Raw genomic sequence first — 203,836 nt, 5'->3', positions numbered from 1 at the left:
AAAAAAAAAAAAAAAAAAAAAAAAAAAAAAAAAAAAAAAAAGGCTTGAAAATTAATTTAGGAGTCCTTAGCAAACATTTTAGGAAAAGAAGGGCATTGAATAAGACAAGAGAATGTGGAAACAGATGGCAAAAAATAGAACATTTTATAAATAGCCACGTGCACCCCACACAGTTAATATCCAATATACTTAACTCTGGCCACATCTCTCGACTTCTTCCCAAAATAAGATGTATTATTGGAAAATGGGGCATAAAAAAAAAAAATCGGCTCAAATGAAGAAAAGCTGTTTGCCTTTGGTTTACATTTTAGCACAGTTTAAACCTCCTTTCACATAAATAGAAAATAATGAACACAGAGACATATCACCCAAGCAATAAGCATGAAAAGCAGAGATTAAATTTTTTTTTGCCTTCAAATTTAACCCTGGAAGATAAACACAAGTTTTGAGCCGTGCACTCAGCTATCCTTTGTCAATTTTAATTTAGAGTATCTGTCTGCTCTTAGCCGTTTGAAAATATCATTCCATTTTTTTTTTCTGTAAAGTGAGTATGCATCTGGGAGATCTTGTTTCCCCCCGCCAGCTCTCAGAGGGGTCCCCTTGGAAACTTCTGCTGCATCACTGTAGGCGAAAATATGAAGTTATCTCTAGACTTAGCCGTCATTGGCTAGGGAAACGATTACTCCGGAGACATTTCATTCTCTTCTCTCCACAGCCCAAAGCGTCATTTCTGCTCAACAGAAATGAAGCCAAGCTCCAGCTCCCTCCAGATGGTTTAGGCTCTTTCATCAATGGGAAAAAATAAAAAGCAGAGGTAGAGATGGGTGTAGTTCGTATAAAGTCCATGAGTTACTAATTTGGGGAAAGGAAAAAAAGAAAATTCCAGAATCCCGTTTTCATGCTCAGCTATTGCTAACTCAGAAAGTTGGCTTTCAATGAAGAAGAAATCTAACGGTTTTCGGGCCCCGTACATTTTCTTTAACACGTACCTTTCGTTGAAAATTCAAAAGGGAGGGACTAGACAGAACCGAAGTCTCGCACACTTTTATTTTAAAAACAAAAAGCCCCAGCTAAGCAAAACTGGTGAGGAAAATTCTTCTAGAAACAAGAATAGGACAAGCTAGCCCTCCAAAGAGTTACACATGTTACAAAGCTACGGTACCTAGCAGAAGAGCCCTGGTGCATGGATAGGTAGGAAGACTGGAATGGAAGGGAGAGTCCAGAAATAAATCCATTTAAAGATGAGCGTTTAGTTAGCAACGAGGGTGGCTTTGCATATCAGTGGGGACAAGAACTGATTGGGTGGGGACTTACTGACATCAATTTCAATAAGTAGCTATGGGGGGAAAATAAGTTAGATCTCCAACTCCCTCTTTGTACCAAAAAAAAATCCAGATGTCTGAAGGATTTAAACATTAAAAAAAAAAAAATGAAACGCTTCTAAGAGAATTTCATTATTCTGACAGACTATTATCCCCAAGTGGGAAAGGCCTCTGTAATAAAGACTAAAAATCCAGGATCCCTTTAAAAGGGGGAGAAGAGGGGGCGCCTGGGTGGCTCAGTCGGTTAAGCATCCAACTCTTGCCTTCTGCTCAGGTCATGATCTCATGGTTCCTGAGTTCGAGCCCCGCATTGGGCTCCACGTGGACAGTGCAGAACCTGTTTGGGATTCTCTGTCTGTCTCCACTCCTCCTCTCTAAATAGATAAACAAACAAACTTGAAAAATAAAAATAAATAATTTTTAAAAGGGAGGGGGAAGGGATTCGACTACATTAAATTATTTTCAACTGTCTACGTTGAAAAAAAAAAGCACATAACAGTAAAAAAAAAATTAAATTTAATTTAAAAATCTATGCCTACTACCCCCAAATAAGAGAAAATCAAGCTTGTCTTGTGTCAGAGCTGCGGTTCGTGGAATTTAGGTCAAGACAGACCTAGGGCTTGTCTGGGTCTGAGCAAGTGTCTGAGCCTCACTCAGAGGGGGAAGGCCAAGTACTCTCTTCGTGCGTGCTGTTGGGATTACATGCAACAGTACAGGACGCGGAATGTTCATGGCTGCGTGGAGAGGCAAGCAAACATGGCCTTGGGCAAGTTCTGAAGATGGAGTCATATTTTATACGGATTTTAATATATTTCATAGCACCTTTCACATGGCAAAAATTCAAGAAATGGTGGCTACCGTATTTATTAATTTGATTAATTAATTAATTAATCAAGTTAATTAATTACTGATGTGTGTGTCAATATACCTTTTAATGCATGTAATGTATTCATACACACTTAAATACTCCAAACATCACTTCCACTCATATCGTTTTATATCAGGAGTTCGGTGCCCACAGATGGTCTTTGCTGCACCTGCCAATATCGAAACGCAGCGCGAGGAGAGGTGTTCTGCGTTTTGAGACGACAACGAAATCACACTCGGCTGGGAAATGAAGAAAGGCTCCACAGGGTTGACAATTAGAGAAGGGCACAGGCAGGAGCAGGTGGACCAGAGAGCACGTCGCGTCTCCAAACAGGTGCCACGGGGCACAGCGTGAGCCCCAGCGGGTTAGCTGTCGAGACAGTCCCCCACCCATTGGGCGCCATTGGCATGCCTCCGCTTGTAAGGGGGGGCTTTTGCCGTGCTGGTCTACATTTGCTTTTCAAACCGTGCAGATCTGTAGGCTCGTCGCAGCAAGATCGGTGCTAACCAGATGCCAGCTGTGCAGGTGGTCAGGTTTCTCTGATCCCAGGCTACTAGAGCTGGGGCAATAAAGAACGATCGCTTCGATGGAGTTAACACTACTCTCCGCCGGGCACTGTACCTGGCGATTTGTATCTATATATATTCAGCCAAATATTTATGAAGTACCATTCTGGCCTCCTGGTGTGACAGGTGCCGGGGATGACTGTCCCTGACACCACCCCTGACTTTGTAATGCTCACAGCTCAGGAGGGTACATGAACCCATAACCAGGAGGCTCTGATACGTGTGACGTGTGTCGCAAAGGACACTCTACCCATCACTGGGGCTCAGCGAACACTTCCAAGGGGAGGTGCTCCAGGCACGGGGAGGTGCCGAAGGGAGAAGAGGACAAGAAGGGAAAGAAGGTGACCTCCACAGGGGAGACTGGGGCTGAAAGGGAGCGCAGGAGGTCCGAGAAGCCAAAGGTCCCCAGAGCGTTCCAGTGGGGCTGGGAGAGATGGGGCTGTAGAGGGCATGAGGGCCTGCGAGGTCGCGGGCTCCACCTCGAGCGAGAGAAGTGGGAAGCCACTAGAACGTCGTAAAAAGGCTTACTCAAAATTGTGTTTCTGAAAGACCACTCTGGCTGCCGAGGAGACGATGGACGGGGGCAGGGGCAAGAGTGTAGTCCCGGGGTTGGAGAGAAGCGAGTGTCACGGAGGCAGGGAAGGGACGGGATTAGGGACGGGGTTTGTGCGGAAGAGGAAAGAGTTAAGGGTAAGGCCCCGGCCTCTGGTTTGAGCGAGTGCCTGTCGGGGTAGAAAACGTGAGACAGTCCGTCCTCACAGTGACATTGTGAGGTTGAAATTGTTATTCCCATTCACCTGATGACAAAACAGAGGCTCGGTGGAGTTAAGCTGAAGGTTCAAGATCACACTGCGGTCAAGCCGGTGACTGCAGAGTTAACCTTCTTACTGTGCTCGGCTGAAGAGGCCGTTCCAGGTCCCCTGACTCAACCTCTTCCTCCTACTGGGGGGCTCTGGAGGCTCTGGGAAGGCGTACCACTCATCCAGGGTCACGCTGAGTTACTAGAAGGCAGACCGTCCCTGGAGGCCGGGTGTCTCGGCTCCCACCGGCATCACGACATCCCTTTGACACCATTTAGCACTGGGGTGTACCTCCGTGACCAAAGAGATGGACGGGGCAGCAGTGGGCAGCCTGGAGCATCGTGGCGCTGGCTGGAAGGGGTGCTGGGCCCTGTCCAAGCTCGGGCGCTGCCGGGACTCCCCAGGCACACCCGACCTCCGGGGTCCCCCACCTGCAGACGTTCAAAGCTTCCACAAGACGCCCTGAGAATCTCTGTCTTAAATGCCTGGTGCTGATTCCAATCTCCTTCCAGGCTCTCTCTGGCCTTGCTTCTCCGCCTCAACACGTTCACAGCAGGTCTGAGACAGGGTCCCTCCCGGGCTGGGGGGTGGGGGGGACTGACGCTCATCCCTCCACTTGCTCCTGACCCTAAGGAAGAGTGGGATTGAAGGACTATAAGCTTGGGGGGCACCTGCGTGGCTCAGTCGGTTAAGCGGCCAGCTCTTGGCTGCAGGCCATGACCTCACGGTCATGGGTTCGTGACCCATGGGGTCATGGGGTCATGGGGTCATGGGTCATGGGTTCAAGCCCCGTGGTCAGGCTCTGTGCTGATAGCTCGGAGCTTGCTTCGGATTCTCTCTCTCTCTCCCTCTCTCTCTGCCCCTCCCCCCGCTCACACTCTCTGTCTCTCTCTCTCTCAAAATAAACACAATTTTTTTACAAACGAACTATAAGCTTGCGGTTTGCACAGACTAGGTTCAAACCCTGGCTTGTCACGCCTGACCCCATGGCCTTAGGCAAGTTCTGAAGATGGAGTGCTATTTTATATGGATTTTTAGTATCTTTCATAGCAGCTTCCACCCGGCAAGCATTCAAGAAATGGTGGCTATTATATTTATTAATCTATACTATGTGTATTATATATTAATATACATTTAAATACTCCAAATATTTCGACTCATAGCATTTTATGTTAGTACATGTATTACGACTTGTATTAATTATGCCAGAATCGGCAGCTTTGAACAGGAAAAGGCAGTCACAAAGGGCCCCAGGGCTGGGAGGTAGGGAGGCAGGCGGCAGGTGGGATCGTGGCCCAGCGGCAGTGGGCGGGGAGGCGGAGTTTTGGTGTCAGCGTGTCTGGGGCCCTTCGGGTCATCCCCTGCCTGCCCTGACCTCTTCAGCGTCCGTGACCACCTCCCAATCCCTCGCCACTCAGTCTTCTTCCCAATTCCACTCTTTGGCCAATCCCTCCACGGGCAAACCATCACTCCCTGCTGAAACTCTGTTCTGGAATTCTAGAAACCCGGCTCTGGACCTCCACACCTCTCTGGCCTCCAGCGGTTAACACGGTGGGCAACGTGGACACGCTCAGGGCGTGGTCCCTTGACCCCAACAGGTTCCCTCACTCTCCGGACCTCTGTCTTCTCGCCCGTAAACAGGGCTGGTACCCACCGCCCTAGACGGTGCTGAGCACGGAACACAGAACTGACACCGATCTCCACACAGGATGTGTGATCAGCAAACCTTGACCACTTTTATGAAAGTGTCCAATTGCCTTTAACAGGCTTGTAGTTCAGACCAATGGAAGGCAGTGAGGTTTGATTATGCATCTTTTTTTTCTTTTAAGTGTATTTATTTATTGACTTTCAGAGAAAGAGAGAGAGAAAGTGTGCGTGTGCCAGCGGGAGAGGAGCAGAGAGAGAGGGGGAGAGAGAGAATCCTACGCAGGGTCTGCACCGTCAGCACAGAGCCCGACGCGGGGCTCGAACCTATGAACCGTGAGATCGTGACCCGAGCCGAAGTCGGGCGCTTAACTGACGGAGCCACCCAGGGGCCCTTATTACGCATCCTAAAACTGGAAATAACTCGATGCTATTATTTTTCTACCACATGAAGCATGGGAACTTGCCCTCCGTCTGCATTAACTTCAGGTTGTTACCCGGAACTTTCCACTTGTCATGAAGAGGGGTCGATGCAGCCTCCACCCTCCAGCCTGCAGCAGGAGACCAGGGTTCTCGTGCAGCTCTGTTCCTAGCCAACAGATCTTAACCAGCTTCTTTAACTTTCCTGGGTCTCAGTTTATGCTATCTTTCAAGTGAGGGATGTGAACTAAAAATGGTCTCTCCTACCAGCGTATCTTTCACCGAAGACACAACTTTCAGGATATGCAAGATCATGGAGCCCGAGCATGCACTGGGGGCTCCATAAATGCTTACTGAATAAGCAAGTAACTCTCAGTGTTTAGACGTAAAAGAGGGAGACACGGAGAGTTGAAATGATTTAGCCAAGATCAAGGACCTCTTCGGTAACAAGGCCAGGACTAAAATTCCTGATCCGGTATCTAGTTCCATATTTAGCCCCGTCTCTAACTAACTCACCAATCCTTGGCTCTAAAACCCCCAGTCAGAAGAAAATGGAAACAGGACAATGCATTTCTTTTAGCATCAATTGCTTTGTTATTTCCAAGCTCTGTTTGGTTCTGTTTCCATAGCGCCTAGAGAACATTGACTTTTTGATCTGAAGTAAATCTTAATTCTCTCTATCCCCTTTCTAAAACAAATGCAAAGTAACCATTTCATTGCACTAGTATTTCTTTATAATCTGAAGTGAGCCCTTGAAAACTAATTTGGTGAAGACATGCTATCTTTTATCTGTATTGTGTTCAGTGATTTGAAAACTCCTCACTGAGATAGTTTTTGCAATATTCATTTTTTATTTCTTTGAGCTCTGCACCCGATCGTTTTCGTTCACTGTCTGAGGCTTCCTTTTTCCCAGTTCTTCTGTATTTTGTAAGCGTCCCATGTATGTCCTGAGTTGTTCTTCGATTCCCTTCTCGACCAGATGGGTTTCAACAGCTCCTTTATACCGTCATTATAAACACTAGTCATTTCATTTCTATAGTTGCCGTCTCTCTGACTCCTTTTATGTTTAGGCAGATGTGGTTTCGCTTTGTTGCCTTCAAGTGACAAACGGACCAGGACAAGATGATATTTCCCTAACAAGGTGACTCGCTTTTTTCCTGAGGTTAGTTTGGAAATGCATGAACCACGTCCATGAGCGATACGAGGGAGATTGAATTATTTGGGCAATTTTTTCCCCTTCTTCACCTTTATTCTCATCTCCAAAGAGCTCAAGATGAGGTATTTCTCTGTTATGGAAACTACATTATTTTCCTGATTATGCCAGATTCTTTTTCATCTATTTAGTGGTGAATTTTCAGGGTCTCTCCTGAAATAAACAGGTGGTGAGGTCCAGAGTCGGCAGCTGTCACCGTGTAACCCAGCGGACCAAGAGCTGCCACCCACCCCCCATCTGCCACCTAGACACTCTACCAGGACCAAATGCTACAAGAACTGGGCCACAGCCAGTTTTCAGGGAGTTCTGCTGGAGGCCGACAACCTCCCTGGGAGACCAGGGGCAGGGGAGGGGCAGAGATAGAGGGAGATGCAGAACCCGAAGCAGGCTCCAGGCTCTGTGAGGTCAGCATAGAGCCCAATGCGGGGATCGAACTCACGGACCTTGAGATCATGACCTGAGCCGAAGTCGGATGCTTAACCGACCGAGCCACCCAGGTGCCTCTGGCATCCCTGGTTTTTTAAGATAATTAACAGGAGGATAGACAAGTTTGGTTTGAAGCAAAGGCATATAAATTGTTTGGCATATGTTGAGATTGGTAGCCTGTGACGTCAATTGCCAAGTATGGGATGTCAGACATCGAGTATGCAGCTCAGGACAGAGATGAGGGTGAGACATGTCGATCTACTCATCAATGATGATGCAGAGGATACTTGTAACCGGAGGAGAAGCGCTCAGAGAGAGAGAGAGAGAGAGACCCTGAAGACTGAGACCACCAGGATTTCTTTAAGGAGTGAGTAACCAGCATTTCTTTAAGGAGTGAGTAACCCAGTGGAAAGCCAAAAGGAACAATCTGAGAAACAGAAGTAAAGTCAGACGAATATAACAGCAAGAGGAAAAACAAAAGTGAATTAAGAAAGAAAGCACTGCTAAGAATTGCTCCAGAGAGGTAGAGTAAGATAAGGATTGAGAAGTATGCGTTGGATGCGTGTTGAGATGTAATCCATCTATCATCGAATGCATCGTCTCAAAGCTTGCAATTTGGTGATTTTATACTACATTCACCATGTTATGCAATCATCCCCACAGTCTAATTTTCAGAACATCTTCAACACCCCCAAAAGAAATCCCATGTCTCTTAGCCATCAGTTCCCATAGCCTCCTCCCCACAGTCCTTGGCAACCATTTTCTGTCTCTATGGCTCTGCCTTTTGGGATGTCTCTGCACTCTGAAGTCCACAAGGCGGTGTTTATCACCGGTCACATCAGAAGTGAGCAGAGACAGAAGGCCACAAGAGGATGCAGACGCTTCTGAAGACATACGCAGTGTGTATCCTTATATCGTTGATGGTTTGTATTCATTGTTTCGACGTTATCTTGTTTATAGAACTTTAGGTTCCTTTTGATTTGGGGTCGTTATGAATAAAACCGCTGTGAAAATTCAAATACATGCCTTTTTGTGGACCTCTGTTTTCATTTGCCTTGAGTGCCTATCTACCAGTGTAATTGTGGGATCGTAGAGAGTGGTACATCTCATTTTGTAAGAAATTGGCACCAGGCTTTCCAGAGGAGCTGCTTGATTGTATCCTCCCATAGGACACTATGCAAGTTCTAATGGCTCTAACCTCTTTATCAACGCTTGGGATTGTCAGGTTCTTCATTTTAGCAAAGTGGTACCTTGTTGGGGCTTTAATTTGCATTTCCCCGATCACCAGTGACGTTGAGCATCCTGTTGTCGCTTCTTGGGCTTTGTAGTCTTTATTTTTTTTAACGTATCTGTTCGAGACTTTCACCCACTCTTTAAAAGAAGTATTTTATTATTGAGCTCTGGATATAAGACGTTTGTCAGATAACACATATTGTGGATATTTTCCCCCAGTCTGTGGCTTGCCTTTTCATTGTCTTCCCAGCGTCCTTGAGGAGCAGAAATTTTTAATTTCCATAGACTCCAGTTTGATTTCCTTTCTATTATGGCTGAAATATTTATCTACTCCAAGGTCATGAAGATTTTCTCCTATTTTTTTTTTCTCCTTGTTAGCTTCTACTTTTAGGGTGAATATGTCCAATTAAATTTTATATAGAGTGTGAGGTATGGGTTGCAGTTCATTTTCTTTACCCAGTTAAACCAGCTCCAGTTACCAAAAAGATTATCTTTTTTCCACACTGAATTACTTTGACGCCATTTTGAAAATCATTTGGCCACATATATGGGAATCAATTTCTAGACTCTATTCTATACATGTATCCAATACCTCACTGTCTTGAGGTAAGTTTTAAAAGCAGGTAGTTTAGGTCCTACAACTTTGTTTTCCTTCTTCAAATTATTTTGCCCTTCCATATAGATTTTATCATCAGACCATGGATTTCTACCCACCCCCCCTCTCCAAAGAAAGCTGCTAGAATTTGTTTTATTGGGATTGTTGAACCAATGAACCAATCTGGGGAGATTTGACACCTTATCAATATGTTTTCCTTCTTCAAAATTATTTTGCATTTCCATATAGATTTTATAATCAGACTGTGGATTTCTCCCCACCCCCTTCTCCAAAGAAAGCTATTGGAATTCGTTTTATTGGGATTGTTGAATCCATGAACCAAGTGGGGGAGATTTGATATCTTATCAATACTGAGTTTTCCAAATTATGAACATGGTATATCTCCCCATTTATGTAGGCCTGTTTAAATCCCTCCCAGCAATATTTTATAATTTCAGCATAGTGCTCTTACACATGCAAGGTACGTTATTAAATTTTTAAAATGTTCAATTCCATTATAAAAGATGAAAATGTTTATAATTTGTAAAACATGGCCAAAACTTGTAAAGTGTTTCAAGTATAAGTAACTTAGCAAGTAAAATCTTTGTTAGAACAGACAATTCAGAAAATGTTAAAATTCATGAAACGTGTTAGGTAAAGATAAGTAGTTACAAAGTAAAGCATGTACATGCTAAAGATAGGCAAAAATGATGGCGAAAACAAAAAGATACCTAATATTCATGCAGCACCTGACTACTAAATATTCATAGTACACTAAATACACTAGAGGTACTAAATATTCATCATATATTAAACATGTATGAGGCATATACAGTGGTAAACATACAAGAAGCTCAAAATATTCTGGATACACTAAATATTCATGAGCACTTAATATTCGAGTGGCCTTAATTCACCACCCAGCAGTGACATCCATGATGGCCTTAAGAAAAACAAAACTTATGGCTGTTCGACAAGCTAATAGCCAGCTACACCTGTAGCCAGGTTTTACTGTGCCTTTGTCTTCTCGATACAGCAAGAGTGTGTCACTGGCCCAGGATACCTTTTGCCTGAGTTCTCTTGCTCGAGCCTAATTTCCTGTCCGTATAATCACGTCATCAGTGGGAAAGGCTGATGAGGCAGAGGGATGGGACAAGTGAACATAGCATGGCCCAGGATTCAGATAGCGTGGCTTTTCCACCTGCCTGCATACACTCCAAAGTATGTTAAAACACCCCTTGTCCTTTTTCTCATTTTTTTTTTAGTTTGTGTTGTGAATCGATTATATAAACCATGTGATTTGTGGTGTTTTTTCTTCTTTTTTTAATTGAGAACAAATTTTAGAGCAGTTTTAGGTTTCTAGCAAAATTGAGGGGAAGGTACAAAGATTTCCTATATCCCCCTTCCCCCAACAGCGTGGTACCTTCGTTACAATTGATGAACCTACACTGACACATCATAATCACCCAAAGTCCAGAAACACTGTGATTCTCTTCTGGTGGTGTACATTTTATGGGTTTGGACAAAGGCGTGACGACATGTATCCATCATTTATAGTAATTTCGTTACCCTAGAAATCGTCTGTGCCCCACCCACCTAATCATTCCTTCCCCCGAACCAGCCCCTGACAATCACTGAATGTTTTACTGTCTCCATAGTTTTGCCTTTGCCAGAATGTCATATACTTGGAATCATACAGTTTGTAGCCTTTTCAGATTGCTAATTTTTCAGGCTTTTTACTTCTCATTAGGACTGAGGGGCACCTCCTATCTCTCTCCACGCAGAACTGGAAACCAGAAGTCCCAAGTCTTGTGATTTGGGTTTTACTTTAATATTTTTAACTTAGCCTGTGAGCCCTTCTGTTCTGTTACCGTTGGGGTAGGCTGAAGATAATTTCCCAAATGGAAGTACATTTTTTGCTCATTGATTCCTAAGTATTTTCAATGCTAGTGTAAACACAGTTGGTTATTTCATTTTCCGATTATTTGGTGCTGGTGTACAGAAATCCAACTAATTTTTGTGTATTGATTTGTATTTGTATATTGATAATTTTGTATATATCCTGTGACCTTATTAAATTCACTTGTCAATTTTGAAAGGATTTTCTTATTGTGGTAGATTCCTAATGATATTACATATATATATATATATATGCAATCAGGTCATCTGTAAATAAAGATAATGTTGCTTTCTGCTTTCCAATTTATTTGTCTTTTTTTTTCTTGCCTTATTTCGTTGGCTAGAAAACAGTGTTGAGATGATGAGAGTAGGTATCCTTGCCTTTTTCCTTGTCTTAGAGGGAAGTGTTCAGTATATTACCATTAAGATGTTAGCCATATCAAGTTGAGAAACATCTATTCTGATCCCACATGGCTGAGAATTTTTATCATGAATGTGTGCTGAATTTTATGGAGAATTTTTTCTACATCTATTGAGATGGTCATATGGTGTTTCTCCTTCATTCTATTAGTATGATGAATTAAGGTGATTGATATTTTTGAATTTTGAAACACCTTTTTATTCCTGGTATAAACCTCATTTCATGATATATTGTCACTTTTATATATTGTTACAATACACTTGTTAAAATTTTGTCAAGGATTTTTGTATCCAAGTTCATGGAGAATATTGGTCTGTAATTTTCTTTGCATTAATATGTCAGGCTTTTGAAGTCTCATGAAATGAATTAGGATGTACTTCTTTCTCTATTTTCTAAAAGAGCTTTGTATATTTGTATTATTTTATTTTTTCTTCTTTATTAACTGATAGATTTCATCAGCTAAAGCACAGGGCCTGAAATTTTCTTTGCAGGAAGGTTTGTGGTTTTGAGTTCAACTTACTTACTAACTACAGAGCTAAAGTTTCTATTTCTTCTTGAGTGAGCTTTGGTAGTTTGTGCTTTTCAAGGAATTTGTTCATTTTATATAATTACTAAATTTATTGGCATAAAGTTTTCTTAATATTATTATTTAATTCAAAGGTCTATAGGATCTGTAGTGATTTTTCCTCACTCATTCTTAACATTGTTGATTTGTGTTACTTCTCTCTTTTCCTTATAAGTCTTGATTAGAGCTTATCCATTTTATTAATATTATCAAAGAACTGATTTTGGCTTGTCAATTTTCTCTATTTCTGTTTTGTTTGGTTTTCTGGAAACATTTGACTTTAGGTATTTCTTCTTTTTTTATACAAGCCTTTAAAGCTACAAATTTCAATCCAATTGCTGCTTTCGATGCACCCATAAATTTTGCTGTGTGTGTTTTCATTATTATTTAACTGAGAATATTTTTCTAATTTCCACTGTGACTTCTTTACCCATGAATTATTTTAAAATGTGGTGTTTAATTTCCAAACATTTTCAAATTGGGTGGTTTTCTAGATATCCTATTGTTATTGCCTTCTAATTTAATTCTGTTGTAGTCAGAAAATATACTGTATAATATTTCATTATTTTAAGACATTTAATACTCTGCATAAGATATCTTGGTGAATACACCATGTTCACCTGGGGGAAAAAAATATGCATTTTCTCATTGTTGCTTATAGTATTCTGTAAATGAAAATTGGGTCATTTGATATTCCTTTCAAAGCTTTTAATTTCCTACTGATTTTTTTCTACTTCCAGAAGGTCATACAAACCCTCCAGTTATGACTATGAATATATCTATATCTTCCTTTATTTACATCAGTTTTCTTCATATATTTTGAAATTTTATTATTAGGTACCTACATATTTAGGATTTTTGCGATTTCCTATTGAATTTATACTGTAATCATTTAAAACAGCTCTCTTTTTCTTTAGTAACATCAGTTTTCTTAAGTCTACTGTTTGCACAGTATATATTTTTTCTTATTCTTTTATTCAATCTGTCTTTACATTGAAAATCTCTATGTGCGGCATATAATTGGGCCTTTGTCATAGGTTGGGTTCTCCAAAAGTGATGCAGAGCCAGAGGTTTCTGTGCAGAGTATATATTGGAATCAGCAACTGTGGAAAGGAGGGGAAGTATGCAGGATGGAACAGACAGAAAAGTCAAACTGCACTGAAGTCTTGACAGAGCCTCAGCCCACTTGACCGGGAACACTGGTGTATATACGGCTTGTCCGAGTTGTCCCACATTGGGCTGAAAGGGCCAGGTCTTTATGTCTCTGCCTCAATAGTAGTCAGGTGTGAACCACATTAAGAAGGTCATGCTCTGAGTGAGGCAGTTTTCTGCATATGTGGCAAACTTGAAGGACTTAGCAGATAAAGGCTCACTTCTGACAGCTTGGGCAAGTTCTTCTTTGAAGAGGGTCTGGTAGAGCAACTTCATATCTACCATAATTTTGACTTTCATCCATTCTCATTAAGTGGAATGTTTGGTCCATTTACATTTAATGTAATTATTGATGTAGTTGTGTTTTAACCTATCATCTTGTTATTTGTTTTCTAACAGTCCATATGATTTTGTTGTTTCTATTCCTCCTTTTCTGCTTTCCTTTGTGCTAATCAAATAATTTTTAATATTCCATTTTGTTTCTTATACGGGCTTTTCAGCTATGCCTCTTCTTATTTTCTTACTAGGTATATCTTCAGTTCATTACAGACCACTGTCAGGCCTCCACTTCTAGCCCTAATGGGACAACATGGACTGGATTTATCACCCCATCTGGAACAACTGAAAACCAAACAAAATACATGAAATAAGTTTTCAGACATTGGACACCAGGCAGTGCTGCCCATTGTCCAATGCCTGAGAAGATTTGCCTCATGTGTCTTAGAAATTCAGAGTGGGAGATTTACAATTTTAGAGATTTTACGGTGGGAGAGTCAGTCTCTTGATCATTAAATTTTGTCATTACTAATAACTAATATTGACACAGTACTTTCACAACAGTTTTTATTACTCAATATCTATCGAGCCGAGCAATGGGATTTGGGTCATTTGATCCGAGGCTTGTATGAAGAACAATTTCTTCAGGCTTATAAGGAGAATGTAAAGAGACTTTACAGCCCAGGAGCACCTACTGTATTCCAACCATCTTCCTTGCAATATCTTCGGCTAATTCCTCATAACAATCTGTGAGGAGTATATTGTTATCCACATCCATTAAATGAGGAAACAGGACTCGGAGAAGTTTGGCAGTTTATCCAATGGTACTTGGTCAATAAGTGACACTGGGGGGTCAGACTCCGAGGCCTGTGTTCTCCTCCTGTCACACCTTTCCTCTCCAGCTTTATTATCCCCAAATCCCTTAAGGCAGGTTTCAAGGTATTAGGAGGGTTAACAACCTGACCAAAGTACCCAGGCAGTAAGTGTTTGATTCAGGTCCTTTTGTCTTCAGATTTGGATGATAGCAAAAAGAATGCTTATCGAGTGAAGCCCACTTCCACTATCTACCCTTCAGTCAAGACAATTATTTTGTTATAATTCAACTCATAAAAACATGTCCACATCTGTGACTCTGATTCCAGAAATTCTTTGCAGCTACTGCCACTCATACGTTATTAAGGCAAAATGTATTCCAGGAGTGGTTTTGCTAAACCGCACTGTTAATACTGTAGATGGATAAAACAATGCCTCTAATGCCGTTTCAATTTCTTCTTGGATTGTTTGTGATCATTTTGATGGTTTAGTAATAGACTACAGACAGCAGCTGCAACACACACACACACACACACACACTCCAGAACACAGGGCTTGATTGAGGAAGTAGTCGATACTCATCAGCATTCGTCATCCACTTATCACTGTGACATATTCTAGGAAGGCAGGAATTATATATCCTGTTCTCTCCATATCCATTTTTCCAGAGTCTTCTCGCCAAGCACGCCAAGTGAAGAAATATTACAGTAGTACGGGAGGCCATGCCCTATCTACTAATAGCATCAGGCTAGAGGATTCCCTGATGGGGGTAAGGGAAAAATAAATAAAGATGAGAGGTTTATGAATTGTCTCCCTTCTGGAATTTGAGTGCAACTGTCACTTGATGATGGGTTTGACTTCTCGGCTGCTGGGATGCTCCAAACAAAGAATGATTACCGGATGTCACTTGGCACCAAGTTTAAGGCAGACAGTAAACCTTGATTAAGCAGAAACATAAACCCAGCCGAATTTTTTATAGCTTATGACTTTGGGGCGGAAAGCATGGGTCATAAGGAAACCAGATTATTTTAAGATTTATTCAAAAAATTACCGTGCCATCATGCCCTGGGGTTAGCGAAGACTTGCCTGTATTTCCTATGCAGTTTCCAGAAGAAACCAGGGCAGGGGTCTGGATGTTATGATGGCTGCAAGGCATTACAATAGTCTCAACCTTCAAACAAACAAAAAAAAAAAGAGATTCCATTTTGCTCAGGATATTGCACTTACTAAGTTGCTAAGACAGAGAGGCCAAAACACACACTTCAGACAGACTTTGCAGCAACAAAAAGAGTGTGCAGGCTAACCCATTAAGTAATGTTATACTTTCATCAAAACATCTCAGTCTCTCTACCTTCTGTGTATTGTTTTCTAAGGCAGAGAAAAAAGAAATGTCTAGGTGGATGGAAGATGAGCGGTCCTAAGTGGTGGTGGTCTTTATCTCATGCGGATGGGGCCTCTGCTGAGGAAGGCTCTTCTCTGCTCCCCCCGCCCCCCGTTATCCCAGAGTGCTGGGTTCTGCCACCATTCCTGGTTTGCAGCCACTTATGATATGGCTTTGGAGGAGCTGTATTCACTACGTATCCTGCATGTATTTATTCATATACAGCAAACATCTTGGGGGCAGGCACTGTGAGAGAGCTAAATGAGCAAAGCACAGGGTTGCTCACAGCGCCAGTAGGGATCTAGGCTTAGAGTCAGATGCACTTCAATTCACTGAGGCGGGCAAGGACACGTATCTGTGGGCGAGCAGAGACTCTCTGTGCCCTGGGGCTGGGAATAAGGTGTGATCAGGCAACATTGCATAGAAAGTCACCGGGGCTGGGTCTTGAACGACAGTGGGAATTTTTCAGGCATTTGGAAGAACAGTACTAGCCTTTACCCAGCGCCACTCCCCCAGGCAACACGATCCCATCTTTGCGCCCTTTTGTTTCTTACCCCAGGCAGATGGCAACGTGTTGTCCACACGCATTGTCACCGTGGGTACTCATTGTAGCTCCTCTTGATGGGAATATCCTCTTGGAGTAGGAAGAATGAAGGATGTGACGGGTGCAGGTGACAGCTACAATGACAGGCCTGTGGGTCTCCACAGCCACAGGGATCCCTTGCAGGCCACAGGCTAAGAACACAGCCCTTATGCTATGTCTGCTTTGTATCCAGGCGCCCGCACCTAGAAAGAATGCAAGAGGCTAGCAACATCTCAGAAATGAAGCAGGCAAAATAGCAACTCTCCATCTTTGTACAGAACTTATTGTTATTTAAGTAGACCTCACAGAGTGTTAGACCAGGGCGTGTCTTAGAGGTCTGTACGTTTCACAGAGTTCACTGCGAAAACGCAAATCCCGCTCCCGTGATGTTAGCTTCTAGAAAAGCTTCAGACTTTTACTTTTCATGGATCCAAAAATCAGTGTATGCAATTGATTAAGACCCCTGCCATCTAGGTATGGCTCTTAGGAACACCCAGATCCTTTTGGTCTGTGGTCGGGGTGGGGGGAGGCAGGGAGAGGAGGAGGGGGAGCAGCAGGGGGGAGGCAAGGCGTGTTGACCAGATGGAATCTCTGGTCACTTTAATATAGGAAGGATGAATGGGACACAAAGCACAGGGTGGCTGGTGAAAGGCAGGATGGAGGGGAGGGACACTTTCATTTTTCTGTCCCTAGGGTCCTTGCACTTACTGTTCCCTCTACCTGTGGCGCTCTTCCCCTAGGTCCCTTCAAGGTGCACTCCTTCTTATCCTTGGTTTTGTCTTCAGTGGTGCCTCCTCAAAAAGCCTTCCCTGACTACAACCACTACCCCTATATTCTTTCCCCATCACCCTGTGATTAGCATTGCTTAATAATGATCTTGATTTAAAAATTTTTTTGAAATGTTTATTCATTTTTGAGAGAGAGAGAGACGGAGTGCAAGCGGGGGAGGGCAGAGAGAAAGGGAGACACAGAATCCGAAGCAGGCTTCAAGCTCTGAGCTGTCGGCACAGAACCCGACACGGGGCCCAAACTCACGAACCGAACCGCGAGAGCGTGACCTGAGCTGAAGTCGGACGCTCGACTGACCGAGCCACCCAGGCGCCCCCAACAATGATCTCGATTTTTATTGGTTTCGTGTGTCTCCCATGAGATCGTTTGTCTTCCTCACTGCTGAGCAGGCAGAAAGTGTCCGGCTCAAGGAGGGGTCCGGACCAGTTGGAGGAAAGTTGGAGGAAACAGGCAGGGGCGTTCAGTCTCCTTGCCAAGCAGTGTGGTGGAGCTGGTGCTGTGGGCTGAAGACTTATCCCATAAAGGAATCTCCGTCTCAGTAGCACACTGCTCCTTACGCTCTGAAATACACGTTCCATAAATATCCACCAAGAGGAGCAAAGCGGGACATTTTGTCAAGTGATGTGCTAAAGAGGAGGGAGAAGCCCTTTCTTTCTAAGGCATCTCATCTCCACGGTCACTTCTCTGTGGACGGATAGTTTTATTTTTGCAGGACATTCAAAGATAGCCCCAGCCTGCCGAGCACAATGTAAAGATGACATTGCTTTGTGCTGAATCTAAGGGTTGGAGGATGACTGTAATTTGAGGCACCATGACGCAATAAAATGCACATGACATTAAAGTACCGTGCCCGGTGCTTTTTAGAGAGAACACCCCTGAGATTAACGAAGGTTGAACTTGAATTCTGTTAGAAGCGCGACTTTTGAGACCACGAGGCAAATACTTATCTATTAATGCACACGTTGTACCAATATGAGCGGGAGGGGCCTTCCTTTCAGAAAATACGAGTATCACCCTCGTCTTGAAAATAAGAGCTTCTAAAGAGTGTCTCTGTATCAGCCCTCGGCTTTGGTGCGAGCGCTGGGACCCGAGCTAGATAAACGAGAGTAATATGTGTTCATCCACGGGATGCAGGCGTCTCCGTGCATCGTCCTTCCAGACAGCCTGCTTTCAGGCTGCCTTTTGTGAATGTTCACTTGTGGGTGTAATTTGGCAGGTCGAGGGGAGGAGAGGGGGGAGCACCGTAATCCGTGCAGCTGATTCGTCAGCTTGGAAGGGATGCAGTGAACTGAAACTAATTCAGGGCTCGACTTTACATTTTTGGCAAATGAGCAAATAGGCAGATTCGCACCAAACAGATGTGCCTGCCAGTGACCCCAGAAGCAGCTCCGGAAGCTGAGGTCCACTGAGCTGGTGCTCGGGTGTTAGTGAGAACACCGTAACAAGTATACAATGATTCTGGAACCTGTTGAGCTTTCATCTGCCATCAATTTTGTTTCGTTTAAGCCCAATTCAGGCTGACCTTGCAAGGAACCCTATCCTTTAAATTGGAGCTCTTCGATTGGCACAACTTTTGTGTCTGACGTGTGCTTTGAGTCGGCGGTCAGGAAATTGCCTTTGAAATGGTCACGGTTTGTATTCACATGGTCCCTCGGACTGATGATCAGGTTTTATCGGGACTGCGATCATGATTATTTACAGCACTCTCCAGGACTACCATAGTAGGTTGCTTCCCATGGGGAAAAAAAAAAAAACAAAAAAACAAAAAAACGTGACTTCCGAAGGAGAAAGGGTAAGTAGCTTGATAGATATCTTGTGTTAGCATTCGGTCCATTCATGCAGTTAACCAGTCACCGTGCATTCAGTGCTGTGCTGGGGATACAGGCTGCTAACAGGTGGTTTCTGTGGTTGTGGAACTCAGAATGAGAAAGAAAGTCCAGTGATCTAGACAAAGTTTAGCACCGTGAGGGGTGGAGACGCACGAAGCGGAAGAATAAACCAGCAATCCTGGGAGCACTGAAAATTCAGCAAACGAGCACACCTGGAGAATTCCAGGAAGGCTTCCCGGAGGAGGGGCTTGAAGGGTCTGCAAAGAGTCTTGAAGGGTTAAAAAAGTTTTCCAGGGAGAAGGAGAATGGACACCAGGGGCGAACTCCAAGGCAAAGAGACACGTGCAAGGACCTCAACCATGAAGGAGCAGGCTATGTTCTGCTGAGAGTTCAATGGAGCAAAGATGAGAAACTAGGGGGAAAGACTGGAACAAAGGTTCCCAAACATCTCGGTTCATTGCAACCCACATATCTCAGTAAGTTTTTCGTGGCAACCCGAGACCAAAAGAAACATCTAAAAGTTTATTACATAGTTAGGTTTAAATAACATTGAAGTTGAAACAAAGGAAAAAGAACATCGTTTTTTCCATTCTTAAAGCACCACAATTACTTATTTGGAGAATGTGTGTGTCAGTTGGCCACTAGAAAGCCTCTGACACACACATTTCTGCTTCCTGTTCCCCACTGATTTCATGCGGTCCTGGCATTTTATCAGAGCTCCCGCCAAAACCCCCACTTCTCGCACAGATATTTCTTCAACAGAATCACTACCTACTGTTCAAACTAGTAGCCTATCCTCCTAGTTTTGAGTACCTTGAACTCAACACTTTAAAATATTCCCGCACCACCCCTGTAATTTTCTTGCAGGACCCAAAGGCCCTCAATACTCAGTTTGGGAACCACCGGGCTGGTGAATCGGTCGAAATCAAACCAAAGAAGGTTTTGTGTGTCAAGAGACATCTCTGAAATACGAATGTGACATGTCCGTGACACGGAAGATATAATTAGCCAGCAACACTTTTGAACTGAATTGGTAAACATGTTTTAAAAATATGGAGACGAAAAAAAAATATATGGAGACGAGACAGGCAAATAAACATTTTCTCTTCACGTCCTTGATGCATGAAAAAGTAAACAGAGATTCTGTTATAACTTACTCCCAACGCACAATGGCTTTTGGACTAGCCGTACCAATGTAAGTTCTAGCATCAACGAATCTTGACTAGCCTATCCACATTGTTCAACTAAAGTGAGCTCTCGGGTACGTGCACTTTAAAAAAATATTAACTTTTCCACCAATGTTCGTAGCTGCATTATTTGTGGTAGCCAAAACATGGAAATGATCCACATGTCCATCAACTGATGAATGGATGAACAACCTGTAGCATATGCACACAGTGGAATATTATTTCGCCATTAAAAGAAGAAAGTATTAATACACGCTCCAACATGGAAGAACCTTGGGGACATAGTTTTGCTGAAGGAAAGATGCCAGTCACAAAAAGTCATATGGCGCATGATTTCATTTATTTGGAATGCCCATAAGAGAGTAGACAAATCTGTAGAGACAGAAATGGTGGCCAGGGCCTGGAGGGAGGACTGGGGAATGACTGCTAATGGGCGTGAGGTTTCTTTCCAAGGTGACGGAAATGTTCTGGAATTAGACCGTGGTGATGGTCGCGCAACTCAGAATACACTAAAACCCACTGAGTTGTATACTTCAAAAGAGTGAATTGTATGGTATGTGGATTCCATTCCAAGGGGAAAAACCAGAGACGGCATCGGTTGCCCAGACCCTCATTCCAGCCTTCTCAAAGTCAAGGATTCCTTCCTGTCTCAAAGGGGCCGCCATGGATGGAGGTTAACTATCCCTCTTGGAGCTAGCAGGTGCCGGCCCCCAAATTTACAAGCGTTTGTATCCTGGAGGTATCGTGAGGGTCCTAGACAAAGTCCAGGGCGTTATCTGAGTCAGCAAGACATGTGCCCATGGCAGTGCCTTCCCTGACGGGGGGCCGCCATTGCTCTCCTCACCTCTCCTGCCACAGCCCGCGGTTCTCCTCTGGCTTCCTCCGTGGCGCTGACATGCTCACCTCACATGAGTTCCAGGAGGTGAAGGAAGGAGCCAACACAATCGATGAAAATCCCCTCTATTTTTGACATATTTGACACGTATGGGGGCACTAGGTGAAGGGTACAGGAGGCCTGGCGGGGACAGACTTCAGCAAGCCTGTTTCAAAAGGCAATTCTGGAAAATGTCAAAAGAAAGAGCTTGTTACTCGGCAGTCTGTGTTAACAAGTCACGATAAGCCCCCACGGTGCTAAAATCCTCGAGATATGGACCTCACCTCACACCGCAGCCACAAATAGCAGTCTACTAATCCTAGAATGAGGATCCAAGGACCCTCTTCCTCTTTCTTCCACTTGCTCGTAATATTTCAGAAACCTTCCTTGATATTTTTAGGTCTTTATTGCACCATCTGGGAAGAAGAGATAAGATTGGTTTTATGGGTTAGTATTTGTAAAGCATTTTTGTTTTTCAGTGAAAAGTAACTACACTGAAAAAAGAACAAACTAATAACTCTAAGGTCAGTGTCCACGGAGGACCTAACCCGTGGCAATGACTCGTGCAGGAGTATAATCATTAATCATCCTCCCCCTGCCTCCCATCCTCTTGCACACAGGAGAAGCGCCCTGCCCCCTGAATTACAGAGGGACCCTCCAAAGTGGTCTGGGCACATTTGCACTGGGGCCTGTGCGAGACGATCTACTGAGTTACAGGAAGAACATACTAGAATTATTTCTTCCTACACTTCTGTTTATCTTATCCTTTGCTTTTGTTTATGTTTTATCCTTCAGCTTGGATTGCTATTCCGCTTCTGCCATAGGATTTTAATCATATTTCATGTTTGAAAGCCTTATGGATCACCCTATTAAAATCTGAAGTTGGTTTGCTTATTCCCTATGAATCTAAAGTTCTAAATTGTTAAAAATGTGCAGGTTGAATTATCATGACAGTTATTAGTAGGACACCGTTGAAGAAAAAGATCTCAAACCTTGGAGACACTGCAGGTTTGATCATAACACCACAATAAAACACATACCATGTGGCTCAGTCGGTTAAGCGTCTGACTCTTGATTTCGGCTCAGGTCATGATCCCGGGGTTGTGGGATTGATCCCACATCGGGCTCCACACTACGTGTGGAGCATGCTTAAGATTCTCTCTCTCTCTCTCTGCTCTCCCTCTCTCTCCCTCTGCCCCACTCCTCTGCTTACACTCTCTCTGTATATATTTAACAAAAAACCAAACACATATAGTGATAAAGTGAGCCAAGTAAATTTTGCAGTGTCCCAGTGCATATAAAAATTATGTTTATAGCAAACTGTAGCCTATTAAGTGTGCAGTAATGTTACATCCTTAAAAATGTACATATATTCATTTAAAAAATACTTTATTGCTGGGGTGCAATATTTGACAAGGTGGCTATCAGTTAAATGCCCAACTCTTGACTTCAGCTCAGGTCGCGATCTCACGGTTTGGGAGATCAAGCCCTGAGTAAAGCTGTAGGCTGACAGCGCACAGCCTGCTTGGGATTCTCTCTCTCTCCCTCCCCGTGCCCCTCCCCCATTGACCTGCACGCTTTCTCTCTCAAAAGAAATAAAAACTTTAAAAAAAATTGTTTTAATAAAAATACTTTATTGCTAAAAAAGGCTAACCACGCTCTGAGCTTTCAGCCCGTCGTAATCACTAATCATCATCAAAAATCTAATAATCCTGAAAAGTTTGAAACACCGCGAGAATTACCCAAAAGTGACACAGAGACATGGTGTGAGCAAATGCAGTTGGAAAAATGGTGCCAACAGACCTGCTTAACGCATGGTTGCCACAAACCTTTAATTTGCAAAGACCGCAATATCTGCAAAGAGCAATAAAGCAAAACGCAGTAATACGGGGTATGCCTGTATGTTACATGAAAAGTAAGAGAAAACTTGGAAATGTTTCTCTTAATAGATTTTGCACAGTTCTTTTTCTGAGTTCCTATATCCTTAGTGCCAAAATGACACAGGACACAGCATTAATGCCACCCTGACTTGTCTTTTTTATAGATGAAAATGCTGAAAACGCCTGACTCACCTAAATAAGTAGGTGGTAATGAAGGCATTTTAGTTCAGCAACATCACTCAACTGTTGGATTCTCCCTGAGTTATATTTCCCCAAATTAGCATAGTTATGTATCTGCAAAATGTATTTTTAAATGATCTATCAGCTGACAACTCAATCAAGTTCTCCTTCAATTTCGTCGTAAGCCAACAGACCTAAAAAGGAATAGCTACCCACTTGCTCGAGTCTATCACGTTCTTAGACACACATCAATATTTCAAATGATTCTTTCGTGAAGAGGTTTTAACACTCCAAAGCAATGTGCTATAGTGAAATTTGGGATGGGTGAGTGGTATGCTATTCCTCTGTAAAGCAGGAAAGGGGGTCACGAGGGAAGGGGAGAAGGGAGAGAAGAGGAAAAATATCTAGACCGCAAGGGTCTTTTCAGGCCGATCAATTGGTCTGCAAGTTGATGGTCTAGAAACGGGCCACCTCAAAGCTCTCCTTGTTCACACACCATAGAACACCTTCTGCACCCCCATACCTCAAGCCCCCCTCAACTGTCGGGGCTGGGTAGCCACTGAGTGGGGAGAAGGGAGAGGCACTGAGTCATGAGCCTGGCACCTGTTGGAGAAATCGGCCAATGAGCAATTCCCCACAGCAAGATAGCCAAAGAACATTAAAGGAGGGAGTGTCCAATGATCAACATTAAATGCTTTAGGATTCTGGAATCTGTAGGTAGTATTGGTCTCCCCCAACCCCAAGTCTCTAAATAGTATATTTGTGTCCCCAAACCTTCCTAAAATCTGCTACACACAAGTATATCAGAAGAGTGGGCTTATGAAAACCAGCCAAAGGAACCGAATTCCACGTTGGGTCAGCACAGAGCAGAGAGAAGAGAATAGCTGAAGGGGAGAGATGGGGGGAAGTTCAAGTACTCCATCAAAGCAGGAACTTTGAGCCAGAAATTGACTGTGGGACTAAAAGCCTCCAGGAAGCTACGGAGATTTGGGGGGAGACACTGGATTTCATCCAGGATATGAAGCAAGAGTTTATAACAATCTTGTCTTGATCTCAGAGAACAGGACAACCTCAGCTAAAATTTAAGTTACTTGGGACAAATTAACACTGGCAACAAAGAGGACAGAAGCCAGCCAAAGTCCTGTAGCCACTAAATCGAAGGCTGCCTTAAAACTTCCTGCTCTGTCACTTACCCTCTGGTGACCTGGGGAAGTCATTGCCCTGTCTACGGCTCATTGTCCTTACCTGTGTTAGTTATACCTAGCTCATTTATTTCTTGTGAAGATTAAGTAAGGTCAGGTCCACAGCACATAGCTCACAATTGCCATTGGCTATTCTTCCTATTATTCATTGATTTTATTCTTACATCTTCTGCTAAAATAGCCTAAGCCCAGATTTTCTTCACACACCTAATAGAATTCACCACTCATTCTGCTAGCAGATTTTTATTAAATGCATTTTACGTGTAGAAAAACAAAAACAAAAATTTAATGTCTTGTATGCCATATTAGTTCCTCCTTATCTACAGTTTCAGGTACTTGTGGCCAGTCGTGGTCTAGGAGCAGATGATCCTTCTCACATATCATCAGAAGGTCAAGAGTAGCCTAACACTCTATCACGATGTCAAATCATTCATCTCACTTCATCTACTCATGTAGGCATGTTAGCATCTCACATCCTCCCAAGAAGGGTGAATATGGTACAAGATATTCTGAGACAGAGAGAGACTGTTCATCTCTGACTGTGCCTCACGTATAAATTAAACTTTATCATAGATATGTATGTATAGGAAAAAAAAACATAGTATACATAGAGTTCAGTACTATTTGCAGTTTCCGGAATCTGCTAGGGGGTCTTGGAATTTATCCCCTGTGGATAAGGTGGGACTACTAAATGGTCTTCCTTTATTATTGAATTGATATCTTCATTCCTAAAGGATTTAAGGAATCAACACATGTATGTTGAATACTTGAAAGATTTTACCCCAAAGGTTAAAAAATCACGGCAAAGGGAGAAGTGGGGGGACATCATGAGACAAAAACAAGGAAAGCCAGCATACGGAAACATATGCCATAACGGCCTACACAGTTATTAAAGTGAACCATGTGTTTAATGCTATATTGTCCAGTTGCCAAAGCAAAGCCGAAAACACGAGCAGTTGCAACGTTCACGTTGCCCAGAAGATAAAACAAGTATTAATTACCTGAGAGGTGACAGTTCTCGGTGGCAACCAGACCTAAGGATAATTATCCCAGGGGACACTAGGCCTTGAGCGACAGTGGACAGCATCCTGAAGAATATTCCTACAGTAACTACAGCAATACTGCATTTCTATTTAACGAGTAACACAAAAGAGAGACTGCAGACTTCTGGGATCCAATGAGGGATCTCGGCCAAAGAGGGGAGCTAAGAGTTCCCAGCGCTCCCACTCCCGCGAGGGGCCCGTCACTAATGGTGGAGGACAGAGCACTTGGACGATAGCGGTACATGACTTGAGCCATGACTTGAAAGCTGGATGCTTTCTCTACACGACTGCTTCTTCCAAGGTCTCTGAGGGCCTCATAGCAGACCACGATTTGGTAAAAATGCTCCTGTGATCTGGCTCGGGCCCAGGCAGATTTAGCCATGGAGGGCATAGGGTCTCAATGCAGGGTGCCATGCTGCTGGTTTACAGCAGGCTTTTCCAGCCCATACCGGAGATTCAGATTTCAGAGATGCACAGCGGGCCAGGACCTTACCACTTTTAAGGGGCTCTTCAGTGATTCCCTTGCACTTTGTGAAATGCAAATCTAAGAAGGATGGATGAACCATATACCCTTTAGAGAATCACTCTTTCTGCCTGAAACAGAGCTATAGATGGAAACAGCTTACGTTTCAGGTTACATTTGCAAATGAGAGCCCAGAGTACATGTTCTCGCTGCAGGCTTTAAGAAGAGTTAGGTGTAGGGGCACCTGGGTGGCTCAGTTAGTTAAGCAGCCAGCTTCAGTCAGGTCATGACCTCCCGGTTTGTGAGTTCGAGCCCCGTGTTGGGTTCTGGGCTGACAGCTCAGAGTCTGGAGGCTGCTTCAGATTCTTTGTCTCCCTTTCTCTCTGCCCCTTCCCCTGCTCGTGCTCTGTCTCTCTCTCAAAAATAACTAAACATTTTTAAAAATTAAAAAAAGAAGAGCTATGTGTATATATATATATATATATATATATTTCAAAAATGTTTTTAATGTTTATTTATTTTTAAGACAGACAGAGATAGAGCGTGAGCAGGGGAGGGGCAGAGAGAGAGGGAGACACAGAATCCGAAGCAGGCTCCAGGTTCTGAGCTGTCAGCACAGAGCCCGATGCCGGGCTCAAACTCGTGAACTGAGAGATCATGACCTGAGCCCAAGTCAGATGCTTAACCGACTGAGCCACCCAGGTGCCCCTATATATATATGTATTTTTTTAATGTTTATTTATTTTGAGAGAGCTCGTGTGCCTGTGTGTGAGCAGGGGAGGGGCAAAGGGGGAGAGAGAGAGAGAGAGAGAGAGAGAGAGAGAGAATCTCAAGCAGGCTCCACACTGTCAGTGCAGAGCCCCACTAGGGCTCAAACCCACAAACCTCGAGATCATGAGATTATGACCTGAGCCAAAATCGAATCAGTCACTTAACAGACAGTGCAACCCAGGTGCCCCAAAAGCTATATATTTTTAAGAGATGAGACTCATCTTATAAAAGTTAAGAACATCAGATATAGGTCACACTAGAAGATGGACAAGTAGGAACACTCCCAAGTTAGGGCCAACATTTCTTCAAAACAGTTCTGTGCCTGTTTCAAGGCTGGGTCCCCAAATTCCATTTTGGCCTGGAAAAAATACAAAGCACTTACAAACTTCTCGACTTCGCTATTCAAATTGTCTTAATGAGTCACCCGTGACACAATTCATTTTAAGCAGAGTCCTGGTAAAGCCTCAGGGCAAAATTCGTTGAAAACAATGTACTCCAGAGTATCTACACGAGGTTTCCAACTACCAATGATTGTTGACGATAAGCCAATTAAATTTTGAACGGCCACATCCTGTATTGATGGTTGATCTTAAACCATTCTTTCTGACAGTATTTATAGAGCAGGACCACTCTTGAGACTATTTCTACTTGTGACTATAACCCCGTTTCACTGACACACAGGACCTTCGGGGTATGATCCTAACGCATCCAAAAGTGGAAATCATGAACGTACATTTTTCGTAAGGGATATAAAAGGAAAGCAAAATATATTCCTCTTCTGAACTACTTATACTGATCTAGCTCCTCAGTGGACTCGCCTTCCTCCCACAATAGTGTTAATTTTCCAGTTTATGTGGACACATCAGTCACTGAAATGTATAGCCAGTTTGTGTGACTTAATTCTGACGAGTTCCTGTCCAAAATCAAAGGCGACAAAGATTATGAAGCTAGTCCTTTACCTATTTCTCTACAACAAGAATCACAAACGGAATAAGTTCTCAAAGCCTGCTGATTAACCTGAGAAATGAAGCGGGCACGTGTCAAGGAAAAAATGCTATCTCTGGATGGAAGGTCCTGAAGGAGTCAGTAATTTAGGGCAGTAAAGAATTTTCCACGGGGCGCCTGGGTGGCTCAGTCGGTTAAGTGTCCAACTTCGGCTCAGATCGTGATCTCATGGTTCATGAGTTCGAGCCCCACGCCAGGCTCTGTGCTGACAGCTCGGATCCTGGAGCCTCCTTCCGATTCTGTGTCTCCCTCTCTCTCTGCTCCTCCCCCACTTGCACTCTGTCCCTCTTTCTCTCTCTCTGAAAACCATATAAAATTAAAAAAAAAAAAAAAAAAGAATTTTCCTGCTTAGATATGGGAGAGACCAGTGTGCTCCTAAGTGGAATCATATGAAAGAGAAAGGCCGGAAAGTTGGGGTCTAGTCACCACAAAACACTTGTTTCATCTGCTTTCTTTGGCCATTCTTCCACGTGAGATTCACCCAGGAAAGAAAGTTGTCCTGTAAAACGTTTAAATATAACCTGGAAAAATTACCCTAAGTCCAACCGGAGAGGACACTCCAACAGTTATTATGAACAAACAAAATAACCATCAATTATAAAAGACCATAAGGAGCTCAGGCGGCAGGAAGTATTCATCAGGTATTTTAATTAACTTTAGTGCCTAATTAGTTATCTTAATGAGGATGCACTGTCAGACCAAATGAAGGAGGTGTGCACAAAGTTCAGGGCACTTTGTTCCCCGGGTTATGAAACCAGGGAGAGGAAGATTCTAGACCGTCAATAAAAAGTTCTATGCTTCTCTAGTCCCATCCACAAAATTTATACACAGGTAACTTTGCCCACCATTCTGCCATCAATCCATTTCAGATGCCCAAACTTAGAGCCTCTCAGACGGAATTTATTGTACTTGGTTTGGGAGAAGTGATAGATTGAAATAAAACCGGTGATGACTCCTTCCAAATTCTATTTCATATGACGACTCAAAACCTGGTCAGTTTAGGGCTTTGTTCTGTCTGTCTCTTGTTTCTTTATTTTCAAGCTAACAGAGTCGATGTCAAGCCAAAAATTCGGAGGGGCAAGCTTTACAGTTTTCTGCGGCTATAAAATTCATAAAGCCAGTTTAATTTGTCCAATTTGTTGACAAGAGGAAGAGAAGCTTATCAAAGAAATTGAGGTTCAGTGTCCAGATCTTCAAAACAGCAAGAGTCGGCAATAAAGCTGAAAAGCCTCGTCTCCCTCCCTCTGCACAACCCCTAATCTCACTGGTCATGTTTACAGGACAGAGAGCTAGCTGATGGGACGATATTGACCATTCAGGCCAGGCTACCTGTCTGAAGACTGGAAATAAGTAGGAAGAGGCTAACCATTTTGTACTTGAACATTAGCTTCAGGGTGGAAACCAGATATACCCTGTGCCCTCACACAGATTTATGCTTTTTTCCCAAAGAAATGTAATCAGTGGGATTTAAGAAAAATAATCTAGTCCTTTATACTTTTGTCGTAGAAGGAATAACGATATACTAATAAAATCCTATGGGATATATACGATCTTATATATGAGAAAAGTTAGGACCAAAAAAATTGAAAATTTGTTTTGCATTTTAAATGAGAAGGTATCTTTGAAGTGGGCAAGTCTAACTGTCCACTTAATGCAGAAATTTCATTGACAACATGTCCGACTAGGGATTATTTATTCTCTGAATACTTTCTGTGCTCGAAGAAACTTCATTCCACCTTTGAACCATACTAATTAATAGAAAGTGCTTTCTCATATAAAGGTAAAATCCATTTCTCCGGTTAATCTCTCTATGGGTCTCAGCTCTATGCCTTGGGTCTACAGAGAATAAATCCAAACCTTTTATGTATATAACCCTTAACATTATTTCAGTTGATGGCATTCCCCCTATTATAATTCCATTCATCCTTTTATGGAGACATTCCAGTTCACGAAATACTCTTTCAAAAAGTAACGATCGCCCCGGATATAAACTTTTTCGCGTGATACATAGCGTATGGTATAGAACTATCCGATCCTTTGACTCGGACACTATTGTAGCTTTTACAGCCACCGTGTTACATCCTACAACCCCTAAGATGTTTTCACATGAACTGTATTTACACTATCATTAAGCAACTGATTTCTTCATCGCGCTCTGTTCAACTTTCCTTGATTTGCATCAGTGACATATTTATCGTGTCAAGATATTTTTAAAACTCGAGATTGCCATCTAACCTACCAGCTACTCCCATCTTTTCCCTCCAAACTTTTGGTAGGCTTTCTACATTTTTTAGCCAATTGGTAGTAAAAATATTGACATGATCGGGGTGAATCATAGATTCTTCCTAATACGGTTATCATTAACAAATAGTTTTGGGGGGGGCAAGTTATGACTCCATTTAAAGGGAGATAAGCCCGCCCACATTTCTATTTTAACAGGTAGGTTTTATTCTTATTCAAGCCACCAGATCTTTGAAAAATCTGTTTGTTACACACAGTTCCAAAGAGGATGGGATATGCCATACCACGTAGGGCCACATGGTGAAGGACCAGGGTCAGCAGGTGACAGAGGCATGGGGGGGGGGGGAGTGTGGGCAAAGGCGTTTATTGTGGTTTTTGCTTGAAGGAATGAGTACGGAGAGATAAATAGCTCAGCAGGTTTAGAATTGCACATCTTCAATACTTTCAGCAGGCTCCGGGCTATAGGGGTGGTCCCTCGTTGCCTGGAACCTGACCCTCAAGTGATTTAGGGCAGGAGGATCGTGTCCAGAATGGTAGAAACTTGATAAAAGGAAGTCAGTAGGTGTATGGATTCAGGATTGGTTGGTTTGCACACCAAGTGCTTTGCTGGCCCTAGGAATTAGCTTGCCCTGGGAGGGGCAGTCTCTCTGCGTGGTCAGTGAGACCCAGATGCCAGAACAGCAAGAATATAGGAAACCTGATATACAATTAATACAGTTGTCCCCAGCCAAATGTAAAGACAGCGCCCCATACCTGTGGCAGTCGCTTAGCCATCCATCTGCGCGTTTTCTGCGTGTTGAAAACGCAGATTTCTAAAACACATTCTAGACCTTCCAGGGCTGAGAACTTACAGGGAAGCAGGGAGGGTATGTGCAGGGGGCAAGCCGACCTCATGGAGGAACCCTTGGCAAGAAGAACAGCCAGGGAAGCACAGGCATTGTGGGACACACACACGCACACACACACACACAACGGCAGCAGAGGCAGCCTGCAGAAAGCCTCCTCCTGGACCTGATTTTCTAGTCCCACGGGAGAGGGGATTTGACTTTTCAACTGCCTCGCTTTTCTTATTAAAATCTTTCCTGACAAGTTAGAATATCACGCTTTCAAGCACTGACATAGCACTGACATCAGGTTTCCGGATTTCTAGGCAGCAGCAGCAAAGAGAAGTGTGGAAGCTCTGAATATTCATCTGTGCTCTCCGAGCACAGAGCTGCTGACACAGCGTTACAACTGGGATCACGTCTCCCCTTAAGAATAAGCCTGATGGGGCCTGAAAGAAATAGACCTGTTTGGGACCCCTGCCGAGACGCTTTAATTTCTCTTGGCACTGACCCTCTCAACTACGCCCAGGTCTCCGTAAGAACAGCCACGGCAATAAAGGAGGAGGTTTAATCACCTCTTTTCCCATCTCTTCCGAGTGACTTCCCTAAAACCTGGAAAAGCAGAAAGCGACAGCCGGAACAGACACCGTGATCATCCTCACTTAGGGCTTACTTTAGACCCGACCCCTTGATTTACCGGTCAGCATCAGAAAGAAAGGCCGGGCTGAACCACCCGAAGGTTGGCACCACAGGGCTCCCGTCTGGGGCAGCTGCTGTTTCCTGCCTGACTTAATCCCCTCCCACCTAAAATCACGGTGGTGTTGAGGCCCTAGGGAATACGATGCCACTGTTTCCTTTTCTTCCTAAGTTCATAAACAGAGATCTGGGGTGACGAATGCTCGTTGGAAAGCCTTCATGAGATTTCCCTTCACTCTCTGCTATCCCAAGCCCATAAGCCATACCGGCAGCAGGATGCTTCAAACTGTGAAAGATCCCGAAATGCTATCCAATGGGTTCACAGAGGGGCGGGGTGGAGAAGATCAGAAGGCGTCAAGCCCTTTAGGAAGTCGAAGTCTTTGCTTTTTCGGAGCTCAGGCAGGCGTCACACCCAGAAATGACATTGCATCTTTGCACTGCAGCTAAGCCCACGGCTTGGCATTCACACAAGTTGGATTCAGAGTCCACCTGCCCGGCGAGTTGTGTGACCCTGGGCATGCTGTTCCTCTCTCGGTGCCTGCATTTCCACGTCTGAGGAGCTGGCACAAATATGGTGCCCCCTCCAGGGGCGATGTGAGGGCTCCGTGACCTCAGGTGTGTTAAAGCACGTAGCAACGTGCCTGGCACGCACATGGTCCCCTCGTGTCAGATGGCGCAAAGACCCCCGTGGCCCACCCTGTGGGGGAGCCCAGGGCACACGGTGTCCTCTGGATAGGCACATGGGGGCTGGAAGCCACGAGGAAATGATCCCTGGCCACCTCTCTGTCATGCACTGATCCCCAAAAGCCTCTGCTGAAAATAGTCGCGATTTCGAGATCTGTAGTAAAGGAAACACAAAGGACTCGGGTGCTCTGTCAGCTCCACTTTCCAAGAACCTGTGTCCTACTTGCTTCTTCTCAGCACCGTGGCCGCAGGAGGCGCCCCCAGTGTCATCAGTGAGCGTAACATCGTGCTGCCTTTCATCGTCCGTGTTCTGATCCTCTGGGGCCTTGCTGACCCTGGAGGGGCTGTCCCTCCCAGGGTTACCCAGTTCCTAGAGATTCCTTGCCTTCCGATGTACATGTCAAATGCAAACCAACCAACTCAGAGCCTCCTTTATGGGGCTCTCACACTCTGAGCCACTCTTCACATGCCCCAATCCATCCCCCTCCCCACCCCGGCCTGGGGCTGGTGCGGGAGAAGCAGGGGCAGCCCCTAGGCCCCAGAACCCACTGGAATGATTCAAATTAACCCATCCTAAACCTACGTGCCCTGCCTGCCCCGTTCGTCCCCACAGAAACCACAATAAAGACTCTTGCCCACAGTTTCCCTCCTGCCCCTGCTGACCAGCCCTGGTGCTTCCCTGTATGGCCCTGCATGAAACGAGGTATCCTCGTCTCTTCGGACTTGGAGTCACGCACCATCTTTCCAATGGCAATCATCTGGTCTGTTGGCCTCACCACACCTGAATAGCGAAGCCCATGTTAAAACAGCCGGGCACTGAGGATTAAAATGAGAAAAAGATCGCTCCTCAGGACATTTTTAATCACGGCCACATTAAGCAGCCAGCCAGTCGGCTACCGTGAGCTCATTTCTAGAGGGCACAACGGCATCACTAGACTAAGCCGCCAGTGTAGTCTGGGCCACCTCAGGGACCCCAGGTGGCAGAATATGAACCTTCCTCACGTCCTCCAAAGTAGACAGAACCCTGGAGTAGAGCCGAGACCTGGTTCATCCCCACTGAGGCTCCCCAGGCAGGGCGGCCACGGTCGTGGGGAGACCTTGAGGCTGACCAGCTCAGAGAGGCCAAAAGTCAGCAAAGACCTCAGGAAAGCCAGGCGCCTGGGTGGCTCAGTCGGTTTAAGCGTCCGACTTCGGCTCGGGTCATGATCTCACGGCCTGCATCTGGCTCTGTGCTGACAGCTCGGAGCCCGGAGCCTGCTTCGGATCCTGTGTCTCCCTCTCTCTCTCTGACCCTACCCCACTTGCACTCTGTCTCTCTCTCTCTTTCTCGAAAATGAAAATAAAACATTAAAAACATCTATAAGAAAAAAAAAGTCCTCAGGAATGCTGTCGATCAATCATGCATCATCTAGTGCTGCCAACCAGGAGCAGTGATTTCTTTTTCCATATGCATTTAAGGCCTCTCACATGATGATTAAGAAGGGACTGGAAAAAGACAGAGACAGGGACGGGAAAAGGAGGAGGAGGAGGAGAAGAAAAAGAAGGAAGAAGAGAAAAAGGAAGTAGAGAGGAAGCGAGAGAGAGGAAGGAGGGAGGGAAGGACAAAAAAAAAAAAAAGGAAGAACAAGTAGTAGATGCAAGGAGGGGGAAAGAACTTGAAAACTTACCTTGAACAAGATTAATGTGTTAGCTTGGCGGGTCCTTGCCGTAACAAAATACCATGGATTCGGTGGTTTAAACAACAGAATGTATTTTCTCTCCATTCGAGAGGCTCCAGATCCTAGATGATGATGTCGACAGAGGCAGAGGTGGTTTCTTCCTAGGCCTCCCTCTTCCGGGTACAGAAGACACCCCCCGCCTCGCCATATCTCACCCAGTCTTCTGGCTGTGTGTGCATCCCTGTGTGTGTTCCTCTCCTAGGGACCCGGCCAGATTGGGGGAGGGCCCACTTTAATGGCCTCATTTTAACTGACTTACTCTTTCAAGGCCCGGATCTCCAAACACGGTCACTTTCTGAGGACCTGGAGGTTAGGGTTCAACGCATGAATTTCAAGGAGACATAGTTCAGCCTGTAACGCTTAGTATGGTAATTTTAACCAAGAGGCCGTTCGGTAGATTGCCAGAAGGCCTGGGTTTGATTCCAGCTTCCGCCATTTACAAGCTGTGTGACCTGGGGCAGATTTCTTACCCTCTCAGTGCCTCATTTTCCTTATCTGTAAAAATGAAGACAATAGTATGTACTTGGTTTGTGAGAATAAAAAAGGCACAGAGAGCAGTGACAGGCATTGGCGGAGCTCAGAAAATGTTGCCATCGCCATAAGGACCGTTACTGCAATGAAATTTACTTCGACTCCCAGTGAGTTGGGTCATTTTCACTGTCCAGTGAGGAGTGAAAGCAACACGGTGAAATAAAAGATAACTCCAAGTAAGCTAAAATGTCAGTCGACATCGGAAATTCATTATCTTATTTGGAACATAAAAAAGACATAGTTTTAAGTAATAGAAAAAGTTTCTCCTGCACTTGGTTAATAAAGGTTGGATAAGACAGGAAGAATATCAGATTGAGGGGAGACACAGCACCGCCCTTTGCGGGTCTCATGTTCTCAGCCCAGTGAATGAATGCATGTGACCGTTTTACCCAAGAGTCCTGGGGACATTCGCTAATCCAACCGAGCAAAGCGTGTGGACATAATATCGAGTCCAAAGGCTGGACTAGAATGTTGAGGTAACTAACAAACTAATCGTACTGGTCGTAATCAGGAAAGCAACAGGATACAAAAGAGGGACAGTGAGCATGGGATCTAGGTAATAATTTGATAAAGGAATTCGCTGGTCTTTACCTGGTACCATCAACTGTCCGGACATTCAACGTGTGGCAATAAATGTCCCTATCACTAGAGAGCTTTGTTTTTTTCTTACAGGGCCCAGATGGTTCATCTGATCTCACCCCAGCCAGAAAAAGAGCGCCAATGCCTCCAGGATTTGACCTTACAAACATTTAAATTCTCTGAGTTTTGGTGTCTTCAAAACTGAAAACATAGAAACTATAATATCTTATTTGCAAGGTTGAAAAAATAATAAAAATATACATAAAGCACAAACGACGGGTATTTCCATTGTTACTATAGTTAGGACTCAGTCTTTTTGTCCTGTCCCTATATCAAGAAACAACCTGTGGGTTAGTAATTCAGCTTACGGAAACACCAGCACTGGAATACAGCCTACCCCGTACATCAGACACAAGTACTCTGGTCTCTGTAGCCAATTAGTAAGTGAGCTTTCTGTTGTGCACCCCAGACTTCTGTGAATTTGGTTAGATAAATCAGTCTGATGAGTTCTGGGACACCAGTAATACTAAACTTAAATATATGTAAGATCGAGCGGGTCCCTGGGTGGCTCAGTTGGTTAAGCACCCAACTTTGATTCAGGTCATGATCTCACGGTGTGTGAGTTCGAGCCCCTCGTGGCGCTCTGTGCTGATGGCTCAGAGCCTGGAGCCTGCTTCGGATTCTGCGTCTCCCTCTCTGTCTGCCCCTTCCCTGCTCACGCTCTGTCTCTCTCTGAAAAATAAATAAATGTTTAAAAAATTAATAAAAAATGTCAAACATATATATATGTAAGATCGAGGGTCAGACTCTGGAACACCATTTTATGATCCTGCCATGTGGTGAGGCCTTGCCTAACTTCTCTGGCGGGACGACCCTCTCCCAGCCTGCTAATTGCAACACAAGAAGGATGGGAATTGAAGGGTTTGAGCCAAAGCCATTATGTTCTCATTTCCCGTCTTAACACTCAGAATATTTGGTGACACTAGGTAAAGAAAATGATAATTGCTTTCATTCTAAAATACTTTTAAGCGTAGCATATCACTTAATTCCAATATCGGCTTTGAGGATATAGAGAGGACAGTGAATCGCAGTGTTCATTTTATTAAATAAAAAAAAAAAAAAAACTGAGACATTCAAAGTCTTGCTCCTACCATACAGTTGCCATCAGGTGGAATCAGAATCTACATAGATCATTCCATCATAAACTCATACAAGATTGCATTTATACAGGACTTAGCCAACCGTTTCAGTCCTCCCTGTTTAGAGGAAACCTTTCCCTTGTAATCATTTCTGTGATGCAGTGAAACAGTCCATCGCTGATGAGACTTCATATTGTAAAACAAAAAAAGAAAACAAAAGAGTGAGGACAGCAACATATATTATGGTAAATTGGAAAATTTAGGCTGAACCCTTGACCTTAAAAAGATGTTCTCACAATGGCTGGGTAGTGCCGGTTGGACAAATCTTCCCACAAATAACAATTATAAACTCTGGATGAAGTGTTAAAACAAGTACCTAAAGATACTAAGAAACAAAAGCAGGAAGATACTAGAAGGAGACGGGCATGAGGAAGAAGGGAAGGCACTGGGTGAGTTGCCCTTTTTTTTTTTTTGGTTTTTGATGTGAGGGGAGGTCCCAGTCTGTACCATGGGGCTAACCCTGGGATTTGTCTGTTTGGTTTTTTTTATTTTGTTTTGTTTTGTTTTTTAAGTCTTATCGGCTTGAAGAAGAAGAGAACAGAGATCGGGCAGAAGGAACAGCTAGGAAATGAAAAGGGTCCTCTCAGAAGTGACAGGAGCCAAGAACCAAGCTCTGTGTATGAACATGGCCCGGAGCCCTCAACCTCTGAATCACATGCACAGCCCAGCTCCAGGCCAGAGTGAGACGGGGACCAGGGGTGACAAGGTCTGCAGTCTGACTTCCTGCTCAAACAAAACATCAGTGCTTTTTGCAATAACATAGCAGAGTCCAGAATCTATGCAGTGTTATCACTCACAATAATCAGGACATATTCCAAAATTATCTGACATACAAAGAAACAGGGAAACATGACCTGTACTTAAAAGATGACCAGCAGATACTGTGAGGTGATCTGGAGGTTGGAATTAGTCGACAAAGATTTTTAAGCAGCTACTATGATTATGTTCTAGGCATAAAAGAAAATATGCTCATAATTAATGGAAAGAGAGAAAATCTCTGCAGAGAAACAGATACCATTAAAAAAAGAACCAAATGGAAATTCTGTGACTGGAAAGTATAATACTTGAAATTAAAAATTCATTGGATTGATGGGGGCGCCTGGGTGGCTCAGTCGGTTAAGCATCTGACTTCGGCTCAGGTCATGATCTCATGGTCCATGAGTTCGAGCCCCGCATCGGGCTCCGTGCTGACAGCTCAGAGCCAGGAGCCTGCTTCGGATTCTGTGTCTCCCTCTCTCTCTCTCTGCCTCTCCCCTGTTCTCTCTTTCTCTCTGTGTGTGTCTCTTAAAAATAAATAAATGTTAAAAAAATTTTTTTTAATTCATTGGATGAGCTTAAGATCAAATTCAAGATGTCAGATTTTTATAAAGATAAGAATAGAAAGTATCCAATATGGAAAACAGAGAGAAAAAAAGATACTTTAGTAAGTGAACACAACCTCAGGGAACTGAGATGTATCGGGTCATCAGTACCAGTGGTCAGACGTAATTGTTCCCAGATCAGTTAGCCAATGTCCCAAAGATGGAATTAACCCTCATTCACTTGTAGCCAAAACTCTGAATGGCCTGATTAAATATAATGCATACAACCCATCAATTTCCGGTAATACTAAGAAATCAGGCCTTAATGGCAGGATACGTAATTGGTAATGCAGACCATGTAAAGGTTAAAGAATGTATCGTTTCTTGGAAATCCACAAATTTTCAAGAACTAAAAGCCTCCTGAAGAACATGGACTTAAAAGCCTCATTGATGTAAAGGAGAAAGGGAGATATAAAAAGGGATCAGCCTTTTCACAGTGGCTCACAGTTAAGTCTTTAGCAGCAACGGACGCTGGGTCTTGAGCAGGAATCAGGTGCTTGACCAGATCCCGCAACCCCAGCTAGTCTGGGTGTTTTCCTCTCAGGCCGTATACAACTCTCTGCAACTCTAGGAAGCCAACCCCAGGAAAAAAGTATAAGAAATCAATCAATCAATTACTCAACCCATGGCATTAGCATATTCATAACTCGTATTAGTTAAGTGTAATTCATTTGGTAATTATCATTATGCCTCTGTGCATTCTTTTCCTGCTAGTTGTCTGAACCACTAGACAGAGGACTTTCGTGATTTCATTTAATGTTTAGAAGAGTTTGGTTAAATACGTTCGCAATCAATGCGTAAGCCTTTGGGTATTTTAATTTGTTAAATTGCAATATATTCATCTTAGGCAGCATGTAACTACTGGGAGGAATATTAATCATTTATGTTTAATGTTCGAGGGAATGTCGTTTAAACAAATTATAATATTAATAAAATGGACATTAAATATACTATAAACAGCTGCTAGTGTCGTTTACTGTTTGAGGTGTTTTTGTCCCTGGAGAAGAATCTGGTCAACAATTTTTATAAAGTTCTCTGGCAAATGTGGACCAAACCCAGGAGGAAATGGTATTTTGTGCATATTTCCATAATTCCAACTTAAGAGATTTCTAACTTTAGTGTCCTAACTTCCATTGGCAACAGACCAGATTTAATCCAGCTCTGAGGAGAGACTAATACAATATTGTCTCTACAACTGGAGGTACAGATAAAGGAAAAAGGGCATTGTTGCATTCCTGGCTGAGATTCAGGCCCCACGAGAAACACATTTGACATTCGATCATTTTTCTTTTAAATGCCTAAGCTTCCCTGTCAGGCTGGCAAGGGGCCTCCCCACAAGGTTATGACCAGTTTTCAGCGACAATAGACACCAAAACAAGAGGGCCAAAAAGACAGATCCTTCAAACTGGCTGCACATATTATTCCTCTCTACCCATATCTTTTTTTTTTTCTCATACTTCTTCTACTCTATTTACCAGTTTTCAGAATATCGAGTTCATCGGTGCCCCAGCAGTATCCAAAAGTGACTGAGATTTTTTTTTACTACAATCATTATTCTCTTTGATGGTCAAGTCGCCCTCTGTCGATGCCTCCTGTGTCCTTTGCAGATGACCCTAGTATTTCTTTTAATTGTGGTAAAGCATAATAACACCAAATTTACCATTTTCACCATTTTTAACTGTACGGTTCAGTATCAGTAAGAACATTCACAGGGTCAGGCAACCACAAACCCCCCACCAGCCTCCAGAACTCTCCATTTTCCCAAACTGAAAGCCTCTCCCCATTGGACAATGATCCCCACACCCGCCCCCCCCCCCCCCCAGCCCCTGACAACCACCATTCTTCCCGTCTCTGGTTTGACTACTCTAAGCGCCTGGTAGAAGTCGAATTATATAGTATTTGTCTTTCTGTGACTGATTTATTTTCCTTAGCATGGCTTCAATGTTCATTCATGCTGCAGCATGTGTCTGAATTTCGCTGATTTTTAAAAAAAATTTTTAACGATTTTATTTATTTTGGGGAGAGAGGGAAAGAGAGGCAGACAGTGAGTAGAGGAGGAACAGAGAGAGACAGAGACACAGAATCCGAAGCAGGCTCCAGGCTCCGAGCTGTCAGCACAGAGCCCGACGAGGGGCTCAAACTCACTGACTTGAGCCGAAGTCGGTCGCTCAACTGACTGAGACACCCAGGCGCCCCAGTGGAGCATGCGACTCTTAATCTCAGGGTTGGGAGTTCAAGCCCCACGTTGGGCGTGGAGACTACTTAAAATAAAAACAAAATAAAAAATGTGAAATAAAATAGCTGAGGGTCACATTTGTGTTATGTAAATATTACCTCAGTTAAAACAAACAAAGCACGGTGGAGTGGGGGCAGAAAGGAATGAAACCACTGCTGGATAAGTAAGAGAATGTTTTTGAGGAACAACAACAAAAAACTTGAGGCCCAAGTCTGAGGACATAAAGTGACACAGTTACAGTAGTGAACTAAAGTGCCAGACCTGTTTCACACTATTTCACACTGAGGTGATGGGGAGGTTAACGCAGCGAGCACCTTCTTCAAGATCATTCCAAGTCCTTCTCAAGTTACTTTGGATCTTTGGGACCAAAAGGGGAACTGAAAATCAGAACAAACGGTAATTTAACGGTAGGGGCCTGAAAAGCAGACACCTCCAAAAAAAATAATCATAAAGCAGGGTGCCATCTAAGCCTTTCTCAGACTCAGTCCCTTGTTACTTCCCTAATGTGGGACCGAGCCCTCGTGACATCCGTGGCTCAAGTGAAATTTTCTCTCTCAGAGTTGGACCAGTGCTCTCCCTACCAAGCCATCAAAGTCACTAAATGATAATAAGTATATTTTTTTCCTAATAGTTTGGCAAAATTTGAAGATTACCAATGCCAGCATTGGTAATACGTGTAACGGAGCATTCTCAGGCTGTGATGGTAGCCGTGGAAGTGAGATCAGCTGCCCTTGGGGGTAATTTGGTGATGTGACCAGTTTTTGATATGTGTACCCTCTAGGGGCACCCAACTCGGTTGGGTCCAACTCGGTTGAGCGTCCAACTCGGCTGAGCGTCCAACTAGGCTCAGGTCACGATCTCCTGGTTTGCTCTGTCCCTCCCTCTCTGCCCACCCCCTGTTTGCACTCTCCCAAAAATAAAAAAACATTAAAAAAGAAATTTAAAGAAATAAAAATATGCATAGCTTTTAGCCACCAATCTTACTTCTGTGAATTTGTCCTAAGGAAATAACTGGAAAGGCATTCAAAGTTGTATTGCCTAACTACATTCATCGCGACATTATTTGTATTAGTGAAAAAATGGAAAGTATCTTTCCTCAATTTTCAACAGAGAATTCATTACATGGAACGCGATGGAATGCTGCTATGTGGATTTTAAAATAATCATGAAGATCAATATTCATTATAAAGAAAAATGCCCACGATATGTTACGTTTAATAAAAAAGATTTACAAAACAGCATGCATATGATCACATTTTTTTATATATGCATGGAAACAATGTGGAAAGGCACTCATCAACATGTTAATAAGATTTCTTTCTGGACGGAGATAATTTTCATTTTTACTTTACACCTTTTGTACTGCCTGGATTCATTTCTATTAATGCGTTGTTTTTATTACAAGGAAAAAAATAAAATGATGTTTATTTTGAGAAACAGTCTAGTAAAGGAAAAATAAAAACGAAAAGAACCGAAGAACAAAAATACTTCCCAGGCAAAGATACTGATGAACTCAGCTTGGGTTGACATCTTAGCTGACTCAGCGGGCTCTGGATTTCTATACTGTGAATGAAGATGCTTCTCGAGAAGAGGAACTCACCATGAACTGGGCAGTCCGCCCGGTTTTTGTATATCATGCAATTTCAGCGAGTTTAGTAACCAACATCCTGAAGGCGATACTTTGGCCTCTAGGTTTAGACCAGAAATTCTAATCATGGGTCCACACTAGAAACACTTAGAAGCTAATAATCTTGATCATAATCATAATCATCCCTAACACCACTATGCCCAGACGTCTTATGGTTTAAACACTCCAGGTGATTCTAATACGTAACCTGGGCTGAGAAATAATGGTTTAGGCCCAGATTGAGAATTTTGTACTCTGGACTTAGCATCTGTGTGATCTAGAACAAATGTTCTCAAACATGGGGAACACGTTGGAAATGCAGACTCCTTGGCTTCAACGCAGACATTCCGATTCAGTAGGTTTGGGGTGCGCCCCAGGAATCTGAATTTTTAACAAGTACATCCCAGGTGATTCTGGTAAAAGTGATAGAAGACCTTCTGGGCTTCAAAACAAACAAAAGCGGGGCACTTGGGTGGCTCAGTCCGTTAAGCGCCGGACTTCGGCTCAGACCACGATCTCACAGCTCTCGAGTTCGAGCCCCGCATCAGGCCCCGTGCTGACAGCTCAGAGCCTGGAGCCTGTTTCAGATTCTGTGTCTCCCTGTCTCTCTCTGCCCCTCCCCTGCTTGCACTCTGTCTCTCTCTCTCTCTCTCTCTCTCAAAAATAAACACTAAAATTTCAAAACAAAACCTTCTAACAAAGAATCGTACTTTTTACAAGGTACATATAGTAAAAGGCTTGGCACACTTCTAGTTAGGACAGTCCCTTAAAAAAAGCCATCAGCAATATTTCTATCAAGAAACCTAATACAGGAAAGTATTTAGACTTTAAGAAGTTACTCCTGCAGAGGTTAAACAACACTGACGTAGAATGACACAGGATGGAAAATTTTTGTTTTATTTTGTTTTATTTTATTTTATTTTATCTATATTATTCACTATTCAAGTGCATAATTTAAGGCTACTAGAGCAAGCTCCACCCAGAATAGCAGTGTGACAGGGAAGGAGTTGCTACTCACCAGACTACTGCCCTCTGGCATGAAGAAAATGGCTTCCTTCTTGCTGCTACTCAAAGTCTGCTGGCCTTCCCCTTTTCAGACTTTCTTCCCTCAACTTCAGAAATCTAACAAGCTAAGGAAGAAAGCAACACTCCTATGGTCTCATGGGAAAGTTGTTTTCAAATGCTTTGAAATGGATGAGGAGTAAGCTAGAAACTCATTTCTTGGGAAAGTCTTCCTTCAGAATCGCTCCATGCTCCCTGAGTCTTTTTTGGGGAAAAAAAAAATTAAAAGAAAAATTCTTTAATGATGGCTCCCCAGGACATTCCCTTCGACCAAGCTCCCGTGAGGTTCAAAAGATTTAAGATCGGTGAACATGACAAGCCACGCATATTCACACCATAGACGGCAAATAAATGGAACAGCCGTCCACAATGATCGAGCCACATTTCTCCTTCCTTCCCTCATTCTTAGATATAAACCCCAAAGCCAAAGAGTCGAAAGGGAGAAGAGGAAGTGAAGACCTAACAAAAGTCGAATAGGAAGCCATGTAGCTCTGGCACCTAGAGGAATTCTGGGCCCCTGGGCTCCTGAGACGTGGAGGGCTGGAGGGCCAGACTCCTCAGCCGGTTGCCTTTTGCTCACGAGGTCCCTCTGATGTGGCAGACCAGAAGGTAGACCAGGGCAAGAGGAGAGGAAGCCAGAGGTGTGCCGCTCAGAATGGGCTCTCGAACTCTCAGATCTGTCTCACGCGTGCTGCCCCTCTCCCCAGAATAGCAAAAGATAGAAACTTGGAAGATATTCCGTGGCAGAATCTAAATTACGCATCCGTCTGGACTCCCCTCGTGCTGTCTCTGAGACACTTCGATTCAGGAGGCAACCATTGGATTTCATGCGTATTTAGAAAGGAGGCATTTGAATCACAGCTACTAGATTTGTGTTCAATGTCCAAGCACTGGCCAAAGCTCAGGAAGTCAAGGCAGGAATGAGAATTACGTTCTCTTCACTTACATTTTGCCTGGTCTAATTATCCCCAACATCTTGAAAAGAAAATTAAGAAAAAAATAATGTTTCTGCTTCATTCTTTCTCACCAGCAGAACCCCACTCATCATTCTTCCTACGTGAGAACTTACAGCATTCGGCAGAGGCTCCGAAAGAGACTTTGGAGCATCAACCATTTTCTAGGAAAGAGAACCTGAGATAATAGAAAATATGTATATTGGCCTCTGCTCCTGGATCCTGGCACAGAGCTCCTAAAATCCTTGTAATTTCCTAAGTGATAAAAGCACCGAGAGTATCTTTTGTTCTAATGAGGTGACTTTGGGTGGGCTCTGGATGGTTCCTGAATGGTGGCTGGTCACTGGAAAGACCACGCCATGATTAGGAGCTTGGTATTTTCAGTCCTGTCCCCCATCCTTCAGAGAGGGAGGGGGGCTGGAGATGGAGTTAATAAATGGATTATGCATACCTGAGGAAGCCTCCATAAAATCTCAACAGTATGGGCTTCAGAGAGTTTCCAGAATGGAGAACATATCCCCACCTGGAGGGTGACACATCCCAACTTCACGAGGACAGAGCCTCCTGCACTCGGGTCCCTCCCAGACCCACCCCCCCCCCACAGCTCTTTAGCTGGTTGGTCATCTGTGTTCTTTATCATACGCTTTAATAAACTGGTGAACGTTAAGTAAGTGTTTCCCTGACTTTTGTGAGCCATGCTAGTGGACTCATCAAACCCGAGGAGAGGATCTCGGGAACCCCTGGTGCGGGCTGGGGTAGTAACCAAAGGGGAAGAGCAGAGCACTTCTGAGCTGGTAGGAGAAGCCACTGCCACCTGTGGCCTGAAGGGGCTGGAGGGGAAAGTGTCCCAGCTCTAAGATGGGACCGCCCAGCAGGAGCTGTGGCTTGACAGAGACACTCAAGGCTGGTCATGGAGGGGGCCAGGGGGCTCAATCACTCCCTCTCCTTTCACGCCCCAGTCTCCTTCCAGAATCTATTGGCCAAAACTCCACCGGAAGCCAGAGGGCAAGGGCTTGGCTTCCCAGAGCAGAGAGCAGGTAGGATTCATCCTTATCCTCAGGGACAAATGGTGATGGGCTCTCCTTGACAGAAGGAATGGACCCTCCTTTACCAGACTATGAGGAGAGAAAGCTGTCTGAGGAGAGATGGGAGATGTTGGTGGGTGGTGGGTGGAGAGCTGAGGTTCTAGAATGAGGGTTATGATTTTTATTTTCTCAGTAAAGTTCATGGAGTTCACGAGTAAGGAGGCTGAGAGCATCGTAGCAGGACTAAGAAATCAGGGAAAGTTCGGGATCATCTTGGGTTAGCCACTAAGAACTTATATAAAAGATCTTCAGGCAATGCTTAGGGTCTTAATGATGTTAGAGACTATAACCCCAATTTACATGGAGCTTTTGATGTTCAGCAGGCTGGAGACATAGGTAGAGATGTTGAATGATGGGCTAGATGGGGAAATGCCTAAACAGAAAGAAGCTGACAGCAGAAGGTAGAAAAGTGAAGAACTTTGAGATTTGAGTGGTATAGTGGGTAATGGGGGTGGTTGCCCAACAATGTAAATAAATGTGCTTAATGTCACTGAATTATAGACTCCAGAAAGGTTAAAATGGTACATTTTCTATATACTTTGCCACAATTTTTGTTTAAAAACTTAAAAAAAGTCATGGATACACTATTTGGCAACCATCGTGGTAATAAATGATTTAGGCATCAATGGATACTCACACTAGTGGGTGTGACTGTGGAAGAACAGGAAATTTAGAGTATCAAAAATACCTCCCTTCTAGGAATTTAGAAGGAAAACAGTGACTTTAGAGTGGAAAAACCAGGCAGACAGCACCTTAACCAAGTGATCAGGTTCATTTCACCATTATTGGGAGTAATGGACCCTCTGTGCCTCCTGACAGCTGCACCGAGAAGAACACAACAGAACTTCATTTCAGCCGTGCTCCTGCCAAAAACGCATAGCCTAAATTTAATGACGACGAAATATCAAGATAAAAACCATCACAATGAAAAAGGAAATTCCCGCGTCAACTGGCTCACAACAAGGAACATTTTTCTTTCACCGGGAGGTAGAATGGCCCCTGGCTTAGGCAATCTAGCATTTTTAAATTTGTTTTTGTCTCTTGACGTTTTTCATTCTGCCATCCTTAGCCTGTTTAGCTCCCCTAGGCCTGGCAAGAGTGGCTGTGGTTCCAGAAACAGCAATAGGCAATGGAGATAAGGAGCTATCTCTTCACATATTTATCATTTTTAATCAGAGGAGCCCAACATAGTTACCCTCCTGGGTCTTTGGCCCAAACTGGGTCACATGCAAACCCCCAAACAAATCTCTGTCAAGGGGAAAGGGGTTCCCTGGACTATTCAGCAAATCTGTAGGTTCCATGTGTGGAAGGGTGGCCACCAAACCAAAGTGGGGGTCTTCAGCAAGGAAGACACAGGAATGGCTATTTCAGGATGAACAGTGGACATCCAGGGTCAAGGCCAGCTGCAACTTAGAATGTCAGATGACTGGGGCACCTGGATGGCTCAGCCAGTTGAGCGTCTGACTCTTGATTTCAGCTCAGGTCATGATTTCACAGTTCGTGAGATTGAGCCCTATGTTGGGCTCTGTGCTGACAGGTCAGAGCCTGGATGGAGCCTGCTTGGGATTCTCCCTCTCCTGTCTCTGCCCCTCCCCTGCTTGCTCTCTTTCTCTCTCTCAAAAATAATAAATAAACTTAAAAAAAAAAAAAAGAATAGTAGACAATTCATCCATCAGGTAGAGGACCAAGGGTGACCATGGGGGTTAGGTTTTGGGGGAGGAAACTGTAAATCTGGAGGTCGGTAAGCAGCAGCAGGAAAGACACATGAATGATGCTGTGAGCAGAAGATACGGACCAAAAAGAGGCTCTTTTTGTTTGGTTAAAACGGACAAATAAGGGTACGAAAGTGGTAGCAGGCACAGCAACACGAGGTGTATAAAAAGAATCCTCTAACCCCCTTTTTTGTAAAAACTAACATCTTCAAGGTTAGTGCATAGGAAAGGGAAATGAGAGAGTACATACTCAAATAATGCGACTTGGATGGGCAAGGGAAAATAAATTAGTTTTTCCAGAAGAAAATGGATGGACAATGTTCTTGTATGTAGTATTACCTTTTTTTCTTCTTTTATTTAAAAACAAAAAAAACAAAAAAAAAACCCAAGACACTCTCTGGGATTCGCAACGTCCCCGTCTAGCCTATTATAGTGCTTTATAACCCCAAATCTCAAGAAACTTAATCAATACCATGCCTGCCTACATGCAAGGCCAATTAGTCTTTTTCAGTCTTAAACACACATGAAATACAACTGTTCGTTTCCAAAAGTTATTGCACACAGATTTCACAAAATCCATTTAATTGTGTCATGGAACACTTAAGAGACCTCATTGTAGCGTCTCATGCTGGCAGTGATCAATAAAAATGAACAATTCCTAGATTCAATTTGCAGAAAACTCAATACAATACATTTTACAGAAGGGATCTCTTTGTTATGTCTACATTCTAGGCATCGTGTTGTCCTGAAAGCTGATCTTTAGGGGAATCAAATTCTTTTGATTTACCAGTAGAGAAAAACATTTTTGAACAGATTCTAATTTCCTAGCTAGTAGGACTTGTTGCTTGGGATTTAAATACATCGGTGCATTTTTATACATCAATTAAACCCCTTCTATTCTACGAACTCTAGCGACTTCATCACAAGAAAATGTTTTTAGGGGCGCCTGGGTGGCTCAGTCGGTTAAGCTGCCGACTTCGGCTCAGGTCACGATCTCGCGGTCCGTGAGTTCGAGCCCCGCGTCGGGCTCTGTGCTGACAGCTCAGAGCCTGGAGCCTGTTTCAGATTCTGTGTCTCCCTCTCTCTGACCCTCCCCTGTTCATGCTCTGTCTCTCTCTGTCTCAAAAATAAAAACATTAAAAAAAAAAAAAAGAAAATGTTTTTAGCTTTTCATACACTTTGTGGTTTATTCAGTAACTATGTATCACATGGCAAGTGTTCTGGAAGGAACCAAGGACACAGTGGTCAATGATACAAACCATTGCTGACTAATAATACATGACATGTATCCAGTTGTATATACCAGGACTGTGCCAAGTGAGTTACATCTGGGTTTTCTGTTTGTGTGTTTTCTGGGGTTGTTTTTGTTTTTGTTTTTTTCTCAAAGAGGTCACGTGAGTTGCCCAAGCTATCACAGACAAGAAACGAAAGAGGCAACATTCAAAGCCAGTTTGGTTGCCTCTGGAACCCAAGCGCTTAACCACAGTGCTCTAATGCTTCTGGCAGATCATATACGTTAAGAAACCACAAATGTGACAAAGGAAATCTATGGCAGCCCAACTTGCAAGGGGACAGAGAAGACCAAAACAGATGTGCCATTTTAGCTGGACAAGAGTCGTCCAAGGAAAGCAAGAAGAATTGAGGGCATTGTACAGTTAAGCAGAGGAGAAGGGGGGGGGGGCGGCAAGGTGCAGAGAAACTAAAAGAAACAAAAAACCTTGTATGGCTACAAACAAGTGGTGGGTGGAGACAGATCCCTGTCAACAACACAGGACTTTATCTAAATGCAGAGGGACCTCATCTTAACACCTCAGCGTGGCTTTCTCCAGTCTTCCATTTTCGTGCATATTTGCCCGTAGTTTTCACAGAACAGTTCAATTTCTTATCAGTTGAATATGAATACATTTAGTTGTCTCCCATTTTTCATAAATTAGAATGATACAGGACTTGGGTTACCGGACTACGTTTCGAAGAAAATGATTTCAGGTAACTACGACTTCCACTTCTTGATCAGGGTCCTTCACGGTGAAGAGATGTTTTGGCTGGTTTTGCAAAATCATTGGCGTAAGGTGGGGATCCTCGGATGTCCAGCCATCTGAAAGGCACAGACCTTATCATAAGTGGATACCCCCTGCTTTATACACACACTCGGACAACTGGTTGGCAGGCTGGGGCCCAGCTCCCGGCAGTGGCATCTAGGACAGAAGAGTCCACCCAGGGAACCAGGCTTTGCGGCCCAGAGTCAAGGCCTTCGCTTGCAAGAGGCAAGTCCTTGAAGGCACTTGCTTCTAAGAGACACCTGTTACGCCAAAATTAAAGTGATACCGTGATGCTTTCCTGGTATATTGACACCGTTCCCCTAATGGGCCGACTTTACCAGGTGGCAAATGGATTTTCAAGCTCTCTGAATGGCACCTGGCTTGTGAGGAGTGTTCAACAGCTGTTGGCTGCTGCTATTAAATCAGGACCCTCACGGATGTACCACATTTAAAATTACGCCTTGCGAGCCTTGTCAGGTTGCTAGGGAAGATTCCCCAAGGCCTTGGGAGGGGGCCTGGCACGACAAGAGAAGGTCCAGCTGCTGGGTAATGCGGTGCTCACTGAACTGAAGGGGGCCGGTTATGAATGAGTCTCATTAGGGGAGGTTGACATGCCTGGAGCCCAGGCCACGCTGCGGGGGATCCGTGACGAAGAGCTTAACGCTATGATGGCGCTTGACAGGTCTCGTTAGCTGGTTATAAACGATAAGACTAGCAATTTTTACTGCCTCTGCTTCACCTCAATCCTGGAGGTTGTCGCTTTTAGATGCCTTTCCTCCTCCCGACTGACACACAGAGCTCCACGCAGACCCCAAGCCCACAGTTGTCATCTTAATTAACTTAATGCTTCATTCCCTGGGGAGACAGACTCACTCCAGCCATCCCGCTTCCGGGATTTGGTGAGGTTCTTACGGTTCAAAATTTCTAAACAGTCGTGCACGGTCACATAATGAATACTTACCCTTGGAAGGCTTGGTGGTAATCTTCTCACCTCAGGTCCTCAATGGAATTCTGGACGCCACTATGCACCCCAACTAAGGGAGACGTGAAGAATGTTGATGTTTCCCAGGTTCTGCAACACTAACTTAGATGTGGAGATATTCTAACATAGATAGGCGACTATCACATGGGTTCCCGAATATCCAGCAGTAAAAAGATGGTTTAACAACGTAAAGGGTATATTTGTTGTGGAATATTATGCTTCTATCAGAAAGGATGAGTTAGGTCTATATCTGTTCATTTGGAGTGGTGTTCAAGGTATGTTTTTGCTTTTTTTTTTTAAGGTTTTTGAAAAATGTTTATTTATTTTTGAGAGAGAGAGGAGAGAGAGTGAGTGGTGAGGGGCAGAGAGAGAGGGAGACACAGAATCCGAAGCAGGCTCCAGGCTCTGAGCTGTCAGCACAGAGCCCGACGTGGGGCTCGAACTCACAAACTGCGAGATCGTCACCTGAGCTGAAGTTGGACGCTTAACCGACAGCCCCCCAGGAGCCCCTGTTTTTTTCTTTTTAAAGCAGGTTTCAAGACCATGTGTATAATTGGATTTTATTTTTGCAAACACACACACACACACACACACACACACACACACCCCAAAGGACAACATTCCCATCTAGTGCACATCCATTTGAATATGTCTGGGCATCTATGAGGAAGGAGGGGAAGGTGTTCACTGCACAAGAGGAGGCTGACAACACACACCTCAGAGGCTCACAGAGGGGGAGGCATGAGGGGGATCCTTTTAATTTCTTTATATGCCTTTGGACGAATTCAGTCATTACAAAGAACACGCTTTACTTTTGTAGTTCAGAAATCTATCAAATAGGATTTAAACAGGAAAAACTGTTCCAACCAAAAATAAAAAAAAGTTTCCCTAGAGACTTCTATTTGGCTGTTACACCTCCACTATAAGGTGAAAAATCATCTCAGAAAGGAGGGGCCGGACTCTAAACCGTCTGTTGCTGTGTGTGTATTTCCTGATTCTTGAAAAGTGGCCTAACATGGCCTGGCCTCCTATCGGGTATCCCCAGCTCCGAGGGCAGGGCCTCCTTTCCAGGGCCTGCTTTGTTAGGTCTTTCTTTCCCTGGCTCCCCTTCCTCTGATGGCTGCCTCGTCACTCACCCCGCATCTCTCAGTGGCTATTGATCGTTAACGTTGACTGCCTCCAAGCATCTGGGTCCTGACTTGAGAACTGGACTTTGATTCCCGCCTGGCTCAGTTGAACCCAGGTCAGAGCTGCACCAGGTTATGTGCCTTAGTTTACACGAAGCCATCTCCTGCCCGCCCTCCCCTCCGTGGCCTGGACTGCAAGACGAGCCTGGATCTTGAGCCACGTCACGGACTATGAGTTGACTCAGGGGCAGCAGGAGATCATGACGGAAGGGTCCAGGACGTGGATCTCCTTTGAGCGAAAGAGAGATAAATTCCCAACGTCTGGAAGTTCTGTCACATGCAGACAAACGCATCCTAAAACCCATATACCGAGGTTTCAAATTCTGTAGTGATTGATTGCTCATTTACTCACTGTGCACGTTTTTAATTAACAGGTAGATGTGAAGCATCTATTATGTGGCCAAGCATTGCCCTATGCCCCGAAGAACACAAAGAAACTAGAAAGAGTCACAGTCCTGAAGAGGTTTATATTCTACCTAGGCAGCTAAGATCAAACTCAGGAGACAACGAGAGGGCGGGGAAAGCTGGCTTCGTCTTTAATTAATTTATGTGACAGTGGTTGAAAGTCCAAGAGGAGAGGAGAGGAATGGAAGTCTGGGAGAACGACAGTAGGCTCTGTTTTGTAAAAATGGATTTCTTTCAGTGAGGAGTGCCTATGAATTCTGTTGTAAAATGTTGTTGTTAAATGAGTTAAATGATTTCTCTAGAGATCCATTATTCCTCATTCGGTACTTTAGGTTAGGCTTTTGAAATAAACCAAGAAATGCTGGAATAATAAATCATTAACAGAATGCAGAACCATTGTTCATGCGAGGAGAGGTGACTCAAGATGGTTATTGTACAGAAGGTGTCTTTTTTTTTTTTTTTTTTTGGTTAGTCCTTGTGACTCTGCTAACATGCTTCCGTTTCTCAATAGGAATGTGAGGGGGAATGGAAAAGCACAAGCCTTCTTGGACTCCACTGCTGGTGCCCACCTTGGACTGCCAGGTCACCGTCATTGATACTGTTCTTGATCTGCTTGATATTACTAAAACCCCAACTTTCGCCCTGCTCCTGACCTTTCTGTACAGAAGCATAGCTTTATAAATCATGGCAGCTCAGATTTATAAATTTATAGCCATCAGGGGCACCTGGGTGGCTCAGTCCGTTAAGTGTCCAACTTCTGATGTCAGCTCAGGTCACGATCTTGTGGTTCGTGAGTTCCAGTCCCACGTCGGGCTCTGCACAGACAGTGCAGAGCCTGCTTAGGGTTCTCTCTCCGATCTCTCTCTCTTTCTGCCCCTCACCTGTTCCTGCTCACTCTGTTTCTCTCAAAAGAAATAAACAAACGTAAAAACATAAATTTACGGCATCAAAACTATTATGCTCTGGAAGATTGGAATCATTTGGAATCTCTGTTAGGAGTAAGAGAAAAACTCTCCTTCTTCCCTGGATTTTCGGAATGGGATGGATATGGAAATGAGCCTTACATCAGTCACGTTCGGTAGCTGTGGACAGGGTAAGTCCACTGAGAGCTGTTGTCTTAAACCCCGTGTCTTTAGCCCAGATCCTCTAGAAGGCAGAGCCAGAGGCAAGGATTAAGATGCTAATGGTTAGCAAGGCCAGGACAGTGATGGTAAAGTAAAACGAGGTGCAAGAAGCAAGAATTGTGACACAGAGTATTGGGATATGTTAGCATTGCCGCTTGAGCTGGTTTTCACTCAGTGACAACAAAAAACCAGCAGGTTGCTCTGCAGTATATTCATTCACCACATAGGATTTTCCAGAAGTTGTTAAGAGGAACTGTATCTCAGAGTAGTTCACAGCAGAGAGAAAGGAGGAGAATGATCATGTCCAACTTCCACTCATCACTTGCCGCCCCCCCCCCCCACACCTTGCTGGTATTCACTTCAAGGGCAGATACCTCTCCCACGTGCCCAGGTAGCATCATCCAGCCCACTGGAGGCCCGCTCAGAAACACAGATACCATACTCTTCTGTGTAAAGTTTTAACGAGGCCCAAAAGTGGGAGAGAAACAGGGTTCAGGCAGTGGCCCAGCCAAAGAGGCAAGAAAGAGGTGGTCGAGTGGGTCTACGAGGGAGAGCACAGTTTCAAACCTGTTACGGAGTCACATACTAACTGGGTATGCTTAAAAGATATCTTTGCCACTGGCCCAGTGTGTGTGTGTGTGCGTGTGTGTTTAAAAATTATGAAGTAATTTTGGTTATGACATTTCTGATACAGTAAACAAAAGGAACAAGGGCTCACCGAGCGATAGGCATTAGCTAACATACCTGGGCAGTGTGAGAAAATTTGGTCAAGATAATGCTGGGAGGTCAAGCTTTATGCGTCCTCCTGGGCTCCAAAACAAGCAGCAGTAGAGGTTAAAAATAAGACACACTCATCCTCTGTGGGACTAGAAGTAGGAGAAATATAGTCATCCCCAGCGAACCTAAAAAAAAAATTACTAAAGGGAACTGTGTGGTATCTGCAGCAAACGTTTGTGATTTTCGTTTTGTTTTGGCTACCTAGAAGCTAAACACATTTCTCATTTTGAAGAAAACCAAATTTGTTGGGCATAGAATGCTCCCAGGAGGGCGGCTAACGTGAAGAGAGAGTTGTAATTTCTTCCCAACTCCTTCATGGCTAAGGCATGGTCGTTGGGTCCTGACTTAGCCAATTAGATGCTTCCACCTAGGACTTTGAATCTTGAGAGGGAACGTAAAAGTGATGAGGCAGAGGTTATTCCTGACATGAGTGGCAGAGACAAGACGCCTGGGACACAGAGCAGGATCCCAGGTGCAAAAGCATCATAAGTAGGTTCCATCGGTGACTGCGTGTTTTTGAAGGCCAGAAATGGAGATGTTCCACTGATCACGCAAAGTATCGGATATCCTTACTAAAAGTGTTCTTTTGCTTAAGTTAACCAGAATTGGTTTCTGTTGTTTGCAAGCAAGAACCCTGAGTGGTTCAGAACAAAGAGAGGGAGAGAAAGAGAGAGAGAGAGAGAGAGAGAGTGCCCAGAAGGAAGTAGCAAGACTCAAGAAACACTCATAAAAAGAAAACAAAAATGTGCCTGGTATGACACCTAGATTCCCCATACATCTTCAACTCCATCAATAAGCCTCAGAGGAGAGCTGTCTGCAGACTAAATGTGTTTCTCGTCACCTGGAGTTAAAGGCCAACACTCTGGAAGACAGTCATGCAAAGAAGACGTGCATCTTGAAGATAGCGATGGAGATTGGAGCCATGTGGCCACAAGCCAAGGAAGCTGGCAACCATCAAAAACCAGAAGAGGCAAGGAACCGACTCTTCCCTTGTGTGGCTTTGCTGACACCTTGACTTTGGACTTCTGGCCTTTAGAACTGTGACAGAATCAATTTCTGTTGTTTTAAGCCACCACGTTTGTGGTTATCTGTTACAGAAATCCCAGGAAACCAAGACATGCAGCAATCCCCTTCCTAGGTATTTATCCAAGGAAAATGAAAACCTATGTTCATGTAAGACTTGCACAAAAATATTTATAGCAGCTTTATCTGCAATAGCCAGAAGCTGAAAAAACCTCAATGTCCCTTTGCTCAGGAACGGTGAAACACATTATGGTACGTCCATACAATGGAATAATGCTCAGCAAGAAAAAGGAACCAACTGGCAACACATGTAATGCCATGGGTGAATCCACTTATTATGGTAAGTGAACGAAGACAAACCCCAAATGCTATATATTGTGTATGATTCCACTGATATGACTTTCTGGAAAAGGCAAATCTTCAGGGATGGCAAGTTGGAGAAGGGTGACTCCAGAAAGACACACGGGGCAATTCGGGGGTGGATGACGCAATAGTTCTACATCTCGATTTTCACGGTCGGTACATACTGATGCCTTCAAAGCCCACAGAACTGTAAACATCAGAAAGAGTGAACTGCAGATACATTTTTAAATAATTAAAACAAAAACAAGAACTAAAAATAGTGTGACAAATCATCATTCTGGAACTGGGCACTAGGGCACAAGGTAACCAGGAACGTCACTCAAACACTCATCGAGGTGGGCCTTGTTTTACCTCAGACAGATCATTGAGGAAGAGGGTACCTTTCATTTTCACCTAATACCATCAATCAACCATCTTTATTTGAAGGGTCTGTGTGAGATATGCTAATAGCGGATACATTTCTTAAAAGAAATGGTTCCTGCCCCTCACGCTAAAAGAGCTAAATACAAAGGAGAGCACAAACACGTCATTTTGACAAGTTGAAGGAAATGTGGTGTCAAAAATTTGCTCCTGACTTTATACTTCTCCTGTGCATTTACAGCTTTTTTTTTTAAACAAAAAGTTATACTTTGCAGTATTAAAAAAAAAACAAAGGGCTCAAAAGTAATAGAGAATAAAAGAGGAGATTTTATAGAGCAGGCAGCTGCAAGGAAAGGAAGAGAACAACAACAACAAAAAACCTCCCTTCCAAAATGGACACGAATCGGCAAAATATGAAAACTTTGAGGATCTCAAAAGTTTTTTGATCTCCTTTGCAGAGGATCTCATTTGACCAAGAAGAAACAAACAAAACGCAGTTCATAAATATTGACTTGCCTTGAAGTTAAGCACGTCCCACATTCAGTAGAGAGAAGAATATGAAAACTTGTCCTAACTCAGTTGTGACAACAGAACTGGTTGGAAAGGTAAAAGGCCACGATGCCTTAAAAGCTAAGCAAAGGAATTCTGAACACAGACACTCTTGACTTCGTATAAAAATAGCCACATTTCTGTATCTGGAGATTCTAAAAAAGGAAGATGACTTCAGAAGTAGCAGGGACCAAAAATGTAAGTCCTCACAATATCAATGCGATGCATGAAGAAATAGAAGGCACAAGGGGCACCTGGGTGGCTCAGTGGGTTGGGCGTCCGACTTCAGCTCAGGTCATGACCTCACAGTTCATGAGTTCGAGCCCCGCGTCGGGCTCCATGCTGACAGCTTCGAGCCTGGAGCCCGCTTCGGATTCTGTGTCTCCCTCTCTCTCTCTGCCCCTACCCCTGCTCATGCTCTCTTTCTCTCTCAAAAATAAATAAATGTTAAAAATAAAAATAAAGAAAAAGAAATAGAACGCACACATCAAATCTCAAGTTTTAATAGATATTTATGAAAGGTGGAAGAAATGGCAAATGTCCGAGTACAAGTTCCAAAATGGCAGGACCCGAAACTCTAGACTGGCATTACAGGCAGAAGCAGCAAATGAGAATAATATATTAGGGTTCTCCAGAGAGACAGAACCAACAGGAGATGTAGGTGTACAGAAGGAGATTTATTATTAGAAATTGGTTCTGACGATTATGGAGGGTGGGAGACCCCATGATCTGCCATCGGCCAGCTGGAGAACCAGGAAAGCCAGTGTGTGGTGTTAAGTTTCAGTCCTATTGCAGAAGACCTTCGGCCCAGCACAAAAACAGGCAGACAGAGCTAATTCTTGCTTCCCTCACCTTTCATTCTTCCTATTCAGGCCTCCAACAAATTGGGTAAGACCCACTCACATTAGGGAAGGCCATCTGCTCTACTCGGTCTACCATTTCCAATATCAATCTCGTCCAGACACACCCAGAATAACGTTGCCAAATATCTGGGCAACTTGAGGCCCAGTACAAGTTGACACACACACAATTAACCATCACAGACAATGAGAGAGCCTTTTAAATAGCACGAAGAGAAGGACAGACCCATGTGTGGGGCTGGGGCCCAGTGAGCAGCAGTATGTGGAAGAGGAAAGGGGCAGGCTCTGAGACAGACAGGGAGAGCGGGGGCGGGATTCTCCCCTCTGTTCCCAACCGTGACATGACCACGGGCAAGTTTCTTCATCTCTGGGGGCCTACGTTTCTATTTCTTGGTAGAAACGGGACCATTGCATATATTTTGTAATAAGGGATCATGATTTCTACCTCATAGGATTGGTAGAATGAAGTCATGTCTGTAAAGGGTTTAGTAAATGGCAGGTAACCAGGAAGTGAGTATTAAACTGTTTCCTAACAGAATGTTTGGTAATAAAAACATTTAATAGCACAGCAAAACCACTCACTTTTAACTTAGATTTGCTTTTCTTCATCAGAAAATACCTTAGGGGTGCCTGGGTGGCTCAGCTGCTTGCATGCCGACTTGGGCTCAGGTCATGATCTTGTGGCTTGTGAGATCGAGCCCCACATCAGGCTCCATGCTGACAGCTCAGAGCCTGGAGCCTGCATCAGATTCTTCGTCTCCCTCTCTCTCTCTCTGCCCCTTCCCTGCTCGTGCTCTCTCTCTCTCTCTCTCACAAATTAAAAAAAAAAAAAAATTAAAACTAAAAAAAAAAATACCTTAAAACTAGATAAGTATAAATAAGCTTTCTTTAAAAGAATTGATGCTTAAAATACGTTGGTCAAAACATGGTAATTTCTAATTGCTTTTGATTTTTCAAATCTCCAGGGCCAGATGAATTAGAATTTATAATTACGAACAGCCAAGGAATTTTAGACAGCAGTACAGAGACCAAAATTTTCCGGGGGACCTTGAACGAATGTCTTAATTTTCAAGAAGGGGCAGAGGTGGATTCTGAGAACACTGGCCCCATAAAGAAAGAAAATGCCGATACTGAAAGCGACGTGCTTCGTTTTAACTCACAGACACCCTGCTTAAGATAATTCTAGCTCTGTTGATGAAGCAGGTGGCTCGTAAGCACTTAGAAAAAAAAAAAGAGATAAACGGCTAACACCAGTGTTGACTTGCTAAAAACAAGTCATACAACCCTGATTTTGATTCTTTTTTGGAGAAAGTTAATGTAACAAGAGATCTGGGAGAGCCACATATTAAATCCAGGAACCTATACAGGCAGGCAACATTCAGGGCTCCAGCAGATGGGTGGGCATAAGACCCACAGGTGGCAGGGGTGGAAGATAAGAACTGACACACACATAAAAATACATATATATATCAGGGTTGAGATGTCCATGATCAGAACTAGGGTCTGAGGAACCTGGTCAGAGCTGGAACTAGAGTATATGTACAGAGCCAGAGAAGCTGGGCAGTTGGTTTCTGAGATGGAGGTTAGCACGCAGAGGGCTACGGTCTCTGGACCGTGAGGGCCAACTCCACGGGGGAGGTCTGGAGCTGGGGCGGCCCTTTAGAGACAGGCTGAATTGAGACAGGGACGAGGCCTATGTTACTCCCCCCACTGGATTAGTCACTGGCGGTGAGCTACCGTTGGGGAGGGGTGTGCCCTCGGGTGACGCTGCAGCCCTTTCAGCAGAGGGCAATGCCAAGGGAGACACCCAGCTCTGTCTTTAGCAGCCGGAGGAAAAGCACGTCTGTCCTGTAGGAGGATGGCGATGAACCGCAGGACCCACGAGCCTCGGCCTGATGCTGGGTCTCCACAGCCCGGAGCAAGATCGCCTCTAGCCCTCCTGGACCACGGGCAGGGCTGAGGCCGGAGGCGGCAACGGTAGCTGAGGAAAAGTCAAGGCCTTCGGTAGACAGATCAGCAGTCTGCTGGCAAGTTAGTTCACTTCTCTAAGATACTGTTTTCCCCGTATTTAGACAACACTTAGGGGGAGAGTTAAAAGGCCTAACGAAAGAAAGCGAGAGATGTCAGTATGTTGCCGATAGAGTCAGAGAGATCATTACAACTTGGAATGATAGGGTAAAATAGAGAATATAATATTTAACAGGCATACATATGAAGCATTTAACAAAGGTTCAACAGTTAAACGGCACATATACACACATACATACCGGGAAAGTAAATAATAATGGCAGATATTTACTGAGTACCAAGCAGCTATCATGAGCCAGGCCTTACTTACACTTTGTGCTTTATAATCGTGCAACTAGATGCCACAAAGTACTAAACGCCTTACAGAAATGATTTCCACTAATCCTCTCAGTGAACCTGTGAGACAGGAGCTTGTATTACTCTTGCTTTTCACAGAGGTGAACTTTGGTTTGGGAGGGTAAATAATTCTCTGCAAGGTCATCTAACTGGGAGGAGGAAGGCCCAAGGTACTGAGGAACTTGAAACACACAGCCCTTACATGTGACCATCACACCATGCTACTCCCCATTGTTAGAGAAGAAGCTAGCCTATAACAAATCACACGCTATATTATTTGATCCCCATATCCGCCAGGATATGTAAGTTGCGAGTAATACAAAATTCAATTTAAGCAGATTTACACACGAGAGAGAGTAATTGGTTCACGTAAGTAGAAGTTCAGAGGTAGAATGGCTTTGGGGGTTGACTTAATCTAATGGCAAATCTTTCTACTTGGCCTCCAGTGAAGTTGGCTTCTTCACAGGCTGAAAGTCACAAGCTCACAGCAGATCCAGGACTCACATCCATGTGCAATAAATCCAAACAAAGAGAGAAAAGGTCACTTCCGGGAGCTCACCCAGAATAATGAAAAAGAATTTCCCCAAAGGCCCTGGGCTCACTCCTACTTCCATCTCCCAGGTCAAAATTATTAACAGATCAAGGACATGAGATTATTCTTAGACAAACTGGGCCATCCTTGGAATTGCAAGTGGAGACAGCATCCCCTGAGATACACAAACTTCCTGGAGGAGGGAAGGATACCTGAACAAAGTCAGGATTCTTTTCGGAAGAAGAAAGGAAGGAAATAATGGATCCCGGGTAGACGGTCAACAATGTCTCGTTCAGAGAAGGACATTTTCATCTCACCCTCCTTTTGAGCACGATCTGTGGCTTTAAAACAGTTCTTGTGAAAAAAAAAAGCTGTGATTTTTGTATTGATCATAAATTCAGTATGAGCCAAAAGGATCAGATGGTGAATCTGGAACTCATTGTTGAGAGTGACGAGGTTAAAAGAAGAAACAGTCTTAGCGTACTCACTTCTGGTCATATTGGGACCATGGTATCAACCCCAGATGTTGCATTTCAACATGGTACACTGTATGGCTGAGCTGTAAACATATTTGCTCCGCCCATCGCGGAGCCCAATGTGGAGCTTGATCGCACAACCTTGAGATCATGACCTGAACTGACATCAAGAGTTGGACACTTAACTGACTGAGCCACCCAGGTGCCCCCAGCCTACCTTTAAAAGTGAGAGTTCCTGCTGGGAATTTGATTTTGCCTACCAGTTGATGAATGCGTTCTTTGACCTATAAAATAACAGTCTGAAATAGGGAAATAATGTTGAATGTAGGGTTTCAAGATTTTGAGTGAATCATGATGTACTTGGCTTTCAATATTGCTGGATGATGGCACATATTAAAGAAGAGGTAAAAACAGGACAAGTGGTGGAAATTAAATGGGATGACCAAGACAGAAAAAAAAAAATGTTTCATAGATGTTGAATTATGATCTAAAACAATACCATAAAGCCACCTAGAATTCAAAATAACCCTCATACCACAAACCAGCCCGATGTTTAGAAGTCAACACACAACATGGAAGAGATACGAAGATCCACATCTATTCTTTCATCTTTGAACAAGAAAAATAATCATATAAAGACAAAAGTGCATACTTTCACCACATCTAGTCAGCATATTGTCAAAAGTTCTAACCAGAGCAATTAGGCAAGAAAAAGAAATAAATGAAAGTCAAATTGGGAAGGACGATGTAAAATCATCTGTTTGCAGATGACATGAATTTATATACAGGAAACTCTAAGATTCCACCAAAAAAAACCCCTGTTAGAGATAATATATGAATTCAGCACGGGGTGCCTAGGTGGCTCGGCTGAGCACTGGACTTTGGCTCAGGTCGTGATCTCACCGTTTGTGAGTCTGAGCCCCGCATCAGGCTCGCTGCTGTCAGCGCAGAGCCTCTTTTGGATCCTCTGTTCCCCTCTCTCTGTCTCTCCCCTGCTTGTGCTCTCTCTCAAAAATAAACAAAACATTTAAAAAATATATATGAATTCAGCAAAGATGAAACAAAATTAACACACAAGTCACTTGTATTTCTATACATTAACAATGAGTAATTGAAAAGTAAATTATGAAAGCAACTGTTTAAAACAGAACAAAATGCAAAATTATAAAACATTGCTCAGAGAAATCTAAGATCATATAAATAAATGGAAAATATCTCCTGTTCTAATACTGTGAAGATGACAATACTATCTAAAGCAATCTACAGATTGAATACAATCTTTATCAAAATCCCAAGTTTTTGTTCATAAATAGGAAAACCCATCCTAAAGTTCATATGGAATCTCAAGGGACTCCAAATAACGAAAACCATCTTTAAAAAGAACAAAGAGAGCTCATACTTGTAGATTTCAAAACTTACCACAAAGTTGCAGTAACCAAAACAGTGGTATGGCAAATGGACAGACATACAGAACAATGGCACAGAACAGAGAGTCCGGAAATAAATGCTTGCATATATGACCATTTGATTTTTGAGAAGGGTGCCAAGACCACACAATGGAAAGGACAGTCTTTTCAACCAACGGTTCAGGGAAACTGGACTTCCACATGCAAAAATATAACGTTTATACCAGACACAAAAACTAATTTAAAATGGATCAAAGATCTAAACTTAAAAACTAAAATTATAAAACTCTTACAAGAAAAAATAGGGGGAAAGCTTCATATTGGGTTTGGCAGTGACTTCTTGGACACGACACCAAAAGCACAAGCAACAAAAGAAAAAATAAATTAGATCTCAACAAAATTAAAAACTTTTGTTCAACAAAGGATAGTATCAAGAGAGTAAAGACACAACACAGAGAATGGGATCAAATATTTGCAAATCATGTAACTGATAAGGGATTAATATCCAGAATATAAAGAACTCTAAAAACAACAGGACTTGAATAGACATTTCTCCAAAGAAATGCAAATGGCCAATAAGCACATGAACAAATGTTCAAAATCATGTCATTAGGGAAATGCAAATCAAAACCCCAGTAAGATACCACTTACTGAAAATAAGTGAAAAAACTGAAAACAACAAGTGTTGGCGAGAATATGGAGAAAAAGGCATCCTGGTGCATTGCTATTGGGAATTTAAAATGGTAGTCTCTGTGGTAATCAGTTTGGTGGCTCCTCAAAAAGTGAAACATAGAATTACAATATGATCCAGCAACTCCACTCCTAGGTATATATAAAAAAGAACTGAAAGCAGGGAACCAAACAGAAACTTACTTGTACAGCAATGTTCATAGCAACACTATTCACAGTAGCCAAAGGGTAGAAACAACACTTTGCAAAAAATGTGCTATATACATACAATAAAATATTTTTGGGCCATAAAAAGGAATGAAATCTTGACACATCTATATGAACCTTGAAAACACTGTGGCATAGTAATATATATGTGTAAATATATATTTACACATTTATTATATATACATAGATAGATTTTGCGCGCACACACACACACACACACACACACACACACACACACAATTTGGTCTTTGTTCCTACCTCGTGGCACTGAGTTCCTAAAATCCTGGTAATTTTCTGAGTGATAGAATAACTGTTTTATGCTGACTCCTAGTTGGGTATGATGAGGGAAGGCTAGATAGCGTCAGGGTGAGGCTAGTTACCAGAAAAACTATGTGATTAGAGGCTTAGAACTTTCAGTCCCGTCCCCAACCTCTAGGGAGGTGAGAGGCCAACCAGTGGCCAACAAGTCAATGAATGATGCCATGATGAGGCTTGGGGGAGCTTCCGGGCTGGTGAACAGATCATATGCTATAAAGGGGGGCACCCAGGGAGAACACGGAGGCTCTGACAACCCCGCCCCCCCTCCCGCCACTCCCATACCTTGCCATCTCCCATTCGGTGGTTCCTGAATTGTATCCTTTATAATAAAATAATAAGTATGGCATTTTCCTAAGTTCTATGAGTTGTTCTACTAATTAACCCAACCTGGGGAGGGGGAATGGAAGGGGAGGAGGTCATGGAAACCTCCAAATTTGTAGTAGGCCAGGCAGAAGTGGGGGTAGCCTGGAGGCCCTATTTGCTGCTGGCATCTGAAGTGGGGCCAGTCTTAGGAGACCGAGCCCTTACCTTGGAGGGTCTATGTTAACTCCAATAGTGACAGAATTGAATGGAGTTGTAGGAAATCCAGCTGATGCCAGAGACGAAAGAACTGGCATTGGAACTACGTCATCTGGTGGCAGGAAAGACCTCAACTGATTTTGCTAAGTGAAATAAGCCAGACACAAACGGGTAAATATTGTGATTCCACGTATATAAGCTACCTAGATTAGGCAAATTCAGAGAGACAGAAAGAACAGATGTTACCAAGGGCTGAGCAAAGCAGGGAATGGAGAGTTATTATTTAATGGATACAGGGTTTCCGTGTGGGATGATGAAATCGTTCGGGAAATGGAACAGTAGTGATGGTTCCACAATATCGTAAATGTGTTTAAGGTGAATGAATTGTACACTTAAAATGGGCTAAAATGACAAATTCTGTTACATACATTTTTCCAAAAAAGGTAACAAAAATATATTTTAAAAACAGTAATCATACACAAATACAAAAACATATCTCTTACCCTTGTAAACATCTATTATTTCAAAGGTTCCTAATGCTATAAACTTCAGAGGGTCTCATATTTAAATCACTTAGAAGTATATGTAGAATCCTTTAAACAGAACACGAATCTCAGAGTCCACAGTGATAATATCAAGTCTGTGGGGAGAGCAGAAACTGGAAAATTCTATTATAAGAGTGAAATGCCAACTAACAAATGTAGAATAATAGAAGATCACACTTTTGAAAACCTCACAGTAGTACTTATTTCAGGAAAGAGTCAATTCAAGAATGCCAAAATCGGTGGGTGAAAGTTTGATGAGACACATATATTTACATGGTCTCAAAGTATCTCTCCATAAACTCGATACAAAGGAAAATTTTACAGGGAAGAAACCTGGCGGGTGCCATTTTAACCAAGTGATCAAAGTTACTACCATCGCTAATGAACCAAACCGACATTATGTGCCTCGTGATGTGAAACACTTGAAAAAGCACAGCATCATTTATGTAGTATTTCTGGAATAATGCATAACCTGATTCAAATCATGACAAAAATATCAGAGAAAAACAGAGTAAAGGGTATCTACAAAGCAAACAGTCTGTCTTCTCCAAAAACGTCAGTATCGTCAGAGACCAAGGAGGGCTGGGGAATCATTCCAGACTAAAGGCGACTCAAGAGATAGTAAAACTAAATGCAATACGTGATCCTGCTATGAACCATGCATCCAGAAGAGAAACTGATATAAAGAATATGGAGACAACTGGTGAAATGTGAATCCGGTCTTCAGATCAGGTAATACTAGATATCAATGATAAATTTCCAGTCATTGCTCTATGATGCTATAAATGGACAGACTTATAATCGAGAAGAAAAAATTGAAAGAAAGAAAACATCTACCTATATAGATATATAATATATATAATATCTATACAATATATACATGGGATGGGGGAGAGAGATAGGAGGAGGGGTGGGTGAAGAGAATAAAACCAATGTAACGTAACAATTGGCCAATCTGGGTGAAGAGTATGTGGGAGTACTATGTGCTACTATTGCAACTTTTCTGCAAATTTGATATTGTTTCTAAGTTTAAGTTTTTTTAAAAAGGATATGAAAAATCTCCCATAGAAGTATGCCATGTTCCTGCTTCTGGAGAGTCCCTAGCTTTCATCAGGCTTATGAAAAACTCCCTTCACAAAGAGTGAACAACACCCCCTTTCCATTATTATTTGTGTTTCTGTATTTACTCCTATCCCCTCATTCTTCTAAATGGCATCTAAATTCAAACAGCAAAGATAAAGATCTTGTCCTGAGCAAGACAGGACAGCTTCCGGGTAGAGAACATGGCTTGAAGTAGTAAAACTTAAACAGTATAAACAATAATAGCTTTTGCTACATTAGCAATGAATATCGTTCTTTCCTCCATTTTGAAAACCCAATGGTGGCCCCGAAACATTATTCTCATTTGTTTTATAATCATTTATTCATTCATTCTGGAAATACTTATCGATTTTCAAACAAACACTGCTCACTGCCAGAGGGAAAAAAAGCTGCAAATAATCATTAACCGACTCTTTTCATTGGAACCGAAATTAAAATATATTTCTTACACTAGAAAGTAAGGTTTACTCATTGTGGCTGACATAGATGATTGTCAACATAGGATTGTGGGTGAAAAATGTATGAACAGTAAAACAAAAAAATTACTGTAAAATAAGAAAATGTCGCGTATGTAATTTCACAAGAAAATGAACTGTACTTCAGCTTTACTTTTATTTTATGTTGCTTACTTTTATATACATCACACATATCATACATATATACTTGTTATACAAAAACCTATACAAAAGTCCAGGTAATTTAGTATCTAAAAAAGGGAGCGGGAGATACTGCATTTGATTTCTGGTACTCTTCTGTGTAAATACTTCTAAAATTCAGATTTCAAGGAGACAACAAATTGAAAGCCATTAATTTTTCAGAAAGCTTTGTGTTCGCATAAATTCATCATTCAAGTATACTCTTATGGAACAATAATACACCACGTGACTGACTGCAAAATCACACTCAATAAGCCATGGTACCGAGTAAGAGTGGAGCTTTCTTGCTCTGGTTTTACAGACTCAGCCCCTTACATGGAACGTGGAACACAACCGTGATTCCCACCTGCCACTATTAAACGCCACGTTACAGCACGGTACACCCTCTATCGTCTGTCTACAGATTCTTGTTAAAAAATAATACTAAAAAAGAATAATTATTAGAAATTTTACTTCTCCGGATTTCTTTTTTATTCAATTTGAAAAACAGTATACCTCTTCCATTGTGCTTGGCAACTTGACATCACACCTCAAGAAATTATTTAAAGATCCTATGGACCAAATATATACATAAGCTTCTAAAAATTCTTGGTATTGTTTAATTCATTTATAATTTCAGTTCTACAGTTCTCAGTCACAGCAAATATAAAGAATTTAAAACAACGCTCCTCAACATAGCATTATTATGTTTTTAAAAAGTGAATTGCTGAGGCACAAGAACATTACGTGATTTGCCCAAGGTCGGGAAAGGAATGAAGGGCAGATAAAGGAGTATTTCTTCTCCAGTTTAAAGTGTCCGTACTGAATTCCGCCATCTTGCAAAATTAGCCCAATGCAACAGATACAGAAATTAGACGCGTTATTTGGGAATGTGTGTTTAGCCTAAATTGCTGTTATTAATAAACCTAGTTTTTAAAATCTATACAGTTATCATACATTATCAGGAATTTATAAAAAGAAACACCATTCTGTGAATTATTAGGCAGGTAATGAGTTACTGCTTAATTTTGACACAATTGATTGCAAAAGCAAAATCGATACAATTTTAAACAAACAAGTTCAGCAAAAGATGCTTATTAACATTCTTTTTAAAAAATACTAATTATAGAACCTACAAAATTTAGAAGACAGTACTAGAGACACAAACATACTAATATAAACGTATTAAATCGTCTTCGAGTTGATCTTTTGTTTTTTATGAAAACGTTCTAACAAAGCACTCATAATGTTTCCTGGTATTCTTTGGTGCTTATCAATCAAAGCTTGAACAGCATTCTTTGTCTATTAAGAAAACAAAAGAAAAGCCATTATTCTTTTAGTTCTCAAAATAGATCATTCATTTTGTAAAGATTTTAATATACTACTACTTGCAAAAAGCCCTCCCTATTGAGCATCCCTCTCTCCCCAAAATTAATGCTTTCCTTCTCAGCACACCCGTCGTGTGGTTCTCACGCTTGCCAGGCTGGAAGCACAGTTAATGTTACACGGCTATTTTCTACACCACCCTGTAAGCTCCTTAAGACACAGCTTCGTCTTTCTCCAACACTGAGCACAGCAATGCTTTGCATACAATAAACACTAAGAGGAACGACAAAAGTCGTAGGACATTTTTCTAGTGGGCAGATGGGGAAGGAAGTTTTACTCCTTCCTACCCATGAATAAATTTGTGTGCACGTTTCTTTCATCGCATACACACAATTACATCAGGCAACGCAAGAGGAAAAAGTGAGAACAACGGAGGAGCTGATACACTTTTAGTTCACTGCCTCAATTTCTAGACAGTTTAAGAGGACTTTAAGTCACAGCAATGGAAAAGCCAATTAGGATATAACAAGGTGTCTCCTAAAGCGATTTGCTTCCCATTAAATTCATGACAAATTTCAATAATCTTTTCTTTTATATCACTTTGTGGTTATCTAAAAAAAATCTGTGTGCACATCATGCATGCATGTACACACGTACATTATTTTAGATGGCAAGCTTTTAATAAGCCTTCTTTTTTATAAATCTTGGACCCTCATCCCTTTTATTTTTGTAAAAAAGGGTTTTTTTAATTCCAGTTAACATACAGCGGAATATTAGTTTCAGGTGTACAATATAGTGACTCACCACTTCCATACATTACACGCTGCTGTTCATCATCACAAGCGCCCTCCTTAATCCCCATCACCAGTTTCACCTGTTCCCCCCCAACCCGGCTCCCTTCTGGTAACCATCAGTTTGTTCTCTAGAGTTAAGAGTCTGAGCTTCATCTCCTTTAAATATAATTAAGAAGCTCTAGCCCAAAGATGTATTTAAAATAATTTTTTTAATGTTTGTTTATTTTTGAGACAGAAGAAGACAGAGCGCGAGTGGGGGAGGGGCAGAGAGAGAGGGAGATACAGAATCCGAAGCAGGCTCCAGGCTCTGAGCTGTCAGCACAGAGCCTGATGTGGGCCTCGAACCCACGAACCGTGAGATCATGACCTGAGCCGAAGTTGGACGCTTAACTGACAGAGCCACCCAGGCGTCCCCCCAAAGATGTATTTTAAAAATATGCTTCTCTGAACCACAAGTTTGCATATCTGTAAAAGGAGAACTGTTTCATACACTTATTATAAGGGTTAAATGAAATTTCAACCATGTCTTCAGGTACTTGGCAGTGACTAAAAGTAAGTGATAAAGGTTGTCTCTTGTGAAGTATGTTCTTTAAAATTTATTCATTTATTTAGAAAACAGTAGATGCTTTGGAAGCTGTAACATTAGTGAAACAAGTCTCTAATCTCAAGCTTGCAACTTAGTAAGTGGGTCAAGTACAAGGTAATAAAAACCTTAGATCATTTGGGGGTGCCTGGGTGGCTCAGTCAGTTAAGTGTCCGACTTCGGCTCAGGTCATGAGCTCACAGTTGGTGGGTTCAAGCCCCTCCTCGGGTTCTGTGCTGACAGCTCAGAGCCTGGAGCCTGCTTCGAATTCTGTGTCTCCCTCTCTGTCTGACCTGCCCCACTCACACTCTGTCTCTCTCTGTTTCTCAAAAATAAAACATTTAAAAAAAAAAGATTAAAAAAAAAAAAACAACGAAGATCATTTGTAAGCTGTATCTACCACCTGAGATGTGAAACGAAAGTGTCTAGAAGTTCAGACGACAGCCCACTTATTTGGTGGGCAGTGACTGGGAAGGACACACGAACAAGGTACCGTCTGGCCTGGGTCTCCAAGGACCAGTGAGATTTCAGTGACAGTGGAGACAAGAGCAGGAAGCAAAAGACGACAGGAAAACAACTGGCTAAGGACAGGTGGGTTAGGGAGCTTGGCTGGACTTTCAGGTATGTGTTCTGAAGCTGGGTGGTAGAAGGCTCTAAAATTATAATTCAATTAAATCACGAGGCTGTCAAACACCAAGTGAGAAAGTATAGACTTTGTTTAATATGAACTGAAGCGTCAAGGAAGGCTTTGGGATGGAGAAATATCGGGGCAATGCATTAAGAAAATACAATGCTTGCAAAATCACCAATGATACTCTTCTGTCACCAAACCCGATGACATTTTTTTTTTAAGTTTATTTATTTATTTCGAGAGAGTGTGAGTGTGCGTGCCAGTGGGGGGAAGGGGCAGAGAGAGAGAGGGAGAGCGCGAGAATCCCAAGCAGGCTCTGCGCTGTCGGTGCGGAGCCCGACTCAGGTGAGATCACGGCCAGAGCCCAAAAAGAGTCGGGTGCTTAGCTGACTGAGCCACCATGGTGCTCCAGTCAGGGACATTCTTTTAATCTCACTTGACCTCTCAATCTCCCCTGATCTTGCTTCTGGAATTCTCATACTGGAGGAAAACCTAGGTTTTCTTCTAACTTTCAGGCTGCTCCTTTTCAATCTTCCTTGCAGATCTATAATCCCCAAATCTGCCACTGACTTATTCTTCAAAGGTTCAGTAATCTTTCCCCTTTCCACAACTTTAATTACCTTTCATTTGCTGATGACTCCTAAACATTTACCTCCAGCCCGCTCAGCTTCAGACAGGAATGGTCTTGAGTGTTTTAAAGGCACCTCATACTTTGTCCTTTCCTTAGCTCCTTCCCTGTTTCAGCAAAGACGCTACCATCAACCTAGCCACGTAAGCCCAAACCTAGAAGCCATCCTTAACAATTCTTGCTTCTCACTCACAATAGCCAATCCATCCATCAGCACATCCATTTATTTTACCTCCCAAATACCACTCACATTATCCACTTCTCTCCGTCTTCTTTACACCTTTATGACACATGTATACGATATATGCGTGTATATATAAATAAACCCATATTTCTATGTGTGTGCGTATGTGCACATGAGACTAGAGAGAGAGAGTTAAAGAGACAGACAGAAACAGACACTGTAAACACAGAAACAGAACAATAGAGAGATTAAGACTGAGAGAACTTTCGGGAAATATCCCAAGTGCCCTCTTCAGCATTAGCATAGTATATTTTAATTTAGATTTAGATAGTGCTTACAAAATGGTTCTCCGCAATCAAATGCCGGAACAATCTATCACCCATTTTTTAAATGAGGTTTCATTTCTACATTAATTTGGATGCTAGTAATTTTGAATTTGTGATAATTCAGGGATGATTATCCTATAGTTTATGCTTATATTATTAACAATGAAGACTGGAAAATCATGCCAATGTATTACAAAAGGAAAATTTTAAGTGTTCTTTATTTCCAGTATACTTTAGTTCAATAATGACAACTTACAATGCAAAATATGAATACAGCAACTATGTACTTAAGTAAATTCCCCCAAGAAATTCTACGATGCTTTGGTAGACTACTTGTTACTTTAGGCACTGAAAATAAAGCGCATAAAGCAACTGGAGAGGACAACTGAGGTATTTCGATGATTCAGAAAGGCCTTTTCTTCCTTACTTAAACTGGTAAGTTTTTACTGTATTTATCTGTTTTACTATATAAAATACCTAACCCTACCAGTGACACGAATGTGAGTAAATCCTGCTCTCATATGAAAAATCAAGGCACTGGAGTTTAACTGTCAGAATATACTTTCCTTAACTGAGGAAAACAAGGGAACAGGGTTCACTTAATTTGAGACCTAAAAGAAATGCCGAAGAGCATTTAGTTCAATTTCTCTGCTCTACAAATAAGGAAATCGGGGTCTGGGGAAGAACGTATTTCTCTAAAGTGATGCTGCTGCCTAGTGGTAGGACTGGTGGTGAGTAACACGGGTGATGATCATAACCCAGGTCCCTAATCTTCCACACCAGGCTTTTTCTGCTCTTTTTCGGTTACCTTCTACTTTGTGCCTAAAAATACATGGTATTTGTAAAAGGGGTTCCTAACTGGCTCTGAGCCACTTAAATCTTAAGACATAGGGAGGAAAAAGTTGTAAAAGAACAAAACAGAATTCACATATCCTACAGGAGAACACATAGGTCGGGGGCAGCACAGAAATGTGTTAACGATAAAGTGCACGTGGGCAGAAGCAACGTCACTGGGTAAGGCCTCACCCTGGCGTCAGGCTCCCGGAGCCTCATCGGTAAGGCATCGCCGCGGGATGAGACAAGAGTCATGTCGCACGGACAGCATGTGCGGACTCTAAAAGCCAGTGTCACGGAGCTTTGTCTTCAGGATGAAGGAGGGTGATAAGTGCTGAGTATATTTAATGAGCCAGCAGCGTAACTGAAGGTAAGTTTTCTGTGTTTTGATTGTTTAATTTTTTTTTTTAACGTTTATTTATTTTTGAGAGAAAGGGGAGGGGCAGAGAGAGAAGGAGACGCAGAATCCGAAGCAGGCTCCAGGCTCTAAGCTGTCAGCACAGAGCCCAACGCGGGGCTCGAACCCACGAACTGTGAGATCATGACCTGAGCTGAAGTCGGACGCTTAACCGACTGAGCCACCCAGGCGCCCCAGAGGTAAGTTTTCTAAGAATGAAGTTCAGAGACACATAAGCAAAGACAAGGGCGCATAATGTTTCTTTACTGTTAACCTTTGTGAAACTTCCTACATGTCAGCTGCTTGATTTGAACGGTCTCATCTAATGTAACATTATCGTTGTTTCAACTGTACATTCTTTTCTAAGTGTCTGGTCTGGCTGAGTCCCAATATGGTAGAGCAGATTATAGTTAGTCACTCTCTCTGCCTACCAGGCCTCTATCTTTTGGACCTTCCTATGGGAGGAATACAGATCCTGTCCCCGTGAAGTCCACGGTGGCCATGTGACAGCACTGGCCAATAAAACGTCAGTGGGCAGCTGGGTGGCTCAGTCGGTTAAGTGTCTGACTCTTGATTTTGGCTCGGGTCATGATCTTGCGGTTTGTGAGTGTGGGCCCCGCATCAGGCTCTCTGCTGTCATCGCAGAACCTGCTTCAGATCCTCTGTCTGCCTCTCTCTCTGCCCTTCCCCTGCTCACTCTCTCGCTCTCAAAACTAAATAAACATTTAAAAATAAATAAAATAGAAATAAAATAAAATATCAGTGGGAGTAAGTGAGCCACCTACAAACAGAAGCTTTAAAAATTTTCACTCCTGACATTTTTTTTTAAGTTTGTTTATTGAGAGAGAGGGGGGAGGGGTAGAGAGAGAGAGAGAATCCCGAGCAGGGTCCACTCTGTCAGCATGGAGCCATGAGGCTGGCCTCAATCTCACAAAACCATCAGACCTTGATTTGAGCTGAAATCAAGAGTCAGATGCTTAACCGACTGAGCCACCTCGGTGCCTGACATTTTCTTCTTACCATGGCAACATCCCACCTGAATCCTCCTGAATCCAGGAGAAGGAGGACAGGGATCTCAGGGGAAATATAACATAAACAAGAAGTAAGCTTTCCTGTCTTAGCCTCTGAGATTGGCTGGTTGTTAGCACAACACACCCTAGTAAAACTAACTAAATTATCCAGTTTTCTTATGTGTAAAAGGCAGTAATAAGTCCTGCTCTATAGGATGAAATCAGACTTATGCATAGAAGGAAAAGTAAAATTACCTCTGTTCACAGATGACATGATTTTATATATAGGAAACCCTAAAGACTTCACAAACACAACTAATAAACAAATTCAGCAAAATTGCAGGATATAAAATCCACACACAACACAAAAATTGTATACACTAACAATGAACAATCTGAAAAAAAAAAAAAAAACCAATCCTGTTTATAAACGCATCAAAAAGAGTAAAATACTTAGAAATAAACTTAACTGAGGAAGAGAAAGTCTTATACATTGAAAATTATAAAACACTGCTGAAAGAAATTAAAGAGACAAATACATAGAAAGACCTCCTGTGTTCATGGATTAAAAGATTTAATATTGTTAAGATGTCCATATTATCCAAGGTGATCTACAGATTCAAGGCAAACCCTATCAAAATCCCAGCAGCATTCATTTGCAATTTCAAAGGACCCTAAGCAGCCAAAAGAAGAACAAAGTTGTAGGCTTCATACTTCCCCATTTCAGAACATACTACAAAGCTACAGTAATCAAAACAGTGTGGTACTGGTATAAAGGCAAACATATAGACCAATGGAATAAAACAGACAACACAGAAATAAACATTTGCACGTATGGCAAATGATCCTCGACAAGGGTGCGAAGACCATACATTGGGGGGAAGGCAGTCTCTTCAACAAACAGTGGTGGGGAATCTAGACACCCACAGTAGAAGGAATAAAGTTGAACCTTGCCTTACATCATAAGCAAAAATTATCTCGAAATGGATTAAAGACCTAAACATAAGACTTAAAACTATAAACCTTCTAGGAGAAAATATAGGACGGAAAGCTTCGTAACACTGGACTTGGCAACCATTTCTTGAATATGACACTAAAAGCACAGGCAACAAAAGCAAAAATAGACAAACAGGGCTCCATCAAACTCAAAAACTTCTGTACATAAAAAGGAACAATCAACCGGGTGAAAAGGAACCTACAGGATGAGGGAAAATATTTGCCCATCATATATATAGTAAAGAGGACATCCAGAATAAAGAACTTCTACAATTCCACAACAAAAAAAATCCAAATAACATGACTTTAAAAATGAGCCAACACCTTGAACACACATTTCTCCAAGGCATATGAAAAGGTGCTCAACACCACTAGTCAGGGAAATGCGTATCAAAACTATAATGACATATTACCTCACACCCATTAGGTTGGCTGCTATCACAAACGAAACAAAAAACAGAAAGTAACAAGTGTTGGTGAGGATGCAGAGAACCTGGAACCCTTGTGCCCTATTGGTAGGGATGTAAAATGGCATGGCCAACTACAGAAAACTGTATGGATGAGGGTCCCCCCCCAAAATTAAAAAAGAACGATTGCACTGCAAGATAATAGAAAATATATATTGGTCTCTACCCCTGGTTCCTGGCACAGAGCTCCTAAAACTCTTACTATGTCCTAAGCGGTAAGGGCACTGAACATCTTTCGTTCTAATAGTTGGTCTCTGACTCCAGTCAGCACACAGTGCTCCTGAAATCCTTATAATTTCCTGGGTGATAAAAGTGTCTTTTGTTCTACTGGATTCCTGGATGTCTTCTGAATAAGGGCAGGTCACCAGAAAGACCAAACTATGATTAGAAGCTTGGAATTTTCAGCTCTACTCCATCATGCCCCAGAGAGGGGAGAGGAGCTGGAAACGGAGTTAACAATCGATCGCACCTATGTGAGGAAGCCTCCATAGAATCCCAACAGTACAGAGTTCAGGGAGCTTCCATTCCGGGCGGGTGAACACATCCACACCAGGAAGGGTGGCACGCCCTAACTCCACAGGGGCCCCGCAGTTGAGGCCCTCCCATTCCTTGCCCTACGTATCTCTTTATCTGGCTGGTCATCTGTATCCTTTATCACATCCTTTAATAAACCGGTAAAGTAAGTAAGTGTATTCCTGGGTTCTGTGAACCAATACATCAAAATAATTGAACCTGGGAGGGGTCCTGGGAACCTCCAATTTGTAGCCAAACTGAACAGAAGTTGCAGGTTACCTGGGGACCCACTACTCGTGATTCGCATCTGGAGTGGGGTGGGAGCAGTCTTGTGGGACTGATTCCTTAACCGGTGGGATCTATACTATTTCCAGGTCGACAGTGTCCGAAATGAGTTAAGCGACAGGATGTCTAACTGGTGTCAGAAAATTGCTTGGTGGGAGCAAAGCCTCCCTCCACACATTTGGTGACCAGAAGTGTCGCAAGTCATGTTCTGTGTAAAAGTAGAGGAGATGTGCAAGTGAAAGAAAGACACAGTATGGAAGAACTAGGTTTTTCCCTCCGGGAGGGAGAAGCTGGAGTTTTTTCTTTCTACCTGTGATCCAGCAATCTGACTTCTGAGCATATATCCAAGAGAATTCAAAGCAGGGTCTCGAAGACATATCTGTACACCCATATCCACCACGGCACTATTCACAACAGCAGAGGAAATGGAAGCAACCCTAACGTGCATCGGTGAACGAATGAAGATACGACATGTGGTACATACACACAACGGAGTGTTATTCAGTTTTAAAAACCAGAAGGAAATTCTGTCACGTGCTGTAGTATGGATGAACCTTGAAGAGATTATGCTAAGTGAAACAAGCCAGTCACAAGAAGACAAACGTTGTATGACTCCCCTTTTCTACCGCGGTCAAACTCATAGTCATAGAAGGCAGAATGGTGGTCGCCAGGGGCTGCGGGGAGGAAGAAGCTCTGAGTGGTGTATGATTCCACGCATATGTGGAATCTAAAAGAGGTGAATTCACGGAAACACAGAGCAGAATAGGGGCGTTACCAGGGCGTGGAGGAAGAGGGAGATGTTGGTCAAGGGTACAAACTTCTGGTTACACGATGAGCAAGTTCTGAGGATCTAAGGTACAGCACAGTGACTACAGTTAAGAATACCGTATTATATATCAGAAAGTTGCTAATGAAAAGGCCTTAAATACTGTCACCACGGGCACACAAAATGGCAATTAGGTGCTGGGAGCACCCAACCTTACCGTGGCCATCATTTCGCAATATACACATGTATCGCATCTTCACGCTGCGCATTAAACTTCTACAATGTTATTGGTCGCTTGTATCCCGACAAACCTGGGGGAAAAACAAGAATCTCGCGTGGCCCGTGAAGGAACCAGAAGAAAAAGCTGACGGATATGTATGAAAAAGAAAAAAGAAAGAATGGGCAGCAGGTTTTCAGGGGGTACAGAGACTGGAGATTGGCCGCACACGTGAATATATTTGGCACTGATAAAGCATACACTTAAAAACGGCTAATAAACGTTGTGGTTTTGACTATAATTTAAAAAACTTGAAAGAGGGGCGCCTGGGTGGCTCAGTCAGTTGGGCGTCCGACTTCGGCTCAGGTCACGATCTCACAGTCCATGAGTTCGAGCCCCGCGTCGGGCTCTGTGCTGACAGCTCAGAGCCTGGAGCCTGTTTCAGATTCTGTGTCTCCCTCTCTCTCTGCCCCTCCCCTGTTCATGCTGTGTCTCTCTGTGTCTCAAAAATAAATAAACGTTAAAAAAAAAAAAATTAAAAAACTTGAAAGAAATCACACTACACATACCTACGGCTGGTATAAAAGTCATAATCAAAACACACTCACACCATTTTCCAGGTGATTCAACAGAAGCCATTCAATTTATGGCTTTCATGTAGTTTCATACTTTCTGAAGATGTAACTGCAAGCTGAGTGGGCTTTTCTCATCCTCATCCTTCCTGATCTCTTTGCAGAAATGAATATTACCAGTCATTCCTATTGTGTAAACATCCTCGCCGGCTGGCTTCTCTCACACAAATTGTCTTTTCTCCACGTCTCCACAGCTTTGGCTGTCGTCCTCAGCATGCCCCTCGTGTGTTCTTCCCTGTCCTCCCGTCTGTCCTCAGTCTTCTGTCTCTAACATGCTTTGTGAATGAAGCTCATGACTTCAGTAACTGTCTCACGCGGACGCGGATAACTTCTCAATTTTCATCATCAAGTATTTTTAAACACCTATGCATATAATACATATGGACATATCCTACAGGTAGCTATAGAATCAGTTTTCAAGTCTGGTACGTTCTATCTCTGTAAAATCTCTCAAATCTGTCCCTTGCTCTTCTTCAAGTAGCTAAAGAGACCACTAAGTGATTCACTCATTCATCAAACATTTACTGAGATCTAATTAAATACCTAACATGGTGCTGGGAACTGGAGACCCAAGAATTCAACAGCATGAGCCCTGCTCTTAAAGAGTGCACTTATAATCATATGTATCTAAGTGATCACAATCGCTACAGTCATCTTCGCCAACCATTGTAGAGAAACGGATTATACATCTGCTTGTTTGGGCCTCGTAAATGTGAATGAAACTGAGATGAGCCACTCCCAAGCAGAGACCTTTCCTCACTGAAATGTTATCTGGTAGACAAATTCCCTAGTCTGATAGTTAAGGGCCTAAAAATGTAGCTACTTACTTATCCAGCAGCATCTCAACCAAACCCTACCCACCAACCTACTGATTCCCCAAGTTTATTCCACAGCTGCTAATCCAGGAAAAACAAGGAGGTTTTGGTCAGCTAAGACTGGGAAATGCCCTTTGAAACAGTTAAATAGACTTCATTGCAGAGCTTCTTGGAGGCTTTAATGCGTTTGCAAAATCCCTGGAGAATTTATTAGGCAGTCTTTTCCAACCTTGCCGTTCTAACCAACACTGCTGGTATATGGTCAACTCTGCAACCACCGCATCTTTGTTCATACTCTTCCTCCAGCCCCAAGTCCACAGGACCAAGCCACGCCCTTCTTTCAAGACCCACCACAAATGCCCTCACTCCAGGAAGCTTTTCCTATTTTTTCCTTCACAAAGCAGTCTTTTTCCCCTCTGAGCTTCTACTGGTCTCGCTCAAATTCAGCCTCCGTATCGCTTCCAGTGATCTTGCCAAACGCAAACCTATTATACCATTCACCTATGTTCAAGAGCACCCCCCCCCCACCTGCTTTCAGGAAACAAAATCAATTATAGGCCATCCTAGTCCAGACCATTCCTGTGTTTCTAGCCCCATCGCCTAGGATATCCCTGTAGCTATACAAGACCACTCTCAACTCCCCAAAGATTTTATGCTATTTCATAACACCATCCCTTTATACATTGTTTCCTCTACCTCAGTACCCTCTGTCCAGCTAATTCCTTGGCTTTCAAAGCCGAATTCAAGCATCACCTCTCTCAAGGAGGCATCCCTAATCCAAGTTAGATAGCTTCCCTTTGTGCTTCCATGATGTCCTAAGACAGAAGTTCTCAATCAGATCGGATTTTGCCCCGTTGGGGATCATACGGAAAGGTCTAGAGGCATTTTCTATGATCACAACGAGTGAGGGGTGAGGATGGGGAGTGCTACTGGCATCTAGTGAATAGAGGCCAGAGATGGTGGCGGTAAACATCCCACAGTGCACAGGACAGCACCCACAGCAAAACGCCCACGGTGCCCAGGTTAAAAAACCTTGCCGTAAGCACACCACCGTGGTAACACGTCACCATATAAGCCCCCATTTAGTTATTTAGCTCCCTCACTAGACTGTAAGTTCCTAGGACAACAGGACTCACTGGTGTTAACAGCGTTACCATCCAGCATTCGTGAAGCGCTTACTATCTGCCACTCACTGTTCTCAACAACGAACTTGCGTAACCTCATGTAATGCTCAGGGACAACTATGAGTGGGTACTATTCTCTTCCCGGTTCTGCACACTAACGGAGTGAGCTGTGGACTCCCCGAGGTCACACGGCAAGCTGTGGAGCTGGGAGCAATCGGATTTCATCACCCACACCCTTCAACACTCTTCCGTTCTCCTCCCAAGATACTTCCATCAAGCAAGAACAATACTTTTCTTTTTATGGAGGTCAAATCTTTGTCCTTCTGAACATCACTTATGAAACCTTTTACTTACCAAGAGCCAAGAGCCCCGACTTCGGCACGTTTGACATTTTAAACTGAGTAGCTCTGCGGTGGGGGGCTTGCTTAGGCATCGTACGATGTTTACCAGCATCCCTGGCCTCTACCCACTAAATGCCAGTAGCACCACCACCTCCCGGGTCCTGCCTGTCATGACAATAAAAACAGTCTCCAGATCCTGCCAAACGTCCCCTGCGGGGAGGAAATCACAACTGATCTAGAACACGTTTGGAGGATAAAGTAGTGAAGTCATTTTTAATACAGTGCTTAAAAGGAAAACTCTGTTCAAAGATTAAGAAAGAAACAATATTTTACCTTTTCAGCTAATTCTTCTGCTGTTATCTTTGGATCATAAGGAATAGGCTCACCTAAATAGGTGCGTAATTTCACAGGAAAACCTCCATACATCGGAGCAAATGGATAGCGGAATTTTTCATAAAGCCATCTAAATAACCCTGTTTTAAAGTAAACAAATTATTTTCATGGGTTAAATATTCTGAGCACATAATTGTAACTTTCAAATTAATATGTAAGACTTAGAGGAAGGTGGCAAACAATATCACCCCCGGGCAATTAGTACAATATACGTTTTTTTAAGATGAGCTTTTCATCACTTGTAACTAACGGAGCATACTAATGTAACATGTTAACAATAAGAGAAACTGGGGGGTGGTGAGAAGCTGTGTCAGTACTCTGCATTTTCTGCTCAATTTTTCTGGGAACCTAAAAATGCCCCCCAAAATAGGTTTGTTCATTTTTTTTTTAAATGAGCTTTCAAAAATAAGAGAATTTTAAAAAGGCAAATCAATTACTATTATTACAAAACCAAGGGTAAAGACTATAACCCAAAGCTAGAAGCTAAAACGTCTAGAGACTCACAAAAACAGGTTTGTATGAATAAAAGAAAAAAAAAGAAAAGGGTAAGATAAATTCACGTAAACGTGAAACTACAATGCACCAATAAACCAGGTAAAGAAAAAAATATTGTAAATTAAGAAAACTGCAGAGTAGCAAAGAATTACTAATGTTAGTGACCAACAAAATTTAGCAGGATTGCAAGTGGCAATAATGTAAAATAAACTGATGAACTAAGTAAAAAAGAAAGTCAAAAAGCAGTCAACAGTAATTTTTAAACCACTTTATAATTAAAGAAACAAAATTAGAATAATTTTTGGTATGCAACTTAAATTCTGAAGAAATGACCTGGGAGAAAGTTAGAAGAAATAATTCTACTGTAAGAAATAATCCACAACAGTTAAATATCACATCACTTTCCACTTTACATTTGAAAAAAAAGGGGGGGGGGGAGTAATACCTAAAAAATGTAATAGAATATCAACGATATACCAACATCAGACATAAAACAGACAACAGAAATTTAAAGTTCTTCAAGAGGAGATCTGCATGGGGATAGGAACAGTATATTGCTAGGGATACAAAATATAATCAATCGAATATAATATATAAACCACAGGATATAAAAACAAACTATGAAAATCTCAAAATAAAAAGAAAACAACAGAGAAACTGCAAAGAAAAAGCACATCTAAATGTTATCTCTCCTCTAACTACACTCAAAGCTTATTTTGTTACCCATAAATTAAAGTTAGGCAAAAAGAACTTTATAATATAAACATATCATGGTTCAAAATATTTTAAAAAGCAAAAAATAAGAAGTAACAGATATGAACCAAAGCAGATGATACATCCTTGTGTCGTTAATCTTAATTCAATATCATATTGTCATCCATTTTTAAAGCTGAAACTCATGCAGCAGTGAGTTAGGAAGGCAGTCTGAGTCATGGGTACATTTGTTCTAAACCTCAACGACGTGGTTCAACCCAGGAAATTAGATAACTCACTGTAATTTTAAGCCCACAACAAATAAGCTTCAGTATGTAGATGAGATGCTCAACAAAAATCTAACATCTGAGAACTGCCATTACTTAGAATGAGTTATCGTTTAGACTTTAAATAGAAAAACATCTAAATAATAAATTCATTATCTAAAGTAATAACTCAAAAGGATTTCTTATAGGGTTCAAAAGCCCAAATATTTAAACTACTATAATCTAAATATTACATTATAATTAGAAAAACCATATGAATCAGAACTTACTTGTTCCTCCAAGTGATCTAAATCCTTCTCGAATATTTTGTGTAAACATAGGAATAATGGGCTAGAGAGAATTTGAATTAAAAAGTAAATATATTGATCCATTCAATATCACCATTGAGTCAGTAATGCAAACTTTTGGGGGCCTGTTTAAGATTATGAAAATGAGGTATTTTAAAAATAAAGGTATACTTTTATCACTAGTGTGATTTATCAGACTAAATTTAACTTGATCATTTGTAAAAATAAAAATTGGAACTACTACCCTCTAGTGGCGATATATAATATTTCATTTGCCAACTTTCCTATCGTTCCACATAAACCCTTGAAACTCAAAATGAGGATTACCAAAATCATTAATTTCACGGAATAAAATGAATATGGTAAATTGATCTTAGCGGTCCACTGAAGAGTATGCTGACTGGAGAAAAGTTACAAGGCAGAGGTCCCTGTATGGGGAAATACATATGAATTTAAATGACAGGTTTTGGCAAGATGCTGTCACAGAATTACTGAAACACTTTTTTGTGTGAGCTTATGAAATCTAAAAATGTTCAACATCAATGAAAAGTATAAGACTCACTGCAAAAAAAAAAAAAAAAAAAGGAAAAGCATATACAGAAAACAATTCCTTTTATCATTAATTTTAGAGCATTTCTGCTCACAAGTTCATGGTTTTTATCATCCTATGAATATCACTGATTAAGCATGGTTTTTTAAACGGAGACCTTAACTAAATGTCCTAAAACAATGATGAAATAGCAAAGGATCACGTAAGGAGGTTCTACCACGGGGAAACTGAAGTGGACAGAAAAAATTGAATAGAAACACCTTAATATGCACACAAAATCCAAGGAATTAAACGATGTTTCAGAAAGAAAAAAAAGCTGAGTATCACTCTACTTCCAGTCTACCACCAGTCTGTGCCGAATACAGAGTTCCCTGCCTCGGTGAGCAGGGCTTGAGACATTTAAATAAGCTGACATTTTACAAAGCCGTTCTTACTCAGCTGTGGGGAACAGTAAACTATGGTGGACTGAAGGAAAGGAACTAAAGGCACAGCTTTCTTCCTAAGACTTACTAGCTCACATAGAACCACTGACCATTTATTTACTGTATCTTTCCCCGCAGCGGAAGGAAGACCCCTAAGAGCGGAGACGTTGTTCTGCCCACAGCTGCGTCCCCAGCACCCGGAACAGTGCCTGGACTAGACTAGGTGCTAAAACGAAGTGCGATGAAGGAATCACAGAAGGAATGAGTACACAGAACAGACACAATGCCTGTAATGGATTAGTTTGTATTCTCTGAATACAAAATGTCAGAAACAGGCAGCAGCAATCTTAAAACCAGTTAGGAGAAAAAGAAGTCAGGAAAAGAAAAGCACTCCGGTGGAAGAATTTAAAGTTTCATGGCGTTAATCCACAAAGCTAAAACATAAAACAAAGTACACGGACTCTTTGGTAAAAAATTCAGATTATGATCAAGGAAACCACCCCTGGTTTTGTGAAATAAAGTAATTGGCTGACAGTCTAACGTTTTAAAGAGTTATAAAATGTCTTTAGAGTTGAGAACATAAAATGCCCAGAGAGGAACAGAAACCTTTCAGCTCACATATACACACACCCTTTGTCTTCTCTGACCAGTATTGCTGGATTTATGTCTACTGAGTGGCAGGAACCCCTAAATTTATGCTGAAGCGTGCACTTTATGAAGACTCTTGAGGTTACATACCATCGTTTAAAAAGCTTACTCTCCAGAAGCTAGATATTTCTAGAACTTCCTAAACAGGAAAATGCTTACCCTAGCAGGCTCAGTATTCCAGGCTATAGTCTGGGCATATGGTCGCTTAGATTTGCATTCAAGCTTACAGCCGTAAGACCATAAGCATTACTTTATTACAACCAGATACTGTAGTACAATTATTCCTCCCTTTCCTCATGCACCTTTTGTATATGAAGGACTTGCATAAGTAACCTAGGATGAAACTGTTTGCAGTATACATGTATCTCTGTGTAAGTGTGTGCAAGAGAAAGAGAATGTGTATTTTGTTAAAACTAGTCTTGGGGAATCAGGTGAATATGGTCTGAGAGTCTAAACTTTGCCACTAAAAGTAAACGAGCACCACTGGACAAATCACCAAAATGGAAATAACAATAATTATCCTATCACAAAGGTTATTTTGTGCATTGAGATAATACATATTAACAATTTTATTAAAACAACTGTTATTTTCTTTTACATCAGTTATTTGTTTTCTAACTTGAATAAATGGGCTAATATTTTCCCAACCTATTTAGATATGAAGTCACCTAAACATTCCTATCAAAGTGATAATTCTCAGGAATTTCACAAAATGAGTGATTTAGATCATATTAAAAAGCCTGTAACTTTCAGATAAACCTTAAATATGTTTTACCAATATTTTGTAAACTTGCACTGACAATCCAGATTTTTTTCACTTTAATTTGTTATAATGTCACAATTTAAATGCAGCTATTCCTGCAACAGTCTTAAATTTTTACTGGAAGTTTACGATAGTTCTGTGAGGACTGTGAAGGGGTTTTCCAGATGGGATACACTTGTAGCATTCACAACTAGATCCATATATGATTGAAAGAGCTCCGTCACGTATCCGGAGGGTCCCCCTAACCTCCAGGTCAGCAGACTCACGGTGAAATGCAGGCAGGAGTCCCGCAGTGTAAGCTCTGCTTTGCTTCTGCCTTGCTGTATGACCCGACCCCTCCGTCCCTTCATCTCTCTGTGCCTGAGTTCCCTCATCTGCAACACTGGAATAATGACATACGTCACCTACTGACTATACAGGAGTACCGACGTGAAGCCTTTAGAAGCACTACAAAAGGTTGGGGTGATACAGTATTTACCAAACATTTAATGCTATTTGGTAAATCAACAATGTTAAAGATTTTTGTTTTTAAACTTAAAAAAGGCGGTTTATAAAATTTTCCCAAGTTTTATACAGAAACTTTAATTAAATGATCTGGATTATCTTACTTAATTATCTAGAAACGCTACCAAAGATTGAAAAAAATAGTTCATTTCTCTCTGTAATTTCTTTCTTTCAGGCCTTCGTCCAGGCAATGTTCCTTAAATCTGTGAAGTTAAGGATGAGAAATTAGAATCTCATGATCAATTTAATTCCAAATCTATTTTTGTCATTTTTATCTTAAAACTTCATAAGAAATAATTCTTTCAAAATATAAACTGAAAACTAAACTATCTTTGGTTAGGTTTTTAGCTTTTATCATTGCTTTAACAGATATTACATTCATTACCATTAATTTTTGTACAATGGTGCATATATCCTTTTGTTTTACATTATACATATATTCTAAAATTTTGTTTTATACATCAGTGCTTAAGACTCTTTGAGAAACAGGGGTGCCTGGGTGGCTCAGTCAGTTAAGCATCTGACTCTTGGTTTCCACTCAGGTCGTGATCTCACAGTACGTGAGAGTTCAAGCCTTTCGTGCTTAGGATCCTCTCTCTCTCCCTTTCTCTCTGCTCCTCCCTCACTCGTGCTCTCTCTCTCTCTCTCTCCAATAATAAATAAACCTAAGGAAAAAAAAAGCTATATGGCTTTCAAAAAAAGGCCTCTTTGGGAAATAAAATGTGCTATAAATTAATTTTCTGTATCACTAATACTATTAACATAAAGTTCAACTTCAAACGTCCCTTTCTAGTAGTGCTTAACGTTGTGTTTAAAAAATCAATTCAATTCAATTCAATGACTACCAAATGCCAATCACTGTAGATGGTCTCGTCCTCAGGGAGCTTATAATCTACAGTAGGACAACAGTGTTTAAATGTGTATGTTGTCTATTATTAAACACTTAGGCAAGTGCAGTAACTCTTATCCTGGGATCACATTAGTAGTGCGCCACAGCAGTAACTTCTGGTAGTTACATGTACATGTGTACAGGACAAACTAAAACTCAATGGATTTTATTTTAATTGTGCAGTTCAAAAAAAAAAGAAAAATCCCGTTCTTCCTCAAATATCCGTCTTGGGTCAGAATGAGTCATCTGTAATCTCTTCGTTTTTAATCAAGAGCCTGTATCTGCGAGCTGAACAGGCAAGTTAAAAGTGTGCGCACCGGTCTCTATGTAGCAGCAATGGGCACACGAAAAACACTGACGCAGGGAAGTACTGTCAGCAGCCTCTAACTAACTGGCCCAGAAAAAGAACACCATCCTGGTCAAAGGCACTACCATTTCTTTTCCCGACAGACAATCTAAAATGAAAACAGAAAACACAGGAACATTCCACAAGTGATCAGTAAGTGTTTCACAGGATAAAGTACAATATGGAAATCAAAACGTTGAGAAATACTTTCCAAAGCAAAAGAAAAGGACAAAATGGCATTCACATTCTCCAGTCTACTAAACAGAATAATTACAGTGGATCTCAGAGGAACACTTAATTTTATTGACTAGTTCTTTCATCAAAATCTTTTTAAAAGATCTAAGTTACAGTAATATTTGTTTCTCATCTTCAATACAATCAGAGCTGACCACATTTGCTGATAAAAAAATAACAGGAGCTACGCATTCCTATGAGTAGATAAATTGGTCACAGATAAAAGAATTGCAGTGAAACCAACCAACGACCGTCACTGAAAATATGCCAATTCAATCATACCAAAGGACTAAAATACATAGAACTGAACTGATGACACTTTTGAACAAGGTATGACTGAAGGAATACAAAAAATTTTACAAATCTGATTAAAAGTCAGCTTTTGAAATGCGAAATAAAACTTTGGTGGCTATCTGCCAAATTTCCAGACTGATGTGGAGGTGACATCCCACGCACTACTTCTCCACTGCTACCTTACAAAGAGCTACGCGTACGCTGATTTTTAAGTAGTGCAATGAAAGGATCTAAATTCTTATATACTCTGGCTCACTATGTAAGCATTTATTTTAAATTCAACCTAGCTTTACTTTAATAATTGGTTTTATACAACTCACCACTTTTGCATCAATTGCAACCTGAGCGAAGCCTTTACGATTACCCCAAATGATGTTGTAGGTTTCATCACTAATTAGGGCTTCTCGAACTCCACCTGGTGAAATAGCTAACAAGTGACCACTCCTCAGAATTTCAACACATTTTTCTCTTGGTCCATGTAGAGCACAAAATACATCAAGTAATAAACTAAACCCTGTAAGAAACATTAGCATGAAGATATGTCTTTAAGTACTTCTTGTCCAATTCTTCAAAACAAAAACATTTGCAACCCACAGAACTTAATATCTACACTTAAATTAGTAAATTCCTTTTTTTACTTCTTTTTAGATCAACAAGAACTCTTAGGGTTTACGTACAATTAATATTGCTGGTAAAGTAACGGCTACTATGACTTACTCATCACCTCCTACCGAGCACCTCCTCACGGATCACCTGCTATTCGGGCTACTGGACATATTCAAACTCTTAATTAAAACTCACAAAAACCATGGAAAACAGGGATTCTGGCCCCCATTTTACAGACAAAGAAAGTTGGCTCAATGAGTCTCTTGCTCAACGTGACACATCTAGCAAATGGCAGGGCAGAGATTCCGGTCCAGGTATGTCTACTCCAAAGCCCCTTCCACTGCATCTCAGGGCCAAACACTGTCTATAATATTTACTAGAGCAGTCAGAAATGATATCCCATCAGCAATCACAAATCTAATCTTCCTTTAGCCCTATAAGAAAGAGAATCACTCAGGAGAATGTAAATCTGACTATGCTTAGCCCTACCAAAATTGGCAAGCCATAATCAAATCAACTGAAATTCGAAGTTAGATGATGTTACTCTCACAATTAAATTTTTAAAATCAATAATAGCAAAATCATTAAGAGGTTTGGTTTTTTTAAGAGTTTTTAATAAAGTGAGTATTTAATTCAGTAACAGCCAATTCCAGGTCTTACTATTATACAGTTTTTCAAAGCGCAACTATTTATGGATGAAAGAAATAATCCTGTTAGTAACTAAATATTTTAACCAAATCCTACGCTGGAACTCTGGAGGGCTGATGTTAGCGTATACATTATTCTTGAGAACTGAAAATTGGGTAGTGAAGACTGTGCAGACTAACCAAACTTCTCACAGGTTTAAGGATCTAAAGCAAGATTATACATATTATTAAGATTGAAAGACTATTCATCCCCATTATATTAAAAGCTCACTGATTTAATTAGATACATTTTCATAATGGGTTTCATAAATTACAAGATCATAAAGGGGAAATTTCAAGCCAAATGCTAAATAAAAATATGCACATTACATATAAAAAGAAAAACAATGCAAGCAAGCTAATGTTCTCTAAGAGAAAACTAGTCAAGTAAGTATTTTAGCCCTACATTAAAACGATTCTTTATAAAGCATGGTACAATGTTAATGCTAACATCACAATTTTATAAAGAAGAACACAAAAGTGATTGCATAACATGCAAAATTATGCAAATGAAAAATGAAGTACAATAAATCAAAACAATAACTGGTTATGTTAGGGTGGTAAGATTATAATGATGCTCTCCTTTTCTCTAGTTTTCAGATTTATTATAAAGTGATCACAATTACTTTCTAAAGAAAAACCTTTCCTGGACAATTTAGTTTAAGCAGAGTACAAATGGCTTTTTAGTACACAAGGACACCCAAAAGATTAACCATGCCTATGAAAGGCCCTGTTACTTAATTCACTGCTTGGTGTTTGTCTTTCTGGTTGACGGGTGGCTTTTGCTTTTATTATGCCAGAGAACAAATGATAAACTTTGTTGGCTCATTTCTGGTGATTCAGTGACAAAAGAAAATAAGACTTACTACCAAGGAGTTTATTTTAGAATGGCTTTTTAAAAACAGTTTGAAATCATTTGGTTCATTAATATTTTTAAAAAGCATAAGCCTTTATGAACAGAGTAAGAAGAATATAGTCCTTAACTTTAAGAGCTGTAAGTCTAGCAGGCAAGTCAAGTACAAAAAAGACACACAGACTCTTAAGGATAGGATTTCTGAAGCAATGTTATTACATGAAGACAAAATATACCCTAACTGATGTTTTAAGTAAGTTTGATTTGCTGGAATACCAACAGTAATCAAACTCTAATTACTGTGAAGTTAAACTCCAAAAATCAGTATCTCATGGAAAAATTCATCATATGAAAAATCAACTACTTTCTATGGCAAAATATAAATTAATTCCTTGGTAAAAGTTACAATTTATTTTTTTAAGTGGAAGTTCAGGATTTAACTTAGACAAATAATAACAAAATAGCTGTTAATAAAGAAAAACATTAGGTGACATTTTTGACCATGTTTTTATATTTAGATATATTACATAAATCGGATAATTAGATACTCCCAAATTAGAGTTCTAAGCGTGTTACCCTAAAAAGGCAAAAGCTTTTCCAAATGATCCTAGAGAGCTCAAGGACACAGACTTTAACATAATTTGATCACGTTAACACCACTATCCACAGTCAAAGTTTACCTGGGATTTTAAAGACAAAGTGATCGGCTACTACTCGGCAAGTCCTGCCTTTATGGATAAAAATTTTAGCCATGAAGTAGTAAAAATCTATGGGAATAGCTCCATGATAAAAAATTATAAGTGCTGGTCCTTCTTCTGGTATTTTTTCCATCCCGTGAACTTCATAACCTGTTAGAAAGACAAAATGCAGATGCTTAAAATATATTTATTAGTCTATTTACACTAAAGGATGGTTACTAACTCAGGAACTCGGTCTTTTGTCGTTGAAGTACATGAGCCTTCCTCTTTCTCTTTCCCTCTTCACATAAATTGGTCCCACAGCGATTAGGTGGGCCACAGTGAAGTTGGGGCGGGGGGGGGGGGGGGAGCAGCAAGGCATGTCCCAGCTCAGGCAGGTTGAGGAGGGCATCCCCATGAGGTGGTCCAGAGTGGGGAACCAGAGCCCAAGCAGAGTTGGGAGTACACCCCCAGAGGGCAACAGCCTAGAACAGGGTGCTAGGGCCTGGGTGGGAAAGGGAGGGAAGCCAGGAGTGGGGACAAACACAGGGGTAGAGAATAGCATTCAGATACTTCAGGGACCTAGTATGGGGTGTCAGCCCAAGTGGGGTCAGATGGTACCCTTGAGTAGCACGGGATGATGGCAGTGATGAGAGCTTGATTAAATACAGGAGGACTGGTCTAATGAGCCTACACATTAAGGATAACGTGAGCCAGGTTTCTCACTGCTGGAGAAGGTGGCTACAAGAACAGAAAAGGAGAAAACTAGAATAAAGTCTAGCTGTAAGAGAACCTCATTCCCGCCCTAAAAGCAAGAATAAGCAGTGTGTCAGAAAGCTGAGGTCGCTCTCTCCATCAGCTGAACCGAGAGCTCCAATGGGTGATAAGCGCCTCTAATGAGAGGGAAGTTTAAACTTAAGTATGGAGAAGACACTGGTGCCCTAAAAGTAAGCAAGAACAAAGTAACTGAGATGTTAACAAATTTAAAGGCCAAGTGCTGGTGGCCATTGAGTGCAGAATCCCTGGGAAGCCCAGACATAAGCAAGAGTCCACACTCACTCAGCAACAGTCCTCCAGAGGCCTCAGTGGGTGCTTACAAGAAAAAGTGGGGGCACAGTAGGCGAGAGACCGAAAAGAGCCCTTGCAAATGGTATCGAGAACAAAACCCCACTTGCTTCTTGGAAGCTTCTCTTGGAAAATCGACACCTGACACTGGGAGAAGTGCAAGAAACTCTTCCACCCCTTCCAGGGAAAGGGCACCTGATGCTGGAAAGGACAGAGCTCAGTCCCCTCCTCTCACCCTTGCCTCACCCCGCCATCGCACTCTCAGGGAAAAGTCCACTACTGCTAGGGGAGCGCAGAAGCCAATGCATCTGCCCCTGGGAGGTAGACAGTAGGCCCGGGTTCTGAGATGACATCAAGGAGAGATTGACTCCCCCTGGAAGGAAGGGCAAGAAACTTGCTGCCAACCCCAAACTCCCACCTAGGGAGGGCAGAGTTTGCCTGCCACTGGGAAGAGGAAAAAGGACGCTGAGAAAGCCTCCCACCTGGGCCTCAGGCATTCAGGGACCGGGCCTGAGTGCGGTCCCAGGCAGACCAGGAAAACCGAAGAGTGCCCCTGCCATCCCCACCCCACCGCCGGCCTCACGTGCAGTTATAAAGGCAACGATGTGCCCAGCTGTGGCAGACGTACTGGACTGAGGACGCGGGAGGGGTGCTGGGAAACACCACTGTGCACAAGGCAGCCGCAGGAGTTTGCGTTCTGTGCTGAACGGAAGGTACCTACAGCTACAACAAAACACAACTCCAGTCCACCTATAGGCTAGGCTGAATTAAACGCCACCCCGCTCACTAACGGCCTGACGGAAAAAGGTCAATTTTCAGTTATAAATACTATTTACCTCATTTTCTACTTTCTTTTACAAGCAATGCCCAGAATTCAATAAAAAAAGAAATTACAAAACATACAAAGCAGCAAGAAAAAAAATCCACTGTCAAGAGATTGTTTAATCAAGAGAACCAGACCCAAAAGTTTAAATCATCGGATGGTAACTTTAAATTAACCATGGTTAATATGTTAAAGGATTTAGTGGAAAAAGGAACACATACACAATCAGATTAGAAATTTCAGCAGATAGAATGAAGTTACAAAAAACAATGAATCAAATGGAAAGCAAAATATTTGAATGAGATCTAAAGATCAGTAATATTTCCATGTTAATTTCCTGATTTGAATGGTTTTATTAATGTTAAATAGAAGAACTTCCTTGTTTGTAGGAAATATGCACTAAAAGCATTAAAGAGAGGGTAATGTAGGCACTTCTAGTCAAATGATTTAGGAAAATAAGTTCTTTGTATAATACTTGGAGTATTAATTTTTAAAAAGTCTATGAATAAAAGCAACAATCGTTATTGCTCTCTATGGAAAAACCATGTAAGATCTTAGAATCATAAAATTTATAAGATAAAAAAGAACCTCTGGGTTCCACTCTAACAGACATATTAAAACTTAAGACTATCTTTGGTTGTTAATCAAGGCTACCCAAGGAGTTACACATCTCTAAAACATCAAGTACACTTTCTTGAATCCACTGGCTTTTAAAACACAATCTGGACCCTTCTGTGTAAGCTTAATACCGAGTAGTTCTAGAGGAGGAGATCCGTCTTGTTACAAGCAGGTTGTAAAAGGGGTAATGAGCAGATCAAGGGGAGTAGTGAAGAGGGCCAAGGTAGGAGACGTCAATTAAGTTATAGCTTCCCTGATATAACACAATCTAGAGTAAAATTTAACGGTGAGTCATAAAACAATTCATTGAGCGCTTGCTTCGGCAGCACATATACGAAAATAATTCATTGATAAAAATAAGAAAACTCTTAAACTCTTGATTCAGTGCAAAATAAAACATCCGTTTAAACTGTTACATACAAACGGGTAACTTAACCACGTTGCAAACTTTGATTTCATTCACAAACATATTTTTTGATATGTTGCAGAGACTGCAGAAATCTCCTGCAGTACAAGTGAAATTAAAGACCCGCGCCACCCCCCGTCTTTCCTTCCTGCCACACTATAAACCCCACAAAGTCACTGTAAGGAGGAGCGAGTAAATGACAGGATGAAAGGCTGGTGGAAATGGGGAGGGGGACGATCTCTGGAGGCTTCCTTCTAACGTGCTTCAGTTCAAGGTTGGCTTCCTGAGTATACTTGTTTTCTCCTCCGACGCTAAAGACATGAACCCGTCTACTGCCCTTTAGACTGCTACCAACCACCAGCACATCTCTCACGGCAACCCTGTCCTCTTGGCGGAGGTGGGGGATACAACAGATTTCAGTAAGCTCCACCAATGCTTCAAAGGAAAATACCCTGCATAGTTTATCACAAGACTTGGAACTTAACACTCTGAGGAGCCGTTGAAATGTGATCATGGTTCTAGTCATAAGATCTGTTCCTCCTTCCCATCTCACTGCTGTCAGGTGTCATTACTGACCTCAGCCTCAGCTGGTCCCAGCAAAAAGAAAAAGTCCACTGAACAATGAAGAAATGAAGAAAGCAAAAGAAAGCAAAAGAGATTCGGGGAGCCGTGGTCATGTTCTCACGGCTCGTGGTTCGAGCCCCGCATCAGGCTCCGTGCTGACAGCTCACAGCCTGGAGCCTGCTTCCGATTCTGTGACTCCCTTTCTCTCTGGCCCTCCCCCACTCACACTCTGTCTCTCTCAAAAAAAAATAAACATTAGAAAAAGAGAGAGAGATTTAAAAATACCTTGAGATAGACGAAAATGGAAATAAACCATAATGAAACTTGCCGGATACAGCAAAAGCAGTTCTAAGAAGGAAGTTCATAATGATAAATGCCTATCTCAAGAAAACAAGAAAAATCTCAGATAAACAACGTAACTACACCTCAAGAAACTATAAAAAGAACAAAGGTAGTAAAAGGAAGGGAATGCCAAAGATTAGAGAGGAAATAAAAAGACAATATAAAATATCAATGAAACCAAGAACAGTTTCTTTGAACAGATAAACAAAATTGACAAGCCTTTAGCTAGACTCACCAAGAAAAAGACAGCACTCAAAAAATGAAATCAGAAATCAAAGAGGGGACCTTACTACTGATACCACAGAAAGACAAAGGGTAAGAGATTCCTATGAACAATACATGCCAAGAAACTGGACAACCTACATGAAGTGAATAAATTCTGAGAAACATACAACCTTCCAAGACTGAATCATGAAGAAATAGAAAATCTGAACAGACCAATTACAAGTAAGGAGACTGAAGCAGTAATCAAAAACCTCCCAACAAACAAAAGTCCAGAAGACGGCTTCACTGGTAAATCCTACCAAACATTCAAAGAGGAACTGATACCAATCCTCAAATTCTTCCAAGAAATAGAGGAGAGAACTCTCCCAAACTCATTTTATGAGGCCAGTTTTACCCTAATACCAAAACCAGACAAGAGCATCACAAGAAAAAAAATTATAGGGGTGCCTGGATGACTCTGTCAGTTAGGCATCTGACCCTTGATTCGGCTCAGGTCATGATCTTATGGTTCATGGGTTCAAGCCCCGCGTTGGGCTCTGCCCTGACAGTGTGCAGCCTGCTTGGGATTCTCTCTCTCTGCCCCTCCCCTGCTCGCACGCTCTTTCAAAATAAATAAACATTTTTTAAAAAAAGAAAATTATAGGCTGATCAATACCCTTGATGAACACAGATGTAAAAACCCTCAACAAAACATTAGCAAACCAAATTCAGCAATGGATTAAAAGGATCATACACCACAATCAAGTAGAATTTATTATACGGATATAGAAATGGTTCAACATTTGCAAATCAATCAACGTGATACACAACAGTAACAAAATGAAGAATAAAAATCATATGATCATCTCAATGGATGCAGAAAAAGCATCTGACAAAGTCCAATATCCATTTAAGATAAAAACTCTCAACAAAGTGAGCATACAGGCAATGTATCTCCACATAACAAAGGCCATTTGGACAAGCTCACAGCTAACATCACATTCAATGATAAAAAGCTGAAAGTTTTTCCTCTAAGATCAGAAACATGACAAGGATGCCCACTCTTACCACCTGTATTCAACATAGTACTGGAAGTCCTAGCCAGAGCAATTAGGCAAGAAAAAGAAGTAAAAGGCATCCAAAATGGAAAGGGAGGAATAAAACTGTCACTATTTACAGATGACATATTACATACAAAAAACCCTAAAGACCCCACCAAAAAGCAGAGAAAGAGGAACACTTCTGCTCTGCTGGTGGGAATGCAAACTGGTGAAGCCACTCTGGAAAACAGTAAAGAGGTTCCTCAAAAAATTAAAAATAGAACTACCCTACAACCCAGCAACTGCACTACTAGGTATTTATCCAAGGATACAGAGGTATTCATCCAAAGGATACAGGAGTGCTGATTCGAAGGGGCACATGCACCCCAATGTTTATAGCAACACTATCAACAATAGCCAAAGTACAGAAAGAGCCCAAACGTCCATAGGCTGATGAATGGATAGTTGTGTGTGTCTATATGTGTGTACATATGAATATATATATATTCATATATATGAAGATATATATATCTTTCATTGTGTGTGTCTATATGCATATATATATACATACATAAGAAACTTATATATATATATATATACATATAGACACACACAATGAAAGATATATATATCTTCATATATACACAAAAGAAGTTGTACACACACACACACACACACACAAAACCATGCAATGGAATATTTTTCAGCGATCAAAAAGGATGAAATCTTGCTACTTGCAACAATGTGGATGGAACTAGAGTGTATTATGCTAAGTGAAATAAGTCAGTCAGAGAAAGTCTATGACTTCACTCATACGTGGGTTTTAAGACACAAAACAGGTGAACATAAGGGAAGGGAAGCAAAAATAATATAAAAACAGAGAGGAAGACAAACCATAAGAGACTCTTAAATACAGAGAACAAACTGAGGGTTCCTGGTGGGGTGATGAGTAGGGGGTGGGAAGGGTGGGCTAAACAGGCAAGGGGCATTAAGGAGGACACTCGCTGGGATGAGCACTGGGAGTTATACCTAAGTGATTAATCACTAAATCCTATTCCTGAATTCATTATTACACTATATATTAACTAATTTGGATTTAAATTAAAAAATAATAATAACAAATAGTAAAATTAAATTAAAAAAGACTCCATCAAAAAACTGTTAGAACTAATAAATTCAGTAAAGTTGCAGGATCAAAATCAATATACAGAAATCTACAGAAATTAGTGTTTCTGTACACTAACAACAAGAGAAAATAAGAACACAATTTCATTTATAATTGCATGGAAAAGAATAAAATATCTAGCAATAAATTTAACCAAGGAGGTAAAAAGACCTATACCCTGAAGACTATAGGATATTAATGAAAGAAACTCGAAACACAAATGGAATGATATCCCATACTCAGGGATTAGAAGAATTAATATTGTTAAAATGCCCATACCTGCCAAAGCAGTCTACAGATTCAATGTAATCCCTGTCAAAATTTCAATGGCATTTTCCACAGAAATAGAACAAATAATCCTAAATCAATTGTATGAAACCACAAAAGATCCCAAAGAGCCAATGCAATCATGAGAAAGAACAAAGCTGGAGGCATCATGTTCCCAGATTTCAAACTATGCAACAGTTTGAAAAACTGTTGAAAAACTAAACAGTCATAGTTATCAAAACAGCATGATATTGAAATAAAAACAGACACACAGATCAGAACAGAATAGAGAGCCCAGAAATGAACCTACACATATATGGTCAATTTTTGACAAAAGAGCCAAGAATATGCAATGGGGAAAGAAGTCTCTTCAATAAACAGTGTTTGGGAAAACTGGACGGTCACGTTCAAAAGAATAAAACTGATAAAGAAAAGAATGTACTATCTTCCACGTACAAAAATTAATTCAAAATGGATTAAAGATTTGAAGGTTAAGACCTGAAACCATAGAATTCCTAGAAGACTGCCTCGGAAGTAAGCTCCCTGATACCAGACTTGGCAATGATTTTTTAAACCAGATTCCAAAATCAAAGGCAACAAAAAGAAAAATATACAAGTGGGGCTGTATCAAACTAAAAGCTTCTGTACAGCAAAAGAAACCATCAACAAAATGAAAAGGCAACCTGCTGAATAGGAGAAGATACTTGCAAAAACCATATATCTGATAAGCAATTAATATGCAACCCACGACGTCATACAACTCAAAAATAGCAAAAAAAAAAAAAAAAAAAAAAAAGAGGAGAAATGGACAACCATAAAAAATAGACAGAGAAAGGATCTAAATAGACATTTTCCCAGATATAGAGGTGGCCAACAGGTACATGAAAAATGTTCAGTATCACTAACCATCAGGGTATTCACACTGAGGTATCACTTCACATCTGTTACAATAGCGATTATCAAAAAAAACCAATAAATAACAAGTACTGGTAAGGGCATAGAGAAAATCAATTATCAGTTCTTGGTGCCATAAATACAGTATTTATATTTCTCTGTCGGACTTATTCCACTTAGCATAATGTCTTCAAGGTCCATCCATATTGTGGTAAATGGCAGAATTTCCTTGTTTTTAATGACTGAATAAGGAAAACTCACTTTTAAAAGAGTATCATTTATCCTAATAAAATACAGTGCCAAGTTACCATAAAAAAACATTAAAAGAGGCTAAGAACTATGCCTTTTACTTCCTCTGAGCCATAAAAGTATTTTTAAAAGTACCTCAGAAAAATAAAAACACCCCAAAAGTATATATTCTATTACAAAATGAGCTTAGTGCTTCAAGTTACCTAAATTAAATCATGTCTCCTGAAATATGAATAAATTCAAATTCCTCACGCTATATATTATCCTGAAACAGGGGGGGCGTATACGTAAGAGGGGGATACATATTCCCAGTAAGTATTGTCAACAATGCCAAAGAAGTCCCGTGTGCCTGTTTTAAAGACAACAAGCGACAGCAGCCGACACCGACGCAGTCTCTGCAGACGGGCACACGTGGAAAGCGGAAGTATCATCTTGTCTCATGTAAAACCACCATTAGAGTGTATAAGAGTTGTAACGACCGGCAGGAGCACTAGTATTCACGAGTAAATATTCTGAATTCAGTACATCAAAGGTATATGGCTCCTGGTTGCAAACCTGCTATTCAGGTATTCACCATGACGTGTGACCTTGAATCCCCAACCTGGGACAAACCTTCCACAGAGCACAGATCCCAAGAGGACAGGCTTTAGAGCCTGATATCAGAGATTGTATCCTGGCTCGTCTTCCTAGCTTCCTAGCATGTCTTGGGCAAATAACAACCTCCCTGTTCCTCAATTTCCTCACAGGAAAACCGCAAAATGGAGATAATATGTAGACTCTATCTATTCTAAGTTTTAAAAGAATTAACGTATATCAAGCATTCAACAGTGTATGGCATACTAAATGCTCAAAAGACTTATAAGAACGTAGGTCATATCAAAATGATGACACAATGGCCTAATAAGCGTGTTACTGGCAATCTGTGCTAACAGCAGCCTTATACTTCCATGATATGTATTTCCTCCAGTACCTATTTCAAAATCTGTGCTTCCTTCTGTGTATTTCCGTGAAACGATTTTGATGCTTAACGTGAAATAGAAAGCACATCTTTGTTAAACACCTACTGAATTTTTGTATAGTCCTTAAGCAAAAATGATGAATAAGATAAAAATCGGTAGAGAAAAACACCGAGTCCTTGATAACAGGCCACAGGAGGGCAATTCTCATGACGGCCAAAGAACCACCAATCTTTCAATGTAAAACATCACAATCTCTCAAATGATGAAGAAAAGAATGAATATCCTGGAGAGAAACTTATTGCTATCTCATTTCTTCAAGAGACATAATAACCTCTGAAATGAAGCAAACAGAAAATGGATAAATTTTGGTATACAAAGTATATTTAACATTATTAGTTAATAATTCTTTTTCAAAAAAAAATCTAATTTGACTAGGAAAGTGCAAACTTACTTTGAGCAAGATGGAATTAAACACTAAATAATTAAAGCATTTAAATAATTAAACCTATTTTCAAAATAGGTTTCTAAACCGTTTTAATTAGTTTCTTACTCTTCGATGTCTCACATATGCACTTTTATATTTTACGTTATCTACACTGTTGTATGGTTCTTTAAGAAAAAGTAACGTGTTTGAAAACAATCATTTAGGGGCTCCTGGGTGGCTCAGTCGGTTGGGCCTCCGACTTCAGCTCGGGTCATGATCTCACAGCTCGTGGGTTCGAGCCCCGCGTCAGGCTCTGTGCTGACCGCTCAGTCTGGAGCCGGTTCCAGATTCTGTGTCTCCCTCTCTCTGACCCTCCCCTGCTCGCACTCTGCCTCTCTGTCTCAAAAATAAACAAACACTAAAATTAAAAAAAAACAAAAAAACAAAAAAAACACAATCATTTAAAAAAAGACATGTAAACGCACAATGCATGCAGACAGATGAAAGGAACTAGGGAAATATCCCTTGTACTTTTCAGTATCACGAACGGTGAGACAGTTTCAGTGCCACACACGTGAACGGCAACACAGACAGCAGGGGACTCTTGCTTACCGTGCCAAACTGCTGCGTGTCCGTCCCAGAGAGTCGCCACCGTCTTCCTTGCACCGTCCCATAAATTATGAGAGTAGGCTTCTTTTAATACATTCTTCCTCTTATAAATGTGTAAGAAAATAATAGTAAGATAGAGAAGAAAGATAGTAAAGTAAGGAAGTATTAAAAGTATTAGTGGTGTAAAAACCCACAAGAGATAGTTTGCAAAATTCAAATAGTCCTCCAACTGCTCCACACCAAACCATCCTTCGAGGATGTGAATCAGACAAGTCATATAGGGCACAGAATCCTGTCCTATACCGCAGGTTTGATTTCTGTCTATCATCTTTCTTTAGGTGAAAATGACAAATTCAGTCTCTTTCTTCATTGTCACGGTAGGTCTTTAATTTTGCCACTAGAAGGGAAAAATAATCCAATGTTATTCTCTCCACAACTGAGAAATGTTTCAGTCTACATAAATACTATAATCATTTTTTTACATTTTTCTTTTAATGTTTATTTTTGACAGAAAGAGAGAGAGAGACAGAGCATGAGCAGGGGAGGGGCAGAGGGAGAGGGAGAGGGAGACACAGGCTCCAGGCTCCGAGCTATCAGCACAGAGCCCGACACGGGGCTCGAACTCACAGACCACGAGATCGTGACCTGAGCCAAAGTCGGACGCTCAACCAACTGAGCCACCCAGGCACCCCCCCCCCTTTTTTTTTTAATTTTTTAATGTTAATTTATTTTGAGAGAGAAACAGAGAGCAAGCAGGGGAGGGACAGAGAGACAGGGAGACAAAGAATCCAAAGCAGGCTCTAGGCTCTGAGCTGTTAGCACAGAACCTGACATGGGGCTCAAACCCATGAACCGTGAGATCATGACCTGAGCTGAAGTCGGATGCTTAAAAAACTGAGCCACCCAAGCGCCTCTTATTTCATTTTTTTTTTTTAATGTTTGTTTATTTTTGAAAGAGAGAGAGAGAGAGAAAGAGACCGCCCCCAGGGGAGTGGCAGAGAAAGAGGGAGACACAGAATCCCAGACAGGATCCCGGCTCTGAGCTGTCAGTCAGCACAGAGCCCCACATGGGGCTCCAACTTACAAACTGTGAGATCATGACCTGAGATGAAGTCAGATGCTTAACCAACTGAGTCACCCAGGTGCCCCTACAGAATCATTTCTTAATACCAAAAAGGAGTACATTGTTCATGGTTAACTTTGTTGCAGATTTAAACGTGAAAATTATAAGGTTTCATTTGCATGCTCATGAAGCATGTCAGGTTTAGCTTTTGAAATAACTCACAAGCTATAATTGAGAAGGAAAATAAACCTGATGAAGAATGAGATTTCGGATTGATCTTAACAATTTCACTTACATCTTAAGTGGATCACACTGAATGTTTGTATCTTAAATTGGGCTATGTTGACATAACTGCTCTTCACAAAAGAAAGCATCAATATTTGAGTCAATAAAAGTAACCCAATTCTTTAGGAAATGATGACATACATTTGTGTGTACTGTCCTTTACGAGCAGGTTTACAAAAAATTTCTCTGTTCTTTTGACATTATGCAATAATAAAAATTTATCAGTGTCATTTTTATCTTGTAGTCACTAAAATTTCTCTTAAGGCTTCAATGACTGAAACTATAGCCATACAATTATTTTATGCCACTTATCTCTAAACCAGTCACTTACCAGAAATTAGGCAAATATCTTGTCCCAATCTTCAGTGTATATGTTCTGGAAAACACAGTATACAAAGAAAAATATGCTTAAAAAATATAATCATTAATATCTAGAGTTAGAATTTCCATAAAATAGCAAAAGACATTCACATATGTGTGACAAATATTATAACCCCACACTAGTGTATCACAGTTAAATCATTCTCGTGACCAATGCTTTAGTGAGGACAACGCTATACACTTATTTCCAGTATATAAAGCCCCACCTAAGACTTTCTTTTAAAATTCAGAGCTAGGAGTGCCTGGATGGCTCAGTAGGTTAAGCACCGGACTTAGGCTCTGGTCACAATCTCACGGTTTGGGAGTTTGAGCTCCACGTCGGGCTCTGTGCTGACAGCTCAGAGCCTGGAGCCTGTTTCTGATTCTGTGTCTCCTTCTCTCTCTGTCCCTCCCCTACTTCACACCGTGTCTCTCTATCTCTCTCAAAAACAAATAAGCACTAAAAAAAATTCAGAGCTATACAAAATTTTTGCTTCTTTGGAGAAAAAGTATGAAAGCAAAATGTATAACTGAACATGTCTCTTTTTAGTAACTTTGCCAAATAATAAGTTGATGGTCAAATATGATTTTCAATGATATAATTACATTAGCTCTTATGATCATGTTCTCTACACAAGATTTCCTTCTTTCATTCCTGTTTTCTTAGGTTCTGATTCTATTCTTAGAGACATTTTGTCATCACTGCATACGACATAGTCTTTACAAAAATCATCTCAAACCCTTTGTAGATGAGACAAGAAGACATAGTAAAGAAAGGGGTGGAGGAAGAGGTAGAGACAGATACACAACAGCAGTTATACGTTCGTTGTCTTTATGCCAAGATTATCTTGCTCCCTGACTTATTGGCAGGGCCTGCGACCTGACTTGGTCTCCCAGGGGTGGAGGATTTAGTCTAATTTCCTTGTCACCAATGGCATTGATTGTGAGAAATGTGGGCCTGCGATGATAAGAGAAGCTAAACACGGCACATGCTAAGCCCACAAGCTGGGCTTTATTTTTTTCACTGAAATATATTGGACACACGATGCTATGTTAGTTTCAGGTGTTCAACACAGTGATTCAAAAACTCTGAATGTTTTGCTGGGCTCACCACAAATGTAGCTGCCATTTGTTACCATACAGTGACGTGGGCTTCAATTACATCATATTCTCATCAACCCATCTGAAGACTTGAACCCGTATAATGTATCAGGATGTGGTCATTTAGAAGGCAATATAAACATAGCAAAACTTACTACTTTTTAAAATTAGAGCTTTCCCCCAGTAACATGGCTAGAACTACGAAAATGGAAAGTAAGTGTTGATGACGATGTGGAGAAATTAGTACCTTCATATGTTGTTGGTGGGAGTAAAAACGATGCAGCCAGTGTGGAAATAAATCAGTTTGGCGATTCCTCAAAAAGCTACACATAGAGTTACCTTATGACCCAACAATTCTACTGCTAGGTACGTATCCCAGAAAACTGAAAACACACATTCACACAAAAATTCGTATATGAATGCTGACAGCAGAATTACTCCTAAGGACCAAAAAGTGGAAACAATACAAATGCCCATCAACTAATGAATGGATAAACGAAATGTACTACACCCAAACAATAGAATATCATTCAGTCATACAAAGGAAAGAGGTACTGGCTCATGTTACAACAGGAATGAACCTTAAAAACATACGAGGTAAAAAAAAGTCAGACACGAAAGGCCTCCTTTTACATGATTCCATTTATATGAGATTCCCAGAAGAAGCTAATCAGTAGAGACAGAGAGGCAAGTGGCTTCCAGGGGCTGGAGGAGAGGGCAATGAGAAGTGACTGCTAATGGAAATGGAAGTGTCTTTTGGGAAGAATGAAAAGGTTCCGGAATTAGACAGTAGTAATGGCCGTACAACCTTGTGAATATGCCAAAAACCATCAAGTTTTACATTTCAAAATGGTCCACATTATGGTGAATTACACCTCCACAAAAAGAGCTTTTAAAAAATGTTCATAAGTTAAAGTTTACGATGGCTTCTCAAATATGTTAAAAGGAGCTTCTCCTAGGCCTAAAAACCAATCATTTTGATCCGACCCTTACTGCTTAATACAATTGCCCCCTCTAAACTAGTCTCATTTCCGATTTTAACAGGATCATAAAATCTTGTGATTTTAAAACCTTTTTTAGTACCTCCCCCGCTCAAAATTGGTAATAGAACTATACCTCTTATGCTCAATTACATTTTCAGTTATCACACATACTTAACAAACACATACAACGAAGAGGGACAGCACACAGGCGCACATCCAGGGACAGAATTTACGTGGACATCTTCATGCACAGTCCCTGAACTGTGCCCCCGTGCTGCAGGAAAGGGCCTCCTCCAAAATGGTCATCCTCGATTTTGATTTAAGCCCTTTCAGAACCGGAAACTCAAAAGTTGTCCAATTCCATCTTCAAAACCATCCATCAATCCACAAAAGATCGTCCATATACTTACCTGACTGTAACTTTTCCCTGCCGGACCTAGTTCTACACCATAGAACTTCTGTGAGACACGGCACAGCTATGATAAGCTGTGAAATCGTTTTCTAGTCAGAATCCTGAATTCTTTTGGGGCGCCTGGGTGGCTCAGTTGCTTAAGCGTCCAACTCTTGATTTGGGCTCAGGTCATGACCTCACAGTTCTTAAGATGGAGCCCCGCGTCAAGGCCCTGAGCCATCAGTGCACAGCCTGCTGGGGAGTCTCTGTCTCCCAGTCTCTCTGCATCCCTTGGCCCCCTTGCGCGCGCTCTCTCTCAAAAATAAATAAACATTAAAAAAAAAAAAATCTCAGTTCTTTCAACCACTCCTCAGACCCTAGCGTCATAACCTCTCACCACTCCGGTCACTCCCTGTGACGGACTCCATTTTGATATTGAGAGCAACAGGTACAGTAATCCACCTGTGCCTCAACTTGCTAAAATCTGTAAAACTGGGATATGGTAATAGATACACTACGTTAGATGACGCTAGGTCATGACGCTATGGAGAAAAATCTACAGCGGGGTAATCGGAATATGGAGCTCTACAGCAGGCAAGAGGGTAGGAGGGGGTTGCGATGTTTTAATATCATAGCCCAAGAAGGACTCCTGAAAGGTACATTTGAGCGGAGACCTGAGGAAGTGAGGAAGCAAATGATGTGGGAATTTGGAGAATTCCTGGCTAAAATAAAAGCAGACGCAGAGGGTGTGTACTTGGTAAGGTGAGGAGCAGCAGGGTAGCAGGCTGAGAAGAGTGAAGGGAGAGGGGTCAGAAATGGGCAGAGAGGTAGCACTGTGGAACTCTCTAGGCCAGCTTTCATCTTAAGTGAGCTGGAGAGGGCACCAGAAGAGACAGACAGCCTGACTGCAGCTTTAAGTGACCACTGTATTGAGAATACACTGCATAGGGAGCAAAAGAGAAGTTAAGGCAGTAAGTGAAATGCTGAAAATGGCTCAGACAAGGCTAACAGAGTGAAGGTCTGTCTGTAAGAGACCATCAGTTTCTGGATCTATCGTAAAGATAAAGCCACTGGAATTGCTGATGAACGTCTGTAGAATGTGAGTGAAAGAGAGAAGTCTGGGAGGACTGCAGTTTTGGCAATGTGGGCTTGTATTCCAGGAGACTCTGTCACTTCCCGTGTGACCTAGGCAGACCTAATATTGCTATGATCACCACTGTTATTAGCTAGCTTGAGAAAAGACGGAGTTACAGGAAGAACAGGTTTGGGAGTGGTCTCGACATCAGAAATTCAATTTAGAACATGTTAAGATTCTAGTAGACATCCAAGTGAAGACCTTTAACAGGCAGCTGGACATACAGGTCAGCAGGAAGATCAGGACTAGAGGAATACAGACATATATTCCTCCTGGGGGGGGGGGGGGATCTAGAATGAAAAAGAGTCCCCAGGACTGAGCCTTGCAGCCCTCAACATTTTAGAAGTTGGGAAAACCATGAGTTACCAACACTCTCCTTCCAGGAATGGCACCCTGTGTGTCAAAGTAAGGAAAGAGTATTCAGCTGTTTCAAATGATACTGAGAGGCCTAAGAAATAAGCATTGATCACTGCGTCTTACAACACAGAGACATTGACAAACCCTGATAATTAAGAAATATTTTGATACAGTGAGGATGAAAGTCAGGTGGAGTAAATTCATGAAAAAAAAAAAAAAGGGCAACGAATTGGAAACAGCAAATATGGACAACTCTGCAGAGAAATGCTGACACAAAAAGGAACAGAAAAATAGGGTGAGTATCTAGAGGGGAATGTGGGTCAAGTTTGTTGTTGTTTTAAGATGAAAGAAAACAGCAAGCTTTAATACCAATGGTAATGGGTCAATGGGAGAGTAAGAAAGAGATGATGCAGGAGAGGAATAATGTTGGGACCGGTCCTTGACTAGACCACAGGGGATAAATACAGCATCTAAGACAGGGGATGGCCCAGAGAAGACTATGTCATTGGGTTATTAATTCATTTACTCAACGTATACTTTTTAAGCAAGTAGTTCGTGCTTCACACTATTCTAAACACTTGAAGATACATCAGTAAACAAAATCATATGAGAAAATCAGGGTGCCTGTGTGGTTCAGTTGGTTAAGCGTCCAACTTCAGCTCAGGTCATGATCTCACAGCTCGTGGGTTCGAGCCCCATGTCGGGCTCTGTGCTGACAGCTTGGAGCCCAGAACCTGTTTTGGATTCTGTGTGTCTCTCTCTCCGCCCCTCTCCTGCTCACGTTCTATCTCTCCCTCCTTCAAAAATAAATAAACATTAAAAAATCATATGAGAGGGGCGCCTGGGTGGCTCAGTCGGTTGAGCATCCGATTTCAGCTCAGATCATGATCTCACAGCTCGTGGGTTCGAGCCCCATGTCGGGCTCTGTGCTGACAGCTTGGAGTCCAGAACCTGTTTTGGATTCTGTATCTCTCTCTCTCTCTCTGCCCCTCTCCTGCTCATGCTCTATCTCTCCCTCCTTCAAAAATAAATAAATATTAAAAAATCATATGAGAATGGAGCGCCTAGGTGGCTCAGTCAGTTGAGCGTCTGACTTCAGCTCAGATCATGATCTCACAGTTTGTGAGTTCAAGCCCTGCCTTCGGGCCCTGTGCTGACAGCTCAGAGCCTGGAACCTGCTTCGGATTCTGTGTCCCCTTCTCTCTCTGCCCCTCCCCCACTTGTGCGCGCGCGCGCGCGCGCGCGCGCGCGCTCTCGCTCTCTCTCTCTCAAAAATAAATAAATGTAAAAAATAAAAATAAAAATAAACCCATATGAGAAAACATATGTAAAGCACTTACAATAATATGTCTGGCACATAGTAGGCACCTAACAAATACCAGCTAAATATAGACCTTACCTGTGTTCCTTCAAATCCGTGACAAAAAATGTGGACCAAGACAGTGCCCTAAAACCTGCCACTAAAGAACTACCAGAGGAGTCTGAATAACAAGCCTTTGAGTGGATAAATACTTACTTTCAATAATATGAAAATTGGCTTTAGAAGTCAAAGAATGCAACCTCTTAATTTTGCAGAAACCAGTTAAAAAGAGAAAGCCAAGTTCACTTGCCCAAAGTTACTAAATTAATTCAGTGAAGAACCAAGGACCAAAATTAAAATCCAGTTCCTACTTCCTACTCTGGTTTTCACTACATTCTCTGTAATATCTCTGTCCCTCTCTCTCTAACAGAAAGCTGAAAATATTAAGATTGCAATTTCTGTCTTCCCACTACTTCTGCCTGGCCCTTGTCCCCCTCCAATTTACCACGGGCTATATTGGACTCCTTACCACTTTGTTTTGATCCAATTAAAAACTATAATGGTTAAAAGTGGTTTGGGGGGAGATACAGTATTTTAATTACCAAAATAACAGGTTATTTCCAACCAAAAAAAAAAAAAAATCTACAATCAAACACAGTCCTCGCATCACATATTAAAAAAATATCGTAATGTTGACATTGATAGTGAAGAACATTTATTGTAATTGACTTTACACACTTTAAAATAAGAACATTTCAAAAACTAATAAATCAGAACAGAGGATTTCTTGTTTTCTGTAAAAACTTAAGTTAATAAATCTGTTTAAAAAAATTTGGGGGGGAAAGCAAACTGGTACAGCCACTCTGGAAAATAGCATGGAGGTTCCTCAAAAAGTTAAAACTAGAACTACCCTACGACCCAGCAATTCCACTACTAAGTATTCATCCAAGGGATACAGGTATGCTGTTTCGAAGGGGCACATGTACCCCAATGCTTATGGTAGCACTATCAACAATAGCCAAAGTGTGGAAAGAGCCCAAATGTCCACTGATGGATGAATGGATAAAGAAGATGTGGTCTATATATACAATGGAGTATTTATTACTCAGTGATCAAAAAGAAGAAATCTTGCCATTTGCAACTACGTGGATGGAACTAGAGGGTATTATGCTGAGCGAAATTAGTCAGAGAAAGACAAATATATGACTTCACTTATAGGAGGACTTTAAGATCAAAAACAGATGAACATAAAGCAAGGGAAGCAAAAATAATATAAAAACAACGAGGGGGACAAAACATAAGAGATTCTTAAATACAAAGAACAAACAGGGTTGCTGGAGGGATTGTGGGAGGGGGATGGGCTAAATGGGTAAGGGGCATTAAGGAATCTACTCCTGAAATCATTGTTGTACCATGTGCTAACTTGGATGTAAATTATAAAAAATAAATAAGTTATAGAAAATAAAAAGAAAAAAATTTTTTTAACATTTTTATTTTATTTTTGACAGAGAGAGAGACAGAGCATGAGGAGGGAGGGGACAGACAGAGAGGGAGACACAGAATCTGAAGCAGGCTCTAGGCTCTGAGCTGTCAGCACAGAACCCAACACAGAGCTCGAACTCATGAGGTGTGAGATCATGACCTGAGCAGAAGTCGGACGCTTAACTGACTGAGCCACCTAGGCACCCAGAAATAGATCTATTTTTTAAACACCCATTATCAGTACTTTTAGCACCATGGATGGCAGCAGATCAATTTTTTACTTTCAGTATATAAGCCACATTAAGGATACATTGAAAATGCCAATTAAATTAAATACTCGCTGAAATAAAATTAATTTTCCCTTTTCCTTTCTGCATTTTTAATAATTGTTTAACAGGGGGATAGGACTCAGTTCTAGCGAATAAGCATTCTACTTCAAACCATCAATAAAACTGAAGTTTATCTAATATCTCCATTAAAACATCTGGCAAACCTAGTAATTTTATCTTTAAAACAATATCTTTTAGGGGCGCCTGGGTGGCTCGGTCGGTTTAAGTGTCCGACTTCAGCTCAGGTCATGATCTCACGGTTTGTAGGTTCGAGCCCAGCATCAGGCTCTGTGCTGAGAGCCAGGAGCCTGGAGCCTGCTTTGATTCTGTCTCCCTCTCTCTCACCCCTCCCCAAGCTCACTCGCGTGCGAGCTCTCTTCTCTCTCCCTCTCTCAAAAATAAACATTAAAAAAGTAAAAACCAGGGGCGCCTGGGTGGCTCAGTCAGTTGGGCGTCCGACTTCAGCTCAGGTCATGATCTCACAGTCCATGAGTTTGAGCCCCGCATCGGGCTCTGTGCTGACAGCTCAGAGCCTGGAGCCTGCTTCGGATTCTGTGTCTCCCTCTCTCTCTGACCCTCCCCTGCTCATACTCTGTCTCAAAAACAAATTTAAAGAAAATTTAAAAAATTTAAAAATAAATAAAAACAATTACCTTTTAGATTTCAAGTTTCAAACTCTAAGTTCTGATATGAACTACCTTCCAAGGTTTGGGATTTTTTTTTTTTTTTTAAACCCTAGAATGTCCCTCAACTTTTAGCTAGAATCTTGCATTCTGATAATTACTGTTCTACCTTTTTTTTCCTTAACCTATCCTCACCCCCCAAATGTTGCACATCTATACGGGTGTATCTGTAACTGGGCAGCACTCTTATGAGCCTATCTCGGACACCAGGTGGAAATAAACATTTCATTCGAAAATTAATCTTCTATTTCTATCCAATAGTAAATGCGACCAAAACATTAAGGACTGTGTTAAACATCTGGATTTTATCTCAGCTTTAACACAGGCTAAAGAAGTAGCAATGCCATTTCAGCATTAACAGCACAACCAAGCCCTGAAACGCTCCAACCACCCCCAAGTCTGAACTTGCTTCTTTAAGGAAGCTGCCTGGGCAGTCTCAACGAATACCACACACCAAATACTAACTTCCTTTTTCAAATCTAGCAGTGGTGTTCCAGTTTTCGGCGTCCTGGTTATGTGCACACGCATTTTTCTTACACATCGGCAGCCTGAGGGCAGAAATCTGTTCCACAGGCTGCCAACCCCAGGGACCAACGCAGTGCCTGCGCGCACAAAGTAGGTACCCACTCAAACTATTAATAGCAAACGAGCGACCGGATACACAGTTTCGTTTGGTCCTTCCAGCCGCCCGAGGCGGCAGGTACTACTATTCACCGTTCCTATTTTACAGATGATCACAAAGGGGCTCAGAAGGGTTACTTCGCTTGCCCGGATCACAGAGGCAGCAAAGGGGCATCAAACCAGGATTCCAAGCCTGACTCGTCCGGAAGCCTTCTTAACCACTTATTCCTGCGGCCTCTCCCGTACACGCCCGTGATCCCCCCCAGAAGGCTCGATTCGGATCCCGGAACCAGAGGTCGCCGGGCAAGCCCCAGAGGCCTGTAGTGAGGTTCTGACACCTCGCCCCGCCGCCTAAGTTGAGATGAAACGAGGTTTTTAAGAGCGGGGGTTGGGGGGGGGGGGGAGTGATGCGCGGCGGAGTGAAAGGGCTCGTTGTGACCCAGGCAGGGCCACCCCTCCCCGCCACTCCGGTGCCCGAGCTTACACCGAGTACTGCGGGAACCGCCGGGGACTCCGGGACTGCCTCACCGAGACGAGACTCGCGGTCCTGGCGGCTCAGAGCCCCGCGAGACTGATGCGGAGCCGCGCGCCGGAAACGGAGGACAAGAGGAGGACCGACGCGCCTCTGGCGGGAGGGGCGGAGGCGGCTCGCCCTCACCCTCGAGCAGCGGCGGGAGCCCTTCGGTGGCTCAGCGACCCAGGGAAGCGGAGAAATTTCAGCGGCCAGCGTTCTGCCCCACGAGCAACCTGTGAAGAAAAAGACAAACACCCGCGGCAGCCCGGACCGCGTTGAGCCGAGCACCGCCTGCCGCCCCGCCCCTTCCGGGGCCGCCAGGAGCCGTTTCCGGTGGCGGCCCCTCCGCTCGCTGCGGGCTCCAGCACCCCCGGGCCAGTTTGTAAACTCCTGACGTTCCCCCGCCCCCCCCCCCCCACCGGGCGCGCCGGCGAGACCTCTTTTCGGTGTCCGGGAACCAAGCAGAGGCCGGGAAGGCCGGTCCCGTGCCGCTGGTCGCAGGGCTTCCTGCTCCGAAGTGGGAAAATGTGCTGCGACAAGTGGAGCCGCGTGGCCGAAATGTTTCTCTTCGTTGAAGACCTGGAGGAGGATTGTAAGATCCTTTGCCTGTGCTCCAGGGCGTTTGTGGAGTAAGTAAAAACGCGTCCCTCTTCATTTCTAGCCCGGTTCTTGCCCAGAAATGTAGGCCTCGCAAGCCACGTGTGATTGATCCCCGAAGCCGTGGCTCAAGTCGAAGACCCGTGGGCAAGGTGGTTTCAAGAAAGAAAAGTCCTCAGAGTTCACGGAAGGTCGCCTATTACCGTTAAGGGAAGGGGGAAATCGACTTTGTCGGCTGCTGTGAAAAGATGCGGCAGCTGATTGATTTCGTTTTTATAAACCGAGGGGACGTTTAAAAATCGGGGGAAGCGAAATGTCAACGCCCCTTCAGGGGTGTGACAGCTCAAGGTGAAGACTTTAAGATGAGTACCTTTTGTTGGTTAACATTTTTTGAAAACCTTGAGATTTATTCAAGTGCATATGCGCAAAGAGCTTCCAGTTACCCGAGATAAAAGATTTAACTATAATTCCATCAGTTTTCAGCTGTATTTTTGGGAAATATTTGGGGTAAAAATTGCCCTCCGTGGAAGGAAGATAACCAGTGGGTGGGAAACAAGGAACTAAGGAATCGGATTATAGGGATGACTGTTCGCATATCGGGTGTGTGAGTTAAGACGCTTCTTTTTTTCCGTCCCTAAAACAGGTATGTTTTCACAATGATTTCCAGTGATTTCGCAGGCTTATTGTTAGATTCAACCTGTGGAAGTAAATTTCATGTGCTGTACTTTTAATGTAGTTTAATGTGGGGGAATTGAAGTTTGAATAAATGCTTACAGTTACTGTGTTTGTGTGGAGTAATCGGAAAATTGATCCAAAAAGAAGTTAAACACGATGTTTAACTTTTAAAATATTGCCATCTTTGCATACGTGCATGCATGTGCAAATGCTTTCTGTGGTTCTTTGTATTAGGTACCCTGGTAGGCCCTGGGGTATAAGACACAGCCTGTCGCTACACCATAGTAAGACAACTGTTACATAATTATTTAGCGAATTACAGTTGTAGGTGCTATAGGAGAGGAGTACAGGGGGCTGTCATAGCAAAAACCTAACCTTTCTCCAAAGATCACAGAGATTTCTTTGAGAAAAGTCGCTTTTGAAAAGAGGTCTAGAGAGGGGCGCCTGGGTGGCTCAGTCGGTTAAGTGTCCGACTTCAGCTCAGGTCACGATCTCGCGGTCTGCGAGTTCGAGCCCCACTTTGGGCTCTGGGCTGATGGCTCAGAGCCTGGAGCCTGCTTCCGATTCTGTGTCTCCCTCTCTCTCTGCCCCTCCCCCGTTCATGCTCTGTCTCTCTCTGTCTCAAAAATAAATAAACGTTAAAAAAAAATTTTAAAAGAAAAGAGGTCTAGAGAGTGGAAGTAAACTGGGGTATGTTTGAGTGAGAGAGGGAGCGACGAGCAGAACTCTGTAAAAAGTAGAAGAAAGCCAAGTTTACATACCTACTTCTTAGCCTGCAGCCAGATGAGTCTCGGGGCTATCTTCATGAAGCCTCCTTTCCACAAAAAAAAAAAAAAAAAAAAAGGAAAGAAAGAAAGGGAATGTGAGTTATAAAATGCACGAAGTTGATGGGGCACCTGGGTAGCTCAGTCAGTTAAGCGTGACTCAGTCAGTTAAGGGTCCCGACTTCAGCTCAGGTCGTGATCTCACAGTTTGTGAGTTCAAGCCCCTCGTCGGGCTCTGGGCTGACAGCTCAGAGCCTGGAGCCTGCTTTGGATTCTGTGTCTCCCTCTCTCTCTGCCCCTCCCCCGCTCGTGTTCTGTCTGTCTCAAAAATAAATAATAAACATTAAAGAGAGGTTTTTAAAAAAAATGTGAAAATTTGAGAAAAAACTGTCATGCCATACCCCTACAAAACAATATGCTACTAGATTTCAATTAAAGCAACTTTATTTAGAACACAATTTAGGGGGCTCCTGGGTGGCTCAGTCCGTTGAGCTTCCAACTCCATTTCAACTTAAGTCATGATCTCATGGTCATGGGATGGAACCTGATGGGCTGGCACAGAGCATGAAAACTGCTTAATATTTTCTCTCTCTCTCCCTTCCCTCCCCCCCCCCCCCCCCACACCTCTTCCCCTGGTATACACGAACTCTCTCTCTTTCTCTCTCAAAATAAAAATAAATGAATAAAACACAATTTAATTGCCATATAAATCACCGATTACTTTGAATTTAGTCTCTTTGAACCAAAATGTTCATTTTTTTAAACTTCGTATAATTCATACATATTAAAACTTAGAAGCTCTACTTTGCTTTTAGAAGCCACATTCTGGGTTCAAAATAGGTAAAGAGAAAAGAATGGCTTTTTCCTTTAGATCACTTAATGCTCAAATTATAACCCCTTAGAACAAAAAGAACTTGGAAATATGATCTTGAAATTATTTCCAGGAGAAGTCCTGGGGACTTGGAGACATACTGGCAGTTCAGAGGCTTAATAGTGTAACTCTGACTTTCCAGGTAGAGAAAAGGTCTGTTTCACCATCTTAAAATAACAGATTGACTGTTAGCAAAATTCTAGAATAGATTATTAAACTGAAAAATACAGTACCATACGTTGGAGCAGAAACAGAAAACGAGCATTAGCATAGGTGCCTAATACCTTCTTAGTATTGAGTTGACTCACTAAACTAAACTAAAGGTTATTGTACACCTCTCCTAGAAGGCAGAAAATAGAACCTAATATTGTAACTAATTTTTATTTTCTGAGGACACTATATTAACATACTGTCAGGGCACCTGGGTGGCTCAGTCAGTTGAGTGTCTGACTTTGGTTCAGATCATGATCTCGCAGTTGGTGAGTTTGAGCCCCACATTGGGCTCTGTGCTGACAGCTCAGAGCCTGGAGCCTGCTCAGGATTCTGTGTGTGTGTGTGTGTGTGTGTGTGTGTGTGTGTGTGTGTGTCTCTCTCTGCCCCTCCCTGCTCATGCTTTGTCTCTCTCAAAAATAATAAAATAAACGTTAAAAAAAATTAACATACGGTTTTATGAGCTCTAAAGTAATCTGTTTCATCTGCACATTCAGGTTTTCATACACCATATATATGAAGAAGACATAATTACATGTAATGGCGCTCTTAAAAATAATCATCATGATGGCTCAGTAGTAACATGAAAAAATAGCTTACGTTAATAAATGTCTGAATATAAAATATCTACACTATAATTACAATTATGTAAAAATTTTGTGTTAATATGTACATAGTCTAGAGTAGAATGTAGTAAAATGCTGAAATGATGGAGTAGTAGATTTTTGTTATGAAAACAACAGACATTAATTATTTAATTCTTTTAAAGGAATTACTTAATTCTTTTAAATCATTTTTTTCTTTAAGATTTACCTATTATGTATATCTGATGCTACTCATTCTTAGAAAGTTTATGCTTTTCTTGTTTTTAAACTTTATTATTATTAATTTAAATCCAAGGTATTTAATATATAGTGTAATAATGATTTCAAGAATAGAATTTAGTGATTCATCACTTATATATAACACCCAGTGCTCATCCCCACAAGTGTCCTCCTTAATGCCCCTCCTCCATTTAGCGCCCCCTACCCAACACCCCTCCAGCATCCCTCAGTTTGTTCTATTTAAGAGTCTCTTATGGTTTGTCTTCTTCTCTGTTTTTATATTATTTTTGCTTCCCTTATGTTCATCTGTTTAAAGTCCACATGTGACTGAAGCCATATGATATTAGTCTTGGACTTATTTCGCTTAGCATAATACACTCTGGTTCCATCCACGTTGTTGCAGATGGCAAGATTTCATTCTTTTTGATCGCCGAGTAATATTCCATTGTGCATATATACCACATCTTTATCCATTTATCCGTCGATGGACATTTGGGCTCTTTCCATACTTTGGTTATTGTCACTAGTGCTGCTGTACACTTTGGGGTGCATGTGTCCCTTCGAAATAGCCCTCCTTTGGATATCCTTCGGATAAATACCTAGTAGTGCAATTGCTGGGTCACAGGGTAGTTCTGTTTTTAATATTTTGAGGAATCTCCATACTGTTTTCCAGAGCGGCTGCGCCAGTTTGCATTCCCACCAGCAGTGCAAGAGAGATCCTCTTTCTCCGCATCCTCGCCAACATCTGTTGTTGCCTGAGTTGGTAATTTTAGCCAGTCTGACAGGTGTGAAGTGGTAGCTCATTTTGATTGATAGTTGCCTGATGATGAGTGATGTGGAGCATTTTTTTCACGTGTCTGTTAGCCACCTGGATGTCTTCTTTGGAAAAGTGTCTGTTTTGCCCATTTCTTCACTGGATTGTTTTTTGGGTGTTGATTTTGATAAGCTCTTTATAGATTTTGCATACTAACCCTTTTTGTGATATTTCATTTGCAAATATCTTCTCCCATTCCGTTGGTTGCCTTTTAGTTTTGCTGATTGTTTCCTTCACTGTGCAGAAGCTTTTTATCTTGATGAGGTCCCAATAGTTTATTTTTCTTTTGTTTCCCTTGCCTCTGGAGACATGTCAAATAAGAAGTTGCTGCAGCTGAGGTCAAAGAGGTTGCTGCCTGTTTTCTCCTCTAGGATTTTGCTGGCTTCCGCCTGTCTTACGTTCAGGTCTTTCATCCATTTTAAGTTTTATTTTTGTGTCTGGTGTAAGAAAGTGGTCCAGGTTCATTCTTCTGCATGTCGCCGTCCAGTTTTCCCAGCACCATTTGCTGAAGAGACTGTTTTTTCCATTGGATATTCTTTCCTTGTTTGTCAAAGATTAGTTGGCCACGTAGTAAATCATTTTAAAATAATTTCAAACTTAAAAAATGGGTCCGTGAACCATATTCCCCTCTACGCAGATTCACCAGGTCTTAATAGTTAGCTGCCTTTGTTCCATCTCTCCCTCTGCAGACACAGAGACACGTGGCCAGGCCCCACATACACCATCTTTTCTGAACCATTTGAGAGCAAGCTGCAGACTTGATTCCCCATCTTTCCTAAATACTCCATTGTGCATTTCCCTAAAACAAGTATATTCTCCTTCATAACCACTGTCGAGGGTTCACATTTCCCCCAGCCTTCCCAGCAGTGTTTCTCTTTTCTTTCTGATCCAGAATTCCACATAGTTCCTCTTATGTTTACTTTTGACTTGTCAATCTCCTTTGGAAAAATTCTTCACCCTTTCCCTCCCTTTCGTGGCCTCAACATTTTAAGAAGTGCAGACCTTACCTTCTCCTTCTGTGGGCTGACCTTACTTAACCTGGGTCTCTCTGACATTTCAACAGGAACAGAGATGGGGCCGTGCCTTCTTGGCAGGAATGCCACAGAAGTGATCCTGTGGTTGGCCCTGCATCGCTTCAGCAATGACTTTCTGGAGATCCAGTCCACCACTGGTGACGTTAACCTCCATTGCCCAATCATTGGAGTCTCCCAGTTTTCTTCACTGTAAAGTCACAGTGATTCCCTTTGCATTAATTAGTATGTTGTAGGAAAGTACTCCAGTGCTATACCGATACCCTGTTGTTGCCTGAATCTGCTACCTCTTGAAGATTGCCAAAGAGTGATTCTCTGCCTGTATCGTTCTACTTTTATAAGTTGGCATTCTGTATGGAGCACTTTCCCTTCTCTCCACATATTTGTTTACTCCTTTATTTACATTAACGTGAACTCTGGATTGTTCGTTTATTGATAAGTTATATTTTATTACTGTCATTTATTTTGATGTTCATATTGTCTCAGCTTTAGCTGGTGGGGGCCTCCTGAGGTGGCTTGTATATCATTTTGATGTGTCCCTGGCATTGTTAGACCTCCTCCTAACCTTCTGGCACAGAAGGTGACCCAAGCATAATCTTTTATAGTCCACGCTTCAACCTGGAACTGCCATTTCTGAAGGTACCTTGGTTCCTTTTAGCGGAGTGGAGTGTTCAGAAACCAAGACTTGGGTGCTCGTTGTGTTCCCTGCTCTTGGGTTTTCATTTCCCCTATGCTCTCTCAGCAGATAGAATTAGGCAGGGTGTATCTGCATTTTACATACATACATAAATACACGTAGGTGTGTAGGAATATCTTGGCTATCGTTATCCTCAGTACATTTACTTATTTGCTCAGTGTAACCAATCTTGCAATCTTACTAGCCTTTTCCTCCATCTGGCACCTAGTGCCCCGTATCCTCGGGTGCTGACAGGCACGCCGTTGATGCCCTCTGTGTAGCTGCTGCTCTCCCCCACCCCCAGAGCCCTCTCCATTGTCCAGTGTTCTTGGGGGCCAGTGGGCATTGTGCCAGAGCACATTTGCACTGCATCCCCTGGCATGTTTGCTGTCCTACTGTGAGTCATCACTTTATCTTTTATAAAGTATCAAAAAATAAACAGGAGGATAGTGAAATATATCAAGTATACAAAAATTTTATTTGGTTGAATTCATTGTGGTTACACTGGAAAAATAGTATCAGGTATTACTTGCAGATGGCTTTATTCTGGCAGTTCTGATGGAGTTTGTTACAGCTCAATTTAATGGTAGGAAGAAAATGGCACAATTTTCTCCTTTTTCAAAGTGTCCTGTCAAGTTTATTTGTGTTAAGTAATCTCTGATCTTAGCAGATAGAAAACAACTCTTGAAGTGTAGGTATGTAAAGAAAAGTTGAATCATTCACTGTTGTTAAAAATTGTCGAGACTAGGGTATTGGCTGGCTCAGCTGGGGGAGCATGCAACTCTTGGTCTTGGGGTCATGAGTTTGAGGCCCACATTAGGCACCGAGCTTACTTAAATAATTATTCAATTAAAAATTGTTGAGACTGAATGTTTTGTTTTGATTTCTGTGTCAGTTTGATAAAATATCTAAATAAGAACTTCATTGTATGTTAGTCCCCAAAACAACCTTTGCTTGGACTGTGACTATCTTGTCTACTAAGCAATGATAACTTGGCTGATTTGCAAATGGAGTAGGGTCTACATGTGGATTTATGTGTGTGTGAGGTAAATCTTTCCACCTTTTTTTTACATGTTTATTTTTGAGAGACAGCAAGAGACCAAGCATGAGCGGGGGGAGGGCAGAGAGAGAGACACACAAGAATCCTAAACAGTCTCCAGGCTCTAAGCTAGCAGCACAGAACCCGATGTGGGGATCACACCCACGAACCATGAAATCCTGACCTGAGCCAAAGTTGGACTCTTAACAGACTGAGCCACCCAGCGCCCCTAGATCTTTCCACTTTTATGCTCACTTCTTACAGCAAGTTTAGAGAACACTTTCTTGTTTATGTATTATGAGATCAATTCTTCCCACAATGCCAGAACTACCCTTTAATTATACTAATTAGTAGTTGTAATTATAAATGATTCCTATGTGGTATATATTCCCTGTCTTAGATGGACTATCCTCATAATAACCTCGTGAGATATGTGTTCTTTCCTCTGTATTACAGATGAGGAAGATATATTAGCAGATTGCTTTTCTGTTCCTTAACATTTTAAATCTATGCTGCCTTGAATTTTTTTCCCAGATTTATAATTTATTTCATTTTTGACTGTTTAATTTGCTTTGCAGAGATCGAAAATTGTGCAATTTGGGATTAAAAGGCTACTATGTCAAAGGCAATGGTGACAATGCAGGTAATACAGTATAAAACCATATGGTCCCTTTTCACTCAAAGTAACTATAATACTGTATTGATTTTAAATATAATTTGTTATAATACCATGTTGATTTGTTGCATAAAATATTATAAATGACAACCAGTAATTATAGTCCTTATTTTTTATTATGACATGGTTCTAGAATCCTTCTCAAAGCACATCTTTTCTTTTCCTGCTAGCTCCTCTATGGACTTGAGGTAGCCTCTTTTGCTCTATGTAACGTTCCTTCCTGAGTTGTTGCCATTAGATAAGAGCAGGCTGAAATTTGCAGCTTTGAAAAGTAGAGAGCATATTTTTCCCCCCAGAAAAATTTTATTGTGTTGGAAGATAAACAGAGGCATATTAAAATTTTCAAGAGTTTATTCGAGCAGACACCTCTCCAAGTCAGGCAGTGCCGGCTCCCTGGTTAGGAGCACCACTCCACGACAGGAGTTAGAGGAGGGGTTTTTATAGAGACGGTGTAGCAGCAAAGCAAGGAAATTACTTGATTGGCTATGGCTTAAGCAGTGGGCTCGTTTGGGGAAGCCTACGGGCTATTTGTGATTGGTTGTTCTTAAGTTTTATTTTCTTCGATCTGAGCGCTTGGATTCTGGCTTAGGTTTTTGGTTTGCTTCCATTGACAACAAAGGCCTTAGAGCCACCTCAGTCTAATGACCTCCTTGTTTATATACTTTACCAATCGTATAAATAAGGTATTCAGGATAAGCGTCAGGATAAGTCAGGATAAGACCATAGTCTTCTGACTGAAGTGAAGAGCCCATCATCTGGGTTCACTTTCCCAAATAACAAATAGAATTTGTTGTATACTTTGAGCCTTATCTAGTTTCCGAAAACCATCTTGCTCTCTCTCAGACTTCCCTTTGAGACCGCGTTTGTTCTTTCCACACAGATCTTTTTTGTTTCTCTAGATACGGGCAAAACTAGCATGAGTGCTAGGCTAAAGTCAGCACAAGTAAAGTGTGTCGTGTTACCCTTAAAAGTCCTTTAACTCTCACGATAATGGAACGAGTCAGTGTTTCTTCAGTTGATTGCTGGACAAAGTGTTTGGTTTGTGTTTCAATGTAATGTACAAATAAGGTTTCTTCACACCCCAAGCTCCTGCTAAACGTAAAATATACATACCATGGGGCACCTGGGTGGCTCATGATCTCATGGTTGTGAGATTGAGCCCCGTGTCGTCGTGGAGCCTGCTAGGGATTCTCTCCTCTCCCTCTACTCCTCTCACTTGCTTGTGTGTGCATGCTATCTCTCTCTCTCTCTCTTTTTCATAAATCAATCAATCAATCAATGAATAAAACACATACTATGAAAGGAACATAAAACTTAGCACATTTGTTTTTCCTATTTGCTCTCTCTTGGACTTTCATAAGTTCATTGAGTGGAATGGTAAGTGGAATTCCCCTTATTACTTAGGCAGAGACGTTTTTTTCCCTCTTTGTTTTAGTAGGATTTGTACACAAAAGATTTCTTTATAGTCTCCATTTTTGCTTTGTAAGACTCACCGTTCTGTTGCCTACAGTCATTTAGCTGGAGTGCAGCTCAGCCCTAATTGAGTATGCTAATGTGTAAAGTGACATTTATCTCACATTTCAAATGGCTAATGGAGCATTTGAATGGCATTTGTCCTGCTAATGGTGTGATACACTTTTTTTATCTAACCATATTAGTATAAAGCAAAACTTACTTTGTTACAATACAACAGGTTTTTTTGTAAGACCTAGAATCAGGAGTTTGAAAGAATCTTCCAGCTCAGTAGATTTCAGACTTTCAATAGCAGAACCCTTTCATTCAATCATCTCTCCCAGAGTCACAGAATATAAATCCCAGTTGCGATTAAAGTACCCTCAAAAAAAATAAATAAATAAAAAATAAAAAATAAAGTACCCTCGAGGCAACTAAGACTAAAGACATGCCTTTCACCTCTCTTATTACTAGCTCCTAAAGTAACTCCACAAATCATCATTTTAACTTCACTGATCTAGTTGAGTAATACTGCCTGTGGCGAAAACGTGTTTTCCCTGTGATTACTCCACCATGTCCCCCCTCGTATCCTCAGTACTCTGCACGGTGCAAAGGGCTCTGTGCCCAGCACAGAGGAGGTACTCAGTACGTGTAACTTGAATGGGCAGCTGGTAGCAGGCAGAGCCAGACTAGAAGTTGTCTCTTGATTCTCAATTGGCCGTTTTTTACTAGTCTTTTTAACTCCTTAAAAATGGTAACACTTTTGGGGCGCCTGGGTGGCACAGTCGGTTAAGCGTCCGACTTCAGCCAGGTCACGATCTCGCGGTCCGTGAGTTCGAGCCCCGCGTCAGGCTCTGGGCTGACGGCTCGGAGCCTGGAGCCTGTTTCAGATTCTGTGTCTCCCTCTCTCTGCCCCTCCCCCGTTCATGCTCTGTCTCTCTCTGTCCCAAAAATAAATAAAAAACGAATTAAAAAAAAAAAAAATGGTAACACTTGCATGATTCTGGATCTCAGGTTCCTCTTTGAAATGAGGACGATAAAACTTACATCTACATTCTCTCTAAAATGAAGCTAACAAATGCTGTCTGTAGGAGACCAAGCAACAGAAGAGGAGGAAGGTGGCACGGCAGAGTTACATGACAGCAAAGGCTTAGGCTTAGATGAAAGTGAACTTGATTCTGAGGCTGAACTCATGAGAAGTATGGGACTACCACTCCAGTTTGGTGGTGTATCTGCACATAAGACTTTTGAGGTAAGTAGGGGCGCCTGGGTGCCCCAGTCGGTTAAGCGTCTGACTCTTGATTTCAGCTCAGGTCATGATATTGTAGTTTGTGAGTTCAAGCCCTACATCAGACTCTGTGCTAGTGGTGTGGAGCCTGCTTGGGATCCTCTGTGTCTCTTTCTCTGCCCCTCTCCCACTTGTGTTTTAAATAAGTAAATAAATATTTTTTTTAAAAAAAGAATTTTTACAAAAGTGTAAGTTACTTTTATTTGTTTCTTCATTTTCTTCATAAAATACCACATGGAATTATTTTATCCCAAATCTAACACATTCATACATTAGAGCACCCCACTTCTTTTTAAACGTACATATTTATAAATTAACCAAAACTGCAAGTTTTGATATATGTCTATGTTTGATTTTTTCCTCCTCCTGTAAACATAGAGAGTAAAATTAATCTGTGTGTGTAACTAAAGCCCAGGATGAGGGTTTGAGGATCTATTATTTAATTTCATGGTAAAAGAGACTTGGATTCTACTTTCTCTTCTACTTTATGAGGTGCATTTGATATTCAAGTTATTTATCTTATGTAGGTGTCTATGAATACTAGAAATAAAGTTAAAGTCAAAAAGAAAAAGAAAAAACAGCAAAAGAAGTACTTACATGAAATTATGAGAGAATCTTGGAGACAAGAATATGAAGAAGATGACATTTTGGCTTCAGATGATCCGTCTTCAGTTGAACGGTATGAGAACACCAAAACATGTGAACTTCAAACCAAAAAGGACATTGAAACTGAAAATCTTCCTGTTGAAAATACATTATGCCCAAAGCTAGAAATTACGGAGAAGTGGGAAAAGTATTGGAATGAATATGGCGGAGGGCTCTTATGGCAAAGCTGGCAAGAGAAACATCCAGGTCAGACACTGTGTCCTGAACCTTGGAACATTCCTGATACAAAGGAGGAATGGGAACAACATTATAGTCAACTCTATTGGTATTATTTGGAACAATTTCAGTATTGGGAAGCTCAGGGTTGGACTTTTGATGCCCCAGAAACCTGTGATACAGATGCTTGTGGGCCTAAAATAGAAGTTGACGACGAGAAAGATGAAAATTGCATAAAAGCAGACTTAACGTCTTTTCCATCTTCATCTATTACCATTGATAGTGAAAGCTCTAGTTCAGGTGATAAAGAGCATAATGAAATACTTGATGGAGTTAGTAACTTAAGTCTGAATTCAGAGGAAGTGGAACAGAGCCGGTTAGATTCTACAGTAAGTTACGATGGATGTCAGTTGCTAAGTGAAGTCGGCAGCAGCAGAGAATGCCCTGCCACTGGCCAAAGTGAACCATGTCACGGAGGAGCCAAGGACAGCAACGTGTCTGGGAACAGAAGCGCAAACCAACCAGCTCAGGGTAAGACTGGCCAAGATGTATCCTACTGAACAGGAAAATGAACCTACTGAGCAAAATAACACTAATCCTTTATGCAAGACTTACACAATGCCAACTACATTTTATAGTGTAAAATGATTTACTCCATATGTCACAAGTTGTTTATTTCCCTTTCATATAAATCAGAAAAATGTTTGCAAAGGGTTCTCAAAAGTACCATTTTTTCCACTTGTACCTTGGTGGCCAATTAAAACTTGAAACTCCCTTGGGGCACCTGGGTGGCCTCAGTCGGTTGAGCGTCCGACTTCAGCTCAGGTCATGATCTTACAGTCTGTGAGTTTGAGCCCCGCATAGGGCTCTGTGCTGACAGCTCAGAGCCTGGAGCCTGTCTCGGATACTGTGTCTCCCTCTCTGTCTCCCTCTCCCTCCCCCACTTGTGCTCTGTCTCTCTTGCTCTCAAAAATGAATAAAACACAGAAACGAAACAAACAAAAAACACCCTGGAACTCCCTTGAGAAATTTAGAATAGACATGGAACTTCCAAGTTTCTGTGAAGCAAATGTATGTATAGGAGGCATATTAGAGAATGGTTCAGAGTACACAATGGATATCAGGCAAATCGTACTCTAAGTTATATCTGGAAATTTATTTTGGAACCAATGAAGTCTTGCTCTGTAGGGAATCTCAACAGGGCATGATATTAATTTTTATCTAGAAGAGTTGACCTCAGGATCCTCGTTAAATATCCAGGATAAGGAACTTAGTTGACTCCAGCCTAAGTGATTGAAAACATAACAAAACAAAACCTGTCATGCAAATTGATGTCTAAAGAACTAAAGAAAGGATGAAAGAAAGCCAGTGAGAGGTATGTTAAGTCACAGGTGGTTATTAAGAATGCTCTTGCTAGGGAAAAGGATTCTAACTGATGGCACCAGGAAAATGAGAGGGGAAGAAATTTTTATGTTTGGCATCCTTGATGTTTGGTGCCAGACAAGTCTGGTTTGTAATAGAGGACTTTCTTCTCGGCCTCATTCCTATATGAAGCAAAAGGTTTTGGCCTTTTATTTAACAATTGGGTTTGCTTTGTTCCTTGGATTGCTGATTTTCATCTAGCTGAGAGTTCCCTTTAGAGAGAGTTCCTGAAGGACCCTACCTACTTTTTTATTTCTTTTTTCTCTGTGCTCTCCTAATGGAGTTTACCTCAGTATTATCATTCTTTTCTATTTTGGTGTTATTTTCCTCCTTTTTTTAATGTGATTATGTTAGTCTTTTAGACACTCCTCTCTGCTCTCTCGATTACTTTCTGTGCTGATTTTGACCATAAAACTAGAAATCTGTATATTGGCCCATGTATTGGCCACTGTCTTACTACTTCATGTTACTTCTTTGACCATCCTCCCTTCCTGTTTGTTCCCTTTGTCAAACATAGTAAACCTCATAGTCTCTGCCTTCTGTGGTCTATTTCCTAGTTTGCGTGCATAGATTGGCCATTTTTGTCACCTTTTCCCTTAATTATGTGTGTAATTGGCCATTTCTTTAATTAGTCCTGGGGTGAGTGCCATCAGGATCAATCTGAGAATTCGAGGTTTTAATTTGTTTTGGATCCTGCCTTGAGATCACAACACAAGGTATATGTTGCATGTTTTCTATGTAAGCATATATGTTTTCTATTGTTTGTGGTTGCGTATTCTCCTGAAATAGTCTGTGCCTACACAATCAGAGTATCCCATTGTCTACACTACAGACAACTCTCCATTTCTAGTTCCCCCTACTCACTTTGTGCCAGTCTGAAGAAATACAGAACAAAGACAGGTGCCTCAGTCAGAGCAGCCACAGGTTTAAAAGCATTCTTTTTAAATGCTGGTGCTTACCTTTCTGTTACTTCCGTTGTCAATTTAAGGGCTATATTAGAGACCAATGTATTTGCTTCTTAATAAGGAGAAATCATTTTTCTGAAAACACTGTATTCAGAGTCATGTAAGTTAAAATTCAGTCAAATGTGATAGCTGTTAGTGTGTGTGATTAGAAAGCTTTCACAAAAGTAACTGTGGATTAATTTATGTAGATTTGAACAGTTATGAGGAAAAAGTTTTCATTTGCTTTCTAAGTAGTTAGATCACAGAAACTTTAATAGATAGGCATAGCTACAATTTTACGCTCAGACTCTGCATGTGGATACGCAAAATAGGTCGATTCGATCTGGCGCTGTGCCTGACATGCGCATACAGTTCATTGCAAGAAAGGCAGTAAAGTATTTGATCGCCTTTGCAAAAGGCAGAGGAATTGTCAAACCAAGGAGAGAACTCCACTGCAATATCTCTGCCTCTTTAGATTCACAGGACTCTTCCGAAGCAAACGCAATCAGAGAAAGACCACACTCCAACAGTATTGATGGAGACGAGAGTGAAGAAGATCCACCTGAACGTAAGCCAAGCAAACTCAAGAGGAGGCAAGTAACACATTACCTCCCTCTCCACAGTGGGGTAGCAGAAGCACTTGTGTCCATGAGGGGGTGGCTATAAAGCATTTGTTGTATTACAGTACTTACTGTTAGTCCTGGAGAAAAGGAGAAAAGATGAGACGTACTAGCCTTGGAACACGGTCAAATCCCAGCAGTCAGATCCCACAGTTTCTTGTCTATAAAATGAAACCAATGCTTTTTTTAATGAGATCGTTAGGAAGACTAGAACTAGCATGTAATATATCTGATGGTAGTGTCAGTAGGTGACAGCTTTTAATGTATCCGTAGATATGGTTTCTCTCAAGGACGTTCTGATTTTTTCTTCAAAAATCTAAGTATATGGTATCACAGAATTTTATGCTAAAAGACCTCAAGTATCTAATGCTCTTAGTCTGTACGTGAGAATATTAAGACAAAATGAGGGTAAGTGCTTTTGCCCAGAGTTACATAGCAAAACAATGGCAGTTCCAAGGCTGATGCCCAGACCAACTCTTCTGGAGGCAGTGCTCTTCTAGTATACTATTGATATGTAAAATTAAAGTGACAAGTAACATAGGTTGGATACAGTCAAATGCTAATTCTGTAAGATACAAGGAAAGGACGGATGTTGCAGAACTTAGATGTTAGCTAAAAACATTTTATTTCTGTGACAGGATGTGAAGTGTTCCACATATGACTTTTATGTTACATACAGCTTCTAGAAAAAATAATATGCAAACTTTGGGGGCCCAGTAACCTAGTACTTTCATAAAAGCATGCCTCCATTGTGTTCCTTCTACATGGTTTGCAGTGCTTGTTAATTCCTCCTTAAGTGCCCAGAAGCAGAGACTCTGTGTGTTCTTACATTTCTGGAACGTAGTAGGTCCACCATAAATGTTCAGTGAGCTTAATTTAATTTGTAAGAATTATTTCTCACCATTTTCTCTTAGTACTGTCACGTACGTCATAGGGGTCACTGGGAGGTATCCCCATTAGATCAGTGATCATGGGTTACTTGATAACACACTTGTATCACAACCTTATTCTTCATATTTTTTTTAAATTTTTTGGTTGGATTAATACTTCTCAAATGTTTTCTTTGTTTTTGAGGAAAACTTCTAAAGGTAACATTCTAGGAGCTTAGTTGAAGGCTGTAGTTTTTACAGGTGTTTTTCCAAAGGCAAATGGAGAGATCTGTATTCGTGCCACGTTCAAGAGTAGAGAGAGTTACTTGACAAAGTTTAGGATCTGAATGCTTTTTGCTGTGTTCCAAATACTGCTGGGTACGTTATCTTATTTGGAAAATCTGATTAAAGTACTCTTTCCTGTCTTCGTGGATTTGTGAGCTGGAGCTGTGGTTGACTGTTGTGATTAGAAAGTGTGTGTAGATTGACTCTGTGTACCTTTTGATATTTTCATTAACTGGTGGCCTGTAGATATAATGGTTTATCACTGTTTTACCTTTTGTTTGTTTAGCCACGAGCTGGACATCGATGAAAACCCAGATTCAGACTTTGATGACAATGGTTCCCTTCTGGGATTCAAGCATGGCTCAGGACAAAAGTAATTATGTATAAATACTGTTGTTTTCCCAAAATTGTAACACTTCAGCTGTCTTAAAGTTCTCTGATAGCTAATGATAGTTACAGATTTGATAGCATTTAAGATAGTATAGTTAAAACACCAACCTCTCTTGTGGAGAGATCACCACACATTTGCTATATTCACATACATCGTTTACTCAGTTGCGCGTCATACAATCCAATATCGTTATTACAATTTCATAGATAAAGCAGTGACTTGGTTGGGATCATATCATTTCCTAGGGAGAGGATACAGGGCAAGGTTTTGAGACTTCTAAGCAACCCTGACTTATCAGTGCTCACACAATTATCTAATCCTTGTGTGTTTAATTGATTACCCTGTATGTACTTCTGGGTTGTTCCTAAGATTTAGGCGTGTTCCTTTGAGGTTCTTCCCGAGTTATTGTGTGTACCAATAGTTCATTCCTTCATACCGCTGAGTAGTATTCCATTGTATGGATGTAGCATAGTTTCTTTAACCATTCATCTATTAAAGGACATTTGGACTATGTATGGTATTTTGCCATTACAAATAAACTGCTATGAACATTTATATACAGAAGGTGTAAGTTTTCTCTGGTATTAAATGCCCAGGCATTAAATATAAGAAAAGTGAAGGGCTTATTGCACATACCATGAAGACCAAACTGAGTATTTAAGGCACATTAAAGACCTACCATTTATGTCAACATGCACCAGTGATTTAAACCAAGATTAAGGTCTTTGATGTTTCTAAGGGTTGAGACTTTCTTTGTTAGTTGTGCAGTTTTAGCTGATACCTACATGTTATGAAGTCAGCAAGGAAAGGACATAGATCTCAAAGTTGACTTATAAATTGAATCCAAATCGGTTAAGGATTACATGCTCATAATACTATAAATATTTTTTTAATTATCAATTATCTCTCCCTTACGGTACTTGAAGGCAGTTGCCGTTGGTATAATTATTTAAGGCTAAAGATCACAAAGATGAGTAATATAAAATGTCTTCTTGATAGTGCCATGTTTAAATTCCTGACAGAATTTATTTCTACCCACATGTAATTTTATTGAGAAATTACTTGAGTGGCTCTTGCTAGGATACATCCCTGGAGATTTATTCTGTGACCTGGGATTTAACTTAACTATTCTTCTGTTTAGGATTCCCAGTTCTACTTAGAAGAAAAGGATAAGGGGGACCTGAGTGGCTCAATTGGTTAAGTGTCCGACTCTTGATTTTGGCTCGGGTCACGATCTCCTGGTCATGAGATTGCGTTGGGCTTCACGCTGGGCATGGAGCTTGCTTAAGATTCTGTCTTTTGCTCTGCCCCTCTTCTGCTTGTGTGCTCCCACTCTTTAAAAAGAAGAAGAAGAAAAGGATAAAATGGACTTTTTTATAAAGTTTATAATATGGCTAGAAGATAACACCTGATATTTAACACTAAACTTCAGGAGTTTGTAAGTGCTAAATTGTATATTACACTTTAAGTTTCTTATAGTCTGTGGGAGAAGTACTTAAATAAGGCTTGATATAGTCATAGAAGTCTTTGTAGCAGATCTTTATCTTTTAAGACTAGAAAAATTCAGATGGTTAGATCAGCAGATATTTTCTAGTTATTTTGTTAATATGGGTTTGCTTCTTGGGTAAGCTCAGATTAATTTAGGTTAAGAAGTCAGTGACCACTTTTAAAATAATTGAAGTCCAGGTATGTATGTATGAAAGAGCTTTGGTATCATCTCACCATGAGAAAAGATTATATTTCCCTGATGTGCAACGGGGTTACATGTTTCTGCGATTTCTTTATTACACTTTACTATGTAATACCTGCTTTCTGCTATATATAAGGTATGTTGATACTCCCAACTGATGTTTCAGATTTACTTAAAATTAACATACAACTCCTATGCATTTGAACTTTATTTCATAATTTTTATAATTTAGAAGAGAAATTAAAATGGTGGCTGCTAATTGAAAAATAGTGCAAATTGTCCGTTTTATTCTCTTTTCATATAAGAAAACAAACTCACAGAACTTAAGGTTTGAGTCATCTTCCTTTGGTTTGGTCACAGATACGGTGGAATTTCAAATTTCAGTCATCGGCGGGTCAGATACTTGCAGAAGAATGTGAAGTATAAGTCAAAGTTCCTGGACATGAGAAGACAAATAAATATGAAAAACAAACACATCTTCTTTACTGAAGAGTCAGATAAAACATTTTTCAAGAAAAGCAAAGCTTTGACTAAGGTCTGTATAAATTTTGTTCTATATTTACAGAAAGAATCTCATTTTGTGAGCTTGACTCAAATGGTATTCAAATGGAAATCCTGCTTCTAGCAGATATAAAGGTGCCTAAAATTCTCTTCCTCTTGCTTCCTAAAGGCACATAGCATGTGAACTAAATTTGAAAAAGAATAAGTTGGTAGTAATGTTATGTTTTGAAAGCTATAAAGTATCTGGGAAGATAGATAAAATTGCCTTGTATATGTAGTAACAGTGAGACTTTCTCATCTGCTTCAGGCTAAGTAGGATCCTGGAAGTCAATTTCTAGTACAGCTTTTATTGTAAGTCTTAATTACGAGATCATCCAGAGGCGATCAATTAAACATTGCACTATGGGGCGCCTGGGTGGCTCAGTTGGTTAAGCGTCCGACTTCGGCTCAGGTCATGATCTTGCGGTTTGTGAGTTCGAGCCCCACATCGGGCTCTGGGCTGACAGCTCGGAGCCTGGAGCCTGCTTCGGATTCTGTGTCTCCCTCTCTCTCTGCTCCTCCCCCGCTTGTGCTCTGTCTCTCCCTCTATCAAAAATAAATTTAAAAATGTTAAAAAAAAAAAAACAAAACAATTTAAACATTGCACTAACCAGTTCATCCTAATGGTCTCATGCAAATTTAGTGATTTACACTGTTAACTGGAGTGTTCACTAGAATATTCGTGTCCCCTCTCTTGGACTCTGCTATACCTGCTGTGCCAGCACCTGAAAAACAAAAGTAATTAGAACAGTTTTTGCTTGGTTTGATAAGTGATACTTTTCCGTTGGAGGGTGGTAGGCAGGGAGGACACCTTCTCATGAGTGAAACCTTTGTATCATTGTATCAGTCACTTCTCCAGCAACTCCTTTGGACAACAGAACAAAATCTCAGATCCTGTAATGACTTTGTTTTACCCTTAAGGTACATTATCCTTCCTAGCTTCAGCATTCTTCTAAAACATGCAACAGACTTATGTTGCTGCCTTCATGTTTTCCTTTTCATTTTAGATTGGTTGGTTGCTAGTGATATTTTAATATTTTAGTGGCCCTGGTTATGTCTGGAACACATTTCCCACTTCAGGTCAGTGGGATTATTTGTTGGATGTGATTGCCCCTATACATCCATCTGTAGACAAAGCAGAAACATACCTGCTATGTATTGACAAGGAAAAAAAGAAATATGGCTGTTGTGTCCTTAGTTATCTGTCTGATACATAGGCACAGTCCCCTTGAAGATTCTGGGTTTGTCTGTGCTCATCTTCCAATTTCCTCTTAGGAGGGTCATGAACTCTTGTTATGAAGAATATTCTTGTAGGGGCATCTGGGTGGCTCAGTGGGTTAAGCATCTGACTCTTCATTTCAGCTTAGGACATAATCTCATGGTTTGTGGGTTTGAGCCCTACATTGGGCTTTGCACTGACAGTGCAGAACCTGCTTGGGATTCTCTCTCTCCACCCCCCCCCCCCCCCCCCCCCCCCCCCAAAAAAAAAAAAAAACTTAAAAAAGTTTTTGTTTAAAAGGATATTCTCATTACAGAAGTTTGCAAGGAAGTTACCTGACCTTCTTAACATTTCTAAGAAACGTAGTTTTTAGGAATCCTTTTACAGGCTTCACTCCGTTAAAGGGCAGTTTGCATTGTTCTTTTTCTTCAGATGGGCACTAAATCTTTTTAGAGTTTATCTTGGATGCTGAGTACAATTTAACATAGACTATAGCCTCAGCCATTGAAGAAAGGCCTGTATGATTAGAAAAGATAACATTAATGACAATAATAAGTAGGTACGTGTGTAATGGCAATATCACATAGTATGGTCATATTGTCAGAAGCCTCTATGGAAAGCTACTGGAACAGCTCAGCTTTATCCTCTTAGTGCTAATTGATTACAGGAAAGTCACCACCTTGTGTTTAAGCTGATATTTTCTTCCTTCTCAAGAAATCTTTAATAAGGTCATGGTATGTCCAGAAAAGAAAATTGTGCCGTTAGCTCAGAATTACTTTTTGCGTAATTAGCTTGTATGATACAGTGTACTTATTGGAGCTAATAATTATGACTCAGCTTCTCAGTGAAGTCCAAATGGTCAAAGCAGGTGGGACTATTCTGTGCAATTTAGAATTAATTCGTGCTTGTGATGACTGACGATTTCAGGTAGAAAAATTTCTAAAATGGGTGAATGAACCAATGGATGAGGAAGCATCACAGGAGTCAGTTTCTCATGACAACGTGCAAGACACGTGCACAAGCAGTGATTCAGAGGAGCAAGAAATGTCTGTTAAAAAAGGCGATGACCCACTTGAGACGAGCAATCAAGAACCTGGAAAGTGTCACGCCGTGTCTTCAGCTGGTGAACTGGAAACAGAAAAAAATGAAGGAGACAGCACAGTAACAGCTATTACACATCAGGAAGATTGTGTTACTCAGATTACACCAGATTCTGTACAGGTCAACACTGAAAGTAAGACTGTGCTTCAACTTACTGATGAATTTGGATAATGTGCTTCCCTAGCTGCCACTTGTTAACCGTCTATACCTAAGGATGCACCGCTATTTTACTTTATTTTATTTTATTTTATTTCATTTTATTTTATTTTATTTTATTTTATTTTGAGGTGGGGGTAGAGCACGTGTGCACACACGGGGAGGGGCAGAGAGAGAATGTGGGGCTCGATCCCACAACCCTAGGATCACGACCTGAGCCGAAATCAAGAGTCAGACAACTAACTGAGCCACCCAGGCGCCTCCCACCGCCACTCATTTTCAAGTAGAGAGGGTGCACAGTAAGTGTAAATGTGCTAGTGGCTATGGTTTGGCACCAGAAGACTACACTCTTGGCTGAGCAAGCGTCATGAGATACAAGGGCACGCATGTGGGAAAACTGAGTGTCTCTGTTCCACCAAGATTGGTCTCTGCCACTACCCTCTGCTCCCTGGGCTAAAAGTGACTGGCAGTCCCTTTTATCCCTCTTGAAATTTGGTATTGCTCTGGTGTTCCTTTTAATAATTCTTTTTATTTTGGGGCGCCTGGCTGGCTCAGTCGGTTAAGCGTCCAACTTAGGCTCAGTTCGTGATCTCGCGGTTCGTGAGTTCGAGCCCAGCATCGGGCTCCATGCTGACAGCTCAGAGCCGGGAGCCTGCTTCAGATTCTGTGTCTCCCTCTCTCTCTGCCCCTCTCCTGCTCACGCTCTTTCTCTCTCTCTCTCTCTCTCAAAACTAAATAAGGATTAAAATAAATTTTTTTTTTAATATTGAGGAAAATACCTCATTTGAATCTTGATTTGTGTGTGTGTGTGTATGTGTGTAGAGAGCTGTATTCTTTGTATCACATACTCCTTTGCCTTTCTAAAAAGCATACTAAAGTAGTTTAAATTTTATTGTCATGTACAACTGATGTTCATATGGTACTTGCAGATTTCATGTGCCTTATTTTCATTTAATCTATAAAATAGCCCAGTGAGGTAGATGGAATTATCCCTATTCTATAAATACAGAAAGTAAAGCTCAGAGAAACTAAGAATTTGCCTGAGATCACACAGCTAGTAGGTGGCATAGCTAGGACTCAGTACCAGGTTGTCTGGTTCCCCAGTCCCATTTCCACCCTACCGCTTCCCTCCTTCCCTAATTACCTCATGTCACAGTGCTGGTAGTTCTCACCTGGGCCCCTACCACCCACCTCAGGGGCATTTGGAAGGTGTTGGCTGTTAGAATGACCTGGGGGTAGGGGCATTTAGTACTTGGGGTTAACCTTCTGTCGTGTATAGGATGATCTTGCACGATAAGGAATTGTTCATTCAAAATGTTAGTGTTGATGACACCTTGTGCTGTTTGCAATGACCAGATGACGTATTAAGACATAGTTCTATCCTTGAGAATCATTGAAGCAGTAGTTTTATTTGTCATCATCAATTCTTCTCATTATGTCTAGCTGTGATAATGCTCTTTCTAAGTTGCTATTTCTGATCTCAGAACTGAGACAAGATAACCAAATTAATAAAAATTGTTTAAGAAAAAAGTCCGTCGCCGGGCGCCTGGGTGGCCCGGTCAGTTAAGCATCTCACTTTGGCTCAGGTCATGATCTCACAATCGTGTTCTGTGCTGACAGCTCAGAGCCTGGAGCCTGCTTAAGATTCTGCGTCTCCCTCTCCTCCCCTGCTCACACTCTGTCTCTTGCTCTCTCAAAAATAAATAAAACATTTAAAAAAAAGAAGAAAAAGAAAAAGTCCATCTATGAATGAATGAGATCCTTTTCTGTTAACATTAAAGCCATGACCTATTTTAATTTCCTTTAGGTCATAGGATCTTCAGGTCATGTCTGTGTTCAGAGGATTGACCAAGTTAGGACTCAGTCAGTCCTTGGGAGGTTTTATTTTAAAGAAGGGAAGAACAATGTTTGGATTTCTATAATTGACCGACTAAAGTAGTACCTTATCTAACAGAAGTAATAACTTTTATACCTACGTAGTATCTGTACGCATCCCCTAACAATCTTGAGAAGTAAGTAGATAAAATACTATTCATTCATTCCTTTTGAGGAATTAAAAGTTGGATCTTAGTGAGCCTGGGTTTCTTTACCAAGCCCAGGCAGGTTATAAACAGCAAAATAGAAGCTGTCATGTAAAGTCAGTGCTATGTGCATCAGGCCCACCTGCTTCTCCAGGGGTGCCGTTGCACGCATGTTCTGGAGTGCATTCCCAAATTGTAAATACTGAATGTGGCTATACTTTTAGATAAATTCATCTACGATTTCCTTTTTTTCATAGTGAGCATCTGTATTTTTTATATTCTTTTATTTTAGCTGAAAGTAAAAAGAAGAAGAAGACAAAGAAAAACAGGAACAAAAAGGTAATTGGCCTGCCTCCCGAGATAGCTGCTGTTCCTGAGCTGGCAAAGTACTGGGCCCAGAGATACAGGCTCTTCTCCCGTTTTGATGATGGGATTAAATTGGACAGAGGTAAAGTATATGTGGGGTTTTTTTTGACACTATTTTGAAATAATTTCAAAGTTACAGAAACATGGCAGGAATAGTAAAAATTTCATAATGCCCTTTACCCGTATCTGACTGCTTGGTAACATTTTGCCACGTTTGCTTTATCATTCTGTGTGTGTGTGTTTCTGATCCAATCGCTCCTACCCCTTAATACTTGTATGTGTGTTTTCTAAGAACAAAGATACTTTATGTGATGGTGATAAAATTACAAATTTAACCTTGCTGCAATATTCTATTCTGCAGTCCAGACTGCAGTTTCATCTGTTACCCTAATCATGTCCTTTAGGGCGTTTTTTCTTCCGGTTGAGGACCACGTCTTGCATTTAGTTTTCATGTTGTTTTCTTTTCCTTTCATCTGGAATAGTCCCTCAGCCTTTTTTGTCTTTCTTGACTCTGACATTTTCCAAAGAAAAGCGGCCAATTATTTTCTACAGTGTCTCTTAGTTTGAGTATATATGTATTTTTAAAACTTCACATTCAGGTTTAATCTGGATTTGTGGCATTTTAGGATGGATAGCAAAAAGAGTCAATGGACTATTAAGCAGAACATCTGATGAAGAAATACCTAGTGCAGAAGGTGTAATTTAATGAATTAACTCTGGAAGCGGAGTTCTTCTGTGAGTGTCCCTGCTATGTCTGGAACACCTTCCTTCATTCATTTCTGCAGATTGATGCTTATTTTCATATCGGGGCTCCCTAAACATTGGTCTTTATTGACTGTCAAAATCAGGAGACTTGATCTGTGGTTAGAATTTTGGGTTCTGTGAACCTCTTCTAATAATTTACAAAATGTTGTGTTTGTTGTGTATCGAAGAAAGTACATAGGAGTTTGGAGAAATAAGGCTGGATAAAAAGGCTTTCTAATTTATGAAAGGAATTTTTATTTGTATTCTTCCAACAATGAGGAGCCATTTAAAGTTTTGGTAAGGAAAGAGAACAGGAAAATTGGTGCATGATTTTGCTCCAGAGAAATAAATTTCTGAAAAAAAATGTTAATTTTTTCTGTTGGGAAAGGAAGTCAGTATCCTCTTTCTTCTGGAGTGGGCATAGGACCCCGTTTCTGAAAATGAAGAGGGGTCTATTCCTACAGCTTTGCATCCTTTTGCTGTCAGCTTCTTGCTTTTCCTGACCCTTTTGAAATGTACACATTTTTCCAAAGTGTCGAGTACAAATCTGGCTCAATAGTTCCCCGTTAGAAATAAAGTAATCCGGAAACTCAGTGGGGTTTGGGGAGTTGGCCAGTTGAATAGAGCCAACTTTCCATTTTCCTTAATAGTCATTAATACTTCAAACAGAAAAACGAAAGTTGCATTCAGTTATTAGAAGTATATTATAAAAGCAGCAGGCAAGAATTGAGACAGTTGCTTCTGTGCAAATCGGGAATGGGAATAGTACTGCTTTTTATAACAAGCTCTACTGAACTTTCTGTAAAAAAAACGAAGCAATTTATAAGTTCTTGAAAAGAGAAACTAGATCTTGTTCGGGTATAGCATATATAGTAATGTTTGCTGTGATGTTTGTGCTCGGGTTGGCTTCTTGAAATTGAACCATCTTCATCGGGATGCTCTTCCTCTGCAGAGGGCTGGTTTTCAGTGACCCCTGAGAAGATTGCTGAACACATTGCTGGCCGGGTCAGCCAGTCCTTCAAGTGTGACATTGTAGTAGATGCATTTTGTGGAGTCGGAGGAAATACCATTCAGTTTGCCTTAACAGGAAAGAGAGGTAATTAGCCGGCAATGGAAGAAAGTGATTTATTTTCCATTTGTTTGAGTTAAAAAGTTTCATTTTGCTTTAGCCTATCTATGTTGTATATAATTAGTAACATAACCCCAAATATCCAAAATCATAATAGCAGGGCGCCTGGGTGGCTCAGTCAGTTAAGCATGTGACTCTTTAGTTCGGCTCAGGTCAGGATCTCACAATGAAATCGAGCCCCGCATTGGGCTCTGTGCTAACAGCACAGAATAAGTAAATGAACATTTTTTAAAAATACATAATAATAATAATAACAGCATATATCAAGCCATACACCCTGTATCACGTACTAGTATAAGTGCTTAATATGTATACATTTATTAGTCAGCAGTCTTGTGAGGTGTATCTTTTACTATCTGTGTTTCACAGATAAACAGAAAAATAAAGAGATGAAATAATTTGCCCAGGATTACACAGACACAGCTTGGTGAAGCCAAGATTAATAACATTATAGAAAACCAACAATTCTGAAATGGGAAGGCATTCTTTAGAAGAAGAGTGGACAGGGAGTACCTGCTTTTCCTCCTCTGTGGCTTTGGACATCATTTAACCTCAGTTTAAAGGAGACCTTAAATTGAGATAACGTCTGTAGTACCTTTCAGCTTTAACATCATAAGACTCTAAAAATCTTTCAAGTGTTAGGTCCTCCTCATGTTTGACTTTGGAATCCCGGAAAAGAAAACCTCTATTACTGTATACCTGCCAAGAACTTTGTCAAGTAGTAGTACGTGTGCTGTTTCCCAGGGAAAAGAAAGCTTTATAAAATTGAACAATCTGCCCAAATTGGCATAGCTGAGTCATGAAGCCAAGGTTTTTTTCCTGATATCCCTGTTCTTTCTAAATTCTTTGGAAAGCATAGTATCAAAGACATCAATTGTTGAGTCATACTCTGAAGATGCTTTTTTTTCCCCGACATCTTTCTATGATACATGTAGTTTCCATTTCAGTGAATTAAGGTTAAGTCTCATTAATTTATATGAAGTTCTTAATGTTGACTAGGAAAGCATGATTCTGGAAGCCTAATATAGAAGCTAAAAATCATGAAGGAAAACTTAACATTGATTTTAAGACCCATGCTGATGAACTGTGACCCTTATTTAATCATGCTCCAGGGCAGGGCATTGCCCACCTTATATGGTCTCCCAATAGCCTGAATGAAAGTTGTTTTCAGAGTTACTGGAATAGGAATTATTTTCTTGTTTTCCTTGAATTCATTATTTACTCTGCAATTTCTTCTCTGCACTTGCCAGATAAACCCTTCCTGTGAGCTCAAATCAGTGTATATTGCATGAAAATGATTTTTCAAAATCATTGTCAACTTGGTCTCAAGTTGTCAACTTGGTCTTCATTTTGACATTGCATCATAACATGACAATTAAAATATCTGCCCTCCTGGGCGCCAGGGTGGCTCAGTCGGTTAAGCGTCTGACTTCAGTTCAGGTCATGATCTCACGGTCCATGAGTTTGAGCCCCGCGTTGGGCTCTGGGCTGATGGCTCAGAGCCTGGAGCCTGCTTCCGATTCTGTGTCTCCCTCTCTCTCTGCCCCTCCCCCGTTCATGCTCTGTCTCTCTCTCTCTCTCTCTCTCTCTCTCTCTCTCAAAAATAAATAAACGTTTAAAAAAATAAAATATCCGCTCTCCGATAAAGCAGCAAATAGATCTGGATATTTTTTCAAATACTATGGAAACTGTCCATATTGAAGATTTGTATTTCTTTGAATATAGGTCCATAGCCAAGGCTTTCTGCAGCTTAGTACACATTTGGTAAAGGAAAATGTCTAATGTGGGTCCCACGCTAAAGGAAGTCTATTTCTGGCATGTTCTCCCAGATTCAGCTTTCATCAAGGCGCCTTAGGGTCTTTTAATCACTCACGCTTACAGGTAGCCAGCTTCTGGGAGGAAAGGGAAGCAGAGAGCGAATACCATGCCTCTCTGGTACTGTCATGACCTGGCTTCTGTCTTTGCAGCATCTGGAATGGAAAGCCTAGGACCCCTCAAGCCTGTTCAGCGTAATGGTGTCCTGTGACCCGTTTCCCAAACAAGCAGCAACAGCTCGCAGATGCTCTAATGTTAGTTGTAGGTACTGCTCCGTGCTAGGGGATTCAAAACATTTGAAGTATAATCGATTGTGTGCTTACATATCTCTATGTGTGTTGATAAATATATACACATATGCACATAATCATTCTTCAGCTGAATATATATGAATCCACACACATACATGTACGTGCCCATACACATATGAGAAAATAGCGTTGTGTATGATTGACATGATCCCTTTGTGCCATTGCTTCCTTCCACCCAGATGGTTGTGGTCTATGCATCTACTCACCTGAGTGTTAGAGAATCCACAAGGTTTTGCATTTTGCTGTTAAAGATTTTTTCCCTCTCTATCTACTTCAGTATCCTTGCTATTCAATAGAATTTTCTGTGATGATGGCAACGTTCTGTATCTGCATTGTCTAGGTGTGATAGCCACTAGCCACATGTGGCTATTGAGCATTTAAAATGTGGCAGGGTGACTGAGGATCTGAATTCTTTATTTCATTTTAATCAATTTAAAGGTAATAGCCACATATGGCTGGTGGCTACCATTATTGGACAGTGCAGTTCTGTATAATGTCATCCAACGTTTGTCGGCATTTCACGTACATAATAGATTGAGTGCTTACATTCTGTTAGGCCTAAAAATGAAACCGCCTCTAGGAGAATGTAGATGAAAACATGAGAATTGACTGAGTATATTTGATGTTGAAAATCATTTTTCCCCATTGAGTTTTTGATGTTGTCGGCATATCTTTCCATCTGTCTCTATACTACAAGTGGAGCAGATTGAACAGCTAAAAAGGACATTTTCATCTTTTTTGTTATGAACGTTAGCTTATTTGGAACAGAAAAATAGCATTGTAAATGCATAATTTTCAACATGTAATTGGAGCTCGTATACATTGTCCAAGTGATTATTTAGTGCATTATTTCTCAAAAGTGTTAACAAATTTTGAAACCAGCATTTTGTAGAAAACAACTGTGTTTCCATGACAACCATGGTGTATGCATTAGGGTTCCACTTAGACCTTGCAAATATAAAATATTGCCACAAGCACACTGGTGCACGTACAGGTGCACTTGAGTTATTTGCTGTAAGACATCATGAGTGAGCTCAAATCAACTTATGTTTGCATTGCTAATTATGAAATTGCAGTAAATTAAATGAAAGCCCTCTCGGTGAAAACATAACGTTGTCAGTTCCCTCCTCCCTAAGATGTCTCATTAAACATTATCAGCAGATGTTTTTACATTTCTTGTTCATAAGTTGGCTCTATAGGTTTGTCAAATGTGTTTCAATTTGCTCTTCTGTAGAAGTTGTCAAATTTGTCTTTGGAGGCTGTGTCTCATTTTAGGAAATGGGTCTTTTCTGAAATCCTAGTGTGGTTACAGGCTTGACATGCAGTCAGCGACCTTTCCAAGTGTTTGCTGCTCAGGCCGTTCAGGTCACAGTGCTGAACACGTTACCTCTCAGTAGATACTGTGTGACTACTGTCACTACTTGCTTTGGAAAAGCTGGCTGAGTGACACAGCTTTGAAAGCCAGGCCACTTAGTCTCATTTTCTTGGTACTACACAAGTGCATCTTTCTACTTTAGGTTAAATTTTTTAATTAAGTTTTTATCCCCGGTATATGAACCAAAAACTCCCTTAGTCTTTAAAAAAAGTTCTTGTAAAGAGAAGAAAGGAGACTGCTCAGAAGATGAACTGTTCTATGTAACAGTCGGTGTCATTTAACTCATCTCTTCTTTTCCCACTTTCAGTGATTGCCATTGATATTGATCCTGTTAAGATTGATCTTGCTCGCAATAATGCAGAAGTTTATGGAATAGCAGACAAGATAGAGTTCATCTGTGGAGATTTCCTCCTGCTGGCTTCTCACTTAAAGGCTGATGTTGTGTTTCTTAGCCCCCCTTGGGGAGGACCAGACTACGCTACTGCAGAGACCTTTGACATTAGGACCATGATGTCTCCAGATGGATATCCTTTGCAAGGCTGGCAGTTTACTCAAGCAGTGGTTGTAGAGAGAAGGGCGTGCATATGAATGAGTGTGTGTGTGTGTGTGTGTGTGTGTGTGTGTGTGTGTTTCAGGGAGAGAGAGGTTAGTGAAGGCGGGGGATACTCACTAGTAGCACCTGATAGGTTCCGGTTTATTTTGCATAAAAAGCCAGTATGTAAACATTAAGTGCTGGTTGATTGCCAAGAGTAATGGCAAATGTGAAGTTATATTTCCTTTGGTTACTGTCCAATTATATCATTATAAAACAAGAAGTAGGAAGTATTAATTGCTTGAAATTATGGTCCTGGACATTGGGAGATTCCTCAAGACCTGTCCTTACGAGTCTGGGTGACCATCCTTTAACTTTTCTTCAACTTACACTGGCTTGAGCTGATTCTCTTTGTCTCTTCCAGTGTTTCCTCTCACTTTTCCAAGACACCGAAGCAAATTTTTCTTTCATGGTAACATTTATTGTTTGTCCCTTTCTTTATCTCTCCTCCCCAGAGGAATCACCTCTTTGACTCTAACAGGAAGCGTGTTTCTAAACTGCTAATTAAAATTTAGGATGTAAACCACAATGACCAGATTTACTTGTCTTTTATTCTTTACTGGAAAGAGATGGTATTGTGCTTTCCTCTTCTTTCTACTCTCACAGTAATTAGGAAATGGTAGAAAGACAGTGTATTTCTGACTCCTGGCTGCCTTCCACAAGGATAATCAAATGAACAGTTTTAACTGCTAATCTTTGACCCATCTGAATTATAAAATCTCCTACTTAATTCTCTTTTAGGTTCCATTAGAGGATCTAAATGTGTGTCTTATTGTTACCTATCAAAATATATTTGGGATATGATGCAAGAACATATCTCTGCTCAGAAATGAACTGCTCTTTTTGTTACCATTCCTTAACTGCTGTCCACCTTTGAAATTTTCAGGCGTTCCCAGAAGATCACTAATAATATTGTTTATTTCCTTCCAAGAAATGCTGATATTGACCAGGTAAGTAAGCCACTACTGCAGAACTTCCCTGAGCCTGTGGCATAACTATTAGGAAAAACGGGCAGAAAAAAAGATACAAGGCATTTCTTTGAGAACATATTTATGAGAAGTCTCTGGCTTTTTTGCTAATAGTAGAAAACTGGAGGTGTTTGGTAGTTAAATCCTTGCCTGTTTAATGCGCTTCGTCTCCACAGCTCCTGGCGTACCTATACATAAATAGAATACTCGGGGCTTTTAATATGTTCTGGAAGGATGACCGGGTGTGTTGTGTTTCAAATGTGCATACCGAGACTAGGCAAGATCTGTCTTTACTGAAGCCTACCTTGAGAATCGAGTTTTTAGGTATTCCTCAGAAGAGGACCCTACATAGAAATACATAGACAGATGAAACCTTAATTTGGCCAGAAGCAGTTTTAACCATAGTCTTGGAGTGTGGGAAGCTAGACTAACAGTTAAATGTCCTCATTCCATTCTTACCATAAACACTTATTTTAGTAATGTTATTTTTTCTCTGGTAGAATTGGATTTGGTACAGCTGCCTTGTGAGGATTTGATGGTGGCTTTATTTCATGTTTTTGTTGATTTGCTTTTTATAAACACTTACTACGTATTTACTGTGTGGTGAGCGTTCTGTTGAAAATCTTTTGTCTTTCATGTTTTGATTTTACTAGTATAACTAGGTCTGGAGTTTTCCTTTCTCTCCTATTTAATACTCTGAGAGCTGACCCTGTCGTGCTCAGCCTTATCATCTGATTCTGGAGAAATTATCTCCCATTACCTATTCAATTAAATTTCACACCACCTTGGTTTTTTTTCCTGGGACATCACTTACGCGTGTGTTAGTCTTTTATAATTCTATTTTCTGGCGCTTTTTCTCTTCCTTTTTCTTCTGGGAGATCTGGGCTTCCGACTAGTTCATTCCTGAGAGTGTATTCCTTGTGTTTTTTTTAGTTCAAGTATCGTGTTCTTTATACTTAAAATTTCTGTACTGTTTTTGTTTTCTTTTATACTGTAATAATATCTCTTACTGTCATTATAAGTTTAAATTCTTAATCTGGTCTGTCCTTTCTGCATTTCATATAATTTAGAATCCGTTTTGTTTTTCTTCCATGAAATACTGGCGGTCCTCAAATGTCTTAGCGTGCATTGACTGTTCTCAAGTAACGTGGAGGAGACAGGCCAGGCTAGAAACTAGCGTCGACTCTGGCTGTACCCTAGGGTCACTGGGGACCCTTAGAAAAACTGTGGCTATCTAAGCCCCACCTCAGAAACTGATCTAACCAGGTTCGTAAAGCTGCCAGGTCATTCTCAGGTGGAGCCCGGGCAGCCAAGCGCTGCTCACCGCTACGTTAGCCCCGGTGATAACCTCAGGGGACGAGAGTGTCAGGTGAGCTATGGGGTTGCCAGCCCGGGAACCACAAGACCGCAATTTCATTGTCACCAAACACCACGTCAGGACGCCACTCCTCGCTCTTGGGGAGGAGCTGGGCCGAAGCGGATTCACGGGCTCTTTCATCCCCGAGTGTCATTCATCAGCTCGCGGGTGTGGAGAGGGAGGAGTGAGACGGTGGCTGTCGGGGACTCGTGGCCACCTGTTCCTCTCAGCTCGTCACGCGGGATTTCTTTTCAGACTGCCCTAACGACTGAACGTTGACCAGAGTTCCCGGTTTCTGGAAGTGAGGCAGCGTATACCAGATACAAGGCAATTGGCCGAGGGAGCAGCGGGAGCGGAACTTGCGAGTTCTTGTTCTCCTTCTTCCTGTGCCGGCTTCCCACAGGCCCGTGCCTCCCGCCTCAGGCCAGAGGCGCTGCCCCCCATCCTGCGCACACACGTTCAGACCATCCCGGGTCTCCGGAGGTCTCGTTCGTTTGACGGCCTCCCTTTGTAGTGTCTTCATCCAATGCTGGCCTGCGGTAGCCAACAGGCCTCCTAGCCCGGCACCGTCCCAGGGCTTTCGCCACGGGGACGTAAATAACGACAGTGCAACCTTCTCACGAGAAAGGTGGAGATTGAACGCGCTGGCTCTCTGGTTGGATGACTTCAGGAAACGCTCCGATGATGTAGGACGCAAACTGGACTTCGGAGTCCAAGAAGCTTCGATGGTAGGAGTTGAGCAGAAGGTGGCCAGAGCGCCAAAGACACAGCAGTGGGAATGTGTGGGTAGCGTTCAGTTAATGGGCTCAGAGAGAGGGAGCAAATCAAACGGACCGGGTTTAGTCTCGGCCCTGCCGCTCACCAGCTGTCCGGCGACGGTTCCGAGGCGTAGACGAGTCTGGGGGTTCCGCGTTTAACGCAGTACCTCCAGCCCATAAACCTTCGATAACGTCCTGCGTCTGTGACTTATCGCAAAGTTGTTGTGAGGAGAATGGACATGCTCCTAACACCTTGAAGAGGACCAGTATGGAGAGAGGATATGTTTTCCCTAGAGGACAGAATAGAAGCTCCTGTATTTGTGAAATGATAGAACTTAATTTATAAACACACCTCCCCGATCACCTGTTTTTCTCGTCCTCTCATCAGAAACATACACTCTGAACAGACATACTCTTGTGTCAGTTGGGCACACTCTCGCGATCATGACGTATTTCCTTGGTCTTTGCAACACTGGCTCTCAGCTCCGGCTGCTAATTGGAGTCGCCTGAGTGGCTTTTGTTTTTTATTGTGGTAAGATGCACACAACAAAACTTACCATAAACCATCTGTAAACGTCAGACACATTCACACTGTCGTGCAACCATCCCGCCATCCGCCTCAGAACTTTTACATCTTCCCAAACTGCAACTGTGTACTGTGAAACACTGACTCACCGCCTGCCCCTGGCAACCACCATTCTCCTCTCTGTGTCCGTGAATTTGACTGATCTAGGTACCCCAAATAAGTGGAGTCATACGGTATTTGTCCTTTGGTATCTAGCCTGTTTCACGGAGTATAATGTCCTGAAGTCATCCACGTTTCAGCATGTGCCAGAACTTCCTTCCTTCTTAAGGCCGAACGGTATTCCATTGTGTGGACATACCACATACCGTTTGTCCATCCATCAGTGGACATTTTGAGCTACTTTCACCTTTTGGCCGATGTGAATAATGCTGCTGTGGGTGCCCTGTATCTTTTCCTGCTTTCAGTTCTTTCGGGTATATACCCAGAAGCAAACTTGCCGGAGTAATTCTGTTTAGTTTTTTGAAGACCCACCCTACAATTACTCCCTGGCAGCTGAACCAGTTTACATTCCTACCAGCAATTCATCAGGAGTTCAGTGTCTCCACATTCTCACCAGCACTTGTTTTTTCTGTTGGTTGTTGTTTTGTTATGATAATAGCCGCCCTAATGGGTAGGAAATGGTATCTCATTGGAGTTTTGATTTGCACTTCCCTAATGACTCTTGATGTTGAGGACCATCTGTTCACGTGTGTAGCTTCTGGGTATTAATCCCCTCTCAGTATATACTTTGCCCGTATTTTTCCCCATCCTGTGGGTTGCCTTTTTTACTGTCTTGATAGTGTTCTTTACTGTACAAAGTTTGTAATTTTGATGAAGTTCAGTTTGGCTCTTTTTCCTGTGTATTGCCGGTGCTTCTGGTGTCATAGTCAAGAAATTGTTACCAAATCTAATGTCGTGAAACTCTTGCCTGTGTTTTCTCCTGAGAGGTTTATGATTTTAGCAAGTAGCTTTTTAAAACTACCAGTTGAAGAGTCCCCAAATGATTGTAGTATGCTGTCGGAGTTGAGATTCTCTGGGATAACAGAAGGGTAAATGATCTGAACGAGCCGGAGCTCTTACTCTGTGGGTTAGAGGAGGTGAAATTAGATCTTGTCACCTGTCATCTGTTTATGAGCCACAGTGTTTGAATATTAGACCTCCCAAACACTGTGTGCTGTACCGTTACAAGAAAAAGCACTGTCCCCTTGCTTCATGCATTTTTTATATCAAATCTCATATTAAACTGTATCTCCTACTCACGTGACTCTCATCTGCATCCTGTGCTCCCAAGTAAAGTTGAGCCTGTCGATTCCATAATTCTTATTTGCTCACATAAATATTATGCTCCATATTGCTAGTCTCATAAGTGGTTATGTGATCCTTCTATTAAATATTTGATGGGCTTCTTGGGGTACTTGGATGACAATAGGAAACTCACTATTTATTGCAAAAGTTACAGTGAGTATGTTTTTTCTAGTTAAGTTAACATTTTCCCAAGGAGGAAGTTAATTTTTTTTCTCTTTAACTTGTGTTTTTGGTTTAGTTCAGAAACCTGCCAGAATTAGTTCATTCACATTTTCTACCTGTAGAGGGAGTAACGACACTAAAAAATAATAAAAGTCAAAAAGGAAATGAGATTTCAAGTGTTATTATATTGTTTGGTATTAAATTTGGATCAAATTACAGTAGGGAGTCAACTTTTTAAAATGAAAAAAATCTATCCATATATAGTATTTCTACAATGGGAGACAAGACAGTTCTGCAAGAATGAGAGAAAGCGGCATTACAGAGAAGTCCACTTTTTTGCTAAGGAACATTTAGAATGTCACAGCAACCTGAACTTCCACATGGGCTGGGTTCCCCAAGTTCATGAGTTGGCTGTTTGAAACTCGGGCCGCATTTTTCCCACAGAAATGTCTATTAAGAACAGTTCATTTCCCATGCAGGGAGATTTGTACTCATGGTGTTTGTATTTAGGGTAACTAAAGTGAGAATGGACTCAGCACAGATACAGCTTGTCCTGTAGTCTGTCCACATGGGAGACGAGGCTGGTTGTTTTCTGTGTCTAGTAACACATTTTTCTAGGTCCCCTATTACCTCAGTCTCTTACTCCCCTTTTCTGTGTGGGTGTTATTCCAGGACACGTATTCCCTTGTTATGCACACTCTCACTGTCCAACTCAAGAACTGAATAATTTTGAAAGTCTTTTTGCGACAGGCTCTTTGGAGGGAAGTCACAATTGAGACTTTGGAACTGATTAGATTCAGTTCGGAGGGCCCAGGATATATGTATTTATCTACTGGATGATAATCTTCCTTTGACAATCAGAGTTCAGCCAATACTAGCTTTGGTTCCACCAGACATTCCAAATACGGGAAACTTCTGTTTTAAAAAGCGCACGTACACAATATGGATCGAGATGTCTGAGCAGAGCGGAAGGTCGGTATGAAGTCCCTTTGGGCGGCAGCTCCAAGTGGAGGAAGCCGTCTGCTGGGCAGACGTTGGGGTGCTGAGAGGGGCGGCCGCTGGCTGGTGGGATACAGCACCTCCTTATCTTTGTCTCCTGAAATGTCTAGCCTTCTCTTTAAAGGACTCTTCTTGATAGTTTGTGCGTACCGGTACAGAAAGGGCAGCGTTGCGCAGCATCCCCGAGGATTGTGTTGAAAAATGAACTGGGAGGCAGCCGTGTTTCGTGTCGGTCCGGGCACCGGGCCGGCAGACGTGCCCTGCCCTTCGGTGACCTCCCCCGCACACGCCGTGATGACAAGCAGGCCAGTCCCCAACTGTTTTATTTCCCGAGGAAGCAGGACCAGGTTTGTGAGCCGACCTAGTACCACAGGTAAAACTGAACCTGTGAGTGTTTACGTTGCAGCCCCAGGCCTAAAAGCTGTGAGATTGAATCAGGAGAGCCCTTCTTCCCAGCGGCCGAGTGCCTGAGGCTCCCGCGGGAGCCAGTACATGGTGTCCGGGAAGGGGAGAGCTCCTGCTTAACAGCAGTCCTCACGCTCCCAGCAGCTGCTTGTGTCAGGTGGGCGGGCAGGCAGGAAAGGAGGACTTACAGGTGACATTTCTAAAACCACATAGAAGAACAGTGAGGCTGAATATGGAAACTTGAGGTAATGTTATTTGGAAAAAGATTACTTTAAATATAATGTTAAATATTTTAAATATAATTCAGTTCATTGGCGTTTTTAGTGTTTGTTTTTAGCTGAGTGCAATGAAAATCTACCACCGATTTCTTTGCAGATATTAGTTCCGAGCTGTTACAGTATCTGTTTATATGAGAAATGAAAAATTAGGGCCTTGCCGGTTTCTGTGGTAAGAAATTTGTGTCAGATTCTTCCAAAAGAAATTTCCGTAGTAGAAATCTGGTATAATGGCAGCACGGTCGTATAGCCAAAACCGAATCCACGTGGTCAGTATGATGAAGTCGTCCCGACAGGTGGAGGGCCCGTAGTCTGGGTGTAGATACCAGAAGCAGGAGAGAGTAGAAGAAGGACCAGGAACTGGATTGGATCTGCTACGTGTAGGAATAGTAACCTCTAAAGCCGTTGAACCTGAAAGTAGCCAGCCCCTAAGACTCCGAGCGCTCAACAGTGCCCTCATCCTGCATTTGTATACCACACAAACAGCTTCTAATTATGTCCCTGTTGAATACACGTTTCTTGCTGGTTGGCATCCTTAGAGCTCGAGGCTTTCCCTGCGCGTTTCGTTGGATTATCGCAGAGGCTCCAGAGCAGGCAAGTCAGGTTCCCAGCCTGAAGTTGGCGATGCGCGGACTGGAGGAGTTCGGTGACTTGACTGCTCCTTCTGTCTCACAGTGGCAGGGCCTTGCCGTCTCCCACTGACAAGGGGTTCACTACCAAGAGGAACAGGTCCGTCTGCTATCAGTGAGTTAGCCCACCCTCAGACTGGAAGCAGTGAACAGAAGTTGGTACGAGAGAAGCAAGGGAGCTGTCAAGAACTTCGGCTGGGTCAGTTCTGTTTCGTTCCCGATTAGTGAGAAAAAAGAGGGCTGGAACTTCACCGCAAACTGAAAGGCACTCGCTGCTGAGCTTTGTCTCCACGAGGATCCTCTTATCTCTTCTAGGAACTGGTACCAGGTGTCTAGACCACTTCTATCCCTAGTGAAACCTACTGCCTAGTACATACAGTGCGGTTAAGGATACGTTCGACCAGCTTCGGTAGCTGGCTTTTCCCTGGGGAGTTTGCTGCTGGCCAGAAGGGCAGTGTTGTTCGTTCTTCTGCTGCGTATATTCTCATTCTCCAGAGGGGCCGTGCACCTGGCCCCATAAGTGCATCTGGAAAGGCAGATGAGATCCTGGACAGAAGCTTACATTTCTTTTGCTCCTTTGGGTAAATTTTTTCAGTAAATGACGTAGATGAAAAGTAGAAGCATACCACACGGTGCTACAGACAAGTCCTGTGCAAGCAGCCGGGGCCTCTGGATTCTCTGGGCCGTTGTGCTGTATGTAACTAGCTGGATTTAAGAGCAGTCTTCGGGTTTCTGGGATCCAGCTCTGAGAACAGGTAAGGAGCGAAGCTCAGTGAACTGATTTTTGGTAGCCTTCTTCCGAGAAACTAACGTAGGAAAGCTTTTGGTGCTCAGCAGAGTTTTTTTTGACCTGTCGCCACTGTGCTCCTGTTGACAGTGGTGGCTTTTAAAAATCATATTTATTTTAATCACCAAGTAAGTATTTGAAAAAAAAACAAGAAATGATACTTGTGAGAGCTTGAGGTAATCTTTAAGTTATCTGAAAAACTTTTAGCAAAAAAAATTAAGATTCATTCACTCCAGCATAGAAATCTCCATCCTGTTTATCATGTGCAGATAAATGGAACTCAACTTAAGTTGTGAGTATTCCCTGGTTTTCTGCCGATAAAAAATACTTCCTTTTATCTCCCAGAGAACTGTTCATCAGAAATATTTTATCCAGCTTACTTTCATTTGTGTGCAGTTATTAATTGGCTGTCACAAAACACAAGGGCAAAGGAACCATAGATAAGGCACTTGTTTCCGGTCACGGCCAGTAATACTTCAGATGGCTTGCTGCTCCTGTCGCTACTTGGCAGAAACGCGGGGCCGCCTGGGTGGCTCAGTCGGTTAAGCGTCCGACTTGGGGCTCAGGTCATGATCTCACGGTCCGTGGGTTCGAGCCCCACGTCGGCCTCTGTGCTGACAGCTCGGAGCCTGGAACCTGCTTCGGAATCTGTGTCTCCCTCTCTCTCTGCCCCACCCCTGCTCACACTCTTGTCTTTCTCAGTCTCTCAAAAATGAATAAACATACATACATAGAAATAAATAAACAAATAAATGGCGGAAATCTGTAGGCCCCATAAAAAATACTCCTCGTTTTCACCAGATGTAATTTGCATCTAGGCAAGTTTTTGCATATTGCAGATATAATCACTTCTGCAGTGTAATAAAAAGACTTATTTCCAGTGCTCTGATTTTTGTGCATCTTATATAATAAAGTCCCTGCCCTTAGTATTGATTACATATTTTTCCATTAGGATCCAGTTTAGTGGTTATTTTCTTTTGTCTGTTCAGCTGCCGTACCTATTTACTTCAAATCAGTTTGCTTTTGAAAAACAAATGCAGGGGTGCCTCACCAACTCAGTCGGTAGAGCATGAGACTCTTGATCTCTCCAGGTCGTGAGTTCAAGCCCCACATTGGGCATAGTTTACTTAAAAAGAGAAAGAAAGAGGAAGGGAGGAAGGAAATGCACTTTTGAATGTTTAGTTGACTCTTAAATCTTTTGTTTTTATTAAAGTTACCACCTTTACCACGATCTTCACCCGTTTCTCCTTTCCCAGTCCCCAAGGAACAACTATTTTAACATCTAGTTGATGAGGGTTACAAGCCTTAGTTCTAGTTCAGTCCAAACTAATTGGGATTTCTTTTGGTAAGTCTAGTATCCTTGGGTAATATGCCAGAAACATACTATGTAATCCAGAGGTAATAACCTTTATCTATTTACCTACCTGCCCTTTACTCTCCCATTCCTGTCTTGCCTCTCTCCTTTCCTCCTTTTCTCTCTCTCAATTTATTAAACTTTAAGAAAGAGGAAGGAATCAAATAGCCTTTTTTCAGTTAAACCTGCTAGTGAAAAATAAAGACAACTGGAAATCAATGGCATTAAGTTTGATTGAAACAAAGTATTACTGGTTTGAACTACACAGTCTTTATAGTCTTTTCAGCTCCAGAATCCTAACCTTTATATAGTTGGGGGCCTGGGTGGCTCAGTCAGTTAAGCCTCTCACTCTTGTTTTTGGCTGAGATCATGATCTCATGGTGTGTGAATTTGAGCCCCTGCATCAAACTGAGGGGTGACAGTGCAGAGCCTGCTTGGAATTCTCTCTCTCCCTTTCTCTCTGCCCCTTCCCAGCTTGTGTGTGTGTGTGTGTGTGTGTGTGTGTGTGTGTGTGTGTGTGTGTGTCTAATAGTTAAGTAAACATTTAAAAGAAGTTTAAAAAAAATAAAATATATATGGTTTTAAAAACATGAAAAAGTACAAAAACACTAAAGTTAGAAATTGGTTTTAATTAGAACATATGAAAGTAACACTTTAAGTTTCTAAACACTGAATAGATACGAGTTTTCTCATATTTTGACATAGACCCACCTTTTCCTCAGTATCAGGAAAAGTGCACGCTTGTTTTTTTGTCTGTCATCTGCCTCTCCCAGCCTACATGAAGGTTGAGATTTTGTGTGTGTGTTTTTGCTACACTCCACTACCTGGAACAAAAACCTCCACGCATTCAGTAAATAGTTTTTGAATAAAATAATTCATTAAGCATTTTGCAACAGACCCGAGAAAACTCTCACGCGGTGAGCGCATCTCCGTTCTTTTTTCTATCCAGAGCACTCAGGTCCAGGCAACCCTCTAAAAAGTGGGGAGAAAGGGAAAAGAAAGTACCCCACTTTCTCAGGGATTTGTTGGGTTTTTCTTAAGTTTATTTATTTTTGAGAGAGAGCACGAGCAGGGGAGTGGCAGAGAGGGTGGGGGGGTGGGGACAGGATCCGAAGTGAGCTCTGTGCTGACAGCAGAAAGCCCAATGCGGGGCTCGAACTCAACGAACCTCAAGATCATGATCTGAGCCGAAGTCAGACACCTAACTGACTAAACCACCCAGGAGCCCCTCAGAGATTTGTTTTAATATAATTCTATTTATGGCTCACAAAACGCCCTTTTCAGGGACATAGGTAGTGCTGTTTTTCAGATCCTTCTAAATTGATGGTGGAACTGGTATTCAGATTTGCCTCTGACTTTGCTCTTGGTTTTCTGCTAGACCTCTCCTAGTAGACTTTTGCTGTGGTCTCAACTCTAGTTCTCTTAACCTGCCCTCTCCTCTCCCCCTGCCTTGTCCTCCTCTCTCCTCCCCAGTCACCACCCCCAACCCCCGCCTCCCTCGAGAAAACTTCAGCTTGCCAATTTGTCACTTCCTCTTGAGCAAATCACTGGTTTAAAGGAACAGGAGAAATACTGCACCTGAATTATGTCTAACTCCTGGAAAACTTACCATGAAATAATTATATTTTAGATATACTAGTGAGAATGCCTTTTATTGTTTAAAGACAAAATTTGTCATTTTGCCCTTATGAAAAATCAGACTGACAGGGGCACCTGGCTGGCTCAGTCGGTGGAGCGTGTGACTCTTGGTCTCAGGGTTGTAAGTAAGTTCAAGCCCCCTGTTGGGTGTGGAGCCTACTTAAAAAAAAAAAAAAAAAAAAAAAAAATGAATAAAGAAAAATCAGACTGGCATAGAGATACCAAAATAGAAGAAACAATTATTCCTATAATTGCCACTTAAAGACTAGTTGACTACTATTAATTTCTAAAGTTTTACTTTAATGTACTCTTTATTAGTGAATAGTGGGATACACGTGTGCTTTTTATCATTATGACAGATACTGTGTTTGACTTGAGTTGTCAGCTATTCCTACTGATAAAAACACAGCCATCTCTTTGGTGTGTGGTATTTTTGTTGTTGTTTTTTGGGGGGGGGGTTCTGTTTGTTTTTTTGTTTTGTTTGTTTTTTTTTGCAGGTGGGCATTGATGTTGATATTAACTTTTTTAGTGGGACAGCTTCTTTTAGAATGACCTGTGGTTTCTTCCCTATTTCTGTAGCTGTAACTTTTTTTCTAAGAGGAAGTTGAAATGCTTTTTTAAAATACACACTCATTGGTGATGCACAAAAAATCTTCCCTTCTGCCACATGCTGGTGTAGCACGTGTAATGCCGCTGAGGTTAGTTCTCTCAACCTCCATGCCGAACGAAACCAGCTGCAGCCCTGCAAAATACTCAGCTTTGCCGATTAGGATCACAGAATGGATTACGGAAACTACAGGTCTCCTTTCGTTGGAACCTGCCCTTGATATTTTGGGTATCCCCAAATATCAGTGCCTTCAGTTATCAGACCCCCAGGACTTTCCCCTTGCGATACCCTTCCCCCCCGATCGTTCTCGCTGCTATCTTGATAAAGATTCTGGTAACGGAATCGTGGGTTTAGAAGGTAATATATCTGCTAGTTGATAGACGTGAGAATGAAAAGTTGTTGGAATGAACCAAAATTTTATCTGTAGACCTTTGGGGACAGCATTGCTAGTTTGAACCATCCTTTTGATGTTAACTCTGTGGAGGTAGAGAGGAGGTGATGCTTTTTTAGCTTCCTAATAAAAAGGTTGGTCACTGTTTCCTCGTAGACCTCAGAAAGTAGGGGGTCTTAAAAATATACACACGAGGGGCGCCTGGGTGGCTCAGTCAGTGGAGCATACACCTTCAGCTCAAGTCACGATCTCACCGTGAGTTTGAGCCCCTCATCAGGCTCACTGCTCTCAGTGCAGAGCATACTTTGGATCCTCTGGCCCCCACTCTCTCTGCCCCTCCCCTGCTCATGCTTTGTCTCAAAATTAAAGAAACACTTAAAAAAATACACAAGAGCAACAGGTGGAGGAAGTGGTCCTGGTCAGGATAACAGCACAAGAGAAGGAAAAAGCATACAGCAGAGACCAGAACTCTGACAGGAGCTTGGGATCATTTCTATCTTGCCGTCTGGTGTATCCCAGCATTAGGGAGCAGGTGCTCGATGAATATCGTTGAATGTGTGAAAGGGCAAGTCGAAGAAGGTAAGGTGAACAGGACCGAAAGCTGTCAGGGAAGGGAGTTCTTTTTTTAAGTTTCTATTTAATAAATAAACCTGATATTTGGGAAGGGTCCGTTCATTTTCTCTCCCTCTTGAGGGCGTTAGCTTCTGCCATTGGAGAGATTGGGTTCTGCCCAAGAAACACAGCACATGGTCTTACCCATATGATCAAATGTGTTTGAAACAAGTATTTCTGCCACCAAATATTACATTAATACCTGCCTGGAAAGTAACGATGGACATTTGAGATGCCTTGTTATTTGAAAGACTTAATTGAAAAGCCGGAGTCTTATTATTTGATAAAGCATTTAAATGAAGGATTTATTTTGAAATCATGCTTCTGTTATATGTGACTTTTTTCCATTCCTTTTTTTAGGTGGCATCCTTAGCCGGGCCTGGAGGGCAAGTGGAAATAGAACAAAACTTTCTTAATAATAAATTGAAGACAATCACTGCTTATTTTGGGGACCTGATTCGAAGATCAGCCTCTGAATCGTAACTGTGAAGGTGGTATAAGGACAGACAAATGGATCGTGTGTGGTCAGAACATTATTCAGATGAGACCCTTGAATTTCTTTCTGCATTCACTAATGTCTTGTACCCACGATCTTACATCACCGTATGACACAGGAGCTTACGGTAGATTCATGAATATTAATGAGGTACTTGGACACCTTTGGGTAATATTAATAACTGTGTGCAGTATACATGAGGATAGTCAGTATCTGAAATGGAAAAGGTAGGCTTTCCCCTGTGCTTAATGTCAGACAGTGTGTATATATGTATGTGTGTGTGTCTATATATATTTTTGAATCGCACATGTTTTGGTTTAACATCTTTGTGTGTAAGTGGGTATAAGAAACAATCACCGTGTTTCTTCTAATACAGCGATATAAAAAAACAGTGAATGAGCTGTAGTCTGCCCATTAGACCCCTGCTGAGATAAATAATATTAAGCCTTTAAGGGTAGAAACATAAACAGTACAGAAGGGTAGAAAATGAAAAGTAGAACTCTCCTACCCCTTCCCCTATCCATTATTCATTTATCTAAAGATAACGACAGCTAACAGTATTTTATAATTCCTTTGGAAGACAGAAAAGGAATTGCAGTATACTTTAATACACTTTTTTCCCTCTCATTGATGCACTGTTCAGTACTCCCCCCATTTTTTACATAACGTATGTTTTTTTAAACTATGTACATTTCATTATCGTATCTTGAAGACCTTTCCCATATCCTTACGTACATGGAGCTCTACCTCATTCCTTTTCATGGCTATCCTATATTCCATCATGTTGTATTAATTTAACTGGTCCCTGTTGATGGACACCTGGACTGTTTTCAGTTTTTTGCAACTGTCAACTGTTGCAGGCGTCATCAAGCATTTTAGCTTTGTTATCTTATGTGTCAGAAAAATAGTATCTTATTGTTTGTATGTATTCCTTAATTATGAATGAGATTTGAGCATATTTTCATATATTTTGGTCTTAATAGTTTTTCCCCTTTTAAACTTACTGTTCCTATATTTTATCAGTTTTGGAGGGATTGTTACTTTTTCTTATTAATATACATGACTTCTTCATAAATTAAAGAGCCCTTTGCCTTCAGTAGGAATTGCAGATATGTTTTTCCAGTTTGTTATTGGCCTTTGCTTGTTCTGTAGCTATTTTGTTTTTGTTTTTGCCATACATGAGTTTTTAATTTTTATGTAGTCAGACCTATCGGTCTTTTTCTTTGTTGCTTCTGGGTTTATTTTTCTTAAAAGACATTTTTCCATTCCCAGAAAATACATACATTGATCTAAGCTTTTTTTTTTTTTCTAGAATTTTACTGTGTTTGTGTCTTTGCTCCGTCTAGAATTTGCTTTTTAACATTCTCTGATTTTATAAAATTAATGTGTTTTAAATTTCCATTGCAAAAATAATAAGTATATTTTGTAAAATGGGGTTTATATTCTTTTTCTATTAAAATGGCAATGAAAGGAGGAATGTGTGTTGCGTAATTATTCATCTAAAAAGTGTATTTAGGGGGCGCCTGGGTGGCTCAGTTGGTTGAGCATCCGGCTTCGGCTCTGGTCATGATCTCACGGTTCATGGGTTCGAGCCCCGCGTTGAGCTCTGTGCAGACACACTCGGTGCCTGGAGCCTGCTTCCGATTCTGTGTCTTCCTCTCTCTCTGCCCTCCCCTGCTCACGCTCTGTCTCTTTCAAAAATAAAACATTTTTTAAAAATTTAAAAAATAAATAAAAAGTGCGTTTAGTCATTTTAACAAGTAGGTAAAAAGATAGGACCGTAGGACTCTGTCAGGGATCTGGGACCTTTATCTTTTAATAATGTGGAAATGTTAAACATTAGACAAAACATGGCTTTGGCTGGGATGGAGCTAGGGGAATTGAAATAAACTGGAATTTCCAGTAAGTACAGGGAGAATAACTGTTAAATAAAACAACTTTGTCGGGGAATGGAGAAGCAATGCTAATTTTTGTCTCTTGAAACTTTACAATGTGTTCCCAGTTGTCCTGTGGCAATAGAGCCGGTCATGAAGGATGAATTGTTTATTGATTCGCAACATCAAAATCTGTCAACATTCTTTGTTTTTATACTTTCTCATCACAACATCAGTGTATGTATCGTAAGTCTGTCATCGTTTTTTAAATAATGGCACCCTTGGTCATAACCACGGGGCCTCTAGAACTAGAACATGACTGTACTCAGCCACTGAGGTAGGAGTTAGAGGAGTAAAAGCAGATTTCCGAAATCACCAAGTGTTTTTTAGTTTGTGTCCCTTAACCTTTCATGTGTATCTTTTTTTCCACAGTACGTTTTCTTATTTGTATATTGTTAATATTAAAACTAATTTATCTTCCTGAACATACATACGAGTAGAACGGGAAGCCTAGCCGAGATTAAAATACTCTCCACTAATCACACGCAGACATAACATAGACTCGTTTGTAGACTATTGGTAGTGTTCAAAAGAACTTTATCGTGCAGCTCCTGTGTTCGAATAAAATCTTACCAAAAGGCCAAATATGGAAAACAGATAAAAGTAAAGCTTCTAGAGTTGCTTCCGATAAAACAGAAATGAGGCTAGCAGCCCTTGTTCTAGTCCAACTCTCTTTTTCTTCTTGTTAAATTACAAGACTTCTTCAAAGTTGCTTTTATAAAAAAAAAAAAAGGATGTATTTTCAATTTGAGTACAAAGTGAACAACTCAAAAAGGGACACCCCCTACCCTCGCCTCCTGCCTGGAGCGCTTTGTCTGCACCTCGTCTCCCACATTTCCATTCCCCTTCCCAAAGGCAATGGTGGGCAGCACCTTAGTATGTTGTACTTCGAGACATTTCCCAGAGCTGTCCACACACAGTGGGATGGAACATAATAGGATAATATTTTGACATTTGATTTTGAGTTTAATAAGCCGTACAAGTTTCTCCATTTTAATACGTAAACATTTGCGCTATCATTTTTTCTTTTTTGTATTTATTTTTGAGAGAGAGACAGAGTGAGAGCGGGGAGGGACAGAGAGAGGGAGACACAGAATCCAAAGCAGGCTCCAGGCTCTGAGCTGTCAGCACAGAGCCCAACACGGGGCTTGAACTCCTGAACCGTGAGATCATGACCTGAGCCGAAGTCAAACACTTAACCGACTGAGCCACCGAGGCGCCCCTGTGCTGTCACTTTTAAACAGTCCCATAGTACAGATCTGAGACGGTCTTTAACCATTACCCTACTCTGAACATTTCGGTTGTTCCTCGCTTTTGCAATTGCAGACGCTACTGCAGTGTGGATTTCTAAGTAGGGTAGGGTCCTAGAACTGAAACTTAGGTTAAAAGTCATGCTAATTTTTGTATTTAGTATGTCATGTTAAGTTGCCCTTCAGAAATGTGTATTCTCACCAACTATGCACGGAAAGGGCCACTCTTCCCGACTGTCCAGAACGTTGCATGTTTTCAATTCTTATTGTTACCAGACTGATCAAAGTTATTTTAATTTGCATGTCCTAATAACTAGTGAGGGATGAACAGTTTTTCATATATATTTGTTATGCAAGTGCGTGTGCTGTTAGGCATCTAATCTTTTCACCAAATGAATACTAGCTAGTTACTACACCATTTTCTATTAAATGAACTAACCTTTGTCCTTTAATTTGGAGTTCTCTGTGTGTGTGTGTGTGTGTGTGTGTGTGTGTGTGTGTGTGTGTAATTCTACGTCTGGAATTCTTTTTGTCCCATCGGTCACTTGTCCATTCCTGTGCCGCGTTTTTGATTACTGTAGTTCTCATTGTATGTGCTAATAATTGCAAATCCCTCATCATTAGTCCTTCAAATTTTTCTCAGCTGTTCCTGAGCATTTTTACTTTTTTAGGTGAACTTAAAATTTTTTCATTTCTTTTTTAATGTTTATTTATTTTTGACACAGAGAGAGACACAGCATGAGAGGAGGAGGGGCAGAGAGAGAGGGAGACACGGAGTCCGAAGCAGGCTCCAGGCTCCGAGTTGTCAGCACAGAGCCCGACGAGGGGCTCAAACTCACAAACTGTGAGATCATGACCTGAGCCGAAGTCAGCCGCTCAACCGACCGAGCCACCCAGGCGCCTCTTGTCAGTTCTATTTTTAAATCCCCATTAGGATTTACAGTTTTCAGTTTAGAAAGAGTGATGTCACAACATTGAATCTTTCTATCCAAAGACTTAAAATGTCCCTTTCTGATCTGTGTCTTTCCGTAAAGCCTTTATACTCATATAAATCTTGGTACTTTTGCCAGGTTTATTGCTTGGTATTTCACACTTATGGTTTGATTTTGAATAGGATCTTTCTTGTTCTTACACTATTGTTTGCATGTAACCGCTCTTACTTTCTTACATCCAGTCACTTCACTGAACTCTTTGGAACCGTTCCAGCGTTTCAACTGATTCACTTTGATTTTCTAAATCGGCAGTCATGACACCCTCATACGAGTTTCTCTTTGCCAATATGTGTGCCTTTTAATCTTTACTCTTTTCCTATTGTATTGGTTAGGATTGCCAGGAATGTTATGATAACGGCACCTGCTCCTCGCTTTTTATTTTGCAGTGAAAGCTTAGAAGCATTTCTATTCAATGTTAGAGCTTGCCTTAGAATTAAAGATACTACTGTATCCTAGAGGTTTTTTTTTTTTTTTTTGCTCTTATTTAATAAAGTGCTAAAATACTCTTAAAATGTCAAATTATTCAAGAATATGGGCGTGTATCATTAAATCCTACTTTATCATAATGTATTGTTTTAGTTCACTGCTGGATTTCACTTGGTAAGTTTACTTTGTTTATATTTGGTTTTTGTGCATTTTGCCTGGTTTTGGTATCAGAATTAGACTATGCTGGCAGAATGCTTTGGGAATGCTTCCTTTTTTTTTTTTTTTTTTTTTTCCTGTGTCCTAAGTAACATTAGCATTATTGGTTCATTGAACCCTTGGTTAGAAGTCCGGGAAAACTAAGGCTGATACTTTTTTAAGCAAGATATTTTCATTTTTTAAAATCATATTTTTCTTCCATTTTTTAATACTTTCGTGAGTTTTTTTAATAATTTATAATTTCTTCAGAAATATCCATTCATTAAAGAAGATGTGGTATATTTACAATGGAATACTAGTGATCAAAAAGAATGAAATTTTGCCATTTGCAACAATGCGGATGGAACTAGAATGCATTATGCTAAGCGAAATAAGTCAGGAAAAGACATATCAAATGATTTCAACATTTGTGGTATTTAAGGAACAAAATAGACAAGCATAGGGGAAGGGAAAGAAAAATAAGATGAAAACAGAGAGGGAGGCAAACCATAAGAGACTCTTAAATACAGAGAACAAATGGGGGGGTGGCGGGGGGGGGGGGGAAATGGGTGATGGGCATTGAGGAGGGCACTTGTTGGGATGAGTGCTGGGTTTTTAATGTAAGTGATGAATCACTAAATTCTACTCCTGAAACCATTTTAACACTATATGTTAACTACTTAGATTTAAATAAAATTTAAAAAGAAGAAAAAATATCTTCACTTAGATTTTGGTCTATTGATATAAAGTTAGTACATTAACTTCCGATATTTCCTTTCATTGACTTTTTTTTAATGGTTTCTGTCATAAAATGATTGAAAAACTAGCATAAAACATTTTTTGTGGACAGCTCACTCATTTTCCAAATGTTATTATCTCAGGCTGCCCGATGAATTCTGGAGGCCGTAGCAGAGGGGTGTAAGAGACAACAGGAAGTGCTCCCCAAGTCCTGATGTACCCCCAGATCATGGCCTAACCAGGCAGAGGAAAGACGTCGGCCAGGCCAGTGCTTCCCAGACCTCAGGCGGTTGTCTGTTACCCTCATAATGTCACCACACCTGTTGTCAATGTGTAGCGGCAGTTTTTTTTAACTCAGCTAATTTTTAAAACTTAAAATGTATTTGAGGGGCGCCTGGGTGGCTCAGTCGGTTAAGCGTCTGACTTCGGCTCAGGTCCTGATCTCGTGGTCTGTGAGTTCGAGCCCCGAGTCGGGCTCTGTGCTGACGGCTCGGAGCCTGGAGCCTGTGTCTCCGCCTCTCTCTCTTCCCCTCCCCCGCTCATGCTCTGTCCCGCTCTCTCTCAAAAGTAAATAAATGTTAAAAAAAAAAAAAAAAATGTATTTGAAAAGCAATTTCAAATACGGCCAAAAATGAAAACTCACTATCCCTTTTAGTATTTGTATACTAATATAATAATAGAAAGGATGTTCATCCATTTAACTACCTAAAACAATGCTAGATACCACACTTTGAGAAACAGTGGAATGGATGGTGAATGGTAAAGAAGATAAAGACCCACATCGTCCCCTCAAGGAACCAAGAAGCGTGACACAGCGTCCCGTGTACCATGAAAAGGCTGCCCTTCGAACATCATGGTAAGTTATCACAGGAGGAGATACAGGAGTAGGATTTTTCCAGGTTAACAACTTGGGACAAGACATTCCAAGAAAGGAAACAGCATTTAGAAGGCACAAAGGCAAAAGCATGCCATCTGCTTAGACATCAGTAAATGTCAAACTCCTGGTGAAGCTGAAGAGTCCTGTGCCTGCAACCTGAACACAGTGCTGGCTTTTTTAAATTCTTTTTTTAGTGTTCATTATTTTTGAGAGAGAGAGAGAGAGAGAGAGAGAGAGAGAGAGAACAAGCGGGGGAGGGGCAGAAAGAGGGAGACACAGAATCCGAAGCAGCTCCAGGCTTGGAGCCTGGAGCCTGCTTCGGATTCTGTGTCTCCCTCTCTCTCTTCCCCTCCCCCACCAGTGCTCGCTCTCTCTCTCTCTCTCTGTCTTTCAAAAATAAATAAATTTAAAAAAAATTTTTTTAGAAATATAAGCAACAAACGTAATTTTACATTTTCTAGTAGCCACATCTGAGCTGAAGTCGGACGCTTAACTGACCGAGCCACCCAGGTGCCCCTGTAAGTATTTTAAACTTACAGTACATCTCACTGGTACCAGCTACACTTCATGTATTCGGTACCTACAGGGGGCTGGTCACTGATGGCTTCCGTTCAGATAGTGCAGATCTAAATTTCTGGAGAATAAAAGGAACACTTTCATTCTGAGGCTTTGGTATCTTGTAATGAAATCTCAGATGCTTAGGAATTCAGATTTCATCCTTAGCTGATAGGGAGACATAGTCACTGAAGCTGGAAAAAATTACCAGATTTGCATTTTATAACCCAGGATGAAATACTGCACAAGCCTTCCTCCTTCCAACTGGAAAGGTGAGATTCTTTTGCAGTATTTCAAATAAAAGCTTAGGAAGTCCTAAATTAAGGACTAATTAATCATTATCTCAAATGAAGTATAATCATGATTTTTTTTAACCCTTGAAATAATCGGCAATAATAAGCTGAGATTACAAATAGTAAACCTATATGCTGAAGGTTTTTGTTGTAACTGTTACAGTGACTTGTGTCTGAGCCTAGACTAGATATGGATCTTGGATGAATTTGCTTTAATTCTTCTAGGCCTGATGGCCTCGCTCCGGGCATTGATGAAGAACTCAGACTCCACAAGAACTCTGGGGAATTTGCCATTCTGGGGAATCCCTTCTTAACCTGCCCCACAACGAGGGACGGGAGAAGTGTTTTTACTTTCTTTAAGACATGTGCTCCCTTTATTCAAATTCATTTTCTTTAAATGACATTTCTAGTAAATAAATAGAAAAAAAATGCATCTAAATGTTAATTTCCCATGAGGAAATGCAAATAGCATACAGACACAAGAAATATACTTTTCCCTAATCACTCATTAAACAAATAAGTATGCCAGGCACTGCTAGACTTTGGGAGTTCATAATACCAGTTGAAACAATCCTTAAATACCAGGTTATATCTCTTCAGTTAGCAATTTAAAAGTAGTAGCATTCAATGATAGCTTGTTACGATAAACAATTCACTCATTCACTAGCTGTTCATTATTGCCTTTTGGAAAAGCAACGGAATGGGATCTGAGATGGCCCAGAGTCCTTGAACACTCGCTGCCAACCCAAGCCTGTGGCTATGACTTGAGGATTTAAGTTCCAACAGGTACCTTTAATTCCAAATATGCAGTTTCTTGTCTTGTGGCCCCGGGGCCTACCAGCTTATCCCTGGATTCTGCTCCCCCTCCTGGGCCTTCCACACGGTTGGACTGGCCTCACGGCTGCTTGTTTCCATGTTGCCTCTAGACATGGTCTTGATCCATCCTGACCTCTTCATCTTTAGCCCTCAGTCCAGTCTGGATATACTCCCTCTGTCATTTATCTGACTCCTGAGGACCTGCCCTGCGGAAATCCTTGAGCAAGGGGAAAAATAGGCATATATCCATGAAGATATTCATTACATCCATGAAGATACTCGTTATATCCATGAAGATACTTGTTATATCTATGAAGATATTTGTTATATCCATGAAGATATTCGTTATATTTATGAAGATATTCGTTATATCCATGAAGATATTTGTTATATCCATGAAGATATTCATTATATCCATGAAGATATTCGTTATATCCACGAAGATATTCATTATATACATGAAGATATTCATGACATATAGGGAAAAATTTGAAAACAACCCAAATACTCCCTAAAGAAGACTGGCTGTTTACATTGTGACTATTAAGACCATGAAAACACATAAATCCGCTTTTTCAAAATGTGTATAGCTCAAAGGAATCTCTCCAATGTTCTCCAACACCAAATAGTGCACTTTGAGGCCCCCATCTTAGGTCTTGCTACCCCTCTCCATTGGTCAGAGTGGAGCCTGGGATTCCTGTCCGCTCAGCCTCGCAGGGGCCAACGCATCTAGGTTGTCCTGCTCTGTTCTGGCTTAACCTCAGGACAAACTCTGGCGAACTGAGAGTGGGCTGTAAAGGTATTTCAAGTTGTACCCTTTGCGATCACGGCACACATGGGCTCTTTCTTCTTGTCTCTGTGCCCCACCACATGGACTCACTGCATGAATTTATTTATGCCCACAAAATTAATACCCATGCTAGAAAAAACAGTGTTCCCTGGAATGGTCCCAGCCCTTCTCCTGGAGAAAAACGTAAACCACAGTTTGAAGCGATAATGGCATGGCTCACTTCCCCAAAACTGAATTGTACCAAAAGAGTTTTTAATATTTTAAACTTTCTCCTCAGATTCTAGTGACAGTCTCACCATTTGGTACCAGGGTTCTCTCTAGAGAAATGGTTTCTAGGTGCATTTTACCAGATAACTATATGTTGAGGCACCATCTGTCTTGAGATTTTATACCGTGGCATGTGAAAATAAAACAGGCAAACAGTGTAGCATGTAAAGAGACATAGGCAAGATAGATAAAAAGCTGCAAGGGAGGGTACGAGAGTTAGATCTCTGCCCTGTCATCAGATAATCATTAGTGCTTCTTAGTAACACACATTAAAATCTGGCATTCACCTTCATAATTACTTCTCCTTGGAATTTTGTAGCGCCTTCTGTTTTAAAAATTTATCCATTTTGAGAGAGAGAAAGGGAGAGACGGAAACCCAAGCAGGCTCCTTCCATGCTGTCAGCACAGAGCCCAACATGGGGCTCAAATCTCCCAAACTGTGAGATCATGACCTGAGCCAAAATCAAGAGTCGGGCGCTCAACCGAATGAGCCACCCGGGTGACCCTGCAGTAGTAACTTCTAAAATCTTTACCGATGGACAACCTGAAGATGTCTTTAATGTACAGTTGCTAACTAGGAAGCAGCCTCTAAGATGGCCTCCCAGTGATCCCTGCCTTGTGTAAGTCCCCTCCCCTTTAGTATGGAGGGGACAAATAGAATTTGGCAGAAGTGAAAGAATCTGATTCTAAGATTAGGTTACAAAAAGACTGTAGCTTCCATTTGGGCACTGTTTTTCACTCTTGGAGTTTTCTCACCCTGAGAGAAACCAGCTGCCCTGTTGAGAGGCCCTTGTGGTAAGCCCCTGAGGCCTGCCACCAAGTACGTGAGTGAGCTTAGAAGCCCATCCCTTCCCAGCAGAGCCTTCAGATGAGACCACAGCCATAGCCAATGGCTCACCTGCAATGCAGTCTCAGGAGGCACCTTGAATCAGAGACAGTCAGCTAAGCTACACTCGGACTCCTGACCCATGGAAACTATAAGGTAAACATGTATATGGTTTTAACCTGCTGAGTTTGGGGATAATTAATTACATGGCAGTAGATACTAACACAGTAACCGAGCCATGAAGGTTACTACAGCCACTTGGTTGACCAGAAAAGTTTTGACTTCTTATTCATAACTTATAAGCAAGAATCTCAAATTTCTACGTAATCGGTGAATCATCTCCTCCCTACTGATTCTCACTGATGGTATCCTAGTCTAGGCCACCATCATCTCTAGCATCAATTTCTACCGGGGCCTCCTAACTGTTGTTTCTGACTCTAAGGGTGTTCCCCCATCCATCTGTCTTCTAACTCTGCAGCAAGCAAAGCTCTCTAAATTCCAAATCTGATTGTATCTCTCCCAACTTGAAGCTCTTCAGTGGCTATTCCATCCTTCTCTGTGCCCAAAAGAAAACCCTGAGTATCATCCCTGAACCCTCCCTCATGCGGCCCCCATAATAACGCTCAAACGCCTTCCCACGGCCTAGCCGCCAGCCCAGCCCACTTCTGCTTCTCTCCCAGTCACACCACGCCCTCTGCACTCATCTCACCATCCAGCCCGGACCCTACTGTTCAGTTCCAGCTCCTGCAAAGCCCTTCCCTCAGCTAGGACATTTCCCCAACACAGCGTGGTCATCTGACTAAAACCAATTCAGCCTAGCTCTCTGAGCTCAGAGACTTTGTCACTCTCTCACCTCCCAGTCCCCTCTTGCCACCCGGTGTGGACCAGTCCCTTCCCTGAGTTCCTGTGACTATCTGCCCTGAGCACCTGCAGACCCCTCACACTGTCCTTCGGCAGAGTCTGGACCACTTCTTTGAGTTGAAGCATTGAGCTGAGAACCGCTGCTAAAATGTAAAGAACCCTTTATTTATTTTGTATTTTTTTTTAAGTTCACTTATTTATTTTGAGAGAGACAGAGACAGCATGAGTGGGGGAGGGGCAGAGAGCGAGGGAGACAGAGAATCCCAAGCAGGCTCCGCACTGTCAGCGTGGAGCCCTCCACGGGGCCCAAACCCACAAAACCATGAGATCATGACCTGAACCGAAACCAAGAGTTGGATGCTTAAGTGGCTGAGCCACCCAGGCTGCCCCAAAACCCTTTATTAATTCACAGCCTTCCGTGTCCTTAGCTGGAATAGTTAGGTTGTCGCTGTCCTTTTACTTTCGTAAGAAGATGGCAAATCAATCTTCTTACAAATTACTTCATTCGATATATGGCAAGCATTTGTAGCATCATCTGATCTTTCCATTTATAGAAATTGAGATTGACCCGTAATCACATGATCAGTTAGTTTCAAAATCAAGAGCACCTACAATTCTCGAATCTCTGACTTCTGCCCCAAGTACTGACAGACACTTCCTGTCTCTACTCATGCTCACAAATCCATTGACTTCTCCTTTCTGCCTACGAGAAAGGCACCTCCCAGCCAGCATTACAAAATACTACATATGCCCCAAATATCTTGACCAGGGAGGTCTTTACATAAACATTTTCACCATATCTGAAAAACTCATACCCAGCAAGACTCTGAGTGGTAAAGTCACTTTTCCTGTTCTATAGATGAAAACAATAATAAATAATTAGAGATTTTTGCATCCCCATGTGCCAATTTTGTACATTAAGTAGACATTAGAGATATTTCAGATATTAAAGTGCCAATTTTGAGTTTACGTTCTAGCCTAGTTCTGCCCAACTTTTTACTGTTGTATATAAAAGGAGAGTTTTAAAGATCAAATTTTATTATTTACTGCTTTTTTTTCAAGTTCATTTATTTTGAGAGAGACAGAGACAGCACAAGTGGGGGAGGGGCAGAGAGAGAGAGAGAGAGAGAGGGAGAGAGAGAATCCAAGGCAGGCTCCACGCTGTCAGCACAAAACGCAACGTGGGGCCCGAACCCACAAAACCATGAGATCATGATCTGAGCAGAAATCGAGTCAGGCGCTTAACTGACTGAGCCAACCAGGCACTCCTATTATTTACTGCTTTTTAAATGATTATAAAATTGACATTAAACTTTTTAAGTTTAATCCTTTTTCAAATTTTTTTAGTTTTTGAATTTGGAAGGCTCAGTGTGATGAGTTGTTTTTTTTTTTAATTTTTTGATGGTTATTTCTTTTTGAGAGAGAGCGAGAGACAGAGTGCAAGCAGGGGAGGGACAAAGAGCAAGGGAGACAGAATCTGAAGCAGGCTCCAGGCTCTGAGGTGTTGGCACAGAGCCCGACGTGGGGCTCGAACTCACGAACTGGGACACCATGACACGAACTGAAGTCGGATGCTTAAACAACTGAGCCACTCAGGCACCCCCCAACAAGTTTTTAAAAATGCTTCTCTCTCACCCATGTTAGTGAGCCATAAATCATTCAAAAACTCTGAATCCAAACTAAATATTCAGGCACTTGGAAGAAAACAAAACCTTATAGGTTTTCCATATCCTTCCAGAGAATATAGCAACAACTGTATGTTGTAGCAAATCAGACCTGTGTGTAATACTTTCATAGATCAGCGTGTCCTTCCAAATAGCTGGCTATCTCGGCTGGTCTTCCTGACGTCCCAGGATGATGTTTGGCAGCCGTGATCATCCCTGTCTTGCTCATGAGCAGAGATCAAGAGAGAGTTTCAATGAATCCATGGCCTGCCCCTACCTACCATTGCAGAGCCCAGGCCAAGAGTACCAGTGGATGTCCGCTGTGTGCCTTTTGGCGTTGGTGATATGCGGTGCCTCTAGAGCTCAGGGCCCAGACCGCGGTTCTAAGAGCAGATTTGTTATTGAGAACAGGAGCCATAATGCGAGTCTTTTAAAACCAGATCCAATACTCAATTATCAGAGTCACATCATAGTCAGGGAGCAAGGCTGTCGAGTCAGCACTTGAATCCCAAAAGGGTAAGTTGAACTTGGGGTATCTTAATTTAAGCCCTGACTTCATATTCCCTGAATTGCCTTATGAAGTATAATCCACGTTATCTGGTGTTACTAAGCCATGCACTATCACAGAGGATATTATTCATGGTTACCAACCTACCAGTCATTCCTAAAGGACCCCGAATTTCCCTGCCACAGGATTTGGGTACCTGGACCCTAACCTCTACTCTAAGGGTGGTTCCGAGAGTAGCCAACGCAAACCAGTATAGTCACATCTGTCCTGTCACAGCAATTGGATCAGAAGTGGACACATGGTGTAAGTCACGTCGATCAGCAGGAAGGTCAGACTCTAAAGTAAGAAAGTTACTACTCTTTTTATAGGGATACTTTTTATGTCTTAATGATTTCCTGTTCTTCCTCTCTCATGAGGCTCGTCCTTCTCCTCTGCCACTATTTCCTGCCCTAAAGTCTATGTGCCTCCTCCCCAGGTTTGGGAGACCTTTCTCTCCACATGAAAAAGCAAAGAAAGATGGTTTATTTTTATTTATTTTTATTCTTATAAATGTTTATTTTTAAAGGTTTTTTAATTTATTTATTTGAGAGAGACAGAAACAGCTCAAGTGGCGAAGGGGCAGAGAGAGAGGGACAGAGAGAGTCCCTAGCAGGCTCTGCACTGTCACAGAGCCCAACACGGGGCTTGAACCCATGAAACTGTGAGATCATGACCTGAGTTGAAACCAAGAGTTGGACCCTTACCCAACTGAGCCACCGAGGCACCCCATAAATGTTGGTTTATTGATTTATTTTTGACAGAGAGAGTGTGCATGCACACGAGAAGGGGGGGAGGGGCAGAGAGAAAGAGAGAAAATCCCAAGCAGGGTTTGCACTGTTAGCACGGAGCCCAGTGCGGGGCTCACACTCACCAACTGTGAGATCATGACCTGAGCCAAAATCGAGAGTCAGATGCTCAACCCACGGAGCCACCCAGGCGCACCAGATGGTTTATTTTCAAAATGAAGAAGAGGAAGAAAAAGAAGAAAGGAAACAAATGGAAGTGTAGCATATGGATCATGTCTAACTCATATACACAGTTCTTGGTGCTCGATCTCTCCATCGAAATACAAAATACTGTACGATTCCACTCCTGAACAGTCAAATTCATAGAGACAGGAAGTAGAATTGTGGTCAGTAGGGGCTAGGGGAAGGGAGGAATGGAGAGTTATTGTTTAATGGGTGCGGTATTTACGATGGAGATGATGAAAACGTTCTGGAGATGGACAGTGGTGTTGATTGCACAACAATTTGAATGTACTTAATGAACTGCACATTTTAAATGGTAAGTTTTATGTATATTTTACCACAATAAGAAATGAAAAAAATATATATATATAGTATACACCAATATGTAATATTTATTACATAATTGTGTATATATCAATATGTAGTACTTATTCCGTAACTTACATAATTATAATTTTTCATGTAACTTTATCTACCTCACTTCCTCATTAGCTATCTGACAGCCCAGCCCTCCATCATTACAGGGAGCAGACTCGAGAAAATGGATGCCATCAGCACAAGTTATCATCAGGGCTGGGAAACAGCTCCACAGAGCCAACCTCTTCTGTGGTCAACGAAATAATGCAGTGCTCACCATGGGCAGAGACTGCTCTAAAACCTCGGTGTATATTAACTCATTAATACATAACAAGAACTCCACAAGAGGGGCGCCTGGGTGGCTTAGTTGGTTAAGCGTGTGACTCTTGATTTCGGCTCAAGTCATGATCTCAGAGTTGTGGTATTGAGCTTTGCCTCGGGCTTGCGTTGAGCGCAGAGCCTGCTTAAGATTCTCTTCCCCCCCCCCCCCATCTCTCTGCCCCTCCTTGGCTCTCTCTCTAAAATTAAAAAAAAAATCTTCTAAAAAACAAACAAAAAAGAACTCTATGAGATAGTATTTTGCTCATTTTGCAGATCAAAAAACTAAAGTACTGGAAGACTAAGTTACTTGTTCAAGTTCACACAACTAGTAAATGAGGTAGCTGGGATTCGAACCCAGGTACCGTCTCCAGAATTCTCGTACTCTTTTGCCCAAATGAGACTTACCAAACCAGGGGTCCCTCTATGCCCCAAACCTATAAGGATACAGAGATGAGTCTAGAAATGGACCCTCTTTCTCTGTGCCTTGGTTTCTCCATCTGAAAAACAGAGGTAATAATGACACCTATTTCATAGAGTGGTCATGAAGATTACATGAGTTCATGTACATGACTTTGTAAAGTGCTCTATGTGTCTGGCTTGTAGTAAAGACTAGTATTCATCATTGCTCTTAAGGAAGAATTAGGAATCAAAGATGGCTGTCATGAAAAAAAACCTCTCAACAAACCAGATATACAAGGAGCGTAGCTCAACATAATAAAGGCCATATATGACAAGTCCACAGGTAACATCATATGCAACAGTGAAAAACTGAAAGATTTTCCTGTAAGATCAAGGACACAAGGACACCCAGTCTTGACACTTTTATTCAACATAGTACTGGTAATCCAGGCAGAGCAATTAGACAAGAAGAAGAAATAAGAAGCATCCGAGTCAGAAAGGGAGAAATGAAACTGTCTCTATTTGCAGATATCATGGTATCGTATATAGAAAACCCCAAAGACTCTATCAAAAACCTGTTAGAACTGATAAATTCAGTAAAGTTGCAAGATAAAAAACCAATATGCAAAAACAGTTGGATTTCTATACACCAATAACGAACTATCAGAAAGAGAAACCAAGAAAACACTTTTATTTATCATTGCACCAAAAAGAATAAAATACCTAGGAATAAATTAAGCAAGGAGGTAAAACACCTGTACACTGACAACTATAAGACCTTGATGAAAGAAAATGAAGACACAAAAAAAATGGAAAGATACCTATCCTCATGGATTGGAAGAATTAATACTGTTAAAATGTCCATGTTTTTCAAAACAATGTACAGATTGGATGCAATCCCTATCAAGATTTCAATGGAATTTTTCACAGAAATAGAACAAATAATCCTAAAATGTTTATGGAACCGCAAAAGACCCTGGATAGCCAAAGAAATCTTGAAAACGAAGAACAAAGCTGGAGGCATCAGAGTCGGTGATTTCAAACTATATTACAAAGCCATAGTAGTCAAAACTGTATGGTATTGTCATAAAAACAGATACCTAGATTAATGGAACAGTGTAAGAGCCCAGAAATAAACCCACACATATGTGGCCAATTAACTTATGACAAAGGAGCCAAAAATATGTAATGGGAGAAGGGCAGTCTTTTCAATCAATGGGAAAGCTTGATTGGGAAAACTTGATAACCACATGCAAAAAAAAAAAAAAAAAAAAAAAAAAATGAAACTGGGCCACTTTCTTCTACCATACACAAAAATCAACTCAAAATGGATTAAAGACTTAAACATAAGGCCTGAAAACATAAAACCAGATGCAAACTTATAGGGGTAAGCTCCTTGACAGGTCTTGGCAATGACTTTTTGGATCTCAGATCAAAATCAAAAATAAGTGGGACCACAACAAACGAAAAAGCTTCTGCACAGCAAGGGAAACCAACAAAATGGAAAGGCAGCCTGCAGAATGGGAGAAAATATTTGCAAAGCATATGTCTGGTAAGTGGTTAATATCCAAATATATAAAGAACTCCTACAACTCAAAAACTCCAATTAAAAACTGGGCAGACAATCTGAACAGACATTATTCCAAAGACGTCCAATGGCCGGCAGGGACATGAAACTATGTCACCATCACTAATCATCAGGGAAATGCAAATTAAAACCACAATGAAATATCACCTCACACCTGTTAGAATGGTTATTATCAAAGAGTCCAGAAATAACAAGTGTTGGCGAGGATTTGGAGTAAAGGGAACACTTGGGCACCATTGGTGGAAATGTCAATTGGTGCAACCACTCTGGGAAATGATATGGACGTTGCTCAGAAATGTTGGGATAGAACTAACATATGATCCAGCAATTCTACTTCTGGGTATTTATCAGAAGGAAACTAGATCACTATATCAAAAAGATATCTGCACCCTCATGTTCATTGCAGTGTTATTCACAGTAACCAAGATATGCAAACAATCAAAGCGTCCATCAACAGACAAATGTGAGATATATCCTAGAAGGGATCGAAATAGAAGGACATCCTGCTATTCTTGCCAATATGGATATACCTTGAAGGCATTATGCTAAGTGAAATTAGAGAAAGACAAAACCGTATGAGCTCATTTGTGTGTGCGATCTAAAAATAAACTCATAGATGCAGAAAACTGTGCCAGAGACAGGGGGTGGGCAAAATGGGTGAAGGTGGTCAAAGGTGCAACCTTCCAGTGGTAAGATAAATAAGTCCTAGCGATATACTAATGTACAGCATGCTGACTATAATTAACAATAGCATATTGCATATTTGAAAATCGGTGAGTAAACCTTGAAGGTTTTCATCACAAGAAAAAAAGGTTTGTAACAGTGGTGACACGTGAATAGACTTAACGTGGTGATGGTTGTACAATATGTACAAATATCAAATCGTGGGGGCGCCTGGGTGGCTCAGTCGGTTGAGCGTCTGACTTCGGCTCAGGTCAAGATCTAGCGGTCTGTGGGTTCGAGCCCCGCGTCGGGCTCTATGCCGACAGCTCGGAGCCTGGAGCCTGCTTCCAGTTCTGTGTCTCCCTCTGTCTCTGACCCTCCCCTGCTCACACTCTGTCTCTCTCTTTCTTTCTCTCTCTCAAAAATAAATAAACATGAAAAAAACCCCATTTTTACAAATATCATGTTGTTCACCTGAAACTAACGTAATGTGTTATATTAATCATTTCTCAATTTTGAAAAAGAACAAAATAACTAAAGTAAAAAGGTGCTAAGAGAGTAGGTCTTAAAAGTTTCATCACAAGAAAAAAGGATTGTATCTGTGTGGTGATGCAGCTCATGGTAACCACAATGTGTACATCTATCAAATCATCATGTTGTACACCTAAAACGGATACCATGTTGTACATCGGTTATAGCTCAATTTAACAAAAATGTTTGTCGGAATGTTAGTAAGAAAATTTTTAGAGAGAGAGTGAGAGAGGGAGAGGACAGAGGGAGAGAAAGAGAGAGAAAAATAATCTCAAGCGGGCTCCACGCTCATCACAGAGCCCGATGTGGGGCTCGATCCCACGACCCTGGGATCATGACCTGAGCCGAAATCAAGAGTCAGACGCTCAACGACTGAACCATCCAAGCCCCCCAGTGAGAGACTTTTATTTTTGTTACATAAAAACTGCCTTCTTAAGGTTTGTACATTTAAATCTTCTTCTTCTTGCAAACGAGTAAACTTAGAAGCGTGAATGTTAGGGTTTTTTGTCTTCTCATTTTTAAACCCTGAACCCTCACCTTCCTGATCGTATTGTTTTAATCGTAAAGAAGCATAGGTATTGGGCTTGAGGTCATAAGATGGCGATTTGATCCAGTTTGGGCAAGTGATTCAGTGTCTCCGACTCTTTGCTCTTCAAAATGGAAATAACAATTCCCGGTCCACAAAATAATCAGGAGGATAAGTGAAGAGATGGTATAATCGAGTGGTTAACGGTCTTAGGGTCATTCATTCCTGTGTGGACAGCCCAGGGTCTTGCTGAAGCTCCTTTGCTTGAGAGTCTCTCATGGGTGTTGTAGGGTTTGGCACACTTATCACTGTTCCAGAAACCACGTGGTCTCAAAACATAGAACTATTTATGGGATGTTGATGAAAATGATGCTGTAGGATTGTGAAAGCACTAAGAAAATACAAGGTATTATTTCTGTTACTTCCTAAGCAACTCTTCAACGTGGGATTTAAAATCCCATTTTCAAAAAGAGGGATTCAAGGTTAAAGGTAGTTATGGGTCCATTACAGGAAACATTCTGGAGACAGCTTCCCTGTTTGGGAGGTCTGGTAGCTTCTACTGCATAGCCACTCAGAGTAGAAGCGCGTTCCCAGGTGGGGTCACCATGTCATGCCCTCAACTACAAATGTGAAAACAGATTCACCAGTATGTGCTGCTGCTTTTTTAGTCTCACTACCGGAAAAGCCTGCTTGGATGGAAAGATTTCATTTGCTACGCTTTCTGCCTTTGAGTCTGGTTAGCATCGTAAGCAGGTGTTTTTTCATTCAAAACATGTTGTGGCCCTTGTTGAAAGCCAGCATGCAGTAGACAGTACAACCTGGGAGGGACACAACAGTTCTGAACTTGCTAGGGCTATCGCCAGTCTCTAGAAATACTTACAGCAAGAAAGCTTCACTCCCTGGCTGGCACACCTTATCTTATCACACACCAATCCTCCTTCAACTTCCTGTAACTAATCAAAAGACAGTGGTTGGATATTTGAAATCCCTCCGTTCTTCTAGGTCGGGGCTCGGCAAACCGTGGTCCACGGGCCGAATCTGGCCCCCCACCTTTTTTGTAAGGCTTGTCAGAGAAGGATGGTTTTTACATTCATAAAGAGTTTTTTTTTTTTTAAGGAGAAAAGTATTTTATTTCATGGCAAGTGAAAATGAAATGAAATTCAGATTTCACTGTCTATAAATAAAGTTTTATTGGAACACGGCCCATTCGTTTACATGTTGCTTATGACAACTTTTCGTGCTCCAAGGACAGAGCTCCACTATTAGCTGGGAAGTTCCCATTATATTTTAGCTTAACAAAAAAATAAAGGAATCAATAACCAGAAATACTTACCTTTTCACCTGACAGTTTCTGATTTTCTAGTAGTGCTAGAAGCTAAAAATTAATTTCAGAGTTTAATCTGTTAACATTTAGGAATTGACTCAAACAAAGGGGAAAACCATGTCGAAAAGTATTGTATTTAATCTTTATTCTCTAAACCAGGTGCCAAATATGTACTCTCTATTCCGTGCTTGTCTCTGACATACCTATCCAAAAAGAAAAAAACAAACAAACAATTGTTCTAGACTAGGCTTTAAGCTGAAATGGATATTGTAGAAAATGAAATTAGGGGATGTGGCTACATTATTCGAGATTTTAGCAGCTGTTGAAATAATTCCCTTAACTCTCTCTTTTACTTCTATAGCAAGACTGCCCTTATTGTTGACTGGATTCAATGCTACCTAGAGTTTCAAAGGTTTTCCTTTACCAGTCTCCCGGGGCTTACTCAAGGGCTCCAGACTCCAGAGTTGAATTTGCCTCTGACTTGGTCGTTCCTTCCTTCTGCCGTGGGTCCCCCTACCGAAGAAACCAGTCAGTGAAGAGTGTGTGTGTGTGTGTGTGTGTGTGTGTGTCTGTGTGTGTGGAGAAAAGGGTATAATAGCCACCCCACCTCAGTCACTGAGTAGAACCCTGATGACTAACCAGCAGAAGCAGAGGTCCCGAGAGCATAACACTTTGCTATACTAAAAAAAGTCTGGCTACAGAAGAGTATGAATTTAAATGCAAATAAAACTCATCATGTAGATGTTCCCTGCAGTCCTCTTTTGAGTAAAGAGTTGAAAACAGTGTAGACATAGATTAAAAAAAAAAAAAAAAGAACTGAATTTTTAAACAGATTGTGGTACATACACATAGAAAAACGCAATTCGGAACTATGTAGAACTATTGTAGAAATACTATGTAAAATTCAACCAAGAGGTTCTGTGCAGCCATGTGACAATCCGATGAAACTGAATCTACTGATATACGGGTACGTTCAGGTCCCCAGTTTCAGGGCCACCTCATCTATATAGCGACTCTGCACCACCGAGTTTCCCCAAAATATCTCCCGCCCCACGTCGGTATTGACTACCTGCCTCCGTCACAACTATGGCCTGCGTATATTCAAGTCTTCGTGCCTGTGGACCATCCCCATTCCAAAGGAATAAGGGGAGGGAGTGAGGGGAGAGAGAAAAATAATTAAATTGCAATAAACTTAGTTACTGCTTTTCACAAGCAAAGTCATTTATTCAAATGATTGTTTGAACTTGCTCCCTTGATTTGCATATGGGGGACAACATCCTATAGAGATAACACTATGTTAGGAATTTTACGGAATTTATTTAACTAGAAGATGGCAATTCATTTAAGTAGCACTAATTTGCAGGCAGCCTATGACCAAGAGAAGCACAGAAGGATTTGTATGTTTGGATCTGGGCTCGCTGTAGGAAGTGCATTTGTGACTCACCAAGACTCCCCCGGTAGCATCTGGATCCTTAGTCCACACCCTTTACTTGGTTATTGTTATAAAGTCAAACCATGTCCCCACAAGTCTTCTATTGAACTACAAGTCCTCAGCACCTCAGACTGACTGCATTTGGACATAGGGTCTTTTAAGAGGTAATTAAATAAAAATGGGGTCATTAGGGTGGGCCCTAATCCAAAATGACTACTGTCCCTCTGTGCAAAGATTAGGGCACAGGTACGCACAAATGACAGAGTAAGTGAAGACACGGGGAGAAGAAGGCCAACTCTAAGCCAGGGAAGAGAGGCCTCAGAAGAAACTGCCAAGACCTTGATCGTGGACTCCTAGCCTCCAGCCCCGTGAGAAAATTAATTTCTGTTCCCTAAAAGCCACCCAGTGTGCAGTACTTGGCTATGACAGCCCTAGCTAGCAAACTAATACAGTAATTAATTGTGCATTTGGGAGTTTTTAATACGATTTTAATATTCTTTATGTTTTATACATTTTTATGTAATGTGACGTGAGTACCACTTAAAACTTCTAATATGTGTGTGTGTTTCGTCCCCACTAGATGGTAAGGTTCTTGGGAGCATTTCAAACCACACCTGTATAGCTCAGTGTCCTTGTAGAACTCACTAGATGTTTACTGGCTTAATCTAATCACAAAATGTGTAACGATTCTATGAAAAAGAAGAAGTGAGAAAAGAGAGGGGGAAAGTTAGTTTGGGGTTAGACACTGACATCTCTATGTGAGAGATTCTGTTGGTTACTTGTTAACCAAAGATTGAAACAATGCCTTAAGGCTTTACCAAATGATCTTCTTGGACCTAATGTCATATATTCTTCACAAAGGCCTGGGACAGGAGTGCCACCATTGGCTAGACTTTGCAGACGGAGGAAAGAGAGCTCAGAGCCGTCACAGAACTCGGAAGGTCACATAGAACCAGAGGGGCCGGCCTGGAAACGTGACCGGGCTCGGGGACACAGGGGAGGGGTCCCACTCCTGTCCTCGGCTAAACTGCAGTCACTAAACTCACCGAGACGCTCCTGGAAACCGAACTTGAGACGACCTGGAAGTCTTGCCCTTCTCAACCAGGCCCGTTGTCAGATCTGGAACCTCCGAGGGGCAGGGGAGAGGCTCTGCAGTGACAAAGAAAAGTGACGGGTCGCTTGTTATAATTCGGGGGAGGAAATCAAGCCCCAGCACTGTGCACTCACTGCAGGTCCTCAAATGTTTCTCGGGGCAGTTTTTCTTTTTCCATTCGTGGTTTTCCGGCCACGGTCAGAGGAGCCGTGCCCTTAGTTACGATGCTGAAACTTCTCACTTCTCCATTCCCGGGGCTTCCTCCTGGGTGACCAGCTGGCTGACAGCTGGCGAGCTCTCTGCGGACCTGAGAAGTCACTCCAGGCAGGAGGTGTCACCGGATTTCAGGGTGCTCTGTCTCTGGGGAGGCCGCAGGGCCCTGAGGCCCCTGGCCCTTCTGGGTCTGCCCAGCCCTCCCGTGAGGATGCCAGCCTGCCTGCCCCCTTGAGTCGCAAACTCAGTAAACAGACCACTAATCGTTGCCAAACGCGTGGATCAAGGAAGGCTGGATATACTGACAGAGGAGATGTTGGTTTTCCTCCAAAAATGAGTGAACTATTTGGGAAACTGAATGAAAACTAGATCTCTCCGGGGCGCCTGGGTGGCTCCGTCGGTTGAGCGTCCCACTTGGGCTCAGGTTGTGATCTCACGGTTCATGCGTTCGAGCCCCGCGTCAGGCTCTGTGCTGACGGCTCAGAGCCTGGAACCTACTGTGGATTCTGTGTCTCCCTCTCTCTCTCTGCCCCTCCCCTGCTCATGCTCTGTCTCTCAAAAATAAAGGAACGTTTAAAAAAATTAAAAAAAAAAAAATCGATCTCTGCCCCAGGTCGTGGAATGAGCCAGACCTCAGAGCCGCCCAAGGCGCCGAGAGGAGCGAATGCCACACTCCCTCCCCGTTCGTGGGGGATGCAAAATAAAAGCAGTGCTGAACAGACAGGCAGCTCCAGGAGGGCCAGATGCTCATAAAGAATATCACGTCCATCGCCCCTCCCGCAGTCTTGTCCTTTTTGTTGGATGAAGCCATCGAGGTTATCGGTCAAGTTGCCTTGCCGATTTCCAGCGTCGGTCTCCAGGGTCTGATATTAAGTGCCTTGCCAGCCTCCTAAAAAGAAAAGTCCCAAACTGTTTTTCAGCTTCTAGCTAAAGGCCTCCACTCCGCTCCCATCATTTGTTTTCCTAACCTAGAGTCACACGCTAAAAGCATGTCGCACGGCCATCTGCGCGCATCTGTAACGGGGCAGCACAGGGGCCTAATTTCTACCTTCACGAATATGCACCTTGAACCCTGTAACTCGGGGAGACCTTATTTTGCTGAAGAGCTGGCTCCCCTCCAGGTAGAGCGAGCCCACAGGCACAGCACCTCCAACCAAGTCGGTCTCATGAAAGGCTGCGGAATGAAGGAGGTCTGAGCACGGTATCCGTGTGACGTGAGAAGGAGAAGGGAAGGGGGGGTTGTAAAAAAAAAAAAAAAGGCACCCCCTGCCTTCCCATTCAGCGTCTGTCTCCATGATCTGCCTGCAGAATATTCTGCACAGAGAGGCATGGAAGTCTGGACAGTTCAGTAAACTCTGCACACATGTCCGAAATATGCAGAAATGTACTTTAAGGAAGGGGTAGTGGCACAGTTTGTTGTGTTAATCTCACAGCGTCAGGCTGAGTGGAGAGGAATCCAGGGCAGCCGTGGAGAGATAGTTAAGGGCAGGGTGGTGGTGGGGGCGGGGGGGAGAGACAGTGGTTCCAACTGCCACTCAGGTGTCCAGGGAGAGGGTGGGGGCCAGCGAAGACAAGTGTGGGCTTCTGAATGCCTTCTCTGTGCCCCCCCACCCCCCACGCGATCTCTCTGATTCATTTGCAGACTCAGACCTTAGAAGGATTTCAAAGGGAAACTCCAATGGGGTATCACGGTATCCCTGCAAACTCCCCATTGTGACCCCCCCCCCAACAAGGCTCTGCTGTTCCCCGGGAATGTGAACTCAGGAGGGGAGAGAACTGGGCACAGCCAGGGCACCTTCTCGCAAAGGACAGGGCATGTCATGGGAATCATGGGAGTCGTGGGAATCGGAACCTGCATCCCCCTGCCCCCCCACCCCAGGCTTCTCAGGAATGCACGCCTTACCTAACAGCAGCCCAAGGGGGTGGGGTGGGGGGACTCTTTGCTGGAGTGGAATTTCTCAGCAAGCAGCCTCAGCTCCAAATTGCTGGTTTGCTAAGAAGCCCTCTAATCCTAATGCCCACTCCCAGGGAGCACTTTAAATGACCGTTCACACGGTTCCCAAGGTGTTTTCAAATACCGGGCTGCAATAAAGTTCGGATGGGAAAGATTTTCTTTCTCAACAGATTATATTTTCTCATTGTTTTGTTTTGGTTTTTAAGTTTTTTCAATGTTTATTTATTTTTGAGAGAGAGCGCGGGAGTGAGCGGGGCGGGGGCAGAGAGAGAGGGAGACACAGAACCTGAAGCAGGCTCCGGGCTCTGAGCTGTCAGCACAGAGCCTGACGCAACTCTCGAACTCACTAGCTGTGAGGTCATGACCTGAGCCGAAGTCGGATGCTTAACTGACTGAGCCACCCAGGCACCCCCATTGTTTTGTTTTCATACATCAAATTGCCTATGATGCTATTTTTGATTACAGAAGAACGTCAAAAGTTTTGCCCAACACCAACTGATTGGTACCATTACTGGTAATGACAATCCTGTGTTTGAATTTCCAGGTCACCCCGGATCCACTCAGGCTGAACGGTAGATAAAAGGGCTACCCCTTCTTGCACTGGCCCCGGAGGGGGATCTTCTACTGTCATTATCGATCTATTCTCTCTGCTTCCCAAAGTTTTTCCGACACGCTCTGTCTCATTGGTGCCACATGGAGGGCGGTCCCAGCCTGCGGCTGCCACAGCCTTCGAGTTACCAACCACAGCTTGACGTTGTCGTACCTGTATCTTCTATCCGTCGCCGTTTATTTCATTCTTTCTTCCCTCCACCTTCATATATTTCCGGACCCCACTTAGCTGAGCCCTAGAAAGGCACTGGGTCTGTCGCCACCCTGGCCACAGCTACAGAAAACGCCGGAAGAAGTCCGAGTGGACAGGAACAGCGGGACGTCTCTCTCTGGGATTCCCTCCTCACCCGTGGTCCCCAGCCCAAAGCCACTCCTCTTGACTTCTCTTTACGTTATCCTAAGTATTCCCACCAGGGACTCAAGCACATGAGTTTTCAGAATTCCACTTAGGATAACACGTGCCTGGCATTTATCAAGCAAAGGGGAGAGACCACCAAGGAAGGAGCCATATAGAGAATAACTACAGTCATGGTCCCAACAAACAAACAAACAAACAAACAAAAAACGGGTTTCAGATAGTAGTGATCATATACCCTCCGCTCCCAGAGGACAAGCTCAGGGTCCCAGGAGTCACTGCCTCAGCTCTTTGCAAGTCTGTTGCGCCTCACCGTCCAGGGTGCACGCGACCAAGGATAACTAGACATGTGGGCGGTAAGAGCTCTAAGTGGAAAACACACACCTGATTTCCAACAGTTCCAAAAAAGAATCCAAAACATATTAGTATTTTTTATATCAATTGCGTGTTTAACGATAGGATTTTGGATGTTGGGAGATAAATAAAATATATGGTTAAAATGAAGTCCACCTTCTTTTTGCCTTCTTTAAGGTGGCTATTAGAACGTGAACACTGATACCTGTGGCTACTATTTTGCTTCCACAGGATGTGGCTTCTCAAATAATGGCCTTACCTCCTGCCTCGCGGGGAGCCTTCTCCAGGGGACTTGCTTAGTTCCTTACAACAGTCCAGGACAAAAGTTCTCTGTGTCTCTCACTTCCCATATTCCTCCCATTCGATTCTGGTCTTCGGTCTGGGACAGTCACCTCATCCACAGCCAACCAAACGGACCATCCTGATGGGGTAGGACCCTCTCCGATAACCAGGAGGATTGTATCTGCCCCTTACAGCCAGCTTCACCATCCAATAATCTCAGTCCCTACCATGAGAATTATAGACCCCCCTCATCATAACCCCTCATCCATCTCAGGTCTTTCCCAAAGAAAATGCAACATCCAGGATGAGCATTTATTGCGAAACTGGTAAGAGCCCCACCTTCCTGAGACGGTCTATGAATCTGGCCGTATCTACATGGAGGGTTCACAGATCTCATGGAATAACCTTTATTTTTTTAATTTTTATTTCTTTTTTTTTTGCCAGATGGAGGCTGTGGCCCGCCCAGCACCATAGAGCTGCGGGAAGGAAGTGCTGACCCCACCAGCCGGGTAGCTTGGTTTTAATCTTGTCTAGATTTCTATCTAATTCACATTCCTCTGCTGCCTACAAAAGAAGAACACTGACTTCACACACGTCCTTTCGAAGCCCATAAAGAATAATCCTCTTACCATGACTGACCCGTAGGATAAGACGTTCCCTGCCTTTTAGGGGTTACGATATACCCGCTAAGGGATGAAAGAGAGATAACAAAATCTGGGGACACATCTACGTGGGGCTGAACAATGAACTGGATGGACCCCAAGAACATTCCCGAGGTCAGCTCTATTTACGCCAAAAAATTTGATGAACAGATTAAATGCTCTCACTTTTCATTCAAATTTAGAGGCCCGGTATAAAGACAGCTATAGATTCATGGAAACGGTAGAGTTATCGGAAAGGGCTGTAGGATGCTAGATTTATACCAGCCGCTGATAATGCAGCACGGTCTGGGGGCAGTTCCTGGCGGCTGACGTCTGAGGAAATAGCCGGCAACACCCAACTGCAGATGGCTCCTGATAACTGGCCATCTCTTTTCCGAGTGGCCAGAAGTGTTATTTCGGGAGCACGACACAGAGCAGACCATCTGTTAAGGTTCCGGGGGAAGCCTCAGTTGGTCATACGTGGCGAAGGCAGCCAATGAGGCAGAACTCGAGCACGGCCGTGGACGTGCCAGAGGTCGCCGAACCCCCCGTGCTGACCGCAAGGGAAGGGCTCCGAGCTCCAGGGATCACGGACACTCCGAGGGAAGGGGCTGAGGGCCGCTGGGGCGTCTGCTGGGCCTCTGCCAGGCCTCCGTTGTCCCCGTGTCTTGGAAACTGGGAAACGTGTTGCTTTGCTGTCTATTTTTGGTACCAGAGGACTGTGGCTTTTCCCGAACAAGCGTGTCTCTCGTGTTAACAGTGTGCGAGCAGACGTGCCCTGGGAAGGCTGGTTCAAGGCTAACGGGGCAAGAATTACAACACGCAGCGAGTAACTTGTAATTTAAAGCGAAGCCTGCAGATCTTCTCAAACCTTTATCCCAAGTGTGAAGTTTTGTTTTCAATGCTTGAAAGGCCAGAGTTGTCTTCGTAAAAAGAGACTGGGCCTCGGCAGGCCAGACCAGGGGGACGTCTGACCTCGGCCATCACTGGCCAGGCCCTGAAGGGCTCTGGCATTCACCTGCTCTCGTCTCCAACACGTCCCTCGCCCCGGAAAGTTCAGCGTGCGCTTCATATGTCTTGCAAAGCAACAGCAATGGGTAAGTAAGCCATACGATACAAAAATACATGTATGCTGAAACAAAACCGCTTCTTTCTAGATTTCTCTATGGTCAAATTTGGGGTAATTTCTCCCTTTCTCCCTCTCTCCCTCCATTCCTTTCTTCTTTCTTCTCTCCGTTCCTTGTATCTTTCCTCCCTCTCACCCCCCCTTTTTCCTATCCTTCTTGACCCTGCCCCTCTTTTGCCAGTGCTCTGTGCACCTACATTGTCTGCCTATTGAATAATCCCGATCTGGTGTCACCTTTGAATAATCACACACCCCCAAACTCTTTGACTTCCTGCACATCTCTTTATGGTTTTATCTCCCACGAATGTATCTACAATGAGAACATCGTCTATTCATATCCCTCACCCCACATACAAGGACACTCTGTTCATTGGTTTCTGTAATCCCTAGTGTCTCTTGAGGTGGCACGATGGTCCCCTATCAGCTCTGGTGGCCTCTGACTAATATGTCCCAACCCATCACCATCTTTCAACAATAATAGACCAGGGAGTGGGGTCCCAATCAGGGGGCTCCACAACCACAGGACTTCCTTTCCTTTTCCTTCTCAGCATCTTGGAGGGTCTCTTCCTCCTTCCCCCCATTCTCCCCGAGCCCATGGCCATCCTCAGGACAAGTAGAGGGTACGTCAGTGCAAAGGGAAGATGGCTGCCCCTCCCCCAGTCACCTTCTCTCAGTCTCAAACCTGGCACATCACGGCATCCCTTTCCCTCAACACCCCTCCCCACAGTCACTGTTCTGTAACTCATGCCGGAAACTTTTCTCCATCTCATGTAAATACAATGACCAGATTTTCCAGAAAGTTCTAATTTAAATTTTTCTGTTTGCCAAGCCCTGTTTTCCCATTTGAGGAAATATGGCCACTCATCCAGTATGGAATATAATGGAAGTCTGTTGTCAGTACCTGTAAAAATAACTCTGATTTTGTCCTTTTTAGGGTCTAAGTAATTGTCGAGCAGCACAAGAAGGAGGGCGTAACAAAGTTAAGGTGCATGACTTTCACACTGGACTTCTCATACTTGCTTGAGAATCTGGAAAAAGCAGCAGACTTTGATTTCGGAAAAACACACAATGTGCAACATCAAACTGCCCTCCACATAAATGGAGAGGACAAATTCTTTTTTTTTTTTTTTTTTTTTTAGTTTGTTTATTTATTTTGAGAGAGACAGAGTGTGAGTGGCAGAGGGGCAGAGAAAGAGGAAGAATGTCAAGCAGGTTCTGTGCTGTCAGCACAGAGCCCACACGGGACTCGAACTCACGAAATCGTGAGACCATGAACCAAACCCAGTGGAAATTGGGAGTCAGATACCCAAGCCGCTGAGCCACCCTGGGGGCCCCAAGAGGACAGATTCTTTAATGGGAAGTATCAGAGGAGGTAACGACACAAAGGGAAAGCAGCAAGACCTTTTTGTTTCACTCATTAAAACGTTGACTCTTGTTTCACACCCACTAAGTGCTGGAGCGTTCTGGGCACTTTGGGAATGCAAAGCAAATATAAGGCATCCCTTTTGCCATCCAGAAGTTCAGTGCAGTGAAGGTAGACACACCTGCAAATCATTCTCGTTTGTTTTTTAATTTCAAAATCATCATAAACTTATAGGAAAGTTGCAGGTGCAAGATGAAGACATTTTTCTTCCATCGCTTAATGCGAAGTTGCCGATCTGTCGTCCCAACTCTGATAACCATGTCTCTTATTTTCTGTATTCTGATGCTCTGACAGCTGGGGTCTTGCTGCCCCTGGAGGGGCCGCCCCTAGCAGGGTAGCCCGTTCCTAAAGATAACGAACAACCCGCATCGAGCATGCTTTTCAATGCAAACCAACCAAGCCAGAGTCCGCACCCATGATCTTCACCAAACACCTGATCGCCCCAAAGCAGGTACCAGACAAGAAGGACAGCTTCTCTGCCCGAGAGCCTACTGATAGTTCAAAACAGCCAATCCCACGCCCGCTCGCCCTGCCTCGCCTGTTCTTCCCATGGAAGCAAGAGTAAAAGCTCTGGTCTACCTTTTCCCTTCACTCCCTCTGCTTCCTTACAGACACTGCTTCCCCTTGTGGGCCTGTGTGGGGTGCCACGGCGCCCGGAGACTATAACCAACTAGATAGATCTTCAATGGCGGTCTCTCGTTCCCGTACCTAAATGATAACAAAACCTGTTAAACCACGGTCATCTGCGACTACTTCGTGCGTACTTCCTACATAACTACAAAACAACTCTTAAATTTTAGAAATTAACACTGATACTGTTACTGCCATCCAGTCTTCAGACACCTTTTCAGTTTTGCCAGTCATCCCAGTAATGTCCTCTAGAGCTAAAGGATCCAGACAAGAATCAGACATCACGCGTAGCCGTCAGGCCTCTTTAGCATCATGTAGGCCGGAACAGCTCCTTGGCCTTTCCTTGACCTTCAGGACCTCAACACTTATTGAGATTACAGGCCAGTTATTTTGCAGGAAGTCCCTGGATCGGGCCTCTCTGATGCTTCTTTGCACAATTAGGCTCAAGTGCTGAGTCTTTGATGAAATGCCACAGAAGAGACGCTGTGTCCTCAGCGTATGCCTTCGGGTCACGATATCAGTTCGCTTCCTTACTTTGGTCACTTGATGAAATTGTGTCTGCCAGGCTTTTCCACTAGACGGTTACCCTTTTTCCCTTTATAATTTATAACCTTTTCGTGGAGGAAAAACTTTGAAACTATAGAAATATCCTGTTCCTCATCATACGTCCAATTTACATATTATCACAACTTCTTCCTTTCTATGTTACTCAATAGGCTACAATCTGTTACCTAGAACCCATTATAATTTGTTACTCTCATTATTTTATATTCAGATTGACCCAAATTTAACAAGGGTGTGCTTTTTAAAAAAATTTTTTATTAATGTTTGTTTATTTTTGAGAGAGAGAGAGAGTAAGCAGAGGAGGGGCAGAGAGAGGGAAGCAGGCTCCAGGCTCTGAGCTGTCAGCACAGAGCCTGACGCGGGGCTTGAACTCACAAACCGTGAGATCAACCTCAGCCAAAGTCGGACGCTTAACCGACTGAGCCACCCAGGAGCCCCTAACAAGTGTGTGCTTTTAAAAAGTGACCTCAGGGGCACCTGGGTGGCTCAGTCGGTTGGGCGGCCGACTTCGGCTCAGGTCATGATCTCACTGTCCGGGAGTTCGAGCCCCGCGTCGGGCTCTGCGCTGACCGCACAGAGCCTGGAGCCTGCTTCCAATTCTGTGTCTCCCTCTCTCTCTGACCCTCCCCCGTTCATGCTCTGTCTCTCCCTGTCTCAAAAATAAATAAACGTTAAAAAGAATTTTTTTTTAAATAAAAAAAATAAAAAGTGACCTCAATTTCCTTCCGACGTGCCCTCGGACTTTTTAAAGTACTTCCTTGCTTTCTTTCTTAGTGAGGGTGGAAAAAGTACAAATGAGTAAAAAATCAATAGAGAAGGGATTTGTGCTCTAAAAGAAAAATCTGTCTTGCAGAGATGTTATCAAACATGATCGGCCTTCAATAGTACCTTTACAATTCTTTCCAGCCTCTTCTTGTGCTTTCCTTGCCCCAGCTCCAGAATTGACCGTTTCTCCCAGGAGTCCTGTATCTTTTGAGAGGATAATGGTATTGAGAAGTCAAGCCCCAGGCACTGGATGTGTTCATTTCCATGGGGGTGTTGCCGCTCCGGGCCTTCTTGGGGAGCAGAAGGAGGAAGCATCGGTATGTACCCGTATGCACATGTACACATCTGTGCACACACACACACACACACACACACACGTTTTGTTCACATTTATTTCTCTGTCTCTATCTCTCTATCATACGATTCTGTCTTTGGAGAAGGATAGGATAGGGTGGATGATGCCAATAGGTTTGGGGTCCTGAGAAGGTTTTTGTTGTTGTTGTTGTTCCTTGGTTGGTTGATTTATTAGTACGCTAGGGCTACCATAACAAAATGCCACGGACTGGGTGGTTTCTACAGCAGCTATCTATTTTCTCACAGTTGTAGAGGCTGGAAGTCTGAGATCAAGGTGTCAGCACGGTTGGTTTCTCCCAAGGTCTCTCTCCTTGGCCAAAAGATGGTCGCCTTCTCCCGTGTCCTCCCATGGACTTCCCTCTGTGCATGTCTGTGTCCTGATCTCCTCTTCTTGAAAAGACACCTGTCACATCAGATGAGGGCCCACACCTCTGCCTTCGTTTTCACTTAAATACGTCTTTGAAGACCCTATCTCCAAATACAGTCACACTCTGAGGTACTAAGGGTTGAATCTGAGAGGGAGGGGGGTACAATTCAGCCTATAATAGTTAATTTACCAGAAAAATCAGCATGCTATTTGCCAAAGGTCTACACGTTCTAAATCTAGAGAACTCAAGCATCAACACAACAAACAGTAATGAAGATTTTTATTTTATTTTTATGTTAAGAGAGAGAGAGCAAGTGAGCAGGAAAGAGGGGCAGAGGAAGACAGAGAGAAAATTTTAGGCGGCTCCAAGCCTGAGGCAGGGCTCAATCCCATGGTCCTGGGATCATGACCTGAGCTGAAACCAAGAGTTGGGTACTCAACCAATGGGGCCACCCAGACGCCCCAGTAATGAAGACTTTTAAAAAGAAACAAACAAAAAAAAATGCATAGTTCCCCTCTTCAGTGGACAGGCTCTGTCTAAATTGGGATGAGCCAGTCTGCTCACGGCAAAGAAGGACGTCCTTCCCTTCTAGGCCTTTCGATAGCCCGTGGGGACTCTCTTCTCCCTAATATCTGTAGTTACACTCAGTTTCTCATTTTAACTTTACTTGTAATGTCCTTTAAAAAATGTCCTTTGAGAATTTAATTGGTTAAAAAGACCTTTTTGAAGATTGACCCTCACGCTAAGCAAAAACAATATCAAGAAATTTCGATTTCTGACGAATTTCATTCTTTGTTTTACAGGATCATCAGTTCCACATGAAGCCAAAAGGTCCACTTTTTTTCCTTTTTTTCTTAACATCTAAACTGGCTTCGAATGGAGACAGACTTCTCCTTTACTTATTTCCATCTTACTTTTTTTACAAACTAGTATCCGTGAGCGTGCATTTTACGCTACGTAACACAAGGGCATGATTTGACCGTAGTTTCTTTTTGCCACGAGGGGTTGGCACAAAGCCTCTCTCTGCATCAGGTTCCGCTGCACCAGCTCGGCGAGGAGGAGTGTGCAGCGCCTGGGCTCAGGCCGCAGAGCTGGGCTGTTTGGGGCAAGACTCACGATCTTGCTGGCATGCCCTCTCCTGTGCCGTGAAATGGAAGAATTGCCCCCGTCAGGGCGCCTAGTGCCTGGAGAACGCTCAACAGTGAACAACTTCGTGCCGAATACTTGTGGGAATCAGAGCGAGAGAGTGTGGCCAAAAGCCCCCGCAACGGTACCCGCCAGCCCGAGAGAAGAAGCGAGAAAAGGGGCAGTAGAGAAAGAGCGATCGATGGCAAGCTTTATCATTTCTGGCGATGGGCCTTGGTGATAGGGTTAAGGAATTGGTGCAGAAGAGCGGAAGTCAAAAATTAGGGGAAATGCGACCCGTTTTCTTTAGATAAACCGTATCTTCAGATGAAGATGGCAGATTACACGGAGCATCACGCTTTTCCTTTGATTCCATTGCGCACCCCGGACGGGCATCCCGTCTTCAGACCCGGCTCTGCGTCCCCCTAAATCCCGGGGAGTCGTGCCTCCCTGGCCACCGCAGTAAGAAGCGGTCTTGGGGGACACACTCCCCCAGGGTGGCCGGCGGGCACCTTCCCGTGTGCATGAAAGTTCACTGAACTCGCCCCCCACCCCCCACCCCCCACCCCCGGCCTTGTTCTTCTTCCCTTCCATCAGCAGCTCAGAGCTGAGCTGTCCACTAAGCTCTCCTCCACGCCGTCCGAAGGCACTCGTCCCCGGGCTCTGAATTAGACACGGCAGAAAAGAGTCTGAAAGGTCAAACGCAGAGTAGTTCCTCTTTCGGTATCAAAATAAAGCATTCCTTGCATTTCCCTGAAATTTCTTCTTCCTCTTCTCCCTCTTCTCCTTCTCCTTTGAGACCGTCCGGGGAGAATTTCCCACGAGCCAAGCTACGCTACCTCCTCGACAGGCTGGGGCTCGGTGAGACCCCACTGAAGTCGCGGTCTGCTCATTTTAAAACACCAAAACCCGAAGTTTAGCGAGTCCGGAGGTTCCCGAGCTTGGGGCGCGCCTGGGTGGCTCAGCCCGTTGAGGGTCTGACTCTCGATTTCGGCTCGGGGCATGATCGCGGGGTCGTGGGAGCGAGCCCCTCTGTTCTTCCACACTTCCCACAGATCCTCGTGGCTGACCCACGTCTCAAAATTTCTTCCCCGGACATGACACTTCACATGCACACACACACACACACACACACACACACACACGCATATGTCTGTGTGCATGCAAAGCTATACACGTGCATCTAACACCCTGTACACAGAACGCCTGCATATCCGCATTCCTGCACAAACACACACGAACATCCTCACATCGTGCTCCTACATACGTGCCCTTACCCCGCACCCCCCCCAGCCCTGAGCACACACACTCATCTACGCACACAAATGTCTTTACACATAATTACACCCTGAACACCCATCGGTGTACCCACCCTGACGCACACGCTCCCCTGCGTGCACACACCCTTACACACGTGCCAATACCGTTCCCACACACACACACCCCTGAACACACACTCTCCGTAGACACACAGACCTGCCTGCACATGCACACGCGCCCGGCCACTGTCAGAACATGGATGAAAGCGGAAGAAGCTAGGGTCACGTGTTATCCTTTTGTATTTCCAATAATGGGACCAAGGGAAATTTTCTCTCTGCGTTAATTTTTTTTTTAATGATGTTATTTGGCAATACATATATATGGAGAGGAGAAAGATCATTTCAGGTCATCCAGTCAAGAAGTTTTCGTGCTGAGGAGACATTTGAGGCAACCTAACTAAGACCGTGTCAAGAACTACACTCAGAAGACACCTTTGCGTGTCCTCATTTTGTTTTGCTTTTTAAAAGATTATGGAATTGAAAACATGGCCTTTGTTCTACCTTGTATTCGATTACCGGTGAATTTTTGCAATTAAAAAAAAATTTTTTTTTTTTATTTTGAGAGAGAGAGAGGGTGTGAGCAGGGGAGGGGCAGAGAGAGAGGGAGACACAGAATCCAAAGGAGGCTCCAGGCTCCAAGCTGTCAGCCCAGAGCCCGACGCGGGGCTCAAACCCATGAGCTGTGAGATCGTGACCTGAGCCGGAGTCGGTTGCTCAACCGACTGAGCCACCCTGGGGCCCCTGAATTTTTGCAATTTTAGAATACTTAAGTATTTTAGTTGAGCGCGTGCTATCCCAGCTTTGCAAAACAATGGTAAAACACAGAGATTCCATCCAGGGATACCGGCCTCGGACCATTTATTACCAGCAACTTACGGGAGCAGAACTTCTGGAGCTTTTGAGAGTGCAGATAGAAGGCTTGGCCTGGTGCTGCTTACACGTTCTGGGCTCTCCCCATCTACATGTGTGAGATTCAATTTCTTTCGCCTTGAAAACAACTAGAGTGGATACTTTTCTATTAGGACAAATATACCTTGTTACCCTCCAACCTATGTGTTAATATTTACGAGGAGAGAAGTACTGGGCACAATAAAACCATTTCCGATGTGTCAAGTTTTATAGTGAGTCACGCATCTGTCTAACCAGATAAATGTGACAGGACATCCTGTAGGCACCATGCAGTTTTTCCAATGCTTCTAAGTTTTTCTCCTTTTCTTTTCTTTTCTTTTCTTTTCTTTTCTTTTCTTTTCCCCTTCTTCTTCTCCTTCTCCTTCTCCTTCTCCTTCTCCTTCTCCTTCTCTTTCTCCTCCTTCTCCTCCTTCCCCTCCTCCTCCTCCTCCTTCTGGCCCTGCATGAGACCCAAAGGCAATCACACTGTAACCAAATACTAAAACATGTTATAAGTCTAGCTGCAGCTGTGTACAAAAAGAAAGAATTGTAAAGGAAAAAACAAAAAAGAAAGAATTGTAAAGGCACTATTGAAGGCCGATCATGTTTGATAACATCTCTGCAAGAGAGATTTTTCTTTTAGAGCACAAATCCCTTCTCTATTGATTTTTTACTCATTTGTACTTTTTCCACCCTCACTTCCACTCTTGCCATGTGCTATTGTTGTCTGGTTTTATTGGGAAATAAGGGACTTCTCTGAAAGGGAAAGGACACTTCATTTTGTTTCAGCAACATGCTATTTTATACAGAGTTCCCACATCGACTTTGGTTTTTACATAATCTTCGTGACGGAATGGTGACAGGATCGTCAGATCCGGTAGACAACAGATGATGAGCCACCGATGAAAATAATCACCAGAATAGCACAAAAAGTCAGCTAATATGTATCAAAAGGATGAACAATTGAGAAGTTGATGAATCACTATTTAGGTTTTACTTACAGAACAAACTTTGTGGTTTCTTTAGCGAGAATAACACTTAATAAACATTGATTGATTGAGTCGTATTTGGTTTCCACAAACGTCCTCAAATATCTGAAGCATTGTATTTCACACCAAAAAGCTATAATCACCCGTCTAACCCCAAGGATGATCACGCAATGAGTTAAACTTAATCAAACATTTAACTGTAGATATTAACATACACGTACAAAAGTAATGCACGACTTTGATAATTATTCTTTCTGCCGGTTACTGGCTGTGTGATACTGGGAAAGTGACCTAGCCTCTCTGAGCCTTACTTTCCTCATCTGCAACTTAGGGATTAACAACACCAACAGCACATCCTTGTTGTGAGAAGTAAATAAAGCAGCATCCAGCAAGCGTCCTGCTCAGCACACGATGAAAACGAGATAATTACGGTAGGTCAAAAAGCCTGTGTTCCATCCTGGAACCATCAAGTTACTAGTTTGAGATCAGACAAGGTTTCTCTTTTCTGTCGCCCAACTTTCTTATCATGAGATGAAACAAAAATACGCATGTGGGGACACCCGGGGGGCTCAGTCCGTTAAGGCGTCCGACTCTTGATTTCAGCTCAGGTCATGATCTCGCCGTTCATGAGTTCGAACCTCACGTCGGGCTCTGCACTCACAGTGTGGAGCCTGCTTAGGATTCTCGTTCTCTCCCTCTCTCTCTCTGCTCCTCTACCCCTCCTGTTCTCTCGCTTTGTCAAAATAAATAAATAAAAACTTAAAAAAAAAGCAGGAGGGAGAGGGGAACATGGGTGAGGGGCACTGAGGAGAGCACTTGCTGGGATGAGCACTGGGTGTTGTACGTAAGCGATGAATCACAGGAATCTACCCCCCCAAACCAAGAGCACGCTGTATATACTGTAGGTTAGCCAATTTGACGATAAATTATATAAAACAAAACAAAACAAAACAAAACAAAACAAAAGCACGTGAAGCCTGCCGCACACTCCTGGCCATTGGAAGGCAGCTACTGGATTCCCTTTCCTGACCTTCCCTGGTGCTCTGACTCAATAACGGTTACAGCTCTCACGTCCACTCCATCATTAATCCTACAGCTAGTTCATTTAACCGGTTCAGCGTTGTTCACGTTAGCAAGGCCCTTGTTCCCTGGTTAGTGCGATGCGAAGCGTGTGAGATATAGAAACTGATTGAGAAGCTGGAAACAGCATCCACTTTTCAGAAATCTCATCGCATCTTTGAATGTCCCACTTCTTTTTTTAAAAAAAATTTTTTTTAACGTTTATTTATTTTTGAGACAGAGAGAGACAGAGCATGAACGGGGGAGGGGCAGAGAGAGAGGGAGACAGAATCGGAAGCAGGCTCCAGGCTCTGAGCCATCAGCCCAGGGCCCGATGTGGGGCTCGAACTCACAGACCGTGAGATCGTGACCTGAGCTGAAGTCGGAGGCTTAACCGACTGAGCCACCCAGGCGCCCCTGAATGTTCCACTTCTTGACAGACGAGTTCTGCCAATGAGCGTCTTGGACTTCAGGCCTGCTGAATCTTCCGGATGCTTCCATCGGAGCCTTCTCGGGGGCAGGGGGGCCCAATTCTCATTCCCGTTTCCAGACTCATGCCGCACATATGTCATGCACACACGTGTACACATGGATACAGTTATGGTCTCTTCAACCTCATTTAATAAACTGCCCTAAATTTGAATTTTTTACTCCATCTGTCTGTAGCCTAACGTGTTTGATTATTCTAGCCTGACTGGTTCGCAGTCATGTCCTGAGCCCATTTCTTTAGAGCCCCCTTCTCAGAGGTCCGAAATCCAGGTACTGCTAGGGGACTAAGCACACATTAAAAATGATTTCTTACAGCCATCTGCGTTCTCTCAGGAATGCGCCCTAAACAGCCCTGTACTTGAGCACTGTTCTAAACTTTCAAGTTCAGATCACAAAACACTCATATGTAAAGGAATTTTAGAAGATTCAGCTTTAGTTTTCTGGTCACCGGAAGGATTTCTTTGTTTCCATTTAACAGGAGCATCTAGTTGGACTGGTTTATAAGACTCCATAATAGTTGAAGGTTTAATCTCCTTAATATGAACAATCTACTCACTGCCTCTTTTGTATGCAGATCCCCCTCAAAGGATTTTCCTTCTTGAAATCAAAAGCTGCTTCCAATTGGTCTAAGCAAAAATATCGCTTTATGCTGCTCACATAATTTCCCAGGTCACAGTGAATAATTTTCTCAGGTCAAATGCCCTGAACAGGCAATAAAAGTCCTCCTAGTATGTCTTACCATCAAAAGCAAAGACTCTGAAACCTGAAAGTTCCTATGGATGCCATGCGGACCAGCCTCTAAGCCCAAAAGTGAGGAAACCAAGGTTTCACAGCTAATAAATGGTGAAGCCAGAGCTGAAACAGAGCCCTCATAATTCCTATGCGATGTTCTTTCTATCAAAGAAAGGTTATTTTTATCACCAGCTCAAATCCCAGAGAACTTAAGCTTTATGGATGCATAAAAGCATACAATTATTTTTATACAATTGATTTTTAGTGCACTGGAGAACGCATTCATCTCGCAAATATTCATTGAGCTGTATGTGTCTGGCATTGTGCTGGGCACAGAGATAGAAAGGTGTGGAAGACGCCGTCCTCAACCTAAGGAAGCTCGGGGTCCTCCTGGATCAGCCTGTAGAACACAATGTTGTCAGCCCCGTCTGCATTCGAGGCAGGGAATGCACAGATGAGGTGGGTCATCACTGCAGACCAGTGGAGATCATGGAGAGAGTAGAATGCACCATGGTTCTGGATCCGAAGACCTGAGTTGAGTCCCAGCCTCCCATTCGCTAGTTATGTGGCCTTGAGCAAGTCTTTTCATTTCTCTGTGTGACATAATACATGCAGTGTAACTCGACCAATGCCTAGTACTCCATAAGTACTAGGAGTTGAAAAGCAGAGATAGAAATCACGCCTACCCTCTGTACCTCAAAAGACTTCTTACAGAGGTTGAATGAACCAATGCCTTCTAAAACCACTTGTAAAATATTATTATGTTTCTCTTACCACCATATTATCGTGACTACTATCTTACTCTTTGTTTCTTTCCAGTTCAAGCATTCCAACCACTTAAACGAAACCCACCCGTGTGGTCCCAACCACCTTCCAAAACCCACAAAGACCAGAGTAAGGAGAAGAGAGTTTAAGGAAGAACTTGTGTTTCTGCGTGCCTGACCCCACTGGTTCCGTTATTTTTGCATTCACCAAGCTCCCAGAGAAGTTAGGTAGTAATTCCAGTCTTTAATTGTATCAAGAGGTTGTTTTTGTGTTTTGTTTTATCTTCACGGAGTTTATCGAAAGACTAGTCCGTGTTTGTGATAAAGATATTAAGGATGACTAAGGATATTAATACTTTTGTAACACATTGAACCATGTAAAATCGCCGATAGTTAACCATTTTTTGGACCTGTAAAAATGGCAGTTTCATAGGGTTCAACCTAGTATTTTATTCAAGAGCAGTGGTCATGGGAATGTTAGAAAGACTCACTCCCTCGATACACATTTAGCTGCAGATGGTTTCATGACATACACCTGAGGACGGCTTACAGCGATCCCTCAAGCAACGCATCTGGGATGAAACTAAGCCCGATGTCTAGAGTGCGACGCTGAGTGGAACAGTGGCCATCGCACTGGCTGGGAGTTAGGATATGCAGCCGGTAGAGCCCGCCGTGTGTTAGAGGAGCTGAGTCCCTGAGGCATCTCACAGAAGCTCTCTGAATCTCAGGTTCTCACACCGAGCCTAAGAAGCTATACCCGTTCCTTGGATGCAGGCGAGAAGAGTCTGGTCTCGCTCCCCATGAGGTGGAGACCCTGCCCCTGGCATGCCATGCCCTTCCAGACAAGAGTCTGTGAGTTCCCGCCCTCCTGGAGCCCCCTCCACCCATGTTCCCGGTACCACAGACCACAAAGTCCCCGCCTAGGTGTTTCTGGAAAGATCGGACGCTCAGGTCTCCTCCCCCAGGGAACACAGCATGGCAGCTCGCGTTTCCCTAGGCCAAGAGACAGCCGTCTGCAGAGCTGCAGATAGCATTTCGATGTGCGGGTTAGGAAGGCCGCACTCCTGCGTGCAAGGCTGCTCAGAGTGAGGGGCAGAGGTGAGAAGAGAAGGGGTGAGTGGCAGCACAAGGAAGGGCCTTCAGCCAGCCATCAGCGGTCCTGGTATCGCCTCGCTCTGATGCACACTTCCCCGGGGTCTGAGAATTCCACCTTCCCAAGTCCTTCCAAGACGGTGGTGGTTAGTTTTGTGCGCCAGCTCGGCTGGGCCAGGTACCCGGACATCTGGTCAGACTTCACTGTGGAGTTTGCTGTGAAGGCATCTTTAAGACGAGACTAAAATCTAAATTGATGGACTTTGAGTAAAGCAGATGAACACGTGGATGGGCCTCGCTCAAGCACTTAAAGGCCTTAACAGCACAGACTGTGCTCCCCTGAGGGGCACCTGGGTGGCTCAGTCGGCTAAGCAGCCGACTTCGGCTCCGGTCGTGATCTCACGGTTTGTGAGATCGAGCCCCGAGTCGGGCTCCGTGCTGACACCTCGGAGCCCGGAGCCCGCTTCGGATTCTGTGTCTCCCTCTCTCTCTGCCCCTCTCCCTGCTCACACTCTGTCTGTCTGTATCTCTCTCTCACAAATAAATAAACATTAAAAAAAAAGAAAAGACTGTGGTCCCCTGAGAAAGGAGGACTTCTGCCCCCAGACTGCATTTGAACTTGAGCTGCAACGTCAACTCTACTCTTTCCTGGCGTCCAGTCTGCTGGCCAGCCCTGCAGATTTTGGACTTGCTGACCTCCATAATTACATGAGCCGATTTGCTAAAGTAAACCTCTCTCTCTCTCTCTCTCTCATATTGATTCTGTTTCTCTGAAGAATCGGAATTAATACAAAGGTTTATTTTACAAGGTAAGAGGCTAGATCATGTTTTATGTATCACTTGATGTATATAGACTAGATATATTAGACACATAGTATTTGGGCCGCTCAGGAGCGGTCCCACAAATATTAGGGCTGAGCCTGAATATGTCTGCAGTCCCACTTTGTGCAATTCAAGAGGTCCGAAAGTGTGTGCTTTAGCCATGTGTAGCGAGCCCTACATAGATGCTCATTGCTATCAGAGGGTCAAATCTTGGCATTAAAGCTACCGAGGACTCTAGAAAGGGGGCAGTGGGGAGGGATGGGAACAGGCAGTAGGGCGCAGTGGGAAGGCCATAGGCTTGGTCAGCTAAACCCGAAGTCAGATCTTACCTCCATGTTTCAGCAGGGGTGAGTGATCCGTGTGACCTTGGAAAACTGCTTTTACTGGCCTGTGACAGCATTCCCATCAAGCGTAAGCCGGAGGAAACAGCAGGGGTCTCAAACATTACTGAGAAAACTGTGTACGTGATGTGTCTAAGGGACTTGCCCCTCTCAAGAACCATCCGCTACTTTGCGAGGGCTGTTGCCACAAAGGACCACGAATGGGTGGTTCGAACCACAGAAGTCTGCCGTCTCGCAGTTCTGGAGGCCAGAAGTCCAAGATCAAGGTGTTGGCAGAGTTGATTCCTGCCGAGGCTCCGGGGAAGGATCTGTGGTATGCCCCTCTCCTAACGTCTGCGGGTTTCCTCGCGACATTTCTCATTCCTTGACTCGTGCCTGCACCGCTTCGTCTTACGCGGCATTCTCCTGGCATGCCGGCATGGTCATCGGGTTTACGTTCTCCTTTTCTTTATAAGGACAGAGTCCTATTGAATTGCACCCCCCCCCCCCAGTGACCTCTCTTAACTTGGTTATCTGCAAAGATCCTGTTTCCAAACACTGCCACACCCACGGGCACTGGAGATAAGGACTTCAGCGTCTTTTGGAAGACACAGTTCAACCCAGAACAGGACCCACTGGCTGGTTTTCCCCATGAACCCAGGCAAAATGCTGCCTCTCTGGGTTCCGGCAGAGTGGTGGGAGCCTCTCGTGCCATACTGGCTCTTGAGCTGGCAGACTCACTCCCAGCCGCTGCTGCTGAAACTCACCATGCTCAGGGCTAAGAGTAGCAACAAGCAAGTCAAAACAGAAGAAACAGATCTGGATCCTTCATCAGGCATTCATTCACCTTCTGGTGTAGGAGCTCCATGTAGATAAATACCTATATTAGAAAAAAGGTACGGGGGCCCTGGGTGGCTCAGTCAGTCGAGCATCCGACTTCGGCTCAGCTCCTGATCTCACGCTTCGTGAGTTCGAGCCCCGAGTCGGGCTCTGTGCTGACGGCTCGGAGCCTGGAGCCTGCTTCGGATTCTGGGTCTCTCTCTCTCTTTCTCTCTCTCTCTCTGCCCCTCCCCCAGGTGTGCTCTGTCTCTCTCTCAAAAATAAAAATAAGTTTTTAAGAATTTAATAAAACAAAGAAAAAGAAGAAAGGTATAAAGCGACAAGTCAAGAAGAGCTAGAGGTGAAGTTTCATAGGATTTTAAGAGCTGAACAGATGCAACGAATCTAAAGAAGTGTTCGCGACTCTTGGATGAGGCAGCATTTGAACTGGCCCTTGAAAGATGGGTAAAAATTGGCCAGGTGAAGATGGCAGGGAGGGGAATGTGTGAAAAACAAAAACAAAAACAACCCAAAAAAGATGTGAAGTTATATGTCAGCGTGAACTAAGCCGCATAAAAATATTCTCAACATCTTGTGTCTTTAAAGTATGAGTTGGCCTTCTTGTCCTTCCTTCCACCTCTTCCCCCACCTCATCCCATCACTTTAACCCTAGACGAGGAAAACTGAGTCACTTGACTGCCTTCACAGGACCTCATATGAGCTAGATGTGACTCACTTTGTAGATAAGCAAACAGGATCACGTTAAGTATCGCGTACCCGATCATCACAAAGGACCTCTTCTGATACCCTGGGGTCACGTCAATGAGCAGTTCAAGTTCAACATCACAGCCTTGAACCAAAGCTCTCCCACTGGGTGGTAAGACAAATACGTATACTCTAAAATTCCAACTTAATTCATGTGAATTTTTTCTCTTATAACTTTGAATCTGTTCTACAGTCAGATCTGAAGACTCCCTAAGTAAGAACTTCATAGGACAGTGTATTTTTAGGATAGTGGTATTCTCAGAGCTTAACAACAGCGAATCAAAATAAACAGGACTTTGGAGGAACACACACACACACACACACACACACGCACACACAAACTATTCAGATCAACCAAAAGACACACCCAAAGTCAGAAGAAAAAAAAAAAATCATAAACCTACCCTGGAATGAACTCTACCTTTAAGAGGGCGGTTGAGATTTTATGGAGTGGCCTGTAAGGAATATTCTGCATTTTCTGGACATTTCTGGAGGTGGGGGCGAGTGGTGGAAAATGACCACAACAAGGTCGTGGAGGTCCCCCCTAACACTTCAGCTGAGCACTAAAGAGACATCACTAGCCTGGAGACAAGTCAAGGAATCGTACCAACACCTCTTTGTACATAATTAGAATCTGTAGCTCCCCGTGGAATACTTGGCCGAGCGGTGGTGGCCATTCGCGCCCAAGAAGTGGTAATAGCCAGACCAGGCTACCAGGCTGGCTGTACAGAGAACTGGGGGGAGGGGGGGGGGGGGGAGGGGGAAGGGCAGGGGGTGGTTAGCTGATGCCTCCCACCAGGGTGAAAAGCAGAAGCAGCCTTTGAAGCTAAATTCATCCGCAGGCAGCATAGACCAAGGAACAATTTCCAAGATGGTCACCAAACTATATACATACATACTTACGTACATGAAAACGACACAACGTTGGTCACTGCAGATAAAGGATGTAACCGGAATGTAAAATCGTTATCAGCGTTGCACGAACACCCTCCTTGGGCTAGGTCTCCGCACGACAGCTGGTTTTCTGGGGGAACCGTATCCAGCCATGCCATGCCGTCTTGCCGCTGGTCCGTGAGAGGTGATGGCATTCGCCAGACCCCAGAGGGCCAGTTCACCATGAAAGGCTCTGAGGGACAATTCTGTCAACACAGAGTGTCGCAGAGCTCTGAGAAGCAGTTCGGGTTTGTTTGCATTCTGGGAAAGGGGTGCAAACACCCATGGGCACCTCGTTCGTGCTCACGATTTAAACTATTTTGCTGTCACGTCTGTGCCAGCAGACGAGGTAGCGGCACGGTCCCAGGGGCCTCAGACACGACGCCCTGTTAGCACCAGGCGGCAGTGAGGGCTCCCCATGAACGCGAGCAGCTGTGTTGTGACAGCTGGTCCCGAGTGCGTTTCTCAGCACGCGCGTCTCCTGGGCCCGTGAGTTGGGACACACACACACACACACACACACACACACATACACACGCACTCGGGCCCCTTCCTAAAAGACCCACAACGACATCGCTACCTGGAGCCTCTGGGACCAGGTTCATCTCAAGATCCCCGAAGCAATTTAACCATGAAAACTTTTTCCATGCGACACCTATTCATGTCTAACAGTTTGAGAAATCCTGCTTTGAGGTAATTTACGCACAAATAACGTTTTATGGAAAATTTTTGTAGCCTGAAAGGGTTCATATGAGTTTTCGTTTTTCTTTATTAATTCCCTGGTGTCCATAAGCATTTGTGCTAAAGTCCACCCCCTGCCCCCAATTTATGTGTGTGTGTGTGTGTGTGTGTGTGTGTGTTGATTTTTTTTTTTTTTGATGCTTACCGTTATACTCACACGCAGGTGTACAAGTGATTCTCTTCTAGATGGCAGTCCTGGGAGTGGGGGGAGGACCTGGGGGAGGTTGCGACTGTTAGGACAGCCGGTTTCTGGGGGGGGGGGGGGGGCGAGCCTTCTTCTGGACACACTCACGGCATGGTGGCACCAAACCCACGCAGGTGCCCTTTGCTTTCTGGGGGCAGAAGAGGAGGAGAGCTTAAAGGAAGCTAGAGGAAGCAGCGGGCGGCCCGATGCACGGCCACTGGCCATCGAGGGCACTCCTCATCCGTCCGCACCCCAACCCGCTTGAGCGGGGTGCTGCCCAGTTCTGGGAGTGAGGTCGCTGGCCTCGGCTGGCCCCCCTCCCCTGCCCGCTTTGTGAAATGGCTTCTTTCTTGCTGGGAACACTAAAGGTGACTAGTGGGGCTGCATCTCCCAGAGGAAATTACACAACCAAGCTTTCGAGATCAGTGTCTGTACCAGGCACCCCTGGACTTCCAGAGAAGCAAGCCAGGTTTGTCCCAGGTAAGGGGGGAGGGGGAGAAGGGCGAGGGCAGGGTGGGAGGGAGACTCTTTTTCGCAGCCCTTTCCTACCCAGCACTTCCCTCAGGTGCTGCTTCCAAACACTTCTTTCCTGCAAGACGTCCTGGGCACCAGGTGACCCCTGGCCATCATTCCCCACCGCCACCACCTTCATCCAAACCGCCAGCCTTAATGCCAATAACACCCCAGGCAAGCTCTCCGATTAAACTACATCATGGGGCGCCTGGCTGGCTCAGTCAGAAGAGCATTCGACTCTTGATCTCAGGGTTGTGAGTTCAAGCCCCACATTGGGTGTAGAGATTATAAACAAACAAACTACATCATGAAGCTGCTCTGAAAATTAAGTGGTTTTATGCTTCTTTTTTTTTCTTTTTTTGATCCTTGCTACTTGTTTTTCCAAGGCTCTCTACTTTCTTCGACTGATGCAATCCAATTTCAGAAGGTTCTTTCTGTCCCAAAGTGATAGGATACCTCATTTCTGCAGACATTACAGAGATAACTGACTCAGGCAAGAATCATCAAGGGACGCTAAGCTAGTGGGTAAAAGTTTGATGAAGTATAGGAAACTTCCTTACATAGTTTGTAGGGAGCAAGCTATCTCCCTATAAGATATTGATTAATTATAAAAGGAAAAATCGTGACTCTGGAATGGAAAAACTAGGCAGACACCCCCTTAACTAAGGAGATCATGGGCACTGCACTTCAGTGATGCCTTCTGCCCGAAATGCACAGCCCGAATCTAATTATGAGGAAATATCACATAAACCCAACATGCAGCATGATCTGGAATTTTCTTTTGCTATAAAGTGTATTTGTGGGACAACTGTCAATATTTGAATGGTCTACAGATTTCTTCTTCTTCTTCTTTTTTTTAGGTTTATTTATTTTGATCGGGGGCAGAGGGAGGGGCAGAGACAGAGTCGGGGAGGGAGAGAATCCCAAGCAGGCTCTATGCAAGCCAGAGCCCGATGCAGGGCTCAAACTCATGAACCGTGAGATCACGACCTGAGCTGAAATCAAGTCAGACGCTTAACCGACTGAGCCACCCAGGAGCCCCGGAATGGTCTGCAGATTAATTAACAGTGTATCAATGTTCGTTTCCTGATAAGAGAATGTTTTTAGGAAATATGCACTGAGGAATTTAGGGGTAAAAGGGCATCGTGTCTGTAACTTACTTTGGAGCAAGTGTTGAGAAAAATTTGCGGATTGATAGAGCACAAACATGGTTAAATGTTAATGGCTGGAGAATCTGGCTGAAGGATAGATAGCGATTCTTTGTGGCTATTTTTGGAACTTTGCTTCAAGTCAGAAATTTTGAAAAACTAAGTACATGAGTTCGTAGATATTATAAAAACATCTACAATTAGCACTGGGGGCAGGGCTGATACCAGAGTGAGGAGATCAGCTTGGTTTGAGGGCCTAGATACCCTTGCTAAAGATCAGAAGCTATGGAAGGAGGGAATATGGCACCGACTGGGGGCCTCGTCCTTCTGAGAGAAAACAAAAATGAAGTCATAACCAATTCTCCCTCTTACCTCGGGACATTCCCCTGTAGACCACCCCCGCCCCCCCCCGCCAAGCCCTCCATATGACTACATGAGACTTTTATTTTTTACACACAGTCTATATTTTGGTTTAATTCCTATGTAGCCCCGTCTTGTGCATCATCGTGTATTTTGTTATACATTTGATAGGATTCCAATCTCAACGATGTTATTGGTATTATTACCCTTATTCCTTATTCGCTAGCTCGGTTTTTTTTTTTTTTTTAATTTTTTTTTTTTAACGTTTATTTATTTTTGAGACAGAGAGAGAGACAGAGCATGAACAGGGGAGGGGCAAAGAGAGAGGGAGACACAGAATCGGAAGCAGGCTCCAGGCTCTGAGCCGTCAGCACAGAGCCCAACGCGGGGCTCGAACTCACGGACCGTGAGATCGTGATCTGAGCTGAAGTCGGACGCTTAACCGACTGAGCCACCCAGGCGCCCCACTAGCTCGGTTTTTAAATAACTTCTCATTCAGGTAGTTTGGTTATCCCTTTGTAATGTAGAAGAATTGAGAAGGACTCAGCCCAGATTCAGCCACGTGTGCTTTCGGGCACACCGGCGGGGTTTCTGCGCTTTGCCGACTGAGAAGCCCAGACTTTACAGAAGGTATTGGAATCCAAGGGTACAAACTTGGGCTGCAAGGTCAGACGGACAGAAGGGGTTTGAATCCAGCGTGTGCCATCTCAAGGTGAATTAGGGTGAGTCACCTTCCTCCTTTGAGGCTATTTTCCTACCTACCAAACATAGAAAATAAAGCCGGCTTGTTGTGAGGACCGATAGGAGGCTTTAATATAAAACAACCTGCCCAGTTCCTCCCGGGTTGTTGTGACAAAAACCCTTTGTAAAAACCCTCTGGATCCCTCCAGCAAAGGGAGTCCTCTCCTTGCTGCAACTTTTCCAGGTTTTTTTTCTTTTTTAAGTTTATTTATCTTGAGAGAGAGAGACAGAGACAGAGACAGAGAGAGCCAGCGGGGGAGGGGCAGGGAAAGAGGGAGAGAGAGAATCCCAAGCAGGCTCCACACTGTCAGCGCAGAGCCAGATGTGGGGCTTGAACTCACAAACCGTGAGATCGTGACCTGGGCTGAAACCAAGAGTCGGATGCTTAACCGACTGAGACACCCAGGCGCCCCTCCAGTTGTTTTTATGTCAATGGGTGCCTGACATTATAAATAAGCAATTTAATTAAGTAGCAACTTAGAAAAAAATGAGTGGAAAAGTTGTTTCTATGTAAACTAAGCTGAATATTTGGAAACGGTCACAGGTAAAATGGTAAAAGCAGGGGCACCTGGGTGGCTCAGTCAGTTAGGCGTCCCGACTTTGGCTCAGGTCATGATCTCGTGGTTCGTGGGTTCAAGCCCCGCGTTAGGGCTCTGTGCTAACAGCTGGGAGCCTGGAACCTGCTTCGGTTCTGTGTCTCCCTCTCTCTCTCCCCCTCCCCCACTGATGCTCTATCTCTTTCTCAAAAATGAATAAACATTAAAAAAATTTTTTTAATGGTAAAAGCAAATAATTCTGCCGATTTAGGAATGATTTAGGTGTGAGTGAAGCGGCTGTAGAAGGCAAGAGACTGGGGGGAGAGATGGCTTCGGGAGTCTTTCCTCTGCTTCCACAAAGCTGTAACGGGAAACCAGAGATGAGGGCCCATGGGTATGGGTTAGGGAAGAAAGAGGATACAGAATGCCCAGCCGGGGATTCACAGAGGAAGTGCCGTAGCATCACATGAGAGATTGGCAGGGAACGAACATGAATTCAACCTTAAGTTCAAGTGAAATATTTAAAAAAAATTTTTTTTAACGTTTATTTATTTTTGAGACAGAGAGAGACAGAGCATGAACAGGGGAGGGTCAGAGAGAGAGAGAGGGAGACACAGAATCTGAAACAGGCCCCAGGCTCTGAGCCGTCAGCACAGAGCCCAACACGGGGCTCGAACTCACGGACCGCGAGATCGTGACCTGAGCCGAAGTCGGCCGCTTAACCGACTGAGCCACCCAGGTGCCCCTCAAGTGAAATATTTAAGGCACATGTACATCACTTTTATTATTTCCCCACTTTAAACAGCTTTTTTGATTCATCAGTCCCCAGTGCGTCAGGGGAGAGGCCTTCTGGTGCGTTTGATCCGGAACGCTGGCGGTAAGTAGACACCCGTTTGTCTGGCAGCTACGCCCGGTGTCCTCCCAGGGTCTTGGTTGGAGCTTTTTCCCAGTGGTTCCCACCCATCTTGGCCTCTCCTCGGCCCCACCTGGGGAGCTTCAAAGTCTCTCTCACTTCACCCCTTTGATGTAATGACCGGAGTCGGGCCTGGGTAAGGCGATTCCCACGTGCTTCCAGGGCTGGGCACCGCTGTGCTGTTGGCTACACGGGCCTCGGTCTGCGGCCGTGTCTGCAAGGGTCAGGTGGACCGTCTCGGCCTCCACTCTGCCCCTCCCCACCAAGCCAAGCAGGGCGCTGGTGCAGACAGTCTGTACGAGTCTCTGGATTGTCTGCAAGAGTCTGAGCCTCCGGAGGGCAGCTCCCGGAAGAGTGAAAGGGACTTGGGACAGTCCACACGGTGACGGCGGGGTGAGCTGGGGGTCAGAGGGCAGGTGAGCTGACACGGAAGCCTGTGCCGAGGATGCCCGATCCCCGCTCCAAGTGCCACGATCGGGCGCATGATCTAGATGGTGTTGAGGGAAAATTTCCTTGAAGTCAGGCATTTCATTTTCCGACCAGCGGATAACAGGATGTTCTTCCGCACCATCGATTCTCATTATTCCTAGCAGTTACGGTCTATAAAGATGAATGAATCAGCCAATACCCAACCACTGCTCCTGACGGGAAGGCAGGCTTCAGCAGCCGAGAGTCTCTGGCCACTGCACGTTCGTCGACGGACCGATAAGTGACCTTGTTTTATGTGTTTCTGTTTAAAGACACCTTCTTTAATGTAATCTGTTGACTCACCAACATCGAACTCATGGCCAACAGTACCATACGTAACTCATGCCCGAATAAAGCCTACCTAACACATATGTCTCTTCCATAAGGCACATCACAGCCTTCTCGTGCTCGGAACACTAGACCGCACTTCAGCACTACCCTTTGCCATTTTAAACAGTGAAATTACCAGCAAAAAGCACAGAAATGCAAAAAAACACAGCGCTAAACGAAGCCCCAAAGAACGCCCGGTTTATAGTAACAAGAGCTGCAACGGGAAGGCGGGGCGTGACCTTGTCTGACCTCTGCTGGGAATGGGTGCCTGGGGAGACGCAGACTTTTCACTGCTACGCTCACGTCCCCGTGTGGCTGTGAAAGCACTGGGTGCACGGATTTGGGCGTTTCAAATAAGTTTTAGTGGGGGGGTGAATTTGCAGGTGCAGAATTAGAAAGACTGAGGATGTGCCATTTCCACTATTCCTCCTCTTGTCCTGCCCAGGCATGTCCCCCGCCTTCTTCAAAAGCCTGCTTCCCTTGCCAAGAGGGATCTTTGTTGATTTTCTTTTTTCTTTCTTTCTTTTTTTTTGTTGTTGATTTTCAGCCTGCCTCTGATCATTGCCGTGTGTGCTCAGTTCCCTGTTGAGACTACCCTTGAGACAACTCAGTCCATTATGAACCAACCAATACTAATGAAGTATTTTAAAGCACCTAATAGACTTTTTAAAAAAGATTTTATTTTTAAGTAATCTCTACCCCCCACACGGGGCTCGAACTCACAACCCTGAGATCAGGTGTCACATGTGCTACCGATGGAGCCAGCCAGGTCAGCCCTCAAGCACCTAACAGAACTTTTGAGAAGTGCGGTGGGTAAGAGATAAGTACAAGAAGCCGTGCCTTCCAAAGAGGGGTTCGCTATCTCCCAGCAGTGGAGGACAGAAAGTTACCATGTGAAACAAAGGCAAACAATGTTAAAAAGGACCTAAGTCTATTTTAAAATGAATGTGGCACACTCGGAGTGTTCTAGACGTCTGGAAAAGAAAGATACCAAGGAGGGCTTTAAGTAAAATTTTTCCAAAGACATGAAACTTGCATGGGGCTTTGAGGAAAAACAAGTGTGGAGGGTGGGTGGGGAAGTATTCAGGATATATGAATGCAACCTGAGAAATGGGAAGGAACATAGATTCGCATCCAACGCTCACCACCCCCCCCCCCAAAAAAAAGAACAAAGAGACAAACTTAAGCAGGGTGCTTGTATGTAAGGTGCTTGTATGTAAGGACCTAAGTGCAAGCCCAGCCCTGCCTGGTGATCCTTTGTTCCTTATTCCACAAGACACTTTACCGAAAAACACTGATGGGACATTCCAGATGGATTAATCAACACTAAACATTTTGCGTCCCAGTCACGTGCCTTTTGCCAGGATCTCAAGGACGCATGGGTAACAGTAGTAATAGTATTAAAATACGAATCAAACAGTAATTTTCATTTAGTGTACTTGACAGGTCGTCCTGAAGAAAGGTGTAGGCAATGGGGTCTCAGGTAATCAATTACTCCATAGGATCCGTGACCGATCTCACGCACACATTCAATACCTTCCAACAGGTGCCCTACCCTCTCCTCTTCGGCAGGAAAATGAACCGATTACACGCTATTGAACATCACAGGTATAGGCCATCCTACCTTTTTTTGTTGTGTAAGGCAGTAGATTGCAAACGTCTAGTCTGTTGTCAGTAATAGATGGCTGCTGTATAGGATTATGTTAAGGTGGCTACTTGATGGCTGGACAATGGCTGTCGCCTCAGGTGGGGCCAGCCTCTTAAGAATCTTAATAACCCACACTTACGTGGCCAATTAATCCGCAATAAAGAAGGTAAGACTATACAATGGGGAAAAGACAGTTTCTTCAATAAATTGTGCTGGGGAAAATGAACAGCTATACGCAAAAGAATGAAACGGTCCACTTTCCTTGCACCATACACAAAAATAAACCCAAAACGCATTAGAGACCCACGTGTAAGACCTGAAACCATAAAACTCTTAGTAGAAAACACAGGCAGTAAACTCTTGGACATCAACCAAGGCCATTTTTCTAGATATGTCTCCTGAGGCAAGGGAAATAAAACCAAAATAAACTCTTGGGACTACACCAAAGTAAAAAGCTTTTGCACAGCAAAGGAAACCATCATCAAAACGAAAAGGCAACCTACTGAATGGGAGAAGATATTTGCAAATGGTATATCTGATAAGGGATTAACATTCAAAAATAAAGAGCTTATACAACTCAATACCAAAAAACCAAAAATGGTCTGATTTAAAAAATGGGCAGGGGCCCTGAACAGATATTTCTCCAAAGACGACATCCAGATGGCCAACAGACACATGAAAAGGTGCTCCACATCAGCAATCTTCAGGGAAATACAAATTAAAACCCCAAATGAGACATCACCTCACACCTGTCAGAATGGTTAAACTAAAAAAGACAAGAGATAACAAATGTTGGCAAGGATGTGGAGAAAAAGGAACCCCCGTGCACTGTTGGTGGGAATGCAAACTGGTGTAGCCACTGTGGAAAACAGAATGGAAGTTCCTCAAAAAATTACAAATAGACACACACACACACACACACACACACACACACACAGTGAAATGTTATTCGGCCATAAAATAAGATGAGATCTTGTCTTTGTGACCACATGGATGGATCTAGAGGGCATCATGCTAACTGAAAGAAGTCAGACAGAGAAAGACAAACACCATATGATTTCACTTATATGTGGAATCTAAACAACAAAGCAAATGAACCAACAAAGCAGGAACAGACCCATAAATAAAGAGGACAAACTGACGGTGGCCAGAGGACACGGGGGTAGGGAGATGAGCAAAAGAGGTGACGCGAGTGGGAGCTCACAGACTTCCAGTGAGAGAATAAGTAAGTCCTGGGGGCGAAAGGCACAGCGTAGGCAATGGGGTCAAGGGTACTGTAACAGCCTTGAATGGTGCCGATCAATGGTAGTTCCACCTGTGGTGAGCACAGCATTGCCATATAGACTTGTTGAATCACTATGTTGTGCACCTGAAACTAATGTAACATTGTGGGTCAACTGTACTTTGATTAAAAAAAAAAAAAAAGATTAAAAGAAGAATTACAGGGGGGAAAAGAGAAAGGTAATGGGTCAGAAGTGCTTAGCCCAATGCCTGGCACCTGAGAGGCCCCACTTGTTCGCTATTATAAATACCAAGAGTAAATCTCCTGCAGGCCGCTATTTATTTCCTTGTAAATTCCACAGCGTGGCGTAATGCTGGGATCCCGGGGAATCTCGCTTCGACCTGGGCCTCCGCCACGGCTGGGACGAGTATCTGGGACTTGGCGTGTGGCATTTACTGAGTTGGGACATGGGCTTGAAGGGGGGCTCATTCTTTCAACAAACCACGATTATGCCCTTGCTGTGTGCCGAGCACCGTGCCGCATGCGGGGAGGCAGAGAGAGCCCGAATGAGAGAATAGCAGCGACCATCACGGCGCGCTAGGGCACAGTAGGAGCCCTTTGCACGAGCATTTCATCCTCCCAGGCACCTTTATCTCCGTTTTCCGGGAAGAAAGTCCAAGTTTTGAGGAACCGGGTAATTCGCCAGGCCATTCAACTCCGCTTCTACCCTCCGCCCCCGCTCAGCCCCCTGAACATCCCCGTGGGCACCCTTCAGGGGCTTACTCTGTTGGGGACACTAAGAACTCTGCACGTGAGACTCTGCACGTCAACTCGGCACATCTCAGCCTCTCTCTGGAGAACTCCGGATGCTGGGGCTCAGGGCGCGCCCCCTCTGCGGCCAGGGGCACCCCACCTCCTGACACCTTCGGGAGTGGCTTGGAAGAGAAGCCGAGGAGGCCGACCGAGGCTCCGTGGCCGGGCTCCCTGGAAGAGCCTTCTGTCCGCGTCGACAGGAGCATGTGGGGCCCCAGCGGCTCCACTCCCCCGAGCGGCACGCTGCGACTCCCAAGTTTCTCTGCCTTCAAAGCTCGCGCGACGGCCACGCCGAAGACCCAAGCCTTGGGCAGAGGCCAAACGGTCACTTCCCCGCCCTCCCGGCGCAGTATGCAAATCCGAGCACCAGGAAGTAGCTGGGACCTCTCGGCCGAGCCCAGCGACAGCCAGTTCCTCTCCCGCCGCTCCGGGCCGCCGGCCGCTCGCTCCCCTGCCGTGGCGCCTCCGGGCCCGACGCGCTGCAGCCTCCAGCCCG

General features: G+C 42.6%; 2 protein-coding genes and 1 long non-coding RNA gene across 9 annotated transcripts; 2 read left to right on the top strand and 1 right to left on the bottom strand.

Moving 5' to 3' along the window:
* Positions 1–21,139: 21,139 nt before the first annotated feature.
* TMEM68 (transmembrane protein 68) lies at positions 21,140–107,356 on the bottom strand. 4 transcript variants are annotated; one of them, XM_049633700.1, is made up of 8 exons: positions 107,070–107,355; positions 98,175–98,219; positions 96,499–96,892; positions 86,870–87,037; positions 84,365–84,558; positions 79,377–79,437; positions 77,573–77,712; positions 21,140–21,272 (listed from the first exon to the last, which is right to left on the bottom strand). In XM_049633700.1, the coding sequence occupies exons 3-8, from the start codon at positions 96,821–96,823 to the stop codon at positions 21,261–21,263; spliced, it is 900 nt and encodes a 299-aa protein (XP_049489657.1). In that variant the 5' UTR covers positions 96,824–96,892; positions 98,175–98,219; positions 107,070–107,355; the 3' UTR covers positions 21,140–21,260. The 4 variants fall into 4 exon arrangements, with proteins under 4 accessions (XP_049489657.1, XP_049489655.1, XP_049489653.1 ...); XM_049633698.1 differs by lacking the exon at positions 21,140–21,272 and adding an exon at positions 47,060–48,003 and having other exon boundaries at positions 107,070–107,356; XM_049633696.1 differs by lacking the exon at positions 21,140–21,272 and adding an exon at positions 64,334–65,672 and having other exon boundaries at positions 107,070–107,356.
* Positions 107,357–107,495: 139 nt separating this feature from the next.
* On the top strand, positions 107,496–151,176 carry TGS1 (trimethylguanosine synthase 1). Of its 3 annotated transcripts, XM_049633680.1 has the most exons (13): positions 107,496–107,728; positions 115,179–115,243; positions 117,820–117,980; positions 118,544–119,369; positions 121,680–121,797; positions 123,265–123,351; positions 125,420–125,594; positions 127,746–128,052; positions 130,389–130,544; positions 132,159–132,302; positions 136,144–136,360; positions 137,300–137,378; positions 149,601–151,176. In XM_049633680.1, the coding sequence occupies exons 1-13, from the start codon at positions 107,625–107,627 to the stop codon at positions 149,721–149,723; spliced, it is 2,562 nt and encodes an 853-aa protein (XP_049489637.1). In that variant the 5' UTR covers positions 107,496–107,624; the 3' UTR covers positions 149,724–151,176. The 3 variants fall into 3 exon arrangements, with proteins under 3 accessions (XP_049489637.1, XP_049489638.1, XP_049489639.1); XM_049633681.1 differs by lacking the exon at positions 132,159–132,302; XM_049633682.1 differs by lacking the exon at positions 107,496–107,728 and having other exon boundaries at positions 117,800–117,980.
* A 25,635-nt stretch (positions 151,177–176,811) lies between these two features.
* On the top strand, positions 176,812–182,781 carry LOC125924876 (uncharacterized). Of its 2 annotated transcripts, XR_007458607.1 has the most exons (5): positions 176,815–177,474; positions 178,438–178,488; positions 179,538–179,682; positions 181,054–181,202; positions 182,411–182,781. It is a non-coding gene; the product is annotated as an uncharacterized LOC125924876 (long non-coding RNA). The 2 variants fall into 2 exon arrangements; XR_007458606.1 differs by having other exon boundaries at positions 176,812–177,474; positions 178,438–179,682.
* Positions 182,782–203,836: the final 21,055 nt, after the last annotated feature.

This window comes from Panthera uncia, chromosome F2 (assembly GCF_023721935.1).
Source record: "Panthera uncia isolate 11264 chromosome F2, Puncia_PCG_1.0, whole genome shotgun sequence".
NCBI classification, from domain to species: domain Eukaryota; kingdom Metazoa; phylum Chordata; class Mammalia; order Carnivora; family Felidae; genus Panthera; species Panthera uncia.
This window is presented reverse-complemented; position numbering and strand designations above follow the sequence as displayed.

Excerpts from the sequence above, each read along its gene's own strand:
- TMEM68 (XM_049633696.1), bottom strand. The coding sequence starts at position 96,823 with ATGATAGACAGAAATCAAACCTGCGGTATAGGACAGGATTCTGTGCCC. Across the intron at positions 79,438-84,364 it reads TTGCAATTGATGCAAAAGTG|CCCATTATTCCTATGTTTAC; the intron begins GTGAGTTGTATA and ends AATTCTCTCTAG. Across the intron at positions 65,673-77,572 it reads CAGAAGAATTAGCTGAAAAG|ACAAAGAATGCTGTTCAAGC; the intron begins GTAAAATATTGT and ends TTTTCTTAATAG.
- TGS1 (XM_049633680.1), top strand. The coding sequence starts at position 107,625 with ATGTGCTGCGACAAGTGGAGCCGCGTGGCCGAAATGTTTCTCTTCGTT. Across the intron at positions 121,798-123,264 it reads CCAAGCAAACTCAAGAGGAG|CCACGAGCTGGACATCGATG; the intron begins GCAAGTAACACA and ends TTGTTTGTTTAG. Across the intron at positions 137,379-149,600 it reads GAAATGCTGATATTGACCAG|GTGGCATCCTTAGCCGGGCC; the intron begins GTAAGTAAGCCA and ends TCCTTTTTTTAG.